At 41.5% G+C, this 288358-nt stretch overlaps 11 protein-coding genes across 32 annotated transcripts; 5 read left to right on the top strand and 6 right to left on the bottom strand.

Annotated features, from left to right (window-relative positions):
* Positions 1-87188: 87188 nt before the first annotated feature.
* paqr7b (progestin and adipoQ receptor family member VII, b) lies at positions 87189-93655 on the bottom strand. The gene is made up of 2 exons (XM_035162455.2): positions 93505-93655; positions 87189-90841 (listed from the first exon to the last, which is right to left on the bottom strand). Exon 2 carries the CDS (start codon positions 90833-90835, stop codon positions 89777-89779), a length of 1059 nt encoding a protein of 352 aa, XP_035018346.1. The 5' UTR covers positions 90836-90841; positions 93505-93655; the 3' UTR covers positions 87189-89776.
* Positions 93656-96480: 2825 nt separating this feature from the next.
* LOC118114234 (stathmin-like) lies at positions 96481-98014 on the bottom strand. The gene is made up of 4 exons (XM_035164558.1): positions 97930-98014; positions 97082-97254; positions 96759-96950; positions 96481-96657 (listed from the first exon to the last, which is right to left on the bottom strand). The coding sequence occupies exons 1-4, from the start codon at positions 97943-97945 to the stop codon at positions 96598-96600; spliced, it is 441 nt and encodes a 146-aa protein (XP_035020449.1). The 5' UTR covers positions 97946-98014; the 3' UTR covers positions 96481-96597.
* A 3038-nt stretch (positions 98015-101052) lies between these two features.
* Positions 101053-104467, bottom strand: LOC118114235 (stathmin). Its single transcript, XM_035164559.2, has 5 exons — positions 104326-104467; positions 102922-102965; positions 101923-102095; positions 101600-101791; positions 101053-101508 (listed from the first exon to the last, which is right to left on the bottom strand). Exons 2-5 carry the CDS (start codon positions 102935-102937, stop codon positions 101449-101451), a joined length of 441 nt encoding a protein of 146 aa, XP_035020450.1. The 5' UTR covers positions 102938-102965; positions 104326-104467; the 3' UTR covers positions 101053-101448.
* Positions 104468-107515: 3048 nt separating this feature from the next.
* Positions 107516-114813, top strand: serinc2l (serine incorporator 2, like). Its single transcript, XM_035164165.2, has 10 exons — positions 107516-107657; positions 109129-109290; positions 109538-109725; positions 109810-109889; positions 110039-110176; positions 110356-110525; positions 111513-111603; positions 112061-112211; positions 112333-112542; positions 113080-114813. Exons 1-10 carry the CDS (start codon positions 107619-107621, stop codon positions 113216-113218), a joined length of 1368 nt encoding a protein of 455 aa, XP_035020056.1. The 5' UTR covers positions 107516-107618; the 3' UTR covers positions 113219-114813.
* A 3752-nt stretch (positions 114814-118565) lies between these two features.
* On the top strand, positions 118566-162262 carry LOC118113886 (transcription factor HIVEP3). The gene is made up of 9 exons (XM_035163944.2): positions 118566-118869; positions 147170-149528; positions 150410-150711; positions 150826-152847; positions 153672-153817; positions 157853-158028; positions 158194-158295; positions 159181-159824; positions 159990-162262. The coding sequence occupies exons 2-9, from the start codon at positions 147521-147523 to the stop codon at positions 160650-160652; spliced, it is 6063 nt and encodes a 2020-aa protein (XP_035019835.2). The 5' UTR covers positions 118566-118869; positions 147170-147520; the 3' UTR covers positions 160653-162262.
* A 4199-nt stretch (positions 162263-166461) lies between these two features.
* LOC118113930 (endothelin-2) lies at positions 166462-169531 on the top strand. The gene is made up of 5 exons (XM_035164060.2): positions 166462-166577; positions 167296-167452; positions 167671-167784; positions 168267-168323; positions 168881-169531. Exons 1-5 carry the CDS (start codon positions 166520-166522, stop codon positions 168963-168965), a joined length of 471 nt encoding a protein of 156 aa, XP_035019951.2. The 5' UTR covers positions 166462-166519; the 3' UTR covers positions 168966-169531.
* An 8409-nt stretch (positions 169532-177940) lies between these two features.
* phactr4b (phosphatase and actin regulator 4b) lies at positions 177941-206761 on the top strand. Of its 16 annotated transcripts, none has more exons than XM_047340976.1 (17): positions 178055-178161; positions 183668-183751; positions 186695-186792; positions 187853-187897; positions 193804-193974; positions 194898-194978; positions 195911-196432; positions 197684-198022; positions 199530-199661; positions 201301-201826; positions 202149-202447; positions 202566-202764; positions 203790-203845; positions 204214-204275; positions 204369-204506; positions 204674-204750; positions 205181-206761. In XM_047340976.1, the coding sequence occupies exons 4-17, from the start codon at positions 187885-187887 to the stop codon at positions 205194-205196; spliced, it is 2631 nt and encodes an 876-aa protein (XP_047196932.1). In that variant the 5' UTR covers positions 178055-178161; positions 183668-183751; positions 186695-186792; positions 187853-187884; the 3' UTR covers positions 205197-206761. The 16 variants fall into 16 exon arrangements, with proteins under 16 accessions (XP_047196933.1, XP_047196939.1, XP_047196931.1 ...); XM_047340981.1 differs by having other exon boundaries at positions 186695-186796; XM_047340977.1 differs by lacking the exons at positions 178055-178161; positions 183668-183751 and adding an exon at positions 177941-178036.
* A 1495-nt stretch (positions 206762-208256) lies between these two features.
* Positions 208257-214854, top strand: rcc1 (regulator of chromosome condensation 1). Its single transcript, XM_035164454.2, has 10 exons — positions 208257-208387; positions 209788-209873; positions 210177-210364; positions 210472-210651; positions 212409-212505; positions 212604-212726; positions 212884-213024; positions 213204-213323; positions 213580-213732; positions 214102-214854. Exons 2-10 carry the CDS (start codon positions 209798-209800, stop codon positions 214275-214277), a joined length of 1254 nt encoding a protein of 417 aa, XP_035020345.1. The 5' UTR covers positions 208257-208387; positions 209788-209797; the 3' UTR covers positions 214278-214854.
* Positions 214855-222121: 7267 nt separating this feature from the next.
* oprd1b (opioid receptor, delta 1b) lies at positions 222122-228193 on the bottom strand. The gene is made up of 3 exons (XM_035162856.2): positions 227850-228193; positions 226181-226536; positions 222122-225990 (listed from the first exon to the last, which is right to left on the bottom strand). The coding sequence occupies exons 1-3, from the start codon at positions 228098-228100 to the stop codon at positions 225461-225463; spliced, it is 1137 nt and encodes a 378-aa protein (XP_035018747.1). The 5' UTR covers positions 228101-228193; the 3' UTR covers positions 222122-225460.
* Positions 228194-251009: 22816 nt separating this feature from the next.
* Positions 251010-260184, bottom strand: tcea3 (transcription elongation factor A (SII), 3). 7 transcript variants are annotated; one of them, XM_047340932.1, is made up of 21 exons: positions 259810-260184; positions 258556-258618; positions 258265-258370; positions 258030-258135; positions 256181-256672; positions 255976-256098; positions 255631-255729; positions 255465-255533; positions 255252-255362; positions 255085-255153; positions 254685-254744; positions 254502-254573; positions 254218-254286; positions 254063-254122; positions 253904-253978; positions 253079-253239; positions 252870-252926; positions 252576-252730; positions 252287-252433; positions 251483-251554; positions 251010-251371 (listed from the first exon to the last, which is right to left on the bottom strand). In XM_047340932.1, the coding sequence occupies exons 1-21, from the start codon at positions 259876-259878 to the stop codon at positions 251363-251365; spliced, it is 2244 nt and encodes a 747-aa protein (XP_047196888.1). In that variant the 5' UTR covers positions 259879-260184; the 3' UTR covers positions 251010-251362. The 7 variants fall into 7 exon arrangements, with proteins under 7 accessions (XP_047196888.1, XP_047196889.1, XP_047196886.1 ...); XM_047340933.1 differs by having other exon boundaries at positions 254063-254125; positions 256181-256666; positions 259810-260183; XM_047340930.1 differs by having other exon boundaries at positions 254063-254125; positions 259810-260181.
* Positions 260185-274605: 14421 nt separating this feature from the next.
* On the bottom strand, positions 274606-279752 carry tent5ba (terminal nucleotidyltransferase 5ba). The gene is made up of 2 exons (XM_035163588.2): positions 279329-279752; positions 274606-276181 (listed from the first exon to the last, which is right to left on the bottom strand). The coding sequence occupies exons 1-2, from the start codon at positions 279482-279484 to the stop codon at positions 275153-275155; spliced, it is 1185 nt and encodes a 394-aa protein (XP_035019479.1). The 5' UTR covers positions 279485-279752; the 3' UTR covers positions 274606-275152.
* Between the last annotated feature and the right edge of the window lie 8606 nt (positions 279753-288358).

Below are 288358 nucleotides of genomic sequence, written 5' to 3'. Positions count from 1 at the left end.
GACAGTGGGCATCCGCAGTCTTTCCAAAAGAAAAGCCGAGTGTACTGAGATAAATTCCGACCAGGTTGTTTTTAGACCATCAGTTCCATGTTGTTCTTGTTTGTACTTTTATTCCAGCGTATATCACTAAAAGAGAACAACAACACACAGAGACATTACAAGCTGCTGCTAAAACATTTCCCTCAAAACAATTAACTATGTTAAGCTTGTTGTTTAATGCAACTACCACGATGCTTTAAAATTGCTTAAGACCCATAAACACACATTAGACAAAGTATTAAATATTTTAACATATTTAAGACCTTCTTAAGGCCTAAAATTTAAATTATTGAACTTGGGAATTCTTCGCAGACAGATTGATTTTTGGATTGTTTCTTAATACTGAAAGAAAAATGTGAAGACAGTATTAAAATGCTGAACAACAATGTTGCTGTGAAGCTAAATCTGTTATTCCACTAATAATGATGATGTAAAACTTGCTTTGCGGTAATGCAAGAGGTGAGGTCATTAATTCAGACACGCTCACATTAATTCAGACAGGTGCAGTCTATCATTAGTACTCTGGGTCGTATGAGCTTTGCAAAGGATTATAAAAACACACTCTTACTTAAAAAAGAGGTGGTGGATTTTCACATGTGTTGTTTGGGCTCAAAAACAGATATAAATCATCCTGTGGAACATTTTCATATCCTGCTTTAGGAAGGCTTCCCCTTTCTATTACTGCCTCTAAATAATTTAACACCATTATTACACATTCACATGATGGACACGTCATTTCTTTCCCGGTGAAAATCTGCATAATTCCTGCTATTAGCTATTAAGCAACATAAATAGAATCTGTGTTATGGAATTGTTGTTCATTTAACAAAGACATGAAAAAAAAACGCTCAGCTTAAGTCTGACCACATAATAAAGCAAATGAATGGTCGTGTGTAGCTTTCACAAAAAATGGATTCATCTTCACTTTGACTGATTAAGCTCAGCGCGCAGCTGATGAAAGCAACAGAGCAGAAAATAATCTTCGCAAAACGAACAGAGGAATGAAAATGATGCTTCGGTTTGGATTTCTATTGTGTTTCTGAGGGGACGCTGAAGATCTGCATTCATACCTGTCTCATCTGGAGTTGGGAAAATCCTTCCCCACATCATTTTATATTGATGAATTTTGCCAAGGAAAATAATTTATTTTGCCATGAAAATCCCTGTTAAGATTAGACCTCATAATCCCCTTTCACTGAATAATTTCAGAATCGCAGATAAGAGATTATATTCAGGGAAACAGGTTAGCCGAAATATCACGAACCCTGTTTTTTTTAGTTAGAAGTTAGAATAATCCTTTATACCCAACTCAATTTCATATATCGCTGTCTGATACTCAGTATGCAGCGTTTGAATATATTTGAGGGAGAAAGCATTCAGAGAGTCTGTCAGGCATATACAGTTTAAATACTGAACCGCAAAATGCAAGGGACTGTATCAGGACGATATGAGGCCTCTCCCCTCTGCCGGGAATTGCTGTACGTCTGAATTTTTACCAAAAGAAAGACAATATTAAATGTAAAAAAAATAGACTTCATTAAAAAAAATACGTTGCCTTTAAACGTAACTCAGCCAGTGATAAATGTCCCTACAAAACATTTGATAGTTTTGCTTTAGAAATTCAATTTGTGTGATATGGGGTTGGTTAATTATCTACAATCTCTGACATCCTGTTTAAATATTTGCGAGTGCAGGTTTTACAACCGCTTTTATGCCTCAGCGCTGATAACAGTTATAACCAGGGACATTATGTTTTCAAGTTGTCTGTCCCTCCGTCCATCTGTCTGTCCCACTCTCGAGAAAATAACATGTCAGGAAGGTCAGTGTGACCTCGTAAAATTTTGGGCCCCTTCAACGTCATATCTCAAAAATGCTTTGAGGTAACTTCAAATTTGGCACTCACATCCACTCGGCCTAAATGATGAACTGATTAGATTTTGGTTCTCAAATGTCAGAAGTAAAGGTCGAGGTGGCCGTAACTCTGGAGGTCGCACGCTTATTATGACAAAACACATATTTCAGCTCATATTTGGAGACAGTAGGATACGCACTGGACAGGCCAATTTCTCAAATGGCTGAAACATAAAGACAGAAAACTAGTCACATCCACACCACTCGATTTTCTGAGGAGCTGAGGGCACCTGGGGGAAACGCCACAAACTCCACCACATGAATCGGACATGAAACTCCACGCAGAGAGACCCCAAAACAGTTTGTTAGGTTCAAACTAATGAACTTGCTGCTGCTCTCTTTAATACTGCATCTATTTGACTTTTTTTTATATGTAGTACATGTGCAAAAACGTCACCTAGTTCCCCAATTAAGCTTTGATTTCTGAAGAAAAAACATTTAAAGCTATCACTGTAATGAGGCTATTAAACCGTGATCATGAGCAAAAATGTTTGACATCCGGATAATGAGAAACTTCAATCATGATCTCCAGATAACGAGATAACCACATCTGCCCTCTGCCTCGCTGCAGAGCAGAGTAACTCCTGACTCACCGATCGTTGACTTAATGACTGATGCCCATGATACATCAACATCTTGTCAAGTTAGAAGAAACGTTGTCTGTCTTCAATGAAATAAATATCAATAATGAGCATGCTTTCTGTTCCTGTAAATATTCATGCTCTGTCATGTTTGAACGTCAGGATGCCGATGTGAACTGAAACATCTGCATGCAGAGACAGTCAAATGCAGTAAAAAACCTTTAGCTCCAAGTAGAAAAGAAAGTAAACCTTGTTGAATCAAAACATTTAGTTGATGTGGCACTTGTTTCCCTAAATGAGGCTTGTTCATTTAGCAGACTTTCCTATGCTATTAATAAATAAATACAGTCAAGCTGAAAAGATCATTTTGAAGTCAAAAAGTTGAGTGACAGAAAACTGTCTTTTAACTTTAATTTAAAAATGCCGTGCTGTTAATACACAATTCAATGCTGCTGAGGATTTAATTGCCTGTTACGTGTTGTTAATTTGCTTAATTCGCAGTCATTTTGGTAATTGGTTAATACTGTACACACAATGCACACTCAAAAGAACACACAATGAAAGAACAGCAAAATTTGGTGAGTTGAAACAGGTCACCGAGGAATGAATACAGAACATCTGAATTTGACTTCACTGAAAAACAAGCCAAAATAGATCATCTTCAACTAGATAAAAACAACCAGTCCAATAACCTGATCATCTTTAGGTGACACTTCTATGATCCATCGTTACATGCAGCATGATTATTTGACTTTAGGATAGCCATCAGGGTCATAATAATCAGACCTTTATAGGGCTCTTGTTTTAAAACAAATCATTCAAATGTTAAAAAGTCAAGTCACAGGAGGATTTTTTCTACCAACGCATGGAGCTAATGTTAGCTTAATTAGCCTACAATAATAAAGGTCAACTTGTGCTAAGGAAGTAGTTTTTTCATTCCAAACTGACCAAAACAATGGTTTTGTGCCTAAACCTAGCTAACCGAGATTAACTATAACCATGATGGTTTCTGTAGGATTTCTGCTGAGATCTATTTCAGGAGACGCTCCGATGGGTCGTATAGGGTAGGGAATAACAACCTATATAGTCATTCAGGCAGGGGGAGTTGTTGTGTGAAATGTTATTCTGAAAGCAAACATTCAGTTCAAAATTCTCTGGAGGATATATACGTAGGTAGAAGATATCCTACACAGCCAATAAAATCATAAAGGAAAACAGCATCTCACAAATATAAGGCTGTGAGTCAGGAAATGTAAATAAAAGAGCATTTCCTCAACTCCAGGGTTACTGCACTTCCAGGGTGAGGAAATAGAATAATTAATGGATTTACATTCCCCAAAACCTCATTAGTGTGAACACCTCCCTTAATGACATCCACATCCGACTGTACACAGCACAAACATACCGAAATAGAAGTGCCGGCATACAGGCGAAAGGAGGGTGCAGAGGAGCTGCATGAGCATGTGTGTGATGTTGAGAGGGAGCAGGCAGAGGAGTCATTCTGATCGCTCTCTACTATCTCCCAGCCTGTATTCCCTTGACATTATACTCCCAAGATTCCTCCATGCTTCATGTGAAATATGTTGCCTCTTTGAAAGATCAACAGAATAGACCCTTGATGACATTAATAAGGCCTCTGCAACTGCGGAGCAGACACAAAAGCAGCGGGAGGAGGAGGAGAGGAAAAGCAATTTCTCTCCTGATGTTTGTGCTCTCACAGCGCCCCGGGTGGTCAATATGTGAGAAAGCTCTTCTTGCTTATGTAGGTGTTTGCAGGGGGGAAGAATCAGTAAACAGCAACTAATAGGTGAGCCTACAACCACCCTGAGCACACACAGGAAACAACTATAAGATTGTGGATGCTTTTCCATGAAGTACCATGCAATAAAACAGGGCAAAGTTGTTGCTTTCTTTATGAGGATTTGCTTGTTGGGTGATTTTGTTAACGAAATATCATCTAATGGCACAGCACATGCTCTATCGCCGACCATAACGCTGAAATGGCTGATGTATGTCGTTGGAGCACACTACAAAGCACAGCAATGATTGTGGGCTTCAATATATGAGCCATTTCTAAGTTAAATTTCCACCCCCTCAGGCTGTGAACGTCCAGACCCGGCTCCTCATTTTCAGAGAGAGAAAAATAACAATGCCTGTGTATGCTCTCGCGCAAATAAAGTACATTTGTTTGGCTCCTCATTTCCATGCATTTGTCTGGGTCTGGGAGAGACGATGATAGATTTGCTGACTTCCAAATGAGTTTCGCGAGAGCACTCTTCATTTCGTAATAAAATCTAGTGCACAGCTGAGGATTGTAGCTCGTATAATGGTCCACAAGCTGTCAGAACAGCACAACATGGTTGATGCATGAGAAACTTCCTCTGTCTGCTGATGTACTAAGAAATATAAGCAACTTCCCATTGCGTTAGGTAAAATAATAAAAGGTGATAGAATCTGATTCTACCTTGCACATCATGGCGGAGTGGGGTGCAGCGGCAGCGACTAGTTGAAAGCTCCATTTTGAGTGGTTGTCATTCGGCACTGGGGTTCCTTAATTAATTTAGGCTTTGAATATTGACAGCAAGGAATGACCCACTGTGCTGAGAGAGAGAAACACTGCATTATCATTAACGCATAAAAACAACAGCGCCATTGAACCGCCGTTCCCCTGCAGGACTGAGCTGTCTTCCACAGAGGGGTCCAAATGTCTGTTCAAAATGAAGCAGGCTGGCTACACCCCTGCTATAATGGGCCTTATCTGACAGAAGGATTACTGTTCAGCAGAGCAAAAACACCATTTAGCCATGGTCAGCTGGGAGGGCACTAGAAACCCCTGTGAGATGCATTGGCTTTGTGCTCTCTCAGCAAATGAAAGGAAACAGGGGAGCTGTAACTCTGCCTCATTACTGCAGAATGCATTTAATGGAATTAAGGAAGAACTGGGTGAACACAAGTAACCTGCAGGGCTCAGACAATGCACAAAAGGGGGACAACAGCGGAGGTGAAACCTTTCTTGCATTGGGATTAGAATTAGTAGATCACAGGAAACCACGTAGACGTACTTATTCCATTTATTTTTTACACTGGTTTTTAGACTGCCATCTGAAAGCCATGATGGAGCCACACTGAAGAAGAAAAGAGAGAATAATTGAATGTTGCCAGAATAAAGTACAGATTGAAAAGAAAGTCGTTATATAACAGAAAGAAGGTCATATTATGACAAGGAAACCTTTTGTTAGAAAACAGAGGTACTGTCCTCCAATTCTTTGGGATTCTTTCTTCAGAATAGATCCATTCTTTTCAAGTTCTGAGAATGTGCTTTCTAAACATAAGGTTTAATATTTTGTCATTTGTGAAACCTTCACTGAAACATAAATAAACAAGATGCTCCACATTCACATTTACTACACATTTTAACACAAGTGATCTTCTAATATTCCCCGTCTTATGACACGTAGCCTAAACTTATGACTTAATTCTCATAAATGTACAACTTTATTCTCATGACTTTATTCGTTTAATAACACAACAATTATTCTTGTACTATTATGACATTATTCTTGTTCGATTTTCTGCTCCCTTTAAATGGCCTTTATACTATACTAATATTTAATGGTTTATAATTAAAAGACATCTCCCAGAGGAGTTGAAATATCTTTAATATATCTACGTTTCCGCTGTGCTCCTTTTGTGGGCCTCTCTCATGGATCAGCGGTTTATCTTTTGTTCCACTTCAGAGGATCATTGCCATTTACCGTCATCCCGTGGTAATTTGGTGGAATATTTGAAAATGACACAGTGTGACTCTAAGTGTTTAAATGTCTCTCCGTGTTTGATCAAGCTCCTGCACCTGCTGTGTGGAGAGAAAAAAATATAAAGGCCCCGAGGTAACCTCATCTTGCTGAGTGGTGGGAATGATTTCTCCCCAAAACATTAACTCCTGCACTAATTAGAAACTAAAAAGAAGGAGACACACTACGACACGGTTCCCACAGGAATCACATTCAGGTGTTATCCGACAAACTCTCATATGAACTTATATCAAAAACAATTACAAATGCTTTCATCGGGCCGCTGTTTCCATGGAAACAATTTACATCAGGCACTTGAATATAAAGCCAAAGCAGGATTCCCGTCATTCTAAAAAAAAGGAGTATCCGTCACAAACAGTGTTGTACTTACTGGTGTGGAACTGACAACTTGGTGTTGCAGCTGCTGCTTCTTTGACCCCAGCGCTGGCTTTGTCTGTAGACTGAGCAGAAAAGTGATTCATCTTCACATGTTGCCCTTTGCCTCTACTCCAGGAGAGGATCTGCACAGTCTACCGAGCTGTGAAGATAAAAAAAGCACTTTGTTTTTCAAAGAGGAAATAATTTACTGCACAGAAATGACTGGCAACCGCTGCGGGGCTCCATCTTTATTACAAGGGAAGAACGTCCTTCTGTTCATGCAGTTATTGTTTAATAATATATATGTATCAGAGACGCAAACAAAACACATTCAAATTCACTTTAACTTTCATGTTGCTGTTATCCAACATTTTACTGCAAACTAGAAAAGGTCCACTCAGGGTATGACAGCGATTTTTATTGATTTGCTTTTCGGCCCGGATGGAAAAGTGGCTCAGTTGCACTGGATTGTGTCAGGAAAGTCAATGGATGGTGATTAACTTTGTCTCATGATTCCCCTTTAGCGAGGATAACTGTTCTCTTTCTCGTGAGGCCTGTCACCTTTTCAGCAAGAAACAATGGTAATGACCAGAATGGAGAGTTGCAAAAATAAATGATCAGATTTCATCTCTTTCGTCTTGTCCTATTCTTTCACTCTAAATGAATCTAAACAATGACACAAAGCTCCTGGTTCGGAGTCTTTTCTCTCTTTTTTTCTTCTTGTCACTTAGAGCTGTAGAAAATGGTCGGAAAATACGTCTTCATTATTGCTCTTGAACGTGTCATCATTCCTGTGGAGTGTGTTGCTCAGAGGAGAGAAGTTTATCAGTTTCCCAGATAGCAGAATTGTTTTGCCACACATCCCACATCCCGGCTAACATACGACATGGATTGATGGCACTTGGGGGGGTCCACTCCTGTTTGTCATATCTGGGCCACAAGTAAGCCATAGCATTACCAGATGTCAACCAAAAGTGCCAATGGTGGCCCAAATTTGGGTCCTACTCACCATTTATCACATGGGCCACTTCACGTTCACATCCAGATTACACCTTGCCGAGAGCAAACGCGTATTTGCCAAATAAAAGCCCACATTTGTTTTTGGATATTTGGGCCACATTTGCTTCACCAGTTTAGGCCCACATCCATTTTGCCAGAAGTGTTGCATCAATGCCAGAAGTGGCCCACATCCGTATGCAAGCATGTAACTGATCATCCCATCCAATAGAAATGCAAAGTGGTTAAGCTCTGTTAAACCAGCAGCAAATGTACTGTTGGATGTGTGAGCTTTATGATTTCCTTTGTGCTGCAAAACAGGCGCCAACATCATTTATTTTTTTCATTATGTTATTCAGTTTTCACTCATGTTCCCCCCATTCTATCTTCCTCAAAGTTACAGTTTTTATATCTGACTCAGATGAGGTTTGCTGCTTTTATTGCTTTGATATCACGAGTGGTAACTCCAGCAGGTCACTATTGATTCTTCCGGCTTGATGAATCAATCATCTTCCTCCTGCAGGTATATACTGTACATACTGAGCAAAAATAAGGATCTCTCTCTCTCTCACTCGCTCTCCCACTGAGCTCCTACTTCACTGATCTCATCTGAGCCTCTCCTGAGTTATCCATTATCTTCTATCTGTAGGAGCTTGTCATGCACAATGCATGTTGTGCTCCTAACGCAGCGTCTGCCAACAGAGACAAATCAAAAGCTGCAGTCACATTACCATATCTCTCATTTAGAACAGTTAAGACGTGAGTTGTTGGAGATACTGTCTTGAAATATACTGTACTGTCTATAGTGTCACATGAATTTCAATATATTTTCTGTGCAAAGGCTCAGTAATTGGTCCCTAGAAACCGTCAAAGAAAGATTCAAATTAATACTGACATTTATTTCATGATATCAGAAAGAAAGAAAGAAAAAACAAATCCGAAATTCTGTTTCCCCAACCGCACATAGTACGCCTGCCTCCGAGGCCTTCCTGGACTGCAACCACTAGCCTTTTCCTGAACAGAATTTATTGTTTGAGGCGCCTGCTGCAAATAATTACAGCAATCCCGTTGATGGTCCCTTGTCTAACAACATTTCACCAGGGTGTTGTGCCGTCGCAGCATGGAGTCCTTCGCTCTCCTGTTCCCCTGGGCTCTAATGTCCCTGTGAAACAGGAGTCCCGTTGTTCAAACTGTGCAATTTGTTAAATGAAATCAGGGGAGACAGATTCTACCTGAATTAATTACATGAGAAACAGTTTGCAGACATTCCAAAGGGAAGCACCAGTCTTAGAAGTGAAGCTGCAATATGCAATTGATAATTCACCTATATCATAGAAAATATATTTACTTAAGCACGGGTTCTCCAACATCCCTCCGACATTAGCATAATCGAAAACAGAATCACTTCAGCCTGCGTGTCTGTATATTTTTCCCTCTCTGAGCCTTGTTGGGTTCGGTTCTCACATTGCAAACTATCACCAGTGTCTGCAGAACAACGGGTCCCTACCTCAATAATTCAACCTCTACACTTGTGCTGAGGGCCTGACACAGCACGGCAGATGGTGCAGGTGCAGCTCTCTACCTCTCAGACGAAGAAGAGGAAGGAACCGCGCCCAGATTGAAGCACATATGGGTGAGGAGCACTGTTCGCCGAGAGCTTGTCACTTTAATCAATTACATCAGCCGATGACAAATGTCACCTCCATTAAAAAGACACCCCCTTCCCGAGTTCTTGCGGGACAGGAAATCAGGTTTTAGTCTGACTAAGACGGATGAATAACGGCAGAATAATGAATTGCAGATACACTGGAGCATAACTGGAGTTTACTGCTAAAATTTGTAATGTTCTACATTTTGTATATTTTTTTTCTTGCAGGACCACAAATCCTACTGTTACAATAGGGAACAACAACTGAAGAAAGCCCTGCAGCTGCGGCAAAGCTATTTCTTTTTTCAGGAGGCCAATATAAATGGAGTCCAGAACTCACAGAATATGTCATGGGAGCTTGTGTTCCCATTCGCTCTTATTGTTTATTTTGTGTTGGAGGTGTTTCAATGCACTTAACTGTCACATGGATTTGGGCTTTCCAGGAATCTGGGAGGCAGCGACATTCTCATAACTGTTTGGATGAGAGCACGAATCTGCCTCCACTGTTCAGAGACCAGAGGAGATTGTCATTTCACTACTGTAGATAAACTCAAATGGTTCAGTCCAATTGGTTTCATGCCTCATTGATGTATAAACATAAGTTAAAATAATTGTTTTTTACTCTTAATTAGATATTCGTAACTCTGACATTCTGACATAAAATCAAAGGTGTCTTGTGGAGTGGACAAAGAAAAGTTCTTTTTCACAAAAAACACATTGTCTGTATTTTTTAAGTCTAACAAACATTCTAAATGCGTGTCGTTACTCTATACTTTCAATATTTCAATTACTCTTTATTGATTTTTTAATGTGATGCTACGCCTCTTAGCGATGCCAATCACACCACACACATGCTCACATGCTTGTCTTCACAGATGTGAACACAGTACAAACTAAACATGGACATGTTCATAAAATCATTGCTTACAGCGCTACTAGTGGCCAAAAAGTAGTAGTAGTAATTTTAAAAATCTTTATAAAGCTGAAGCTAAAGATGAAAAGATAAAATAAACAAAATTCAACAAACATATTCTATAATTATTTTTAGAAAACATGTCATGCTACTTCTGTTTTTTCCAAATGATCAGTTTTAACTATCTATCTATCTATCTATCTATCTATCTATCTATCTATCTATCTATCTATCTATCTATCTATCTATCTATCTATCTATCTATCTATCTATCTATCTATCTGTATGTCTGTATGTCTGTCTGTCTGTCTGTCTGTCTAATAACTACAAATAGATAGAGATATTGTTTAACTATATATTTTTGAATATACACTGTCCTTTATGGGAAGTAAATAATCTACATTATAGTATACTATAGTAAAGTATAATATAATACAATGTAATAGTGTAGTATAGTATAGAGTAATATAGTATATTGCAGTATAAAATGGTATAGTGTGGTATAGCATAGCATAGCATAGTATAGTATAAAATACTGACGTGTGCTTCACATGGCAACAGATGCTCCTGTCGAGCGTTGTGAGCAGGAACAAGCTGTGAAGCGGGTCTAGCACCTTGTCAGGATGATATTCACACTCACAGGCAACAATATGTTCAGAATAATGATACTGGCCTAATGTATTTTGAGCCACCATTGAAAATACTGGGCTGTTATTGATCTGTTCCCATTGAAGGACATTTTTTACCAACAAGAGAGGACAAGAACCAATATTGAACAGTTATGATCAGATTACTCTGTCAAGTACCATATTTTTCACGAGACCTTTTTAGACCTGTTTGCAAAAGTTCTTATTATTTGTTTTGGTTCGACTCTGTGGTTTTGAGCAAACAGTTCATTGAATCCAAGTTGATGAATTGGTAATCCTGCTCTCATTTACAAAGCAATTAGAAGTCTGCACGGGTAATCATCACTCCATTTACAGTACAGGGCATGCTTGAACAAATTATTGATAAACCTTATTGCAGGAAAATTAAATTCTAGGCAGGGAAGGCTTTAAGGGGGTGTTCTCCCTCGAGGATGGTCCGCATGTAATGTCCTTGGCAGTCAAATGTGCATTAGTGATTCACAAAGAAACTGCACAGCGCTAATCTCTTGGCTGTGGTTGTTAGTCCTCCTTGTTGGGCTTTATTTAAATTCCATCAAAAAACATATGGTTTAATACAATAAATATTTGTCCTCTAGTCAGGAGAATGTATCCACAAAGGGAAAAGAGAACCATAAATCACTCCATCCCCAAACACAGCGTTAGTACGACACTCAACCCCAAAATCTCTTTAAGCAGATGTTGCACAACAGCAGAAGCCGACGACCAAAGTCTCAAACACCGCACTTCATTAATTTCATTAGTTTGGTCTATTCCTCTAGGGGGGAAAGATCGCACGGCATTGATTAGCGCTAATTAATATTGATTAGGATTAATCTAGCAGAACAAGGCTAACATGTGAGAGCTTAGGGGATGTCCCTCATAGAGATTTCTGAAATACCTGCAGTCACTCATTTATGTGACGATGTCAGAGGTAAACTGAAGAGCAAGAGCAGTGAACACCAGTTTTTCTGTTAAAAGCGTCTTTTACTAGAGTTGTAAAACTAATTGAACAGATACAAATTCATTTGAAAGCCTTTGCTATAAGTACAATGACATTAAGTAGCAGTGGAGTCAGTGGATTCACACAAATCAGGAAACAGCTAAAAAGAGCATTAAGAAATTAACTAATATTAACAAATGTATTATAATGTCTTGTAAATTTAAACATATTAAAATAAAATGTATAGGCTGAGGGTTAGTCTATGGTGACACGTAGTTGAAGACAAATAAAGACACAATAGAGCCTAAATAATAAAAACATTAATAACTGAATCAAAATACAGATCCTCACATTGTAGTACTCTATGCATTTACTTTTTATGTTAGATTGAAAGGCAATAATAATGTTTTTTACAGTAACATAGCCAAACCCTACTTTTATTTTAATTATGACACAGAAATAACCATAGCGTGACGTTAACATGTTAGTTCCTAATTTGATAGAGAAGTACTGTGTATGGAGTTTGAGCTGCAGGAATCAACATTCAAATTCTGCCCCAGAACAAAACTTTCTGAGCAACAAGAATTCAGTTAAAATTCTGTGGGTCAGGAGGTTTGTCCCCGAAGAGAGGGTCAGAGTTTCAGTCTCTGCATCCTCAAGTCTCCCTGTCAAAGAAACTGAACCCAAATTGTGTCCTCCAGTCTCCTGCATAAATGTTTTGCACTACAGGCCCTTACTGTTTTTGTTATATGTGCTGCACAGCCTCCTGCATTGACATTCCAGATCCATGCCGCTGTGTGTTTCCTGCTTGAGGAGGCCTTTCTGTTACTCTTTCTTTTTTAAATTTTATTTCTTGATATTTCATTGTTTCTAAAGAAACTTATAACTTTGTTTTGAAAAATGCATCTACCCTTTATTCTGCGGGGTGTTGTAGAAAAGCAATAACAAATAAAAAAGTAATGCCGGTGCAGTAGACGTATAATCTTTCCTGGATATTAGAAGGCTGGAAAATGAAGTGGACCCTTCTAGGAATCTCATTTTTACCCTAAATGTAAGCTATTTGACTGCAAAATCCATCCCTAAAGCAATGCTTACTGCATCCAAAACAATGTGTGTATCCATTCCACCGAGCAAGCAATAAACACACCCTTCTGCAGGACTGTCTGCAGTTATCAATTCAAAAATATCCTACTTTTTACCCAGAGAGCCAGCGTGGCAGAATTAGAAGTTGAGTCAGGAGAAGCAGTGGTGTATGGCCAGCGATTACTTATGCTCTGGTAATTTGATTATACTGACTGTGGGCAACATGTTGTGCCAGGCTCCCAGGGATGCGAAATATCAAATTAAAAATTGCAATTGACAGGCAGTCCATATGTCAATGTGTGGAGTTAGGTGGTGGGGCTGATGGTCTGCGCCTCACACCCACTCCCCTCACTCAAACATCTGTGCAGCCGGTAAACAGCAGGCCCTGCACAAGCAAACTGCTGGGAACCATGTGTTTATTCCCTCTTAAATATCCGGGGGAATGTAGTATATTATGTTTATTGTATATTATATCGTATATAATGTTCATGGATGATTTGGAGAGGATGATACATTTTAGCAGGCACTCCTCACTCAGTCTTTTAGTTTGATACGTATGCTACTGCACAGACTCCTTTTATACGATTCTCATTTTAAATCAAGTTAGCTCGGAACAATAAAAGGAGTTTGAATTTTCATGCTAACTTTAGCTGAACTAGATAGATACCCACAACATATAAAAAGCTGGAAGTATTCATCTTGGCTCATTATCATAATTTTCAGTATTAATTGCATATGTGCAGGACAATAACTGAAAGCTTGGTACACTGTCCCTCCTCAGCACACCTACAGTTTTTTAACGCCTTTGAGTCTCACCTCATATTTTGTGTATAGACTGAGGAAGAATATGGCTTCAACAGTTGCAGCTTTAAGTTCATGACATTGTGCCACAAACAAACTTTACACCTTTAGTTTGTTGAACTTGTTTTCTCTAGTTCACTCAATCGATCTTTGTTTCTACACTGAGTGAATTAAAATGTGGATTCAAGCTTGGCATTAAAGACATTTTAGAATAAATTAGAGATTCGTATGTCAGGAGAGAACAAGTGATTATATGGGGTCAATGGGCTAAAGTTTAAGTTGTGTTTGACTCCCAAAGGAAGCAAAATACAGCGCTGCAATAACAGTCCTAAAAGACAATGGTCTGAATGAGAATATCGACCAATAGAAATCTGATCTGACACAGCCTACTCAGAAGCCCTGTACAAGACAAATTCACTCCCCCCCAGAGAAGGAAGTAGTGGGAAAAATAAAATGCCAAGAAATGCCCCTCTGATCTCAAAAATACTTTTAAATCAAGAACTACTAACATTTTGTGCAAAATTATTATGTATGTGTATGGTTATGTTATCTGACTGTAATTACTAGGTGGGAAATTACAGAAAATGTTCTGTAACTGCCTCGATTCTGAGATATATTGATAGTTCACAGAGAGCACAGTCTGCGTTATTAAATGTTATCTGTGCGCAAACTGCAGGATGACGGCTCTCAGAGCTCCATGATTTCCATTTCGCCTCCTCGACTGTCAGTGCTGATATCTGCAGCATGTCAGTCGCCACAGAGCTGCTGGTGTTCATATAAATGATCAGCGTTCTGGTTGTATTACATGAGATGTGTCAGTGTGTCTCGTGTAAATCGTGTACATCTGACAGAAAGGAATAATATTCCCTAACAGTCATTATGCTTTTACAGGGGCATTATTACTTTAACTTTCTCATATGGATTGACTTAAAATGACAAAATGTTGAACTGTGCTTATGGTCCAAGTTTGATCCAGGAAATAGTCGTCAGATCCGCTCGCAGAGTCTGAAAAAGCCATTAATTACATGACAGCATGTGCAATTTAGTTCGCCTGCCTTCCCAGATCACATCAGTTAGAAATGCCTTCAGCGTCTCAGAGTGTCTGCACAGCAAATTATTTTTAAACTGTGACTTGAAGGAAACTCTTCAAGTGGAAGAAACTGACTTCCACTCTGACATGAAGTTGTAGGTGTCTGACAGTCATCCCACTCAGGGAGACTTTGTCTCAGATATTCTTTTGTCAAGTTCAACTTAATAACCAGAATAATGAGCCAAAGAGCTCCTGCTGCCATTGTGCTCTTACAAGTCTCTGGCACACTGCTTCAGTGCGGTTAATGCGTCCAAGCTGCACTCAGCCTGGGTGAATCAGAAACATAATGTCGGCGTGTAAATTCTGTTTAATGATTGGGCCTCTGCTGTGTTGTGGATTATTATCACTTGGAATGAGGTTCAGAGAGAACTTTGTCCTGGATAGATTCTGCAGATGGATGGATTGTGGACAAAACTGTGAAACACTACTCATGAATTCATAGGAAGAAATTCACTTGTTAGTGAAAGTGATGTAGATCTAAAATAATACATTGTATAGTCAAGTTGAAAAAATCTGAAACTATCAAGAAGGTGGTTAATTAAAAGTCCTTTAATATCTCATGGCTGTCGATTCATATCATCTGAAAAACATGCCCATGTGTCCGAGCCATTTCGGCCATTTTGGATCCCCAAACTGAAGGGCAACAGAAGGGCGTTTCTCACCACACCTGGGTAGGAGTCTTAAGCTTATTGATTTTTACTGAATAGATTGTTTATTCTATTATTTTCTGTGAATAAAACATAGACTGTACATACAGATGGACAATGTTTCTCCACCTCTTCCCAGTATCCAGAAACAAAGCCAAAAAATGTCCTGTTCCTGCTCGACTAACCACCAGTCAGTTGTATAGCATCAAATAACAAATTAAAACCAAACTTAATGGAGAAAATGAACCCTTGAACAAACATCAGTGTCACACAAATGACAAAATTATTTGATGTATACTTTGACTTTTATATTTGACCCACTAACATGGAGGAGGCAGGTTTTATGACCTATACTTCAGGCAGACGCTTTGGCTTCACTTTCAGGGAGCCGTCATTTCGTCCATATTTATGTAAAGTCTATGAGCTAAACAGAGTTGCAGGGCTAAACACTATAGAGTGGTCTGTGATATATACAACACAGTAGCAGTAAGAGCTAAAACATATTGAAAAGTGAGTTGTGGAGCTGTTGGTAGAAGTAGTGAGAAAAATGTTGTTTTGTGCATTATTGGTGAGATTATCTGAATTAAATTCTAATTTCTTAATGATGTGGTTTAAAATAAAAGACATCTCGACCAGAAAGGTGATAGCAGCATAACGTATTGGAGTAAATTAGGGTTAAATGGGAGAAAAAAAAACAATAACAGAAATAGTATTCTGCTTTTTCTTTTCAAAACTGTGGAGGAGTGAGTCGTCATCTGTGTCAATGAATCATCTTAATTTGTAATTTAATATAAGATTGCCGAATAAACAATATTAGGCAATCTGAATAGTGCTTCAATAAGATACCCTATATCTGTTGTATTTCATGAGTGCTTGTCCTGTGTTGTGCTGTGTTGCGTTTGCCTGTAGCTCCGGTGTCCTCCGAACAGACACTGTTCGGAGGACACCTAAATGAGAGCAATTACAGCGCTGCATAATTTAAGACTTCTCTCAATATTGTTTTGACATGTTGCTGTGATGGCTCCCACTCTGACAGGACAAAACTGGCATGTTAAATATTCACAGCTCAGATCAATATTTAACTAGGGGGAGAATAATCACTAAAAACACGCTGGAATCATGTACCTTATGAGACATGAACACGCCATTTAATGTGCAACGCGTCAGAGATATAGATGCAGGGTCGATCCGTGATTGGATGCACATAATTGTGTTGCGTCAAAGGGAAAAGGGATATAGGACAAGCGTTTGTGTGTGTTTGTTATAGTAGGAGTGTGTGTGTGTGTGTGTGTGTGTGTGTGTGTGTGTGTGTGTGTGTGTGTGTGTGTGTGTGTGTGTGTGTGTGTGTGTGTGTGTGTGTGTGTGTGTGTGTGTGTAGAAAGAGTCCTGCATCAGCTTTAAACAGTGAGTGATGCTATTGAAAAAGAATGTGCCAGCCCGCTGCCGACTCAATGGCATCATTTTGTGAAAGCACCTGTGCAAAACCAAAACTGAAGGAAATTAATAACCAAATAGTCAACATGTTGATTTGCAAAAGGCTTCGCAGCTGCTCAGCTCTGTGAGTCTGACGTGTTGGTGTAAATAAGGGGTTGATGACTGTAGAAATTATTCCCACACCGCGTTGCATAGACAGCATCTCGACATCAACGGTGTGGAAAGTTTGTTTTCATGGTTTGTTTTCATGTTTGTTGACTGGGAGGAGACAGACAGGTAACTGCTCTACTGACAGGGTTCACCTATTACATGACATACACCAACAAGTCAACACGCTCGTCGTTATCACGCCTTCAAATATTTTTCTGAATCACAAACTGTGTAATATTTCATTATGGTGTGTTATTGTTTGTGTTTGAGGTCGTACTAGATTTGTGAGTGTGTATAGTTTCACTCTAGTTGGATCCTGGAAATATTAGGGCACATGTCTCTATCTTGTATTTAATATTATACATATATATTTTGGTTTTTTAGCAAAATACACTGCAAATTGAGAATGTTGTAACTTGTGCCCGATCCACCCACCCAACGTGTAATGAGAATGCAATTTCAGGCCAGGAATTCGACTCCATCCCAGACCGCCCTGGGTCAGGAAGCAGACTTGTACTGGACTAGTTATGAATTTGGCCAGCATGTTTATCAGTGGGGGCACATGGTGCAGTAGTGTTTTTTGCCTCACAGAATGGGGGTAATAGTTCTTGTTTCGTTTCCCGTTTGCATTTTCTCCTTGTGTCAGCGTGGGTTTTCTCCAGGTAATTCAGCTTCCTCCCACAGTCCAAACACATGCAGTTTGGGGTTAGGTTAATTGGAGACTCTAAATTACATGTTAGTGGAAATAAGCGTGAATGGTTGTTTTTGTGTAGCATTTTCCAAACACAGTTACATGGTGCCTTAAAAATTCTATTTTAAATTGAAGGCAAACCATTTAAAGCACTTTTCTGTAAAAGATAAGCAGGATAGATAAACAGATGTGTGGATGCTTATTAAGTTATTACGATTACAAATTACAAAGGTTTTGACTGACCAACAATCTTTGGTTATAAATCATTATTATTTTATTAAACATTTAAGCAACCCAAATGTTATTACAGGATTAAGTGGAGGCCAGATATTTACTATATGTTCATAAAATACTAAAATACTTGTGTTCTCTTTTCCTCCCTCCCCCTCTCTCTGCTTTCTGGCTACAACTCAACTCGTCTGACTGCTCATCAATAATGGATGATTATTATTATATGTTAAAACCTCTTTCCAAGGTACACACAGTGTAGAACATTTGAGCTGGCTGTATGTGTCAACACAAGCCAGGTGGAGGTATGTTCTGCACTGACTGTTGTTTTAGTTCCTGCGTGCGTCAGAGCATAACGACCCTCAGGTCACTGGGAAAAATCCTTTTCTCTGACTGGACCCAAAACTCTGAAACAGGTGGAAACAGAAAGAGGTTGATAAGAAAATGCGTCACACTTTAAGTTGACCTAAGATTTTTTCCTCATACTTGTCAGCGCTGCTTCCTTCCCACCTCCTTCAATACTCAGAACACTGTTCTGTCAAAGTACTAAAATAAAAGGTTAACTTGTCATCATCCGCCATGACTTGCATCCCCTTGCATAACACCTGTAGAAGCAGCTTCCTTGGGATCCTCATTGTAATGTTCAAAATGTCAACTGCAGTGTGAGATGCATCATGTTCCTGAAGTCTAATTTTGAAATTGCATGTAATCCTTTTGACAGAAAATGAATGAACATGTCCAGGCAGAGGCTGCCATTACTTTAGAGTTAAAAAAAAGGTTTAGAAGTGTGGACAGCGTTGTTTGTCTACAGACGTCAGTCATACATTCGATTACAGCAACAGAGGATATTGTTTTCTCCTTTGTTATTACTATCTTAATATGAGCACGGTGTGAGACATAACCTTGACAGACAAAAAATTTGTTTCTTGGTTGCTGTAATTTTCTTGTCGTTTTGTTGATATTGAAAATTGTAAAAACCGGTTATACACCGGTCACAACATCTTTTTAGATTTTCAGGGCTTTTCTATATTTTTTTTCCAAACATGATTAAATGATATCAAAGCAGCTGGATATGCTGCTTTTCATTTATTAATTCCACTGACATCAGGCTATCATTGCCATTGCTGGGATTTTTTCCCTCCATCATCCCAGACACAGTGTTGATAACAAGAACAAGATGTTTCATCATAAAAGGATGTACTGGTTTGGTGCACTAGACAGATGGCTTATTGACTGCCTCCACACTGCACCGTGCCCTCTGACACAGTTGTGCTGTATTGCAGGCAATTTTCAGCAATATTCCTGCCGCCTGGAAGAGGCTAACGTGTCCTGTCCGAGAGCAGCCATTGTACCAATCATTTCCTGCTGCGTGGCTGAAAATGACATCCGGCCGTGGCAGCCATAAAAATCAAAGTGTACGGGGAGCAATGCAGGCCTTCAGTACAATGACAACAATGTGAGGGAGCAGTGTTCCTTCAGCTTTCATTTCAGGGGCATCCAGGGGGTCTCAAGATTAAACCCCCTTTCGGTCCTGTCATCACTTGGATTCTGCTTTCTGTCTATTGAGCTACTGTAAAATCGAAGCACAGGCATTTCTTTTTTTTTTTTTTGTGAATCTTTAGTACTGGGAGGAGACAAAAAAAAGATGGGACATCGAACCTTCCTGGTTTATTGTTTTTAGATAAAACCATAGATGAAGGATGCATTCCTTCTCAATATCCAGAAATGGAGCCATAAACAAAACATGGATACAAACGCTGCCAGCAAGGTCCCATCAATACATTCGACCAATCACGAGAAACAAATAATTGAAAAAGAAGCGTTTGAACATTCATCAGTGTGATGAGAACTACCTGAAATGACAGAAAGATCTTCGAGAAAAAAAGATTTCATGTGTATCCCGTCCACTAGCATGGAGGAGGCATGCTTGGGCTTTTAGGGAGCTGTCATGTTGTTCATCTTCAATTTGTTAAACATGGTTCTCTCTGTCTCTCTAGCTTGGGGTTTGGAGCAATGATTTCTTTGTTAAATGAAAAACATGTTCAGCTACAAACCATCTTTGACATAAAACATCCTGTTAGTCTTTATGTGCTCCATCATCTGAATCCAACTAGTCCGAACTCAAGGTCTAATCACAGTCTTCATCCTGAGCTTTCAGCTACATTCAGAAGTCTTTTGAAAACGTCCTGTCCAAAAGTAAAATGTGAAAAAGTAACGAGTCGTGTGTGTGCGTTTGGGAATAGGCCCGACGATCACCTGCGATGACCTTGCTCGAAACTTTGAATCAGCCTTCATTCTAATTTCGACTACATAACACCTGTAATTTTCCATGACCACACCTCATGACAAAATCTGTCCACGAACAGACGATGAAAACCTGCCAAAATGCTAAAAACTAACACACACACTCACACAAAGAGACTCACAAACTCACAAGGTGAAAACAATCCCAGCCACACTCTGCTTTGGTGTTTAATATAAAGTTGTATATTTATAGGGTATTTGGGGGGATAGAAGGGGGTTTAAGTAAAAAAAAAATATATATTATTATTTCTGTAAGACCACTTATTGACCTTCAACTTGAGCGGCATAAAAAGGTTTTTGTCTTGTTTCAAACCAAACAGCCCTGAGCAGCCATACATAAACCATCGGACAATCTTGGTGCAATAAAAGTCATTTTACCTGTAGGACCCATAAACCACACTGTATCTTTAATATTAATTTTCTATGTGAATTATTTGACTGAGTGCATATCTCTGTATAAAGCTCTAAAAATGTTCAAATAGAAGTTTTCCGACCAAACCTACCTTGAATGACTTTACATTACCCTGCTGTTTCCGATGTGATTCTCAGATAGACCTGCAGAGACGTCTCAGACCTATAAATACACCGACACTACAGTAAATTCTCACACGGGCATTAGATAGGACCTAAGTGCTGTGCTTACTAAGCTTGTTCCTCTTTAGCGTGTATCTCTGGGGCAGTAACTCTATGCCCCTCTCTTATCTTATCACAGGGCTGCATTCAGCATAGCAGCACACAGGCAGAAGTCACCTTGGTGCTGTAAGAGATGCAGACACTCCTCCAGAGAGGCCTGTCATGATGTAGAGATGTGTGCCACTGCAGGCGGCCTCATCAAAACAAGCCTTCACTGTTTACTTAGAGACTATCCAAATACCAGTTAATCAGACATCAGCCACATTTCAGCTTGACTGTGGCCAAGGTGGACTGAATGAGCTTCAGGTTGTAGCTTCTATGCTGAATGCAACAAGTACACCATAATACTTTTATTAATCTATTTATTTAAGAAGGTTTTTGGATAACCCATTAATCCATCCATTATCTGCATTGTGTATCATACAGAGACAACCTGTCGATACAGCTGTTGTATGCCTTCGCCAACCAGTGGAGTTTTTAGTTTAAAAGTTTTTCTCCAGAGTCATATGAGGTCACTGTGACCTTTGACCTTTGGCCTTTGACCAATGACTCTTACTCTCATTAGTTTATCTTTGAGTCCAAGTGACAACTGGTGAAAATCTGAAGAAATTCCCTAAAGCGATAGTTAAGATATATTCGAGAGGCCAAAAACATGTTTTTGAGGCCACTGTGACCTTGACCTTTGACCTCCAAAATCCGGAGGAAGAATAAATAAAAAAGATTGTGGGAGGAAGATGGCCTGGATAAACCTGCAATATCCTCACAGAAAGGCCCCGGCTGAACCGAGATCCAAACCATGAAGCGCCTTTCCTATTTTCTATAAACCTTAAAGGTGCCATGTGGAGTTTCCTTGTAAACAAACTCAGGTTTTGCATCATTTACATCCATTCTTTCCCAGCTTGAAATGTATTTCTCCTTATTCTCTCCCCCTTGTCACGTTTGGAACAACCGAGGGAAGTTGTTTATCTATTTATTGGCATGTTGCTGCCACCTGTGGAGGAGTAGAATAACGAGAATCCACTGGAAAGAATGATTCGTGCGCACGCTTACGAAATAAACAAAAGAAGGACAAACACATTCCAGTATTGATCTACAAGACAACTGGTGCTCAGTAACTCCATAGGGTACCTGTAAGTGCTCTCAGCTCTGTTGTCCGATTCTTCACATGACACATTAATAATTGTGCGTCAAGGTCCACCTCCTGGCTTTAAACAGAGGTTTAAACCACATTTCATGGTCTTCATCAACAGATGGAGGCTGCTCAGATGTTAAAGACTTTCCCTGGTCCACTACACCAGAGATGATCATGTGAGGCACTTTCTAGACAAGTCAGATATCCCCTATATATGCCGGCTTATTTTATGTATTTGCATTAGGATTCTACAGCGTAAAGGGATTCAAATGTATCTCATGTAAAATGTGATCCTGGAACTTTCAGCGTCAGCTCCAGTTTATTTGCTTGTTTAAATGGAATTACAAATGAATCCCTTGCACAAATATGAAATTCATGTTCAACAGTTATAAGATTGCAAATTAAGAATCAGAGATTTAGGGCGTTTACAAATGTGAAAGTTTAACTGAATTTTCCCGGTGTGAGGATCAATAAAGTTTTATCTTATTATGTCCTGTAGTCATCGCCTACATAGGCTGCATCCACTTATACTAGACATGGATTGGTTCATAGATGGGCTTGCTTCTGACATGGCGTGTTGTCATTTCGGCTAGTGTATTTGCAAAATGTTTTTTAATTAAAATGCAAAGAAAAAAGTAGTCTTTCTCTTTACTGCAACTGTTGTCGCTGATTACTACTGCAGATGAAAGTCCTTGTCGTTCAAATATGATATCGTCGGGGGCGAAGACTACAAGCAATCGTCCGCTTCTTTTTCTTCCTCTATAGATTAATTGTCTAATCTCAACCTCCTGCAATTGGTTACAAAATTCCAAAATATCCCAAAAAGTGTTTTAACACTGCAAATGAACCGGGACCACCTCTTTTAGTCAGACCGATTTTTGCTCCATTGCTCCGTACTGTGGTCTGAGGCCCCTTTATCACCTGCTATTTTGGTTCAGACAAAACTGAAAAGTCAGAAGTTCCGAACCAAACAAGGTAAATGCGAAAACGCCCTTAAAATGACTTTATCCTGTGAAAAGACAGCTGTCATCGCACTTATCTAATTGGCTTAGTGTTGTTTAATGATGTTACTAAAGTTATCACCACTTGAATTTGATCATTATCATTCTATTAAATAAACAAACAATATCTCTTGGCTGTCATTAAGGAGATAGACTCTGGCCATGCTTTCCTATCTTTTATAATCATTATGTTTCCCTGTATTCTCCACACAGGCAATTATTAAGTCTCGGATGTTTTGCAGAGAGAGTGTGAAGAGGAGGAAGAGATAGAGGCTGGGGTGATTGCATCTTTTATAGTTTTTTTCAATTCCAGCTAATTAACTAAATAAATCTTGCTGTCAGGTTTGCACTACTGGAAATGGAAGCTTCTTTGCTCCTATTGATTCCCGCATGCTTCACGTGAGTAAGGATCATTGACCAGCGGAGGGAGAAAGAGATGTCACACACTTGTTTATCCCGAAGACGATCACTGAGTCAAGTGCATCTGGTTTGTTTGTATTAACCAACACTTCTTATTGACGAGGAGCGGAAGGCGCCTCAATATACCAACAAGCTAACTGATTAACCTTTCATACTTAATTCATAACAAACTTCATGAATCACACGGCATCCTGAGCAGTCACGCACCCGTTAGCGGAGGAAAACATGGGCGAACCCATCTGTTTTTCGTCTCTCGCATGAACCTGATAACACCCTCCACCTGCTTTTCAGAAGTCACTCCTCACATCCTGGTCAATCTGCCGAGTCGATAAGCAGAGACAGTGATACATGCTGCAGATTCCGTCGCCGCTAATGGGAGTAATTAAGAAAAAGCAAGGTGTCTTGCCAGAGTGTTGCAGGATTGATTTATGTGCTATTCAAAGTGATTTTTTTCAGCGCATAACTCCACATTCCTCTGTGGCTGGGGGTCATGAGGTAAACTGCACTTCCATTTAGTCGAATGAAGTGATACAACCCCGACTGACCAATAACCACAGAGGGCAGTGGCCAGTTGTCCCAGTGGTACGGCACCAAGGTGAAAGTGATAATCTGCGCCTTAATAATGTCTGCTCCCTGTGACCGCCGACGATGCCTGTTTCTACCGAGCATGTTCCCTAACAGTCTCTATAAGTGACCTTGTCTGAAATAGCGTAGGATGCCGCAAAAAACTAAATGGAAAAATCCAGATAAAAATGATATTATTCTCACTGAAGTAATCACTCCTCCGTGGAACGTTTATAGAGAGAATATCTCCAGACCATTGTAGAGCATTTTTTTGTAAATGCAGCAGACAGAAAATGTGAGTTGCATAGTAATGGTGGATGCATTCAAAATTACCTGTCAGAGAGTGAGTGGGATGAGTAAGTTTGAATGTCTTTCTTTTTACTTAACCTGACAATTTAATGCATAGAGTAATCTCAAATTTAATGTCACCCCCCCCCACTAGCGATCACAAATACAACATATTGCTCATTGAAAAAAATATTTTAGGATAGCATTAGTCCTTAAAAAAAAACATCTTAATAGTGTGGTGTCAGTTTATGTTTAATGCAATCGTCCCCAGGTGGATTGAGGTAAATCTCCTATCGTGAGAGATTGTGTACAGTAAACACATCTATTTAAAATGCTATAGTTATTTTTACTGTATCCTAAAACTAAAGCGAACATGATCTTTAACAGCAGCAAGGTTCTTTACACAAGAATCAGTCCAAAAGGGCAAAGTGTCTAAAAAACGGCAGGCGTAGGCAAAATCCACACTTATTCATCATTATCTTACATTACCATTATAACATAGCATAGACATTTCCTTGTGGACCATTTTTTCCCCAGATTCTGAAATATAATTCTATGATGAAATGCGCAGTATGTACAATGCCGCCGTTTGGTAGAATACATCCAGACAATTGCTATAAGTGGTCAATTCCCTTCACTACAAGCCTCATGTTCCTACTGGATGTCTGACACTGGCTTTAGCCAAGCATCTTTCTTACATAATACATGGAATTATATAATTACTTGTAAATGGACACAGCAGGGTAATACAGTATGAATGTGAGAAACACATGTTTTATCAAGTTTTCTGCAGAGGAGTGGAATAAAAGACCGCACAGAGCACTTTAGCAGCGCTGTGTACAATCAGTGCTGCGCCACGTGCTTTGGCGATACACTCACATTAAGTGGGGCAGATATGGTGGGAGGACATTCAGCCGCTCTTATTCATTGGATTTCATTTGTTAAAATGCTCTATATACAATAACGGCATACATGACATTTCAGGATAACTAGGAAACATTTTCTTTAATTTCAGCATTTGGAGATTGTGTTCAAACGCAGCCACTCTTTCTTGAAAATTACATGCTGAAGATAATGGACCAAAAAAGTCAGAATTATATTTTTGACGGTATTTTTACCTGCAGACATTTGCATGAAATCCCACGAAGCTTTTATTTTTTAAAGCTAGTTGGGAAATAATGTTATTAGTTAGGCCTTCTTTTTGCATGGGAGCATAAAGAAGATGAAGACGGGATTCGTACTGTTTGTCCTCTACAAATGTGCTGCATGTGTTTACTCGAACAGCAGATTATTGTTTGTTTGGATCACTTTATTTAGGCCTGGTCCTGAGGGGGGGCTGATTGTCCTAGCAGCTTCTTATTCATCTGGGCTCCACGGGGAGTTGTTTGATGTTTTCATTAACCTGCGCCCTGCTTGTCTGGAGGCCGCAGGGTGGCTTCTGGACCTTGGCGCTGCATGCCTCTTGCACCTCCCATGCGCCTGGGAGAGTTCAATCACATGCCCTGCATGGGGGCCAAGATGGCTGGTAGGGTACACTACAGCCTTGGAGAAGATTAAACTGTATTCCCCGGCTCAGTGTGTCTGCAGAGGGAGCAGTTCAGTTAAATGCATATGTCAGTGGTGTATGACGTGTTTGAGCTTGAGTTATTTGGCTTTATAGATCAATCTGGGCATGTTTGATAGTGACAAGTGAGGACATACTTATGTGATCATAAAAACACAACAAAGACATTTGTAATAATCTCATGTTTACATGAATTTCCACATTTTGACATTTAATATTTTTATAAATTAGCTGCCCATTTGTAAGATAATTAGATATTTCACGTTGTATTAATGAGAACACATTTATTCTCAGTTGTTGGTATGATTGCTCCCCAGATTAAGTACATTGCTTAACCTCCCTAGTCATTATACAACAAATGACCTATTATTCTACTGTAATTAGAAGCCCATGGATGGTGATCCCACCTGCCTTGCACATTAAAGATTGGTATAATTCATTTCATTATTCTTGATTGGATTGCTTATTGACAACTTTACATAATTGTGACTTCTGCATGTTTACAGAATGACCTCAGCTCCACAAGGTCATCAGGTCTCTATAATAAACACAACGTAGTAAAAAGCACAGGGTTTAGGATGTGGAAATGTCAGGGTTTGGTTAGTTTTAGATACAAACACTACTTGGTTAGGTGTAGGAAAAGATCATGGGTTCTATGTCCCTAAGATTAGATGACCTTGATCGTCATGGTGACAATGACAAACATGCTGTTAAGGGTGTGGAGCTGTCATGGTTAAATGAAGATTGGTTTCAAACGAGTAGCAAACAGCAGTATCATGTGTCAAACTCCAGTGTTTAGTCAGCCCATCGCTCCTACTTTATCTTGACATATACTTCATCACATGACTTCCTCCGAAGCTCTTACTTGAGGTCGCCTAGCGATAAAATGTAACTCTGGATCTTAAAAAGCTGTTTGCATAGACGACCTATGGCCTCATATTTAGCAGAACTGTCTCAATAGCACGACAGAATAAATCGAGACCAAATAATTTCCAACAACAGGAATATCTCAAGAACCAGCAGCTTAAATCATCAACATAAAGTGGAAAAATCTGAATCAGTCAAAAGTTGAATTGGATTAAAGAATTGTGCTACACAGGCACTGCACAACACTCATTGTGATACAGAACATGCCGGCTGTGAGCACAACAGGGTGGTCCTCATCCTGGTAATCTTTGAGTTTCATGCTGTGTAAGTGCACTGCAGCTTCTGAGTGATGCTCTTGAATAACTTTTTGTAATATTTATTGCAATTTAAACTTGAATTCTGTTGAGTTACAATGTTGTGAAATGTTGCACTTCAAGAAAGAAAGTTTATTTTGGACCCTGGCATCCCTGTGTGCCGAGATAGAAACCCTGTATTTCACTCTGGGGAGATACACTGTGGAGTTGCATTATGGGAAGTGTAGGATTCAGTGTCTTTGGAGCTTAATCCACACTAGGGGCTTCTTGGCTTCTGTTGCACCAATTTTGACGCTTCTTTTAAAATTGTCAAGTCGTCCAAATAGGTTCAAATAAAATACTGATTTCATGTCAAACCCGCTTCTCCTGGAATGATCACAGCTTTTTCGTCTCATTTTCTACACTCAGCTAATATCCATATCCATGTCCCAGTCAGCTCCAGGCTGTGCATTTCTGTGATCATATGCTTAATTAAAATAGTTTCTGCTCCATATGTACGCCAGATGCTGCAGAGCCAGTTCATGCATGGTTTGTATTGATCTGTTTACAGTGTCTGCAGTGGTTGCAGGTACTTTGTTAGGGAGTGGCCATACAGCAGCTGCTGCATTGAGCCATTCTCACTTCCCAATCTCCACAGTGGTGTATTTTTGGAGGAACTAATGAGGTGAGAGGCTGGACTCAAAATCTAAACTCTAAATGCTGCAAGATCTGTATTCACTTAGTAAATCCATCTGCCTGAATGACTGAAGTACAATAAATCAAATGTCAACGCTGAAGAATGAAACAGCTCTAAAAATGTGATGTTTGCAGTGGACAGTTTGAGTAATAACTTAATGTTCTCTCTCAGTTTTTCAATTCTGAATAAGTGATTTAAAAACTGAGTGATATCTCGTGTTGCTTCTTCTATTGCAAAGCCGCAGAGTTGCCACATTCCCATAAATCAGAAATGAGGCTGGTGAATAAAACGTTGCAATAACTGAAGCACCATGTCTCACAGTGTGAAAATAAAAATCTAAAAAGGAGGATTTTCTTTTTGTAAATAAACACAGACACTCAGAGCTGCAGCCTTACCAGTGGAGTGGTTTGATTAAAAGCAGCGTATTCTTTTCTCATGTGAGCGAAGCATTCACTCACTGTTATTAGCACATTCCCTTTGATTCAGACACTGGATTGTATTTAGATGAAATGAAGAAAAAAAACGGGGAAGTAGAAGAGATCCTTCCTCTTTTATGTTGAAGATGTATAAAGATGTCTTGTTAGCGGCTACGTGCTGACACAACGTACTGTGTTCACATTATTATAACTTTTTCTCATTTGTGTACTTTGATGAGCATACAACACTTAGTCTGAAAGACAGGTACACAAGCTTGAATATAAAAAAGAACTCATCTGAAAGGAAAATGATATGCAGGATGTCAACCGGTAGCCAAGGTTATGTTATATCAGTATGTATTAATGGAAATTCCCATTTAGATGAGTGTAGACAAGCATTATTGACAGTTTGTGAAATGTGATGGTAATGTACAGCCTGAGGAAGTTAAAAGCAAACCAACCAATATTTTTACAGAATATCTAAAGATATCTCAACAAGCCCATAGGTCGCTTATGCAAGTAGCCTATTATGACCCAGTTACGTTTCATTGTTATAGGACAGATACAATGGAAAATCCCATTGTAATCCCGCAGTAAATTGTAAATGTTTATTTTGCACTTGCACAACATGTTCATGATCACATGAATAATCATCTTTAAATGTAGAAATGAACTTGTTTCCAGCCCTTTGTGCTGTGATGCACTGCTCTGCTTCGATTTACATAGTAAATGACAGGTCAAGCTGCTCCTGCTGCCCTCGCTCTTCTCGTCTCTCCGCCCTGAGCACAATGCATGATGGTATATATTGCTCGGTTAGAAACCATCAGCTCTAGTCTACTTTTCATGATGCATTGTGGAAAAAATTAGTGCATCAGGGTTAAAAACCTTCAGACACCTTTACACTAGGGCAAACTCACTAGTATATCGTACTGTATAAAAGAGCTAAAACCACGTGTTTCAGACAGAGGATGAAAAGAGGAGCTGCAGTGAAAACGAGGTGTTTTCTGAACATGAGAGCATGTAAACCATTTCAAGTAATGACACAAATTAAAATCTTCAACCTGAATATCTTTAACATTTTTCAAATTTTCTATATATTTATTATTTCACAGTGATATTAGTTATTTGTCCAACAAGAATGTTCTGTATTCAGCCCCCAAAAGGATGATGAAGGATTTAGGGCTCATGGTTAAAAAAGGGTATTGGGTGATCACTTACTGAGGCCATTGTTCCTTTTGCTTAGGAAGGAGGAATTTTGCATCAACATTTTCACAGAATGTTTATTGCCGGTGCACGAAGCAGCTTGAGGTTAATAAAGCGGTGGAGTGATGCTCTGTCTCAAACAAGGATCGAGTGTCTGTTGATGATTCTGTTGAAATAGACTGAGACCGATGGCTGCCTCAAAAGTAAAAGAGGAAACTCTTCATCAACTTGAAAGCTGTGAGTCTAAAACAGCTGGCGTAGTAAACGTGCTAAAACAACAGTCACATCCACAGGGATCCACAAGGGAGGCCATTTTCCGAATACATCAGAAAATTAAATTCACGCTCCATAAAACTTTTAGCACCAGCACCCAAATCACTGTTAGCAGCCAGACAATTGTTCTGTCTTTCCTTTGTGTTTAACTTATCTTTCATGTATAGAAATTATTTGTGCGGGTCATAATCCATCAGTGTTACCTGATGGTTCATTCCCCTCTCTCTCTCTCTCTCTCTCTCTCTCTCTCTCTCTCTCTCTCTCTCTCTGCACACATCTGAGTCGGATTCATTTCGTCCTCAGACATCTGAATCAACTTTATGGTGCTTTAATATCCGTCACACTTAAAACCACTTGAAAACTCGTCACATGTTAAATATTAGCTCAGAGTGCTGAACACTGAGTCACTTAGTTTTTGTAAGATGAATATGAAGGAGACTGGAGGATAACCGCAAAGCTATAGTGATTTATGTACTTTATATTTTCAAATTAAATCTACTCCACAGTCACATCGTGTCTATTTTCCTAAATTGAATATTTCAGTGGGGTCATCCCGAGCTCCTCTCATCTGAATGATTGATGAGAAAATCTATGAATCCAGCTGCTTTGATGAGAAAATCTATCAATTCAGCTGCTTTTGTTTTACAATTCTCTGTGTGAGTTCAGCCAGGAATGTTTAATGGCACGTCTCAGACTCGTATACGGCTCCATCTTCCGTGTGCGTCTCCTCAGTGTGTGAAAGCAGATACATACATTTCCTTGTAATAAAAAAAGGTTCCGCACCCTGCAGCTCTCGCTGGCTGATAAGTGACAATTTAATAGGGGGCTATTTCTCGTTGGCCAATACTGAGGAGACATTGTGCTTGTTTGCCGCAGCGATGAGAACAAATCAAACTAGAAAATCTAATTTGTTCATACGAATGTGGTGGAGTGCAGACACCAATCACCTGAGGGGTGGTACACAGCCAGAATTTGTAAATCAGGTAATCTGAAAACCTGCAGCTTTCTCAACTTCACAACCGGTTCGTTGATTTTCAAGATGTTTACTGATCTGCTCTTGTGTTCTTCCTTGTGTAGCATCTTCATGTTTGACCCTTGCTAGTCCCTTTTAGTTTTGGGATTCTAACCTGCTCCTTGTTACCTACGGGCTTTCCTGCACTCTCTCCCTGTGTATAACTCGTTGAACGGTGGATCAAGATTCTGCCCTTTAATCTAACGCCTGTATCATCTGTTCATTTGGGCCATTGTCACATTTTTCTCTTAATACATATGAATCTAACACAGTAAACCTGCAAAACATCAGCATGTTACATGAATCATTGCAAACACATGCTGATGTTTGCATTTAACTTAGTCCTGTATTTATATTCTATCTGAATATGTGCTGATACTGTATTGGATTTTCAGCATCAGTTTGCAAGTTTCATATTACTGACACAAAAAGTAGTTGAAGCTGGTCCTCGCCTGAAGAATCTGAAAAGAATACATACAAACTTTCTCCTTTTTGGATTTGATATCTCTGCCAACAAATAGTAGGCGATTCTGAAAAGGTCATGTCCGTAAACACAGCGATATTTCACCTGAAGTCAGAACTGCCATCTCTCTCCTCTGTGTGTGGTTCACAAAATTATATACCTTTACGGTTTGGAGCACTTTGAAATCCACAGGGTCCTGGTGGGCCGACTAACTGACAGGAAGATGTGTGAGACAAAGACTCTGTGCTGCCATTTGATTGATGTGTCATCTCCGGCTTTTCTGGCTCTCCTCATTTAACAGTAATAATTTCCATCCAAACTGGACACTGTGTATGAGAAATAATGCTTCCAGGAGGGTTGGGTGTGTGTGTGTGTGTGGTGTGTGTGTGTGTGTGTGTGTGTGTGTGTGTGTGTGTGTGTGTGTGTGTGTGTGTGTCTCTCTCTCTGACTGTCTGCCTCTTTCTCTCTGTCTGTCTGTGGTGGGAGGTGTTGCCATTAGGTGCAGTCTTGCGTACCAGACAGGAATGGTTCCCATTTTCCTTATTTCTGGCCGAGCTTTTTCTGGCTCGCAATTCAGAAGCCGCCATTTTCAGAGGATGCAGTCTATGCTTGACTACCTTTTATACCACGAAGGCCGAACTGGAATGAGACGATCTAGTCTATGAAGGATTTCCTGCGATTTGCATCACCATCAAGGCCCATTGTCCCGCCCTTATCGCTGTCGCCTAGCAACAGCGCTGCAGTTGAACACGACGAGAAAGTTTTAATGCCCCTTGGTTTTACGTTCGGTTGAGCTGAAGCCAATTAATCCTGGGATGGGTTTGCCCGAGAAAGGATCCACCCGTTGGAGCGTTCTTTGCTCGGGCATGGAAGAACACATTTGTCGGACGCATTTGAAGGAGGTTTCTATACGGGACAGCCGAGTCAGAGCACTGTGATGCAGGCGGTCTTAAAACGCAGCCTCCACATGCAGCTTGAAGTTGAATTATGTAACTTTAACATATGTGCTCTTCAAGACTCAACAGTAAATAATAATAATCCTCTGAGGCGGTGTATCATGATTACTTTTTTGAATAGTTTCATTAAGAGAAGACAGAAATAACACATTTCCCTTGCCTATTGGGCACTGAGTTTTATATTAAACATCATAAGCCACTACAGGAAAACTAGAGAGGGAAGCAGCCTATGAGGCTTTGTGGTAGACGCCTTGTATAAGAGTAAAGATCCAGTTACTGTATACTAAAGAGATTATTCCACAAGGATATATGATTTTCTCAGAGGATGCTTTTGAAACAGCATTGATCCATATTCCAATAACTGCTTGTTTACCGCGGGATATGGACTTTTTTATATACCCACATTATTGTTTTGTTTTTTCAGGGCAGCCAGTGACTGATTTCATGCTCACAAATCAACTTCTCTATAAATCCATTAGCATTCATGGAGTGGGAAGCCCACCTTCCCCTGGACGCACAGGAAAGACGAGGGTCCCTCCTCCTGCAGTGGCTCCCCACGCTGTCAGGATTATTTATGAATGTAAATACTGCTTCCTCTGCCTAGTAATTACTTAAAGAGTACACTTCAATTAGAGTAGCTAATTAGTGTTTATAGTGTTTGTTTTTCCTACCCCTCCCTCTCTCTCTTTCCTCCTCTCTCTGTGTCTCTTCGTCTGAGGCCTGCTGCAGGAAACTCTCCCCATGCATTTTCTAACTTTTTTTAATTAATGAAGTGGTAGATTTTTTTTTGAAGCCTACTTTGAAGTGTAGGAGCCATTAAGCTTATCAACTTCGGCTCCCCTTGACTCTCAGGAAGCCACCATGTGACAATCTGCTGTTTCATACATGAGTTTTTATATTTGAAAATGCAAAAGAAGGCTTCGACCATGACAGCAGGACTTCACCTGCTCTGCTAGTTTTCTCCCTCTTGCTTGTGAACGTCTTATCTCCTAATTCTACGGAATAATCGTGTGTCGCAAAGTAACCATGGCTTTTTTTTTACTCCAGTGGAAAAGACACTTTGTTCTGGGGTTTGGTGCAAGTGCGTTTTGAAATGTGGGAATTTTATGAGCAGTGCTGTGCCCCTACGGTTCTTCTTGTGAACCCTTATCATTCGTTTAAAATGGAATATAAAGTATGTGATTTGTCCAATTTTAGACAGTAAATTTGAATTATTTTTTTATATATATGTGACAAAACTTATAAAAAGGAAATTAAGCTGTAAGTATGATACATGTTCATATATTGAAGAAAATACTGAATATGTACTGAAATAAGAATGAGGAGACTCCAAACCTTATTAATAGTCCCACTCTGTGATTAGACATTAAATTTTCATCGTGGATCAGCTTTTCACCTTCATCCATTTCTTCCCGTTCACTTACTTTTCATGCTAAATCTCCAGTTCAGCTCTGAGGCAAAGTATTTTTAGATCATGTGAACGATGCAGAGTAAAAAAGAGAACTAAATATCCAAGAACAATGCACACGTGCCTCAAACCACCAAAACAACTCACCACAATGGCTGCATGTGAAAACTTTCATTTCAGGCAATAAACTAGTAATAACTTCACATTAGGAGTATGAAGACGTTCATACACTCCAATATACAGTAACATATTGGAAGAACAAAGCAAAATGACTGGATGTTGGTATTGTATTGTACATCTCGAAGATAACGTACTTTTAAAAAGAATTGCCGCTCCACTTATTATATAACAACATAATCCAGTAAATATGGAAGAATACCATGATCGTCATATGCTTCTTTAGCTGCAGTTTAGTTTTTCAAACCAAACGTCTTTTATGCTGAGAAATACCAGGGAAGCCCAAGAGAACAGTGATATCCAGTTTTCCTGAGATGTAATAATTTCAAGGTCAAGGCAAAACCTCCAACCATAACACTGACATCAGCATTGTACTGGCTGTTGTATGGAGAGCAGAGTCAGACACTTGACGACAGAAAATCCGCAGACAAAATTGACAAATAATGCAACTCACGCAGAAGACAGATGGCCAACAGGCCCCTACATGTGTATTTTTAAAAACGCTCCTGTATCAGTGGCTGCAGATGTATGAGGATTTGTGCAGGTTGTCGATGAAGCTTCCTCAGAAGCTGCAGGAATGGATTGGATGAGACATTGAGAAACAGGGAGACAGAAAGCAGGTAAACACCGCAGGAGGATGTGTCTGTGCATAGTGTGTTCCCTGTGGGCCAGACGGTATCTGTCACTGTCATGTATTACTGCCAGTGATCTCTCCACAGTGCCTGTGCTGTGAGTATCTGTAAAGTCAGCATCGTCCTCCGTAAAACAGGCTTCTTCCAGGAAAACAGACGGAAAGCTTTACTACACATTCTGTTTTTGGGATGAGTTCTTTTTGGAACTAAAGTATAGTGAATTTAAATCTTAATATAAAATAGTAGAAATTATGGATAACAAATAAAAACACAGTGATGATGTGCTTTACAAATAATTATATCTAGCAATTCCAAAAATCTCTGTCCCTCTGTCTGTCTGTATGTGGCTCACACATCTCAAGAACCCTTCATCTTATTGGCTTTGCACTTTCAATGTGTATTGTTGAGGGTCCAAAGAAGTGCAGCATTGTATTTGGTGCAATTTGTACATTCAATACATTCAATATTAATAAAACTTAATAATAAACAAGGGATCAGCGCTTGGTAGCAACAGTGGCTGGGACTAGGAGTCGTCGACGTAAGTGGCATTATCGATCTCATCAACAGTACGTTCACACCAATAAGCGCGTTCATGACAAAGGGAACAGCAACTGATTCTGTGTACTGAGTCGAGGGTCACTCAGGTGAAAAGCTCTTTGGTCAGCAGCAGCTTCAGGGTTCTGTGGACTGAGACTTGCTGCAGCTCAACTTTTACAGTTTCAGACAGAAAGTTGCAACCAGCATTAACACAGGCCAAACAAACAGCCCATTTCAAACAGACACATGTACAACCTGCACTGAACTCGTAGAATAACAGCAGAACATAAACAAGAGTGCTATGGAAGTTTAACAAGTCGACCTCGAGCTAAGTTTAAGATTTTTGCTAAAGAGCTTAAGGCAGTTAAGAAACATCAGTACAAGTAAATGTAATGCATGTATTATTACACATTATAAGGTCTTTCATATGAGTATTATGATTAGACAAATATATAAATAGCTGTTATATAATTAAGATTACAGCTGCGCTATCTTGTGTGTGTCCTGATTTCTGTTTCAACACCAGTTACCTCGTTGCCGGAAATATTGTTTTTGACGGTTGCATTGATTAAATACTAGAAAGATTATGAGTGGGTCAAGATAAATTGTTGCCACACGTCACAAAGTTTCACAGTATAAATTAGACTTCTTAAGATCTGAAAAGAAAATTTACAAAATCACTAGATTAGTCGCATATAATTGTCTGACTTCGAAACTTTAATTCATAGCACGCATTGCTAAAACATATCGAGGCAAAAAAACTAAACGTTATGAATATCCAGAATAAATGTTTTTATTTTATGCATATCGTCCCTGTGTAGCTGTGCAAATTATTTTTTTAGTCTGTCGCCAAAAGCTTTAAAGCGAAATTAGATTTGAAAATAGAAAATAGATTTTGATACAATCATTTCCAGAGTTCACGTTCTTCTGTTTTGCAACTGGCTCATTAAGGTCCACATAAAGTTTTAACTTATTTTTGGCGTTGACAAGAAGACATTTCCCTTATTATTCTAATAAGCTCCTGGCTTATCATGAAGCAATCAGAAAACAGAGTAATAACAGAGTTTCAGCACTCATCCACATGGACGAGACAAAGAGCAGCATAATTTAGTCTGTCATAATCTTGAGGATTGTTAAAAAAAATCTTAAAAGAAGAGAAATCCAGTCATTTCCCACAAAAACAAAATTACTGATGAAAGGAAAATTGACAAATGCAATTTGATGCATTTTCCTCACTCATGCTTATGAAAAGCCTCTTCTTCCTTGGTAAGTACGGGGAGATTTGCACCGAAATAACATAATGCAGCCATTTGCTGAATCAAAATAGGCTATCAGACCGCTGAGAGAACAATGCATGTCTGGTCTGGCTTACCTTTCTTAATGTCTCTGACCTCAGTGCTGCAGGTGAGAACTAGAGGAGAAACGCGTGGAATGTCTGTATACATATTATCTTATTATACATCTTATTATATTAATGCATAGTATTGTCAGGGGAGCAGTTTCCTCTGATCCTTGTTATTTCGAAAATGTGTAATCCTCATTCCGTTACTTTTGTGCTCAGTAATATAATAAGAGTATGTGTGCTGGTTTCATCGGGACAGCTCGGCTCTGCCCTCTGTACAATAATTGTTTGTTCAGGCTGACTGAGCCCGTGTATCTCCCACCGATAACACTAAACACAATATCCCCCAGGAGTGGACTGTGCCGAGGAAAAAAGAGAAAAACAACCTGTGCAGTGAATTTCCCAGTAAAGGGCAAATTAAAGAGGGGAAAAAACAGGCCCCTCCAGATGAAACACGGTGTGTTAAGCTTGTTAGATTCTTGGCTATATAACATATATATGTTTGTATCCTTAGAGGGCAGTAGAAGGATAAAGTTAAATGAATCTGTATTTTACATGCTGTCATGGCATTGATGAAAGAAATGGCATCTTGGCTTGACCTTCACTACGACCTTGTGTCAGACTTGCTGTGCTCAAACTTGAAAACAATGCACATATTCTGTACATTATTTGTCAATAATAAACAGGAAAATACTTTATTTCTGTGCAGTCCTCTGCGGACTGATTGGGTGATTGCATACACAAACTGTGGACAGCATCGATAATCTATATGAGCGCAATAACAGTGAGAGATCAGACTGTGTGTGTCCGTCATTGATCAGCAGCAGGTCGCCTGTCCTGTGAGGAACTAAACGGAGGAACAATCGGAAAGCCCCTATGTAATTGAAATGTCCCTGTTGTGTATAGATGTCTGAGAAGAGGAATGACAAATCAATAATGCTCGCTATTAGGTTGCTCTTTTTCCCTCTCCATTTTCAGAGGTGTAGGTTAAAAAAATTGCTCCCTGTCAGGTGCGTTTGCATCTTGCGGGGTTCAATTTATCTAAGGTCCAAAAATAAAGAAATTGCTGCCTCCCCGTTGCCTTGAGCTCGGAGAAATAAACAGTCAATATTTGCTCCCGGGGACCTGCGAGAGGACGCGGACATAAATCACCCAGCATGCACCTGTCCAAAGAATCAGCCACAGAGTCCTGTGTCATCGCGTTTAGGATCATGCTGCTGCTGAGGCTCCCCTTCATCTTTGAATCGATGTGCCAGGGGGCACTCGGAGCTGCAGTGGCACTCCTGGTAGAAGGGACAAAAGATGAAAATTACTTTTCCATCATTTCCCATTGTGCTCCCACAGCAGCCTGTTTACACCCATTCGTGTGCTGGTGTGTCGAAGATCGCAGATTCTTGGCCAACAACTGGTTTACTCAGCAAAGTTCTTTCATTTCTCTCTTTATATGACAATAAATGGCACTCACGCAGCAAGAACATTTCTGTTTTACAAGAGCTTCCTCCGTCCAGATCATAAAACAGTTCAGAGTTACAGCCTGAGCTCGTAAAAATATGGAGACAGTCTTGTTTTTTTAATTGATGCCCTTAAAAATAAAAAATGACCACATTTTAACTAGCATAAAAGCTCTCATCACTGGCTCTGTGTGTGGACAGTGGGCAGTTCTGAGCAGAAGTAGCTGTTGGTTTATTGCTAATAGCGTCCTGATGTTAGCCATATCTCCTGCTGACATGTGAAAGGACGTCCAGCAGGGAAAATGAGTCTGGATATATCACTGGTCCGGCCAATTCTGATGCCCTTTCCTGAGACGAACAAGATCTGTCCATGGATGCTGCAGGAGCCTCACATCACGTCCTGTGTCAGTGGGGCCGATCTGCCTGGAGGAGCCTCTGGCTGCTGCCATTAGCAGGAAATAGACCTAAATGTGTAGCTGAGCACGACGGATGGGCTTCCATTTACCACAGCTGTCATGCAGAGACAACAGGTTTACATACCAATATCTCACATAACACTGACGTTTTGTCCACTGTCTTATATGGTGTCTGTGGCGACAGTACTATCAATGTAGTGTAATAATACAAATAAATAAATAAACGTGTGAAAGTACATGATGAAAGTATTTATCTATATGAAATATGCAGTGAAACGGCGGAAAATATGTTACTGCCAAGCATGAGTAATGTCTTTGAAACCAGTGTTTTGTCTCTGAGTCTAATTGTTTCATCAGTGGGATACTCATTGGAGTGGAATAAGAACAGAAGGCTGGCAGGAGAGAAATGGAAATTCATATTGGAAAATGGTTTCCTCTCTTCCCACTCTTCCTGTCTGTCCATCTGTCTGACTGTCTGCGTCTCTGTCCTCACACACACACACACACACACACACACACACACACACACACACACACACACACACACACACACACACACACACACAAACACACACCCCTCAAGTGTCACACAAACACTTCCAGGGTGCCTGGCAATCTGTTCAATCATTCCCTTTCGCAGGTCTTTATGTGGCTCTCTGAGGTCTAATTACCGGTGACAGCGGACTTAACCCGCTTGAACAAATGACGGCGCATAAAAGAGCGTCCCTTCCTCACCTCAGCAAGCAGGAGGTTTTAATGTAAAAGCCCTCTAATAGTTTGTGCGTTAAGTGTTGATAGACGGAAACCATCCCCCGGCCTTTAAGTGATGAAAAGGCTGAAGGATGAGGGTATAAATGAGAAGAGGGAGTCATAATGTTCAGTGGCAAGGTTTTAATTGAAAGTGTCATTTAATAGAGTCACATAGTATAGACGGATATCTTCCATTCATGCGGTGCGATACAGATCAGCATTGAGTGACCCAGTGAGAGTCAAGGATGCAGACTGATGAAAAAAAAGTAACAATATTTCACCTTTGAAAGCCTTTTTCAAGAAAATGTGAAAAGATTTTTTTTCTACTGGAAATAGAAAGATAAGTGAGGACGTCTCTAAGTGCACCTAATGTGTTTGAATCCACAATGTTTCACTTGAGATTGCCCACATTTTAGTTTTACCATTATTTCCGTCTTTGATTTTATCCACGCCATTGAGTCATTCCTACGATTATGAGGACCCTTCAGCGGAAGTGGCGTGCAGCGATACGAGTCATGTAGATTAAACAGTTCTGTTAAAGAAAATCTACCTGTCACAGAAGCCATTTTAAAAAACAAAGAGCCGAGATTAATGGAAGTGTCTCTAAAGCCCAAATCTTTTAGAAATACAGAAACCGAACAGAAGTGAGGGGAATCCAAGATCGGATAAGAGCTGATCGAAGTCAATTTCACAAACCTCTGCTCTCAAGTTTCCCGTCTTCCTGTACTATACTTGATGATACAGGATCTAATTTATTCACTTGGCGTAACTTGTGCAGCATTGGTGAATTAGGGAGACTGGAAGCTGTGAATTGCATTTATCAGCTGAAGGAGTTAACGACATGCCAGGTGGGGAGATATGAAGGCCTTGCTTGAACAGTGAAAGAGGGAATACAAAGTTAATCTAAAAGCAGTGGGTGGTGCACACTTCAGTACATGATAGGAAGAGGGGGGGCTTCGGCGTGTAAGCCATGCAAAGTGAAGCTTTTCTGCAGAGATCTTAATGAAAACCTGGGATGAGCATTGTCATCCTTGATGTCCCCCGTTGTGCTCCGCTGCCTCTCCCCCAGATAACTCATGGAAAACCTCTTGTCAATGCTTCATTGAACTTAAAGATAGCGACAGCCCCTAATGCCGTCATTCTGCCAGAATCTGCAGCTCACAATGTCTCCGCACTTATCAGCTAATTTGGGGCTTTCAGGTGAAAACGAAGGAGGAGATGAGCAAAAAAAAACTGAGGAAGATTATTGATGCATGACTGCGATACGTTCACTGTGGAGGACGTGTCACCTGCATGTGCTGTATAACTCAAGGTGTCCTCAAAATCCAACTATAGTCTACTTTCATTAGTTGACTGTCTGGTTAAATAGTTGGTGTTACCAAGTATCTTGTTTGGTTGCTTCAGGTCATTTATGCTCAATGATACGTCTACTGAATCGGACGGAGCTCTGTCTGTATGTGTGCAAATTGTGGGAAGGGGCAGTGTAGCCAACAGTTGAAACAAGATGATCATAAGACACAAGGAAGACATTTTTAACAATTGCAGAACTTTTTGAGGAGAGACTTTGCGAATTGGGGAGAAACTACAGGCGTCTAAATGACGTTACTTGAAAGTGGCTCAGGGGCAAACAGCTGCTTTTGCCTCTTTCTCAAGAAAGAAATATGAGGACAGTGACGGTTATGTTTGTTGAAACAGAAATTTCTCTTTTCGTATGTAAAGGCAGCCTAGATGATAAGGTGTGCCTTTCTTATATTTTACACTGAAAGGACAGTTTGGCAGTTCGGGAAACGTTTACTTACTTCCTGAAAGTTTGATCTGTAAAATCCATAACACAATGTCGGGGTGTGTTGGGCGGGCAGCCTAACCTTTCTTAAGGTTAAAAAACAGAAAAGTCACTGCTCCTAGACATTTCAAAACTTTAAGCTTTGAGAAAATGACTAAAACATATTACAATGTGTTAGTTGTGCTAAAGTCTTTTTCTTTAAAGGTTTTTGAAGAGCAAAAATAGCATTTTCCCTCTGTTCCAAGTGTTTAGGCTGAACTAAAGAATCTCCAGGTTACCTTCAACTAAGCTAATGGCAGATTACGCAAACAATTACTAAAACCAATTTTACAAAAACTTTTTGGAGAGGGTATTTTTTTCACTTTTTTCATCACTTTCTTTGACATTGTGAGATCTCGATGAAAGAAATCAGGAATTGTGCAATTTGGTGAAACTTGATTGAATTTAAGGGGACTGTTGGGCCTTGGCAGAGGTATGCACTCTATTAAATGTCATGCTGGTTGTCGGTGCACGCTGACATTAGAGTGGTTATTCAACTCTTGACAAATAAAGAGAGAAAAAAAATCATATTTCCCATTTCGAGTTTTTGGTTTAATTGGTTATGGGCATTACAGGAGATAGCTTTACCCCTTGCTACCAACTCAGGATGGAAATCATCAAAAAAGACACAAACATTATTTTCCAAGACACGGTGCAAATATATACTCAAATGGAATTATCTTCATATATGATCTACTATGTTCTACTTTGTACAATCTTTCACACAGAGTACATCAAACCGCACATTCTCATCTGTGGAGTGTGAGAAGCAGGCCGTTTCTGTGTGAGTGTCATGACGATAAGCTTTCATTGTGTGGTCAGTCAGCGGTTCCTGTTGCTCGGGGTCTGACCGCTGGTGGGCTGCATGGCTGCCGGCTCAATGAGAAGCCCAATCACAGCAGCACCGAAAGAAGTTGAGTTCACCACCACACGAGCACCAAGGATTGGTCTGTGCCAGAGTGATACAGATGGCCCACTGACTTAAACACTCACTGTCAATCAGACATTGCTCATAGCTATTCACACATGCTCAGCTCTCCAATACACACACACACACATTAAATCCTCTTTGTCTCAAGGCACCATAATAGTGTGAATATTTCCTATTGGAAGGATGCAGCCTGCAGACATTTCTGTGTCACATGTCATTACAGCAATGTGGTGTTGATGTTAGGGTGCATGTACTGAGGTCCTGTTTTCCATTGGCAGTCTTTGTTTTACACTGGGAGGCATAACAGACTGACCAGTAAGCATGTAGAGAAGCTTTTCAACTGAATGAATCACTTTTTTTTTTTCTTGTTTTCTTAGAATACAAACCTGTTCAGTGAGAGAACCATGTCAGGAGCTGCAAACCAATCAGAGTCTGAGTTTGAGCGTGTGGATACTTCTGCATCTCACCCTGCGTCTTGAGTTCATGACCTGAGACTCATAAAGTCAGAGCTGCAGTTGAGGCAATTCACCAGCTAATGGTATCTATTTATAGCGGGGAAATGAAGCGTACTGGCAGTAAATTAAATAGATGAGAAATACTTGTGTTATCCATCACATGTCTAAGACTATGGACGGAGCACGGCCCTGCACAGCTGGGGCTCCTGAGCAGAGGTTTGGGAGCCCTGCCAGGCATTTATAGCTCCTATGCATATTATTTATACTTCTAACAACATGATGGTAACACAGTGATTTTACTGCTAATAAATTTGTTGTTTAAAAAGTGTTGGTTTTTTTTACCTCTTTTCAGTATTGTTGAAAAATTTTGAAATGCATTAACTGTGCACTACCTGACAACTGGGTAGTGCTAAGTATTAGAGCATCTATTCAAGATAAACAGAAAGATACAAGATTCTTCATCACATTCTTTTTATTCAAAGTATGTTTAACTGCCCATGTATAGTGCAAAACTTCTCCAAATACAACACAAATGACCGATATCCTCTATACTGTACCTGAAACACGAGCTGAAACATGTTCATCGACACTGTGGCACAATTATAATATAGTCACAAATATAATATATAGAACATGCAGCATCTCTCACAAGCTAATACACAAGTATAAGAAGACACCACAGTTAATTGTGATATAAAAACTTTTCTTAACTTGCTGGAGTAAAAGTTGTGTGGGGGAACTTTAACTTACCAGATCTTTCATCATCTCTGGTTGTGTCAGCGTGATGCACCGCTCCCATCAAAAGCCTTGACTGCTGCTCCTCCTGAGAAAGTAAATGTATTTTTTTTACAATTACTGTGAATAGGAAATAATGCTAAGTGCTGTTTACTGTAAATAAAATGATAAATGTCATCATTCACTGAAACAGCTGTAGCACAAAATGGTTTTGTTTGGCCTCTACTATTCACATTCTGACACAAATACTGATGTTTTACTGCATAAAACTGATTAAAGGCTCTATTTCAACAATGTAAACACAAAGTTTAAAGCACAAGTTCATTACGTTCCCTACATTTACTCTCTTGAAAGGCTTCCTTAAAATAACAGTGGCAAACAACAGCATCAACTTCTCACCAGGTCAAAAGCAGAGTTTCTTTCCACTCCCCTCAGATATCAATGAGCCAAAGATGCTTTAGACCAAACCTGATTTAAGACCAGCAGGCCCTTGGACGCTCACATGGGCAAGTGCATTTGCTATTGAAGCAACATGTCTACTGGATGGGAAAATGACAACTCTGTCAGTCTGGAAACAGCAAAGACATTTGCTAGTGCTCAGCATTGCAAGATGGGAAATGTTGCAGTATCGTACCTGAGGCTTAAAATTATCGTATTTTGAGGAAAATGATTGTACGTGACCTGAGTAAGTATTGGACGCCCAATACAGACGTATCAAAGCAGTGTCAAGATCCCGAAGCACAGTTGTTTTGAAACAATGCTCCAAAATGTGGTTCAAAATGGTCATGTCACTTGACTATAACTAAGTGATGCTTCGATGTGTAGGTATGAGCTATGGGTATGACTCTTCAAAGTCAACGAGAAGTCAAACATATCTTGCAAGTAAGCAAATCATTGCATAAGATTATATAAAGTACTGTAGGTTTCATGTGATTAAGCAGATGCTGGAGACATTGGGGGACAAACTGAGCTGAGCGCTGTCGTCGTGCTTGTCACGTCACGTTCATTATCACAAGCATGATTGGCTGGAGAGACGTCACATGAGAAGAGATGAGTAAACACAGACGTGATCCATATTTTACTATACAAATTGCAACTGATAATCCTAAGTGTCACAACATTATCAAATTATTGTAAATCATGCATTGTTGATCGTACATCGCACAGAGGGCAAAATGATCGTATACAAATACGATAATTATCTTTTAATGATCGTTTACAAATACGATCATTATCTTACATCTGGCAACACTGCTAGTGCTCCTCTTCTGCTTGTGCAGGGTGCAGGATATGGGACCTTTAATTAATTTTGCAATCACAGATATCTTATCAGTTACTGATTCCACAGTAATGTTTCAGAGAGCAGACAGAGTGTTCCTTTAGGTTTGATACTAATCGTTCATAGAGAAAATACATTCATAATCACTATTATAACTCATGTTATCTTAAATGGGAAAACATAATTAATTCTTAGAATTTTATCACATTAAGTGAAGGACGCAACAACTTGGCAGATTCATTATAACCATTGAAACCATAAATCAACACTGCCTGAAAACCACGTATCCTCTTCTTCTGTTAAACTTACATTACACAATCATCTCTGCATTGGCTATATGAGTCATAAAGAAAAGGAACAAACAAGCTCATAGAAAACATTAAATATTTAGAAAAAATCCTGAAAGTCATGTTTTTATTATTGCAAATGTCAAAATGGGTCAAATGTGATCCCAGCAGTGTGTGAGTGTTTGCTCATCTGATTACATGTAGATATTTTTCAGCACCCACACCCTTTAAATGTCAAAAACAGAGGGGATTTGTTGCTGAATATTCACCATATATTAAATATTACAGGTCTTAGCATTATCTTGTGCTTATTTCTCTCCTTCGTCAACCTTCTGCTTGTTATCTCCACCCAATGTGTTGGTTTCCAACTCCTGAAGCCGGCTGAATTATCTATGTCATCCTTGCCAGGTTTTTTGGATTCAAATTCTATGTGGGGATGTGGGCAGTGTGATGCTAATCCGTTCGATGGCAGGGGTCAGAGGGATTTGTTGTTTAATGTGTAAATAAATAAATAAATATTTCTCTGGTGAGTTTAGGACTTTTCAAATCCCCACAGCTGAAAATAAAATCTTGTCAGATGGGACTGAGAAAATGAATTATCCTTCCTTCCTATCTGTGGCAATGTTTTCCCTCCTGAAGCACTGCAGGCACCAGGTATTAAAGTGGCTTTACAGAGATAGAGGGAAGCAGCGCTCGCACACATTGCCCGGTGGAGAGAGGACGGACAAACTCACAACTCACAACGATTCCCTCATTATGTGAAATGTGATTGTTTGGCTCAGCTAAAACAAGATTCAAACTCTTAATACAGCAATTCAAAACACTCGAAGCTAAAAATACAATAAGTACCTACTTCATCACTTACACTAAAACCACATTTAAGAGGCAAATTCATCTTGCGAAGGTGGATTATTATTTCTCATTATTTTCACATTTGACTTTGTCTTCATTGTATCAGGCTCTTAAAAACATCCAATCTCCCTCTGCTGTTTCCACTGAATAAAATATTAGTGACGCTCAACTGCAAATTAATGATTTACTTTTTTATAACATAATTCAGTGGAAAACACACACACACACACTAACCACTGCTTACCTAACCCTAACCCCCTGGATGGACAATGGATGGACGATGGATGGATGGATGAATAGACAAATGGATAGTGGGTGGACAATGGGTGGATGTATGGATGGATGGATGATTAGACAAATGGACAATGGGTGGACGATGAATGGATGATAGACAAATGGACAATGGATAGATGATGGATGGATGGTGGATGGACAAATGGACAAATGGACAAATGGACAATGGATGGATGGATGGACAAATGGACAATGGGTGGATGATGGAAAGATGGACAAATGGACAATGGATGGACAATGGATGGTTGGATGGACAAATGGACAATGGGTGGACGATGGATAGATGGATAGATGGATAGATGGATAGATGGATAGACAAATGGACAATGGATGGATGATGGATGGATGGATCGACGTATGGATAAACATACATACATCCTGATCTAAGTAAGAGTTCTTTTAGTATTATATTGTATATACATAGAGACAATTGTTGCTAATGGAGTGATATGATATTTGGGTGTATCAGAGTTACGGAGTATCCAGATCATTTAGAAAACTGATAATAACAAATGTATGCAGTGTATGAAAAGGCTGTCGGTTTAGTAAGTCAATACATTAGAGTTGATACTTTAGTACCAGTGTTTTAATGTGTTTCAACATTCATAAAAACTTAATATTACAGTAATAGTAGTGATGGTGGAAGACACTTGTGTGTGTCAGCTGCAGACGGAGCTGGTTAGACGGAAAGTTCCCCTCTGAGGTTTTGTGTTTTGATTGATTCATTCTACATCAAGTAAATGACTTGTCATTGCTTTGGTGTTAGAGACTCTGCTGTCTTCATTTAAGTACAGTGTGAGGCTTGAAACTAAGGACATTCACTAAAACTGAGCGTTTATATATTTATTTATATTTTTACAAAAACAGCGTTTAGAGAAACGTGTTCCTTCAGGGTGTAGCCTGTTAAATAGCCCCCCTGCAGTCTAAAAGCCTGAGGCCATACACTATTCCCACAGTGGAGGAGTGCGGGAACACGAAATGTTGTGAATCCCTGCTCCAACCTGCACAGACAGAGCTGAGCTGACACCTTTAACACTCACACAGATGCAGGTGTCCTGTTCACTAAAATGATAATAACACACACACACACTTAGACACACACACAAGTTTGTTATTAGGACTGTGCATTGACTTCCATTCATTGTGGGCAGCCTAACGAAACACATATCACTACCCTTAACCATCGCAACTAAATGAGTAACCCCAACTTTAACCTAACCACGATTCACATCTTATCACCACATAACCAGGAGCTCAGAAAGGACTTTAGGAAGCAATAGGACCAGACTTTTGGTCCCCATAAGTGAAAAAACAAGTACACACACACACACACACACACACATAAGTCATCATGTGAGAGTGTGTGAGGAGCTGTGTGATTCCACTGCTGGAGGCCAGTGCGATGGAAACCATAAATAGTTTGTTTGGCTGCACAACAGTCAGAGAACTGATTCCTAGTGAATGAAAGTGAAAGTTTGAAGAGCCATCCTCACTCACTCGTACCTGAAGTGATTTAGAACAATACTCGCTCTTCTCCTCGAGGCATCAAGAAATGAATCCCAAATAAGAGCCAAACTTTGCTTCACAAACCTACTTTGTAAAAGTGAATATTTTTTTCAGCTCAGCTAAATCTGATGTTTCTGTTTTTTTTGGAACAACTACTATTCATTCCTCGGGAACATGAGTTAGTGTTTGCACTTTAAGGGAAATTAAATATAGACAGAGTGAAAATAGTGGAGGAAACTGAGGGACTGATTTGGCATATAGACGCACTGATAAGAGCTGAGAGACAGGATATTTTAAGTGTTTTATTTCTTTGTTTCAGCCCCTCTCCATCAGCTTGAGGTTGAGTAATATATTATGTGAATTTACCTGTCGTAGGCTGGAACATTTATTTATTTTGGGTACTTGTTTTTATTCTAAGTTTCTGAACAAAAAGATTCTAATCAAAGTTTAAAATGTAGAACAAAACAGAAGGGCGTAGCTATGAATATTTATCCAATGCAAATTTAACACATACACAATCAGTTATCAATTGGCCTATTCATCATAAAGTTCTTCTTCCATCAGGCTTATTTATTAACAGTTTCATCTCTTGAAGCGTTTTACCAAGAACCAACCTTTTAATTATGCTTGTTTATAGACAATCAGTCTTCTACTGATCTAAATTAACTGCTCAGTAATTTATTTTTCTTCATAACGAGGCTCTTTACTTTTAAACGTCTGACTCATTATTTTGTATTAATAGCCTGCATGTTTGTTTTTTGCCCATCAAGATCCACAAATTATTCTCTGGGAAATTGGTGAAAATGTCCAAAAACACTATCACAGAATGTGAGAAAAGTGAAAAAAGGAAATTCTGGATTGTCTACTTGAATCTGCACTCAAACTCACAAGTTTCCTGGTAATCCATCCAGTAGTTTTTGTGTAATTTTGCTTACAATCAAACGGACAGGGGTGATATCATAACCTCCTTGGCAAAGGTAATTAGTTATTGTACACTTTGTTTCAGGTCCCCTGTTGATATGGGCTTCATGTTCTTAAGCCTGCTGCCTCAAACCAGAAACTCTTACTCATGCAAATTCAAAAAAACATCAATTATATCTCTGTGTCTACTACAATCCAGATGCTCCTGAACCTGCACCCTCTTCACAGTTTAGGGCCAAAGGATGAATGTGGGTTGATAGGTCAACTCTGAGATCAAAGCAACTTTATATGACTCTGAGTCTATGACTGCATACTTACATCATATTCACAAGATATAAAAATCATGATAACATGCTATATAATTGAATATAAGCCTAAGAATATTTACAACTTCCTCATATTACAGTAAGATCTGATATGTTGCTGAGATCATCATTTTTTAATATCTCTCCATCCAGGTGAAGATATGAACATGCTCTTCCTGAGAAAATAGAAGAGCATTCACACCTAAAGCATTCACCTCACTCACTCATTATTCATCATTATGTTAAATCTTATCTTTACATGTGAAATTGACTGTGTAGCTTTGCATTTCAAAATATAGACTCCACCTTGGTTATACTCTGTCCTTGCAGAAGCTGAATGGAAACTGAATGAACATGAATTTTAAATGGACTTTTCTTCCTTTTTTGTCACAGTCCTGGATGTCTTTTGCAAGGCTGACAGACATGGTTTTGGCAGAATGTCTTTAAAGCCTGCTTAGGGCCCCACTACTCCTACTGCTGCTGCTGCTAACCTTTAGGAAAATGTCAAAATTATTCACAGAGGGAATCCCGGGTGAATAAGTGAATAAGGAAGATACAGACAGTGACAAATTTAAGGAAAAACCAGAATAAATGATGGGGAAACATAATGTGATGCTTAGGTGCACATGGAACAATGAAGCAATTAACATCCAAACAGGCTCTACAGTATAAAAATGCTGAACAGGGTCAGTTGATTCTCATTCAAGTGATTTTGACAGTGGGCAGGAGCTTCAGTCAGAGTTGGGGGATCGCCAAAGTCATTAGGATTCATCCTCCAAGACCATGACGGTGTGCAAAGAATTTCATGGAAATCCATTTTTGAGATATTTCAGCCTAGACCAACTGATATAACCATCCCTGTAGCCTCGGCTGAAATGAACAAAAACACTTCCAGGCTTCTCACAGTGAAATTGTTCACTTTTTAGGCTTCAGCCAACAGTACCCTTAAATTCAATCCAGTCACACCAAATTGTACACATCCATAGAGATCAGTCCTCTTAATATTCCAGGTTATTTTTTTTATCAAGATCCATGAATTATTCACTGGGAAATCAGTGGAAATGTAAAAAAAAAGAAAAACGGAAAAAAACATTGTATTTTACAATGTTAAAGAAAGTGAAGAAAAAAATAATCCTGTAACCACCAATTTGTCAGGATCCATGTCAAAATCGAATGAGTTCTTCCTTGGCCCATATCCCATCCTTCCACCAGGTAGCGTGGAAATCCAGTGTTTTTTGTATAATCCTGCTGAAAAACAAACAAACAAACTAGAAGGGTATAGACTAAATATGCCAATTTTTTTTTATCAGGATCTATGAATCTTTTCTCTGAAAAATCAAGGAAAACGTTGATAAACACCCTGTCAGACAATGTTAAAGAAAATGAAAAAATACAATATCCCAGATCTGTTCCCTGATTTGGATCTGCACCAACAATTTAATGGGTTCTTCCCTGACCTATATTGCATCCTTCCAAGTTACTCCGAGGTACTCCATGGGGTAGTTTTTGCTTAATCGTGCTTAAAACAAATACACCGACAACCAAATGGACTGGGGGACAAACACAATCTCATTGGCAAGGTAATAAAAGCCTTGCACAAACAACTTTGCATAAAACATTATAGAACGTCACTGAAGACAGACATAATAATATAACTTTTTGGGCATCATTTCAGTTTAGCTCTTCTATTCTCTCAGCTGCTTCAGTCATCACAATTCTCTCTCAGCTCTGCTATAGTTGTGCGAACCTACCGGATACATTCTGGAAATAACCCAGATTGATCAAAAATCAAAAGTGATATATTTCCATCTGTTGCTCTGCCCTGGAAGGATCTGGAATAACTGAAGTCACCCACATGTTTGCAGTCTCAAGTGGTATATCTCTGCATAAGCATTTGGATTTCTGCTTTTTCTCGGATTCAAAGCCTGATTCTGAAGGGATATTTTATATGTGCTCGCTGTCAGCCGGAGCTGCACAAAACACAGGAAGCCCATTTCAGCATTTTCACATCACTGACATGAATCCACTGGGGACTTTGTTTTCATCATGAGTAGCTGTGCTGTCTCAGCCACTGTCCAAGTTAAGCGTACTGACATCGTGGAAAGGATAACAAAGGAGAAAAGCAAACATGTTGAACATCCCACAACCTTTTGTTTCCCTGGTAAACACATAGAGGCCAGCAGAATTTAAATTCCTTTCATGCATGATGTTTAACACCGACCCTGCTGTTACAACTCAATGCCCTAAATCAGGTCAAAAATCATTCATTTTCATTTCCACTTCAATCTCGGTATATTTTAGCCCACACATGGTAGAATTTGAAACATTTTCTCATGTTGAATATTTTCTTCTGCTAGCAATAAATAATGAACTCTCCACCCACTGACCATTACCAACAATCTACAAACACACAAAACAGAACTAACAGTGGATCTACATCTGTAAGAAAAAAAGTTTTCAGAGAGCAGCTCCTGTAGAAACTTTCAAGCGTGAGTCTTCCTCTCCCCTCCGTCCTTCTACACACTTGGGTGAGGTTGATTGACATGCAGCACACATTCCCTGTTAATCCTATGCATTTTTAAAGAACTAGTGGGACACTTGCTGGGAACTCATTTCCAGCGACTCTAACCATATTGTAATAAGGCGGAGATAGTGCTGGCGTGGCGCTTTGTATTGATTCAAGGCAGAGGTCTCTGAATTGTGATTCATTACAGAGCCCAGCAAAGCAAAGCGGAGAACTAAAACAACCCTCTTGTGTTGGGAAATTTGTGGGAATATGAGATATATACACTGCCGGTCAAAAGTTTGAGAGCAGCTTCATGTTTCCAGTTTTTATTGGAAGTTAAACAGTTTGAGTCCAGTAAATAACTTTAAAAAGTACAGTCAGTATAGAAGTAAAAGAAAACCAACCAAGGTTCAAACAAGACACAAGAATCATGTGAATTTCATCGTAACCCTAACCCTAACCCTAACCCTAAACATTTCCAGAAGTTTGTTAATTTACAACTTTCCTGCAGAAAAGGAAGATAATGAAGCCTTTTTAGTTTAGGCAAACAAACCGGTGGCCCAACTCTGGTTCAAGACTCAAAGCAACAATATGTAACTGACCTTAAAGGCTAAAAACTAGTATTATGGTAAACTAACTTGGACTAGATAGAATGATGTGGCGTTCATTTCCAGTCCTCACCCTGAAGGTCTGTTCTTGCACTAAGTAACTTTAGCGAATGGGTACGATCTCCAGTGTAACTCACCAGCTTCATTCACTAGAATGAGGCCGATCGAGTTCAACTATTAAAAAGACTCAGAAGTGATCCAAAAGCGGCATTTTTTTGTGGTATTCAGTGAGGAAACTTCAACAATATCAACAATTGCTCAGTAAAATTTGTGTCGCTTTAAAAGAACGTGTCGTAACAAGTTGTATTACTACATTATGTGCGTAATTAGTACAATATTGTACTGCAAGAAGTAGTACTGTATACCGTAACAGAGGAAGACAGATTGGAGATTCATCCAACAGCAACAAAATATATCAGAATATTAAAGGAAAGGAAAGAAAGGAAAGAAAGGAAAATACTGACGATTGAAGATCAGCAGAATCTCCAAACTTTATAAACCCATAATGATTGTTTATGAAGACAGACTGAGTTGAAGGTGAAAACAAAGCAAACTGCTAGTGACCTCAGCAACAGTACTGAAATGTACTTTCGAAACAACGTTTCATTTACATTGTAGAAACATCATGAGCGTGTTCAGATGCTGAATGAGTCAAAAAAAATTATTACATTTTGGATGTAAGATTGCATTATTAATTTACTTTTCTTTTAAAATCTTAATTATGTTTATGAATTTGTTAATCATCAATTTTAGACATGATGACACATTATACGATGCACATTTGAGTGACAGCTGCAAATATTGAGTTGTTGTAAAACTTGGTGATGTCTGGCCTTCTCCGTGTCCCCATTGTACGCCCACCTATAGTTCTGTATAAAAATAAATACACTCAGTTATTGGACAATATTTCGGCATTTCACGCAGAGACATTCAAAACAAGTAATTACACTCTGCCAACATCAACTGCAGGCCTGTATTCCCGTGGACAATAACCCAGGGAGAGACACAGACTGTTTGCTGTAACACCTGTGCATATTGTTCTTGCACTAAAATTATTGTTCAACTTGAAATGCCTTTGTCGTTCAAATTGTTGCTGCTGATGAGAGAAGCAGGTTCCATGGAATATAATCCACATATGGCAGTCACTGCATTATTAAAGGAACGTCAATGTCGTGTCAGCGGTGATGCCGTAAATACAGACATTTCCCAAATAAAGACAATGCTGCTGCGGAGAGTAACTCACCACCTTCAGCTTTAAAAAACTCGGATCATTATCCAGAAGAACCGGCGCAGCTGACACCTCTCAGGGATGTTTGTTTTTGTTTCATGGTGCTTCTCCCTGCAGAGCAATTTGAGTCCAAAATATAAACCTAAGAAAAGGACGGACGTTAAAGATGCAATGTCCACATGTTTATTGATACTGTATGTAGTCAGCAGCAGAACTGAAAAATGATATGTTGACGTGATCATGGCTTATTTCATATTTTATATCCCAGGCAAGTGGATACAACGGTAAAAAGGTCAAGTCACCAATTATTTGCGTCGACACGGTCTCTCAGTGTTGTGATTAGTATGTGCCGACTCACTCGCACTTGCAAACACATGCCAACACACACAAATACACACTCCAATTTATGAGACACCGAATGAGGCCTATGATGAGGAACAACAAAACAGTGTGCATATGCCAGAAACAAAAAAAAAACACCCAAATACTGATGCAAGACAACAAAGCCCTTCTAAGGGTCCCTCTGTCTTCATTTGGCTGACAGGCGAGTCTGAGTGTGTGACAGGCTCAGATGAAAAGTGTATCTGGGCGCGCTTTCTGCTGAGAGCGGGGAGGGGTCGTTAGAGCTCTAATCTTTGGCTCATTGCAGAGGGAACATAAAGAATTTTCAATCCGGATGGTAAATAATGGCAGAGGGTAACGAAGTGACATAAATTGATATTAATGCTCTCGGCGGGTCCAGTGGGGTCAGGAGCTGCACAGCCTGTGTGGACATGTTGGTTGGGGAAGCAGTTGAAGAAATGCTTTGCTGCCAAAGGGCAGATTATCGCACACAACCCGGGACATTCACACACGGGCCTTCATGAAGAATTGCTTTTTCAGTGGAACAAGTCTTTTTTTTGTTGTTGTTTCCAAAAAGGGAACTGTTAGCATATTCATTGTTGCAGCATTGTAAAAGCAAAAGCATTGTGCTGTCAGTGTATATGCCCAATACTGGGTAGTTAACTACCCCAGTGTGTTGCCCCAGGATATGCCTGATAACAATTGGTGGAATAATGTAAAAAAAAATAAAGAAAAAAAGAATTGCATGGAAAAGCTGTTTGCCTGCACACAGAAAAACAGATCCCCACAGGCAGTGTCCCTCCATATCTTGCTTTCTTCCACTTGCATTTCCTTTCCTTCCTTCCTGCAACCCCTCCTTTCAGTTTCACTTTCTCTCTCTCCATCTCTCTCTCCATCTCTCTCTCCCTCTGCATATGCTCATGTACGGCCATAAACAGTTTCATAACACTAGCATGCCCACAGCTGTGTGGGTGTCTGCATATGTTTGTTTGGTTCCTTGTGCTATTTCCTTATGTCAATATCATTGTGGGCCACATCAAAGCAACTCAAAGCTACTTCATGAACCCTATAAAAAATACATATTGTCTATACATACAACAGTAGAACAATAAGCAATATGGTATCCAGTTGTTTGAAGGTAGTGGAAGCAACACAAGCAAAACCAACCTCTCCTAAATTCAAACAATAGCAACTTTTTGTCCTATTGGATTTTAGAACAAGCTTAAATCGATAAAATGTCTGGAGGTTGTGAAACAAACTGGCAAACATGATGTTATGGCCTGTATAAAAACGGATATTGCAATTTATGTAAACAGTGAAAACCAACAGGCCTAATATTGACCCTTGTGGGACGCCTTCATCAACCATGTAGTGACCATTTGAAAATCTGTTCAACAAAATATTACCTACAACAATGTTAAAAGGGGACATAAGTGTTGCCTTCACATGAGAATCTAACTTGGGTTCAACATGACTCGTGAAGAACATTCTGCTTATAATAGTGCTTTTAATACAATACAGAATCTTTTAGATTTCCATTTTCACAAAATGTGATGGTATTTATGTAAACAGTAAATACCAACAGGCCTAATACTGACCCTTGTGGGACACCTTCATCAACCATGTGGTGACTTGATTTGAAACCAAAAGCAAACCAGATTATTTAACAAAATATTACAAAGAATAATATTAAAAGCTTTAAAGCGTTGCTATGTCAAACACTTAAGAGGGACTTTATGCTAATGTATTTGTGGATTCAGTGTAATTTCAAGTAAAAAAGAAGCTGTGGCTTTTCACAGCAGGGAAGCCATATGTAACTGGCACAAGCTATTGTACAGTGATGATCTCCCGAGCTGCTGATGACAAGTTCATTTGAATATAATTACTTTTTGAGACTTTTGAGAAATAGGCATTTTTCCCCACGACGCTTGATTAATTTGTCACCGTCCTTTGTGTTGTCAAGCGTTTGTTTCCTGGCCTTGTTGCAGTGACACGCTCAACATTAGGATTCACTTGACAAGTGGCTGAACACTGGTTCCTCTGCATCCCCCAGTGTGGGGCCACGAGTCAATACAGGGGGTGTGCATGGTAAAACAGTAACTCCTCTGTCCTTCACACTGGGCATAAACCAAACACCACTGTGTGATGGAGGGGTTTGTAAAGCCTGCTGTCATGCTCAAGGGCAAAGATCTCTGGGTCGGCTTCAAGCAAAACGTTAACCGTCAGAAAGAAAGTGCAGCTTTAGATCTGTTCAGTCTTTGTGCTTGAAGCCATGAATGTCGGTACTTGTTCAAAAAAAGCTCCTTCTATACAACCTGAATGTATTTCAGTGATGTAGGTACAGTCTCACTGTCCTTAAGAGACTTTCGTTTGAACCAGCATGATGTGTGAGGCATAGAAAATGTAGAATATCACTATCTTACAACAGAGCCCAACGCTTGATAAAAAACTATTACACTAAGCTGTATTGAGACCATGGCTATCTGCTTGAATGCGACAGACAAAGGGTCTGGTTGGATTTAGTTGCCATCATCGACTGAGCTCCTCCGCTCCTGTCAAATGTGCCACAAGGTGTATGAGAAAATAATCATGGATCAGAAGAAGGTATATCAGTATTCGGCCCCTTTGTTCTCTTAGAGCTTCAATAACGGCTCGGGCAGCACCGGTGAATTTCCCCAGAATAAATATTTCCATTTTCTCAAAGAATGAGTTCTACATACATTAACTTCACTTTGACCGAGAAGTCTTTAAATTGATGCCAAGGCTCATTTTAATTTTGTTGCCCTCGGTTAAGAAGTTTGATTTATGCCTGAGTTGGAGTTGAAATTTGGGGCATCTTAACATTTTATGAGCCTGTTGCCTCCAAAGAAATGTTAAAAAAGCTTCATGTGCATGTTATACAACATATGACCCATAAATACCATTGATTTAATAGCATCCAGAGACTAAAGCCGTTTGAAAAAGCTGTAAAATCATAGACAGAAAATGTAGCCAGGAGAAAAATACACTCATTGGAGGTTAAAGTTCGTCCTTCCCCTTTGCTTTCTCCATTCACTTCACAAAAGCCTCCATGAGCTCAGGCGTGTAAAGTTGCTTCTCACGAAGGAGAGGAGAAGAGAATCGGTCCTTTTGCCTTCATTAATCTGCTGACTGGCATCTTCTTCCTGCCCCAGCTCAAAGCAGACAGAGCACAGGGCGACTTAATGTGAAGTTAAGTGATGCTGATGCTGCAGTGGCAATCAGTGTAGAGCACTGATGTCTGCAGAGGCAGCCCGGGCTCGGCGCTAAAGAGCAGCCATTAGCCACCTTTTTAATGAAGCACGTCTCATAATGATATTTATTCTTTTCTCTTAACTCCGATGAGAAGAAAGGAACAAACTTCCCGCCTCATAAAGCTGCCATTCTGGGGTGTCAATAGCTGCTCAGGGATGGTTCACCAATGGAATCCAGAGCCACTAAGGAGCACGCTGGTGCTTTAGATCCAGATGGCCCAAACCAAGAGCGCGTTCGCACAGCATGAGTTTAAACATCACAATCAAAACAAACTGAGGGCAGTCAGTTGACAGTTTTATTTAGTCAAATCAGGCCATAACTTTGGACTGATTTACAAAGCTTGTTATATCACAAATCCTTCTTGTGTAACTCCTACATTATTGGCTCATAGTTAGTCTAATAAACAAAAGTTTCCCTAAAGTCAAGTGGCTGCTGAGTTCAGTTATTAAAGAAGGGTTGCAACTTGTATGTTAAGATACTATTTATTTGCAACAGACAATATGTTTTAAAAGAAATGAAAAGCCACAGGAAAGGTTACATTTTAAAGGGACATGCCACTGATTTACAGACGTTGAGGTTACTCAACATCTCCTGTAGCTGAGAAAAGTTTGGACAAATAACCCTGATTATGTCAATCGATCAATAATTACATTTAATTTGTATATGGCCCATATTCACAAATCACAATTTGTCTCATAGGACTTAACAAGGTGTGGCATCCTCTGCCCTCAGCAATAGTGAGGAAAAACTAGCAAAGAAAACCCATTTATCAGGGAATAAAAATGTAGAAACCTCAGAGAGAGCCACATGTGAGGGATCCCTCTCCCAGAAAAGACAGATGTGCAGTCGATACCTCATGGAGCAGAGCAAGTAAACAAAATAACAATATTTACAACATTCATTAGAAAAGACTGCGTCATAGGGTTTTCTTGGCTTGAAAGAAAACACATTTATTATGTAGGAGGGAGCTAATGAAAGGCATAATGCACCTGAGCTGCATTGTGGGAAACGTAGGATCCCAAATCCCTGGAGCTTCACCCATATCAGAGAGTCCTCATGTGAATTCCCCAACATTTAAATACGTGTAATATAACCCTTGAAGATGTTGTCATGTCAAAGGTGACTACAGATTTACAGCATCATTGGTGTTAACAACCCAGCCTGTGACATTTGAATGCTTTCTACACATGTTTCCTCCTTCTATGCAGCCTCCAGCTATGATCATTTTGTGATTTTGAAATTCACAGAGCAGTAGGTTTTTTTCTCTCCCACCTGTTTCACATTGATTCAACATTTCTCTGAAACTTAACTTTTACAAGGACCAATTATGATAAGAGGAGGCTCTGTGTAAACCAAAACCTTTCACTGAACTCACTAGATTTGAATGACTTTTGATTCCGGCATTCAAAGAATCCTTTTGAACATATTTTAAGACTCAGATTGCCCGAAACATTAAAAACACATTAGGCTACACGTAATTCATAGTTAATCAAGCTCTCAATGAAAGAGCGATTAAGTCAGACACTTGAATGTGAGGCACGATGTGAAGTACTTCCAGGGACACAGTTCTCTGCAGGGGAGATCTGGAGATGCAGGAGAATCAAACCAAATGCTTCTTGTCATAGGTGAGTTAGCACTGAAGCAACTTCATGTAAGGAGAGCTACTGCACCGAGCTTTAGAAAGACAACGTCTGACAACTCAAAGACAGCTTTTTTTTTTTTTTTTTGAAAAAGGTGTTTATCATTGCTGGCAAAGTCAAGAATATTTTTTGTGACTTCTTTTTGAATTGGACTGTTCAGCTACATTGTTCAGCTGCTAAATTCCTGACTTTTGTGACAGCGAAGGCAGAACTGTGGCCCATTATTTTTGTTTTCTCCTCATGCAATACAAAGCAAGCAGCATTCAAAAGTGTGATACAAAATTTGGCAAGAGTAGGGAGGTGGGCACACTGGCAGATGTCTCCCGTATGCACTTTGTCAAGCAAAACAGGACGTGGTTGAATTGATATTTAAACGTATTTATATTTTAAATCTGTGTTTCAGTATTTTGAGCGTACCTACATACTTAACAGCAGAAAGAGGGGGAGCTGCTTTGTGTTGCTGAAGAGCCTCACACACCACATCTGAGGAGAAGACCCTCAGCTCCTGCTCTGAGTTCACAAGACACCGGCTTGCCAACTCTGTTTCTGGCCTACTAGCTCCCCCTGCTGCTTGATGAAAGAAGGAAATCAAAACAGATGGGCTTTACATTTACTTTGCAACTCTCACACCTCTTCTCAATCTATTTCTCACCAACAAAGAAAAATAAACCCCTCTGGTGTGCGAGCTACCTCAGCAGGTGATATTACTCAGCCGAGATTTTAAGAAACAGCATGATATGCATTTTTTTTTTGTCCTCGTGTGGCGCTGTGGTAAAATCCTAACTTGGAGAAATTATGCATCCACTGACATGGAATATTCATCAAAACGTTCAGAGGAGGGATCCCTCGCTCATGAGTCATTAAAATCGGAATAAAATATAAATGACCCTGGTTCATTTGTCTGGTTTTAGTGTCTCACTCACAAGTATGAGAATGTTTGATAGCTATCTACACTGGCAGGAAGGGATACGGGGGAATACAGAGTATCTACATCGCACGTTATGTCCTGTGAACGTCTCCGCCTTAAAACTTAAGAAACGCTATTAAAATCCTGCTGATGAAAAATGGATGTGAAATATGGTCTGTTTGAGATGCCTGTGACCTTGAAAGGTAAGAGGCTTGATTGGGTTATTGATTAGCAAGTGTCTGACCAGGGTGGCTCCCGCTGAGGAATACCAAACGTGGACCGCTGTGACCATCGGGAGGATGTGTCTCGGGCAATAGAGGATGATTATTAATTTTTGCCACAAACATTTCACACTTAGCGTGGGTCGTGTTATAGTGGCAGCTGAGTTTACTTCTCCCTGTGTTTTTCTGCAGCTGCCCACTAAAATGCAAAGAGCCACAGGGGAACCGAGTGAGAGAGAGGCTTAATCTGAACGTCTCTCTCTAAACTGGAATTATCAACTCCTGGTATAATCTCCGAGGTATGAAACATTTGAATTTCTATAGGAGCCGCCCACCACAGTGGATTGTACTTTACCCACCCACTGGAATGCCAGCCCCTGTGCAGAGCGTGCTCGGCCATGCAGCAGCACACACACACAGTCTCAGACGTTGTTTGTGTGTGGGAGCTCGGCTTGGCAGAGTTTGACAGTTAAGCTTTTGTTTCTGTGAGCTTTATGTTTGTTAGTGTTAGTGCCGGAGCAAAAAGCCCCTCGGAAACAAGGCGAGGGAGCATGAGGAGGACGTTGAGCATGACGCGGGGGGGAAGTCATGATGGAGGGTTTGTAATGGTTGGCGTCGGCGATAATAGCCTCTAAGTGTTGCATATGAATCTCCTTTTAATGAAAGGAACATGAGTAACAGTGTTGCCAGCTCACACAAAGCAGGAGCAGAGCTAAAAAATAAAGAGCCATAATATTCAGCACTGGATATCGGAAAGTATAATCTCATCGACTGGATAAACATGATGGTCCAATAAAGAAGAAGTATCATCTCCGAACATCCAACGTCTGCGTTCTGTGCAGCCCCGTCCTCGTGACAGCTGGTTTAGGCCGTCCGTTGTCCCAGGGCAAAACAGCTTTAATCTAGTTTGGGAGGCCATAATGAAATGTGCTGTTCATAAGGCCTGTAACCATATTAGGAGGAGGGGAAACTTGATATTGTGGGGGGCCTCCATGGCAACAGTGCCGGGGACTGCGAGTCCAATGTTTGGGAGGATTTTGAAATAGATTCGTCGGGCTTGAGGGGAGACGACAATGTGGAGGGTTGGGGTGGGAGTGTCGAGGGAGTTGCATTTGCAGCATGAAAATCCCTTTGAAAATACAATTTAATTCCTCCTCTGATCTTTTGCCTTTACCGCACACGGTGATCTCTGCTGTGGAGATTCAGAGGTGTCAGATTAATCATAAGATGTGTTATATTAGAAAAACTGAATTTCTATTCCATAAGACTATTGGCAGGATATCAAGATAAAGGGTCCAGAACAACACTCCAAAATGTCAAGGGATGGAATCTGATTCTTTCTTTTCTCCGTGCTCTCTCTCTTTGTGCTTGACTGAGTATCCTGTCACTCTCGCAGGTCCTTAATGTGCCATCTCCTTTTTTTTTCTTACCTCACTGAGGAAATGAAGATGTGTCTCACTGTCCTGGACAAGTGTGGAGGGTCTAAAATTAAACTCTCTGTATCATGAGGAGCTTTAATAAGATGTGACTGAAAGACAGGTGATCACAACCACAGGAATCAGACTTTTAGAAAGAAATAAAAAGATCGGACACTGGCATAACGACTCCTGAATGGAGATATAATGAACCTCAAACCACCGCTGTCCAATTTAACACCACAGGAGAAGGCAGTCCTTGTTGCATTTGATAAAGACCTCAAAATCATCATCCTGTCTGTGGACAAGGAGAAAGGAACAGCAGTATAAGCACAGGACTACCAGTACAAGGTAAATGATCATGAATAAGAGCACATAAAAATGCCCAAAGCGATATCAGTGCCTACAGAGCGAGATTACAAATTGTTCACAATCACTAGAGAAACTGAAATTAATAAGTTGAAGGAATCCATCATAAAGAAAATATTTTATTCTGTAAATAAGAACAAAAATTATGACTTTGATCCAACTGTCATTGGTATTCGTTTGCTAAACTAACACCCAAAAAGTGTAAATGGCACAACAAGCTGTGAGCAAATGTGTCATAAGAGCAGCAGAAATTGCAACAGTTACAAAAAGACCAAACTCTGAATAACAATACACACATCAACCATTGCAACTGCTGGATTTTAATTGAACACCGCATACTGCAAGTGCCTGCACTGGCTGCACCATGGGCTCAGCAGTGGACCCCACAGGGCCCGAGAAGTGTAAACAAATACATTGGCTTCATTAAAGGTATGGGAAGCTCCGCGCTACTGCCTAAATCTGCAAGTTGGTGGCTTTCACAAAACACGTCAACACAATGGATGAGACACAAAGGAGGGTTTGCATAACAACTAATTCAGGCAATGCACCATCCCCATGAAAGAAAGGGGATCCTTGAAGTTGAGGTCTACAGAACATCCTCCTACACATCAGCGCCCATCTGAGCCGCCCGCTTTATTCTCCCCATTCACTTGAGCATGACGGAGCCGGAGATCGACCCCTGCACAACCGGGCAAAATGGCTGAGCTTAACACTAGGGGAGAGAAGCACTTCCAACAGGCTTCGAGAGTCTGCACTTAGCCCGTTTAGGAAACAGTACCTAAACCTCACCAGAGGAACAGATGCATTGGAGTGCAGCGAGAAGTGTACAAATCTGGACAACCCACGGCAAAACAGAAGAGCCAACACAACAGGGCAGGAAAAGTAATCAACCATATTCACACAGCGGCCATTTTTCCTGCGACATCCCGCTCAGGGTGGGAAACTCGAACAGTGTTATGGGCAGAATAATGTCTCACTGCCGTCTCTCACTGATCAGCAACTGAAGAGACAGTGGAGGGTTGAAATCTGGAGGGACATGGGAGCATGTTTCAAGGTTCAGTAACGTATTTGATAGCTCATTAGCTCCCATTAGACAACAGCTAACATTAATATTAAAATGAAATGGCTGTCATGTGAATACTGTCAATGGTTTTGAAAAGGGAGAAAAGGAACGTGGTTCAGGATGGAGGCAGCAACATCACATTCTCAAGGCACCAGTGGCCTGGCCTGAATTTCCTGCTCGACACCTCACTCCAGGAGGGTGATGTTGATTGGTTGGTCCAGCCCTTTGGCCTGGAATGAAATGACCTGAACACATATTTGATGACTTGCTGTGATATTTTGTACGGACGTTCATGTTGCCCAGCAGATTCATCTAGATGACTGTAATGATCCCCTGACCTTTCCTCTGACTTACACTTATCCTGTGAGTTATCTATTGTAGAAGCCAGAATAAAACTCTTTTCCTGACTCTTAGATACACAATCAGCAGGTCGACATTTATTACACTTTACAACCAAATACCAATAAAAACAGTGATGTTCCCATTAGCTTCAGTCTTGCTCTGTGTTCCAAGTTAGCAAATGATAGCAAGCCAACAACCACCACTAATAATTGCGTCTTATGAGTTAAAAATAGTGTTCATGTCAAGTCGTAATTAGATTTTTCTGAAAGCTCTGATATATCTGACCTGGCTCTTAACATACAAAAGTGCCAGAAAACCAAACATGAGCAAAAGATGGCTGTTCAGCTTTGTTAAATACATTAAACGACTAAATACATTAATAGACAATATACAATAATAGACAATATACAAGAGAGTAAATACAGTAATAGACAATATGCAATACTTACAAATGCAACTCAATTATATTTATCAGTTTTGGCTCCAAATTAGATGAATAAGAAGAGTCTGAGACTCTGAATCCAACTGACAATAAATCTGATTCCCTTTCATTTGATATTTATTTCCAAACTGTAGCATAACTGTATCCCCTTTTCTTCATCTGTTCACCATCTAACAGTATCAGTTAACATTTCTCCAAATTCTTGTCCCCTGAAAAAAATAAAACAAAAAAACGAATCGATACGAAAGTGAGGCTTCCATAATGTTGCAGAGAGAAGATAAAAAGGGACACCAGCTCCATTTTGGCTCAAGTCTCACTCTTGGGGTCATGACATGGTATTGACACAGCTCAGACACAGATTTGTGGTTATGTACGTTTGCTTAGCACTTCAACTCCAGGCCTTGGCAGCTTTCCCAGAAACAACAGTCTGTCAGCATGCAGCTGGGGAGAGATAATTCTACCACAAATTCAGGCTTATCACACTCTATAAGACTCTTCTGGTGGTAAATACAGTTTCTGATTTATAACATTGTACTTCTGGGTCATAGAGAATGCATTAAGAGCAGATATTTGACAGGCACGTTGCAGTGGTGAGAATAAATACAATCCTTGTCTTTGTGCATGTGCATTAAAACATGTGGCGTACAAGCACAGGAACACAAACACACACACACAATCTGATAAATATGTATGCAGAGGGAACAAGTGATTCCTCAATGACCTGACCTTTAATCTTTCCTGTTTGTCTGTGTTCACAACAAGTTCACAAGTAGCTGTTCAGAAATCTCGGTGCAGGAAGTTAATGCTGGCACAGTGTTCCTGATCTGATCTACCACATGTTAATACTGGCCCCCTGTCATCCCCGATTCCCCCCCCCCTTACACGTGCTCTTCAGCACCCACCTGAGTCCCATTCACCAAAGGAAATCAAGTGTCATCATCTGTCATCTGGCTCCGGCTCCGCTCCTCTGGGTCCTCTGCTTCTTGACTGTCGCCGCAGCTCATGAGCACACTACCTGTTATCCTGGTGTTATATTGGTCCACGGAGGATCAAGACGCCTGCATTAGCATTTTAATGTTATATTCTGCACCACAGCTTCCGCATCTTTTAACTACTTTGTGCATGTTTAATGGTCCTTGGTGAAAATGAATGTGCAAGTTTACAATGAACAAAGGATTTCATTATGCAAATAAAGAGTCAAGTCAGACCCCAGACTTATAAAAATATTTGTGCGGATGTTTGCTGATATACAATCTACAATCGACTTGTTTTCTCCATATGTAGAAAGACCCATGCAGAGGGAATGTGTATTATTAGATTACCTGCTCTCAACAGATCGGATACAGATGCTGCAGCACATGCAGGTCTTTCAAATCTATGTTTAGTTTGATACATGCAAAGCCTATGCGCCTATGCAGCACTTTTATCACCTATACTACTGAGATACATGCACATGAGGTAATACATGTGTGTGCATGTTAAAAATGTATACATGTTCATTTAAGTAAAACATCAAATGACAAACTCATGCATATTAGACATAATTTATTTTCTGCAAAATATGTCTCTGTGAAAATATTTTTCAAATTAGATTTGGACTAATCCAATAAGTCGTAATGATGAAGAATTAATTGAGAGGCTAATGATTTTTTTTAAAGGACGGTAGACACAAATTAAGTACTTGATGAGAGTGGTGTGAATGGAAGTAGGAGGGTTTAAAATGAGGGATTTGTTATTTGCAGAACAACATCTGGGGGTTAAAGTGGTCCTTGTAATCCCTCACATCTGCTGGTAAGAAACACTGTAACAACAAATATAAACTGTATTTCACTCTGTATTATCTGTGTTCCTCAACATATTCAGAGGATTTTGGGATCCTGATTAAACAAAAATATGTTTCTTTCAGCTACATGAATTCACGACACTCTTTGATTTCTCCTGAACCATTTTTCAACCAGACAAAAAGGCTCTTTTTAAGAAACTAAAGGTTAGCATACTTTGGCTGACTTTTTGTGGTCAGACACGGCGAATTCCAGGAGGCAGATCAGGCTGCACAAAATGTTTTACTGAGCTCACTCTAGCAGCAGTGACCTGTGGAATAGGCAGCTATTCATCTTGAGGTAATTAGACTTGTAGAGAGGAAAAAGACTCTCAAATAGAGCATTGCACGCTGCTCTATCCCTTTTCAGAGCACCACTATACGCTGAAGCCTAAACTAACAAGATCACCACTTTGCAATCAGCTGCTTTCAGCCTCGAACTGAGCTTTCAGCTGCTGGCTGATGCAACAGGGGACAATGTGGTAATGTCAACTTGTCTAAAGTTCCTTTCCTCAGTTAATTAAAAACATGTGTCCTCCCCTGCACTGCAGTGCCCGATCCTCTTCATATCATGAGAGCTTCCTTAAAGGAATGGAATTTAGAGCAAGGACATGAATTATATCCTTCTACCTACGAAGCAGAGACAGGAACATTTCTCTTCTGGACCGTTCAAAGACAAGTCTATTAATGTCTGAATAACAGCACACTAGAGGTAACTGATCAGTCTGCAGACATTCAGCGGGTTCTGTGAGGCTGCACATAAGCACAACTGTGCTTTGAGTTAAATGTCAACATGCTCACAATCAAAATGTCAACATGCTGGTTGAGGTCTTGAAAAGCACTGATTTCAGTTTCCTCACAAAAGGCCTCAAATGATATTAAAACATCTGACAATTTAATTTACAAATAATTTAGAAATAATGATAATAAAATAACAATGAGGGCTGTTGAAAGACAAACTACAAGTGAGCATATATTATGAGATCGTATAAAGATGGATGACATGTCTCCACTTTCTCCAAACACCACTATCCAGAAATAAGGCCAAAATATGCCATCTTGCATGAATAACGTATTTCGGGGGATGGATCCGCGGTATGAAGGTCCTCCTGATACACGCCCTCAACCAAGGCTCAATCGCCGCTGTCAATAATGATGCGTCAGTTTTTATAGTATCAAATAACCAATTAAAACTGAACAATTGAACTGAGGCTAGCGGAACACTTGAACATGCATCAGTGTGATAAGAGCTGCCTTGAAAAAATGTAAACCATTCTTTTTATTTTCTACCATGTCCCATCCACTAACATGGAGAAGGTGGGGTTTATGATTTACACTGCAGTCAGCCACCAGGGAGGGATTAAGATGCTTTTGGCTTCACTTTTGAGGTGTTGTCATGTCGTCCATCTTTAGATACAGACTATGGGTTTGACTGAACCACATAACTCACTCACTGATGAATGAATCATCAGATCTACACCTGCAGTCATGTTATCATCTGTAGCTTAAAAGTTCAATGACTTTTAATGAGCAAGTATCGGTTTTAGCAAAAACTAAAATTAGCTTAACTTCGTTAATGAAATCAATGTCTCTATTTTCTAGGTCATGGTCCAGTTAATTGATAAGAATTGTTGGAAATACAGAAAATTTGTGATATATGTAGATAGATCCATTTAGTTAATGAATGAAGCAGGTTTAATAAATAATTTTAGGCCTAATTCTTTGAGCAGCTTGACTGTGAAATAAAGTATTACAATTCATTTTGTCTGGTATTCAAAAAGTATGTTTGATGAACACTGCAGAAACTTTCAGATCTTAAGCAGGGACTTGATGGTTTAAACTGGTGTTACTTTACTTTGGAGGGACAGTTCTGTAAAATGTCAATGTCATGGTGACACTTAATAAAAAGAAAAATGACTGCCTGTAAGAAGTCTTAAAATAATCTAATTTAAACAGCCTTAAATATTCCAGTTTGACCTAAAGTGGTGGATCGACCTACAGACTGTTATTCCTGGAGACACTTTCATATTGTGTGAGAGAGAAGGCCAACAGCACAGACTGCTGCTCATAGAAAATATGATCCTATAGAAACCTAAAATTACAAAGTATATTATTTAAATCTTACCTTTGAAAAACACATTCTGAAGATATATGTCTCAGAAAACAGTGGCACAAGTTTAACTGCTGTTAGTCTGAGGTTAGTGTGAGATACAAGGTTATTTGCAGCTCCTCTACATTAGAGTCTGTGCACATTTAGTCCTCGCCAGTTTGGACAGGAGACTTTATCTTGAACACAACATGCATTTACCTTCATTGTTTTTACCAAGACTCCTGCAACACACGGGAAATGACTTAAAATTCAAAACTGAATATTTGCTGCTGATACCATAAAGGAAATATACATTTTCCCTCAACAATCCCCTCTATCACTATCCTCTAGTCTAGATCCCTGGATCTAGTTGGGTTTCAGTGCTTCGCTCAGCGCTGCTGCAGCAGGACAGAGACCTGCTGCCATCGGGGTTTGAACCAACCTTTCTGTCTCAAATTCATGCTCGTCCATTTCTCTCTCTCATTTCTCTAAAAAGCTGATTTTTCTGTCAGAGTATATCAAACCATCTCCCAACATTTCTTTCAACTGGCCTCACTATTTTCGCTCCTTCATTTTCTCGCCAACTGCCTCAACACACGCCGCCATCACTCCGTTACTTACCACCATCCAAGCTAAAATTGCTTTCCTCGCCTTTTTGTAATAAACAGGACTTCAGTGATTTGTGTCTGAGCCGCCACCTGATTCTACTCCTGGTTGATATTAAAAAGAAACGAACCCTTTGCTGCCTGTGATCTGAAGCATTTGTCCACATTTAATAGCATTTGGACCTGACACACACCAGCCGGTTCTCAAGAATATAAAGCCTGCATTGCAACTTGGAGGTTGTGTAATGGAGTCGTAAAGATTTGAAAGAGATGCCAGTATTGTTAAAATAAACATATCAGTTCAAGAGAAGACCAGTGAAATGTAGCCATTAAAGTGTTAACAAGTGAACATAAAGAAACAGGAGCTGTTTTGAGTTTGGGCACATGGACAGAAATGTCTTTATGCTTTCATTTACAAATGACTTTATTGGATTCTTTTCCATTTGCATTTTTTTTTAATCTTTTGGTCATAAACAGACTCGGTAAGTAGGTCACAACTTGTCCCACGTGTCCTTTAGCTTAGTCTCCTGTCCTGGATCACCCTTTCTGAACAAAAACTGCTCCACATCTCCTCGTAATGTAATCACTATTTATTGTGTAACAAAAGCATAGATGTAATATGGTTTGGGAAACATTTTCGGCTCATTTAATACTCTTAGTACTGAATATTTACTGCTATTTAAATGATTATGCTGCTGGTGCTTTCTTTTTCTTGTCAACTAATCCTCCTATAGGCTAATTTATACTGCTTTGAGTTAAGAAAAGAGATACATCCATTTCAAACGATGTATGTATCTGCCAACTCTTTAAATTTCCCCTCAAAAAAGTTCTAGTATTGTTGAAACTTCTTCCTCGTGTCTTACGGTCATCTCGTTTGAACTATTGGCTTCACTGCCGCCCCACGATTTCCACTGGTACAGCTCAGACTGTTTCATTGAAGACGTTCACGAAGACGGAAGAAAATAACGCAGAGTACGGACAGAAGGCTCCGTCTGTTTCCGTTTCAAGTTGAGTATAATTGAGCCTTAAAGAGTCAAAGCCTGTTGTGCCCCGGTGCCACGGAGACGACATGAGAGATCTGCTCAGTTTGACAATTAGAAGGCCAAAGCACATTCAGAGGGTCAATAGAAACCCACCTCGTCACCCTAACCTGCCCGAATTCCCTGAACATCTTTTCAGACCGATATGCTTTCTCATTTGCGTAATGTGTAAAATTGACAATTCTCTTTCAATTCCAAGCGGCAGAGTTACTTTAATGAGTTCCCCAAATTCTATCAAGTCTAATAGAAGTTTGAGTTTGTTTTTTAAAAAGCATCGTCTGTTCCAAAATGTCAGAACTAATTTGGATATTGTACTGATAGGAATAGGGAGGAAAGAGCTGAGGTAAGCTTCACTAATGATGAGCCAATGGTGATAAGGAAAACATGTGGCTCTGGGTTAGACGTAAAGAATTTAAAAATCAATATCAGAAGTGAAGTTGATCACACATGAGAACACAATGCTTTTCGATGTGTTGGTATGTGTTACATCAGCTCTCTGAAGAAGGATCATTCACTGTCCCCAACCATCTCATACAGACAGCTTACAAGTTTCTTTTTCATGAACTGATGTAAAAGATCATCATCCATCTCTGACTGTGTCAAATGTGTGTTGCACACAATCTCTTTTTTGGATTTAACTGAAAAAAAGACTGCCTTATAACTTTGTGACAAGTTAGAGAGTAAGGTCAATGTGGAGAACGGCTTAATTGCCTCTTATTCCACATATTAAATGTGTTATCAGTTGTAGATGCGTTGAAACCAATAATACTTGGCCATAGGAATGGCTCAATATGTCGTATCATGATTGAAAAAGGAGTTGTATTTATTCTGAAACAGCTCTGCAACTTTATTTTCTGGTGACCAGACCTATGTTTTGGATAATAATTTAACATTCTTATTGTTCCTCTCGTCTGTGAAATGAAAATGTAAAGAGGAGCCTCTGAGGCAATTTGCAGGTAGAGACGAGACACAGGCCGCTTGTGAGAAAAGGATGATTTCTGTATTGCAATGGAAATGCTGCTCAATGCTAACAAGAGACATAAATGCTTGGCAGGGGAATTATGCTAATGCAGGCAAGTTGTTGTCAAGAGTAATTACAGAAGAAAAAAGGGGGGTTTGAAATAGAAAGTACGAAAAACAGAGCAGAGAAAGTTGGTTAGTCTTGATTTAACATTGGTGGCAGGTAGATAGATGTCACGCTGTTATGAACTATTTAAATTCAGGTGCTCCTGCTGGGCGTACGTGACAGCCCTCTGCATTCCAGCATGAGGTAAAAAGCTGGTTACAGAAACAAAACACTTCTTTAGATCCATGTGACATTTGAGTTCCCAGTGTACAACACAATGTAATGCTAATACAAAACTAAACGCCAACATGAACATGTCACTGCAACATGATGGTTGTTGTTGAAGAAGGTTATTGGATATGGTTGAAATCTCTGGAAAAAAACTGTAGACATGTTAGCGAGGTCGAAACCTAGCACATTTAGTTCTCGTCCTCTGAAACAGCTTTTCAGAAAATCTATATTTGCTGAGGAAGATTGTCTGTGATTATGTGATGCCACTGGATGAGCTTTTTGGTCTGATTATTTTCATCAACTGCTGTTTTCAAACTCAAGGCTGAATATTTGATTAATCAGGGACTTAGGGCAATTTATAGATGACAAAACTCTTAAATTAATTTTTAAACAAGTAGAAATATTGTTCATTGCACTTGAAGCATGTTGAAGATTTACATTTTTCTTTTCATTTACAGACGGGAATCTTTTACAATCTTGTTATTTTTGCCTTATATACAACTCTTGTGCGTCTACTGTAAAAAATGTAAAGTTCATGTTTGCCTGAACAAGAACAGAAACCCTTTTTTTCCTACCACAAAAGATGGACTTTATATTTTCAACTGTCGACATGTAAGTGGTATGTATGGCAAAATAAAACAAATATTATAAGGTCAACTTATACACTTTTTAATAAGTGTACACGTTTAAATTTAATAAACAGTGATGTTGTTGTCAATAAATTGCTACAAAGGGCAGATTTATGGTGTATTTGACATTCTGGCAGGTAGAATGCAGACTGCGGTCCCCTTTAAAGATTTCTAAAAACTGGCAACTTGGGAATCAAAGGCGTGCAGTGCACTCTCTTACAGAAACCTGTGTGCAGAGACAGCTGGTCTCTACTATAGAGCTCCAGGAGGCTCCTTCCTTCTTAAGCTACCAGAGAAAGAAAATGCTGCATCCATGCTGTTGACAGTTGTGTTCAGTATAAATTGTATAAAGTATTTGAATAACTGTCCCCCATCCTATCACTATGAAGGCACTATGTTACAGAAATGAACACAGACAGGGACGTACATGTTTGTTTAAACTTAAATGTAACAGTTTGTAGGTTTGAAAATATGTTCACACTTAGCGACTGGTGTTAAAGGGTTTAGACAACCGGGACGAGCAGCCCTAAAAAAGAAAAAGAAGAAAAGAGAAATTCTAGACTTCTATGCCAACTGCGCAAATCATGAAAAATCATCCAGAACCTCCCTGGGCCTGTTACTGAGTCTCTCTCAAAAACAGTAAAAATAGATTTAGATGTGTTGTCTGCTGTTGCTGACTAGTGTGCGTAGACAAAGACCTGTCAATCACTCAATGACAACTGGTTCCAAGTGATCTGTGCTGAGGCGAGACTCTTGTTCACATGTGGATCGAGCCTTGAAGGGAATAAGTTTTAAGATTTTAACTCAGGTGGATCTGACTTCTGATGCTTCTGATAGACTCATATGGATATAACCTGGACAACATGCTACAGTATGGCAGGAGGTAGACAGGGTCGTCCACTAACCAGAGGTTTGATCCCCACAAACCTCCAGTCTGCAATTTGAATTGGGCGACACAGAACCTCAAATTGCGTTTGTGTTGAGTGGTGAAAACTATATTTTTATTTACCATTATCCAAATAGCAATTCCCTCGAATTTAACTGACACCTTCCTGAATATCAGTAGCTGTAAGAGGCGTTCAAACATAGATTTCTGCATGCACAAGCCACTGTCTCCCTTGATCTTCTCTCTACGCTACATGTTGCCACTAAAGCAGATTTTATACAGTTGGACTGTGTTGTTGTTAAAGGGGACATTGTATGCCCATTTTACCACAAGTTGATATGGTTCCTTGGGGTCTTAATGAAATGTCTGTAACATACTTTGGTCAAAATACCACAAGGATCATTTAAAACAGCACCCTTTTTACCCTGTCTAAAACAGCCCTCCACAGAGTGACCTGTTTTGAGTGCCTGTTCCTTTAAATGCTAGTGAGCCAGCTCCCCCCTCCCCCCTCTCCCCCCATGATTTTAAACGATATAAATTACATATTTTATATGATATAAATTATCAAATATGCATTCCATACTTTGTATTCCCCTTCTGTTGTCCTGGAGTTTTAATTTTCCCAATCACATAATTAAATGTCCCCTCTGCCCGTCCACTACAAGCACACAAGCAGACAGACAGAGAGAGAAAGAGGTGGGGGGCTATGAAGACCATCATTTACCCCGAACCCCGACATTCAACGGGTACAACAACAAGCGGAGAAAGCAGAATCGCGGGCTGACCCTATATATACAGTCTATGGGGCTGACCAGCGGAGAAATGCTCGTCCCGTGTGAACAGCCAGGCGGCTGCGCGCTTGAGAACGGCGCTGCGCTGCCTCGCAGCCTCGCTGTGTCCGGTGTAAACCCGGCGTAACGAGTGTGGGGGCTCTGTGTGTTTGTGCCAGTGTTACAGTAGTGCTGAACACTGCGGAAGTCTTCCACACTGCTGGCTGTGTGGCGTTGACACAAATTTCAGCTCACGCATGGGAGAGCGGCGGTCGCGCCCGAGCAACTGCTGCAGCCTCCCAGTCCCAACGATCCAGACAAATGCCACATGTGAGTGAATCACAGGCTGACCAGTGCAGAGAAATGCTCGTCCCGTGTAAAGCCTGCTCGTCCGGTGTAAACCCGGCGTAACGAGTGTGGGGCGGGGGGATGAGGTGGGGGTGGGCCAAGGCCATGTAGGGAGACTTCCAGTGTATTGTTACGACACAATACACAGGAAGCTCATTCGAGTCACTCAAGCATGAGGTTTTGGGTTGGTAGACATGCCAGATACCCACATTAATGTGTAGAAGCACTAACAAAGTGGAATTTGCATGATATGTCCCCTTTAATGCACATTCATTCAGTAATTTTCAGTAATTACTGGGTACTGGGGAAAAACAAAACTCTTAACGTAGAAACAAATGGATAAAAAGAAGATAGAGTGTGTACTCTCTTTCAGATGAATGAACTCAGACATGATAATAATAATGATAATAATAATAATAATAATAATAATCCATAGGTAACAGCTATTTTGAGAGACTTTTTGACCAGAAAACTTCCATCACAGCTGTAGCCTCAAATGGCTCAGCAATGCGCAAGCCATTTGAAATTGTTCTATGCTGTGCACGGACACATGAATACACTGGTAATAAAGTGGTGAGATGAGTTTTTCAGCATCGTGCAGTTTTCAAACTTGTTGCACTCGCACTAAGCAAACACACCTTTATTGCTTCATTTCTCCTTTTTCGCTCTTTTTTCTTTGTCTTAAATCTGGATCAGCGCCTCGTATTTTAGTCGAGGAAAGAGACATATTCACATTGTTGCCCTCCTTGTTGGTTTCCCCCTTTGAGTCACCACAGAGACACTAAAGTCAGCGAAGCGTCACTCACTAAATCATACTGATGGCTTACAACAAGTCAGCGGAGGTGTGGGAAAAACAATTTACAGAGGGAGGAAGATGATGCAGATTGCTGCTCCTATCTGAAAGATGAAGCTCGGGGAGGCTGCAGAGATCATCAGAGAGAGGGAGGAAGAGAGGCAGAAGGAGGGTGAGAGAGAGAAGGAAGGAGAGAATAAAGATTGAATGTCCAGAGCAGCAGAAAGATTGGACCCTTTCTATCCACCAAGCGGTCGTCTAAAAGACACAGACTCCCTCAGGAGGAGCGGGGGGGATAAGAGGATGATGGAGCGGCGTGGAGCACAGCTCGAGAATCGGGCGGCGGGGGCTTGGACTTGCGGGTCTGTCGTACTCGAGCGCAGCAGATGGTGTTAAGTGCAGGGTGTTGAAAAACAGATGAACCAATAAACTCATTAAGTCTGGCTCGTGGGTCAAGAGAGCCATGCCAAGAATGAGAGAGTGGAAAAGCAAGAAATCTGCTGGGGGGGAAACCATCTTGAATCAGCAAGTGTGTGTGTGTGTGTGTGTGTGTGTGTGTGTGTGTGTGTGTGTGTGTGTGTGTGTGTGTGTGTGTGTGTGTGTGTGTGTGTGTGTGTACTACCAAACTTCACACTTTGCAGTAGTTACAAAGTTTAGCTCCACAGTTCAGTAATAAACAACCCAGTCCAGGGATTATCGTATCTATGTCTACCGCCACCGTGGGATGTTTATGGCCTTTCTCTATCTCTCTGACATTTTCACTTGCACACCAATAATTACACATTACTATGTCCTCGTCGCCCACTCATCATGAAGCCTTCACCAACTCATTTGTACTGGCAGGCTTCTCCCGGCAACAGCATTTACACGAGCCAGTCCACAATACAATCACGACCGGGGTTAATTAAGGCAGCGAGGGGCTCCGTGTTGCAGGATCTGCCCGTAATATTTGATTCCGTCTGTGTGTGCAATATCAAGCAGCCATGTTCTTTGCACTTCTAAAGCACTTCTTAATTGCATGCAAATAAGAATGACCTGGGTTTATGATGTGAAGCAGGGAATTCTGCTTATCACTGGCTGAACACGAGGGTCTAAATGCAGCGTGACACTGTGCTGAGACCGCCGTCAATGAAACGACTCGCGTTCGTGGCATCTGGTCGAAGCCACTAGAAAGACGTCTGCGTTTCCGGGCACTCCGAGCTGCCATTCAAGTCGTATGACTCATGTTTGGAGAGTTAATCTCCGCAATCCCTCCTCTCATCATCCATTCTTCATCCTGAGTTCCAAAAACTCTCTCCCCCCTCATCCTTAGATATCGAGTCAGGTCTGATCTGGTGCTCTCTTCTATTCCCTTACTTCCCTCAGCCATCTGTCACAGTAGGATCCTTGCTGCCAAGTATCTTCTTTGTAAGGAGTTTCAAGCTCTTACTGTCTTGCCTGTCTTTGCCTGACTCTCTCTTTTGTATATCCTGATAATCAGTCCACACACTCAGAAGTCTAACGTGCACTCGGATTGACAGCAGTAGATTTTTCTATATTACTTTCCCAAATAATCTTAAATTCTGTGTTTTACTTGACTTATTCACAGATATTTTTATCATAAGGAAAATTAAATATGGTAGAATGCTGCCCTTAAAAGGTAAAACCCAATAACTATATACTTGGACTTCTGTTAAAGAGCCGTACAAGAAGTATATTTTTTTAGTTCATCACGTTGTATATTGAAAAATGTCACTTTAGGGGGTATTGCCTCATGAAATATAACTGTAAGTCAGGTATGATATATTTGTTGTTATTATATATTCATTATTTAGGCTAGTTATTTTTGCTTAACTTTATTTCATCTGTATTTAGTGCATTTTCCCTTTATAGGACAGTATGTATATGTTGAATATAAACTACTTTATTTGAGTGAACATTATATTCCAGGGTTTGAAAGACATGTCATTTTAAATGTTCTTTTCAATGCAGATGCTCCAATAAGCGTTGCACCGACTGTCAAACTCCGACTTTAATATTGAGCTTAGATACAGTTTAAAATTATACCAGAAACATATCAGAAGTGAAGCATTGCATTAAAAATGAAATTATTACCAGCAGGCTTGTTCAACCATGAATATTGAGTGATGTATTGATTCCCGCTGCACCTCCACACCTCAGCTCTGTGTTTACTGTCACACCTTGTGAGGGAAAAAAAGATTATCCTGTGTGAAGTCAAATCAGCACTGACAGGGTAATGAATGAGTCCCATGATGAGCATTTCATGGAGGATGGATTATTCAAATCAATAAAGATTCATATGTATCATATAGGCCGACGTATATAACAGCCATTTTGAAATCATTGCAATTTTCTGCAGCGTGGCTGTTGATCACTTGTTTTCTCCTGAATTAGTTTTTATTATGTGGATTTTATAATGAGGGTTAAAGTGAAAAATAGAAAACTAGTTGTTCTGAAGGAGCCGAGAAGTGGCCATCCAGGAGCAAAACATAATTTACAGCCTCGCCTGTGATTTGTCCATATCAGAATATGCAGCTGCAAGTTCGGTTTTTATTTTGCATGTTGTGTGCGTTCAGATAACTTTTTATTTCCAGCTGGCAGCCCACAGTGCACTGCATTATGGGACGACAAATACGCCATGTTTTTGTCTACGATTATTACAGCCCTGTGTAAACAGCCCTTAAATAGCACACAGCTCCGAGCTGAATAATAAGTTTGTAGAATTCCTCCTTGACCTTTGCTAGAATGCTTTAGCGTACGCCTTTAAAAGCTTTGAAATGTTTTTTTTTTTTTGTCCCAGAGATACAACCTAGTGCTTGATTAAATATTCTGTTGAAATTCCCCTGTGTTATCATGAATGGACCCCTACTCCTTATCACCTCATGCCAGTCCCCTCCATAAATATTTACCCCAGAGAGTTGTGTCTGCAGAAGAATACCAATTCTATTACAGCAGACCTTCCTGCCGAGGGGAAGAAGTGTGTGGCATATTGCTGAGCATTGGATTAACTGTGAATAAATTAATACAGCATCTGCTCTTTCTCTCATTCACTTGGCTAATATGTTTATATTCACTCTGTATATGTGCTCCAACTGCATTCCCATCTGTGCTGTATATTATCCTCTGAGATTTCTGGGCAGTGCCCATCAGTGTGATGGACACGGTCTGAACTGCACAACAATTAAAAAATGTTTATACATCCAGATTTCATCCACAAAAATTCAATTTAACCATATAGTTCCCCTGTGCTCAGATAAATACATCCCACAGGAGTGTACCAGCAGCCAGAGTTCTGGTAACAACAATATGGTAACGGTAACGAGAAAGGCACTCGGAGAGCACATGCTTTGCCAAGGCCAACATCCTAAATTGCAATGTTTAAAAAGGAAGACAAAAACAAAAAACATGGATCAGCCTGTTTATCCGGATTCGATAAAAAATGTAATGGGTGAAGCCCCAGCCCTCCACAAAGAAAACATGAAAATAACCAGCCACAAGTAATGATTCCTGGTTCAAGCCCTTCCGTGCGATAGAAGGAAGCAGCTAAATCAGCCAAAATTAAAGCCCTGAGCAACAATGAGCAGGTTTCAGAGGAAAGAGACGAATCACACAAACTATTTGATTGAGTATTTGTTCAGGAGATTGTGCATGATGTCGCAGGTTAATCAGGATTGCTCGAAGGCATATTGACTGTGCAAATATATAGTAGGCCATGCCCACTTTCATTATTCAATATTGCATTTAAGATTATGGTTGATATATGAACCCAGAGCATGAACAAATAAACCAGTGCTTATGTTTGTTGATAGTTCCAGCTGGATTTGAGCCAAAGAAGCTGAAGACTAACGAATCTCTGCCCTCTCAACTTTGATTTAAGATTTCTTTTCTTTTTATGGTTTCTTTATCATTTGCTTAACACTAACGTTTCTTTGTAGATAGGTGTCTTTTGACAGGGTATTTATGTTTGCACATTTTAGGTTTGTTAGTAAATTAATGTTAGTAGTTAGTACAGTCCCTCTTTGTGTTTGTCGAGGACTAGTCCATGTCTTTAGAAGCTCCCTGTGTCATTTCTGAGCAGTTCAGTTTGGTTATGTTTGGTTGTGTTAAACTTGTGTTCTACGTGTGTTCTTTGTTGCTTGGTTGACCTCTTTTTGAGTGAGTGCCCTTCATTTTGTAGCTCTTTTCTAGTTTCTTATGTTACACAGAATTGATTTACTTTTGTAACTTGCTAGCAATTTTTGAACACAATATTAAAGGAGAAAATGTCCTATTTTACACCTTTTCCTTGTGCCTTTTTGAATGGTCCCTGACAGACCCATAAAGGATCACACTATTGGAAAGTGTAATATGGTAACAATAATAAAGATACCAGTTAGGGCTGAGGAACAGTCATCATTTTAATCTCCTATCGTGTGTATCGCCTTTTTTTTTTACTCATAAAGCAAAACTTCTTGTTTTGAATTAATATTCTTTACATTTATAAAATGATATGTGCTTGCCTTGTTAAAACATATCTAACCAAACCTGTATGCTGTATCATTCCTCCATCTATTATCTTCCTATCCTTTTAGGGTCGTGGGTAAAGTGGGGGGTGGCTGGAGCCAATCCCAGCTGACATTGGGCTGGAGGCAGCGTACACCCAGGACAGGTCGCCAGCGACATATAGAGATAAACAACCCTTCACACTCACATTCACACCTATGGCCGATTTAGAAACTCAAATGAACCTGACCCCGATCTGCATGTATTTGTCCTGTGGGAGGAAGCTGTAGTACCTAGAGAAAACAAATGCAAACACGGGGAGAAAATGCAAACTCCACACAGAAAAGGCACCAGCTGAACCAGGAACCCTCCTGCCGTGAGGTGACAGTGCTGTATGCTGTATCATATGCACCTTTTTTATACGGGGCAACAAAACAATTTCATTGTGGAAATAAAATATGAGGATAACTGTTTTCTATTAAATCTGCCTTAGCTTAAACAGTTTGGTTGCCATGATTGGGTTTGTGGCCGTGTGGCTTCTTATTTGCCGCTCTTGAAGTTGTTGAGCCAGCTGTCTAAAGTAGGGAGATGAGTCATGAGTGCACGTGGGCGTGCGCCTTGTTAAGCCACACAGAGTTGCTCTTCACACGGCTTGAAACACATTTTGGTCCCTTTCAAGGGCATATTCTTTTAAAGGACTCTTGAGCGCCCACCAAAATGCAAACCACAGTTATCTTCATCACAGGCATTTACTTGAAGTGAGCGTGTCATCAATCTTTCATAAAATCTACATCATAATTCCTCTGGACTCGAGAGTGGCACTGAAATAAATTCTAAATAGCACCATAACGAATTTTTTAAATTGGCTGCAAATGGAATGCAGTCAGACTGTATTATGCTTATGTATCAGCAATTATGCAATAATCTGTTTTTCAAAGACCTAAAAGAATATATAAATATATATATTTGGTGTATTTTCTGACATATCAAATTGGTTATTAGCCCCTCGGCAGGATTGGCTTCTTAAATTAGGTGGCATATGTTCCATATGTCTGTCCAAATGGTATGGTCTAAAATCCTGCACAAAATCACGTTTTACTCCCATTATAAAAAGTGAGAGCATCAAATGCACAACAGTAGTCCGAACTACTGCCGATGTGAGTTGGGATGAGAGGAAAGTTCTTCGCCTAAAGAATGAAAAACTCTCTCAAACCAAGTTTAAAAGTGCTGCTCTCTCACAGCGGAGAGGCCGAGGGGAAAACCTTAATCAGAAACAGTGTGACAGTCCCAGAGTTTTTATCAGCGCGGCCCCTCCTCTCTGTGATTTAGTTACTGTGCCTGTGCTGTCAGCCCGAGCGACCATCCATTAGCCTGTGTGGATCCGCGGGGCCGCCAGCTCCAAAACACGGCGATTGCCTCCACCCAATTCCTTGTTTTCCCTCAGACACTTCTATTTAGATTTTGTCAAGATACACTCATCACATTAGATGTATTGTTTCAGAGTGATGGTCGTGCGTTTCCTCTACATTTCAATGCATCTTCACTCTCCTCTTGTTCGCTCTCCCAGCTCACCTCCTCAGCAGATAAGAAAAAGGATTTGTTACATATATTACATTATTGTAGGCCTGTTAAAGGAAGCAGGCCCTGTTTATCATCTTTTTTTAAATGCTATTACACAGCTTCAATTACGAAGCCACCATGCTGAGGGGAACTTGGAGCCACAGGTGCTGTGCCTCCATGATAGGGTGTCTGCTCATTTATTTTGCTTTCTGATAATCATAAAGCTAAAATGACTTTGTATCAAAGCATGCTAAAACAAAAACGCATATTTGGAAAACTGGAAATTAATACGTTTATTGGCAATATTATGATGAAGGTACAATATGGTTTAACAGCAGAATCAGCTTTATTTGCCATGTATGTACTAGGAATTTGACTCTGGAGTAATTGCGCTCAGTACTTACACAGATAGACAAGCAGTTAACTCCAAACTAGAAGAAGCTGGCAAAATAAACATAACTACTATGTACAAATAGAGTTAAAACTGTACAAGACAGTAGTACAATGGGAAACAAGATGTGCAAGGGTGGACAAAAAACATTTAACCACTACACAGATATGGAACTGTGCCCAGAGGACAATAGTGCAGTCGTGCAAAGATGCTCAAACAAACAAATATGGATCATTAACATACAGGTTACTTATATACATGAGGTAGGTGAAGAATATGGTGCAGAGTGCATATGACTTATACATTATCATACAAGGTTTTGATTCTAATTAAATCATAACAAAATTATTGTCATCTTTAGTGTTTGTGTTCCTTTCATATGGTTGTAGTAGGGCTGGGCCCTATATCAAAAAAATATATCAAGATTAAAATGTTCATATATCAGCCAATATCATAATTATCACAAGTGTCACATTATTATTATTATTATTATTTCTTTGAAATTGTAAGGCTAATTTTGATCAGGTAGTGATTTTAAGGGCGCTTTCACATCCACCTTGTTTGGTTCAGACCTTCAGACTTTTCAGTTTAGTGATTTGGTTCATTTGGTTCATTAAACAACAGAAGAAGAGACAGAAGCTGAAGCACCTCACAGTGTTTGCCCCTCAAGTTATACCGCTTGAACAAGGACGTTCATTTTGGTCGTAATACTATAATGACATCATACAGCTGGAACAAAATAAGTCAAGTGAAAAGGTTCATTCCTTTTCTCCATTTAGACAGAATATCTACTGGTTTCTATGCACTTTATTCACAAAAGTTAACAAAAAAAGGACAAATTGACAACACACTTAGAAACCAATCAAATAGGTAGACACAGACCATGTAGGCATTGACGACAGGACATACACAACATATAAAATCTGTGTTCCGCTCCCTAAATGACAAAGTGAAACCAAACTACCTGGATCACATGTGAACAATGTAACAAACACGTGAGCCTTGGTTTGGACTTGTGTGGAAAAAGCCTTTCAACTCTTCTTTATGAGCAGAGGATGACAAACACATGATAAACAACAAATATGAGGTATGTTGTTTGTGCTCTACCTCCTCACTGTGTTTGCTTGTTTGACTTGCTATTGCTTGAAAGTGTATTGCGATTATTATTAATATTGTTGTGTCCCCCAAGCTCTACTTGGTCATTGTGATTCTCACCTTTAATGAATAAAACATTAAGCCTGGTGAATTCAACTCCTTTTACTTGTTATCATTATTCTTTTATTGCATCCACTACACACAATACCCAGTTCAGTTCTTATATAGCTATGATAGACTTCCCTCTACATTGAGGGCACATCTTCTCACACCAAATCGGCCTCTCACAGGATGCTCAGCTGTTGCTGAATAAGCCGGTTTAGAGTGTAGAAAAGGGATCAGAGGGGGTTGCCAGTTTGAAGCGCCTCTCAGGTCTTCTGCTCTTTGAAGAGGAGCAAGTCTATTCAGCAAGACTGAGCCAATACCATATAGCACCATTTCCCTTTATCATCTCTGCACCTCCCCAAAATTCAATTTAACATTTTCTCTGCTAATCCTCAGTGTGGATGGAATCCCTGAAAAAAAGTCTCAACAATAAGTGAGCCCAACCAATTGCATAATCCCGGACTTACATTCCGTTACAACTTAAAACTGAAAGAAGATAACTCTGAGCAGCGACTGTGTGAGCATTGTTCTGTCTTGCCCTCGACTTTCATCATTCACAAGGAAAAAAATGAAGTTATTTTTAACGCTGCTTCATAAAATAAGTCTTCAACATTGATTTCCAATATATAATATTGCCAAGATATTAAACTAGTGATTGTTGGAACTTGAAATGGTTTTTCATTTCCTACAGCAACGAGCGGCTTGTTCAAACACTCCTATCAGGCAATTTAAACCAGTGCTGCTGGTGCATGGGTAATTGAATATTGCGTATCAAGGAACAGAGATGAGCAGAGGAAGGGCACAGATAGGCTGCAAACAAATGGATCCGCAGCCATCTGGAGTCTTTTGAGAAAACTCATACAGCGGAAAAGGAGGAGGAGGAGGGGACTCTTCACCAGGTGATGGGTTTTTAGAATTGGAACATAAAGACTGCACAGTGAGGCACAATGAGAGGAAGAGAAAAGCTAGAGTGGGTGAGAGGATCGGGGGCTTGACATTTTGACAAGCACATAACCATCAAAACTGTAATTTATTCAATAAGCCTCAGATATCAAGCAAACACTGCAGTGTCCCAAATCCTAACTACATACGAACAGTGTACAGTATGTTCAATATAACCTTTATTTTACAGTAGGTTTTTGTTACTTGAGATAGAAGAAATTAAAGTACTTAACCGTTTTATGGATTCAAACATGAAATGAAGAAATCGTTATGAGAAGTAATATCAGATTCCTGCCTCGAATATCCCATTAGCACATCAAGAGAATCTTTCCCTATTTTCTGCAATGGTCAGTCACTGAAATCCTAATTGACCCTTTTATGTGGGAAATAGGGTTGAGCAACATTTATAACGATTGAAACAGTTGAAATATGACGTCAATCTTTTTATTATCTTTTTGCCAGAAATTCCTCACAAAGTACAGCAGTGTCCTCATGATCTCAGATTTGTGTGCCCCAGATTTTTTCTGGTAGCATATGCCTGTTGACATTGCTAATGTTTAATAATTTATAGGAAATGCAGAGTTCAATATTTTGTATTTTAACTATATTAGGCTAATGTTTATATATATTTTTGAATATAATATAATATATTTAATAATATATATATATATTTTTTTTAATGAAATTACATTTATCCAATGATTTAGTGTGTCTGGTTTTGGTACCCGTACCTAAATAAACAGCACGGTACCTGTACCATCCCCTAACTTGCAAAAGTGCGAGTGCCCTTGAATGTAACTTTTATTTACTTTCTTACGGATCAGTGTTATACAGCTAATTTGATGCTACAGAAAGCAATTCAACTTAGATTAGCACAAAAACTGGATTTAACCTTCTCCTTTAAAGGTCCCTAATTCACACTTAATTATGTTGTATGTGAACTTCTTAATCTTAACGCTAAGATAAATAAACCAGTTGCAAATCACTGCACAGACACAAGAGCTGTATCCATTTTTAAATCTAACTCTTGGCAGGAAAGCAAATATTAATATTTTACAGAAAGTTGTGTCCACTTTATGACACATACTCAAAAGTAGTTTGCTGCAAACAAAAAGCCCATCAGACGGCAATGAACTCCGGAGGTTCAGGTTACAGCACAGTACAGTGAAGGAGTTTGGTTTGCTGCAGAGGTATATTGGCTGTCGTGTCTCAACTCAAAGTGAGCAAAAGGTTATTCCAACAGTAACACCCACAAAATAAGTCTATCCACCCTGCAAGCTGCAGTAGCAGCAGCCTGCTGGGAGAAAAACACAATGTCCAAGCTTCCTAAAGTTTCCCCCTCTCTGGTTATCTGGCGTCGGGAGCCTGTGACCCTGCAGTATACTGAGAGGTTAAGGGGCAGAGGAAGGGAATTCATTATCCTTGATCTGTTTCGAGCTTTGGCAAGAGAGAGAGAGACCTTCAGATAGGGCATTCGTGCTTTCTCCTCACCACCGCCAGCCTCCAGTATCTCCTCCACCAGCCCATGATGAATAGGCCTGATCAGTGGGCGAGCTGATTGGTGAAGCAAGTAGCACAGAGGCAACTGCAGAGATGAGGAGGAGCTAAGTCTCTGCTGGAAGAGACTGAAGCTCATAGGTTGGTAAATTCTGACAGTGCTGTGGAGTGAGCACCTCAGTGTATATCTGTGCCAGCAAAGACAATGCAATGTTCCTGAGATTAAGACGGGGGCTAATTCTCTCATGTTATTAGACGTACCAGTGAGTCAGTGCCTCATTATTCTCTTTATACAAAGCCCCACTCGCAGTGTAAGGATTCATTCTCAAACAACCATTGATTAACTGAAGCCTCATAATTTATGTCCCTCAACTGTCTACCTTATCAACGTCTCATTTTATATTTCTGTTTCATTTACGCTTATCTGCCCACTGCACTCTGACTCTGCTATAAAACACACATGACTGATGATAAACATAACTGCAGATTCTGGGACTGGAAGGAGCAATATCCATTTGAGTAAATGGGACTTGATAAAAGGAAGCATTATAAAAGACAGGAGTTGATTGATGAGCACAGTATTGTCTGTATGCTGAACAAAGTAGACTCAAAGTAATTGTGTGTTCATGGTGTCGGAATAATCACAGAAATTATTTCCCGACCTGGAAAATTCATGTGAAAGCAGAACGTGGACAGTTTACCAAAAAAACAATTTTCCTGCAGACCTGCTCTCACTTTAACTAATAAACACCAACACTCATCACAAGTGATTCGGACCTGATCAGTACATGAAGTTTACTTAGAGTTTGTTTGGTTCACTCCAGAGTTCATGAGGCTGCATTTAAACCCGAATGAAAAATGAGTCATCAACATTTTGCGCAAACTCAGTACAACACGAGACGTGATGCTCACAGCCAGGACTCAGTGTTAAGTGACCAGAGGGACACGGATTCATGATCGATTGATAACTAAATACATGATGTTAAGTTTGTCATCCAAATCATAACTGAACAAATTAACACTCTACCATTCGTTGATGATAGGCTAAGCTAAGCTAACCGTCGCTTGGCCTCTGATTCAGATTTAATAGACAAAAATGAGAATCTATCTCCTCTTGAGAAGAAAGCAACAAAGTGCATGTCCAAGAACTATAGGCTGTATTTTCAAATCCACCCGGGAATAACAGATGTTTTTTTCCAACCTCTTCACATTTCAGGTGAACTGGGCCTTTAGAAAGGAAAGCATCCAGTGTTATCTTCTGTTCCGTGCACTATTACACGGTTTACCAAAGAAACTAATGATTCAAAACGAACATTTCAAAGTCAAACAAGTTGCGGCTGTGTAGCTACTTGAACATGCACCATTATTAGTTATGAGAACAGACTGGAGGACAAGTATTGCATTTTCCATTTCGATTCAACTCTAATTTACAGTCTTGTACTGCTTTCACCGGTTCCTGCTATGATTACATACCTCATAACACAGTGATTTTCCCAAAGCTTTTCTCTGAGTAATAAGAAAAGTGAGAGACCATATGAAAATGCCACAATAACCAAAGAACAAAATACCAGCAAATGTAGATAGACGGGGGAAAAGGTTGGCTGCCTGTCATCTGGCAAAAAGAGAAGGCAATTTAATAAGTCTGAATAAAGCCGTTCCCTCTCGCAAGTCAAACCTTTAATTACAAAACACGGTAGGAGACCAAGGCCGCCTAATGTTACCTCGGCAACCTTGATACAAATCATACAGAGCAAATAAAGCATTTAAAAAGGATTCGAGTGGAGCAATAACTTTGCAGCACAACTCGCAGACAGAGGGAGAGGAGACTATGGAGCCGCGAGGAGATGGACGACAAGCTGCTCCAGAATCTGGCGTTTGAAAATTGATGGAGTCTGGGGAAGCAATTGATACTTCGAGGACAGGAAGCAGGCTGTAAGGCAATTATCACCATCTCTGGCATTTGATTTAAGACCGTCCGAGTGTGTAATACTGTGAATTAATCACATCCAGGGTAGATACATCAGGAGCTCATTTCTGCCTTAAGTTTCAATGATTCTTCTCCATCACCGGAAAATGTACTTTAGAGACGTTCTAATTAGCGGAGCATATGAATTTCCACTTGCTCGGGATATAAATGTGTGTGTGCATGTGTGTGTGTGTGTGTGTAAGAGAGAGGCTAAGCTTGACAGCATAGTTACTTTATATGAATGCATTGAGCATCCTCATAAGCAAATAACCTGATATCAACTAAAGGCACAATGCCAAGTCAACCCACACATTTAGATTAATGGAGGAAACAAAAATAAACATATGGAAATTGTGTCAACACTGGAGCCACCATGTCCACACATTCAGGACATGGATCTCATTACATTACATTTTACATTTCATTTAGCTGACGCTTTTATCCAAAGCGACTTACAATAAGTGCATTCAACCATGAGGGTACATCTCATAAACTCATGGGGCTGCAGCAGAGTGAGCAAGATGCCGTTCCCAAACAACATCTGCATGAAAGACAAATAGATCTCATCATGTTCTATTATTCTTAAGACTATTAAGCAAAATTACAGTGCCTGTTAATTAACACTGAGGAAGTGGCATAAAGTATGCTGTTCAGAAATGCAGGCTGCAGATGGCTTATGATGAATACCCAGTGCAACAACAGCAGGGCATCCCTATCAATAAAAAGGCATTAAACTATAATAAATTGCCAGTTCATTTTAAAGCACTGGGATACGTCAGCGGTGAATGTTTAGATAAGACGTGCGGATCATCTGTGCCCCCGAAAGGAACGATTCACTCTCTTAAAGATATCTCCTGTGGGATGAAATCGATCTTGTGAGAGTGATTCAGCTCATCTGCCGAAAAAGAACTCCAGATAACATTAAAGTGAAACTGATCAAAAATAATCGACAAAATAATTGCCGGCGCATCTATATTTAACACCTTTGCACTGTGCAAGAGACTCATCTGTTTAGTTTCTGCCCTTGAAACCAACACAATGGTGCTTGTCGCCTTGCAGCAGTAAATATGCCAGTGGTGTCATGATATGCTTCATCACATCTTTAATACACATTTGAATCCTACGACCTCTCTTGTTTAAATATTAACATTTTGTCATTCAGTGACTCATTTACGCTCATTACTGAAAAGGCTATTGTAAGCTGCTTTACTTGATGTCGATTTTGGGGTTGTTGTTGTTAGGCCTTGCTTTTATGAAAAAACTTGATGCAAATAACTGCTTCTTCATTATTGAAGGTTCTTGTTTTGTGTGTGTGTGTTTGTGTGTGTGTGGGTGGGTGTGTGGGTGGGTGTGTATGTGTTCCTCACATAAACCTCGAGTCAACAACACAATCCTTTCAATATGCTGGAGTTTTATCTTTGCTGTCGAACCCATGGATGGTCTTACCAAACAACAAGGCTGCCCTCTAGTGGCGAAGGATTACAAATCATATTGTATAACAGGTACATCTGGGAAACGACTAGATTTTAGAGTGGACGAGGTTTTATTGGCCATTACTAACATTTACCACCTCATCACAGTCCAGGTCCATTACTCTATTGGGTCCAGAAGAGAGAAATATTAACTACATGCTGTAGATTTTGAATGACTGTATAACATTATTTCACTTTGGTTATAGGTTTTAAGAAATATATTGAAATATTTCCAAGGCAGTTTTATTGTCTGCAAAGTGGCCAAATACAGTATATCTGCAGTACCTGTAGACAAACTTAGTATATCAGTAAATAAAACGTATGATTTACAGTGAAATTAGCTTTTAGAGATTGGTTTGTAATATTTAATATACAATACGTCATAATATATAATAATAATGGACAATAAAATAAAATGTATAATAATTTTATTTATAATAAAAATATATACTCAGATATGTATCTGCAAACAAAGAGAAAGCATAATATTTTAAATCTTAAACTGTGAAAGTAAACCACTGAATACTGAAACCTCTGAATTAATAGCATTTAAATATTTTACTTAAATCATCAATTTGAATTCATGTGGTTTGAATTCTATGAAATTTTAATAATGTATTTCGTGTTTTTTTACATAAAATTTTTTAAACAGTGAACACTCATGCAGCCTTGAGTATCTGTAAAGGTTTTTGAAATTGCAGAACTTGAACCGACCTCGAAATTTTTTAAGTGGGGAATTAAAACGCATACAGATCGTTTTCAAAGTAAAGTGCAGTATTCCAATGCTCTCAGCTCAGTTAACTTTCACAAATGGGTCCATAGTTGCTGATAAAACTGATTTTCTTTGCTTTTGAATGTTGCCTCACCTGTGAAAAATGAATGAGAATTTGAATTCACTGTCACACTTTAATTTTTTTTTTTTTAAATACCACAGAATATTAGTACAGTCAGCCACACATATTCATAGAGGCAGAACATATTCTAGTCGCTCTCACACTGCTTTCATGAAGAAATAAGGAGGAAACCATGGGTGGCATCAGAGGCTATGTTTATACTAACACTCATGTTTGTCATGGGTCACTTTTGGGGACATTACACAGACCACTAACCCCAAATTCTGCTTTTTCCCACCAATTGAGGCCTTTGTTCCCAATTAGAAAATCCATTCCCAATTACCTGGTGTTAAATCTGAGATCTTTCCCCAAACGCAGCCTATGACACAGACACACTTACTGTATATGGAGTGCTGGCTATACTCCAGTTAAGATCGTCAGGGTAAATTGGCATATAACTCAGGATCATCTCTGACACAATATCCATGTTGCGTTTAGCAAAGAGGTCTGTGGTCTCCCTCTAGCTGCTCGCTCCCTGTTTGAATCATACTTAATCATCTGTAACACATGGGATAGAAATTTAAACCCCAGCCTTAATCGTTTTTGGTCCTTTTTAATGATCAGGACAATAATGTTATGTCACATGCTGGGCTGGTGAGGGACTCTCAGGCTTTATGCGCCATCATCAGCCTTTAATGAAGCACCAGACCACATGTGCAAAATGAACTTTACACACAACAGCTTCATTCTTTTTGCCAACCGATTTATGACCCTGCACAAAAAAGGCATAAAAGGGAGGTGTCTTGCAGAGGCGCCCCCTGGAATGGAGAACAGGTTCACCCAGGTTACTCTGAATTAACACACACACACAAACACCAGAGTAACCACATGGACAGCAGACACCTCCAAGCATGTAAACATAGCCAGTGTTGTCAGCTACAGTTTATACAGTGTGGATTCAGGCAGTGCATGATGAGACCAGGACAGTACAGTCAACAGTAAGAAGGTTCATATTCACGGGCGTTGAGGTTAAATCTCCCCAGTCACATGTTTGCAGTCAGGTCAAGAGATGAAGTGTAAAAAAGACTTAACCCGTCACTTCTGACATTCTGTCTCTGAATTCATCTTCCAGTTGTACCATCACTGAAGCGACACAACAGATTCATTGGCACATTAAACATCATCATGAACAGAGAGTGCTGCAATGAATATAAATAATTTCTGACATTTAAGATTTTGGTGAGATAGGAATCTTACACATTTCCAGTGAGCCGTGTGTTTTATATATCTATAACAAAACAGAGAGAAGGAAAAGGGTGTTTAAACAAAGGGGACTCTTCAGAGTAACAGTGCAGCGGAATGAAATGGTGTATTCATAGCCATTAAAGCCTTGATAGTCAGGACGACACCAGACATAAAGCCGGCTCTGAAAGAACGCTGCACAATGAGAGAGTGCTGTGTTCCACCAGAAAAGAAAAAAAATATGCATTCAGGTCTGAACGCGACTGATTGAGAGAAAATGGGATGCAGACGACTTTCGAGAGAAATACAGCTTATTTACAGGATAAGAAAGAAGTGCAAGGCTAAGCTTTCATAGACATTCACACACTTAATATCCACAGTATATACCAAAAGACATGCGTAGAGGCACATACATATTCATCATACAAAAACTCAAATATGCCGAAAGCAGAACACCAGTTGGACGCGGCGTTTTGTGACTCAAATCCGGTCGAACTCGATGCTGAAAACAACGCACACAGAAGCATCGATATCATGGGATGTGAAAAAGGCAAAAGCTGATGTTCCAGCCCTTTGAATCAAAATGAACACGACCACAACAACAAAGTGACATCAGGAATCTTCCGTCCATCTCTTAGCCAATACTGAGTGCCAGCCTCACTTTCAACATTATTCAACAGAATGGTATCACCCGCATCATTTTATTTATTTTTTTAAATAAGAGGTACATATTTGGTTTTCAAATTAGATTCTCGATTTCCCCATAATACGTTCAAACATTTGCACGGCAAAGCATTAGCGCCTTGATAAATTAAAAATAGAAAAAGAATTCGGCTCTGACCCCTAAAGAGAGGGTCAGATTCAGTTTGGAGAAAAACATTGAGTGTGAGAAAGGTAACTAGATAAGAAAACCAGTCCAAATTGGATTTCAATTGGTATTTGACTGCGATGTACAAAGTGTTATGGGACTGCAAAGATAAATACTCGCATGATTTGAAATGTTACAAATATATTAAGACATTGAGATATTTCTAAATGTTATTCGGTAAAAGTCATCTTTACAAACCAGTCTCTCTTTTTTGGGTCACCTTGACAGAAGTGTATTTTTGTATGGTAAAGTAAAACATTCCTTTAGACTAAGACTAAATAAAACCTTGCAGACTAATAAAAGATCAGAGTAGAGATGCAAGGACTCAGTGTTTAACTACTACCTGTATTGCTACAGACAACTTGTAAGATTCCCTTTTCCTCAGTGAAATTCAAAAAACACAATTATAGCTCACTGTAGTTTGGCAATTCACAGTCACTGTCACAAACTGATAAATGTCAATAACAAAAACATTTTCTTTTATACAACAGAGTAAAATAAATTACTTTTCTTTTCCTTTTACTCGGATTTCAACTCTTACTCCTCCTTCTCGTGGAGAACGGCATGTACGCGCTTGCGTACATAAAAAGCGGTGAGAGCACTGCAGCAGGCAGTGAAGATGAAGAGTGCAACAGCATCATGTGCGAGATCGCCGTGGAGGCCCTCGTAGAGGGGACGGCGCTCTGTGAAGTCTATTCGCAGCGCTTCGATCTGCGTCAGGGTGCACACCACCACGAACACGTGAAAGATCTGGTGGCCCTGTCCGATGAAGTCACACTTCCCAGGGAACAAGCTCTCTGGGTGCGGGCAGCAGAAGAAATAGGCGCTGATTAGGAAAAAGACCACATGGTAGAAATGGTACGCCACAACTGGGTCGGAGCAGCCGTCCCGGTAGCAGCTGTAGATGCGGTGAACCACAGGGCTTATGTCTAGACAGTAAGCCAAGGCTGACGGCACCACTTGGAAGAGCTTGAGGACAAACTTGGGTATGTCAGGACTGGCATATTTGCCGTAGCAGCAGCCGAAGCAGGTGAGCCAGGCCAAGAACGCTGCGGCGGGTAAAAAGATTCCTTGCACTTTAGTGTGCCACTCTTTCTCTATGGCGTAGTAGTAGTGTGCCAGGGCACTGCCATACTGGTAGACGGCCACCCCCACGTAGTCGAGGAAGTAGAAGCTGTAGCAGGAGAGCTCAGACTTGGCAGAGAGGAGGTGAGCGAGCGCGCTGAAGGAGAGGTAGGTGAAGGCTGCCAGGAGGACAATGAAGAGGGGCTGAGCATGAGGGTCTCGCAAAAAATCAACCGTCATCGAGATCTCCTGCCACTTCACCAAGATGATGAAGGCGGCCAGCAAATGGGTCCACACATTGAGGGTCTCATTGTGCCTTTGGAAGAGGGTGAGGAAGTAGTAGCGCCAGCTGTGGTCCGGCTGCCTGTAGCCGGTGAGGATGTGACGCTCGCGGAACACCCAGGGCACATCGCACACCTTCACGGTGCAAGGCAGCGTGGGGAAGGCCGACTCCAGCAGCTGAGGGATCTGTCGCAGCTGCTGAGCGTTGATAAACAGGCGACCGATCTGCTCCATCACCACTGTCGCCATGGTAAACTGCGGAAAGAATGAGGGAACAGTCAGTCAGTGGGTCGGTATCAGTCTGGCCCTTCAGATGCTGTCAGATACTGTGTGCAGCTGCGTGTATACGTGTATAAATGCATGTACGAACTGGGACTGTCAGTTTGCACCTGCTGCATCACCACTGTTACAAAACAAAGACGCACTGTATTTGATCAATGAGCCGAAAAATGACCGACTAGTTTGAAGATCAAAGGATCATTTAAGTCAGCCAAACTAAACATACAAACATTCACAGCATCCAGAGTTTGTTTCTTTCCCGTTTGTATGATAGTTGATCAAACTAATTATTGACAACTAATAACTAAATTTGTCACATGGGGTCCTTAATTAAAAAGGTTTTTATATTTAATATTTGTATACGTTTATTATAAAGTCAATAGAAAGGTTAAATAAAAACATCTGGTCAAAGGATGCATAAATAATTAATAGGATCCTTGATCAATAACATTTTCAAGTCACTTAAGGTCTGTGAGAGAAATTGAACACAGCGACTTATTAATAGCTTTATAAACAATAAACATGTTACCAAACATTTAAATTGACATTGAGCCATATAAGGATTCATCTCGAGTTGTGTTCATGGTCACATGAATAACATAAGTCCAACACTCTCCGTTCACCTTTGTTTTTGTCTCTAACCAACACCTAAGAAAAGCTTCTGGAACTGTTGCACACCACAGGAGCTCACATGCAATAATAACCCTCTGACCTCTGCAGCCCTTAAGGGAGGCAAGTATAGACTCAGGCGGTCACACATTCTTTCTCAAGTCTCAGTATCTTTGTTTCCAAATGGTAAATGACTTCCTTTAAAATGTTTCACTCGAAAAGAATTAATATTACCTAGTGTTTAGGGACATTTATTGGAAAATAGGTTACAACATGACAGAGAGGAGGGTTGCTTTGACGGGTGATTCTATTGGTTGATTATGAACGGTGATCCATGGGTTAACGAAATGAATGAAATCCTTAATCATGATATATGTGATATTATATCACAATATCAACATTACTAGTGATATAGTATATTTTCTTAACACCCAGAGGTGTAGGTATTGAGAGGATTTGAACAGTTACACAGTTTATACATTTTTCTATTCTTCAGTTTAAAATAAAATAATGGACAATACATTAAACTGCCAAGTCTAAAGGTCTTTGCGGTCAAGGTTTACATTAATATTAAAAGAACGATTTGGGGCTACAACATCTTCCACACATGACAAAAGTAACTGAAATCAAACAACTTCATCAGATGAAATATTTCACAGAAAACCCTAAAGAGACTCTTTAAGCCAAAGACATCAGCAGACACTTTAACTGTAGCCATGTTCAGCTCCTGCTAGGTGTGGGCCCCCCTCGTGTTTTTGTCTGGTCTTCGCCCTGAGGTTATTTTGGCTGAATATTTAGGATTGTTGCCCGGCCCAAATAGTTTTGGAAACTCTAAGCCAAGTATGAGCTTTACAGTCCATGGACAAACAATACAACCACACACAACTGACCCAGACACACAATGCGTTAAAATTGTTATAACTCTCACACTTAGCGTTTTAATGTAGTGGGCCTATCTAAATGTCCCTCTGGATCAATAAAGTATCTATCTCTATATCTATCTATCCATTCTTTTCTTTCCTATTTGGTGCACTGAGAAGCCTGAAGAACCAAACAAGTATATACGTCTAACTATTTTTGATCCACTAGAGAGGAATGACTGATGATATGGACAGAGTTTAATAACAGGAGATCGTTTGCTTGTTTAGATTTCTCCTCTTCAAATCTTGCCCAACTGGTTTTGGTCTCACCCTTCAGTAAATAGACGATTAGGTCGACATGCAAACAATAAGAAAAGTGTGATAAAAGGTTCCTGAGATGTTGTGCAACAGATTGTGTTTTTCCAATCGTTCCAACACCAACAGTTTTTCTGGAAAAGTGTAATACAGTAAGGCTGACTACACTCCGGCAGTGCTCTGTTTCGTGCTCAGTGATTAATATGAGCAGCAACACGCAGGATTAGGACCAGGATTAAATGGTCATTTCGTTGATGAGATGGCCGCAGATCTTTCTCCTCTTGCAGGAGATGTGGGGAGATCAGGCCGAGTGGGATGAGCGCAGGCCGGCCGAGGATCAGGAGGAGACTCGTGGAGTGATGAATGGGAAGACATTACGTAACATAAGCCCATCCGAGTCCACACCCTCCTCCTGCTGCTGCTTCATACAAGGGGTTTCAACGCTGTAAAATATTCATGGTGACAGGGAAATGCTCGACTATAACCGTGGAGGATATTTCGAGGTGTTGGTTTGAAACCCAGGCCTGCGTAAAGGGCCTGTTGCAGATTATTCCCACCAGCAAACCGTGCACCTGATCGATGTTTAAATTCCAGATCCGGGGTTAGAAATAACATGCATAACACCATTAATCCCCATGTGCATCACATACATCCACCGTGGAGCTGAATTCAAGAAACATCGCTGCACAGTCGTGGAAACCTGACAGGCGGATATATATATATATATATACATACATTTTTTTTTTTTTTTTGCGTCGAGGCGCATCTGAGCTCATTTCCACGCGATTTCACTCTATCGCCTCGGCAAAGCGGGTGATTCTGCAGAGGAGACGGAGCTGGTGTAACGGGACGTACCTGTGGATGTTCGGATCAGTCCAGAGAGTGTGGTGTAGCCGTGCAGGACGTAGATAACATTGTTTGAAGAGGGGAGCGGATGGAGGATGACCGTGACGGGAGCAGCGCCTGGCGGCTCTCAGCGCGCAGCTGCCGGGAGGAGACGGGCACCGAGTGACGGGCGCCACCTCTGGCCAATCGGCGAACGCGACGCGGCTCCTTCCCGCCGCCGCGTCTATCGCTTTTAACCAATGAGAGTAGCCGCCCCAGTCGATTAGCCCACCCTCCTCTCTCAATAGAGATTCTTCCGCTGCCTCATTACTGCAAGACACTCATTCTCCCATGAGGCATTTCTGTCACATCAGGCATCTGGGGATTCAGTCCCAGTCTGCTGATAGTTTAACAACCTGGTTGATCTCATGGGTAGAACACTAGTGTGTTTCGGTCCGGTGACTGCTGGCCCCATTCAAATCCGTTATAAGTCACATAATGTGAGTTGTTATGCTATATATTGTTGTCTATACCTACCTACCTTTGATACCCTTTGATACACAACATGGGTCAAAAGTGACCCGGCTCAGTTTTTATTTTCTATATCGTCATCATTCAGTATTTCAGGTATTCCCCAATTAACTTGTCTTTGATCACCACAAATCTTTATTTAAATTTTTCTTTTGTTACTTTTTGAATAAAATCATTTTTGGAGAACTGGATGAGGAAAATGAGGAGGCAATTCTTGGTCTTGATTCTGAGTCTGAAATCTCTGATGCTGAGGACCTATACTTTGTTCTACAGGATCAAGCTGGAGTTGTGGGCGGGTCTTGGAATCCAGCTCTCCTAAATGGAGTAGGCTCCTTTGATGATATAAGAGACTCATCTTCTACTGTATGTGATCAAAGGAGCCTTCTCCTAAATGAGGAAGCAAGAATAAGCTATAAACGAATATAGCAAAGAAACACCCAGCCATGCATGAAATAACACAGGAAATGAAAAACGGGTCATTTTTGACACATGCACGTTGTGCATTAGAAGGGCTTTGCATAGCTTGTGTATCAAAAGGTTAAGGGCTGCAGGGATTCAATCTGCCTCGACCGGTTGGGGTGAGCAGAGAGAAATGGGGAGGAGAAGAGAGGGGGGTGGAAAAGAGGAGAGAGAAGAGAGAGAGATAGGGGGGAGGGTGAGAGAAAGGAGAGAGAACTCAGGAACCGTTGTGCACCATCCGGTTTCAGCTCTGACAGACTGTTGTTATAATGAAAATAATAACAGTGATAAGGATGGATGTAAAGGTGTTATTAATGATAGCAGCAACAATTCATATAATAATAATAACAAAAACGCAAAATCTGCTAAATTTTATGCAAAATCCAGATCGAATGAATTTAAATGTAGTTTCATAAAGAAACTGTTGGGTCGTTGCAGATTAATGCGCTTCACTGAGTGACATTCTAGTTTATAGTTACACTGATCCATCAATCCACATATAGACTGTATATAAAGATGGACGACACGTCTCCACTCCCTCCCACCATCCAGAAATGAAGCCAAAATATCACGGGTATGAACGCTGCCATTTTGCGCATTTGGAGCCAGAGTCTGTGCAATAGCCATCCCTCGATGGGATGGCGAGGAACATCACAAATGGTTTCTTCCTGCTCACTGAACAACAAGCACTTCTCCCAGTAGACCACATGAACCTGATATATCTCACTCAGACTTGATTCATGCAAAAATAATTTTCTTTATGGGCAATATCTTATATGTGAAATCCTGTTTACATTGTATATATTATTTCTATTCTTATGTGCCTTTGTGTTTGAATTGTACGTTTACTTAATTATTACTTCTGCTGATGTTTCTTTTTTCACTATCCCCTTTGTATCTGTAACATTTCCCCACAGTGCAACTAATATAGCATTATCATACCTCATCTTCATGAATTTAGAATTATGTTACCAGGAGTGGTATTGTGGACTCTAACATATTTTTAAAGCTTTATTCCTGCTCACCACCATGAACATCTCCCCAGCACATGTCATAGTGTGTCTATGAGACTGCTTCCTGAAAACGAAGGGGGTTACAGTGGTGTTAACAAAGGTTACATTGACACATTTTGCACTTGCAGTCTCTTAAATCACAAACCAAGACATCTCACTGGAATACAACATCTGTCACCATCCCTGCTGATCATAACTAGGACAATGGCCATACATATTTGAAGTTACACTATAACAAGGTTTAGATCAAACCCAGTACAAAATTCTTAAACTCTGTTCTTCATTTGGCTTTTAAATTGCTCTTATAAAAATGACTGTGATAACTTTACCGAATCTTACTCGGTTATCAAACCAAGCAATCTTCTAGTGTGTGGACTAGTGTGGAAATCAGTTTTATGGCCTGTGTCTTCCCCCATGTTGAGCACTCAGTAACAAAGTCACCCTTGTGTTTCTGTGAGATCTGCATTGTCCCCTTATTCAAACCGTCCGATTCAATGAATATTCCCAGTATATTCATACAGAGAACATAAAGTACATGCTCCACAGAGATTAATAAAGCCAGCAGAAGTAATGATGATCATGAGAAAGCATCCAAAAGTCTAGCGCAGGCTGGGAAAAGTGTCCTGGAGTCGGGCTGGTCTTTGTCCCCTGTGTCGTCAGAACTCTGCACTACGGGACGAGAGTCTTGTGGGCTGACGAGCGCAGCACTTTCCTCCAAACACATGACAAAGATGGGATTGTGCAGCTCTGTGGGTGGGTGTGAGTGCAGAGCAATACAGACTCACACACAAGCAGCTGTGTACATTTCTACAGGCCACAAATCATCACATGTTATTTCACTGTAACCACGAAGTATTCAATTACTGTGAAACCTGAGAAACAATCAATATTATGACATGTAAAGACAAGTTGAGATAAGTCATGATATTAATACAATCTTGAAAATTGTTTCTTTAGTTTAACGCTGTCAGATTCGTTCTTTTATTTGTTATTGATGCAAACTGAGGGAAAAGGTTTATCCATGAGTGTAAGAAAGATAAGAAAGAATAGTTGTGAAAACATCAGATAAAAAAAATATAGCAAAATCTTTAGAGATGTAAAAACTGTTTTCTAGGTTATATCAAATTAATAGTCCTTTCTGCGCCTCCTTGTTCTTCCTCACTTCTTCCAGCTTCTTGTTCTGTTTGTGTTTAAAAGACAAAATTATAATTTTGTTGTTTTTTTCCCCACATTTAACATGAAGCTGGAATATGTTGGTACAACAGTAGGAGCTTTAGTTACCTTCTCCTTGAACTTCTCGTTGAGAGCTGCCATCCGTGCGCTGCGGTTCTCCTGATATGCTTCCATCTGCTGATTCAGTTTCTGTCTCACCATCTTGCTAAAGTTGCAGTTTCCCTCGATGGCCTTCTGAATGACTTCCTTCCCGTGCTCTCGTTTCTCAGCCAAGTGTTTCAGTACTTCAGCCTCGTAGCTCTGACGAGTGACAAAAGAGAACCTCTGTAGTGAGTTGACAGAACCTGAACACCAATCCAGGTTACACTTCAAACCACTTTTGGTGTTTTTTTTCAAGTTTGATTATCAGTTCATGTTATTTGTGCAGATACCTTGCGTCTCTCTTCAGCAGCCTCCAGTTTCTTCTTAATGTCATCGATTGACATTTCCTTCCTTTTAAGAGGGGACAGTGGAAATTCCACCTTGGCGTCGGGAGTTGAGGGGCTCAGGATGACCTCAAACGCCTGACCTGAATTACACTTCTTCAGCTCTTTCACTTGGATGTCTGTAAAACAGGAGATTTAAGTACATACTTGTATAAATGACCAACAATATCAGTTTATATTTACTTTTTTTTTAAAATAAACTGACAATCAACTGTTTATTCAGTTAATGTGCAGTGGACAGAGACAGCTGATGAACCATATCTGCACTTGACTGTCACCCTAACATAGAGCCTCTGGCTTGTATGTCTGTCCGTCTGGAAATTAAAGGGGGTTGAGTTGGCCTCAAATTCCGGTGGATGTGGATTTAGGGGTGGATTTTTTCCCACTTTCTTTAACATTGGAACATGGAGCATCATGAATCCTGTTTTTAGGAATCCTGCATATTTAGAGTTCTGAGATTTATGAGTGAGCAGCACTAAGTTTTCTAGAAAGAATGATGATTCTGTGTTGATGATTTTATGACCATTATGAATGAGTTATATTATAGTAATAGTATATAATACTGTGTTGAGTTTACATCTATTGACCAGATACATATAGTCAAGAGTAAAATATGTCAAACTGATTTCATAATCACTGTTTAGAAATATGTTTTATGAAATTTATTTATTTATTTAGGTTATCAGTTTACTTTTATATTTCGGAGCCTCCTCAGGCATGCACTGTACTGAGTGCCGTTGTAGTTTTAAAGGTCTTGAATTTAACTGTCGTGCAGTAACTGTTTCATAACTTACCTCCACAGTTTTCCATTTCAGCAGAAGCTGCCAAAAATTCGTTGGTCAAATGAGAGGATGTGGTAGGTTTCGTGGCAGCGGTAGCTCGTATAGGCACTTCCGGTGTCAACAGAAACTGCCTCTGATATGTAAAGGCACTGCCTTTGTTGCAACACAGTTTGAAGGCAACTGCCTTTGTTGCCACACTGTTTGGCATCTGCCTCTGTTGCCACAAGTGTTTGGGGGCAGTTGTCACTTCGCCACACTGTTTGAGAGCAACTAGAGCCGTTTTGTCATTTATTCAATGAGATATATATTGGTTTATGAAAGTACCATAGAGAGCACCATATTAACAGCTCATGTTATGAGCTTGCTGTCTCTCAGGTTTGAAGCACGTCCCTGCTGTCCCTCAGCAGGAGGAGCAGTGCACCATGATAACAGCTCATGTTATGACTGGTTATTGGTCAAGCATGCAGCATGACTTCAAAGGAATAACAGCTTTTCCCAACTTTCCCTCCTGTTTGAGCATTACAGAACCAAACCAGGTATTATGCTGAGGTCACAAACACAAGTTAAACCAATTTAACTCAATATGTTGGACTAATCTATTAGGATGAGGGATCACACACGGGTGAATGCCATAGTTCACCTTCTCTGCAGAAATAAGAATTGCACAGCTGTGGGTGGCTGCTCCATAATTGTATATTATACAGTCACAACATTATATGACCGTGTGCGGTTACAGTTGTAACGTGACATGACATGTACGGGTACAACAGTTTTTTTCCACCTCTCAGCTACAGAGAGAGGGTTTAAGATGAGATGAAGTGGGTGGGGGGTGGATCACACATTCATGAAGGGGGTAATAAAAATGCTGCTGCACAACACATCATTAAAAACACACACAACTGAAAACAGAGGAACAATCAATGAGGAAAGTGAATAATCAATGTTTATAAAACTTGAGGCAAACTGAGGGAAAGCGTTGAACTTTGACGTCTGCAAATATTTTACATTGAACTTCATTTGGACAGTTCAATCATCAGTATTTTTCAAATGATGAATGATGTATAAAAATCGAATACCTCTGCAGTTAAGTAACTTTAAATCATCAAACCTTTATGAAAAATGAAATGTTTATTATCAAATGTTACATTTTGTAATATATAAACCGAAAATGTCATATCAGCACACACACATATATATATATATATATACAATAACCAGAAAAAGGTAAAAATTCTGATAATCAATCAGAAATAAAATAAAAACTATATGCTGAATGAGTGGACTCACAAGAAAAAAAAACTTCATATGCTATATAATCAAACAGGTCGAGCGGTTTTACAAAATTCAATGAGCGCATCCACACAACCCCTCTGCACTTGGCTGCGTGACATTTGGCTCCGTGTGACATTTCCAACAGGGGCGACAGGATAGGCATGGACTGCAAGCCTGTGCAAGATGTAAGCGAGTGTAAACAAACTCAGAAGTGCTGACAGGATAATACTCACACAAATCCACTGCAACACAACCGTGAGAACATGTTTGTGATCCACAGCCTCTGTAGCAACAACTGGGAGAGTTCGACACATGCGACAGGTTTGTGTAAAAGAGCTGAAGAGGACTTGGGTTTGTGCTGCCATGTTCAAACTCTCCAGACTCATGTTCACTGCAAGAGTTGGTGACGACAACAGAGTTGCTGTGACAGCTTGTAGCACTGAGTGCTGGGATCATGAGCTGCCTGTGCATGATGATATCACCGCATGCAGGTGTAGTGTTACAGCTTTGTCTCCTCATACTCTTCCTTTGCTGAATAGAGCTGATTTGAGTCCAAATACATGCTGATCGGGTGAATCTGAAACTACGTCATGTCCACAGGTGTACATGTGAGTGCACATGGTGTTTCCCTGCATTTCCATTCATCTAAGTTGGTTTATAAGACACAAAAACCCTTCCCAGTTATGTTCCTTTTCACACATGACAGGATAGCACCCCTTTAGGTAAACTAATACCTACTTGTGTACTTCTTTAATATTGTTCTACAATAGCTAAGTTATTACCAGTACACATACACAACCTTTTTAATATCCTCTATCCTCGCCTCCCCTTATTTAATCCTTTTATTGCTTCAAAACTACCTCTCCCTATAAGGTTTCATGGGAGGGGGGGTGAAATTAATGGTGAAAATGCTTTGCCACTAGGTGTGACCATTTAATTATACAAATAAAAAACAGGAATTCACTCACAAAAGTGAAAATTAAACAGTAGTTTCATTATGAGAAGTTCCAGCCGTGATTATTCTTTTCATCATAAATTGGTCTAATTTGAGAGATTTTATAGATCTGGACAGATTGAGAATCAGTATTTATATATAATATATAATAATATTTATAAGAAATATAAGAAAATGAAATTTATCTCAGGACCCCTTGGGCTTTTACAATCACCAAAGCAGATCACCTCACTGCCACTAGGTGTCAGCAGTGTTTAACACAAATCACACATTTTTGTGATTTCAGACTTTATTTTATTTCTCTCTTAAACAAAAGCATTAAAACATATTCTTTTTTTATCTTACTGCCAAAGTTAGATTGTTTTTGACTCAGGTAACTATTAAAACCCACTAAGACTACTGTAATTGCCTTTTTGTACTGGATTATCTATTTAGTCTAAGAGAAATACAGCTTGCTCAAATTGAACCCACTGCTTTAGACATGCTGTGACTATTGGATCTGGTTTTGAAAGGTATTTTACTTGTGAATAAAACTTAACAGGGCCTTGTCCCAGAGATTTTCTTTCATTTTATTGCCCCACAACATTTCTACAGTCCTCTACTACTTTCTTTTAAATGCTCTTGTGTAAAAGAACCAGTGAAACCACTTTTAGTTTGTCACTGACTGGTGTTTATTAGTTTTATTCCATGAATCGAATATTGTGAATGTTTACGCAACATTTGACTTTTGTAGTGTCAATCTCGTCTGTTCTTGTGTTCAATTCAAATTGGACTAGAGAATGTGTCAGGTGAGGACTTTGTGTTTGATCTTCAATTACAACAATTGTGTTTTCAACAATTGCTGCAAAAACAGCTTTTCATTTAAAATTCAACAAGGATAAACACATTCAACTCGGAAGGACAGAAACTGAATTTTAGGGAACAAACTTTAATGCCTAAACCTTGGTAACATACAGTATATTCAAACTAAAAAACTTTATCAACAGCTCAGAACAGTTGATACATTGATGCATTTTAACAGTATGACGCATCAGGATCAATCAATGGCAATGAAATGCCTGCTCATGAAAAAACAAAGTTCTTCTACAAGATAATATGAAATCAGCTGCCAAAGAGAAGTCTACAGGTAAAGAAAAAACCCAGCTATATCCACACAAAACCTAAGCTATGACCAACTAACAGTGTAACAGCATCAGTATCAACAGTGTAATCAAACCCAAGAAAGAATAGTTGTGAAAGTATCAGATAAAAAAATATAGCAAAATCTTTGGAGAAGTCAAAACTGTTTTCTAGCTTATGTCAAATTAAATTTCAACTTCTTTCTTCGCCTCCTTGTTCTTCCTCACTTCTTCCAGCTTCTTCTCCTGTTTGTGTTTAAAAGACAAAATGATCATTATTGTTTTTTTCCCCAACATTTAACATATATGTTGGTACAACATGAGGAGCTTCAGTTACCTTCTCCTTGAACTTCTCGTTGAGAGCTGCCATCCGTGCGCTGCGGTTCTCCTCATATGTTTCCATCTGCTGATTCAGTTTCTCTTCCACCATCTTGCTAAAGTTGCAGTTTCCCTCGATGGCCTTCTGAATGACTTCCTTCCCGTGCTCTCGTTTCTCAGCCAAGTGTTTAAGCACATCAGCTTCGTAGCTCTGACGAGTGACAAAAGAGAACCTCTGTAGTGAGTTATCAGAACCTGAACACCAATCCAGGTTACACTTCAAACCACATTTGGTGTTTTTTTTAAAGTTTGATTATCAGTTCATGTTATTTGTGCAGATACCTTGCGTCTCTCTTCAGCAGCCTCCAGTTTCTTCTTAATGTCATCGATTGACATTTCCTTCCTTTTAAGAGGGGACAGTGGAAATTCCACCTTGGCGTCGGGAGTTGAGGGGCTCAGGATGACCTCAAACGCCTGACCTGAATTACGCTTGTTCAGCTCTTTCACGTGGATGTCTGTAAAACAGGAGATTTAAGTACATACTTGTATAAATGACCAACAATATCAGTTTATATTTACTTTTTTTTTTTTACAATAAACTGACAATCATATCTGCACTTGACTGTCACCCTAACATAGAGCCTCTGGCTTGTATGTCTGTCCGTCAGGAAGATTAAAGGGGGTTGAGTTGGCCTCCCACTAACTTTTCAGGGGTCACTGCTTTGTCAGAGAGGTCAAAGACAGGACAATAATCCTGCTGTGAGGCACCACTGCTGTATTGTTAATTAAGTGTTTGAGTCTGCAGAGACACAGCTGCTATTCTCTGCCCTACTTTTTCAAGCTCTGTTAAGCAATTATAGATTAAAGTAAGCAATTACTGTGGAGGCTTATGCTGGCATGAAAGTCAGATTAAGTTTATTACCTCCGTCTAGCGGGTTATGTTTATACCTCAGACTGTTTGTTTGTTGGTTTATTTGTCAGCAGAATTATACAATAAGCCCATCTCCATCAAACTTGGTGGAGGAATGAGGCCAAGGTCTGGGAGGAACCAAATCAAATTCCGGTGTGGATGTGGATTTAGGGGTGGATTTTTTCCCACTTTCTTTAACATTGGAACATGAAGCATCATGAATGATGATTTGTTTGTTTCAATAAATAATTTACTAGTTTTAATAGTATATAATACTGTGTTAAGTTTACATCTATTGACCAGATACAAATAGTCAAGAGTAAAATATGTCACATTGATTTCATAATCACTGAGTGCCATTCTAGTTTTAAAAGTTTTGAATTTAACTTTCAGGGTGAAGCTATACTTGCATTAACAGTTTCATAACTTACCTCCACAGATTTCCATTTCAGCAGAAGTGTTGTCTTTAATACCACTATAGAAAAAAGAGAAAGTAACAAGCAATTAGTAACAAGCAATGCATGTCTCACCCGTGGGAAAGTGTCAAATGAGAGGATGTGGTAGGTTTTAGAGTAAGATCAAGCTCAACAGAAACAGCCACTGATATGTAAACGCAGCTGCCTTCGATGCCACACTGTTTAGAAGCAGCTGCCTTTGCAGTCACAACTGCCCCCAAACACTTGTGGCAACTACGAGCTGCCGCTGCCACGATTTGAGCTTGCTGTCTCTCAGGTTTGAAGCACGTCCCTGCTGTCCCTCAGCAGGAGGAGCAGTGCACCGTGATAACAGCTCATGTTATGACAGGTTATTGGTCAAGCATGCAGCATGACTTTAAAGGAATAACAGCTTGTCCCAACTTTCCCTCCTGTTTGAGCATTACAGAACCAAACCAGGTATTATGTTGAGGTCACAAACACAAGTTAACCCAATTTATCTTAATATGTTGGACTAATCTATTAGGATGAGGGATCACACACGGGTGAATGCCATAGTTCATCATCTCTGCAGAAATAAGAATTGCACAGCCGTACAATTTGTTCAGTTACAGTTGTAATGTGACATGACATGTACAGGTACAACAAGTTTTTCCACCTCTAAGCTACATAGGGAGGGTCTAAGATGAGATGAAGTGGTGGTGGTGGTGGGGGAGGGGGGCACATGCATGGAGGGGGTAATAAAAATACTGCTGCACAACACATCATTAAAAACATACACAACTGAAAACAGAGGAAGACTCACTGAGGAAAGTGAATAATCAGTGTTTATAAACAAGATGAACAATTATATGAAAGTAAGTGTGTGTGTGGCAGGGGGGAGGGGGTGCACACACATATTTGCAAGGTATGAAGCAAACATGGGGGAATAGAAATGCTGCACAACACAACTCATTAAAAACACCCACAACTGAAAAATAAGGTAGAATTGACAAGGAAAATATATAATTCGTGTTTTTTAATAAAATGAAACCAACCTAAACGCACCACTAGAGTTATATAGTAGAATTAATCATTATTACATACTACAAAGTGGAAAGCAACACTTCAGTCAGCTTCACTTAGTGTAAATTGACTTCTTGACTTACAGATTTTAAGATGTTAAAAAAAAATGCCTCCATGCAAAGCGCTTTCCAAAAGTTTTGTGCATTTTTATGTTTTGCAGATAGCTTCTGCCTGAAGAGCGGCCACAACAACAAAGTCCCATAAACTATCATTAACTCCCACAGTTGACTTCAGGGAGGCAGAGGAAGGCTAATAATGGCGAAGAAAGAGCCTGAGACTCCAGCAGCTCTCTGTCTGAAGCCTGTTTAAACATTTACACAAAAGCTTTGTCCTCACCGTCAAGTGCTTCAGTGTGAAGATCTCCCTTCAGTTCTCCTCCTCTTCTGGTTCAGACCTTCAGACCCACAGACCGCCAACATCTGCACTTTCGCGCAAAAACTACTGACGTCACACAGGATGTTTGCATTCATTGGTTCCGAATCCACCAATCACAGCCAGGGTAGAGGCTGTGCGCGCCAGAAGCAGCGGATCAAATGAACAAAAACACACATGAGGCACGAGCTCGTGGTGGTGAGAGGGAAAACAAGTGTGTTTAACGACGGTTATGTAACTGGACCACTGCCAACTACTCACTAGACCGCTGCGTGGTCATAGATATGTTATACAGGGCACTTTACTGTGAGACTGTGTGCAATAACAAAACAATAATAACACTAATGATTATAGTATAAACCTTATCCACACCACTATACTGCACTTTTCAAAACACAGTTACAAAGATAGATAGATAGATAGATAGATAGATAGATAGATAGATAGATAGATAGATAGATAGATAGATAGATAGATAGATAGATAATAACAATAATATAAACATTATCCATACCACTATCATGTTGCACTTTTTAAAACACAGTTACAAAGTAGATAGATAGATAGATAGATAGATAGATAGATAGATAGATAGATAGATAGATAGATAGATAGATAGATAGATAGATAGATAGATATTAATACAACTATAATACTAACATTTATGTTAAGGTTTATAAACCTTATCCATACATTATGGATAAACCTTATCCATAATCATTGTAAAAAAATAACACACAAATGCTGACAAAAACATAACCTCCAGTACACAAAAAACGACCAGTGCAATAGTAAAAATACTCTATTCAATGCAAGTGAAGGTTCTGCATTTAAAGTGTGAGGGACGCAAATCGAAAGAACCAACCATAGAACAGGACTTTTTGCTGGGTTCAGTCAGGCTCAGCAGTTGAGGCCTCCATTACTCACTAGCTTACAGCAAACATGTCTGACGTTGGGTTGTGAAGAATGATCACAATGGCTGTGGAGGGTTTTACAGTTAAGGTAAAATTGGGTTGAGGTTAGAGTTAGTATATTCATTGACAGATATTACTCTCAGTTATGCAAAGAGAACCTCTTAATTTATCCTAAGCTATAGATAGATAGTTGGAAATGGCACAGATGGTTCGACATTACAAAGGATCTTTCTTGAATCTAACTTCCCTCCCGTGGATCCAGCGACCAGATGCTTCTCTAGTAATGAGAATAACTCATAAACAGCTCTCCTAGATTAGACTGCGGCTGCTGCTGCTGCTGTTGCTGCTGCTGCTGCTGCTGGTGTGGTGGAAGATTGTCCTTCATGTTGAGACCTGCAACATTAAATCAAAGAGGGACTGTGTCCCAAAATGTCCCCTGGAATTGCAGTCCCTCCATTTCATGATGTTGATATTACTTGTTGGCTACTTTAAAATGATCAGGTTGTGTGACTAGTATTTCTTCTGTGTCAAGAGTATGTCATATTAAAAACATCTACATTTTTGTGTGACACCGATGAATTACACAGAGCCTAAACTTTTCTTCTTTTGCTGTAAAATTGTTCAAATGTGAATGTATAGTGTATAAAAGCTCATTGAATTGAGCAGTCATTCTAGTATAAATGCTGGTTCAATGCTGCGACCTAGTGGAGAACTGAGGAATCAGCATGACAACATTTTTTAATGCACATACAACCACTTGATTGACGATTTTTAATCCACATAATTATTGCAATTAAAGGTGAAATGTAATACATTGACAAAATCATAAAAATGTTGTCACTTGTGATGAACAATATGTTGCAGAGATCACTTTGTGTTTTATGGTTATATATAGACTGTATTAATATTCTAAGAGAAGGGACAAGAACTAGATGTCCTGAAGTGCTTGCCATCACCAAAATATTGTTTTTAAACTGAAAGTGTTTGACATTGCATGACTCAGTGTGAGATTATGTGTGACCCAATTAACGGGTATAAATCACTGATTCTTCACTTTACTAATTTTCGCATCATGTGCGTTATGTTTTGTGAGTTGATCTGCAAGTGTTGGATTACATCTCAGAGAGAGATACCTTGTTGGTGGCTTTTTCCTAATATATAAACACAATAAAACTTTGACTTATACTACAGTCCTACTTCCGGTTAAATTAAATGAGTATTTGGCATTGAAATATTCAGGTTAGGTTTAAAAGGGGACTATTAATAGCCCAATCTCTGTTGGCTCCCTGCCGTGTTGGTGCACTCCAACAGCAGGGGCTTTGAAGAGGCTTGTTTCAGCACCTGACTGACTCTCTCTCTCTTCATATCCCTGTAGTTTTAAACAACGGACAATGAAATCCTGAGATGCTGAATGAGCAGATGGTCCCCTTATTTATCCATTGTGTGCCAAGAACACACCGAGACGAACAGTGCAAGACAAGTTTAATCCATTTCCCACACAAGGATGTGCTATCATTGTTAAAATGCAGCATGCTTTTATGTTCAATTCGATTTCATTTGCATAGCGCCAAATCATTACATACTGTACATTATCCCAAGTCACTTTAAATATAAGGGTGAAACCTTCGGAAGTTATAGAGAAACCCCACAGTTCCCCCATCAACGATCAGCACTTTGCCGACTGTGGAGAGAGAAAAGACTCCCTCATTAACTGGAAGACCAAGACACATCTGCCTCGACCGGTTGGGGTGAGAGGAGAAGAGGAGAGGTGAGTGGAAGAGAAGGGAGAACAGAGAGAGAGGAGGAGAGACCAGGAACAGTTGTGAGACTGGTTGTTATAATGAAATAATGAGTGATATTTAGAGATGTAATGATGTCATTAATGATAGCAGCACCGGTTGTTGTAATAATAATGATAATAATAATAATATGATTATATAACTTTTTCCTTTTCGTCCCACTCACATTAACGTGTCTTGATTGCACACTACTTGCAAATTGAAAAATGTAGCTTTGTGATTAAATGGGAAAACCTACGGTGGCCGACAGAGCTCAACGCACATGCCCCGGGAAACATTTCGTTTTGGCAATTTGCAGATGGTTTCTGTTTGTGCATGTGTTGTGACTATTTGCAGCAGAAGTTGTTTTCATAATTTGCGCGTGTTTTTTTCCCCTTGTTTTCTAAATTGGCAGTGCGTTGAGCTTTATTTTGAAAACCCATCCAGCTGCCTCCTGTTTTTTTTGTGTGTTTCCGGTGTAGACAAATGGTTTCCTCATAGTGTTTATACAGGACAGCGAGAGGCGTCGGTACATTAACACCAATTTCAACATTTAAATTTCAAAATGGGGGCTTGTCTGGCCTTGTGCTCGTTAGCCAGCTGTGTAAGTACCTTTTATTAATACAAGTGTTACACGTCACCGGAAGGCTGTAGTTTCTTATTGTTGTTCACGTTAGCTGTTAGCTGTAGATGGGACGGCTAACCTTAGAGATAGTTGGGTTTTGCGACAACTAGGTGACAGCTAACCGGACTAGGTGACAGCTAACCACTGTTATAACAACTAGCTGAGAAGCTAACCAGACAGGGTTGTAATGCTAGAAACGTCAATAAAGGTGGTTTAGCTAGCAGGTGACTCACCGAGCTAAATAAAGAGGAAGTGTCAAAATAGACCAACGTCATAAATGTAGGTTTGTTTAGTCTGTGTAGTTACACCAACGCTGCTGAGCTATTAACACAACGCAAAACATAAACAACATAAACAACAGTAGCGTTATCGTAGCATTAAATTGGTTAGCTAGATCGATGTCAATAATGAAATAAAGTGTGTGCGTGTGCGTGTGCGTGGGTGGCATTGGTAGTTAACTGTGACACCCATATTAGTCAGAGGGTAGTTGTTCTCCACATTTACATACTGTGATACCAATATAACATATAACAATAGGTCTGTGTTAGTTTAGATTGTGTTTTGCACAAACGAGTCAGGTGATGTTCATCCATTTGAATCCAGTAATGGAAATGCACTTCAATAATTAATCATCTTTCCAACCCAGTATGCGTAATGGAGCCATGAACATATGTGTGATTGTCAAAACAACTAGGGCAGGGCAATAATACGTTATGAATAATTATCACAGTATTATTTTCATCAACAGCGATACAGTAGTAGTCCAGTAGTCCAGAAGCATACTTTGTTATTGCTTGTGCAGCGAGGAGGTATGGACACATAAATGATCGACTGTAAGTGGTCATTCGACGTTTTGATGTTTATCAAGTGTTTTTCATTCTCTGTCCTTAAAGAAGAGTTAAAAACCACAACCTTTACTCAAGCCAAGTTAAAGTTTATTTATATAGCATGTCTAAAACTACTACCATAAACCAAAGTGCTTAACAGGCTGAAAATATAAAAAGCTGAAAATAGACAGAAAATACAAAAGCAATAAAACCTTAGATGTCATAAATAGTCGAAAATTCATATATTGAACTATAATAGATGAAATCAAGATTTTAAACTCTAATCAAATTGAAAGCCAGTGAGAAGATGTGGGTCTGAAGCATTGACTTAAAAGTTTCAAGGGTCAGAGGGGTTTTAATATGAATAGTTGGGCTCTACATTCTCTGCACTCAGGAGCAAAGAGTCTTAAAACTTAAAAGAAATATCAATGTGACATTTATGGTGATAATTATCGATATTGACTGACATGGAATTTTTTATCTTGATATAATTTTTGCCATATTGACTTATCCTAAAAGCAAGGGCCTACATCCATTTAAACATTGCCTCATTTTTAAGTCTGTCTTGCTCAAAGCTGTTTCTTTGTTTTTCTCTTCCGCTCCCACTCTGCCCTTTCTCACAGGCCTCCTGTCTGTGTGGCTCAGCACCGTGTCTTCTGTGTGGCTGCTGTCCCTCCTCCAATAACTCCACCATCACACGGCTGGTTTTCTCCTTGTTTTTGCTGATGGGGACCATGGTGTCTGTCATCATGATTCTTCCTGGAATGGAAACAGAGCTCCGCAAAGTGAGATCAGTGTAGATCAGTATGCACATATAATTCACCAATATTTGATAGGAATCTGGAAGTAGTAGCAGTGACATTTCTACGTTATTTTATTATGCAGCTATGATAGATTCTGCTACTGCTGTCACTTTACAGTTTGATATTTGCCTAGAAAACCTGCTCTTGTATAACTTTTGAGTATTTTTACATGTTCTTGATTAAGCTAAGTTACAAGTTCATTTCATCTGACATGTTTGTCTTTTCATAGATCCCAGGGTTTTGTCAAGGAGGCGCATCTATAACTGGTATCGATAACTTGGCTAACTGTGATGTCCTTGTGGGCTACAAGTCTGTGTACCGGATGTGCTTCGCTATGACCTGCTTCTTCTTTATGTTCTGCCTCATCATGATTCGTGTCCGTAGCAGCAAAGACCCACGTGCAGCTATTCAAAATGGGTAAGTGCTTGATGGAACACATTATTCAGGGATGGAGGCAGGTCTGCTTTACTGATGGTGCATTTGGAACTATTTCTTTTCCAGGTTCTGGTTCTTTAAGTTTCTGATCCTGGTCGGGATAACAGTGGGAGCTTTTTTCATCCCCGATGGAACATTTCCTACTGGTACTAACATGCTCTGATGATTTACAATTAATGATAAAATGTTTCCTCAATTTCTTGCGCAACACAAAGCTTTGATTTATTAGTGATTGGATAGTGTTTATGGTATGGTAAGTACTATGACCTTTGTTTGTTTCATTTTCACTTTTCAGTGTGGTTTTACTTTGGATTGGTGGGGTCCTTCATCTTCATCATCATCCAACTTGTTCTCCTAATCGACTTTGCCCATTCCTGGAACAAGGTGTGGGTAGGAAATGGTGAAGATAGTGACAACAAATGCTGGTTTGCAGGTAAAGCATGTACTTGAAAAGATGCATTATCTTGTCATTATTTGTCAAATAGCTAATTGTCATAGATGATTAGAAGGTAGATCTTCTCTGCCTTCTCTGCCTTCCATGTCAATATGTCATTTTTGTTATTACTTTGGTTTGAACATATTCCTGTTAATGAATAATTGTGTAATTTACAGGCCTGTTGACTTTCACCTTCCTCTTCTACACCTTGGCTGTTGCTGCTGTGGTACTTTTCTACGTGTACTACACACAGCCCGATGACTGCACCGAGCACAAGGTCTTTATCAGCCTCAACCTCATCTTCTGCATCATCATCTCCGTTGTCTCCATCCTTCCCAAGATACAGGTACTGTATCATGAACACAATAATTCAAATACATTTGAAAACTTAATTTTTTCCCTGTTTGTTGTTCCAATCCAATAGTAGGCTCCTTTTTTTTTTTATATTCCCCCGATAATGCCACTTGAATAGTCACCAGAGATTATATATCCAACAACAATGAAGGGAAAACTTCAAGGGTCACCTTTCTTTATCTACAACTCACTCCTGTGGTTGTAATTTATCACAATAATTCAAATTAATAGATAATGTCATCAATTTGTATTTATGTGGTAAGAAAGCTTTGGTGTAAATTACATAGCTCTCATATAGTATGTTTGCATTTAACTGTACTGTGTTAAAAGGATAGTTCACCGAAAAATGAAAATGCACTCATTATCTACACATCACTATGTCGATGGAGGGGTGGGTGAAGTGTTTGAGTCCACAAAACACTTTAGGAGTCTCAGGGTTAAACAGCGTTGCAGCCAAATCCGATACAATTGAAGTAACTGGTGACTCCTTCTGAAGACGTGCTAAAAATAATAACATAACATGCCTCCATACTGCTCAGGTGGTGTCATCCAAGTGTCTTTTAAGCTCTGACATTCAAAATCAACTCGAACCGGCCTTGTTTACACCATGTTTTGAGCCCCAAGATCTCTAACATTCACCCAACCCCTCCACTGGCATAGTAGTGAGTAGATAATGAGTGAATTTTCATTTATCGGTGAACTATCCCTTTAACACAGTAACAGCCACAGGAATTACATGTTATGCCACGAATTGCATGCACATGATATAGTAATATGGCAGGCTTTGACAAACAGCAGGTCACGTGACGTGTACGATACTGAGTAATGCTCTAATGATGCGCTACTCTCAGCAAGGTGAGAGATACAGGCTATATCAAAACTTAACATTTCACTAAATAAACAGGCACTAATATAATATATAATATTACTGCATGAAACGCGTTGAAAAGTGTGTAATTCTTTGACCTGTTTGTTGCAGGAAGCTCAGCCACACTCTGGTTTGCTCCAGGCTTCTCTCATCTCCCTCTACACAATGTATGTCACCTGGTCGGCAATGACCAACAACCCAAGTGAGTCTCCTGTCTCGTTTTATTATGTGTTCAGTCGAGATGCACTGATTTCTTCACATATGTACTTGCTTTTTACCTGCCTCAGCATTTTCATACAGGTGAGTTTTCTATAGCATGCCATAGGAAAAAAATTAGCTTTTTCTGCTATTAGTTAGCACACCTCCTTGTCTCATGTTGTGTGAACTGCCTTTCCCAAGTGAATGGCAACAATGGGCAAGCTTTTGCCGACTGTAGGGTTAGTATTAAGTTGCCCAAAAAAAATCCCTGTATCCACCCATTTATCCTGATCCGCTCCAAGGGTTCTTCTGTTTAAGTTTGATAGAAATCAGATAGCTTTTGAGTAATCCTGCTGACAGACAAACAAACAAACCTCCTTGACACAGGCAATAATGTATTTTCTACAACTTTTTAGTGTAATAAAATGTCTAATGCTGTGTGTATGTGTATTTTGGTTTAGATCAGAAGTGTAACCCCAGCTTGTTGAGTCTCGTGTCGAGCGTTAACACCACTGAACCATCTGGTGACAGCCCTCCAGAGCAGGTGCAGTGGTGGGACGCTCAGGGCATTGTTGGTTTGATCATCTTCCTCTTCTGCACTATCTATGCCAGGTAGGTTTAGCAGTGCCGAAAGTTTCGTAAATTATATTTTCTGCTCTTTTTATGTATTATTAAATTGTTTTATATACTTTTTTTACAACATGTTTAAACTGTCTCTCTGCCTCTCCCCTAGTATTCGTTCGTCCAGCAACACCCAGGTAAACAAGCTGATGCAGACAGAGGGGGGCGGAGGGTCGGGTGGAGAAGGTGTGGTGGGAGAGGACGGCATACGCAGAGCCTTGGACAATGAGGAGGAGGGAGTCACCTACAACTACTCCTTCTTCCACTTCCACCTCTGTCTGGCTTCTCTGTACATCATGATGACTCTCACCAACTGGTACCAGTAAGTGTCTGTTGGCTGGTTTATTTGTTTGTAAGCAAGATTAGGGGCAGGGGGCAGATCCATTTTCACTTTTGAATTTTATTGTGAGATATTTTTCAACATTTATTCGTGGATCTTGATGAAAAAAAAATGCATTCTTCTGAGTGCCATTCTAGTTTGAGATGAACATAAAGAGCCCAGAGGTTAGACAATTAGGTTTGTGATTGCAGTGTATAGTCCCAATTGGCAAGTGGTACTCAAATACTGAAATTTTGGTTACTTGCTTCTAAGATACCCATATGTTTTGAAAACACAAGGTTTCAGGCATTGTAGGCCTCAGCTATGGACACTAGAGGGCACATTACTTCACCTTAAAGTTCTCTCACTCTTTGAGCTCAACTTGAAAATCAGCTCATTTTATAAATAGATTAAACAATCATCTACCACAGTTCTCTCATTAATGATCTTTAAATGGAATATATACGTAGATTAAGATTAATCCCTATATTATGTGGAGTTGGTTTTAAATTGCACTTCTCCCTCTGCGTCCTCCCTCAGACCTGACACCTCCACCCAGGCCATGCAGAGCACTATGCCGGCTGTGTGGGTGAAGATGTGTTCCAGCTGGCTGGGTCTTGGGCTTTACCTCTGGACCCTCATCGCCCCTCTCATCTTCCCTGAGAGGGATTTCAACTGAGCACGGTTCGTCTTTGGGCTGTTTGGTTCCTTCTTTTGTTTGTTTATTTGATTTGATTTTCTTATCCAGTACATTAAGCCATGTAAAGGATGTTATAAAGGAAAGTGGAAGGATATTATAAATGAAGGACATAACATTTCTTTTAATTTGTATTTCAAGTAATTGTTTAATTAATAGATTTTGTGTCGCCACGGTTTCTATGAGTATTGTAATCACAATGTTTTAAAGTTTAAGTGGATTTTAAGTTAGCCTGTTTTGGTGATGATTTTAACCACAATAAGCCCCCTTGATAGGCTATCCAGACTCTTCTCTTCCTGATGTGGTATGATTGTATAAGCTTCCCTTATAATTTTGCTGAATCTAAGTTACTGGACTTTCCCAAAGACTCAGCAACAAGGCACTTTCTCAATACCTCAGACGTTTCCTTTACAGATTCCCTTTTCGAGGCCTGTGAGTTCTCTGATTGGCCGAGTCTGAAGTCCTCCTGATTAGCAGGACTCCTACAGTACTGGGACAACCAGGGTAGCCCTCCACAGGAGCCCCAAGTGAGGCTGAGTGTGAGCGTTAGATAAGACTGGTAGGACACACCCCACAGATCATAACAGGGATTCCCCTTTGCTGCTACGCTGTACTCAAAGCCATGTCACTGCACCTTGTGCCAGAGAGCCCTAATAATAAAACGGTCTAATCTCAGCTCTTCCTTGCCGACTTCAATCCAAGGTCATTTATCTGCGGTGCTTTGCCTCTCCATGTCTGACAGTGTTCAGCCCTGTGCAGCCACGGCATCAATCTGTACCTGAGCAGCTGCCTGTTTGCAGGAGAGAGACATGTATTGATCCAAAGCAGCCAGCATCATGCGATGTGCAGCGAAACGGTTGAGGAGGTGATGGCGTGAACTCCACATCACCTGTGCTCTCACGAATGCCATTATTTCCAGAGTGCTGCTGAGCATGAGTTCAGAGACAAGAGATTTGTAATGTTGCAATGTAAAAAAAAACAACAGGAAAACATTTCAGAAATAATAAGTTGCTGTTAAATGGTATTGACCTTCATAATATGCTAATGGTTGTAATGGTGGTACAGTCATTTCATGCATTGTATAGTAGTTACCTCAATTTCAATATGAATGATTAAAAGTATATTTTGTACTTGTGAAATAATTATTTGGTACGATCCTGAAAATAGTATTCCTTTGTCTATGTTATGTTGGTTTTCAACATTTCTACTCCCACACACACACACAAATGAGATTTCCTGTTTCTCTGGCTGCATGTGATTGTGCAAAGTGTTGTGATTAGTTCCTTTTTATATTAATTTTGTTAACATGTATTAACACGTATTTCACATTTTATATTATTGCCCCAGTAAGAAATGTATTTGTGTCAGTTCATGACATATTTCAAAACACTATTAAGTGCCTTTTTGTAGTCCTGCATTCAAAAAACAAATAACACTAATGCTGACGTGTTTGTTATGCCTTGCCTTATACATTGTTGTTAATCAGTATATTGTATGCCGTAAGGAGGCATGAATTATTGCTGTAATTAATGTATAATTATCTTTTTTTAAATAAAGATGAAAATCTTTCACTCAGTCATTGTCTTGATGGAGATGTTTTTATTTTTTATCATTTTTGCATGAAAAATGTTGAATGAATGAAGAATGAGGATAAAACCTACAAAATTATTTTAAGAAAAATATATAAGTTACTTTTTTTTTTACACTTGATCACATTTTACCAAATATATGATGAAATATTAATGTTTGTTTAAGGTGCTTTGAGTTTATTGTACCAAATATCTTCTTATTGGTCATTAAAGATTGCTAGTAGACACTAAACCTCGAAGCTGAAGCAGTAAATGTACGTGTCCTGGCCCTTGTGCTGCTCCTGCAACACACTTTACTAGTGCTTACAGCCTCTACTGTGTTATTTCCTTCTTGCCTGGCTGGTGCACACGACATGTTGATTTTGGCTCCTGAAGTCACTCAGTCCAGTTGGCACTGTCTGTAACCGTTCAGCACACACTGCCTCCTGTCGACTTCCACTCCACCCACAGCACCCCCCCTCTCGTTCTGCCTGTCTGTGACAATCCTGAGTCGATGGATTGTGTCACAGTGGAGTTGTGAGGCTGAAAATGAAGACTTAGAAAAACACCGTAGGTGAGATGACAGCCACTTCCGATGAACATACAGACACTAAATATTTGCCAGTAATGTTGTGTCTCGAAAAAGGCTCCATTTAAAGAGGCAAAGCACTGATGCAAATCTGAACGTAATGAAACAGTGAGGTGTGCCATTACAAGCACTCCTTATGTTTCGCCAATGAAAAGTGTGAGCCCAGTCTTTGTATAAACACCTGCACTGGACCTGTTGTGCAGCAACACTCCACATCGCCTGAATGTTTTTGCAGAGATGAAGTTCTGGCTTGTGTCTTTGCACCAGTGACACTCGGTCTCACTTCAAGGGGTCGGAGTCTTACAGAGGAACGAGGAGGAGAGGGGGTGGGGGGGTCTTCAAATCTCTGCTGTTTTGTTATAGATACTTATAATAAGTGTCCGTCTTTACTCTTGAGAGAACTGCTCTTACTGTTGTGAACTCACCTCTCATTCCATAAAATCTCTATAATTGTTGTAAGCACTAGACTGAGTTTTAAGAGACTGAGGAACTCCTCTTCCAATATCTGAAATTTAACAGCCTCTGAACGCCGAGAACAAATTAGCCAAGAGTCATAAATCCCAACTGGATATTTCTCCTGTGGTGGATTTCAGACAGCCTCCATCTTTAGCTGGTCTTGGCCATTGGCTCAGGTCTCATAAATCCCACCTTCATTTCCTCTGTTATCAACAGATGCAATTTGTAGCTGTAATAAGAGATCACAGGCTGTTATGTTCTGATTATGAACGGCTTAATGTGGCTCTACAGGTCAGACATCCTGAGATTTTTGATTGCAGAGTGACTGAAACCATAATTATCACTCGCAGTGTTTTATCCCTGATATTAATCTCCACCTCACTTTTCCCAGGTTAGCAGGGAAAATGTCAGCATTTGGCTTCGTTCCATTGTCAAGAACAAGGTCACTCTCTACATAGGTGATCACAATAATTCAGCTTTGACTTCATCGTGAAAACAAATGAACCGTGAACGGTGCTGCTGTGGAGTCAGAACTGCTCCTGATGCCGATGTGGATCATTCTTTTTTTCGGAGGAGATTGTTGGTTCGTCCTTGGCCACCTCTTTGACAGAATGACTGGAAATGCCTGTCTGAGGTGTAATTGGGTTTTAAAAGTGGGATCCAGGCCCATCAAATTATGTGCTGCATGCAGGGCGGGCTAATTGAGTTTGGGCCCTGCTGGCATACTACACGTGCACTGAAAAACTTTACCCAACATTAAGCCCCAATTAGGCATTTCAGGATGGGGGACTTGTTGCTGGATGATGGGTGGAGAAGACGCTGATGCCCGTCAGTAACCATCATGCTTAGTTTCTCCCCAGTTCTAAATAAACTGCTGAACTTCAACTGGACTTTTCTCATTTCGCTCCACCCTGTCTCTTGCTGCAGTGCAATGCAGTCAGGCTGTCCTAAGCTGAAAAAGTCTTAAAGTGTGTGTGTGTTTGTGAGTGTGTGAGGTGGAGGGGGGTGCTGTCTTGTGCGCATGCTCTCGCCCAGCTCAGAGGAGCAGCTAATGCAGTTATATAACAGTCAGTGCAGCCCGGCGTCTGCTGTGAGCCAGGCCAGTCTGGTTACATAAGCCTGTCAGAGTCATATTGTGGCAGCACGGAGCGCTCACACCACAGCATGTCCCTGCACTCCTTCCACCATGTCTCTCACTTCCTCCCACTGTCACTCCCCGCTCTCCTATCCTCTCCTCACCTTCCTCCCCTCGCACTTTCCCTTCCCTTCCTTTTCCTCCTTGCTGCGTCGCTGTTCTCGACACAGGGAACAAAGACTTATCGTGCTGGATGCAGATGCAGGCCTTAAAGTATGAGACACACAAAAAAAGTGGGAGTAGCTGTATGCTCATATGCAAGGAGGACAAAATGGCAGTTATTACACAGAGGGTTTTACTCTATAAAATATAATGAAAAATGGAACTCAGTAGCTGGGTGTTTCAGTGTCCGGAGAGCTCTCTTCCTCCATGGGCTACCTGTGTGCCACGACAGTGATGTGAGCTGGAAAGATGAGGCGCGCTGACAGTCGGCCAGCACCTTCCAGCTCTGATGTCCACTGGCCTTTCGAGCCCCATTTGATCTCCAGGGTACTGAGGCCCGCAGCAGCCCCAGCCACAATCACAGCCCCAGCCCGGCCTCTCTCGCTGACCTTTACTGCGTCTGACCCTCATCACTCAGGTGTGACGAGGTCAGACGGACAGGTCCGCTGGATCAACAGGGAAATGTACTCTGAGCACCGAAACGTGTGCAAAAGAAAGATTGCAAAAACACGGCGTGCGTCGGTTCACATGGTCATCCGGGGGAAGTTAATAGATGTGTGGCCTCGGATCCTGACCTCCATTATATTTCTCCTGTATGTGACGCTATGTCAGCATCACCTTCGGTTGGCTATATTGTTGGGGTAAAACAGGAGCAGAAGGGTGTTTGGTGGTAGAATACTTTAATAATAATAATAAACTTGATTTATATAGCACCTTTTAGAACATCCTTTACAAAGTGTTTCACATAGAGGACAAATAAAAACAACAACAAACATTCAAACGAGCAAATTAATACTTCGAAGACAGCAAATTATATAACACAATACTATTGTGAATTTATATTTTTATATATATAGATGTACCATACAGTATATCTATATAGTTGTACTATACATATAATATGCTGCCATTAAGTGTACTATGGGGAATTTATATACATACATATACATTTACACACACAAAAACAGTATACATCCTGTGCCACAGCACTTTACCCAAGTACTTTGCTCGACAAACATTATATCTGCAGTGAAACGTGTATATCATATACATATTCTTTGTGTTTTTATTTTATTCTTTTGGCTTTTTTTATTCTCTTGTCTACCTGCTGCTGAAACAAGTGTGGGATCAAGTACAGTTTCATCTTATCTCTTATTGTGTCCTGAGATGTAAACATTTAAACCACTGCTGCTTTAGTATTGGGAGTAACTCAGCTCACATCATTGGCCTCATCACTCCTTCTCTTCATTTAAGCCCCTGCATGAGGTTTCCTGGCTAATTGCGAACCAGCAGCATTAACCAGGAACTGATGACTCCAGCCAATCGCCGGCTCCGGCCCCTCATGAATATTCACGCGGGGACTCGGCGCGTCACCCCACTGGTGGAGGCCGGGAGGAGGGGGGCGGCGCCCGGCGGGAGCTGTCGGTGCGGGGTGGTGCGGGGCGGCGGAGTGTGGCTTGCGTAGGGCGAGATGTTGTTTTGTTGTGGCGATCAGCTGAATGTGGCATCGCGGTCCGGTCTGACACAGCAGCGGGAAGCTCCCCGGGCCCCTCCGGCTCTCCTCCTCCCCGCCTCCAACACCTCCTCCCCGGCAGGAGCGCGGGCACCGAGGAGAGCGGCTCCATCTAGCAGCAGATCACCAGCACCATCCAGGAAATGCGGACTTCTTCTGGCCCTTTCGCTTCGGGATAAATGGCTGCAGCGGCCGCGGCGTATCAGGCTGGTAATTGTGCTTATTGATGGTGCTGTTGTTGTCTGTTTGCGGGTCGCTGCGTTGCGGCGGCTGTCAGAGCAGCTGAGCCGCGGCGTGAAGTTGAGCGCAGGATCGCAGCTCGTGTTTTCCCCCTGAGAGAGAGAGAGAGAGTCGTGAAGTTCAGCTGCCTCCATGTGTGATATCGTGATAAATGTAAATAAAGGAGGTGCAGATTGTCTCGCGCAGATCACAGTTACAGATCGGATGGGTGGGGGTGGGGGTGTGTCGGTGTAAACTACTGTATCTCACATCTGGAGGTTGCGCGTCCAGCTGACAGCATATGCTCCATCACCATGTACCTCCACTCACCCCGTGTGTCCTCGGCGACTAACCCGGGCAGAGGGGAGCAACAGTGCGGACTCGCACATGCTCGGGTCCACGGCCAGGGCCCGGATGTGAAACTTTGAAATGTGACGGGCTACACCTACGCTATCACTTGGAGGATTGTTAGAGGATGACATCATGGCTCACTGTGCTCAGTTGTGCCTCTGTTACGTGGTAGATGTTGGTGAAGTTGGTGTGAAACAGCTACTATTGCATGTATAAATAGCTGCAGTGAAAGGTGGGTTAAAGTTGTATACACACAGAATGGATCTGGCACGTATATAATGCAAATTATATGTGCTATATATATATTCCATACCTACTGAACAACAGAATAACAGGAAGTCACCTTGAGTAAGTAGCTGGAGATTTTACTTTTCTATCTATCTATCTATCTATCTATCTATCTAGCTTTAATTTGCTTTTAAGTGTTGCCTATTGTTTGCCTTCTTTTAATTTTTAACCAGTTTAACACATTGTAACTGTGTTTTATAAATTGCCGTGAAAATAATTGTATTATTATTATTATTAGTTTATATTTAAAGTCAATTTGAATTGTATTCGTATAGATCACAACATACATTATCTCAAGACAGTACATCTATCTATCTATCTATCTATCTATCTATCTATCTATCTATCTATCTTTGTAGAGTGATTTAGATCGTTCAGCTTTAAATGTGAGCATACTGATATAAAATAATTATTTACTCTACTCTATATATACACATATACACATATATATATATATATATATATATATTATATATATATATATATATATATATATATATGTATCAGTTGAGAGTCAATATGCAGAGAAGTGCTACTCCCATCCAGTCCTGAGGAATGTGGATGTTTAACAATAGCAGCAGTGCTGCAGTGTCCTTCCCCCAGTTCTGGGTCTGTAAGCGTAACTTACAGCACAGAAGCACAGAAATACAGTGAAGTGTCAGACCATGGTGGTAAAAGGGGGGATGAATGGAGAGAGGCCAATATGCAATTATTTCTTATTGAATCAGCACAAAGTGGCAGCCCTACAGTGCTACGCTCTGGCCTGGATCAAGACCACTTGTGGTGCTGGCTGAAGAAAAGGCTCTCGCTCAGCAGGCACCCAAGGAGAGAGAGCGCAGCTCCATTTCCTTGCAAATTTCCAAGATAGTTTGACATCATGAAGCATTTGATTGTTGAGAAGGAAAAAAAACAGGTTTAAGGATTACTGCCATTTATGGTTTCAACACGGATTGGGATAAAAGCTGCTAGTCAGACTTACTTTGATATTTTTATACCATTGTAACTTGGCAGAAATGTTAGAAGGTGGCTTGTTAAGAATAATTACTACGTTTTACAGCTGCAAGTGAATGTGCTATTATCTGTGTAGCTGTAGAACCTGTTTTCATATCAGTCAACAGTTTAAGCTTTACAAAAAGCTTCGGTATTCGGTATCATGGATGAAGACTTATGCAATGAGTTTGTTGAGTTACAATAAAAACCCAACGTAACTGACTAATACTGATTACTGGAGGCCTCAGACAGTCAGTCTGGCAGGTCTGTGTGTGTTTATATCTCTGCCGCGCACAAGCAACACTCAGGATGGAAAAGGGCAGTTTTCTGCCAATTAACACTGATTCACTCAACACCTCATACAACACTCTCACACACACACACACACACACACACACACACACACACACACACACACACACACACACACACACTGAGCCGACATACCCTCTCCACTTCTCCATATCTCACAGATTGAGTCAGCCTTGCAGGTGGCAACGTGTTGATCTTAAAGCATGAAATGCCATCGGCAGAGGGTCGTGTGGAGTTCCTACTAGGACCTTCAGACACACCTCTGGTTTGATAACCATGGCAACACCGGGAGCGGAGGCTCAGGTGATGATCTGCGGTTCTTTCTCTCGCAAGAGTGACAGTTTAGTCTGATCGCTTGATGTGGGATCCGGAGGTGTTGCGTGGACGGCGGGACGCCTGTGACGCTGTAGAAAAAAGCCAACAAGCATGTTCGTTTGCAGTCTGTTTGGCTTTCACACATGACTGCTGGCACAACAGATCACACCAAGTATAACATGGCAAGTATGAGCATGTTAAAGTTTGGTTTTCGTTGAGAGAGCATGTCAGAAAGATGGCATTATCAGTGGCTTAAAAAAATAAATAAACACTCACATATGCACATAGTGACACACACACACACAAATGCACACACACAGGCTGTAAAATCGTGGTGGCTGGTGGACACAACCTTTTCATGTCCCTGCTGCTGGTCATTAATCCTGTTCTCTGGAGCACCAGAGAAGAATAGACTCACTGTAGTGCTTGGAGACCAGAATGAACCAGGAAAAAGACCTTGGATACACATTCGCACAAATGCACTAACACACACAAATACACACAATGTAAAATGGAGGCCAGGAGTGCCAGTCTGGCAACTTCACAAATGCCCCACTAGCCTAATAACTTTATAACATTATTGCATTGTAATGCGTTCTGAGTTGATATTTGAATAGGAAATCTGAACTGTTATTTAGTGTCACAGCCTTGTTTCTGCATTTGTGTCGTTTGGGTCAGCGTGTGTGATAGGTGTGTGTGCGTGAGTGTGTGTCAGAGGGGGGCAAGGTTGTCTATCAGTGTCTGGCTTCGACTCAACCTCTCACCCAGGACAGTGTGTTGGCTGCACCTTCAAATGGAGATCGAGTTTCCTTGTTTGCGAGTGAGCAAAGAGCCTGAACTGTGTGTGTGTGTCAGAGCGGCTGCCTGGTCTACTCTCATGCCCAGGTTATGTAACAGTATATGTGGACATATGATGATGTTCACACGTACATGTTCAGCCAGGCAGGTTGTGCAGGGAGAGGATTTGCTCATTCAAACACTCCCTTCATACGAGTTAATCATTACCCACTTCGGCACAGTTGGTGGCCAAGTGGAATGTCGAGGGGGTTTCGCTGTTTGCAATGGAAATCCTCCCTCAGAAGAAGCCACAAGTTTATTATTGCATCACAACAAACTCACCTTTTCATCAGACCATAATATGACTTTTCTGTTTCTGTTTTCTTCTCTTATCAACACTGAGGGCATTTTTAGTTCACGGGTTCACTTTCCACAGTGGCCACTGTTGTGTAATAGCGATTGTTGTCGTGTGATTGTAAGCTCACCACAGGCATGTCTGGTAAGTTTGGTCAGAATGTCATTGGTGAGATTTTGCGAAACGTTTTTGAGAAGCTGATGATTGCTTGAAAAAAAAAAGAAGCGTAACACTCATAGTGCAGTATACTCATCAATGATTGGATGTTTAGATTTGAATGAGCGAACTAAAACCTCACCCTGCGTAGGTTGGGCACATGCATAACTCTCTGGTGAGGACTCTTTGTTGCGGTGAAAGATTAGCCGTGGATGCATGGCTGGTGTGTGTGTGTGTGTGTGTGTGTGTGTGTTGTGTGTGTGTGTGTGTGTGTGTGTGTGTGTGTGTGTGTGGTGTGTGTGTGTGTGTGTGTGTGTGTGTGTGGATTTGATGGGTGGTGCATGTATTATATTACACGACTAAATATCTCTCCACCTCCTCTAAGTTTCTCGCTTTTCCCCAAGTCCCAAGATACCTCACTGACCACACCCCATACCCCTCATCACATCCCAGTGTGTGTGTGTGAGTGTGTGAGTGTGTGTGTGTGTTTGTGAGAGTCCTTCCACTGGCCTCCCTTTTCATTTCTCAGATATTAAGAACCAATTCTTGTTTAATGTTTGTGCTGGGCAATAAACCAAACATCAATAATTATACAATTTAATGTCTATCAAAAGCAATATACAAAAAGTCCAATATTTATTGATGTATTGCTTATGCATTGCCCAGTGAGGATTTTATCTACCTCAGTCAAAACCGTCCCTCAGGAGCAAAAATCATCTGTTATACAAAGAAACAATAATGTGACTTTTATCGTGATATTATCAACTGATATGGACATTTTTATCTTAACATCATTTTGGCCATATCGCCCAGCTCTATGTCTCCTCTCCTCTCCTCTCCCCTCCTCTCCTCTCCCCTCCTCTCCCCTCCTCTCTGGAGTCCTTTGTCTCAGTATGTAAGTCGTCCTTGCAGTAACGGCGAGTGAGGATTTGAGGGGATTTCTGCTCTGTGGGAGGGTAAGAGGGCTTCGGCAGTGAGGGAAATCCTTCCAACACTGCCGTGGATCTGCTGAGCAAATCAAGGCAGCAGGCGATGCTCCAGCACGTGTCACTGTCGCTGAGTGGTTGAGCTATAACCGCTGGACTCCCGTCATTTAGCAGCACACTTTAACAACCCAGTGAAAGCTTTCAGTAGAATCCAGATGTGCTTGTCTCTCTCCGGGTGCTGTCAGTCTGCATTGTGTCATGTTCAGCCCTGAGAAACGCTCTCTTACCTGACGTGCCTTAACGCTATGAAGTGTGCTGACTCATGCAGACCTCTGGAGCATGCTCTTTTAGGTGGGAGCCTTTAGGGTAGGAACCCTGCAACATCACCCCCATATATTCTCCTGAAATTATCCAGAGGAGCTGTATGTGAGAACGCATATGTCAGTATCATGTCTGAAGAATTCATTGCGAGCGAGTTATTGACGTTTCTAACACGTGACAGATGCAGAACTGAAAAAGACAAAAAGAATTGAAATATCTCTGGATGAGTAAGAGCCCATATACGTAGAAAACACAGAGGAAGATGGCGACTTGCGGACGCTGGTGTGGATGTTCTGTAAACAAAAACATGGGATCTCCACAGCAGAATTTCTACATCATGTTCTGCCTCCTGCTGCTCTCCCACAGCTGCCACCCCTCAGCGAAATGTTCCGGATATTCTCCTGTTGTTGTGAACGCTTCTGATCCGGAAAATCTCCTGCTTCGCTCTTCATATGTGAAAGTCAAAATCTGGAGACATTTTCTGTAGTTCATCTCTGAAAACGGCTTACGTGCGCTGTGTGTTGCACACATGCTGAGTCCCTGTAGGCAAGCTGTGCCCTGACATTGTCAGGTAAGGTCATATAAAGAACACCTCATTTTAGATGCTGTTAATTATGCAGGAGTGTGGTCGACTGCCATCACTTGGGGAAGGTCATTTGCTCCTCACCTTATCAAAGAGCACAAAACTCCTCTTTTGTGCGTGTGTGTTCTGTGAAGATATGAATGTTCATGTTTTTGTTGTGGTTTTGAGACGATGCTGCGCTGACATCCTGTTTGGAGCGAATCTGCCTTTTAAAGGTTTTTGCAGTTGTCTTCCATTTGATGTCAGTTGCAAATATAGGTGTATTTACACAAGACGTGTTTGTGCGCACTGTGCAGGTACGTCTCTGCATGTTTATGTATATTCTGAGGATGTTTATGTGTACAATGTCTTTGCTGATGCCTCAATATTGCGGCCCCTAAGCGAGGGCGTCTGTTTTCGTCTAATTGAAGGTCAATATTTGCGTGAGCATTCCTACAGACAACTTTCCTAGCTTGGTCTCAACAGGACACAGGCCACCACTGTACTTTATTAAAGTCTGAGAGCCTGTCATATTCTAGTCCACCACTGCCAGACCTATCTCTCTGCACTACTTTTGTGCTGGGCCAAAGCAGTGGGTAGGTCTCTCATAGCCGGCAATTATTCTGCAAGAGATGGAAAAAAAAAACTCTTCCTTGTTTGATTTTGTTAAGCAATCAGAAGTTTGCAAAGCTCACAGATTCTCTAGATAAATACTGCTGGGGTCTGGTTCTGAGAAACATTTTCCCCGTGGCTAATTAAATTCAGCAAATGTGAGAATTTCCCTATTGGGTTGAAAATGTTCAGATTTTATTACAGAGAGAAGAGAAGAGTTTGAAAACAGCAACGTTGACTGAACAGAAAGAAGAGGATGACAAACGGAGTAAACAGCCAGTGAGGTTTAATCCAGTCGTCCACATCTGTTGACTCGTCGTAGTCTGGGTAGTTTGGCTCGACTGTGAGTCGCAATAGAGAGAGAGAGAGAGGAGTGTTCTGTCACAGCAGATAAGGAAATTAATGAACCAATTTCAGGACCATACTAGTGATTCGGCACATTTTCTACAAACCACCTATATTTGGAGTTGGTCGTTTCTCACTGGTTTGCAGTACAGGCACTTCTACATTTTACTCTTTGCTGTGTCGCTACCTCTCCCAAGTTGCTGGGGCTCTAATCCTGCCCTGTCCATATCAGGTCTCCCTGGTTTATCCATAATGGCCCTAAATAAACTGCATCTCCCAGGGGGCACTGTGTGACGCTCACCTGTTCCCTGCTTTTCTCTGTTGGCGACGGGTTTATGTAACCTGACAGAGGGACAACTGGACAGAGAACATATAGGGAAGAAGAGGTGTTTGGAAGTAACCAGGAATTTCACCAGGAACTAGTGCAGTGGGCGTTCTAAACCTGCCTGTTTAGTTGTCCTGTGGTAATACTGGGTGCAGTTTTCTCTCTGAAACTGTAAAAGGGACCTGCATTAAATGAGCCAGGTAAAGTAAAGACCTGCTGCTGGACTCAGACTCTGTATCTGCACCACCGCTGCTGCACAGAGAGATTTTCACCTGTTTGTTTAAAGTTTGGCAAAGCTTGTCCAGTACACAGAACACTGAAGTGGAGAATCTGTTGCCATTGACGTGACACACTGTTGTTGCTTTGCTACAGAGAGCTGGTCACCTGTTTATTAATAGTGATTGTATCATGTGTCCAAATCGCTCCAAATTCAACACTGCTCTTCCTTGGACCCTTAACAATACAAGTGTGAAGGTGATGACATGATCGGTTCTCGAGAACGATAGATTGAAAAGAAACTAAAGATTTCATTAAACAATCATTTACTTTTACAACAAATTACTTTGTACCCTAATAATGATTTCAAATGATTAGCATAATAAACAATTTCTCTAATAGTTATACAATGTGGTCGAAATAGTTTTCTCATCAAGCTCCACGATGGACTGCAGCCTCAGTGACGTAACCTCATGTCACATTTGTCACTCTGCGATCATCAGTTGAAGATGAAGGATCAGCGACCGTGTTGCTCAGCATCACCGTGAGGAATGTTGTGGATTGAAGGAGGAGAGAGCAGTTTGATGTGGTAGATGTTCTGTCACACAACATCTCTCTCCCTCCTCCTGCCTTGCTGCACTTCTTCAATCTCACAGGGTTGTTCTTTTTTCAGCGGCATTCACATCATCTGTGACACGCTTTCCTCTAAAAACAGCAAAGGACGCTCCGCTCCATCTCTCCCTCACCTCCTTTCTCGTCTTGCCAGAGTCGCTGACACAGGCTCACCAAGTGTAATTGAGAAAATAAACATTCGTCACAGGGCTGCATGTTTATCCTCTGCTGCTGGATGTTAAGCCCAATGTTTTCATCACTTTCTGTGGAGCGGGGATGGATGACACGGGACGGACTGTGGGTGAAGTTGAGGAAAGAGGCAGAGTAAAGTGAAACGCGTGAAAGTTCGATCAATCGCATCATTCCATTTTCTATACAGTAGCTGCTTATTCACCATATCCCAGCACATCTCGGGCGTGAGCCACTCAACATTAAAGTTGAATCAGCCTTTCGCTGATTCGTCAGGCGTCTACCACATGACCCTCTTCCAGAAGAAACACGGATAATCAATTACAAGCGTTTCTTTGCTAACAGCTGTTTTGCGGTTAAATTCTGAAACAATGATACAACTGCTTACATGTGTAGGAGACGTTATATGCGTTTTCAAGTGTGTTACTGTGGATGGGGACAGGGAAACGTAGTATTACGGATGTAGCCTAAGAGAGAAAAGCCGTGGATGCGTATGTTTTAGTAGAGAGGACAGAGAGTGCAGTAGGATGCTCTTCCTCAGTCTGAGGTGTTAACAGATTTTTTTTTTTTATCATTATGTAATCTTCCTGTCCTCAACAACCTCAAACAGTCAGCAGTCCCAGTGTTTGCACCCAGGTAGTCCCCTGCTCCTCCTCCTCCCCCCCTCAGTTTTGCACCGTCAGCACAGTGTGAGGGAGCGACCACAGCTTAGCCACTGCAGACTTAGATTTTTCATCAACACTCTGCACCTCTAATACGCTTAATGGTGCCGTCCTCTGAGGAGAACCCCCTCCCCTCCCCTCCCCACCAACCACTCACCACCTCCGCTCTCCCAGGTGTCGATTGATTGACAGGTCGCCACCACCAAGAACGAAGCTAGAGGGGAGGAGAGAAAACGCGAAGGGGCGGCAGCCACATGGTGTATCCCTGGCCGACGGCGATATGTCGTATTTCACGCTGACACCCACGCCCACAGGGAGACCAGGAGCTGCACAGCTGGTAGCATGTGACCACGCTGAGGAGACAGAGGGATCGCCTTGTTCTCCAGGACCCTCTCTCTCTCTCTCTCTCTCTCTCTCGTTCTCTGCCTCGCTACCAAAAAAAGCCAAAAAAAAGCAACACCGAGTTGCGGTAGTATGAGGGCAGCTATATGAGAGGCTGATTGGGATTCTTTGTGAGTACAGTAGCTGGAGCCGCGGGGCTGCTTTCCCACTTAATGCCCCCTGAGTAGGGTGTCCATTACTGTGGGAGTGCCGAAATTACAGAGAAGAGGGAGATCGGGAGAAACCCCAGTGAGAGTTTTGGAGAGAGACGAGGAGGAGGAGGTGGAGGAGGGGTGGAGGGTGTAGAGTGGAGAAATCAATTTGTCTCTGAGCGAAAGAGCATGAGACACACACACACAAACACGTTGTACCAGGGGTAAAAAAAGAATAAAGAAAGATGCCCTGTGTGTGTGTTACTTAAAATGAATGACAAAAACATTAATTAAATTAAATTAAATTAATGTCGGGATTCCACGGGAGATTCTTTTGTCATGCGTGTGACAGAATAACGTTTCTTTGTCGTTTCTTTGGTCTCTGTGGTCTTTTGAGAGCGAGCTGTCCGTGTTGCTAGGCCAGCAACAGTCTGTCTTTCATTGGTCATAGTTTAGTTTTATTACTAGCATCATTGGCTCATTGTTGTTACTGGCATCACAGAGACACAAGTCGGAGGCTCGGTTGTTTGTTATTGAGCAGGTCGGGAGCAGGCGAGGACGGAGAGAGAGAGCGTGCTCTCCCTGGACTCCTGCTTCAAACGTTTATTTCTCTTCTTGCTCAAGGGCCGCAGCAAAACTCAGAGGCTGCAGTTTGCTTTGCAGAGAGTATCAAGGTTTCATCACATCAATCTATGTAATTCACTGTTTATTGCTTTTCTGTGTAACTAGGGTGTTATCGGATTATTGTCGGTGCAGTTTTTCATGGCAAACAGTGTGTTATATTGTATTCTGCCTCTCATCTGCCAACTCGTTACTATCTTCTTCTGTGTCCCAAAAAAATAAGCTTGTGTACAGATGTAGAGAAATGTTATCCTTTAGGCCAGTTAGACCTTAACTGTCTTTTAGATAGACAAACTGTGTTTATCTATGTATTTATTCTTTATTAGTCCTTTTTAGCTTTGGCACTGTGATTCTGTTGGCCCATCGCTTTGGCCCTGACTGAATTAACTCTATTGGATGAGTTGCCATGAAAATGTGTACAGACATATATAGCCTTCAAATAATCTGGCTGGTTTTGTTGATTCCTGGACCTTTCGTCCAGTGCCATCACGAGGTTGGCATTTAATTGCCTCCACACCGACAAGAGCCAGTGGCCAGAAGCATTAAGCTTGTGAACACGATATCTCAAGAACCTGACAGAATTTCCTCAAGTTTGGTACAAACATTCATTTGGAGTCTGATTTGATTTTCGTGGTCAAAGTCGCTGTGACCTTAGAAGCTTTTTTTTTTTTTGCTTTGTGAACGCGATATCTCAGGAAAGCCTTGAAGGGATTCCTTTCAGTATTGGTACAAATGTTCACTTAGACTCACGGGTGACCTGATTTGAATCTGGTTAAAGGTCAGGGTAACGGTGTCATCACAAACCATGTTCTTGGCTCCTTACACATGATATCTCAAGTCTGAGTGTCGGTAACTTCTTAAAATTTTGATCAGCTGTCGCTTGGAGTCAAATATGACCTTGTTAGATTTCAGTGCTCATGGTGACCTCATATGAGTCTGGTTGCCGGAGACACAGCCGAAGGACAATAATTCTAGTTGTCAATGTAATATAATACAGATCATGGAATTCACCTAACCCAGATTATTGTGGGACAGATGAATTAATTCTGTAAACTGAGAGAGGGTTTATGTTGATGTGTTAGTGAAGACGAGACCTGTCAGGCCTCCTTTGTACAGCCTATGTGAAATGGCGTCTTGCAACCAAACACCTGTTGAGCAAAATGAAAACCTGGGCTGGTAGGACCGGGTCTGCCAGGACCTGTTTGTGGAAGTTTGTTTCTTAGTTGTTGCCAGTGTATTCATATATGTATATGTTGTGCTTTAAAATCATAAAATCCACAGAGCGCTCTCATTGAATCTGATCCACACGTCCCCCTCTTCATCGCCTTAATCACAATCCTCAGCAGGGGATCTCACTCTTCATCCCACCTCTTTCACTCTGTGCGTTCATGCAGATGCTGTTAAACTTGGGCGTTATGCACAGTTTGAGTTTTCTACCATTTGTAGTCAGACTGCATCAACAATAAAAGTTATCCCACTTGCCAGTCAGATGAGATTTTATTGGGCTTTAGATTAGATTGACGCTCTTGGTTTAGCAGCTCACTGGAGGCCCCGTCTCCACATTTATTTAAATTTTGTGGGTTCAGGTTTATGAATTCTTCATCTCCTATTTGAGTGGTCTGTAAACACATCTCTATTCTTCCCCAAAATTCTGTTGGAAATGTGTGTTTGACCTGCGGTATTTGTTTAATCTGTTTGTATAATGAGCAACTAGTTCCCATCCATATTTAGAATAATGTTACATCATATTTAAATAAACATGGTTGTATTGTTCTATAATTAGCTCTAATCATCAAATATTTACTGACAACCAATACTTTCCATGAAACACTCAAACCCAACTTTAAATGCTGCTTTTCTTCGGACATTATTTTTACTGATATTTTTTATTTTTTTTTTTTTTTTCAATGTATGTTGGATCAAATAGTGCTCACTCCAAGAGAAAAAGAGGGGGAATAAGAATAAATGATTGATTGCATACATAAATAATTAAATTAAATTAGAAGAACAAAAAAACAAGGGATGAAGAAATAATAATTGTCCACTCCTGAATGTAGTATCATAGGTGCTATATATGCTTTTCAGAGAGGATGGTGTATAATGTGTGTGTATAGGGAGAGTTAACAGATAACAGTTCAACCAGAGGCCCGAGCAACATAAATTAGTAACCCTCATTGTATTAATAACGCCGAGACAGGACCCCATCGTTTAGTAAAGATAGACTTTTGGAGCCTTAATGAATATGTGATTCGCACCATTTGGTAGATGTCCCATACTTTTTGGGTCCATATATTGTATGTGGGGGGATCTGGTTTTAACCATCTGATGGTTATACTCTTCAATGCTGCTGTGAGTAGTATGTTTCGCAGGTATTTTTTGGCCAGGCCTTCAGGCATCGCTCCCAGTAGTGCCACTGTGGGGTCTTGTGGGATGTCCTGTTGGAATATCTCTTTGAGGGCATCAAAGACTTCTCTCCAGTATGTATTTGACTTAGGGCAGAGCCAGAACATATGTGTGTGATTGGCAGCACGTGTTCCACAGTTCCGCCAAAACAAGTTGGAATGCGTCGGGCCTATCTTGGCTACTATTTCTGATGTTCTGAAGAATCTGGTAATTATTTTCCATTTAAATTCCCTCCAGGTGTTTGAATTTGTAACTAGGTGTGCCTCTGTGCACATCCCCTCCCAGGTATTCTGTGGTATGACCTTGTTCATTTCCGCTTCCCATCTCTGCTTTATCTGTAGGGAATTATGTAGATTCATAGATAGACATATGTTATATAGTTTACTTATTGTTTTCTTATCTTCCTTCCCCATCTGTATTTCTAGCTTCATTTTTTAATGAATAACTGAATCTGTGACTGCTGACCACTGAAACTCTCCATGTTTCTCTTATATTTTAGCTCTCTATGTAGTAAATCTACTCTTGTGTTGTTGGGCATCTTATTGGGTGTGAACGTAAAGTTCCAAATTTGTTTTATTCTGAAGGAAATAAGACAAACATTGACCCCTGAAGAAATTAAACCATTTTACATTTTCATAAGCAAACTTTTTTTCTTTGAAATATTAATACTTGGGCAAACATCAGTGTAGTTTCACTACCCCTCAAAAACCAGGTATGGAATCGAATCACCTATATAAATGTGAAGTTGTAAGTAATGTGAGTACATTATGCTGTAAATTGTAAAACTTTTTTTATATTCTACATGTTAAATTAAAAGCCGCCTCTAATTCAAAACTGTCAAATATTTCTATTTGGTCAGATAAGGAGTATATTTATTGTGTTTTGACTGATATAATAACAAGAGGAAAGCTCTCCAGGCACAGCTGTAACAGCCGGTTCCTGGAGGAACCCTGGACGCTGCTGACCACAGAGGCTGTGAATTCAAAGCATGAAAACTACTGAAATTAAATGACAGAAAAAATGAAACCATGTCAGAAAACCTGGCCTGGGCTGCACAACAGGGTGTTCCTGTCCCCTGAATGTCTCCATGGTACAGAGAAGTTAATAACATGATGTTAAATGAACTAGAGCTTTGTGCAACTTTACAGTTTCAGTTTCACTTTCCTGTGTTGAATTAGATTGTTGAGCATCACCTTGTCTTGGAAAACCAAAAGGTCTCAATCCCATGGTTTCTTTCCACAGAAACTTAGCAACATTCCTCACCAGTCGTGTCATGTTGGTGAGTTTAATAATTTTTTGTAGATTGTCCCACAGTGACAGTCTGTATTTAAACAATTCGATGTCAGAGGCTGCGTGATACCTGAGGATTGTGCTTTAGCTCGTTCAGTGAGAAAACGTCATCATTAAGTAGTAGATTTCAATTTTTGATCTTAAGCCAGTAACCTTCAGACCCTCGAGTGTCTTGTGTCGGCGTAATATTCAATTTGTGGGTGTTTGGTTCAGGTGTGCATTTCATTGGATAAATCCCAACCATTTCCATGTATCAACCAATCAGAACGGATTGGAGCTTTTTCCTCTATAAAGGCCAATTCATCAGAAAACAGCTCGATAAGCCAATCTGCCGTCCTCATGTGCCTGAGGTCACGCTGATATCGCTGAGTTATCATCTCGTAACCTGACATGACGGAGAGCTCTTACAGTACACATTCACTGAGGTAACATAATGATCCAGTGTGTGTGTGTGTGTGTATATATCCATACAGAGAAGGCCGTATATCCCACTTTAGAGCACGTTCAGGGACAGTGCTTCAACCTGTATTGGATGACAAGTCAACTGAGCGTAACCGAGCGAGAACTAACAGGAAATCAATGAATCCAGCCACCTGTCCTACATCGATGCAGCGTCTCACTTTCTCCACAGAAGTGCACTCATCTTGCCGTCTGTCTCCTTGGTCTGTCTCTCACTCTCTTTTTTTTTCTCTCTCAGCTTTCTGCTCAGTCTCTGCAGTGAGCTTCTTTGAAAGCCACAGCATCTCTATTTTAAGGACTCCTTTTGTTTCCCTCGCTTGTTTTCAAATGATCGGCCTCGCTGAGATTGAGGATGCGGCTCAGAGGATGAGAGGGACGCTGGGAGAGAGGAGGGACGAGAGGTGGCGAGCGGGCTCTTTGGGGTCCGGTTTCTCCCTAACCAGATCTTTTACGAGGCGATGACAGCTGGAGGAATGCACCGCTAATACCCCTAATGTGGGTCACGTGACCTCTGGGCTTGGTTTCAGTCCAGAGCAATCTGAACGGTCTGGGTGGTCAGGGGAGAGAAAGAGGTGCATCTATAACGCGTGTGCGTCATATACTGTATATGCACTCACTGTGAGTTGATCTCATTCAAATGCAATGCGTGTTTGCAGGAATACAGGATTGTTATCATACACTGGAAGCAGACTGCATGGCTGTGTGTGGCCTTCCCTAGTTGACAGACTATAGACTGTACCACCCAGCAACAACGAGTGCAGCCAGTGACACATTTCTGTCTGTCTCATTACAAAGGTTGATTTGCATTAGAGTTGGCCCTGTTTGGCTTACAGGACTTGTCATAGCAAGAAGTTTTTTTCCTCTCAGTGAGAGTTGTGGTTAAGAAATTGGACGCCAGCGAGTGTTTGCTTGTCGCTTTGTTACCAAGCAGCGTGCAGGTATTGACACTCGTCTTAACATCTCTATCTTTCTCGACCTTGTGTTTACACTAAGGCTCTGTGTCTGTAGTTCTCTGTTGTTGACAACTGTTACTGTTCAAATAAGATAAGCACACTGAACACAGAGCGGTGATCCAACGTGTTGTCATTAAACATTCAATCATTTTACATTCTGGGGGAAATCCGAAGATAAATAGTTGTGTTTGGATAGATTTATCAGTATAATTAATTAAATAAATTGTTCATTAGTGTAACTGTTCACCCATTTCAAACATAGCAATGCAGATTTTAATACTCCCCTAAATGTGTGTGTCTTCGGGTTCAAGGAGGTGCAGAAACGAGCAAATTAAAAAATATATATTTTTTCCAAACTGTAGCAAAAAGGCTTCAGGTAAATTTAAAGCTACTTAAAGGATCTTTTTTTATCCATGCAGAAAGTTTGGGTTTTATTTGCCCAGGTTTTATGCCTTGTGGCAAGTAAAGAGACCAAATATTTACACTTTTAAATGTGAGTATCAGGCTTCAACTCACCAAATGGTACACATGTTAAGCAAAAACAAATGCCGTTAAAACTGTCCTGTGTTGTCCAACTGCAACTCTGTTTCTAGGTGACAGCGGCAAAGGGTGGGACAAGCTGGTAACGCAAATCATGGAAATCCTCTGTAGACCAGACCGTCCCATTTTGGTTCGGCCTTCATGGGCTGCAATTGAGACACTGGTTGTATATTAATTGTAATGGTAAATTTAGAGAACACACTGTCAGCAGTTTTCATAGGTACTTTTTTTCCCCAGAAAGGACTTCTATGGATTATCCAGAGTAACTTTGATGTTGTATCTGGACCTAGATTTTGATGTTGTTGATATATTTCAATATCGTTTTTTCATGAGAATGCCATTTACTTCCATCGATTTGGAGTGGAGGCAAAGTTGATATCCCAAAACTTTACCAATTGAGCGTAAACTATCAGCAAGACCAGAAAAATCTGTGAGAAAATGTGTTTAGTTTTACTGAAATGATCCGTTACGAGTAGGTTCAGAGGAAATGTTGGGAGAATTTGGGCATTTAGTGTTCTGAAATGAGGCACTGCAACAAAAATCCCTCTTTTGTCATGATGTCCATAATTATTTTCGAAAACACAAACACCTGCAGCGTATGTATGCACAAAGTGAGATTTATGGCTGACATGTATTTATGCATTCTGTATATTCAGCGTTTTCGCAGCTCCTCACATGCACACACAGATTTACCAAGAGACTGTTTGAGCTGCACTTGATTGTCGTGTATGATTGATGAGCTGTCTCATTCAGCCCCGGAGCTGCAGTCTCAAGATATAGAGGCTTGCACACCGCACACACATTTGATAGCCTTTTATAAGATTGTCTCAGATGGCTGATAGAGTCACTCCCGTAGGTTGAAGCTCTGTTCTGAGGACACAAGATAACAGTTTACAAGAGCTCTCTCTCTCCCTCTCTCTGTCTCTCTCCTACGCATTTGCACACTCTCCTCTGTCCTGTTATTCTCGGTCTCGCACTCTTTGCCTCTCTCTCCCTGTCACAAACGCTCACAGACACACACACACACACATTCAGAGAAACAAACGCACTAACAGACAGGTTATGGCACATGGCGTTTGTACACATGCAGAGGAGAGTCTCTGTCGACAGGCCACTATAAGGCACCGTGGCACCGGGCAGCATGGGCAGCGGGGGCTCATAGGAGGGAGCGTAAACTGCAATCCGACTCCGAGGCTGAATGGAGTTGTTTGTCACTGTGGGTAGCAATTACTCGGACTGGCCTGGCTTTGAGTAAACTCCCTGATCAGAAGGGTGCCCCTCTGCCAGGGCCTGGATATGAAGGCTGAGGGACGGAGGATGTGTTGATACATTCTGCGGCCTGGTCCTTGTGTTTGAACACACTCAGGCTGAGCTTCCACCTGTTGACTCTTCCCCATGTCTGTGTTTGTGCAGGCAGCTCCAAAAGCACCAGCAGCTCCCGCTTAACAGCTCAGATTAACACGGTCACAGGTTACTGAGATGCAGAGATAAGACATGGCACCGGGTCACGTATGGTGCTGCGGCGGTGCAGGATGCAGTACAGCAGCTGCAGAGAGAGGAGCGAGCACAGGCTGAGGAGGAATCCACATGGGTGACTTGATAGAAAATTGAATTACGTCAGGAGAACAGATGTCACGGTTCCGTCATTGAGCAGCGTGTGGACGCAGATTTCTAATCCTGTGCTGAAGAAAAATGGAGAGCATAAAATAAACTTTTTTTTTACTCCTTTACCTACCAAAAAAAAAAGATATAGAGTTCATTTACGTAATGAAAGGTCCAAACCCTCAGGTGGATCATTTTTTTTTACATGATAATGAGTATTTTCATCACTTAGATTTATTACCAGCGAGCTGTGTGTTTGCCTCTGCAGTCAATTAGCTGAAGACGTTGCGTCTTATCGCAGGTTTGCCTCGATCCCCATTCTTTCTCGGCTGCACCGTGACTGAGAGAGCAAACACAAAGCAGTCGACTGTGAACGACGGGTACAGTAAGCTGCGTGGGAGAATTTGCACTGTGATCTTGACATCCACGCATCAGTGAAACTTGTGGGCGCAGGGAGGGCAGCTTTAGAAAATGTCAGTTCCTCTTTCTATATTTATCTCACCCTCCCCACACCTCCTCCTCCCTCCTCCTCCTCCTCCTCCTCCTCCTCCCCCCCCCCGTGCTTTGTCACTCTTTTATTTCATTTTCGCGACACTCGTGTCCAAAGACAGATGAATTTCTTTGACGGACACTTGGTATCTGTTTCACTTCTGTTACAGTAACTCTCTGTGAAGCCTGAGAGTCCCTGATGCATTTGTTGCATGTTACATGACCATTTTTGCCTTTAAGACAGTGAATCGAAACCTAATTCTTAAAACTCAAGAAAGGTATGAATACTGTATAACTACAATAGCTCGGTTTACACTCCCATCACAAATTGAAAATGACATATCAGCTCTGTATAATATATCACTGGCCAATCAGGGTCTTTACTCAGGGCCATAATCATAATCCATAATCACCACCCAGAGAAACCCTGAGACGAGATTTCCTGGAAGCCTTCCTCATAATGTATATATAATGTTTACTCTAACACATATAAAGATGGTGGTGCTCATTAATGCTTCAGCACCGTGGAAAAGGAAAAGATAATGAGAGAGTGTCGCGAGGCTGAAATTGGGAACTGAGTGGAGAGATAGAGAGTTGTGTGTTGCTGCGTGGCTCCGAAAGAAATGGATAGAAATAGAAAAAAACCCGACAGAGGCCAGTGCTCAGTGTGTCAGTCTCTACAGGATCACATATCACATCTGCTGAGGATACATATCGATTGGCAATAACAAAAGACTTGCATGCTTGACTCCATTAGCTGGCTGTTTGGTTGCATGTCTAACACCAGGCTTTATTCGCTGTGTTGTATCTGTTATTGTGAAAATAATAAAATACAGATATATTAGGGCTGTCACTTATTCCTAAATATTCAAAGTTCAAACAAAGTGCTCTTGCCCCTCGCTCCGCATATTTTTACATATATATATTACTGGTGACATTTTACAAGCTTAACTTTTCCCCCACATTTGAACAAATAGTTGAATATGTTTAATTAATGCCCGAAGTGACATTTTTTACCCTATTTTGCCTCATTATGCTAATTGGGATCATAAAAAAGCATTTCCAGACCTGGTTGTTGATCCTACCTACTTTTGATTTCCAAACAAATTGTCTATACTCAGATATTTTCTGATAAAAAACATATTTTTGGATCTTAACTCTAACTTAATTTCATCCCAAGTCTTGTATATTCAGTAAAATTTTCTGAATTAAATTTGGTATATTTTGTTACTTTGAAAAGGACTAAGAGTTCAACCTATGGCACCTTTTCCTCAGTTGAGATGTTACATGAACGAGACGTCATGAGAAAGACGATATAATATAGCACAGCATCAGCACAGCCATAACAGGCATAAATTGTAGTTTGTGAATCCACATCATTATGGTAGACTGAGCATAAATGTCACAAAATGTCAGGATATTTACAATTTGCTTGAAAAGTAATTAACAGATCACTTCAGGATCAATAATTACTTTCAAATGGGTCACTATTGTATGGGTGTGCAATGCTTTATATGTTGAATACTCCTTTAAACACAGCGGCGCTTTGAGCTAAATGCTAACGTCAGCATGCTCACAATGACCGTTTACACAGACACCAATGTTCCGATATTAACCTGATTTAGACAATAGCCTGAGTAAGTCACTACCATGTGAACAGCATTACTTTCACACAAATAAGTTCATACTCATAAGCAATAATCGAATTAAGACATGTGGATATTCTGATCATTATGTATTGTATTGCTGGAATCTTATATGTCTCTATTACATTATATTATCCTTAGTAAGGTGGGGGGGCATTTCGCCTTTATTGACATAGACTGGGGGAACCTCCGATTATGGTGGCCCGCTAGCTTACTTGGTAACAGTCACTCTCACTAAATGTTGCGACATCGACATATACCGCAGACTGCATAATCAGGCTTTTCTTTGTAACATGTAAACAGAAATATGAATGAAATATTAGCGACTCGTGTACGTATCATAATCAAAATAGGGTCTTATTCAGAATGAGGTTAATAGTCAGAATATCCCGTGTAAATTATTCACCGACAGTGTTAACATGTTGACATAAAGAAAGTGTAATATTTATAGTAATCTAGTTATTATCTAATCAGCTCTAAATATAATGTACAGCTGAATTTGTGTACCAAACTTTATGTAAATACATTTAATAGTTCCTGAGATTTTTCAGTCAGGACCAAAGGGTGAACCACCGGACCAACATCCACAGAGCTGCTCGGCCACCGTGACGATTCTTACATCAGAGATTCCTCAGCTCCACAGTTTACAGTTTATAACACCAGCTGCATCAGTGATCACTTCAATACCTCAATAACACACACTCGTCGGTGTCTGTTCACTGGTGCCACTAACAGATGTTCCACTTCTCACTGGGTTTCATCAAACCATGTGTTGTAGCTGCACCACCCCACCACGGGTTGGACCTCATGTTACGGGATAAGATGTGTTTAAGTTTTATGTGAGTTTTATTTTGAGGTGGAGGGTGAGAACGAAGTGATGAAGTGATGAAGTGGCTTTTATACACTAGGTGGGCTCCCCCATTTTAAATAGATCTTGTTTCTATCATAACACCACAGTCATGTGTCCAGCGGGGTGGAGGTCAGTTTACAAGACCACACGTCTGGCCGAGTCTGCCCTCAGAACAGAGAGGACCCTCTCTGAAAACGCCCATATTTGCCCGGCTGACTGCCTGTGTCTGCAGTTTATGTGGGTGAAAGTCCAAAAATATTTCATGTGCATGGTTGTCTGTAAATGCTCAAACCGCTCATTTGGTCTAAATTATAGTCTGTGGCTGCTGCAAAACAACACAAAGTTTCTTATAAAGCACGATGTTTGCATTTTAGGTGTTGCTGGCCTCTGCAACATATTGTATTGGTAGGTGCGTGTCATATATGTGAAATTGCCTCATGTGACCACCACACCACAGGAGAGCCCTTGTTTCCATTTACTGTAACTGAGAACAGCTTTGCATAATTTGAGCCTGACAAGCTCATGGCCAGTGAGCAGCATATGGTTACAGGAAATCTCGCTTTCACACCATCACTGCTCTTCCCCTATTGATCCCAGTCTTCAAAATTAATATCGTCTCTGTTGTCGCTTACAAAGCTGTTTGACTTAACACCTCCCAGCTCCCTCTAGCTTTCTAACCAGACTGTGTGTCTGCGGTCCCCGGCCTCGCTAATCGTTGCGTCTGTGTAGCGCAACTTTCCTGTCAATCATCGCCACAGTGGCAGTCTTGTTCCCGAGCCTCTGCTGCCCTCGCCACCTTCCCGTCCGAACCCCTCATTCTGGGGAACAGAGGACAAAGGGATGACGGATGGGCGAAGGTCCCTCACAGGGAAGTACAGTATAGAAGGTGCGCGCTGTAAAGAGTGACAATGAGTGCATTCAGGCAGACACAATGCAGCGCCTCGGCCAGAGAAGCCAGCAGCCTGTGAGAGAAGCCCAGCATCAGGCCGCCACAGTCCCCTACAGCAGCCAGCCGGCCAGCAGCCACAGAGAGCCAGGGGTAATCACCAAGTCCTGAACAACACTCCTATTGAGTGGGAGCAAATAAACTAAGAGATGAGACACAGAGGCAGAGGAACAAGGGGAAATATACAGGAGGAGCACACGGGAAGAGGAAAACTCGGAGTTGATTTTGAGAGCGAATAAGTGGGTGAATGAGGAGAAAAACAAAAAGAAATGGAAGTGAATGGAAGCAATTAGAGAAGGAGAGCCACATCTTTTTCCTTTTGAGTCAACACGTCCCACCAGGCCACCACGTGTCGCTGGCCTGTGAGGAACCATGTTCCCTCTGCGTATCTTCTGATCGGCAGCCCAGCCATCCGCTCCGTTCTGTGTGCCGGCTTGTCACTGTGCGAGTGTGTTTATTTAGAGTGTGTGACTCACACTTCCTGTGCTCTGCCAGTGAGGCAAAGCTCTATGGAACAGCAGGACCTCCGCTCATTCTGAATTCTCTCTTTCTCTTTTTGTTTCTGTTTCTCTCCACCTCTCACTCCTTCTCGCTCGCTCGCGTTGCACTGCTGATAGGCCGAGCCCGAGTTCTGAGTATTGCGGGGGCTTGCTTGAATGGATGCAACTCTCGAATCCATTTACAGATGCGGCACAGTGGCAATCCAGCTGGAAGTGGAAGGTTTACGTAAAGAGACGTCCTCGTGTAGGTAGAGAGTTTGCCTTATAGGAACAAGGCCGCTGGGCTGCTACAGTGAGATAACTTCGCTGATAAGGAGGGGATAACTGCAAGGTATTGCCTTCCGGGTTCTGTGTTGCCGGGGAAAACCCTGTGTTAGACCTGTTTGTAATCGTATCCATCAGCAGGGTGCCACCGCCGCTGAACGTGTGTGAGTTAGAGAAACAACAGCAGATGTTGACCGTCCTGAATGTGTATAGGTGCATGTCTTGGTTTGGCAGCATCCGTAATGAGAAACTTGGCATTTGATGCTGTTACTTTGGTTTCACAGACGATGATGAGATGTTACTCAGGCTCTCAGATTATGAGTCGCTTTTAGTTTCCACACCTCCCCCCTAATCCCTCCCTTACTGTACATTTGTGCTGTGGAAACATTCATTTAGCTCGCTCCTCTCTCTCTCCTTCTCTCTCCACGATTCCTCTTTTTTTGCCTCACCTCCAGCCCTCTCTCTCTCTCTCTCTCTCTCTTCTCTCTCTCCATCCCTCTGTCTCTGCAACACACCCACTCAAACAGTCATATCCGCTCTCGCTCTCTGGCTCTCCCTGCTTGTCTCACAGTGCCTGTGAAGCGTCTCTAAGGGGGAAGACCAGACTGCTCTGTCAGGTAATCTAAACTCTGTCTGTTTCTCACTCCCTCTGCGCCTCCCTCCCCTCCTCCTGTCTCACTCTCTCCTCCCCCTCTTTCTCTCTTCTCTGTCCCTCATTGTATTTACTTTGCTTGTCCGGCACAGCAAACTAGTCATTAAGTTATTTTGTATTTTGTGTATATATTTTATATTTCTTCATCATAAATTTACTATTTGGTACCTTATAATCTAGCACCTTAGTACATAGAGGAGTATGTTGTTGGTTTAAGAGTTTAAGCTTGGCTTTTTTATTTCACTGCAGGATAATGTACCTGAGATGCTTCAGTATATTACAGGGTTCGTCTGATCTGTATGGATATTATAGATTCAAATTCACTGGTTTTATAAAAGTTGGAAAACGTCCGCAGACACTTATTGTATTGTATTGTTCCTCTCTAATCAGAGTTAAAAACCTTATGTTGTGCGGTATATTGCACATGTAATTAAAATTGACAAACTAAGTGGCCACAAAAAAGATCAAGATTTCCATCTGTAAAGTTCTCGGCCACAAATAAAATGACAACCTGCAATTTAGTCCAAGATGCGGTCAGTTTGTTTTTGGTTCATTATGTCACCACAGGATCAGATTTCCCTCTGGCAGGGGTATTATTAAAAAACTCCTGAGTGCAATCCCTCTCCTGTCATGGAGGTGCGCATTACCCCAGCTTTGCCTCGCCACTCGCCTTTGATTCAAAGGCCCGGTATTGACCCGCAGTTCACTGGCTCGTGTTTAATCAAAGTGAACAACAGTGCAACGGACGTGAGCTGCCAATCTTATCAAAGCCCTGTGAAATCTTTCCGTCTCGCCTCAGAGGTGCAACGATCCCTGCACGCATCCCGCACAGAGCCGAGGGAGAGAGTGAGTGAGAGCTGTGGTATGTGGTGTTTTTTCAGACGGCGTCCTCCTTAGCGCGCTGCTCCGACTGACAGCAGAGGTATTCCTGGGTGAGTGTGAGTCTTGATGACTCGAGGTCTTATGCTCTGTAGTCTGGTTCCCCCAGTCATTCAGCAAACCGTTGTGTTTCTCCTCTTGGTTCTGTGATTGCTTTGTGTTCATCCTTATGATTTGAGGCCTGAGTCTGACTGACAGCGTTGTTTATTTGCTGGTGCTGGTGAAAAGTGTGTGAGTTAACTTATACTCTGATAATACTGCAGAGCTTCTTCTACAGTATCAAACGTTTGTTCGTTGTGTTACTTGGTTGAAATTCTGAGCTGTCAGGTGGCACCGTATGTATTTATCTGCTGTGACATCAACCCCTCGTCACTCAAAGGAGGCTAGATATCAAGGGTCATGCCAGCTTGTCAACACATGCAGAAACCAAGCATTTCCCCTCTTCACTTCCTGCTGCCAGTGTAGTCAGAGAGGATGCTGGGAGATAAATTTAGACCTCCAGCTCCCTCTCCATCTGCTGTTGCTCAGAGTAGGCTGGTTTCCATAGGAACCTGCACCGGGCTACAGCCAGTGAGAAAAAATTGGGGATGTGTGTTTGTGTGTGTGTGTGTGTGTGCATGTGTGTTGGGAGGGGTGGTACAGTATGACAGCAGATTTTTTTTAAAACACTTAAGAGGGTTTATCTATTCTCAGGGCACAAAGTAATTTAATGTTTAGCTCATATTTGTATCCGTCATTACCAGCTGCACCACCACTTCTGGGTATTGATGAGGAAATGAACACTGACTCTGCCGGCTGAACCCTCCTGTGCATGATAATGAAGTTTTAACTGTAAAAGTGCCGCCGAGCTCCCGAGCCGCTTATTGAGCTGGAGATGAGCTAAATGTTTGTTTTATAGGATTTACACACTTTTGGAAGTGCAGAAACAACAGAGATGATGGAAGGAGAGAGAGAGACAGAGAGAGAGAGCGAGACAGAAAGAGAAAGAGAGTGTGTGTGTTTGTGTGGTCCAGGTATTACTCATCGTGTGAGGACCTAAATTTGTTTACACAGTCACATTATGGGAACTCATCTTCCTTATGGGGACAAACAATAAGTCCCCATAATGTTGATTGTTAAATTTAAGGTGAAGACGTCTTAATGTTAGACGTAGGTTTGGTTTAGGCTTAGGTTAAGGTTAGGTTTAGGTTTGGTTTAGGTTAGGTTATGGTTATTGTTAAGCAAGTAGTAACTATGGTTAAGGTTATAGTAAGTCCAGGAAATCAAAGACAATGTGATGTCCTCTGAAGTCATAGAGACACAACTGTGTGTGTGTGTGTGTGTGTGTGTGTGTGTGTGTGTGTGTGTGTGTGTGGGTGTGGGTGTGTCAGGGCTCCCATGGGAGCAGAAACATCAGTGCCTGCTTCTGCTGACAAAGCCCCTTTGCATGTCCATACACACACACTCATGTGTCTTGTCCACACACATTCCTCACTCATTCTGTCTTCTCCTCTCACTGGACCAGTCGTTAATCACATTTTCGTCGCAAGTTCACACAACAAATCACTGCATGCAACACACGAGGCTGTATGAATTATCATACGGTGGCATTGAGTCAGACTGGAACTGGGCAACACGCTCCTGTGCTCACTGTTTGCTGTTTAGCAAACTGCTACTAATATTAGCTTTGTGGTTTTGATCCGCCTGCCGTCAAAAGAACATTACACTGTATAACAGCTGCATCAGTGGCTTCCTGCTCGCACCTCAGCCTAAAAATAGCACTGAGGGAAGAACGCCCTTTCCCCGCCCTCATCAATGAGGTTAGACAAATTCACACGTCCTGTGTGTTTTTTATCTTACACGACTGTAATATCCTCATGTTACAGTCAAATCATTGTGTGTGTATATGAGCCCCCTGGTGCACTGAAGTGTTGCGTGTCATAGGCAACACTGATAACAAGTCATCCCCGTGGAATGAGGATGATGAGAAAGGAAAACCCCTCGTCAAACAGCAGGAGGATCGGCTGAGTGGTACCAGGGCAGGTCACCTCAGGGCGCTGCAGCTGATTGGCTGGTCAGAGCTGTCAGAGCGGATTTGGCTTTGCTGTGCGCTGGTGGGTATTTCTCTGGAGAGAGTGGTACTGTACGCTGTATGTGTGCTGTAGGGTGTGCGTGTGTGTGTTTTGGCTCAACGTAGCCTCGACTCTGGCATTCCTTCCCCTCATCTTCCTGGCCAGGCCCTGACTGTGTGTTTCCCCCCTCTCAGAGCTGGCAGTCTAGACGGCCATGAATAATGTAGGCAGCGCTCTCCCTCAACCTTAAACCCTTCTAATCGCCCTGTTTAAGGGCTGCATCAACAGCCATGCCAGAGATCATTAAAACTTACACACTCTTAACGGACCACACGGACAAAGACATTCATTACAGGGAGGTCGAGGCAGACGATTTGTCGAGCTTAACTTCCTCTCCAGTTCTGTTTTCTATGCACAGCATCATCCCTCTTCACACCCGGACCCTCTCGGATTTTACCAGTCCTTACCCACACACCCACCCCTCATTCATCTGTTTTTATTGTCACGTCACTTTTCTCTGTGTGTGAGGAACTGCACTCTTCTCTTCTGTAAGCTCCATTCCCCCCTGATCTAACTTCTCTACATGGACCTCCAGAGAGTAATGTGTCCCCTGCAACAGATCAAGACAGAAAAATCTTTAGCTGTCACCACATACACGAGTCCTCCCTCTGCAGCCGAGGCTGAAGAAGTGAATTTTAATGGTGTTGATTTGGTTTGTTATGCTGCCTAATTGCCAAGCGCTGATGGTATAAGTCTGCTGTAATCAAAGCGCTGGTCTGCTTGGAGAAAACGCACACTAAACAGATGATCGGCCCTAACAGATGTGTGTGTGTGTGTGTGTGTGTGTGTGTGTGTGTGTGTGTGTGTGTGTGTGTGTGTGTGTGGGGGGTTGATATGGAGCCGAGAATCTGTCAAGTTGTTTCCAATAGGAAGAGTGATTCTCTTTCCTTGTTTTTCCACTGTAAACTGACTGTAATGAAGGCTGACTGTGCCGTGTGTGTTTTTTAGACATATGAATGGAGCGAGTGTGGCTCATTAAAAAAAGAAACTGTCACTGCCGCCTCAGCCACCTTAAGCTGCAGTCGTCAGCTGGGCCTGTTTATTCAGCCACTGGATCGCTGCTTCAGTCACTTCTCTCTCCCCCACGTCATCTAACTTTATCTTTCTTACTCCCACTTCAGATGCATTTATATATAATATTATAGAACATCTGTGCATTTTCTGTATCTCACCTCTTTACAGTCAGTTTCTGCATTTGTTCCACATCGGTGCAAAGCATTTTCTTGCTGTCCTCTTTCCTGGTATGTTCCTCGAGCTGTCAGAGGTGGTGCACGCTGCCTGCACCATCACAGAGCGCTACGACTGTGAGGTGAACATACACAGTGTCCTCCTTCAGCAAGCACTGATCTCCAGAGTCTGACAGAGTCAGGGGGGTTGGGGGGGATCGCGAGCAGCGTCAACCTCCTCGACGATGATTGATACCCTGGATGAGCCTGTGCCGGGACTGTCAGTGGTCGGGCATGGCTGCTCAGTGAAAATGTTATGATTGGCTCCATCCATTCCCAGAAAGTGTTTTGATTGGCTGCGGCACAAGAATCCCGTGTCTCCAGTTGAGACGGAGTGCAGGATTTGTAGTAAGTGGGAAGTATTACAGAACATACATCTTGATAAAAGAAGAGATTTCATTGTAGCCTCATCTCTTAGTCCTCATGATCATCTATACTCATAAACGCAGCCTTCCAGTGGTGTGTGAGCAGGCACTATTTCAATAGATCCATTTTAATAAAAGCTTATCACGCAACCCTTTTACAACAGATGAGCAACCGCTCCTGTCATGGCCCCTCATAAACACTGCACCCTGCTGGCTGAGGTAGAGGCTGAGACCTAGTTACTGTCAAGTCCTCTTATCTACTAGAAAACAGCCCCCCTCCATATACCCCCTTTAGCTCCGGTGCCAGATCAGATAAGCACAGGCTATATTTCCCATGTTTGTTTTGACTCTGTGCCCTGACAATGTGGTCTCCTCTGTTGGTGCATGTGCTGTGGCTGTTGCCTGGTTGGCCCGGCTCTGAGCACAGGCCAGTTGTGGGTAGTGATGAAACGGTATGACAGTATTGTGACCAAAATTATCAGTATTATCGTGGCATTAGCTTGCTTACTCACTCACTCACATACACACAGTCTATCTTTGTATGCTGTATTTGAATGTATGCAGCGTCCCCATGCACAACTTACATTAACACAAACGGTGATTGACATAAATAGCTTATATAGGAGTCTATAGTGTTTCTCCCATAGTCTGTATATAAAGATGGACGACATTAATGCTCCCCAAAAGTGAAGCCAAAGTGTCTCGATCACCACCGGATGGCTGACTCAAGTATACGTCATAGCACCTATCCCATACATGTAATGTAATCTCCGACATGTTAGTGGATGGGGCATGGACCAAACTAAAAGTCAAAATACACATCATACTCTCATTGAAGGAGGCTAAAATATTTCCTTTGTTGTCACTGCCTTCTGCCATGTTTTCATTGATGCAAATCAAACCCATGTTGCATGCTGGAACTGCATTTAGGAGCCTGTTGCTAATTTTATATTTCATCATGTACTGTATGTCTGATTTGAGTGGAGGTGGAAAGAGATCATAACTGTTGAATCAAGAGAGTCACGATTATTATGCCTGTGTTACTATAGCAAATACGTACATCTGTACCTAACATTTCTTAATAGATTTACACTAGGTGTGCCCCTGTCTCCTGAATCACTGCACACTGTTCATAATGAGGTGAAGTCAGGACAGATGAGAGCAATAACATGTTGCTGATGCAGTTACCTCGCTGATGTTCTCATTACAGCACTGACCTCAGTCAACATTACTCCAGGAAACTTAACGCTGTTTGTCAAATAACGATATGAGGGAGTAATTTTCAATTAAGAATTTGATAATATGACACTACGATTTTCGCTTTTTATTGTTCCAACCCTCACTTTTCTAGACAGTATGGCAGACTCTCTGAAAACCCTTAGGATATCATCTTGTGTGTGTTCCGTTTCTGAGTGTGTAGTAATGAGCCCCGACTTTGACTGAAGTGAACAGAGCAGGACCTTACTTTATCATTGTTTTAATCGTGTTTCTGGTTTCTCTTGCAAAGGGAAAAGGAAAAAAGGAAAACTTGGGGATATTTTATTATAATTTTAATGCAGAGACAAAACCTTGTTCAGAGAATCTAATACATAATATGTCAACACTTTTGTGACTTTGAGCTTCTTTTTCTTTTTCTGTGGTCCCTTAGACCCCGTCAGAAGCTGAACGACTGACACGCTCGTCATACAACAAAGAAGATGCAGAGAAGACCTTGTGATTGCTGTTAGAATGGCTGAGGCTGGACAGAAGCAGAGCTCTTTTGTACAGAGAAATGGTCCATGTTTACCTGCATCCATGCAGCTCCAGGGCACATTTTAATGATGCCTCATTTGGTCATCTGGAATAACTTTTGGCCCACATTGAGAAAGGCCCTCCGTTTTGATTTACAACTCAGTCTGTCAATGTTCCCCGGCCTCTGACCTTTCTGCTGCCTGGCGGTGAGCCCCATGAGGCTCCAAGAGCCCTTCCTTGCGTGTCTGTAAGGCCTCCTGCCCACTCTATGGAGGCTGAGCCCAGCCGTCCGGCTGATGGGCAGCGCTCTGGAAGGCAAGAGCAGCAGCATGTGACAGCTGAATCCTCAGTAGGATCTTGTCCACCTCAGCAGCCCCAGCAGCCTCCTAATCCTCGTCCTGTGCACAGAGCCTTGGGCCGCCTGCAAAATCGCCAGCCCAAACGCACTGACCTTCTCCTTCGGCTACAGCAGCAGCAAGCGGTAGCATGGCAGCATTCAGACAACCCAGGTCCCTCAGGAGGCAGCTTCTTCTCTTCAACTTCCCCGTCAACCTCATCCCTCCATTCTACTTCCTCCACCCGGGGTGAGCATGGTCATGGGGTCCCATCTCAGTCCAGCCAAGAGGGCCTAGAAGGGGTCAGCTCACCCAGAAAAGGGGAGAAGAAACCCCAGAAACCAGGGAAATATGTGTGCACTTACTGTGGCCGTCCATGTGCCAAGCCAAGCGTTCTTCAGAAACACATTCGCTCCCATACAGGAGAAAGACCCTACCCTTGTGCTCCCTGTGGCTTTTCTTTCAAGACCAAGAGCAACCTGTACAAGCACCGCAAGTCCCATGCCCATCGCATTAAAGCAGGACTGGCATCCAGTCGTGATGAGCCCAGTTTGAGTGGACCAGAGGGCAGTGGTGCCGGAGAAGACCCAGAGGAACACACAGAAGGAGAAAGCACTGAGTCTGAGGAAGAGACAGGCCAACACAGTAAGGTCTCCTCTAAAGAGATGTTGGGACAGCAGAGGAAAGGTGGTAAGGAAGTGCTGGTAGGCTCAGAGGAGAGCCAGAGGCCTGAAGACTCCCAGGCTGTCAAGCAAAGGCTGGCACTGAGACTAAGTGAAAGGAAGCGTGGACCCAGGGTTTCTTCGGATGACCATCCCTCTTCCTCCCTCTCCACCTCATCTTCCTCTCTAGGCCCTGGCAGTAAAGGCAGCACAGAGTCTGGCTACTTTTCCGGATCAGGCAGCACTGACCTGTCTCAAGTTAGTCCCCCCAGTGCTAGTGCCAAAACCTATGCAGAAATTATTCTAGGGAAATATGGACGACTGGGGGGGCCGGAGCGCAGTACCCATCAGCAGCAACATCATTCCTCACTCTCCTCATCCTCAGGAACGGAGGAAAAGAGCATTCCCTTCACTGTACCCAAAACCCAAGTAATAGAACACATTACGAAGCTCATCACTATCAATGAAGCAGTAGTAGACACTAGTGAGATTGACAGCGTGAAGCCCAGACGCTCCTCTCTGTCCAGGAAGAGCAGCATGGAGTCACCTAAATTTACTGCTCCTAAAGATCCCAGCACATTTGATCCCAAATCAGAAACCCCCGGACCCAGTGGTTTGAGGCACCTCCACAATCCTGAGGCAGATCCACCTGGTACCCAGGAGCTGTCATCAGTGCCTATGATTAGAAGCCACTCCATGCCTTCCTCCACCAGCCAAAAGGAGCCCTCCACCTCTGGCCCCATGTCTCCCAGACGTTACCGTCTCTGCCAGTCATTTGATGAGCAGCAAGCTGTGGTAGCGGAGATGAGGGCTGGTCATGTTCAGCGTATGCTCAAGCGCCAACCTGCCATAGAGGTGCCCCTGGGAGCTGAGGTAATGCTGGAAGGGGCCAGTCCCACCCCCACCTCAGCCAGAGGCAGTGAACTAGCCAGGCCGCCGCAGCAACAGCAACAGAAAAAGAGTCCCAGCCTGTTTGAATGTGAAGCATGTGGCACTCACTTCCAACACAGTGAAGGCTATGAGGCCCACAGAGGCGTCTGCCCAGGACACCAGACGCTGGAACAAGAGAGCAGGGATGTGAGAAAAACATGCAGGGAGGATCGCCCCCCGATGATGATGCACTATAAGTTCCGGGCACTGGCCATGGCTGTGAGGAAGAGGAGGAAAGAGGAGAGCCTGGAGGAGGACCCTCCCAGCCCTGGATCTGTAGCTGTGTCAGGCAGCTCTGCAGGCCTCATTCCAGTGCCAAGCAGACAGGAACACAGCCAGGCCCTCTCAGGTCTGTTTATGTATCCCAGCTGATAAAATTATAACCCTTATCCTGCATAAGTAATAATTTCCGAGTCAGCCAGCTCTTTCTATCCTCTTTTAACAACTGAGAAACCCAAATAGGTTTGGGAAAGATTGACATAACAAGTCAATATCTACATTCACATCATTCATGTAAAGCAAAGAAAACAGAAAGGAACTAGAATGGTACTAAGCGCATACCTTTGCCAAAGCCCAACAGGCCCCTTAAATTCCATCAAGCCACACCAAATTTCACAAACTTATAGATATCAGTCTTCTTAATATGCCTGATTTTTTTCGTCAAGATCCATAAATTACTCCCTGTGAAGATGTTGAAAAAATTGTGGATCCGCCAAAAAATATACTATGGTCCCCTTATGAAACCACATTTAAATGAATTAGATCTGGATTTTGTTTAGGATAGGCACCAAATTTTACTCAATCATAAATACCAGTACCCTAAACATGGCAGATTTTTTTCATCAAGATCCATTAATTATTCTTTGGGAAATAAACGTAAATGTTAATAAAACATGCTATGTCACAATGTTAAAGAAAGTAAATAAAAAAATCCTAGATCTGACCCCTGATTCAGATCCCCACCAAAATTTAATATTCTTTCCTGAGCATCCTTCCACCAAGTTTTGTAGTAATCTCTCCAGTAGTTTTTGCGTAATCCTGCTAAGTAAGACACAAACAAGTGCAGATGAAAACATAAGCTCCTTGGAGGAGGTAAAAATGACTGCATTAAATAACACTACACTACAGATTAGGCACAGAAATTCACTAAAAAGTAAATGTCATAATTCAAAAAACAGTACACCAGTATGATATAATGACATTTTTTTTGTTTACGCTATATGTGTTTAGGTGTTCCTTTACAGACTGAGCCAAAAGAACAGCAGCAGCAACAGCAGCAGCAGGACAGGAAGGGTGTGTCCGTCATCCAACACACAAGCTCTTTTGAGAAGCAGGAGAGTATATCCATGGAAAGTCAGGAACCAGACCTCAGAGAGAGTCAGCAAACACAACAACCCCAGCCAAAACCATCACCCTCTACATCTCGCCTTATCCGCCAGCCAAACATCCAAGTGCCAGAGATACTTGTAACTGTGGAGCCTGATGCTGACATGCCATCTGTGTCACCGCCAGTGACAGCATCCTCATCCAAGGTACAGGATTATTTAAAGGAGTACTGTGTATTTTTATGCATTTATGTACGACTGACTGCCTTTCTTGCCAACTCTTTCTATATGATAAATTAATAAACTCTCTATCTGTCCTAGGAGGCAGAGAGAATGGAGGAGTTCCAGTGGCCCCAGCGTAGCCAGAGTCTGGCCCAGCTCCCTGCAGAGAAGCTGCCACCAAAGAAGAAGAGACTCCGTCTGGCAGAAGCAGCCCAATCGTCTGGGGAGTCCAGCTTTGAATCTGTGTCTCTCTCTCGCACCCCCAGTCAAGAGAGCAACATCTCCCACACTTCAAGCCTTTCTGCTTCTTGTGAGGACACATTGAGATCAGAGCCTGTCGTCTGGGCTGTCAGTAGCCAAAGCTCCCAGATGTTGATGGTGCCATCTCCTTCCCACCAACACCATCAGAGCCACAAGGAGATGAGGCGCTCTGCCTCAGAGCAGACCCCAGCCAGCCCCCAGCAAACTGAGCAGATCTCAGACACCAGAAGCAAGTCTTTTGACTATGGGTCTCTGTCCACTCAGCAGTCAACGTCCTCCTGGAAAGAAAGAAGAAAGTGTCTGCTGGTGAAGCACGCCACCTTAGGGGAACCTGAACAAGAGGAAGGGGCCAGCATGAGTCAGTTGTCTCGAGCAGAGAGTTCAAAGCCTGGGCCATCCCGCTCTGTCCTCCCTCCTCTCTGTTCAACTGAGTCAAACCCCCGGTTCAGTCTGGAGGCCACAGGGAAGGCTGTGCAGCTGTTCCAGCCGCAAATCTTCCCACCCCCTCAGGATGTGATGCCTCTGCAGCCTAGAAGCCAACAGACATTTCCCCCAGGATCGCTATCCCAGCTACTCCCTTGCACCACAGCCATCTCTGAAGTGCTGTCCACCCAGATCATCCACAGAGCCTTCTTACATTCACAGTCAGGACCTCCACACATACCAATACACCCAACGCAGATCCACATGTCAGAACATTTGGGTATACCACTGCATCAGCTTCCATTAGGTCCTCTCCAGTTCTCTTCCAGTACCAGACCTAGTCAGTCTATATACTTACCTGTTCCTCCAAGACTTACCACACATGTTCCAATAGACAGCGGACCCTCCATCTCATCTATGTCTTCTGACCTCATCCGTCAATCCCTTGTAACAATCTCCCACCACCCCATGCGGCCAGTCATTGCCACATGCCTGGCACAGCTTACACCAGTCGTGTCCCTTGTGGTTCCAGTGCGCCTCCATACACATATACCTACCTATGCCAGTGCCATGTATACCACCCTATCCCAGATCCTGGCCTGCACACGCTCACAGGAACCCATCTCTTGCACAGCTATGGTCATCATGGGTCAGGTTGAGCGAGAAAAGCTGCAGCGGTCCTACCTGAAGGTCCCTTCTCCAGACATCGTTCTTCCTCTGTCTCTGCCTGCCGAGCTGGCCTCAGGATCTGGGGAGGGATACAGCCCACTGGGGGCTGGAGGAAGTAAACGGATGCTTTCTCCTGCAGCCAGTCTGGAACTCAGCACAGAGGCTCAGCGTCACCAGAAAAGGGTAAAAGAGGAAGAGGAGGGGGAGCAACATAAGGCAGGAGATGAGGAGGAGGAGGAAGATGAAGAACAGAAAGTAAGAGAGGAGGAAGAAAGTAAAGCTACTGGGAGAAAACTGGATGAGGGAGAGAAGAATCAGCCTGAGAGGGTGGAGGCGACAACTGTGAAAGTGGAGAGAGAGCAGGAGAAGGTGTCCAAGAAACATAACAGGGAGGAAGAGGAGGAGGAGGAGTCGACTGTCAAGACAGGTCAAAAAAAGGAAGAGGTGCCGGTTGTGGAGGAGGGAGTTGGGAGAGGGAGCACCCCTTCATACCCCAGCCTCCACACCTCCACCTCAGTCAACTGGTGCTACCTGAATTATGTCAAACCCAACCCATCTGTCCAGAGGGATGCCCGCGCCTCAGTTTACTCTACCTGGAGCATAAGTGCTCACAACCCCAACCTGCCGGGCCTCAGCACTAAGATGGTCTTGTCTCTGCTGTGCTCCAAACAAAAGCACAGCGCAGAGACGTACACCATGGCCACAGCCCCAAGTCCGGCCAAAGGCAAACTGGCCACTGCCAATAGCAGGACCCCGCTTGTGTCAGAGGTAAACATAACCACAATACACCCTCTGAATGTTTATGTAGACCAGTCTAATAAACACTAAACTGACTGTTTTGCTAGTATCTTTTTATGTGTCTGTTTTACATAAAACCACATTAAGGGGAACTTAAAGGGAAACTGCTATTATACACTGTTTTCAGGTTTTGAGCATATACTGTATATAAAGATGGATGACATGACAGCTCCCCAAAAGCCAAAGCGTCTTGATCACCACCTGGTGGCTGGATGCAGTATAGATCATAAACCCTACTTCCTCCATGTTAATGAATTGGACATAGACTCAACAAATGTTTCTGTCATTTTAGGTAGTTTTCATTGCTGTGATGTTTGGTTTTAATTAGTAATTTGATGCTATAAAAACAGGGTGAAACATCATGATTGACGGCTGAGACTGATACACACAATTGATTTTCTGTGTGTATCAGTGAGACTTCGCTACCATGGCTCCATCCCCCATCGCTACAGACTCTCGCTCAAAATGCGCAAGATGGCGACGTTGGTATCTGGGATATTTTGGCTTCATTTCTGCTTAGTGGGAGGAAGTAGAGACATGTCGTCCATCCTCATACACAGTCTATGGTCTTGTTAAGAAGCTACTTCTGTATTTGTGAAAAAAGTTAATTTGGGAACTTTGCAAAATCTGATAAACTAACTAACCTACTAAGTGACGTAGCTTGAATTACAAGTTTGACAATGATAAATAGGGGATGTTGATTTAGGCTGTTAGGGTTGATCTAGTTTGACTTAGGAAACAGTCAAGATTTTATTTTAAAGTGTTTTGAATATTTCTGTGTGTCTTGAGTGTAGCTACATGCCACCCCAGCCAGCACCGTCACTGAAGTAAAGGATCAGCAGCAGCATGAGAAGGAGGAGCCTAAAGAGATGAAAGAAGAGGAGGGACCCTCCACTTCCAAACAGAGTGAGCCCCCTCGTGTTCGCATCTTTGAAGGCGGGTAAGAGCTACAAGAGCGACACTGTCAAAATGCGTGTTATTCAATATTCAATATTTGTGAATAATGGCACTGCCTCATTACACAAGTAATCTGTTATTCAGTCACAAACCAATGCTTGGTGACAGTGAAACAGCAACTATGAGAAGCTGATGAGAGCGTGCAGAGAACGACAGTAACAGATGGGAGGCAGCAGAGCCAGCAGGGACTTCATTTGTACCTGCAGCCAAGCTTTTTCCTTGTGCTGTTGGCATGAACGTCTGCATTTTAGAAGTGCTAATTTGGAGAGATAGAAGCATGTGTGTGTGTTAGTGCGCGTGCGTTGTGTTGGTGCGCGTGCGTGCGTGGCTGCGGCGTGTGTGTGTGTGTGTGTGTGTGTGTGTGTGTGTGTGTGTGTGTGTGTGTGTGTGTGTGTGTGTGTGTGTGTGTGTGTGTGTGTGTGTGTGTGTGTGTAATGTTTGTACTTCACTACATTCACATATTTGTGCTTTCCATAAATTTCTGATTGATCTTTTCCAGTGCAGCCTGTCCTCTTTCCCAGGTTTATTGTGTTCAGAACTGAATTTTGAAATTCTGCAGCGTCTGTAACATTCAAAGTGTCTCGATCGCCTCCTGGTGGATGGCTGCAGTTATAGGTCATAAATGCTGCCTCCTCTATGTTAGTGGATGGGACGTGGACCAAACTTTGTACAGAGTTTGTATCTGGACATTTGGGGTTTTATTTCTGGATAGTGGGAGGAAGTGAAGACGCGTCAACCCTCTTTATATACAGTCTATGGTCTGTATTGTTCAGTTTATATAGAATTTTTTTTTGTAATAGACAATTAACTAAAAGAACACACTGGTTTTCCTTTTGATGGGCATTTTTATAAAATGTTTAGAGGTGATGTTAAAGATTTGTGTGTGTGTGTGTGTGTGTGTGTGTGTGTGTGTGTGTGTGTGTGTGTGTGTGTGTGTGTGTGTGTGTGTGTGTGTGTGTGTGTGTGTGTGTGTGTGTGTGTGTGTGTGTGTGACAACACTTGCACATAAAGGCACACACATTGAGCGTGAATGAGTTGTCTGCTTAACCATAGATAAGGCACTAATTACCAGTCAAATTATCATTTGCAGACACACATTACACACATCCAAGAAGTGTGTTTTTGTTAAAGCCCACAGCTTTCCTCCTTCTACACCCCGTCTGTCTCCATCATCCTTCTCCCTCTACTGGGTCTGCCTGTTTCACTTTGGGAGCTCCTCCAGTTTTACTTTCCCATGTATTATATTCTGTTCATTCACTGTCAACCTCCCATGTCTCCTCTCTCTGTGTATATACACCCCTTGATGTCCTGCTGTATTTTTTCCGTGCATGCAAATAAGCTGCAGCTACTCACTCGACATCACAGCTGAATGTTTTGCACGCTGACTCTGTTAGGACTCATTACGCCTTCATCCCTTTTGTCAACACTTTGAAATCATGACTGTGCACCTCTCATTTTTTCTCGGAGAAGTACACTGTTTTTAGGAAGATGCATCATGCAGCTTTGTTTTTGTTCCAGTGACGAACAATTATTATTAGCATCACAGACCTAAGAAACACATATAGAGGATCAAGGCAGCTTTCTCTCAATAACACATCTCTTCAATTAAATAAACATAAGCTGCTTTCAGATGAGCAATGAACTCTGGAAATCTTCCCCAAAAATTCCAGAGGGTCTGAATGTGAGGCTGCAAATGTTCGAGTCAGTTGCTCCAGACATTGTCTGGAACTTTTCCTGCCAGCCCCATAGTAAAATTACCAGGAAATATCTAGTGAGCCTGTGTGAGAATACAGCAGAAAAATGATATCACGAAATGGATGCAAAACGCAGACAAAGATGTCAACTCGGAAAGACAACCTCATTCGTGACCCCTTTAATGATAAGGGCCGCTGTCGATGTGCTGTGAACGAAAAACACGCAAATTTTGCAGCAGAATGTAAATGTTGTTTTCTTCCTCCTGCATGCTCTACCCAGGCGCCATCCATCACCTGAATGTTCCAGACATTATCCTGCCGCGTTCTTCATAAATGAAAGACAAATAAAATTTCTGAAAAATTGGGTACAGACATTTACATGTCTGAAAATAGCTCTAGTTGTTCCTTCTTGTTGGCAGTGGAAGTCTCCGGTACGTGAGCTTCAATTCCTGTTAGTGTGCACAAGCTGTTTCCTTCTGGTTGTCTAAAGATGCAGATTGATTTCAAAGGTGGAAGAGGTCAACGCTGACGATTTGTCTTGACACTGGTGACCACACTGGGGAAATGGTCATTATTATTTCTGAGCAGAGCTTGTGTCAGAAAGCTTCCGATTGTGACTGAAGTATGTTTCATTGTTTGCTGTGTTGCAATTCACATTCGGCCTCATCAATCAATCACAACCTCCACCAATCTGCCGTGGGAGCCTTAGAGCTACTGCAAGAGCAGGAAACGGATTGACAGTCGACTTTACTGAGAGACGTGCTGCTGATTTAACGTTCGATGCGTGAAGTGCAACTCCTGCCTTGTGGGTGTTTATTTTTAGCAGTAGGAAGAAATGCTGCGTGCCAGTAAACAGTAGCCAGCCACTGAATGAAGACAACATAATGCTACTGTTGAGACTGTTTTACAGTTGTGTAACGATTTGTTATGAATTGCAGTGGCTGGTTCTGTTATACAACAAGGAGCATTCACACTGCCTGGGTTCTTGTCGATGTGCTGCATATCCAGTAATTAAACACACTGGATATTCATCATTAGGAAAGAATTGTGCGTCTCTTCATGAGTGGCGAGAGCAGATGAGCATTTCATAGAGGACAATTCATTCAGATAGAGAACGTCTGTGGTCCAATGTGCACATAAATAACCTCTCGGTAAACACCAAGATGGAGTATAAACAATGTTTTTATAGACTAGAACTAAATGTGTAACTAGATTTTTATATATAGTATCTATTTTAGCTTGTTGGCCAGAGCCCGGCCTCCCTTCCACCTCTGTAGCTGCTGCTGTTGTTGGCAGGGCCACCTGATCGCAGCAGAATAGCTGGTATTTTCTTGTGTGCCCAGGGTGTAGCAGAAGAAACAGCGCAGGGTGCTGCTGGGGTTTTGGTGGGGCTTTCCCAACCCGCCACCATAAAGAAAGCCTTGTAGTGTGTTGTGTGTGTACGTGTGTGTGTGTGTGTGTGTGTGTGTGTGTGTGTGTGTGTGTACGCTGCACAAAGACTCCCACAGCTACATTCACTATCAATATTAAAGCTGCACTAATCAATATTTTTTACTTGAACAGGTCAAATGACTGTGTCAGCCAGAGATTAATCAAACAACTCTGTAGTTCGTCCACAGCCCCTTTTTGAGTGTTTAACGTCTTTTAGCACATTGTTTTGGTTCTTTACGACGCAAATTTATCAACCTTGTTTCCTCCAGCTGCAAGTTTGCATGTAATTCATAGACTGTATATAAAGATGTACGACATGACGGCTCCCCCAAAGGTGAAGCCAAAGCACCTTGATCGCCCTCTGATGGCTGGCTACAGTATAGGTCATAAATCCTGCCTCCTCCATGTTCATTGACCAAACTAAAAAGAAAAGGCCAAATTAATATTTTCTCAAAGATGGATTCTTTCATTTATGATAGTTCTTATCGTATTGATGTTGTGTTTGTTTTCTGTTAAGTTTGATATTTGATCCTTTACAAATGGGTTGAAACATCATGATTGACAGCTAAGTCTGGCTTGTGATTGGTCGAGCACGTGTATCGACGGCACCTTACTATTGTGGCTCCTGCACAGTGCCACTCATCTACTTCTCATCACTGCACAGACTCTGGCATTTGTGATTAGTGGAAGGAAGTGGAACCCAATCGTCCATGTTTAAGTCTATGATGTAACTGGTCAACAGAGTGGAAGGTGTTGCAGCCAAGGAGACTGGTGTTTTTGGTTGTGTGGACCAAGAAGCTGTTAATGCATTGAGTGGTTTCATATGAAGGTAATCCCAAATTGTGATTTTGCTGCAACCAAACCTTTCTGTTTCTCTTCCTCTTATCCCCCAGGTATAAGTCCAATGAAGAGTATGTGTACGTGCGAGGTCGCGGCAGGGGGAAGTACATATGTGGAGAGTGTGGCATCCGCTGCAAGAAACCCAGTATGCTGAAAAAGCACATCCGAACGCACACCGATGTCCGTCCGTACATTTGCAAACACTGCAACTTTGCCTTCAAAACCAAAGGTAAGGAAAAGTATGAAGTTGTTTCGAACACACAAACTGGGTTTCTGTTGTTACGTCATGTTATGCCTGGTGATCACATTTTACCTCTGCTGCTGAAACGTCCTCGCTTTGCCCCCTGCAAGTCGAGGGCAATTCTCTAATGCGCTTTCCTTGTTCCTTTCCCAGGAAACCTTACCAAACACATGAAGTCAAAGGCTCATGGGAAAAAATGCCAGGCGATGGGGGTATCTGAGTCATCACTGGACGAGCCAGAGAGCGAGGAAACAGGTACTTAAGAGGGGATGGGGGAGGCATCTCACATGTTTCCCCACCGCTGTAGAGAAATATTGGTACACAGCTGGATGAACGCCCGTGAAGAATTGTAGTCGCTCCGACAGCTTACGTAACACCATGTTCTATTCTCCTCCCTTCGGCCTTGCATAAGAAATAGTATGAAAAAGTATCCGATAAATAAATAAAGAATACAGAGCATGCAACCGTGGTGGCAGCAGTCTTCCAAGCATACCTTGTTCTCATGCACGTGTCGCTAGAATATGATGATAACCACTCCCCAATTCTGACATCTGCCTCTGTCAATGCCACCTCACTGTTTCCTTCCTAACCTTCCTCTACTACCCCTCTTGATGACGTCTCCTTCTAGCTGACAGACTCCACTCATCACAGCCAAGGACGCGCCATTTCAACCGCCTTTCCATTCAAAAGACTTTTTGAGCTATTTCGTGAACAGAAGCATATTCATTCAGACTCCGGTCTTTTCATCCTCAGTTGATTTATGAAATTGGTTCAGTGGGTGGTGGTGGTTGAGGTTTGTCAGAAAGATGCAGTATGATGTCCTGAAAATGCTCACGTTTCTTTCTCTCTTATACTTCTTTTACACCAAAATTAGTGGGAATACGCAGGTTTTTCAAACACGGGTAAACCCAAGTTCACCCTGGTGTCATGTTTCAATCACTTGAACAAACTTGTGTCTACTGCAGACCAATTTGACCCGGCGGAGTGAATGCCGATTGTATCCATTCCCATTGCAAAAGCCAGATTTTAGCGGATGTTAGTGAGATTTATGACTGTGTAAATTCAGTACAGCAGGTTTAGGGTTCAGTGGATGTAAACAGATACGACACTAACAATGTTTGTCTGTGTCTGCGCAAACAGCTGGAAGTGAGGAACGTGTTTGTGGCTCAGAGGAACAGGAGGAACATCAGTTTTCCGACGTGGAGGAGTCTGAGGACGACGACGATGACAATGACGATGAGGAAGAGGAGTCCGTATCCCATGACGACCAACCGTCCTCCTGTTCGTCGGACACACACCAATCAACAGGAGGGCGCTCTGGCAGCAGTAGGCACTCTCAACAGGGCACCCCCGACCCCGAGGCCCCCGCAGGCCCCAGTCAGGAGCACTTGCCGAGGGGAGTGTGGCTCCGCAGACGAGCCGCCTCACCAGGCAGCAGGAGAGCTCTGTTCTCCCGGCGGGGCTGGAAGGCGTCACCGAGAGCCTTCTCCCCCAGCAGTGAGAGCTGCTCCCCCAGCCGCAGCCTCTCCCCCCGTCTGGAGCTGTCCTCACCCATCCACAGTCTCTCCCCCAGGACTGAGCTGTCCTCACCCAGCCGACATGTCTCACCTTCACCTGAAAGAGGACCATCTCCCATCAGACCCCTCTCTCCGCTTCGTCCCATTTCGACCAGCTGCTACAGGTCAAAAGCCCGGACCCCTCCTTTGCCGCTCTGGTTACAGCACAGGACCCCTGGATACCTGCCGTGGGAGAGTCCCAGCACACAGGGTAGTCATGTCCAACTGGTGAGTCTCTTTTTTTTAAATAGGTGTGCCTTGAAATTTTAACTGGGAAATCGACCACTGTGTATTTCCTCTGCACTTTCCTCTTCCTGTTTCCAAGTACAGCACCTGTGTAAAAGCAGAGCAAGTGCATCAAATATAATGATGAATTGTTTGCTCCCTCTACAGGATAAAAGAGGTACAGCAGTTGGTGGAAGGACAACATTACCAGAAACCAGCTTGTTTCCTGCTGCTTTTCGTCTTTCTACATGTGAAAGTTATCCCGCCCGCCAAGCAGCAGACAACATCTTCAGCCATCTTCCCATGCACTCCCAACATGCCAAGGTCCCCTATCTGATGATCTCCATCGGAGGAATCCAAATGGTACAGGCCAGACCCAGGTCCCACCCGACCACCCCCTCATCCCCAACGTCTCCCCCAATGGAGGGGCTGTCACTGGCCAGGTTCGAATCACACTGGGGCGGGACCCCCAGAACTCAAGGGCTTAGGACTTCTGGAGACCACTGGTCAGAGCACCAGGCAGCAGGAACCAGCCAGTCAGGGCGGTGCGGTCTCAGCTCAGCTCCGGCACGTTCCAAACCGGAGTTGGAGACCACAGACTCAAAGCAATATGGCAGCTCACACAGCTCCGCCCACACTCGCCGGTCTGCCACTGAGACCAAGGAACGCTGTCTCAGAGACAGTCGTTTGATGGTGCCCTTCAGTCCAGCAGCCGCCGTAGCCTCGCGTCTCATTGGACAGCAGCCAGAGGGGGAGGAGCCACCATCCAGTAGTGATCCAGTCGAGGGAGGAGCTAAAGGAGGCTCCGCCAGAACAGACCAGAGCACTTAAAAGTGTCGACAACTTGATGCGTCATGCATCCCATTTTGCTTTATTGGTTGCTACACTAGTCTTGTTTTTTTATTGCTTTGTTTTTATACAGTTTTCAATACTATTGTTAACTTAAATGTTTGTTCCTTGGCAACATTCAGGTTTGTTATAAACAAATGCACTTTTTTCTTTGGGAAAATGTTTCTGTAAATCTATATATAAATTATATATATATATATACAGTATATATATATGTATATATGGTCAAAAGTTTTATAACACCTGCATTTTTCCAGTTGTTACTGAAATTGACAGTGTGATGTCTCAGTGTCTCTGAAATTAAAGCACAGAACAATTCAAATAAAGATTAAAAAGGATTAATGGAATCACAAATCTTAAATTGAATCAACATTTTTTGACTCCTTCAGCAACTGAACTCCCTCGTGGTATTTTTTCTACAGTGATAATGAAATATTGTTCATCTCGACAGCTGTTTCTTTGCTTTCCCCTTCAGTTCAGTTCATCATAAACCCTCGTTTTTTTCTGATATTCCAGCTCATTATGTCGCTGTAGGATGAACCTCTGACCAACTAGTCTGTCTTCCTCTGTTACCTGTTTATTTCCAATCTGATGGAAATATACAGTTGTTCCTCCTGCAGCACACTTTTGTCATAGTGATGTATCAGAGGGTGGAGCTTGTTCCAACACTGCCTTTCTATAGACAGGGTTTTAAGTCATCAATAAAAAGTGAGAAACTTGTAGGAATATTTTAAATTCATCTTAATTTATTTCATAACTGTTTACCAAGGAATTTATAAGAAAAACTATTTGTGTGAGGTTAAATAGCTGGATGTGACCTTGTTAAATTTCAATAAAAACTGGAAAAATTTGGGTTTATACACATTTGTTTTGACATTCACATATATACAGTTAATATCCCTCCTGTATCTCTTGATACTGGTAATCTTCTTAATGTCTGTTTAAATATATGACAAAGGAATATGAATAAATTTGTAAATGACCAAAATCTTGAAAGACAAATTATTCCATTTTTTCTGTTTGTCCAGTATTACTCAAACTATAGTTACTTGTGCCTTTTCTGTCCAGGTTTGTGTTTTTGACATGTACAGTACAGACAGACAAAGAGAAGGCTGTGAAATTTCATATCTGCTATGTTGTTCAGGAGGGTTCATATTTGGTGTTTTGATTGTTTCTGTTCTAAAGGCCATTGCTTTAACGCCAAGGTAACCAAGAATAACACAGTGGAAATATTTGAAGGAGCAGCAGAAAACATGTCAGAGGAAATGCACTGAAGATCTATTTTTTATTACAAAAGATTTTAGATTAAGATATATCTCTGTACAGGGAAGAGAGCTCTTTATTTATTGTTATTTGATGATAATGAGGATCATTGTTTCAAGGTCTTTTTTTGGTTTTGTTTTGTTTTTTACTTTTTGTTAATGGAAAAAATTACTTTGTTACATCTGTGTGTTTTTCATGATGCCCTTGTGACTTGAATTGGTGATAAAGAAGCAAGATGGAGTGGCTGGTGCCGGAGGATCAAGTGCCCTGCAGATTTCACACACAGCAAAATTTCTAGTCATTGAGGAAATAAAAAAATACACCAAAAACCCTTCAGGTTGTGTCTTTCTTTCATTTTACCACAGCTACACAGTTTGAACCAATTCCCTTTCAATACAGTGCAGGGGAGGTTTAGGACAAAATACAAGTTCAATGATTTATTTGAACTATATTGAATTGGTGTAGTTGGAAGATACAGAAAGAAAACATCAAAACTGCATCATGAAAAGCTGTGATGGTGTCGAACTGAAACCTCATTTTAGAAGAACAGCAGCCGTTGTTGCTCAGAGTGTGGCTGCGGTTGAAGACCAAAAAAATGAAAAATACATTTTCATACAGCATTGTTTGTGGTACTTGTTTGATGAGGTTGCCTTTGATATCATGTACCAGCTTGTTTTACAACTTGTGGCTCTTTGTGCTACTTTGTGGTTTTGTCTGGTTGCTTGTGATGTTTGTGATGTTAGGCCCTGTGAGGGAAATATAGCGGGAAGAAGGAATGGATTTTTTTCTGGAGGCCCAAAACTAAGACAAAGCATACAAAGAGAAAAGGAGTAAACTGAATCCACAAAAAAGCCCTAAACCATAAAAAATTCCATAACAAACCTGATATTCTAGTATGAGGTGATAAGTAGCTACAACCACTTTAAAGTATATTTGTCCTGTCTTAAAGAAACTTGCATTTTTTACTATTTTGTTTGTTCGATAACAAGTTGGTTTTTGTGAGAATTTCAAATTTGACTTTTCTGTAATATTTCTAAAGTACTCATTGCTTTTGGAGATTTTTCAGGAAATATACTGAGATGAAGTTACAGGTGGATGACAAACAATGTCATGTTTCTGTTGAGCTGCCACAAGTTGCCAGACCAACAGATATTCCCAAAGATTGTCTTATACATACAACATTTCGCCCCCTGGTTGTTCAGCTGGGTTGAATTCTGGTGAGTGTTACAGCCACAGCACATAATTTCCATCCGACCTCTCATTAAAACATCTGTACTCCCCAATTTCTTACCGATCTATAAACCTTCTCTACATTATAATCATACTGAAAATACTGACTTTCTTGTGGGAGCAACAATTGTGTATTCCCTGCCTATGACCACTAGGTGTCCTTACTGAGTCAGGTGTGGATGAACAGTGCATTTCTCATCTACACTGTTAAGATGTTAGAAATAATATGTTCTCAAGAAAAAGTCTATAGATGTTTCCTAACAGAGGACACACGCACATCTTTCAGAGGGAATTCACTTTATCACCTGTGACGCAACAACAACATCTAACAAAAAATGACATGCCTGTGAATTCCAGGAGCTGTGGTTACATGTGTGCGTTAACAGTGGATTCATTCTGTAACTCTGCTTCCTGAACACACACACACACCTTTATTCTGCAGGCAGATCATTTATCACCTCTAAAGGTTTACTCTGATTGGACAGGGATTACTCTGTAGTTTATTATCGTATCTCATGTTAATCAATAAGAGGCCTTGGTTTTTTTTGGTCAATTTAAAGGCTCCGGTCGTGTTGCAACACTTGGTGGAGCATAAAACAATATCAGCACATAAAACTATATCCACATAAAGTGAATCCTTCCGCTTACATCAGTGCTTCTCTTTCATCCTCACATGTCCTTGGCTCAACAATATTTAACTGCACAGCGAGACGTGGATTATGTAAAGCCCACTCAGGCGCAGCAGGCCGAGTGTGTTGTTGTGACTCGACCTTCCATAGAAAACGTTTCAAAAGGAGGCAGATAGTAGTTTTAGACAGCGACTGTGTATCTAAGTAGTTTGCAGTGAGTGATTCCCCCAGAGCCAAGAACACGCTGACAACAACAGAGCCAGAAGGGTTTGTTGGACATGATATGTTTTTAAGGAGGCATCTGAGGAGGAGACGTTGCTAATTAAAAATAAACATGCGGAGAGAAGTCAGCAAAGACATTGAGGTGTAGCTGATTAGAAAGAGATGCTCTGGCTTTTCCTTCCACGTGCATCCGTCACTGTCACTTTCTAATGATTTGTTCTGAAGACGGAGTCCTCTGAAGTGATGCAATGCCTGTGCAGAGGGACACATCTGTGCTCCTGAGGGAACTGAACTTATACCCTCTGGTGCAAGAATGTTCAGAAAAATCTGTTGGTGCGGCGTGTGTGCACATTCCACACGTCTTTACATGTGAGGGCAGTGTTGTGAGAATTAGAAATGGAAAAATCCAAAGTGGCTGATTGTTTTCTATATGTTCAGGTCTCATGGAAAACGCATTAGAGGAACTCAAAGTCAACACCTTCTGTCGATGGATTCATTACAAATGAATGTGTTGAAAAATACATATATTGTCAGCCCTTATGTAATGACTGTGCTGCTCTTGCATTGACTGGCTCTTTTCTTCTCATGCGTTGGCTCATGTTGCTGTAGGATGAACCTCTGGTTATTTGACTTTTCTCATCATGTCCTGACTTTGTATTAAGTGTGTGTTCAAATTAACTTTAAAAGCTTCATTTGCTTAATGATACAGTTTACTTAACTGATTTTTCACTTTCTGGTAAATTTTTTAAAAGCTTTTTCATTTAATGTCTTTCTTTGAATTTGAACACTGGAATTAAAGGTTCAGTGTGTAGAATTTAGTGACATCTAGTGGTGGCGTTGCATGTTGTGGCTGAATACCCCTCACCTCACCTTCCCCTTCCAAACATGAAAGAGAACATGCGGTAGCCTTCAGTTGTCCTAAAAACTCAAAAGGTGTTTAGTTTGTCCAGTCTGGAAACTGTAAAAAACATGGCGACCTCCGTAGAGTGGACCTGCTCCCGTTGTAAATATAAAGTATTTATATATAAAGGGCTCATTCTAGGGTAAAGAAAACAACACGTTGTACAGTTTAGGTGAAAGATCCCTTAACCTAAATCTTACACAATTAATGTTTAACCTGGTTAAATTTCAATAAAAACCAAAACAAATTAGGTCATGTCCAGGTGTCAGGTTTCATGGCAAATGCATAAAAAAAACAGTTATTAACGAATGGGTGGAAAAAAATATGTATTTGATACATTGATCTGCCCTTATGTAATCACTATAAAACAAACAAAACTGATATTTTAAAGCGATTACAAATTAATCTATAATGGATAATGTTCCCTGATACATTGCCTGCTTTACATGATTTGGACGGGAAGTCATTAAAGGTTAGAGAGGTCAAAAAGAGACGTGATACTCCACATTTTCATACTCCATTGTCCAATGACAACAGCAGTGAAGATACTGTGCATGCTGCTCATCTGAACATACTGTATTTACATGGGTAAAGGCTGGCATTTGGTTATCTGCATGACACTGGCATGGCTGACCTGCACCCTGGGCACCATGTGGGTGGGACATGACTGAAGGAGCCTTGTTGCCAGTGGGTAGGGAGGAGCAGTCTGCTTATCTGTGTGTGTGTGTGTGTGTGTGTGTGTGTGTGTGTGTGTGTGTGTGTGTGTGTGTGTGTGTGTGTGTGTGTGTGTGTGAGTGACACCTTTCACATTGTTACATGTTCTCATGATACACTGCTTTAAAACATTGATTACAACTGCTTTAAAAGATTAAATTCATTCATGAATTATTGCCTGAGGATCTTACAACCAAATTGTATGATTTATCTTGAAGTGTCAGAAAGTAATGCAACATTTTTATCATTACAGTGCACTGTTTAAAACTATATTCAGCTATTATTGCTCAAAATAAAAGTCTATATCATTCATCCCAATGTGTCACAATGTATTTTAAAGGTCCCGATCACACACGTGTTTGTCTTTGGATCAGGTGCCTAACATGTTTAATATCCAAAATTAAAAACATCTGCATCTGGATATCAGTCATTAACCTGTATTTTGTTTTATATCATATACATTTATTTTTGCACCAGTGGAAAAACATTAGCTTTGGGATAACCCACATTGAAATATTTATTTTACACACCACATGTCCTCCATCACTTTTTAGAACATATTCAGGATTCATTAGCCTCATCTATTGCCAGAGGAAACTATTTCTTGTTCGGAACAAACTGCAGACATAAATGTTGCTCAGCAGGTGTCAGCAGAGGCAGTGGGAGGATACAAAGCAGCAAATATTCCTGGAATGTGTCACAGGTACCAACACCCAGGGGTTTGAACTTCTAGCTCCATGGCCAGCAGCCGTGGGTGGGGCTTCCATCCTGACATCATGGGAGATAACATTTAAGAGGCAGGGCTCAGGCACCTGCAGCACATTGACAACACAGCTGTAAGAGCAAAGGGAACAGTCACTCCGAGGAGCTCCATCCATCTGCCGTCAGCTATGTCTGCTCGCACCAGCGTTCTTCTTTTCATCACTCTCTGGGCCTCCATGCAGGATGGTGAGTCTAATTTTTAAATACTGTGAAGTGTTTTGAACAAAACAGCAACTTTATATTCTCCTCTCAAGGGGATTTGCATGACTTTAGGAGCTGGCTCATGCATCTATATGTCAACCTAAAAAACCTTCTTGGTTGTGCTGAAAGAACATATTGTGTTCTGACAAGCTCAGAAGTTCATAATAGGAAGAATTTTCACATAATAACAGCTCATTTGATCTCAAGATGATTTTTATTGTCGCTAAATCTTGATGTGCATTCTGTAGTTTAATTCTGAAATAACTTGAGTACAAGAAGAGGGAGAATGGTACAAATTCTTTCTTATTTCTTTCTTTTTTTAATCCAAAACAATAAAGAAGAAATATAGTTTGTTTGTGTGACTTTGATATTTAGATTTCTTTTGAACTGCAATGATCTCAGATAAGACCAAGGAATTCAGACATTCGCATCCGGTAAATATGTATTTGCTCAAAAACTCTGATAAAAGTTAATATTAAGACTAATTAATAACTTAAGACTTAAGAATTGGCCACTCTCTGTAAATCGCCGCGCCTTCTTGGCCCCTGATTTAGAAAAATCCTGGATCCGGCACTGTCTCAAATCTATGTCTTTAGTGTTGAAAAGTGAGGAGTATTAAAGGGGAGGCAGTGCCACTGAGGAACTGGATTGGTTTTACAGGTCTTGATTTTCACAGAGCGAGTGTCTCTTTGTGTTGGAACAGGATTGAGTCTTCCTGTAAACAAGCAGCTGAAAGAGGAGGCTGCCGATGGGATCCCAACACAAAGAGTGAGGTCCAGGCGCTGTGCCTGCAGCAGCATGCTGGACTCAGAGTGCCACTACTTCTGCCACCTGGATATCATCTGGGTCAATACGCCCAGGTGAGCAAGAGAACACACACACACACACAGATATATTAATATTTAGGTACATATACAATCAGCCACATCTTGGCAAATAATTCAAGTCACAGCACAAAGGTTAATGTGCATTTAACTCGGTATCTGCAGGATAAACAAGCTATCATTATATATAAGAGCAAGTATCAAAGACCAAAGTCTGATCTCTGTTTATACTGAGTCGCTCTTTCTCTTTGTAGCAAGATGACAGTTTATGGTCTAGGCAGCGCTCTGTCCCGGCGCCGGAGGTCCACTGGCCGCTGCAGCTGTGCCAAACCCGACGATCAATCCTGTACCAGCTTCTGCCGTCACAGGTGAGTCAGGGGCATCTCATTTCACCGCAGTGCATCTAGTAGCCTGTGTATGTGCGGGATCCTCAAAACAATAAGGCAGAGTCTGCAAAGTTCAGAACGCTTGTTTCTGATTGGTTGCGAGGAACAAATAGTGAGTTCTACAGGGGTCTGGAGCCAAGGTTTCCTAAAAATGACAAACAAATGATGTCACCACAGAGAAACAGGGCAGATAGTGACAGCAGGCATACTGTGGAGACATTCAGGTTTAAACCTCCACAGGAATGATTACTGCTGAGTGTGGGTTTGGTTTTCTTGCAACATAGTGAGCCTGTAAAGATAAGAGTTTTTTTCAGGGTACTGAGAATAAAACAGTAACTATGTCGGGTGCTCTCATGCCAGTGGGGGGGGGTCCTTCAACTAAAGCAATATCAATAACGCAGTTAGAGTGACTTTAAAGTAATTTAGGCCCCTTTTTCATAACCATACTGTTTACTCTTTTGCAGCCCTGAAATTAAATCTGAGAAGAGACGTCAGCTCAGCAACACACTCCGAATCCTCAGGTGAGTTTTGAATCATAAACATCTTGAGATGAACGATCTCATTCTCAAAGGCGTCCTTTATTAAAAAAAAGCATGACACAGACAAATCACAGGAAAACACTCATCTCTCACACTCTGAGACAAAACACCCAGTTACACCCACAAGTTCCTCAGTGATGACAAGTTATATACAATGAATATAAAGTAAATACACACAAAAGGTATACACATACCCATGTAAAGCTTTCCATGTATGTTAACACGGACATGCACCTGTACATCAGGAATTAATACTTTAAAAATCTTAATACACAGAATAGAAGTGGTAGATTATTAGTCAGATGCAAGAGCAGGTTGTTTAAAGATAAATAAAAAGAGATTATTAAAAGTAATGTAAAGAGATTATAGATCTGAGAGAGCAGCAGATTGTTCCAGTCTGAGAGAGATTTAAGTTTAATGGCTCATCGCTCAATTTGTTGTCTTCTAGATTTAGGTGTTAACCAATTCGGTGACTCAATTACCAGGGAAACATAAACTCCCAGAATTTCTTTGACATTTTGATGTTTTTCGTCCCACAGATCTTTGGCCAGCAGGCCCAAGAAGACTGCTCCGTCACACAGAGGCGTATCTCCAGAGGCTCAGAGTCGGAAAACTAAACGCTAAAAAAAAAGAAGAAGCTGCTGAGCAGCAAGTGTAGGAGAGAAAGAGGGCAGCGAGCACCTGAACACATGTCACTCCTTTGATAGAGGAGGGAGAGACGGGGCCGCTGACAGACGTGTCTGCTGCAGGAAGGCCAAAGTGCCACAGAGACGTCAGTTTGTACCAGGAAACGGTGGAAATCACAGCAGAAGTCTGCAGGACGCAGCATGGACACCAGACGTGATGGATACCAATACTGTATCAGGACATGAGTGCTGTGCCTGTCTGAGTGGGACTGTCAGGTCGACAGGAGGTGTGCAGATAGACCAGCAGCACTGATGAAACAGAGGGAAAGGGACATGCATACTGTGCATTAATGTACATACGTACATTCTATTATCAAAAACTTCTTGTATTTATTGTTTTATAGATCACAGATTTACTATTTTAGAATTTAGAAAAGTATTATTGCATGGGAGACATATGAGACTGTGTGGATGCTAAATGAAAATGATGTGTTGGAATTATATTTCATTAAGACACCTTTGAATCTGTATCAAACATTTATTGTGTGCAAATTAAATCTGAATCACCACAACCTTCACCTCTTTCATTCTTCAGTATCTGTCCATCAATTAAACATTTTCGGTGGTAAAGATAAACGTAGACCTTCATTTGAAAAACTTTTCCCGTCCCTTATCATGCTTTTGTCTCACACTTCAAATGCACGGCCTTCTCTGTTTGCTTTGCTAAAGTGCACTCTGTAAATACAGCAGCCACTGTAAAGAAACCGTATGCAAAGACTAATTTGAGGGGAAATAAATCCTCTTAGGAGGCATGTGTGATTCAATTGTGTGTCAAGCAAACACATTTCTGAGTTCAAACGAGCGGCTCGAGATGGATGAATGGTCCCGGAATTCAAGGCTCTCAAAAATAATAAGTTCACCTGGTATTCAAAGGCAGCGCGGCCCCTGTTTTCACAGGGATCTGTGGAAAGAATGCAGCGTTTTGTAACTTTGCTCAAGGGGAAAGAGAGAGGTGCAAAATGCCCTGTCACCCTGTGTTCCTCTCTGACTGCTTGCACTGTACATACCGTCCACGCACACCTGAATATGCAAGGAGAAGGCGGTAGACAGGGGCTGGAGCTGAAGGAAACAATCACAGCACACGATTCATTGACTAATGATAAATGATGTGGTGGCGAGCGTTTGTTTTGTCCGATCAAATAACTGCATGAGAACACTCAAGTGTTAATGTGGCTCTAATTTCATTGTGTAGGTTTCCCTGCTCCGTCGCATTTCGTTTATTGTATTCCTGTCATACTTCTCTTTCGGGTTTTCTTTTTTGTGGAGCGACCCCCTGCAGCCATCTTTTCCAAACAGGCCCGAGCACGGACAGATGCACAAACTGTTCAGATAGTGTACGGAAGAGATGATCTCACCCACAGGGATTCATGTAAAGCAACTGTTACTGCATGTAGAGGAGTTATTTTTACACTATGATTCATTGAGAAATTGACTATTGCCTCCGGATGAGTCATAACAAGAGAGAGGTTGTGATGATTTTGAATCTGTCGGATGACCCACTAATATTCTACACTAAAAATGTACATATACTTGCACCATCACTTGAACTATTTAGCAAACTGATATCATCAAAATAAGAGCTTGCTTCTCTATCACCTCTGAAATCATCAAACATGTCTAAATGTAAATGCCATCTGGGCTCTTACTCCATGTTGCTGTAATTCATCGGAGATTGCACAATTTAGAAACTGAAACCTAATCTAGTTACACTTTACTTTAATTCCCCCTATTTAACATTTATAAACAGCATATAAAGATTTAATAAATGGTTTATAACACATGAGAATGTAGTTGCAAGCAGATATACGGACATTTTTGGAGATACAGCTCAGTTTTAATGTGTTAAAATCAATTTATAAAAATTTTATATCCTGATTAGAAATGCTAGAGAGTGGGACTCAAAGTGAAATATTACCCTCAATCTACTAGGAACATTAACTACTGCTTAAAAATGTAAAAAGAAACAGTTGTTCTACTATATAAACTACAGTGAACATAATAGCATATCTAAATGTCTTATTTCCCTCCTTGTTTTTTGTTAATGATAATTTAACAAATGTTATTCTGCACAAATAATGTTTAGTTTCACATAGTTTCTGTGTGAAAATGAAAAGTGAAAGTGAAGAATAATTTCATAATCACACTGATTTGAATGACTGCACCCTGTCATTAAATTAAGTTGTAACTTAAATTGTTCACCTCCGCTTAAAAACAACAGATCCTTTTGATTGATATTGAAGCATGACCACGGGTTCGATTCACAGGTTTGTGTTTCAGAGGGTTCTGTAAAGTACTGTTTTGTCGTTATTTTTCTCATGTCAACATACAGTATCTGAGAACATTAAAACAATGCTCAAAAGCACTGGTTTACTATGATTCCCATTCAAACTCCTCTACTCTGATCAACACAGGAAACATTTTCAACTTTTCCATCGGCCCCAAGAAGAGAGAGATGTAATGACAGGAAGTTGAGGCCAGTGTCATGTCACTCACCGGAATTCATATAGAGGTCAACGACATGATGATTATATTCAACTCACAACCTCCAGTCACCAATAGCAGCACTAAACAATAAAAATGACTATTCCAGAAAACATCTTATCAATAAAAATCACACATTCAAAAAAAACGTTAAAATTCTTTCCAATGATTTGCTGATTCATGACTCCGCCTGCAGACCAGTGTGTCAGCCGGCCTTTAAGAAGCCACAGCTTCAGAGGCAGAACTCTGTCCATGGTGCTGGAGCAGGAAACATCCCAGTGACCCACTTGCCTGTTTCCATCAGGGAGTGTTTTCAGAAAATCTGTAGTCATTCAGCTGTGAGTCAGTTCTCGTGATACTGTGATACACTCATACGCTGTGTCCAGGGTAAACCCCGCCTCTTGCCCAAAGTCAGCAGGGCTTCAGCCTCCTGCAAACCTCCATGGAAAAATAGAGAACAGAGGGATGTTTGAGTCATTCATCAATTATTTATAAAGACTGACTCCCAGTGAATAAATGTGAAACTGCTTTTTTCAAATATCATGTCACCATAGACATTAATTTAAGTTTTACAATTAAAAACTAAGAAGTTTTGAAAATGTAAAGTTGCACTGTAGTCTATGCACAATACGGCGACATTGATAACTAGGAACTATTGGAAATAATGCACCTATGGAATTTTAAAAATGCCTGTTTATCATGTAGCTTATAAATACTTTTATATGATGTTGGGTATTTTACAAACATAAACAACGTAGGTCTTTAAATAGATAGTAGCCTACTTTTAAACACTGACCCTTTTCACAGCACAGGTCATGTGTCATGTTACATTTCCTGCTGCAGTAAAAGGAAACATGTATCTGTTTAGACAGCAGTTGGAGAAATGTCATACATGTCACTGAGAACTAAATAAGTCAAACAAAGTTTTATTGTTAAAAGATTACAGGCTTTGTATTTATAATGTTTTAGAGGCTAGAAGTTTAAGTCGAAATAAAATAACCCAGGGGCTGTGTAACATTGCTGAGTATGTAGACTGTGTTTTTAACAACACACTTTCTATCTTGCTTTATAAAATAAAAAAGATGGAGTTCTATTGTATACCTACTTTCAACTTTACTTCCTTCTGACCGAGCTATTGTGTCCACTTCGGCTAGTTCAGCTCCAAAAACAGGAAGTGCCTCTTCCCCACACAAACAAACAAGCAAACTCTCACCTTTTCTCCTGCTCCTTTCTCTTCGGATGAGTTCCCCTCTCTGCCATTGTCCAACGAACTCTGTCCCCCCGCAACTCTCCTGGGGCTTGTTGTGTTGTGTCTGGCATTGTGTCGTTTGGCTGCTCCAGCGACGTTACGTGACTGCAGACTTGATCCACGGGGACTGACAGTTAGAAACGATTTTTCCAGTGGCTGATAAAGGAAAAAGAAATGATCTGACAACAAACTGAGCAGTAACTGTAAAAAAAAACAGGTTACATGATGTTACTGTTGTCACACGAAAACCTCGCTACTTCAGTTTGGATTTCATTTAAATGATTTATGATGTTGTAATAAAACTTTCAAAAACATTCAAAACAATCAATACGAAGATTGTATTACTTTGTTCCACAAAATGGTGAGATGATCTAACATAAGAAGGTGTGGAGGTGATTGCATATCTGGTGTAAAGGGCACGTCTTCTTGTGTAGGTATGTTTTCAAGGGCAAATTACTGCTATCAGTCATGTGCTTCTTTACATTAAAACGCATAGGTTTCACCTGGCAGCGCTCCAAATATTATGTTCTGCAACACGCAGATTTAAATACATTGTAGTTGAGAGGTCATGCAGAGATTTGTTTTTCAGTGAAGCAGACAGACGGCAGACACTGGCCCAAAGTCGTCTCTGAGGATGCAGGTGCAGGATCAGCAGCATCTGGTGCTGATGTAAAATATCTAGTGTGTGTGTGTGTATCTGTGTGTGTGTATTTTTTTCCATTGGGAGGAAGTCACCATGCTGTAATTGGCATCTGTTCTCCCAAAACCCAGGTGGGGAGAGGGCGGATAATGCTCTTATGCTCTGGTATGCACAATCTCATTTACGCACACAGTGAGTGTGACACAGTTGAACAGCACCAAATCCTTTAAATGACTCATATACCTTATCAGCGCTGACCTCAGTGATATATTTAGCTTCATATGGTCACACCACATTAAACACAACCCATACTGTTTCAACACATTCCTAAAATGCTTTAATAATCTGTGTGCTCATTTGCTCAAAAGGCATTTTTGGGTCACAGTCGGTCGGGATTGATCGTAATTAGTAACTGCGTCTTCTCCTCTTGTAACAGCGCTCTAAAGACATCTTGTCAGCGTCGCAGAGGAAAACAGCTCAGCAACAAATCAAGAAAAATTATGCTCATTTTCAAGTCCATAAAATAACTCCTTTCAACTCGTAAAATTCGTAAAAAGCATTCTGTCCTCCCCCTGGTCACCGTGAGCCACAGGTTGCCTTTCTCTGCATTCACAAGTGTTAGTAATTGGATGATAGAGATTAATGAATCCATAAAAATTTGAAAAGCGGCCGATCAAAGGAGGCTCAGTGTGAGAAATGTGTCAAAGCAAAGACGGGGATCTGCTGTTACAACAACCGTGATGCAGCCAGTGGTCAAAGACTCCACAGCTGTTCCCCAAGAATGTGCAGTGCTGCAAGAGCCCAGTGTCCCAGCCGCCTCCACACACACACACACACACACACACACACACACACACACACACACACACACACACACACACACACACACACACACACACACACACACACACACACACACTCACACATGACTCATGACTTCACAGGACATTACATTAACTTACATTGACTTCCTGGAGACTTACTCTCACCTTACCCATAGTTAGTACTTGCCTACCCATAACTTTTAACCTAATGTAACCTTAAAACATGTTATCACCTTAAAATGGAAAGCACACAAGTCCCCATCATGTGACTTTAGGTCTAGTTGGGACACTGCAGTGTGAACAGCTTAACCAAAACCTTATCCCTAACCTCAACCATGACCAGTTCATGACCTTTACCTAACCACGATTCACATCTTAACCCTAACCTCAACTACCTCAGAAATGATGCTCTGCCTCTTGAGGACCTCGCTTTGGTCCCCATGAGTGTTAATGCTGGAGATGGTCCTATACAGAGGCAACCAAAACAAGTGCACACACACAAACACACACACATACACACAAACTGTATCCACCTAAACACACACGCGATCATGCAGTGTCATGCGAAGACCAGCAGACATTGACGTCAAAAACATAAACGAACCCTTCCAGCAGAACAAGTGTGTGTTTTACCCTCTACTGTGCATTGCAATGATTCTTTACCACCAAGGCTCAGGATCATGTTTCTTTACGTAGGCGGAGACAGCTGCCTGTCCTCCACTCGTGTCAACATCCAAACCACTGCACCCATGCAGGAACTGGCCATGCTGCGCAGCACTGTGTGGGCACTAGCTGTTTTTTCCAACTGACTGAGGAGCGGTTACAAACAAAGTATAGGACAAAGTGCAGATGCTCATAATATAACCCTTGACGACTATCACTGTGATCAAGACATATAGCCAAAACACATCGTCACTCCTTGGAGGAGGACTAATAAATGCTTTTGTTGGGTGTTTCTGTGGAAAGTGCTAAACATATTTGTTTATGGTCATTTTATTAATCATAATCAAATTCTGTCAGAGATACGAGCCGTGCTTTCGAAATGTCCACTGATAAAAGAACATAAAAAAATATGTTACAGAATAACCACGACCCCTCATATCCTGCATTTGGCATTTCTTTTCTTCTTCTATCGTTATTATTGAACTCAGTCAAGGAGGTTCCACCTGTTTCTGTTTGTCATATGTTCTAGCAGAATTTTACACTCGGTTTAGTGACGGAGCCTGAAAAGAAACCATAACATATTTTGTGCTGATGCTGATGAAAGGGCGGATGTAGGCTTTTTTCCACTTTCTTTAACAATGTTTTATGACAAATACATAATTAAGGTCATCAGACCACTTCCTTATTTCTTTTTTATACCTACTATGAGATCTAGACAAGTGTGTGTATTGTATGATTGTGGGAGTCTCGCTCTAGTTAGAGTCTGCTTTCAAATATGATGTGTTGAACATTTTCTTTTGCTTATCAATGAACTTCATACAAAAAGCAAATTAGAAAACAAACTAAATCTAATCACTTTTGCTGTGAAACCACTTTGTCACTTTGAAAACACCCCCCTGTTCTTTAAGGAGTCCATGTTTGTGAAGAGATTTTGCAGGTAGGATGTTACAAACATCTTGGAGAAGTAGCCACAGGCTCCTCTGTGGACTCCGGATGTGTCTGTGTCTTCTGACCCTTCGTGGAATACCACACTGACTCCATGATATTGAGATCAGGTCTGAGGCAGCCACACCATCTGTGTCAGACCAGGCCAAACCATCTGCTGGGACTCTGGCTGTGTTAAGGGTCGCTGTAATAGGGTGGAATGAATTTTGGACCAATCAAAAAGCCTTCTTAAGAAACCAAGCAGAAAACCACCAGGTGCCAAAAATCTTTGAATAGTGGTGTATATTCCATTAAAAATACTTTGTTACTTTAACAGCAGAAATAAAGTTAAAATTTAACTGAGTTTATTGATTGTACTCATCTCAGTTATTATTTGAATATGTCTTATCTGTTCAGACTTTTGGTGTTACGGTATTGTCTGTTTTATCTATTTACAGAGTTTTTTTTATCAAACAAGAACTGTAATCATCATGAAACAACTTTTAAATGTTCACGTATCTATTACCACCCCAGATATATGTGGTACCTTGAGCGCATGCGCTTTATCTGACACGCTTTGTATCTCAGACATAAGGGAATTGTGGATTATTGGTGTGTGATAAACTTTTGAACCAGGAAGATTGAAGATATGCTGCTGTTTGAATATGGCATCAGCTTGTTTTGTTGTAGAAATTAATAAATGATTTAAAAAATTGGGTCACGGTAGATCAAAATGCTTCCTTGTGGGTTATGATATCTGAAAAAGCCTTGAATTATTTATTATGTTTAAGATATTCGCAAAAGTCGTGCACACGTATAGTTTGCTTCCTCTGATATCACCATGCTGTCACTCTAGTTGGCCAGTAGGTGGCCCCTGACTACCATAAAGTACCACAGGAGGCTACAGAGTCATTGAGCTAAAAGCTAAAAAGTTCAACCTGATGACGTCATTGATCCATATTATCTACACAACATTACCTCTAAGTCTAATTTACATCTGTGAGAAACTGTAATTTAGCTGCCTCGATATTCAATACCCAGTTGGAACAGAAGAGCAAAATGTTTTGTTGAAGGGCTTTAAGTAAAAAAAAAAAGCTGCACAGAGTTCTCCTGGGCTTTTAAATGTCCTTAAATTGTTTATATCCAAATTATAGCAATTTATTGTATTTTATTTTATGATTGTCCACGTTATTTTATTTTTTTTGTAGGCTATTTGCCATTGTGTGATTTTTAGATATAAATAAACTTTTCTGACTGGACTTTGAAAGTTTTGTTTACAAATTCATTTATTTCCACATGCATTAACTTGAGCTTTCCTTATATAAAAAATTCTTTATAAACCTCAGTAAGAGGCTCTGATCAGACCCTCTTTATTTTCCCATTTATATCTAAGGACGTTGATTAAAAAAAAGAAGTTGGTAAGTCTCTTTCTGGAATAAACTTGACGTACCCTTTAAATACCCGTTCTGTGTCATTATTCATCTTATTCAAGAATGTTTCGTTTTCTCATCTCAAACCAAATTGATGATGTTTTCAGTGATGATGTCACTGTTCCATGATTTCTTCTTTTACCGTCATTATTTATTTATAGATTGATTTTTTTACTTTGTCTAGTCTAAGGTTGTACATTTAGTCTTTTGTTTCTTTCTGTCCTTACCGTATATTCTTGTTTATTTGTTTTCTAACAGTTGTGGTTTATATTATTGTCCCTTGTACTGTTTAGTTTGAAAATGTCTGCGAAAACGAGACAGAAAAGTTGTACATTGAATGCCTATATATTTTTCTCTGTATGTGCAAAAATGAATTCACTGAGACCTAGTTGTATATAAATCATGTAGAGAAATCCTTTCAAGAAAACCCTGTATCTTTTTATGTGACCCTGTTCAAACATCATTTATGATGTGAAGTTAATAAAGTGTCATGTGGGATGAATCATGATGACAAACCCTATCACTATCTGGAAGATATCTTTTTTTACTACTCATTGATTTAATAATAACTAAATAAATAAACCCATACTATACATATCAGAAGCTGCGTAACATAACGGTATGCTGCTCCCACAACCCCCTCCGCGCCCCTGATCGATGCACTGCAAAGCCTGACGGGTATTGAAGTCTTCACCACACAAAGAGGGCTCGTGTTCGCAGCGCCCACGGAGGAGCTGCAGCCTCAACAGAGAACTACCGGTACCGAGATGCCCGCGGCCCCGGTGGCGATGGTTTCCGGTAAGTGCGTAAAAATGTGTTTGGAGCCCGGCGCTGCTGGAAGGAGAAGAGAGAGATGAGAGGAGAGGAGGAGAAGACCGGGCTGCTATTCTTACATCTGCTGTAACAGATCAGAGAGGAGGAGGGTAAGTCAGACGGGAGGAGGGTGAGCTCATGTGGGAGAGAGAACCAGAGTTTGGAGGGAAGGAGATCTGTGCGCACACAATGCGCTGAAGTTGCGCTCTAACTTGGCTGCTGCAGGGAGCAGACACCACCACTGATGTGCACGGTGTCGATGCCTGTGTCTGAATATGTTGGATTCTCTGCTGCGTGTTTCCTGCTGCGTGTGTCCGTGGAATCACTGCTGCTGCTTCTCCTCCTGGAATCTCCATTTTCCACGGATGCTCTGCAGCAGCAGCGGAGGCGTCCACGCACAACAAAGGATGCGTGTGACATCCGGGATGTAGCTGGTGTGTGTCGATGTTCGCACCTCCAGGCTACATGCCGATTTCCCTCTACTATTTCGTGTTGTATTTAATTATACAAACACATTCTCTAAACCTTTATATGAACGAGTTTCTCTGTATATGTTATTTCATCTGCAGTTGTCAGATAATGATGCTGCTTGCATCTGGGGGAAAAAATGAGTTTCTGTACATGTTGAATTCCTACTTTTGAATGATACTACCAGGGGCGGATCCAGGGAGGGACAGGGTGCACTGGCCCCATGCTGAAATCTGACTGGCCCCTGAAGTGGCCCTGTCCTATCAGTAGTCTGTTTTTAGTCCCTTACTAACAAGACTTACTACAAGAATTTTCCAAGCTGTTTTTAAAGTCCACAATGTGCTTGAACAAAGAACAAGGTTCAAAATATATATACATGACTATGTTTTCGTTTGAAAATGCGTCAACTCTGCTACAGATATGCCAGGAATCCACATCACTCCGGAGTTTTAGAGACGCTAAAACAGAGAAGTTTGGAAAAGCTGCTGGTTGTGTTTAAGTCCGGGGCTGCATTTTATTTTGAAAAGTCCGTGGCTGCGTTTTAGTCTGGACGGGCAGAAACTGAGATATTTGGAAACAATGACGTAGACACTCACGACCACTTGCTTATTGGGTCTTTTAGGTCACGACGTAGCCTTTGCTGATTCGTAAAGTTCCTATCATGTGACCCCCTTACGGTAGAAAACAACCACCACTAGCCTCGCTGACCGGTGCAGAATGCAACATGGATAATCAATTACAAGCTATTGTGCAGTTAAAGTCTACATTTTACAATTATACATCTGCTTACATGCAGTGGAGATGAGCTATTATTCAAGTAATTCCACATGCACGTATACCTTCCTGTTTACACGGGTACACGCATGCCCAGTATACATGAGTGGTCATGTGATGCGTTTTCAGGTGTGTTATTATGGATTAAGTATGTATGGAGTATTAGTATTGAGTGGGATTAAAACTGATATGGAGCCAAAATGCTTGTGTTAACAGAGATTGTTTTAGTTTGAAAATGATGTGGACATATAATCAGCCTCCTTATCTGACGACAGATGTCTGTCTAAATTTATCGCCCCTGGTTTAGAAAAATCCTTGAACCGCCACTGAAAACTGCTTTTTGAATTTGAAGTTTTACAGCTATATTTTTAGGTGCAGAATTTTTCACATGGCTTCATTTAAAGAAAGCCGCTAAAACCATCTGCAGCAAAGTAATAATTATCTAATTAGACATGAACTTTGTGGTTTAAATGCCTGCAGCTAGGTTATGTGACTAACACATCAGCAACAATGCTAGAGCCATGTAAAGGAAACACCACTTTATTTACTTTACACATTAATTGTGGTATTTTGCAACAAAATATCACATTGTGTGTGCACAGCTCCGGAAAAGATAGGAGACCCCTCCAGATTTGTCTTAAATCTGCATCTCTTCAAAGCTGCTTTCAAACTCGCACCGAACTCTGGATAATCTTCTGAGTTTCTCCTGCCAGCCCCCTAGTAAAAACTCCCATGTGAGATCCTCTGAAGGAGCTTTTAGCGATAAGGCCACTAGTGTTGATATCCTTTGAACAAAACTTGTGATCTCCGCAGCAGAATTTATGGCCCGGTCACACATATGCATATATTGCAGAGGCAAACCTTTTCCTCCTGCTCAGTTCCAAAGGAGGTGATTAAAACATCCCTTCCGTGGCGAGTCAGATCGCAGGATGGCTTTGCGTAAAGTTCAACTCGGGGATCTTTGACCTGCAATATTGGCTTCGTGGTCTCGTTTGTGCGACCGTACCTCGTACGTCACATCCTGCCTCTGCCTGCTGCCCCGTCCCTCACTTGCAACACTGGAAAACGTCTGTTGTTGTGAACACGTCTGCAAAGAATCTCCTGCTGCGTTGCTCATGTGCGAACCCAATCCTCCAGAGTTCATGTCTGAGAGCAGCTCGTGCGTGGCAGCCATTTCACCCCAGGGTCTGTTGAATCTGGAAATTGGGAGAAATGTAGTTTTACTAATTGAACAAAATGTCATTATAACATGTACCTATATAATGAATAGCACAGTTATTATTATGATCAATTATTATTATTAAAAATAATAATAGCAATTATAATAATAATGATAATAATAAACAGAGAAATTGATAATCCCGCAGTGGTCTCATATTCTTTTCCATAGCTGTACGTTTGACCGTACTTTTATTTTGAAATTCGTGACCGGAACCCGTCGTGTCCTCTGATGCTGACTTTACGGGGGTCTCCCATTCACTCATCAGCAGAATCTTGAGTCGGTCCGGGGGTAGAGAGACATAGCGACACACAGTGACAGAGAGAGAGAGAGAGAGAGAGAGAGAGAGAGAGAGAGAGAGAGAGAGAGAGAGAGAGAGAGAGAGAGAGAGAGAGAGAGAGAGAGAGAGAGAGAGAGAGAGAGAGAGAGAGAGGGGGGACTAAAACGACTCTTTTATTCTGAAGCTCTTCTCGCCGTAGACTCGAGTCCAGCTCGCAGGTAAATGTTGTTTCAGCACAGGCGGAGTCACATGGAATCAGTGTGATCCGGGCGGTACCGTTAATATAAACCAGCGCTCCTTCTAGATCTAATAATTAGGACGTGTAGGATTGTTGGGGCAAAGATGGAAGACGTGATCTCTCTCCTCCTCCTCCTCCTCTTCATCTTCTCACTGCGCCTGCATGGCTCTGGTACTTAAGTGTCATATGAGAGATGGTGAATGTATTTCTTATTCATTATAGGCAGAGAATGATCATTTTTTCTATTCAAGCACAAAATAAGATATTATGGAGATATATAGTCATTAATTTAGTGTCAATTAAAGAGCAGTTTCTGTGATGGAGGCTTTTCAACAGGCTTTAAAAAGTGTGTTTGCACTCATATTGTATTTCCTATATTCACATTATTACTTATTGTGAGATTTTTTAAATCAGCAGAAACAGTTTTTTCTTCTTCAAGGACATATTTGATGAGAACATGTGGTAATTAATTTCTACTTAAAAGAGTAATATCTGTGTGAAAACCTACAGGAGCTCTTTTTACAACAGGTTTAAAAAGTGTGCTTATCTGTTTATCTCTTTTTTTTATTGCTTTATTGTGTTTATTCTCCCCTCCCTACCATAACATGCATTTCCTCTGCTCAGATCAGCCCCTGCAAGGGCCGGTGGTGTAATACCTCCTCCACAAGTAAATGTTCTCCTCTGGTTAAAAAGGAGAAAAAAAACGCTGCCTCATGTTTCCTCTTCCCATTGGAAGCCTCCCCCTCCTCTGTAATGGGCCATTAGGAGGCAACCAGGATGGTTAAGCTGTCAGCCGGGCCAGATTGATTTGGTTAGACCACAGATGAGACTGATCCGTGCCTGAGATTCCTCCGGAGTTCTCAGCTGAGCCGTCCCTCCTCCACCCCCCCACCCTCCCTCAGGCGGGGGAGTCAGAGGTGGACATCCTCGCTTCCTTCGAGCTGGAGGCGCTGAATGTAAAGCGCGTGGTGTGGTGAAGCTGCACTGTGTTGCACAGCGACGGGCCCCGCTCCGTTTCCCCCCCTGCAGTGCAGTCCTGCTCTCACAGGTGGAGGAAGAGAAAAAGTTTTGCAAAGGCGAGGGGGGGCGTGTTTTGGGCTCCTTTTTTTGGTGAAAGTGGGCCAGCGGTCCCTGCGGTGAGCGGTGCTTTTCTGGGGCAGGCTCGGTGATGACGCTCACCCGGCCCGGATTGGGAACACACACCCTCGTCCGTCCATTTCTGAGAGTGGGTGCGGAAAGTGTGCGGCTCGGATACAAACTGCAGAAAGCAAACTAACAGTGCTCGTCTGACTTTTTCCCCCCATCTACAAATCTGTCAGTGGTGCCTCTCTGGAGCAGGCCTGTAAGTATGGTTCAGCTCCGTCCACTCACTCAGGTAGTAAATCCCCATTTTTCTTAGTAAGAACGTTAATTGTAAGGAAGTCAGTTTCAGACAGAGCTCTCGAGTGTTGGGTTGATGATTTTTTTCATCCACTTCCTTAACGCTTTCTGTGCACCAAAACCCAGGCGCTAGCTGGAGCGAAACTGCTATTTAAAGATGGCATAACCCAGCCAGCTGCTGCCGTTTCCACTCCCGTTGTAATTGAATCAGCGCTAGTTGTGCTGCGCCAGTGCAGAGGGTGTGTTTGCGCGCCCCACAGAAGATTATACAGTCGGGACTTGTCGGCGGGCTGTAACGGCCACTCTCACGTACCTGATTGGTGGCTCCTATTCCTGGTGAGTGCAAGTCTGTGTGACAGGAAGCTGGGAAAGGAGGGAACGTACCAGCCGGTATCATCCGTCCTCAAACTATCATCCAGCAGGAGGATGTGGGTTCTTAATGTGAATTTCTAACAAGGTGGTTCGTGCTGATTGTAGAGTTGTGACGAGACAATACTATGTGTAGTGACGGCTGAAACTGAGGTTACTTATGGCTCTGTCTCTACGTTGAAGCTCTAACCTGGTGTTTTTGTTATTAATGGCTTGTGTTCGTTCAGGACAGTGAAGGTGACAGAGGTCCTGCACACTTTGGACAGAATCATCACTTCCATATTGATCCGCTCCGCTCTGCCGGGAGAGGGTTAACAACTCAAAAAGGGAACTAGGCCATCAACGTCCTTTTTTCACGGGCACATTCTGAGACTGGCTGCGAGCCTGACACTAACGGCAAGTGAAACAGAGCAATATTTGATTGTGGAATGCATCTGCTCCAGCCAGCTCTTCTTTTTCTTTCTCTCCGTCCCCTCCCCTTCGGACCGTGTATGTTGTAGTTGACATGCAGCGAGGCAAGCAAGTGTTGTGCATACATAACGTGTGACGCTGCGGCTGAAACGCTGGAAAAATTCTCTGTGTGTTTGCAGCTCTGCCCCCTCGCTGCCTCAGAAATCCGCTCGTATATACCTTTCAGCCACCGAAGATATTTTCTCCTCCCGCTCGGCTCGATCATTTTTGAGGCATGCAGCCAAGGCTGTGGCGGGAGTGTAAAAAAATTCATCTCCGACCACGGATACATCTGACTCCTCTCAGCGGTGCGAGGGTTTTCCTCCAGTCGGTTTATTGTAGCACAAAAAAACGACAACGCTTTAAAGGCCATTTCTATGTGGCCGTAGGCAGCTTTGTTGGCCCAAGTGTCGTTATTAACGCTTCTTCTTTTGATAGGGAAGTTAACCTTTGACCCTGCCAGTAAATCGTCCTGCAAGAGGAACACAGAAGAATACAGAAACGCTGAAAATTATTGTACAGGTAGGAAATCGAGTTTTACAAGCCTGACTTGTGTGTGACAATGCCGTACAGACGCACATGTGCCTCACAGACAGAGCTTTGATTCATGGCGGGATATTGATCACTGATTACATCAATAGTTTAGTGATGGGGCCTCCCTTGGCTTCAACCTTGGAAACATCACAGAGTCTAAAGGGGCTTCTGCTCTTATCTCTGCGTTCATTGGAAACAACATTAGCCTGCGAGACGCTGTAGTTGGTTCGATCTGTAATTGACTCAAATGTCAGATGTAGAGAGACAGAGGAACTGGAGGAATTCAGTGGTGTTGTTAATGGTTGGGGTTTGGGTCACTTACTTATTTTTTACTGGTGCATAAAACAGCATTTTCTCACAAATCTCTGCTTGTTTTTTTCAACTGCCCCAAAAGATCTGGTTTTCATTGTGTGGCAGCTATTTTATTGTAAACAATGGATCATCAGTTACTGTGTAATGATTCTGCCAAGTGTAGAATTTAGAGCTGCAACTAGTAATTATTTGAAAAACATTTTATTTCATTTGATTTATTTTTATTATGGGATTCATATTTTCTGTAAATGAGTAGTAAGTAAGAGTAGAGTAAAATTCATACAATTCCCTCGAGCCCAAGTTGCTAAACAATCATTTTACAGTGATGTAAAAGCATAGACTGTAAAAAGATGGACATGCATGCAACATAATCTTGATCGCCCTCCTGGTGGCTGGTATAGGTATAGCACAGATCAGTATAGTATAGGTCCTAAACCCAGCGTCCTCCATCTTAGCCTTTAAGATAAAGTATGGCTGACAGGTTTTAATTAGTAATTAGGTGCTGTAAAAATAGGGTGTCATTATTGACAGCTGAGACTGATTCTTGATTGGTCGAGTGCGTATATAGGCGGGACCTTGATACAGCGGCTCAACTGCTGCGCAGACTCTTTCCACAGAAATAAAGCAGAACTGAGAACTGTACATTTACTCTTTCGACAGATACTTTTATCCAAAGTGAAAGAAGGACAAGAATAGAAAGAAGTTATAACTTTTTAATTGAACTGAATGAACTACTTCAGTGATTGATTGGCGAACAACATTGTTTCCAATTTATGGATTAATAGACTAAGGGTATGAGCTAGAGCTGGAACTAATGATTATTTTCATTATTGAAGATTCTGTCAATCCTCTTTATTGATTATCTTTAAGATGTAAGTGGATGTCTTTACATGTCCTGTTTTTTATTCTTCTCAGCAATCACAAAACAAGCACACAGACATTTAGTTTAAAACCATGAATGGCAAATAAATGCTTAATTTCTTCACTTTTGAGGACAGAAAACCGTGAACATATTTGGTGTTTTCTTAAAACAGTCAATTGACTATTGAATGTGTTTGTTGAAGTTTCAGCACTAAAAGAAACGGCTTTCAGTTGTCTTTCCATCCGACCTCATTAAAATCCATACCCCCCTTTTTTTTCTCTTTAAAAATGAGCAGAGCAGATATTGATATTTCCATCCTTTTAAAAAGAAGTAGGTCCAACATGTGCGGCATGAAGTAAAGTCTGCTAAGTTGCTCCGTTTCTTTTATGAGAAGCTTTTTGTGTTCCAGTCTGAGACGGGCACTGGAAGTTCTGCTCATAACAGCGTCTGTCTGTTGGTGCCAAACTCGGTCTCGTCTCTGAACTGAGTCAAATCGCAGCTGACTCTGTTTCCTCCTGCTCGGCTGCTCTCTGCCCCGGGGCTCTCTGTCTGCCCTGTCTTTCTGACACTGCCATCCAAACAAAGGAAAATCATCTGCCTCCGTTTTAACCTGTACTCAATTAACTTGTGTATTTGTGAGTAGCATTCAACCGATCTCCTGTAACATAGACTATAGTTGTGTCTTTAATCCCAAGAGAAACTCCCTATCTAATAATCCTGATTAAACAGATATGGTGCATTTGTATGGTGCTTTTCCACATCTACCACTTCAACCACAAGTCACATTCACCCATTCACACAAAGCTTGTACATGCGTCTATATTCTATCGACACAGCCGTCAGGGACAATTTGTGGTTCAGCATCTTGCAAGAGGAGAAATAGTTGTCAGTAGTGGTGGCACATTCTGCACAGTTAAGAGTTACAGTTGTCCGGAATAAGTTCATAGCTGCAGGTCAATATCACATTAGCAGGTTTCCAATGAATTCCTTTATTTTTTCTCAAAGTTTCTAGGGAATTTGCTTCACCAGAACAGTCGATAACTAAAGTAATGAATAAATGATCCACTTCAGGTTTTTAAAAGGTTTAGCCTGTGGTTATGAAGTGACGCAGTTAATTATGTTGCTGAAGTGTCTCGAGGAGAGTGCTTAGACGTTTTGAGTAGTTTCAACATTGTCTGAGTGCTGATTTTAAGTCGAGCACCAGTATGACGTCCTTTATTGTCCCTCATGAGATAAAATACTGTTACACCAGACCTGCTCAAGTTCGTGACACTATACAGAAGTAGCGAGCGTGTTCACGTTCGTTCCTGAGGTTTGGTGTTGTACCTCTGGCTGTGACACCCATACCCAGTGCTGCAGCTGTAGGTAAAGTTTGAGCTGGAGTCTGACTGGCCTCTCAGCGCAGTCGTAACCCGGCGGCTCTGCTACATGACAGATAGAGCGGGTGGAGGGTTTTGTTAGCATCTTAAACTGAAGCTTGATGTCATCATTATGCTGCAGCCCATTTACACCTTGTAGTTTGCTCTCTTCACGTTCGATCATCGTGCACATAACACTTGATGTCCGGTTTAAATGGGGTCTTCGTCTTCAAGCCAAGACTTTATCATTGAGATATGTTGCGGGGGTTTTATTCTGGCAGGGATGCATCCAAGTTTCTGGGAATCCATGGTTCCCCATTAATCTTTAATCTTATTCTTGGCAATGCTCTTGGTTTATGACTAACTATGATCTCATCTTTTTTTGTTTTTCCTCACCAGAGGGGTCACGATGGATGGAGCTGCCGTCATCATCAGGAGACCTGAATGAGTACTGCTATACCGCTACCACCCCCGCCCCATCCATGACTTTCTACTGTGTATGTATGCACCTTACATATATACTTCAAAAGCCCTGTTAATGATTCTATGTTTATTTTTTAGTGTAATGTCACAATAGGGCGATAAAACTATATCAATAATTGTCACAATATCAATTTCATCAATTGCAACATAACAAAAATCCAAATATATATTGATCTATTTCTTATGCATTGTAGGGTTGCCGTGGTAGCCGGTGTTACCGGTGTTATATAATGTCCAGGCACATACCCATTATATAACTTGCCCACCGGGCCACTTCATTTCATAAACTGACTTTATAGACTTTTTTATAGTCTGATGTTGAAGTTAGAGTTATAAAGATGTAAAGTCAAATCTAAAGTCACTCAGGAGCAAAGATCTGTCTTTAAACCTAAAAAATATTGTGACATTTATCGCAATAATTATCAATATCGATTGATAGGAACATTTTGAACTTGATTTGATCTTCCAGCCCTGTGTCCCAAACCCTGAGTCAAAAATTATCATTACTTGACTTGAAAGATGAAAGAAAAAGCTCAGATTTTTTAATGGGCAAAAGTTTAAAAGTAAAAAAAAAAACGTGAGCATCACCTGCAACCTTTCTATTACAATCTTTCAATCATAACCACGGTCTTGAATTCATAGAAATTGGCATAAACTGTATACGTGAATCCAAATCATCAGCTAATGTCAAAAGACCAATGGAGCAGTTAATCTAGTATAATAAGAAGATGTGATTTCTTCAGCTAAATAATGTGACTACGTGACTGTGGTTTGACTTTTAATTTGACTTGACAGTGGCGGAGAATTCCTGGGTTTATCTTTGGATGCTTCACATGCTTTTATACATGGGGAAGATAACTTAGGGCTTTCAAGGAATTTTAATGAAAACATTTAACAGTAAATATCTCATGAGTTCAGGACCACAGACTTGATGTTTTTTTCTTTTTGAATCATCACTTGCAAAGAAGAGTCTGAGTAAAAACCAACTGACCACTGCGACTCCACTGCTTTAACAGAAAGTGTCTCCGCTCTCACTCTGAACTGGTGCTGATTTCTCAAACTGTTTTTTTTCAGGAACCGTCGACTTGTGTGCCTCAAACTCTGTAATGGAAAATCGTGGTGAGTACCAAGTTGCTCGTTGTGGTTTGTTAAGTGCAGTGTTAATGCTGCGGGCAGAGCTGTAGATCCACTCATCTCGCTGTACATTTCACTGTGTTTATGGGCTCTGTCTGGCCTCGCACTGTTTATGAGCCATTCAGGACTACAGCCATACATCTTCTCAACCTCCGAGTCTGACTGAGGATCAGTTTCCCCCGCTAGGCTTAGCGTGTGTGTATATATATTTGGTGGTATTTGTTTTTTTAATTTATTTAGAGTTATTTAAGTTTTTATGTAACTGTAAAATATCAAACCTCAATTGCATTTCTTTGTCTTAAGGACTTGATAACGACATCTTTGAATAAAAAAAAATATTATTCTTTTAATATATTGACCATCTGTATCGGAAATTTCTTACTCCCTATTATCGGCATCCGCATTAATAATCCATGTTGGTCAGGCTCTAGTTTCTGGTTAAAACCACCTGCAGCTCTTCAGTGAGAAAGTTTCCTTTTGTAAAATTGATCTGCCAAAAAACTTGGTAAATATGCCAAAATGTGTTTTTTATGCTAAGCCATTCATTGTGGTTGTTACTATCACTAATAAGACTTCCTGTGGCTTCTTCACAATAAAAGCCTTACACAATGCTAAACACTACAAAGCTGTGGAAAACATCTACAGGTATGTTGTGAAAGTGTGGGAAATGCACCAGCAGAATGTGGCAAGCGTGTTAATGTACCACTTATTTGCTTTACTATCAAGAAACAGGTGACATCACACTTTTTAATCCATTATATTTATATTTAATGTATTTACTAAAATGTCCTTGAACAGCATACTTTAGAAATAGCTGATTGTTCTCCCTCCTGTCCGTACTCACTTCATCCTTTGATGCCTTATCACAATCAAAGAAAATGCCTGTATACATATTAAAACTCTAAGCATATACAGACATATGTATATGAAAAACATGTTTGAAAAAGGCTTGATTTTCTGCCATGAGTGAGACTCATGTCGGGCAGGGCCGCGTACGTGCACATATGTTCGTGTGCACCTGGCTCAGCTTGTCCGCCTGCTGAAGTGGCCTGGCCCAGTCTCTTATCCAGGTCAGGCCAACAGGTTCTGGACTCATGTGGATTGGCTCAGCTCTCTTTGGAAGGTGGCCCGATGTGAAGGCTGTATGTGGGGCACGAGGAAGAGGAAAAGGAACGCTGCCGAAACCCACAAGCACACACAAGCTCTCCGTTTTTATAAACAGCTTGAGATGCAGCCAAACGCTCGGAAAACTCTGATCCATCCAGGCGTAATGACACAGCTTGATTCTGTGGATTCCTCCAAGGCAGAGTCGGACAGGGATTTCTGAAGACACTCGAGACCTCAAAAGGAATCGAAGCACTAATTCAGGGGGTCCAGGACACACACTGCTGGTCTCTAGTTTAGAGAAAGTGGTTTCGCTTTTTGTTTCTTGCTTTCCTGTTTCCAAAAGGGGCAGCTTTCCTTGGCAAACAAAGTCAAAGTCATGCTAATGCTACCAAAGTCTGCTCATATTGTGATAAGCGACTTGGAGATGTGCATGAAACGGTGTCTGGAGGCATGAAGGGAGGTGAGCAGCATGATAAACACTGAACAACACCAGTGGTACTGATATTGACGTGCATACAGGATATAGAAACCAGATTGACTTGCGATCCTTCTTTTCTCCTTTAACAAGTTGTCATCGTAGCAGCTGCAGTGCTGCGGTTGATCCACGTGTGTTGTTCACGCTCACATGTAGCGATGGGGAAGCATCCCAGCCACACTTGACCTTTACGCTGCTCCACTAAAAGGTCGCCTCTCTGATCTCGTGCAGTATTTCCCCTGATTGAGGCCGTTGATTGAAATCGCTCCAGTTTTTTTTCCTCCTCCATCCTTCACAAACTTTACATATTCAAGAGTGGATTCTTTAGATGCCATCTTTATCTCTATCATCTGTTCTCCTTGTCAGCTCTATGAAGGGAAGAAATACTGTTAACAGTGTGTTAGACCCATAAAAGTTTTCAGGCCAAACAATGTGGTCTCAGCTCTGGTTTTTAGTCTGCTTTTTTTCCGAGGTGGTTTTGTCCTTCTATTGTTTTTCTGGTTTGGCCTGAATCATTGTTGTGATCATGCGAGCCCTTGTTCTCCTGAGACCCAATGCCCCATCATAGCCAGATCACATCGTACATTATTGGATGTGCACATTGCACCACATGCTGCAGTACACGCATGAAATTGAAAACATACTGTAACTCGTCTTTCTCCCTGGAATGGTAGGCATCCCTCTCTCGGTGAACGCTGACCTGTGCTGTGAGCCAAGGAGGGAGGGTCAGGGAGAGAGGGGGGAGTCCAGCTCCTAGAGAGGGAGGGAAGGTCTTAAGGAGATTGCGAGAGGGAGGGGCCGAGGAAGGTCTGAAGTGAAAATCGTAGAAGAAGGGCAGACGAGGAACGGAGAGGAGAAAACAAGAGATAGACGGACAGGGGACAGGGGACAGTGTAGAAGAAGGAGGAGGAGGGCAGGTGTCGCTGCTGATCCGCCCGGTGTAGTGTGCACATATTTGGGTGCAGGACAGGTCGAGGCCCCACAGGGGCTGGATCATGGGACAGAGCCTTCGTGTGGAGACTCCAGCTCAGGACCCACAGAAACACAACGATGGCGGTGAGTTTCTGGACTCACTGATGCACGTTTTGTGTACTGTGCACACTTATACATCCCATTCCTATTGATTTTGAGCTTTTCAGGGCATTTTAAGTTTAAGGAGAAATAAGGTTTTGGAGATTATATAATCAACTTTGCACAGTCTCCTCTCCCACTCTCTACCCCCTTCACTTTCACCACCACAAGGAATGTTAAATCATCAGGATCACGTGGATGAATCTCAGCTGTGTTTTCACACTCTCATGCTCTTATTTTCTTATCTGACAATGCACAGGAACTTGGATTTAGTTGCCGGATAGATGTTTTATTTAAGGAATTGGGGATTTAAGCTGAAATCTGTTTGGATCCACCAGTATTTTCCCTTTTTAATTAGTAAACCATTTTCAAGTTGTAAACAGACCCAATTCATCTTTGAACAGAGGTCATGACTTAGTGAAGTAGTGAATTCACAATGTTTTTACATAGAATAACATTCTACGATTTATTTGACTTAGTGGTCAATGATCAACTGGTTTTCGGGCCCACAAGATTCCACAAGGACCACTCACGCAGATTATAACCACTCTGTGCAGTCAATAAAATGGATAAAGTCTCATAATCTGCACAAGATTAGGGTTATAATAGGTTGTGTTTCCCAACCATTGCGCCCTGTGGAAGCAGGTTTCTTATGTAAGTGATTGGGATTGGGGCTGCAGGGCTCGCAGGTTGGATAACGGCCAGGGTCCTTTTTTTTAAAACAACAGTTTTCTTTGACCACATGCTCACCTGACCGCACAGCCGTGACTCATTGAGTCATGAGGTCAGAGGTGAATCTGGCCTCTCTGGGATGTGTTCGAGAGGGTGAAAGGTGGGCGTGGCTTCAGGATGAGGCTACGTCAGAGGAACACACACGAGCGCAGTGTCACATGCCCCCCGTGTTTCCTGACTGGTATGCCTTATCTTGGCAGGCCTCCTGATTGCAGAGCATGACTCCTAGGAATCTGGTTGTGGATTTGTTCTGAATGGAAACGTGTTACATCATCGGTGAGAATATGATTTAATTTCTCTGGCGTTTCAGTGTCGTACCTTCCAGCACTGCGTTTCCACGAGCTGTACAGTTGACTGTGTTATTGAGTGTGAGGGGAAGAGGTTGTCTTTGTTCTCGGTCACAGAATCAGGGTGGAGTGCTGTTTCCTCCCTGTGTTTCCAGGCTGGACCCCCCCCCCCCACACTTCCATAAGTCCTGTACTTTTTCACTGTTTTCTAGTTTTTCTTTTTTAACCCGTTCCCACAGTGACACACAGCTGTAGTGCCACCACACACCAGACCTCCTCTCACCACAGCTGAAACAATGACATGTTGGAGAGTGTGTCTTTGTATCTGTGAAGAATTGTTTTCAAGGGATCCACGGCTCTGTTGAATGTGATAATTGAGTTGGATGTACTGTACTTTGTGTGTGTGTGTGTGTGTGTGTGTTTCGGGGGATTGACACGTTTTACAATCGGACAACACTGGCTAATGTACAAATCTTCTGAGGATACAGTAATCTTTTCAAGCGGACGCCTGCTGCACGAGCCGAGCCGGCTGGGATCGTCATCGCTGCAGTGCCTCTCGGAAGCGTGGGGCCTGGCACAGTCGGCTCTTATCCTGCTTCACTGGCTTCAGCTGAGCCGCAGTCTGCTGTGTGAGAACCTCAGACTCTGGATCGCCGGGAAGCTGTCTTAAAGCAACGCTTAATCTGGATGTTATGGCAGCTGGACTGAATCCCAAGATCTATACCTTGCCAAGATAAGCTGGATTTCCATGGTGCGGACGTGTTTCTTGAACCCGGACCCTTTCTGATGTCGTTTCCTGCGACTCGACCCGCTGGGATTTCTCTTCCTTGTTGATTTGATTGTTGGGATTTATACAGGACAGTTGGTTAGTTGGGGTTGACAAATGCTCCCTGCTCTCCCATGGCATGCTGTTTAAAGTCCCACCATCATGCAAGCTGGACACTTAACGCCCCTCTTCCAGGTAGACGAGTAATTTCTTTTAAACTTTTCAGGAATTTCAGAGAAAAGCTGTTTTAAATTGGCAGGAATGGATGAACTTGTGTATTGGAGGTTTTACAGACGGTCGAGTTTCTAAACACTATGTAAGCATTTGGGTCAAATTCTACCCTGCCTGCAGCCCTGAGGTAGCCGTGTGCAGAAGCGGTAAAAGACTCTGTCCTGCAGCTGCAAAAATAGGTTTGAATCCTGTGTCAGCTGCCGTCCACCAGGCTGAAAAGTCCCCCAGCGAGATCCTGAAACCCTGCCCGCTCTAACTTCCCCTCAGTGAGTCAAACAAAGAGTCGGTCAAGGACCAGGAATGATGTTGTGTTGTTATGTTGCTGTGTTCTTTATTGCACTGCTAAATAAGCCATATCAGTATTGTTGGAGTTGTGTGAGGAGAATATATTGTTGTGGGAATGGGAGTATTGTGGAGAAGACTTCCTGTGTGTGTGTGTGTGTGTGTGTGTGTGTGTGTGTGTGTGTGTGTGTGTGTGTGTGTGTGCGTGCAGGAGTCTGGATGTTTTGAATCGGACCCTATTCTCCCTCCACTGGTAAATATTATGTCTGCAGAACACAGCAGCTGCAGCCTGGAGAGAGAGAGCTAATGTTTGAAACCCTGTGAGCTCAGCACCCTGTCAGCTGGCCTGTCAATTACATAACCAGGAATAAGCAACCACCGCTGCCAATTTAATGGAGTACTTCAAGTCGTAACGGCGTCTCATAATGATCAGGGTTTTTTAAAAAGGTTCTGCTACACACTTGTTAGCCGTATGTATGTAACAGGATTGACAGTTTTTTTCCCCCTGATGTGTGATGGCATTTGTGTGTGTGTGAGTGTGTGCGCCTGCTCTCCTCTCTGAGCTGAATAGCTGATAAGGCACAAGTCTCCATCCAGCCAAGGAATGTGAGCACTTGACAGAGGGAGAGAGAGAGCGAGAGAGAAAGAGAGAGTGATCGTGGCTTAACGCCAGCTTCAGACCTCTCCTGTTAACTGTGGATATGTGGAGGAGTCCATGAGCGCTCAGCATCACCCTGCCAAAGCACACTCAGTCCCCGAGAACTGATGTCTAAAGATAATAAGAGCCGTAATGAGCACGGCACCTCTTTTCAAAGGTGGCAGATGAGCTCAGTGAGGCCTCCGTCAGACTATTGTGACAGCCGATGGATCTATGCTCTTACTTCCCAGGCTCCTGTCTCCCCATTTTAAAATGTTTATAATGTTCGCTCTGTTTCTTCAGATGATGAAGCTGAGCAGCACCACGGCACAATGGTGGGAGAGGGGGGCAGCACGGGGGACAGCACCCCTCCCCCAAAGCGTAAGGGCAAGTTCTCTACCCTTGGCAAGATCTTCAAGCCGTGGAAATGGCGGAAGAAGAAAAGCAGCGACAAGTTCAAGGAAACTTCGGAAGGTTTGTGATTTGAACCCATTGTTCACCTCACAACACACAACACACACACACACACACACACACACACACACACACACACACACACACACACACACACACACACACACACCTCCTTTCTCACTGCTCATATTGATTCATATCAGTTACATTCAGCTTTCACCAGAATTCCTTGATGCTTGTGTTCCTACCTGAATGTTACAGGCCTCTTGGTTTCTCCTTGAAAAGTCTTCAAATGTCGTAAAAGAGATTTTACAAATAAAAGGCCTTAAATAGTATTCAATTGTCTTTTTAATTCCGATTTGATGTGTTAAATTAACCACCGATTTCAACGCGAAAATGTCTGTACTCTGCCAGACCGAAGAAGAATTATTAGTTCTGGTATCCATTGGGCAATTAGTCTGTTTCTGGTCAAGTTTATACGTTTAACTAATACCTTCCTTTCCAGCCTGCTGGCTCGTTTATGAACATGGGGTTAATGCAAGTTTAACGTTAAGTGGCTTGAGAATGACGAGTTCTTGCTGGTCAAAGCCAGTGCCTGTAGGAGCTTATGAAAAGTCCACTGTGTGTCGAAAGTCTTTCCAACTTTGAACAATGGGGATCAAGGTGGTGAAGTCTAACAGACATAAATGTGTTTACTTGGAAAAAGTAGAGTTTCACTATTGGTGTGTATTTACATTTCAAGTCAGTCTTATATGTAAATTCAAGTGGTATACGAAAGGTCATGTGTATAGCTGTAGACTACCTGTATATTCATACTATCATTCCATTTGCAATAAAACTAAGCTGCTGACAAAACATCTAAACTTAAAAAAACATTTTTGAATTCCGGAGCATGAAGTCACATGTGATTTTCCTGAAATATAATTTTTCCTTGTGTAGATCTTCAATCTGCATGTAACTGAAATTCTCCATATGTGTGACAGAGCTGGAGAGAAAGATGTCGACGAGGCGCACGCGGCAGGAGCTCATAGAGCAGGGCGTGCTGAAAGATGTCCCGGACAACGGTAAGAGAGCTCCTGTGGTTCATCTGATCTCTCTGCACAACGGCGTGTGCGTCTTGACAGCAGCAGCAGCAGCAGCAGCCCCGAGGCTGTCACACCCACACAGACAGTACTGTTAAGTCATCAGTGCATTATGGCAGGAGCACCGTCCTCCTGTTCAGCACCAGTCTCAGACATGTTACTTTAAAAAAAGGTACATTTACTTTCACCTTCATTAAAGTAATGTAATGTCTATTTAAAATGGCATGTTACTCTCCAGAGCTGAGGGAAAGTGGAACGAATTGTGCCCTGCAGCAAAACAGCTTTGAGAGGGTGTGTGCATGTGTTCTGCAGCCGGCCCCGCTGTCGCAGGAGCCCATTTGTAAAACCTACAGCTGCTCCTTCATCACACCAACAAACACAGACTCTGTCTACAGGGCTGGAGTTTTTTTTTTCATTCATTTTTCTGTCTTTAAAATGTCATTAAATGGTAAAAAGGGCCTATCACATTATAACAGGGCCCAAAGAATTCACTTTAAATTGCTTGTTAGACAGTTAGAAACCAAAACGTATTCAATTCACATGAATATGAACCAGAGTGGCAGCAAATACTCATATTCTCGAAGCCAGAACTAGTGAATATTTGTCTTTTTCACTTAATTAAACACAGAAAACATGAACCAGTCAGTATCAAAGTTGTTCCTTTGTAATGTTTTGTGAATCACATAGTGGATTAATCCACTAATCTTAATGTGAATCACATCTAGATTCAGCGAGGGAAGGAAAAGTAAATGACATGAATATTCTACATCATCAAACATGACGCTGCCAGTGGTAAACATGAATATTTTAGATTGAGTGGATGTTTAGTGTCTCATTTCCAACTCAGTGACTCAGAATAGTGTTGGATCCTCTCACTTTTATGTTTGCTTACCAAAGGCTTGTGTTCTTTCAAGGCACAGACACACACAACCTGAAGCAGCCCTATGTGAAGAACGGTCACACTCTCCCTGTGAGCGCAGGGGTTGGAGGTGGAGGTGCAGGAGTCGTCAGCAGCGCCAGGAGCCCGTGCAGCCAGGGCAAACTCCCCCCTGAGTCAGACTTTAGGATGAACCAGGCCTGGCTCGCCCAGCCGGACGACCGCAGGGGCCGCCCTCCCTCCTCGGACGGAGATCGCCGGGGAGCTCCATGTTCGAGGGGTACAGGACTGCATGAGGACCTGCGTAGAGGTGGAGGGATGGGTCCACGTGTGCACGTTGAGGGCGAGTGGAAGCCTAACTTGGTCTGGCAGGGACAGATTCACGGCCAGATGGAGGAGTGCCGACGTGGAGGCCGACTTCACCCCGAGGACGGTCAGAGGAGGCCTGGGCTGCAGAAAGCCCCGTCGGAGGATGGCAGGCGGAGCAGGCCTGTGGAAACGGACTGGAAACCGGCTCTTCCTCGACATGCATCAGCTGAGGAGGGAAGGGCCCACAGAGGTGAGTCACCTGAGATCTTCCACCAACTGCTGTGATCATAAGATCCCTGTTGGGTCCAGGTCCAAGCTGTATGTTGCATGTTTTAAAACTTAATTAATAAGCGTAGGTTATAAGCGTTTCTTCAGTCCAAGTATTTTTCTCCCTCCCTCTTGCTGTCACTTTCCTGCTTGTGTGCTGTCCTCCCAGATATAGACAGGCTCCTGGCGGCTCCCAAGGGCCCTGCTCCAGCTACCGCTTCTTATTCAGGCACATGAGGGAATAGCTCGTCCTCTCTTCTCCTCTCCTAATTAATGTGTCACGATCACTAAACCCATTATTGCCCTTTAACGCTAACTCTGTCACTTCAGTGATAATTGGTGGAGCCACAGCTCACTGATTCCACTGAGCACTTTGAGAAATAATGGTGTTTTGTGCTCTTTTCAGACTTTAAATTGTCCAATGTGTCTGACACATGACCCACTGTCATATTGTCACATTGAAAACGCCATATTAGCTCCTGTGCGTCGCCTCTTTGCTCTTTTCTCTCTCTCTCTCTCTCTCTCTTTGTGTTTTTCTTATCTCCTTTCTGATGCTGCTTCTCTCTCCCACTCTTTCTATCTTTATCACACCCCCTGCTCTCTGTCCTCCTTTTCTATCTCTACCTCTCTCCTCTCCGTTGTTCACACTCACTTCCTCCTTCCCTCTTGATTATTTCCTCTCTGGCCGTGTGGCGTCACCGTTTTAGAGGCTTGGCTGTAAATAAATAACCCTCAACTTCAGAGCTTTGAGGAATGGCGTGGGAGCAGCGGCAGCAGCTGTAGCAGTGGCAGCAGTGTGGGGGCCTGCCCGGGGGTGTGGTGCAGTCGGGTGGACAGGGGGAGGGAGGGTGGGTCTTTGGTGGTAATTGCGGCCGCCTACTCTGTTTATCTTCACAGCTGATCCCTAGATAATGCAATTCTCAAACAAGTGCTATCGCAGAGAGCGCTTGGAGTGGTGAAGCGGCAGGAAATGGCTCAGTGCTCTGTGCAGGAACTGAAACATTTCTAAAGATGTTTTTTATTATGAGATGCGGCTAATTCAATAAAGGAAAAGATAAATACGCTCTTTGTAAATGCCTGCTGTGTAGAATATTGCGTATGCACCGCAGTTGGACACTGATTTGTGTCCCTGGCATTTTGTCGTTTAATTTCTCAATCTCAGTTGATTGCTGAGCTGTGGTTGTCGTTTTGAACTAATTTAACTAGAATAAACTTGTTAAAAACTGTGTTTCAGAGTCAGACAGCCACTTTGTTCCTGACGCTGAAGCCCTGCGGAACACCCTGCGTGAACCTCTTCCACCCAAACAGCCCGTCATGGCTCCAAAGTGGCTGATGAGCTCCGCCCCTGAACCCGACAGCGAGGGGTCGCCCCGCACCCCGTGCAACCACCCCGCGTCCCAGTACTCCTCTCCCTCCGGCCCCCCGCCTGCTGCACCCAAGCCCGTGCGGTGCGTCACCTCTGCCGGTGTGTCCACTCAGCAGTCTGGGGCCCCAACCTCCACCTCTCAGGTCACCAAGCAGCCGCCACTGCCTCCGCCCAAGCCGGTGAACAGGAACAACACCGCCATGATGGGTAAGTTCTGGGTAGAATGGAGGGAGTGTATCCTGCAACAGCAGTCCCAAATGTGCATTAAGAACACTCGAATGTCTGCTCAGTCAACGTGGCATTTTCCCACTGGTGAGTTCAGTGTGTACATGTATGAGTCAGTGCACAAGTGATGGCGAAGAGAAGCCTTGAACACACTTGCACACACATTCACACACACACATCCTGGTAATGATGTTATCTGAACAGCTAGGGGAGCTTTTCCCCAGCTAATTACTTATTACGCCTGGACTGTTCTAGCTGCCACTTTTCCAGCATTTTGGACTTTTGAAGATAACAGGGACTCTTGTGGCTGCGGGCCGCTGCTCACACAGACGCAGTGTAGTGGTTGTTGTTGTTGTTGTTGTTTACTCTGGGTCTGTCTCATCTGGGATCTTGCCTTAATTGGCAAAGCTTTCTCATTTTTATCTCGTCAGCAGATCCGATGACTTTGGAACCGAACAAGTTGTGATCGCATTATGCAAAGTTTATTTTTCGGTAATGATGTGATGTGTGAGGTGCTTTCTATTTCTCCCCTGTTTATCAGTCATGTAGTCAAATAACGAAAAATAATATTATGAGAGGACGTGTTTGTGGTGTCTTGAGGTTATTTTGGTTATTTGCATTAGGAGCACATCGAAATAGAAAGCAGCGCAACTCACTTGGGATTTAACGGCAGTTTTAGCCTCACAAAATTTGGCCTATTAAGAGTAGGCCAACCAGAAATAGAACAAAAACCTGTTGATGCTGTTGTTGGCAGTTTACTGGAGCTGTCCTATGAAGTCGAACTTAAGCCGTTTCAGACATGGAATATACACAATATGAACAATGGTGACGGAGATTTTCCTCTTTTTTTATGCTGAGATATTTGTATTGTTTCTGTTTTTCCTGCTTTGCATCCGTCAACGCACCCTCTCGCTTGTGGTGAATTCTCTGGACATAATCCTGCTGTATTCGCAAACTGGCTCACCTGGACTTACTCTGCAGTTTTTACTAAGGGGCTGGTGGGGAAAAACTCTAGAGATGTGCGCAGCTACTGACTCATGTCTCAAAGCAGCTTAACTGTTTTTTAATTAATATTCTGACGATTTAGGAGATATTTTTGCATCCTTGTTGAGAAAATCAGCACCACAGATCTGTCTGTTAAATATAAAGCTAAAAGCAGGAGACACTTTGGTTTTGTACATACATCCCACCAGGCTGTCTCCCCCTCCTCCCAGTCTTAATACATAAGCTCCCCCTGGTTGTATCTTAATATTTAACACACAGACATGAGCGTTGTGTTAATCTTCTAATCCAACTCTCAGCACCAAACGAAATAAGCACATTTCCCTACTATTCCTTTGCGAGTACGAAACAAGTAAGAGTGTGGATAGAATTGTTGTGAATAAATGACGAAACGACGAGCCTTTAGCTTATAAAATACCTCACAGTACGCCATGTAGCCTCATTCATTAAACACACCAGCTGAAGGCCTCCGTCTCCTCCCTGTTAGTCTCCGCCCTGCAGGGGGGAGAGAACGCTCAGCTTCCCCTCTACTGGTCCTGCTGGAAGCGAGAGTGCGACTATGACGTCTACCTGTCCCTGCCCGTCTACCTGTGCCGACGGGCCGGAGGCCTGCGCTCAGGTAAAAAGAGGCCCACTGGTTATCTCTGCTGCCAGGGTGCCCGTGTGTGGAATGCCCTCCTTCAGCGTCTGCGTTCTTCATCTTGTTGCGTCCTTTATAAGCCGCCATCATATTTCCCGCCCCTTCAGATGCCATTATCCTGCTGATTGGCCTTGATTGCTTTTCTTTGGGTGTGGTATATAAGAGTCGCATGCACATTAACGAGCTGATAATGAGCGTGCTGGGTGCTCTGTGAGTGTGGGAGATGACTTCCGTTTGAGTGAGTGTTTTCAGTGCTGGTCTCTCCTGTTTGGCATGTGAATGAGGAAGAGGCTTTTGCAGGCTCAACCTGTGGCCTGCAGTGCATCCAGTGAATTTTACATTGCTAATCCACTCAGCTTGTGCTCAACAGGGATGGATGGATGAATCTGCCTGGATGAATGGATGAGTGGAGGGTTTGAAAGGGTTCTAACATAAAGATGTAAACTAGTTCAGTGAAGTCCACTGCATGGCAACACTGATCTCTTATTACACTTCTATAGCACGGCTGTGGCTTTTAAGATGAATATTTTTAAGGTAAATATACAAATGTGCATGTAAATTAATTGAAGGTTTGCATTTGAGCTTTTTGTTTAGGAGCTTTCTGCACCAATAAGATAAACACCAGGTTTAGAAGCTGGCTGTGTAGAGCATGTTTAGGCTGAATCTGTCTCTGACCTGAGGCACATGCTGAACACTGGTTTGTGCATTCATGTTGAAACGATCATGTGATCCAACTCACTGTATGTGCGCAATGATGCTCGGTCAGACATGTAATCCCGGTATTTATATTTGTTCATGTGTGTCTTGTCATGTTGGGTACATCATACATGTTTGGCTGATGTATTATGGGTCTTGTTTTCCTATCTTCATTCGAGCGTGGTCTTTCCGATTGAGAGCAGGAATGATTGATTTCACACACACAGAATGCTTTCACTCAAAACCCTGCACTTGCACTCAAATAGCCCCTGCTTTGTGTTTAGATCAGCTCACCTTTTGCTCAAACTTGCACTCAGATTTCCTGCCCTTCCGCTCTTTTCCTGCTCATGCTGCTTATTTACACACGTGAAACGTCTGTAGAGGTGGTGTAGTGGTGACGTTTGAAATTGTCCCGCCCTCATTGTTGGTGCATTGTGGGTACTGCAAAAGTGTTCCCACAACTTTAAAAAACGTATGAGTGTTGCTTGATTTTGCCGCTCCATGTTGACCAGCATGGACTCACCGTTTTTTCCCCTCAAACCGGAAGCAGGTGTAATAACAAAGCCATGGAGAGCGTGAGTGCATGAACCCAGTTAAAGTAACTGCACATACAGGACTCACAAACATGTACAGTAAAGCCAAGGCACTCACTGTGAGGGCGGGACAATTTCATTTGTCAACACGTACACCTGGTATTCTATTGGTCAGGGAATTTTGAGGGTTTTGAGTGTAAGCGTTACAAAATCTGAATGTGAAAAAAATCAGCAAGTCCTGCTCCTGAATGAAGAAATTAAAAACTTCAAAATGTCTGTGGAGAACTAGACTAACTGTGAAAGCTCTTGGTAGCAGCTCACTCTCAGGCCGAATCTTCAGCTTTTTACCTTTGTGATTGGGTGAATTAACTATATCGACTCATTTGCAGGTGACTTCACTCAAGCCACTGGGGGCACCAGTCTTGTGCCGGCCAAGCCGTCTCCGCCCATGCCCCCCAAGAGGACCACCCCCGTCACCAAACGCACCCCAGAGGACTCTTCTGCTTCAAGCCATCCCATCATCCCCTCACCTCTCTCTCTTGACGACCACAGCAGCCTCTCTGTGGGCTTTCAGCTCCCTCCGCCACCTCCTTCCCCTCCCCTCCCAACTCACATCCCACCCTCTCCGCCCCGCCAACACATCCACTCCCACCACCTCCACCATCAGCACTCCTACCCCCACCCGCTGCCCCAACCCATACCCATGCTGTTCGACCCGCCGAGTCCGATCGAGTCTCCCCAGCGGCCGGCTCCCATCCCGCTGCACATCATGATCCAGCGAGCCTTGTCCAGTCCCGGCCCGGCTCAGCCGCATCCAGACGGGTCACAGCGTGCGCACGCGCTGCTTTTTGAAACCCCTCCAGAGTACCAAGGAGGAGGTCGCCCCTTGCCCGTCAGCATCCAACCACTAAAGCTGTGAGTCCCTCGGCACATTATAAAAGCAGAACTGTTCTGTTAACAAAATTATAAGTTAGTAAAAAGCAAGGTTAGCAGGCAAAAGACATTTCAATAATTCTGCAGGCATGAAAGCCAGTTTTGTGTGTGACCTTGAGTGGCACATCCATTTTAAGCCTTGTGCATGTTGTAGAAGATGATTCAGTTTAGATCTGGAGAATATCATATATTCATCGATGCAAAGTCAGCTATCGCTATAAGGTTGGGAGTGGGATATGTCTCCAAGTATATGCTTTATCTGTTTCTAATATGTATATATTTATTTATTTTCTCTTTCCATTAGATCTGAAGATGATTACTCAGATGAGGAAGAGTTGGAGGAGGAAGATGATGAAGAAGAGGAAGAATACGATGGGGAGATTCCCCAGCCGGAGCTGGAGCCGCGGAGTCGGCGATGCTTGGTCGGTGATGCTGGGGTTGGTGGTATCCCAGGAGGAAACAGCAGTGAAGAAGAGGAAGAAGACGAAGAAGAGGAGGAGGATGAAGAGTATGACAGGCACAGACAGGACAGCGACTCTGACGGTCCTGTGCTTCATAAAGATGAAGACTCGGATGAGGACGACGAAGACGAGCCTCCTATAAGTGAGCACAACCAAAGTTTATGAAAACGTTTAAACATAATTTGGAGTTTTTAGTTTCAAGACTGTACCTTCAGTGATTTGTAAACATGATTAAATCTGTCTGCTTGTTTTTTATCCAGGTGCCCTCGCCAGCAGAGTGAAGAGGAGGGACACCCTGGCTCTGAAGCTGAGCAACCGTCCCTCTGCTCCAAACAGGGAGCGGTTTATACAGGAGAGGAGCTGCAGAGACGACAAGCCCCCAGGACAGGCCGGCCTCACCTGGCAGAGCAGGGAGCAGTGGGAAGCCATACGCGCACAGATCGGCACTGCACTCACAAGGTAGTCGACTCACCGGATTCGCACTCTGGATTAAAAGTCCACCTCACTACCAGAAACGACATTCTCCGAGCTACACACTGAAAATGTTGATGGTTTGAGGAATAGTTCTGGAATTGCAAAAGCTGCTTTCAGACACACTGAAGTCCAGATATTTTCCTGAAATTTTCAGGAGGTGCTGTATGTGAGAATGAAAACGTCTGAGTCAGTTGCTCCAGAAATTGTTCAGAACATATCCTGCTAACGCTCGAGTAAAATATGCGGAAAAAGTGTCTGATTGAGCCCATGTGAGAATACAGCAGGAAGATGTCCAGAAAATCCACAGCGAAACTGGAAAAGTGAATAAAGAAATCTCAAAATTAGACGAAGCGATAACTTGGAGAGACGAATAGATTCGAGGGCTTTTGGTCCGACACGGAAGTTGATTTGCTGTAAACCAAAACACATGATTTTAACTCCTGCCTCTAGGTGCAACCCATCACCTGAATGTTTTCCGGGCATTTTCCCGTTGTTGCAAACATGTCTGACTCGAAACAATCTCCTGCTGCGATCTTCATATGTGAAAGTCAAACTTTTCTGGACAATTTCCGGAGTTAATGTCTGAACACAGCTTTAGTCAACATGAATGTTTATTTTTAAGGCATTTTCTTTGTGGGGAATTTGTATCCTTTATTTGATTTTAATTGAACTTTAATGACAGTGATTGCCCCCCAAGGGGCAAATGTTCCACCAAAACAAGTTACACTGTTTTCCATCCTGGACTCAGTGGCGCCTAAAAAACAAGCCAGAGTGTCTTTTTTTCCCCCTACAGCAGAAACCATTCTCCAGAGCTGACACAAGACATCATGTCTTACTTGTGTTCATGTTCCATCACCTTTTTATCCTTGAAAATGATAAGAGTGAATGTGCATTTCCTGAAGAAAGCAGGTGATCATTTCTTAGATCTTTGTCCTACTTATTGCCCGAACGACAAAGTGATGGAACAGTGTAAAAATAGTGCTGCTCTTCTTTCTTTTTTAATTCTTCAGACGACTGAGCCAGAGACCCTCAGCTGAGGAGCTGGAGCAAAGAAACATCCTTCAGCGTCAGTATCAAATCTTTCCTTCCTTTTCTCCTTTTTTATTCATTTCTGAATCTAATAATGCCACCGGTGAAATTGAAATCAGTTACTCCTTGATAGAGACCTGAACAAAAAACACATCTCAGTTCAATATTATAGTAATATAAAAAGCAAAATGTTAACATTCTTAAGCCATTTCATTATACATACAGACTAAACACAAGAGTTGACACTTGAAACGATTTGTCTGAAACATGGATCACACTTAAGATGTCTAATTTTGGAAACAGCTTTACTCTACTTTTCCTGCACATCAAACCAGGCTTTCAAACCCAAAGTCTAAATAAAGCTCTTCTGATTTTTTTTCCCCTCCTCCTTCATTCTTTCTTCAGCCAAAAACCATGCTGACAGACAAGCGGAGGTTCGCGAGATCAAGCGGCGGTTGACCAGGAAGGTGAGGCACCGCATCCTGCACAGACATCCAAGTGTCAAAGCATCGTGTATTTGCAGGATATGAAACTGAAACATAAACTCCTGTTTATTGTAGCTGAGTCAAAGACCCACAGTCGCAGAACTACAGGCGAGAAAAATCCTGCGGTTTCACGAGTACGTGGAAGTCACAGACGCCCAAGACTACGACCGGAGAGCAGAGAAGCCGTGGACGAAGCTGACGCCTGCTGACAAGGTACGCATTCAAAGTGTCTTCTGCACCGACCCAGTAAATGCACCCAACTACTTTCCATATAGAAAACTGTGTTCAACATCATATTAACTTAGCAATATGAAGGTGAGGACGCCTCCCCCTTAAAATCCCTTTTATCTGACAATCTCTTTCCTGTTGCCTTTGTCTAGGCGGCGATCCGGAAGGAGCTCAACGATTATAAGAGCACTGAAATGGAGGTTCATGAAGAGAGCAGAATTTACACGAGGTAGCAGTTGGTTCATTCAACAACACTCCTGGTTGACACCTGCGTTTCCAGTGCATCAAATACACCTAGTTACTACAGGCTACATGGCTGAAATATGACAGAACTAGAATGACACTCAGTAGAACGTATATTATCAAGCTCCACCATATGTCACACACTCATATATATCAGTCTCCTATGAGATACAACGACTGTAACCTTGGATTACACGCATGCATTGTTTCCTATGAGCGACTCCCCCGTGTGTGAAAGAACACGTCTGTGTGGAGATGTAATTACAGAATGTAAACACATTGAATGGCTCCTGCTGAAAAAGTGTGGAACATAAATAGCAACAAAAGCAGGGCGTGATCTATAGAATTATTACTTTAAAAAGAAAGTGATCCTTTGTTTTACCTCATGTTCTCCCTCTTTGTTTCATTTCATTCAGGTTTCATCGGCCTTAGCGTCTCCCCCCCTCTCTTTGTGGATGATGAAGCACTTACGAGCTCAGTGGCAGGAGGCTGCTCCCTATGGAGACCGACGGCCCTTTACGTTTCCTGAATGTACTGTACAGATAATCAGGGAAAGCCTGGAGCTGACTCTGAGCAAGAATGCTTGGCGCTTGCCCTCCATCGCCCTCTCACTACATTGCTTTTTCACTAAACCGAGGTGGTGGAGGGCGCCGGGCCAGATGCAGTATTTCTCCCAGACGACAGGGGGAACCACGTGCCAATGAGGCGGCGAAGTGGCGGCGGACCTACAGGGCTTACTCTCACTCTGCTGTTCTGTGGTACCCCTCAGGGACTCGGAGCTAGTTACAACCTTTAACGCGGCCTCATTCTGTGTTGCCTTTTTTTCTCCTTTACCGCATATGGAAAAGCTAATTCATCTTGTTAATGTAATAACATACAATAATAACAGTAATAATAAATGATGACGACTTATAATTCTCCACACAGTAATAATAGACAATAGAGAGACGAAAGGCGGCAGCGTGCGCAGGCTGGAGGATGAAGACTGGGAGATTCTGTTGTAGGACTGGACATCTCTGGGATATTGTATGTGTTTTATATTAACTGTGTACAGACTGCTATTGTGATACCTTAGAATGAAACCTGGAGAGATCTAATTACAAAAATAATCTGTAATGCACAAGATATTTTATATTGTAATTTGGATCACATGAGTAGTGACAGCTTTTATTTGAGCCTTTTTTTTATTTGGCTTGCCTGTATTTATGGTTGTGACGTGAGGTGGCCATTTAAGCGTCAGTTTAGTTTTAGAAAAAGTTGCGGATCGGGAGCCTGTTCTGTTTTTTGTTTTTGTTTTTTGTTCGTGCCAATCTACCCAATGCCCAAAGGACTATAGGATGCTGGTTTTCATATCACTTGATTTCTGCAATCCACTGCATGAGCCAACGCCGAATCCAGCGCCACTGGATCTGGATGATCTCTCTTCATTTATACGTTTTTTAATGAGTTTTTGTACTTCCCTTTAAAGATCAACAAACATGCAATGCATTCTGTAGCCATTCTGAATAAGGTCATGCTAGTAGTGTCTATACTAAGAGTTTAAATGTAAGTTGCTGTGAGTGTAGATCAGGGATTTATCAAAAAATCTGAAAATGTATAAACGGTCAACAGGGAGTCACTTTGGCTGGAGCCTTCTGGAAACGCAGAAGTGTTTTTATCTGGTATTGCCGTCTGGCCAGTAGCTTACAGGGTTCTCTATGCTGTGTACAGGTTGATATACCATAGGTTTAACTGATGCTTGTGTATATCTTGTCTTCCTTTTAATTTGAAAAGAAATTTTAAATATAACAGTTATTATAGGTTGCTATTTTTTTAAGCACAGAATATTAGTTAATGATTAAATGCAACAAGAATGGGAATATGAAAGTGTACCTTTTCTGTAAAACTAAGGTCATTTTTTGAATTGAATGTGGAATTGTATGGACAGACAGGTTTTTTTCTTTTTAATTGTAAATAGCTGCCTATGGATCTAATTAAAACTCTTGCAATTCCTTGAACTGCCTGTGTACTGACTCTGCCCTAAAATCAAATGATCTATCTTACCTGTTCATCTTTGGGGGACATTTTAAACTGTAACTTCACAAGCTGGGAGTCACTCAATCAAAACAATAACAAAAGGCCTAAATGATGATGATGCCATGAAGCAGCATGGGATCATGGGAGTTGTTGTGTTTACCACCATTGCCATTTTCAGACATGAACTCCGGAAACTCCTGAAAATTGGGTCAGCTCTCACAGGGAAAAGCTGTCAAAACTCGTTGACTTTTCAATTTGACCTTTTTATATGTATCTTCTATGTGTATGGAAAATGTTCAGGAAAATGTCCTGACAAATTTAAAGGAACTAGATCTAAATTGTTAATTGGATCTGGACCAAATTTAACGCACTCAAAAATATCAGTCCTCTTAACGTGACTGACTTTTGGAATCATGATCCATAAATTATTCTCTGAGAAATCAATGAAAATGTCTTACTGATGAAATATGGACCACATTGATTTCACGTAACTCAAATTTTCCCTACATGGAGATAATGTAAAAAAAATATGAGGCTGCAGTGACACCTGGTGGCAGGTAACTGTTAGGTCGATTGTCATGAGGAGCCAAACCTTGATATATGGCTTTAGATGTAATATACATAATGAAGGCGCCTATCTGAAAGTAATATATGTTGTAAAGAGTGAAGGCACAATATTATTGTTAATGTCTTGATAAGGCAAGATGGAAGGGTGATAAAGTAGCAGTAGCAGAATGGATTTGTCTCTGAATACTTCTTCCACTCTGCTTTATAGTGCTTTAACCTCAGTAAATACTCTGAGTCACAGAACCTTTACTTCAGTAAATGATAATAGTAATTCCTCTTCACAGGTTTACAGTATTGTTACTTCAGTAAATGATGATAGTAATTCCTCCACACAGGTTACAGTACTTTTACTTAAGTAAATGATGATAGTAATTCCTCCACACTGGCTCACAGTACTTTTACTTCAGTAAATGATCAAGGTAATTCCTCCACACAGGTTCACAGTACTTTTACTTCAGTAAATGATAATAGTAATTCCTCCACACAGGTTCACAGTACTTTTACTTCAGTAAATGATCATAGTAATTCCTCCACACAGGTTCACAGTACTTTTACTTCAGTAAATGATCATAGTAATTCCTCCACACAGGTTCACAGTACTTTTACTTCAGTAAATGATCATAGTAATTCCTCCACACGGGTTCACAGTACTTTTACTTCAGTAAATGATAATAGTAATTCCTCTTCACAGGTTCACAGTACTTTTACTTCAGTAAATGATAATAGTAATTCCTCTTCACAGGTTTACAGTATTGTTACTTCAGTAAATGATCATAGTAATTCCTCCACACAGGTCACAGTACTTATACTTCAGTAAATGATCATAGTAATTCCTCCACACAGGTCACAGTACTTATACTTCAGTAAATGATCATAGTAATTCCTCCACACAGGTCACAGTACTTTCACTTGCGGTCTGAGTGCTCCTGTCTCTTTAAGGTTGGGCAGCCTGTGGCGTCACGCGTGCGGAGCGTGCTGAAGACCGGGAACAGGCTGAGCTCGTTGACTTCCAGCAAACTACAGACTTCTACTTTTCTCAGGTTCGTACGTCATCCGCCCATAAACATCTGGCAAATATTCAATCAGTGATAAACGCTACTTCATCGACGTGTTTGCGGTTCGTTCAACACACTGTGTCGCCGCGGCTCATTCATTTAGTGTCATGTTAGCGTCGCTAGCTCGTTAGCTAGCTCACATTCCGTGTGTGGACTAGTGGTACATGGACGCGAGGCTGCTAACAGTGACTGTGTGGCAGCAAACTCTGGTTGTGTTGGTTATGTGGATTCTGTGTCGGCAGCCACACGTGTCACGTTCACTTGTGATGAAGAATTGGACTGAAGAGCAGCAGCCTGATGCTAACGCTCTGGGAAAATGGTTCATGTTAGCAAGGACACATGGGGACAGGCAGCGGTGGATCACGGCTGCTTATTTGACACTGTGCGTTCAGGCGAAATGTCAACGCGGCGACAGCTCCGTCTAAACACGTCCCCCCCCCAACATGGCGGTTCAGTCACAGTTTAGATAGTTGCACAAGTGTCCACTCGCATGCCAGCCAGGCTACTCCAGTTGTCTGTAGTGATGGAGCCTCGCACGGTGCCAGCCATTCAAACGAGCCTCTGACAGCTGTTCAGCCTCAACAGCTTCTGCTCGATCAAATCAAATACAGATTCATTCATTCAAACGTCTGTCCACTTGTTTCCTTGTGAGTGCATGAGAATGTCCACTACTTCACATGGGTCACAGCTGCACTCAAGGCCACACAACATTGGTGTTCAATAAATGTTTGTGCATTAGTTTTTATCTTTCTTAATAACTTTGATGAAATGGTCTTGTCCAGTCTTTCTCCCTAACAGTGCAGAGTATTTGAAAGTCCTCACAAGTTGGTGGTTTTAATGATCAGATACTCTGCTAACTTGAAACTGTAAAAATAGTCGTACCTTAGTAAAAAACTACCATTCACAACTGCTCGTTTTGTCTTACCAATCACAAAAGGTAGGGAATGGCAAGTAAACCTCGTGTTTCTTATGATAGAACCAGGAAAATGCCACGTTTGCTTTGATAAGTCACTAAATCAATCATCAAAATGTTGAATAGTTTGATAAACTCTCTCTGGATCACTTTGTTTGTGCAGACGCTTCAACTTGTCACATCAGAATAACATCAGAAAAACTGACATGTGTTGAGAGCCTCTATTGCTTTTTAGGAACTATGAAGTCACCCATATTACACATATATTATCCATCATGTGTCTTTGTCCACTGGCCTTGCAAGAAAAGGTGAAGCCCCCAGTGTTTATTGAGACTAAGCCCTTATGATGAAGTTATGTTTTATTTGAGACTTCAGTCTGGCTTTCAACACCACCAGCTTTCCGCTCAGTGACTCATACCCATATTGCATTATTAAAATCTTACACCAATATTTTCTGATGTTTTTTCAAAAGTGTTGCCGTCATGCCTGCGAAAAGGACCACCACCAAGAGGAAGTCCGAGGTTGTTGTGGAGGATGCAGATGCCAAGAAAGTGAAAGGCAAGTTCATCTCTGTTTTGATAGGGACGTGATAAAGGCTTGAGTTGACCCATGTCTTTGTTCATGGACAACAAAACTGTGTCTTTTGTGTGTCTTTGTAAATAGTTAACTTGAGACTGAAGCTGAGACTCAATTTAAAAATACTTTATAGATGTATTTTATTACTTGAAGAATCAAATAAAATGTTAAGACAATAATATTTACCTGACTGGCAAGGATCGTCAGTTTCTCACCAACAATACCCCAACACAAATGAAATCCACTGGGTCTGAAATTATTTGTGTATGTGTGTATTTGTACCAGTTTCCCACAGGAGTCATGGTAAGGAGGCAGGCCAGGTTCTCGTCCTGGGCCAGGGGGACGTTGGACAGTTGGGTTTAGGCGAGAACATCATCGAGAGGAAGAAGCCAGCACTTGTGACCTTGCCGGACAAAACTGTGCAAGTGATAGCTGGAGGCATGCACACAGTGTGCCTCAGCGACAATGGTCATGTAAGTGAACTGAATCTCTTGTTTCTTTTAAAATTGTTTCCTGCCAACATCTTTACAACATGTCTTTAGTTTCCCAAATAAACATTACTTTTGTTTGTCCCCCCCAGGTCTATACGTTTGGCTGTAATGACGAAGGGGCACTTGGTCGCGACACAACAGAGGAGGGGTCTGAGATGGTTCCAGGAAAGGTGACACTGGACGAGAAGGTGGTGCAGGTGTCGGCAGGAGACAGCCACACAGCCGCGCTCACAGAGGATGGGACAGTTTACATCTGGGGCTCCTTCAGGGTGAGTTTGCTGCTGAGTGTGTATGTTTGTGTGAGTTTTTCCTTTTATTTCGTGACTCTTATTACATTTTTAACACACAGAAACTCTCTCTGGATGATATCTAGTATTTTGTCCTGCATGCCTCCACGATGTTGTATTATTAGCTATTGGAACAAGCATGATGCATGCTTATTGGAATCTAAATTTTGTGCCAAATGAAAAGGTGTTTTTTAATACTCAATGGTATCTTAAGCAATTTAGTTAGTGTCATAAACAGCCTTTTCTCTATAACTTTCCTCACTTTTAATCTTTTAATTCTTTTTAGATTATTTGTTCCATCTCAGTTGTATCGTGAGACTCGTGTTCCTTTCAGCCGCATTTAATGTGGGACCACAAATACAAAATAATTTAAAAGCTGTTCATGATTACTCTTGACTGGAACTCAAGCAAATCACAGAACATCCCGCTGACAAATTTATTTAAACACTCATAGGCTCATTAACACAGAGCTCAAGTCAGAACAAAATAATATTTCCCAAGGTTTGTTCATCTCGACACTGTACAACGTCAACAGTACAGCAAAGTGTATTTATCCACTTTCCCTGCAGGCACTAAGAAAAATAACAATGATTACTGCTATAACCCGATCCAAATCTTTTTGTCTTGCTTCTTTCTGTCTTTCTCTGATTTCCAACTCGTTGTTTTTCCAACATCAATCTTCTTTTATATAAACATATATTCTTTACCTTTTCATTTCACCAGTACTTTTCTTTTTTGTCCACCATTGTAGCTCATGCAAGAAAAAAGTGAGTGAATGCATTCTGCTACAGTTACATTAGTTTTCATGCCCTCACAGTTTCCTCTCTCAACACTTATCACTCCTGCTGCCACATCACTCATCAGTTTGTCATTATTAATACTCAATGGCACACTGGCAATTACATTCCTATTACCTCTGCCTACCTTCTAAATTCCCACTTGATTTCTGATGGTGCTGATATTAACTGTGTGAAACAGTATGTAATCACTGCTTTAAAAAAAAAAAATCCCATTAACAAATTTATGTACTTAAAACATTTGGGAAATTTAATGTTGCCCTGTTTTTATTGTTTAACTCTGTAGCATCTCTATATCTGTCTGCCTAAGGAGAAAGTCCTTTTTTTTTTTTTTTTATCATTCTCATCAATAGAAATCAAGTCCATTATTAATTAGAAATAAAGTACAGCTTGACAAAACAAAATCATCCACAATCCCAAGTCACAAATAAAACATGATTGAACTGGTCCGACACAGATCGTAGTAATTGTTTGAAATACAATAAGTAAACCTGGATTTACAGGTTAGGACGGTTATGCCTTTAACAAATGTTTGTGGATGTGCATAGACAAAGCAGCAAACACTGTCACAGAATTGAAGGCGTCCAACAAAATGAACCACTGCTCACAGAAACGACTTCAATGTGACTTTCATTCAAACGTGTTTCACCTGAAGCTGCTTCATGTTTGCTCAGAGTCCTCGTTATTTAAGACAAGATATTCACTTAAGATATTCCTGCAACCAACCAGCACCTGGTCACTAATACCGGCTGTGCAAAGGGAGCTATGTACACGGGCATTAAAGTGTAAAGGACGTATGTGATTACCAAATACATGAGTCTGATTTGCCTCAACGCAGACTTGCATTAATTCACTACTCAATTACCACCACTACGACTGATGCACCATCAAAGGGAATGGATGTTTTGAATGGAATCATTAATGTGCTGGAGTTTCTCTCAGGATAACAATGGTGTTATTGGTCTCCTGGAGGCCATGAAAGCGTCTCCTGTTCCGATCAAAGTCCCCATGTCGGAGACTGTAGTGAAAATTGCTTCAGGTAAGAGACATTCCACTTGAGCATATGTGTCTTTATTTGTTAGCTTCATATTCATTTCTAACAGTGTTTCTGTGTAATTTCTGTGAATGCTTTAACAGGCAATGATCACCTGGTGCTGTTGACACTGGAGGGAAATGTTTACACATCAGGCACAGCAGAGCAGGGGCAGCTGGGAAGAGTGCCGGAGCATTTCTCAAACAGAGGCGGCAGGAAAGGCCTCGGTACGTAACAAGTCTCTAGTGTTTTAATGGAAAGAAAATCTGATATTTAACAGTGACATTTCTCTCTAGTTTATTATTACATTGAGGTGATGTGTTGTGTTGTGTGAAGTGTAGATTACCGTAGTGTGCTTGCTGACTGTGTGTCCTGTGATTTCAGACCGGCTGCTGGTACCACAGGTGGTCAAAGTCAAAGGCAAAGTTCACTTCATCGATGCCTTCTGCGGCGCGTACTTCACCTTCGCTGTTTCTAAAGAAGGACACGTGTATGGATTTGGCCTCTCCAACTACCACCAGCTGGGTCAGTATGGCACTTCACTGTATCCTCTCATAATGTGCAAGAAGTTTAACTGCAGTGGCATCTGACTACTTTATGCTAACTAAGCATCCGTTCCTCACACTCTGCTCTAATTACAGCAGATGTTATGAGGTTATTGTTTGTGTCCTTACACCTTTTTTTTTTTGTATCCATCTGACCAGGCACTAAAACCACAAAGCTGTGTTTTGTCCCAGTGAAACTCGCATGCTTCAAGAACTCTACCATCTCTTGGGTTGACTTCTCTGGAGGACAACATCACACTGTCTGCCTTGATACTGAAGGTAAACTGCAACTAACGGACCACATCTGATCCCGATTTTCTACTGTGTGCCTGTTAAAAACAAATCTGTTCAAGTATTAGTTTCAAATATGGAAATCATATCAGAGGTCAAGGCGGTTTAAAGAGAGAGGTAATATATAAAACAGAATATCAGTCATTGTAAGGGAATATAAGAAGTAATGTTTAAAAATGTCAAAATTAATTCAAATCATCAGTAGTAAAGGTTTGTTTAGTTAAACCAACTCTGACCCTTTCAGGACAGGTTTACAGCCTGGGGAGAGCAGAGTACGGTCGTCTTGGTCTGGGTGAAGGGGCCGAGGAGAAGAATGAGCCCACACCTGTGATGGGGATGGAGCCGGCGAGCGGTGTGACGTCTGGGGCGTCTGTCAGCTACGCCGTCACCAGGGAAGGTGAGAAATGATGCAATAAAAAAAATATTTGACTGTGTTTCGAAACAGTGGCAGGTTTTCTCATTGGTCGTTTCCTTGGTTAAAGTGAGAATAGGGTTGTGCATAATTGGGCCCAATTTTCCATACAACCATTCCCAGTGAACGATTCTCCAAACAGGTTTTACAACAGTAAAAAGAGCAGCTTTCTTCCTCTTTCTTTGCTATTTACAGACGACTAACATTAATCACTTGATTGCAAAATACTCCTTTATAGGGCAACACACATTTAGGTGTAGTTACACGTGGCTACTGCAAAGTGTCTTTATTGCTATTTTAGTTTATATCAATTCTATTTTTCCATCTGTAATTTGTTTGATCTGCTTCCTCCAGGATCTGTGTACGCCTGGGGCATGGGCACCAACCTGCAGCTCGGCACGGGAGAGGAGGATGACGAGTGGAGCCCCGTAAAGATGACCGGCAAGCAACTGGAGAACCGTACAGTACTCATGGCCTCCAGCGGAGGGCAGCACACAGTCCTTTTGGTCAAAGACATGCAGGAGAGCTGATGTCCATCTGTGGCAGAGAAATGATGAGGGCTCTGATTCAAGATGGGGCCCAGCCTATTTGCAGGGAGGGGTTTAATCTGTATGTGGCTTACTGTGCTTAGCCGAGGGGAGAGGTTCAGCCCCTTTTACCAGTACTCCGCTCTACGTAGCTAGGGGGGGGGCATTTTTGTGGATGTTTGGAAGATCATGAGAGACTATTTTTTTAAATCCAGTTTTTGATGTTCACTTTGAATTCATAAGTCATCAGAATGACTCTAAAGTGGCATATGTGATGTTTGTGAATGTGACTGCATGTACATAAAGGAAATGAAAGTGCAGAGGTTTTAATGATTTCCCCACACATTAGTCTTTTTAATGTCTCTTTTGTTTTCTTATCTTCAAAGCAATAATTCAGTTGACCTTGGTTCAGCCTGGACATTTATACTCAATGGGTTTAATATGTGAGACTACTGTTCATTTTACCTACAGGGCAAACAAAATGGTTGTGGCTATTTGGACTTTTGGAAACATGTCATAATGTATTCTGCATTTTGTTGGTTTCCCAGTCTGAAAATAAAGATAACAATTTTAAAATGGATACGGACAACCTTTTAACTTTTTAACTTTTCAACTTTTCCCCTTCTGCTTCCAAGTTGGCACCATTTCCATTACTGATGGCTACCAGGCTAAATGAAAGCACTGTCCTCTTTGTCTTGGTTGAGCAACGGCAAACTCACTTCCTTTGTGCCAAAGCCTTAACCTTCCCAGGAGCTCCTGTACCCCGTGGCAGACTGATTTGCATTGTGAAGGTGACTCTTTAAGGGAAGCAACCTATACTCTGATGGTGTCATTATGTTTCAGCAGTTGCATCATGAAATCATTATTTACGTCATAGTGATGTGTTTAAAGGGATAGTTCACCCAAAAATGAAAATTCTTTGAGTCCACAAAACACTTAAAAAGTTTCCATACTAATCTGGTTTCATCCAACTAGAAACAAGGTCATTTACACAATTAATTTTTTTAGTCGGTGCTTACGGACACTTTTATGACACCCCAGGAGCAGTATGGAGGCATTTTCAGTTTTTTCTGTTTGAAGAGGTGGTCCCCAGTTACTTCAATTGTTTTGGATTTACCCCTGAAACTCTAAGTGTTTTGTGGACTCAAACACTTCACCCACCCCTCAATCGGCATAGTGGTGAGTAGATAATGAGGAGATTTTCATTTTTGGGTGAAATAAGTATATATTTTTGTACCAATATTTTAACAGCAAATGTTTCACTATTTCTTTTTTGAAAAATTGATAATTGTAAATATTCACTGTTTTCAGCTCCTCAGATGTGACAATTTGATGCTTTTCTTTTTTTATTGGAAAACAAAGTTTATTTTTTGGTTCAGTCTGTCGGTTGGACAAAACAAGCAATTTTTAAATGTCCCTTTCAGCTCTGGGAAGTTCGATGAGCAATGGTTTGTGACATGTAGACAATATAGTCAGTAGTTATGATGACTCACAAAGAATAGTCTGCAGTTGGATCAGTAATTAAAATCTGTCACTGCAGCGCCGCTATGCACAGACGTGCTTAATCCAATACTGATTTGAAAAAGGAAAAATCCACCATAAAACAAAATATAATTCACATTATTTTTTAGGTTTGACATTTTAGTCAATCTGAAAAACATTTGTCAGAAAATAAAAAGTAATTCAAAAATTTGGAAACATTTTGTCCATCGTAACTTCTAATGCATCTTCATTTTGTCTCTCATAACTTAATGAAAAAAGATTTAAAATTGGGTCCTCCTGAATGTTGGAACTATTGCTGCGGGGAAGGAGCAAAATGTGGCAATTGCATTTCTGTCCAATCTGATTATAAGCACTCTTCATCTTTGCAAGTGAACAAACTCAATTTAGTGAGACAGTTCTATCCACAGTACTGTAGGTCATCATCAGCATCAGTTCTCCTTCATATGGCCACAGCTGACCAACAGCAGCTTCACCCTGTTTTCCCTAATGCCTATTAAGGAAGTAAACACCACATCCTTGCACATGAAGTCATGAATTTAAATCAGAAACACTTAAGGATGCAAATGACGGCACAAAGTACATACATCAAAGCTACGTGCCTTTGTGTTGTATCTGGGGGGAAATGTGCAGAGTCCTCGCTTGTGTCATCTTGCTTTCATCTGACCAAAAAGACAGATGATGAAGTATATGAGGGTTGAATCCTGTGAAGAGCTGTCACGGCGAAAAGCTCCTCCAAAAGCTTTGAAATGCTAAAGTATCTTTCACAAGCAGTTAATTCATCACTGCGAACCCTTGTTTCAATTGCTTCGCTGTTTATTCTGCATCAGGGAAGAAATATGAGGAATACATTTGCTGGGTAGTTACTGTTGTACAGTGGCTAAAAGGCTCTATTAGAAAAAACAAGATTGATGATTGCGCTTAACTGTTTTTCAAGGTTTCTGTTCTACGTGGGCGTAAACTCTTCAATATGAAAGGATTCTGGGTATTATGGGAAATTCAGCTTTCTCTTTTACAGCGAGACTTTGTATTGAAAATGCTTTTTGAAGAAGTTTCTTCAACGTATTTTAAAAGGAACATTTTTATGCCTTCTAGTAGTCCCAGCTGTAACCCTGGGCATAATGTTTGGGGTCTTTACATCCATTTCTACAAACTGTATAGATACTATTTCCGTGAATATGATATCTAAGGTACCTTGAGGAAATTTGGTTGCACTAATTCTTAATTTGGTTGTCAAAGTTCAATGTCACTGTGACCTCACAAAAACATGTCAATACAGTAATTATGGCAGAAGCTAACGAATAGGATAAATTGGTAAAGGGAGATTTTATATGCAGTCAGCTTCATTGTTATGTGATAATCTTCTGTAGAAACACTTTTCTCATCATTATTCAACAGAGGGGGAGGTTGTGACCATATTTCTCTGTTCGTCCGACACTGATCTTGGGTGTCTACTTTTTCACACAACTGGAGAATATATAGATTATAGGTCTGTGCTGCCGTGTTGAAGGTGTGAGTGTGAGAGAGATAGAGTAGCTGGTTTTTTTTAAGAGTCAAGATCAATTTTATCTAAATATTCATATATGACAAATCAATGGATTTTATTCAATGCATTTTAAAGTTTTCAGTACATATGGATGTAAACTGTATATTAAACGAACAGTTATACAGTACTTGGTAAACATAACAGTCTCTGGCACCCAGCCCACTGCAGACCCATCACACTGCCTGGTAGGAAAGTATTTTCTTACATAATTTCACCCGGGAAAGAAAACAGTCAGGTTTGGTAGTGACTCATAAGAAAAGAAAATATTATTCTGACTGCAGTTTTGAAATGTTTAATACTGAATAATAACTTCATATTTTTCCAGATAAAACATTTTCTCTTGAAATTTTGCCTCAGGTCAGTGATGAACTGCTACAATGTGAAGCTGTGTAAAAGATTTAGTGGTATTATGATGATGAAAAAGCCTTGAGACACTCTTTCCTCAATGTGTCTGAACTGTAAAACAATCATTTTGTTTTTGGACACCTTTTATTGAAACCTCCAGACTGTGTTCATGTTCTTAAGTGTAGTTGTTTCATTGACTGGTTCTGAACCTTCCAGACTTTCAGAAGATGACCTGTACTAACGTGATTGAACTGATTTAACCTGTGAGGTAAAAGCGTCTGTTAACAGCCGCACAGATGTTAAAGACGGAGCATTCAACTGTCTCATAATGCTCAGAAACGTCATCCACTCCCAGGAGAAAGAAGACACATCCACAGAGGAGTTCAGTCGAGACATCCTGTGATTAATTCTTTTCACTTGTAGAAACTTTAACAGGATCTTTCATAATGCACGTGGGCTCTAATCTTCCTCTTGAAAAACTAATCACAGAGGAGGCCGAGGAGTCTCAGGCACCTGCTCCGCCACACATTCACTCTCATAATGGAGAGAGAGAGACGAATTAATCACTTCTATTGGCTGCTCCACTGTGAGCTGCGCACCAGGCTTTCAGTCGCTTTTGTTTTTGGTGACTCTGTCTTTGCGTGCGTATTAACTCGACACTGCTCTAACAGGCTCGTGTCAGGCGGCACATTTTGCCTCATTTAGCTCTGCCTTGATTGGGATGTGGCAGCTCTTGAGCCCTTGCTGCTTTTTTAATTAACTCATTTTGCATTTTATTGAGTGCTGCCTCTCAAGTATGTCTTCATCAAGACATCCAGAGCGTTATGGGGGTGCGAATGTTCCGGAGAGAACTCACTCAGGGTTGTCAAGTGGGTACCTGTTGAATATGACACAGTAGGAAGGATTTATCCAAGTGATTTCAAGCTCTCTCTCACATACACAGGAAAGTTTGTTTTCATAAAAAGAAAAAGCTTAAATGCATCCATGTATGCGGAACTTGTAGATAAAATGAGGCGAATTGATGGAGAGCAAATGTAGCCTCAAACTAGAAAGGCACTCAGTAGAGTGTATACCTCTGCCAAGGTCCAACAGTCCCCTTATGAAACCACATTTAAAGTCAAAAGATCCAGATTTGTATTTGGATCTGGCCCCAAACACTCAAATATCAGTCCCTTAAACAGGATTTTCGTCAATATCCATGAAGTTTTCTCTCATAAAATCAAGGAAATGTTGAAACAACATCTCGTAAAGTTAAAAAAAATTTGCAAAATTGAATGAGTTCTCCCCCGTTCAGTAGTTTCTGCGTAATCGGAGTGATGGCCAAAGTCGTTGACAACATGAACTCCCATGACCTCTCATGAGGTACGAATTCAACACAATACCTGCCAAACACTTTTGTTTACTGATCTGACAAAGCATTCATACCTTTCCTCTCTTTCACCATATAGGTTATAAAACGTGTGCCTTGTTTAATCGTCTGTGTTTTACAGGTAGAGATTGACATGTGACCCTTCAAACTCTTTAAAAAAAATAAAATCTCTGTAACATTACCTTCAAGCAAGCACTTTATTCTCCTGTGTTTTAATGTCTGGATGAATTTGACATGAAGAAGCCCTCCTTTGCAGCAGTCGAACAACAACAACAACAACAACAACAACAACAACAACGACACATGCCCCCTGCCTGCTCCTGATGCATTAAGAGCTGTATGAAATGCTAAATGTTGCCATGGGAGAGGAGCTGTTGAAGCCTCTTGAAAGCTCTAACAGGAGAATTGTTTACTCTGAGAAAACCTGTCTTTTCTGGGGCTGTGTGCAGAGGAAAGCATATAGGGTATTATCAACAAATGAATATCTGTCTTGCTGTTAAGCTGCTGGCTCTCCGGACCCGCAGACCTCACTCAGTGATTACTGGAGATTGCCTTGATAGGCTCCTTGTCCGGTGGTTTGAGGGCTTCTCGTGAGCCCTGCAGCGGAGGACCAGCAGCTCTGCAGGGGCTGCTGAGAATTAAGGGCCCATCTCCTCATCATGTTCATGTTTATAGATCTGTTATGTTGACTGAATGACACCAAGCATTAAAGCCTGTTAATGAAGCACCATAAGAGGGGGGGCTGACTCATCTCTTTAATGGACCTTTCCTGTTATTTACTTGACGCCGGTGTCATATTGATCCAGTGCTGATTACTCACAGAAGTCTGTGTAAAAACTATGATCTTATAAAGCACCTGTATCGATGGCAGCTTGAGAGATGCACCGGAAATTGTCGATTGTCGTTCTGGTCGTCCTTGAACGGTCAACCTGACCAGCAATAATATAGCAAAACAGGAATGAGTTGACGGACCTCTCAAATCCTCTTGGCTGAGATATACCGACGTCTCACGGTCTCATAGCAGCCAAAGATATAACAGCTCCATCTAAAATCTTTGTTGCAGCTGTGAACCCACTTCTGATAACATTAGACAAGTTGCCGTGAAATGGGAGGTCGTGGTAAGGAGAAAAGGAAAGGTGGAGCAGAGAGTGAGAGAATTGAGAAGAGAAAACTTCTTGCCACAGATGCAGCTAAATACTGCAAAATAATAATAATATAGCACTTATCAAAACAACTTATAGGAAGTGATTCACAAAACCCATGGTAAAAAATATTCAATTCAAATAAGTGACATGTTTGCGAGGAAGGGGCACTTTAGCATAACTTGAACACTCAGTATTCAAAATAGAGTACTTCCGTCCCAAATTGAGGTATTTTGTAATTTGGATGACCTTGCTCCTCCCCAATGAACATAGTGGCCAAATTTATAACTAGTCTGGTATATAAATATCAACAATTAGGGTTAGCCTAAAGCCGTGTTTCCCCCAGGCAAGTACCCCTTGACCAGTGCAAATGTCAATGTCAAGAGTAGGTAGATGCAGCCAACATAGCTGATGGCGTACATATGTCATACAAAATAATTGAGTGTACTCTCTAAATGAAGTATGAAACCAAAACTAACTGGTTCAAATGTTTACAATGGAACAGAACATGAAAAGTGGTTCAGACCTTGGTAAAAACGTCCTTATATACTTCAAATGCAGGAGCCCTTTATTTATGGTTAGCCCTGAGCAAAGACTATCTGAGAAGGTTTAGGAGCCCCCCTCCCTTTACGACTCAGCTGGCAGATGGCGCCCAGTTTGAATCCCATCATCGCTCCTCAGCAGGGAATCCCCCGAGTCTTTGGTCTCTTGTGAAAATCAAGCAATTCCTTTTTACACTTCTCACCTTTGTACAAAAAACATCAAGGAAACTGAATGACAATCTATCACAGAGAACAACAGACCAAAGGGATTATCTAAATCTCTGCATTATCATTACCTGATTCATTTTGGACCTTCCGTTTTGGATTATGTAACTCCGCACTGGCAGGGGGTGCACTGGCAGACAAGTATTTAGGTGTCTATTGTTACGTTGAAAGAATTGCATGGTTGCAGAACTGTGTGTTGGAGATACGATGGAGCAAATCTCTCTTTGCTGTGTTAGTGAGGAGCAAGACACCTCCTTCATTCCCTCTCTGTAGATCTCTTCACGGTCTCCTTCACAGATAAATGAGCGGGAGAACAAGTGTAATCCAGATGAAAAAGAAAAGACAATCTTGCTTCAAAACTATCGGACTCTCTAAGCTTTTAATGCCAGAAAGGGAAAACGAGCATTGCAACACTGAGAGCTGTTATAGATGCTTCAGCGAGATTGTCTCTCCGTTCTCCCGCCGTTAATTTGTTTGAGTGCATGTGCAACCATTGGCTGGGGTTAGATGAAAGCTTTTAATAATGTTGTTGTCACAAGCTGGAACTGCTCTACAGTATCTGAGCGTGTTTGTTTGTGCATGTTTGATAGCATAGGTTTTAGAGCCCAGACACAGCTACACTAGAGTTGTCAGACAGGACAGTATAGTGCCGTAGATCCATCTGCTCTGTTGAATAAACCACTTCACTAGTCATATTTTAAAACGGCCAGCGAGCAGTTTAGTTGAGTCGGGAGCCGTCTCATGTTGGACTAAATTATTCATTTTGTTGCTTTTTTATTTGTCTTTTACACAGCGAACATATAGGCATGTATATTTCATAGAGAACATGCTACAGTATATGCTCTGCAGCACAAAGGGAATCTACAGCTCACACACACACACACACACACCCCTTACTGTCACAAATGTCACTTTCTGTCTGCTCCTGCCTGACGATAGCTTTGCAATGTCTAATATAGGGAATTTCTGAGATGCTTGCACTGAAGCTGTCTGGTTGCAGAAACTCGAGCTTTTCAACAATCTCACTTTCACTTCTCTCAGACACCATCAGTCGATCAGCAGAGACAGATTTCAGCCCTTTAATGTGTGCAACAACTTCAATGAAACGCCACTTGAAGATGTAATCTGTGGACAACAATACAGCACGGCCAATGATCTGTGATTTTCTGCACACCGCCCTGTGAGCCTGCACTGGCATTGACATTAAGAATGTTTCATCTAAGTGTTAACTCCCTCTCTAATAACAAAATGGGTATTGACCGATCCTGACTGCACTCGACTGGCACTCTAATGCGACCCATGGAGTTAAGTGTGCACAATCCGCATTCAATGAAAACTCATTCCTTGAAAATGATGATACAATGTTTTTTTTTATTTTTCTTTCTCCAGGGTGAGGTTTAAAAAACTGAGTGAAGTGATCATCTGGTTTTGGGTTCGGTCAGTGTTCGTGCCTGTTGGATTTTGAGGACAAGGCTGGAGATATGCATTTAACTTAAAGTCAACAAATTGTGTGGATGCTAATAAATATTGTTTGTGTGTGTGTGTAGCTACAGCCTGATTAATGTACCCCTCTGTGCTTAGAGCTCCGTTTACTGTCCAGAAAGTATTAGATGCACTGAGTGAGATGCACTTTGTAATGGGTGACATGTTCCTTTATAATCAAGAAGCAATATAGTTTATTTTCAGTTGATCCCTCACACACTGTGCCGCTGTTGTAAATACGTAGAACACCAAATCCACTGCTGCAAATAAAGTAGTCCCTATAGGATATTTATATATTTATATATATGAAAGGCACAATATAAATCCTACTTATTATTTTTATTATAATCTTATTTCTTAAAATAATTAATATATAAAGATCAGCAGCCTTATCAATTGATTTCTATATTGTTTAATGAGTTACACCTCCAGGGTGTCTGTTGTCTGGAAACCCCAATATCATCCCTGACTTTAAGTTGTGCTTGTGTCCAGTCATATTTACATTTTAGATGTATTGTATCCACCTCCGTTAACCCCAGCGTCCTGCAGCCACCAGGGGCTTCCAGGTCAAAGGCTGCTGAGCCACCTCAACATTGAACCAATCTGTAATCCATATGTCATCATACCGACTAATTACATGTGAGACTCCCATAAGGCCTCACTGGCATTTACAGAGCATGAGGGTAATGTTTACAACACCTGTAAGAACGATCACAGAAAACAAATCATTGGATTCAAAATGGAGCATTATCGACAGGTTGCAGTTTTTCAATTTTTGCTCCAAAAAGGACACAAAGCCGTTGTTACATCTATACAATAAGATACTTTTTGTATACTGTGTTTCCTGCAACAACCCAAAAATATACAAATGTATAAAGATCAAGCACTTTTCTCTACAAAACAATTCACTTTTTTTGCAAATAGAACCAAACAGAAAGCTGAATAAGGCATAACGGTACAGATTTTCATTCAGCAGAAAAACATCCACATAAATAATGTATTCACAGGGATCGTTGTAAACTCAGACACAGTCCAGACAGGAACTATTGATTTGTTTTGAAAATGTATGAATGCTTCTCCTAGTATGAGTAGCACTTCATGTAAATACATAGTTAAATAACATTCAACTCTACTAATTAATTACGAGTGAAGCTTAATGATACAACAGCTTAACCAAACAAAAAAAAACACATTACCACTTAATAATATGCTGTTACATAACAATGTTATACTTGATACAGTATATATTGTAGAGCTCTACCCTTTTTAAATGAACCTGCATCTCTGAAGGGGCCACATCACCGCCATCCATTTGACTGATCCCATAAAATGTGCAAAGAAATGTCCACAAGAGTGTCCGACAATCATCAGAGGAAAATTACCAGTCGACATGTATGTCAATGCATCTGATCCAATTTGGGCCGGCCTCCATGCCAGTGTGGGGTCATGTCACTATACGTTGAAACTACTGTGTCTGTTCCTCTGTCATTTGAATGTTTGATTGTGCAAAAAAAAACTAAAAAAAACAGAGCAGCCAAACTGCCAGAGAAGTGATACACTGGAAGTGCCAGTCATCTTTTACAAGCTACTTTCACAATGTAGCAAAATGTAAAAATGTCTTTGTGTTCATATAGAATCTGACCTCAGAGACAGATCTGGAACAAAAACTGTTAATTATGTGCACGCCCTTTGTCTGTACTACTGTAACAATACTATTACCATTCACAAAATACAGCCAGAAAAGAATTAGGACAGATATGCATATTTCATTGTGTTGCCTCTGTACTCTACAGTGCACTGGATGAGAAATTAAACACTTTGAGGTTTAAGTCCCAAATCAAATTCAACTTTAAAGTAGCTATAAAAGCATTTTACTGTTTATGAACAATGGATTCAGCAATGGTGAGTAATTTGAAAGAAGCTGCTTTTTAATAATAAACCCATATTATCTCTAGACTCCGCTCTGTGGGGCATTAAAGTGTCTTTAAGCTAATTGATTTGTTTGGCGGGTGGGGGGGCTGAAACGTCACTGTTTTGGTTAATCTGCTCCTCTAGTAATGTAGTTTTCAGCCGTTAGATGTTTTCAAACAGGCTCCAAAAAACCCACTGCATCGTCCAGTCCGTCAACCTTAGGGAATAAACACTATTTCACCTGCTCACTTAAACATAAATAACGTTATTATGTATGATATTTAGCTGTAACTCTGGTGTTGATGCTCTGCCCGTCCCATACTGCAGCCATTCTCACCTCCTGCTGTGACAGCGGAGTTTTCTCAGTCATTCAGGTCTCCATCAAGTGAAAAACATGATCTGTGGGACCGAGGTCAGGTGACTGACTCAACCAATCACAGGCCACTGTTTGCGTGTGTTCGTTTTGGTAGAATGAGGCCTTCATATCTACGTCAGGAGCGAGTCCCTTCCACAGAGTTGGCACCGCCCTGTTTCTACTGTATCCCAGAATGGACAAACCAAACACTGGCTCTAGAGAGGGTCTTTTATGTACTTACTGTATGTTAGCTGATGGTCTCTGTAGGTTCTCCTTCACACTGCTAATGGGAGGTGGTGAGGTAGTGGAGGGATACTCAGTTATTTGAACTCTGCAGTGTCACCATTGGGAATCCACCTTCTTCACACTGAACCTTTAGCTTCGTATTTAGTCATTATTGGACCAAAATAAAGCAAAATTAGTAATGAATGTTTAACTCCAACTACTGTGTGTGTGTGTGTGTGTGTGTGTATGCGCGCTTTCTACACACTCTTAGATTGTGTATTTACATTCGTATCCATTTCCTTGTGCGCAGGCCCACACAGGCATGTTTGTGATCATCCTGAAAGCCAATCCATTAGGGATTATGTCTCATGAATGCATATTGGACACGGGCGTTTCATTACGTGAATTCAAACACACAATCAATAATTCGTCCTCAGGCCTGCTGTATATGTCTGCAGACTCATACTCCTGTAGTGGAAATCTGTGTGACCTCAGTCTGGAGGTCATCATGAACTGTCCCCCCCGCCAACTGACCCACGCCTAGTCAGGCCTCCGGTCTCTCTGTCACCGTGGGAGCACAAATGGAGGCAGGCTCCCGCGTGCTGTTGCGCACTCTAGTGAAGCTGCTCTGCTCCAGACGGGCGCGATAGGGCAGGCAGAAGTCCCTGAAGCACCTCTTGAAGTTTTCGTCCAAGAAGGCGTACAGCACGGGGTTGAGGCTGCTGTTGGTGTAGCCCAGAGCGATGCACAGATGCCAGCTGGCCACTACCAGGAGGTCCTTGTGGTCAATATCCACCATTGTCTTGACAATGATGAAGATGTGGATGGGGGTCCAGCAGATGATGAAGGCCGCCACGACCACCAGGACCATGCGGGTGATCCGCCGCATGTTCCTGTCTTTCTCTTTGGAGCCAGAGAGGAGGCGGACACTCTTGAGCCGCAGGATCATTAGGCCGTAGCAGATGGTGATGACCAGGACGGGTACAACGAAGGCGAAAATGAACACGCAGATTTTCATCACTGTGTCCCAGTACCACTCAGGTTTGGGAAATCTGAGTGTGCAGGCGGTGGTTCCTGAGGATTTAAACAATTAGAGGTTTAATAGGGAACCATGTGGAGAAGCTAATTCAAGTTAATCACCCAGCTCAAATGTTTTCTCTGTTACAGATGACTCCCTGAAATCAACACTTGACAACCAAGGTGCCAAAAAGCCTGTGAAGTGTTCTACACTATTGTCAGTCCTGCCACAATAAAAGCCCCTCACCTTTATCCGTCACCTTGGTAACAGCAGCGATCATCACAGGCACTCCGACGAAAGAGGACAGGATCCAGATGCAGACGTTGATAAGCTTGGCCTTGGCGGGCGTGCGGAAGTCCAGGGCCCTCACCGGATGACAAACAGCGATGTAGCGGTCCACGCTCATCATGGTGAGCGTGAAGATGCTGGTGAACATGTTGTAGTAGTCGATGGCGATGACCACTTTGCACAGCAGCTCCCCGAAGGGCCACGTGCTCATCAGGTACTTGGCGCTCTGGAAGGGGAGCGTGCTGGTGGCGAGGGCATCGGCGAGAGCCAGGTTGAAGATGTAGATGTTGGTCGCCGTCTTCATCTTGGTGTACCTGGTTGGTTGGAGGAGAAAAAAATAGCACTGAGCTGTTCTAATTGATTCTGTCTCTCATTCGACGGAAGCTGTTGATAGTTGGGGGGGGCCGAGTTTATTTCAAGGTCTGCCGGCTGCTGTGTGCCAAAGAAGATGCCTCGATTTCCATGAAAATATTTCAAGGTTAGAAGCCAATTTATTATTTGATCTAATCAGTTTCCCCCCTCAAACCAATTATCCACTATTTCCCCCTTGATACAATATTGAGATTGAATGAGCTTTTCAGACGCTTCATGTTTTTATGGCATTACACTGAATGCCTGAGAGCTCCTATCCTCTGCCAAAGTGACTGTAAACCTCCATTAAACTGCACTTCTATCCGATGAATCGATTCCAACTGAAAAATCCTACAAAACACCTCCTCGATTTCAGATTCTCTGAATATTTTTTTTTCTTTGCGGCCAGCCTTGTCTGAATGCCAGATGAACAGTTGTCTGTCCGTTTGAAGAATGGATTCCTCCACATCAATCCACAGTGGCCGGACACATTTAATTAAACTGCAGCAACAGGCTATAAAAGGATGAGGGAAGACAAAGGGATGTCTTTACATTTTCTCCTAATCCACCACATAAAGAGATTATTACACGCCATGCACGGATCTTTGCACGGAAAGAGTGAGGCCATAATGTCTTTTTATATTCACTTTGTTCGATTATTGGGAAATTAATCTTAAGCACATCAATCCAGGAATTGAAGAGGCAGCTCAGGGGGATGATGAAATAGGAGCATCAAACCGTCAGGACACAAATCCTCAATACATCTACACATGATTAATCTGTACACGCCGTCTTTCTGTAATACAAATTCACCATCTGAGTTTACGACATCATTCCTGACAGGTGCAATGCAGAAGCCTAATTTCCACACTGAGCTGGAGAGCTGCACCGCCCTCCTCTCAAATGTGTAGGAGGTGTGTGTGTGAGTGTGTGCGTGTGTGGGTGCGTCTGAGTGGCTCTCAGACGCACTGGAATTGTAGTGGCCAATTATAAAGGACAATCACAACATATGTATTTATACACGTGTAGTTGTGTGACATTAGATTTATTCCAAGAAGTGAGTTTGTAGGGTACTTAAAGGTGATGTAGAATATTTTCCACATGATATGAAAGTAATACAATTTCTATCCTGGACCATATGCTGTTTCATTTGTGCCAGTTTTCACTGATCAGCGTGATGCCAGCAGCAAATCCTACTTGAAAAAGCAAAGAACTTGTCCTCTCTTATTCACTCGAATTAGTTTATGTTTCTTTATGTGGATCTCTTGTCTCTTACCTGACCACCCCGTACATTACGAGCACGTTCCCCAGCAGTCCCACCACACAGATGAGGGAGTACAGAGACGTGATGCACACGGCGATGACGAGACTTGAGGTGTCCCTGGCTGCAGCCCCGTTGGTCCGGTTGCTCCCGGCAGGCAGCAGCAGCAGCTCCTCGGAGAATGTGACATTGACAGGAGTTCCTGACACCGGGTAGCGCTCGCTGAAAACCCCCAGGTCGTCGGGGAGAAGAGTGGGGAACTCCATTGTTTGATTTCTCTCCAAAAAAAATCAAGTGGGAAGTCAGAGGTTTCAGAAGAAGGCGCACGAGAGCGCACGGAAACTGGAAGGGAAATTAGAGAGAGATGAGGCGACCAGCCGAGATTCTCTCTCTCTCTCTCTCTCTCTCTCTCTCTCTCTCTCTCTCTCTCTCTCTCTCTCTCTAGTGGCGAGCAAAGGAGGATGTGTGGAGACCGTTTTCCTGTTCACCCCCCCGCCCCCCATGCCTAAAGGGAAACCATTTGTCAACGTGCTTTAATTAGATGTAACACAGAGTAATGCTTTTTTATTCTCTTTATTGGCCGTGATTCAAGAAAAAATGACCAGCCTCTTGTTCCACCTGCTACCGGACTCCTCATCAATGTCGATCAGAGCCAAACAATCCAAGGATCTCTCCTGGTTGTATCTTTATAGCTCAATTACAGTCGCCTCCACGAAGTCACCTCACTGAGACACAGGGAAGATGCTCTTGCCTGCTGCCAGTAATGAAATATCCAATCCATAGAAAACGTGCAGGAGCAGACGCAAACTCTCTCAGACATCCTCTGGGAGGCGTCAATGAAGATTTCCAGCCATTCAAGATATCATGTATCAAAAGTCTAGGACAGGTCACATGACTTGATTCAGGTTATTTGTCATTGTTATGTCATCCTAATCAGAAATCAGCCAGTGGTGCACGACATGGCGACCAGCTAATGGCATATTAATCGCAGCTCTTATAAATAAAACAACAGTAACATAAAACCATTGATCTTATTATGACAACTTAATATGCTGATGAAGAAATTCGGTCTAACGGAGTTTGTTAATGTTAATATTCACCACAACACAGATGTTATCATGCACAGATATGTTAGGCTATGATACATTTCAACAGTACATTAACAATAAAATATGTTACGTCACTTGTTAGGCCTAAATCAATGAATATACAATATAGATTTTACATATGCAGTAGTTGGTTATCATAGGCCTATACTTCGATTCAATCATCAATTCAAAAACTAATATGTGTGATGTGCCATTTTGAGCCTGCATGTTCAATATGCACATGCTGTAGAAATGTTATAGTTTGATTAAATTATCTTTTACAACTCATTTTCCCCTCCTGCCAATTTGAGTGTTAAGTCGGTGTTGACAGCTCACAGCAGCAGCCAAGTGTGTGAATCCTGAAGTGAATCCTATACAATTGGTCTTGTCACCCTTTATATTTGCTGCCCGAGTAATTGTGTTGGTATCAATTACATCTGCATGAGCAAACACATTGATGCAGGCACACAGACATGCAGGCTCCTTCATTTGAGAACCCTGTTTTTCCTGTGGGATGCTATTTAATCAATGCTGCTCATATTTGGCCACCGCTCTCCTCACAAAGATTGATTCTTATCCACCCTGAATAAGAGAGATTCACTGTTACCATATTGTAATATGAAACACTACGTCGGTTTTTTGAACGGGTTGAAGCATTTAATTATTATTTCCAATATTATTCACTGCTTGACCTTCTCAGTTCACACCCACGTGTCACGTAAATCCTTGATTACACAAATGTTTGACTCTAAAGCCAAGCAGGTGTCCCTTTTTACATTTTCATCAAAGCTCTCATTTATCTGCCTTTTTTTCCACGTCCCATTACTGCGAACATCAGAAGCCATTAGGAACAAGCAGCTGCATGTGATCAGGAGCATCTCTCAGGGGTGAGTGTTTACCTGAACGCAAGACAGATTGAAACCCTCCCGTGGTCGTGTCTGTAGTGATCACGGCTGCACCCATCTTTATGCACTCTGCAAAGTGACCTTTACAAAATCCGCCTTTAACCAACCAGCATCAGCGTCACACAAAGCAGGGACGGTGAGAAGAATGGAGCCAGCTTGCCGTACAAAAGCTCCGAAGCCTCCCTCTTTACTGTTCCTTCTAAAGATAGATCATGTGCCTCCTCCTCACGTGAGGAGTAGTAATTAAAAGGATCAGGCTCTTTTCGGGAGTTTAGCGAGCTCATTTCTCCTTCAATACCAGAGGTTATTGGTTACAAGTGGCTTCTGAATCGATTTCTGACCATCCATCACCAAGTGAGCATAACCGTCAGAATGAGTAGCAGTGGCACAGGCAGATTATGACTCTATGAAGGGCAATATGAGTCTGTTGGTTGTTCAGCTGTTCCATCGCTGTCCAGACTGAAATATCTTGACACCCGTCAAATGGATTCCTCTGAAATTTCATACAACTAGTTGTGGTCCCCAGAGGATAGATCCTGATGGCTGTGGTGATCCTCTGACCTTTCGTCTGAGGCTGACATTTTTAATTTTTAATGAGCTGTCTTGACAGGATTCCCCTAATCTTTCTGTCAGATATTAGTCTTCCACAGAGGAGGAATCCTGCTCACTAAGGTGATCCTCTGACTCTTCCAAATTATTTAACTTTCACACAAAAAATATGAATTGTCACTACATTTTGTAGCAGAGTGTCATTTTAGTCCTTTAGCTTTTTTGTATAATGAAATCAAACCGTGACAGAGAAATAGAAGAAAAGAAAATATCTTCAAAAGGTCAGAGTGTAACGTGTGGTTATGTAAGTGCAATCATTTTTTCTATTAGGGAATGTCTGAAAGTTTATTTTTTTACCAAACAGTCTCCGGTGAAATGTAAGGGACAGAATAAGATGAGGCAGGGAGGCAGTGGAGTGGAGGGAACATGAGACTGACACCTCCCTTCACATATGTTTCATTTAATTCAGACCACCACACCTCCAGAGGAGATGACAGTAAATTCTGGTCTGTACAGTTACCTTAGCCTGCACATTGTACCTACACAGCTCTGATCATACCACTCAATCCCTACAAGAATAGCCCAAGAGGGACAGCTCACCCCTCCTGGTGTAAAATGACTAACACAACACTTCAGAAAGTAAATTGACCAAGTCTAATATCTGTTACAGCTGTATGACACCTGCCTCTGCTGCAGGCACGACGGTGATGTGCAGGGTTACACAAGCCAGCTCTCCATCTCCTCCGATGAAGGGGACTCAAAATTCTATAATGTATGAGTGCTGGGTGGGTGCTTTGTGTAATGCTCTGTGCAGGCAGAGTGTATATGATGAGCCACATCTCTCTTTATACACAATTTGGAGATGTGGTGGCAATGTGTCATAAAAGAGGGAGAGATGTGTCTGGACGAACGGTAGCCGACACAAACAAATTGTGGCCGTTGTTGTTGTTGTGTTTATGTTTCCTCCTCTGCCCCCGGGGAGGATCGCTCATGATTAATCTGCGCGGGCTCGACATGATTACTCACATCACTCTTCAGCCCAATGGAAACCTTGGGAAGCATTACGCTGCCTCTCTGAACACATCATGTTCATGGCAGGGAAAACAGAGTGCAGACACTTCTAAGTGGGCTCTATGTTGGGGTTTTGCATTAAAAGATGGAGTGATGATGAAGATGCATGTTGTCTAATGTTGACACAAGACAAGACGGCTGCTGCTGATTGATTCAATGTCAATGAATCATTTTTAATACGCTGCCGTGGCGTCTTCCATCGATTAAATTGTCATGCTTGCACTCGCAGTCATCTTGTATTTTATACGTTACCACTGTAGTGTTTTATATCTGGCTTCAAGCTGCAATATCTCGTGTGCTGCCGCATGTGTCTGATATATGCTGGTACTTTGTAACTTCTGAAAGGTCAGAGAAAAAAAGGTGTCATATCTTGATATTTCATTTCTCAGCTTTGCAGGTATCAATGTACAGACGGTTTTAGATCACAGAGAAAGTGCAAGAAAACACATTAACTGAGGCTTTGTACTGTTTGAAAGCTGCCTTGTGGGACTTTTTCAAATAAACCAACCTCTGTTGTATTCAAGACAAAAAAGATTACACATTAAACTGATAGCTGCCAAATAAATCTCTTTGTAGTGTATTCGATTTTAAATCATTACGTCTGTGGCGAGATTTCCCATGCTCGCACCAGTAGTGATGAGATTTACGTCAACCAACAATGACTGGTTTGCCAGAGGTGAAGTGTCGAGCGACTGTAGCAATGGAGACAGAGTAGGCTCATGGACTGTATATGAAGATGGATGAACCATCTCCATGTCCTCCTTCTATCCAGAAATAAAGCCAAAATATCACAGATATGACTGCTGCCATCTTGCACCGGGGCCATTATTTGTGGAGCCAGTAGCAGTGAGTGGCATCCAAGAATAGTTTCTGAAACTCAAGATTAAAAAATGAGTTCGGAAGAAGGATCATAGTTTAGAAAAGATGGTGATTAATGGCGAGGACAGAAAGTTTACTGAGAGAAGCGAAAGGACTGAGGTCAGACACAGATGTTGCCTTACTTGCTGTTCGACAGCTTAAATCAGTAAAATGATGGATTATTGTTTTGGAAGTGTGGAACTGTCTCTATGTCTCCTCATTGTCAGAGGGGGGCAACAAAATGTCCACGCTGCAGCTTTTATTTTACCTGTCTGCAGCTGTCTGAGACAAAGCACAGCAGAAAGATGAACCTTTGCTCAAAGTCTCAAGACTCTGATCAACCACACATCACATAGAGTATAATCAGGGAGACCTGCTACATCAGCAGGTGTGAACTCCTGCTTTCTTCCGTCTCGTAAACAGGCGATAGCTCTTATTTTAGTTTCTATAAATACACTGATAGTGAGGCTCGCAGGACACTGAGCAGACGACCCAAGTGTCGTTATGACACCAAGAAACAATAAGATTATACCTGACCACATGAAACTAGGAACAGTGTTTGCAGGCTTTCTTCAGAGTCAATTTTCTGCGCAGTAATCCTCCAGGCTCAGGGCGTCTGCATTATTTACTGTTCACATTCCACATGAATGCACAAAACACATCTCTGTGTGATCAAGAGTCATTACAGGGAAAAGACTGGAGCGGAAGAAAACTGTTTTAAACAGACTGTTGTATTATGTTAAAACTATAGGCCGTCTTTTTATGGAAAGCGTGTGTGCTTGTGTGTGTGTGTAGAAAATGTTTAAACAAATGTACAGTTTATGGGTCAATGAATGCAGCTTTGTAGTTTCTATTGGTTTGTTTTTAGACCAGTTGCCTCACCGATATACCAACAAGGTGAACTCTGCAGATCAGGAATCTACCAGTTCAGTGTGAGGACAAAGTGACGCCACAGAAGAAACCACACAGTGTGGCAGCCTCCTGCATGTTCTGCTGTACAATGCAGATTGTACCTTCAGTCTGTGTTAACTTCAAGCTGCAAACTCTCTGCAGAGAGTGCAACACATGGACGAAATTACAAAAAACAACCATACAACACCTGAATAATGTCTCTGAATATTCTTCATCTTTGACGTTCTTCCTCTTGGGACATGCCTGAGAGGACCACAGGTACAAGAGCACCCATAGGACCCCACTGGACCTTTATTATGATATCTTTAACATAGGTTGAACATAACTAAGTACATTTACTCAATTACTGCACATGTACTTTATCACAGTGCAACTTTACACTTCTTCTCCACTATTTTTTTGAAGAGAGATACTGTACTTTTTCAGTCAAATGTAAATTTATTCACCAGCTTTATTTGTTCAGAGTTGGACAAAATATGAATCATCTACTAAATTACAATGTATTGTTATAAATGAATCTATCCAGTAATAAATAGTTGAAGTTAGCTCCATCTTTACCAGCTGCATGTATTTATGTATTTATCAATGGATTATTTCAATGGATTATTTCTCATAATCCTTTAATTTAGTTTTGAAATGGGTCCATATCCATAATGAGGTAGTTTATTTTTTGTTTTTTGAGGTATATATATACATATATATATTTTTTTATTTATTATTGTTGTACTTTTGTTCCAGTTAACTTTTGAATTCATGACTTTTGGGCCCGGGTGTTTGGAGGTGAGGGGCTGCTGCTGCTGCTCCTTCAGGATGCTGGAGAATTCCTGAGCCAAACTGATGGCTCAGGATGGCTCAAATCAAGTTTGTGTTAACACCACTTCACAACAGCACAAACACAAAACAACCACTGCAAAGGAACCGAATAAAAAGTATTGGAGGGCAATGTACGTACACACACACACACACACACACACACACACACACACACACACAAACATGTGTGAAATGGGACTCAACTCACCTGAACTTAGGAGGCCTGGTCTTTGGGGACTTGAGGAACTGTCGTGCCTCAAACTCAATGTCCCTCTTCTTCAAACTGTTGTTCATCTCCCAGACCTGAAGCTTGGAATGAGGATGTGAGGAGAAGATTGGACGTATTTACAGAAGAACTCAAGAGTCATGTAACGATTTAGGCCAAACTCTTGTGAAGTCTTCTCAGGACTGTGTACTCACCAGATTGAGTAGATTGAGCAGTGGGAGGAACTCAGGGTCATCGTAGGGCTCCAGATGAAACTGCCATTGAATTCACACAGAAGTAGTTGTTTGTGCCCTGAAGTCTCAGCAGCTCAGTCATAGCTGCAGTCTACACAACAGAAAATAGGTCAAACGTCTTTATATATAAATCTTTGTTTTTATGTATAAATAAAGGACACCGATCATTTTATTGACTTCATTTTAATGCAGACTGGAAACTACAGTGGTGAGTGTGTGTGTGGGTGTGTGGGCACTGTCAGAAGAGCACAGCCATTAACTGTGATGGCAGAGGCTCACAGAGATAAACAAGAACAAAGCTTTTGAAACAGCATGTTATTGTAGTTTTTTTCTTTAAATATGAAAGCTTTTATAGAACATAATGGTGAATTATAGGTGGGTTCGTGTTTACAAGTCACAGATGTCTTGCTGTGTACTTACACTGTCATTACATTACATTACATTTCATTTAGCTGACGCTTTTATCCAAAGCGACTTACAATAAGTGCATTCAACCATGAGGGTGCAAACCCAGAACAACAAGAATCAAGAAAGTACAATTTCTTCAAGAAAGCCAAACTACAAAGTGCTATAAGTAAGTGCCATTTAAGTGCTACTAAATTGTTAGTTTAAACTTTTATTCAAGGTATAGTCGGAAGAGGTGTGTTTTTAGTTTGCGGCGGAAGATGTATAGACTTTCTGCTGTCCTGATGTCATTGGGGAGGTCATTCCACCATTTAGGAGCCAGGACAGCAAACAGTCGTGATTTTGTTGAGTGTTTAGCTTGCAGTGAGGGACCAACAAGCCAATAACAAGCCAATGTCATATGCAGAACACAACAATTGAATTAAATATATATTTAATTTTAAATTTGAATTTCTTATTTTCTATTTAATTTAATTAGTATGGCACAAAAATCGGAAAATACATTCAGTATGTAAGACCGTATATAAAGATGGATGACATGACCTTCAAAAGTGAAGCCAAAGCATCTTGATTGCCACCTAGTGGCTGGCTGCAGTATATGTCATTAACCCTGCCTCCTCCATGTTTGTCGATGGCACTACAACTAAAAAGTCAAATACCTTTTTCCCAAAGATGGTTTCTGACACTTTAGGTAGCTATTATCACTCTGATGTTTGCATTTATTTTGTAAATTTTTTTGAGTTTGGTTTTAATTAGTTATTTGATGCTTTAAAAGCAGGGTGAACTGACGTGTGTTTCAGAAGGACTGCAATACCCTGCTCCATCGCTCATTTGCTCCATCACCGAATTTGTCTCCAAATGCACAAGATGGCAGCATTTATATGCGTTGTCCATCATAATTTACATTCTATGGTCTTTATAATATGATAGAGAGAAACCAAAAGTTCCTATAATGAGGAAGCAACAGAGAAGGGAAAGAGAGGGGTCATACTGCGACCTGAAAATCCTCAAAACATCATGTTTTCAGGCATCATACAGCTTGATAAACATGTGCATTATGTTTATATCATGTCAGAGTTCTCTTTCTATCATGAGTATTGATAAGAAATACACTGTTGGTATGATGTCACATCTATAGGGATCGTCAGAAAATTATTCATTGGTGATGGTGATTTTCTTTTTGAATAAATAAAAAATAAGTTTCAGCCCCTAACTGGACAGAGAAAGATTGGCTGGAGAGAATAACTTTTTATATGAGCAGTGAGTAAACTACTGAGTTGAGTTCTGCTGGAATATTGATATTTGTGCATGGAGTTTATGTTTTATGGGATATTCTGGGTATAAGTAGGGGAATACGTACCTGGAAGCTGAATGATACTTACAAACAAACGTAACATCTTACAAAATATAGAATTTATTTAGAGTTGGTTGACTGGTTTATGAGAAATTAATTAGACACAGTAACAGTTTATCATTACAGACTATAATCAACGCGCCGGTGCCTCTGATTGAAAAGTTACTGATGCTTACCATATCCATTTAGTGCCTTTTTTTCCTTTCTTAAAATCATCAGCGAGGTAATAAATCATTCATAATGTGAACTTCTCCCTGATTGCAGCGGCACTCATTTTAAACTGAAGACCTCCCCGCGGGCATGATAGCTGTGATTGACGGATATCTTCACTCGGTGGCGACAGCTGAATGAAAATCTCAGCCTCCTTCACACAAGACAATTTCTTGTCAGCAGTTTTTTTTCTGTCACAGTGGTATTCTGCAATAACGGGCAGAAGTTCCCCAGCTTCACTTGACAATTAGTTACGCAACAGCAATTCGTCTGGGTCTGGGACTTGATTAGTTTTCAGATTTCCATCTGTGGGGAGGCAGGCAGCGCAGTTTAGATATGACGAGACAGAGGCAGCGTGCACTAATTGAAAATGTTTGTAAGTGTTACCCACACTGGCAGAGAGGGTTAGAAGTGAGGCTGTAGTAAGGCTAATGTGTCCAATGCATATCGTCTGTTTGAGGTGAAATTGGGATCAAATGAAGGCAACACAAAAAGCAAAGACAGGCTGCAGCCTTCTGTATTGAAATACTGAGATCTACTTTCTCGAAAAAAAAGGTTACGTAAAAGTCTGACGTCTTTTTGTTATCTACTGGGGGGGTTGCCAGGTCCCTCGCCCACACAAAACAATTCATGTCTTGTCATATGTCTGATCTCTGTCTCTGTTGGGGATGCCAGTTATAAACTCAAACAAGGTTGTGAACAGAAACTGCCGTGCAGAGCCAGAGTTGGTGTAGCAAACCAATATTAATATTCAGTCTGGTTTTCATATTGATTTAAAGTATGCTCAGGGAGGAACACAGGAAAGAGAGAGCATTGGTCAATGGAAAATTAAGCTTAAGCTCGACATCTGGTTTGAAATCCAATCGTCTGATTTGTCAAACATCTTGGTGTTGATCATAGTTACCGAGGAGGTTATGTTTTCGTCTGTGTTTGTTTGTCTGTCTGTTAGTTAGCAGGATTACGCAAAAACTACTTGATGGATTCCCACAAAAATTGGTGGAAGGATGCGGAATAGGTTGGGAAAGAAGCTATATGCTATTTGGTGCAGATCCAGATCAGGGGGCAGATCTAGGAAGGTTTTTCCTCAGAAAATATGACATGGATCTTGAAAGAAAATGAGTGGTCACACACACACAATTTAATTTCCCTGACGCAGCAACAGTCCCCATCATAATATTTGTTAGTCACTTCACAATCTTCTTCAGGGTCACTGAATATTTGTACTAATCCACAGAGGAGGTGAATATTGGGGTGGGTGTCAGAAAGGTGTGAAATGAGATGGAAGAGAGAAACGTACCAGAGGGGAGCAGAGCTGGATACTGATTCTGAAACACACACTCACATCTTGGCACATAGAGGGAGAGACAAAGAGAGGCTTGCAAAGAAAATGCACAAACACAGTTATTACCTAAATGGAAAGTTTAAAAATATACTACCCCCTCTGAGAAAATGATGGGGGGAGGCTTATGTAATACTGCAAAGAGTCTCAGATCCGATCTAATTATACTCATGACCACTGGAGTGGCAGATCATCTTCAGCAGCTCGCTAAAAAGTCCAGGAATCCGAACAAACTGAGGTCAAGGTCTCCAACCTTCTTCCATACCTCACAAAGACATGAGCTGAGGTTCGTCTTCGTCTAAATCATCATCGGACATACCAAAGAGTGAATGGGTTTAAGTAGGTCTAATTCGATTTAATTTTACTTTGGTTTTAATTATTTATTTAATGCATTAAAAAAAAAGGGGGGAAATGTCATGATTGACTGTTGATTGTGTCCGTGAAATCTGGAAGGCAGTGGAAACGTGTCGTCCATCTTTCTTTTGGGGTTTGGGGAACTGGATTTGGGGCTGAGATTTGTGTTTGTGGGCGGACTGTTGGTGCAGTGCTGTGTTCGTCTGACTATTATTGCTTCCATTATTGTTTTGTATTTTATAATTATTATTTTTTACAAACTTGACTCTAACTGGTTCCCCAGATTTAAATGTCAAACCTTCTACAATACACAGTCTATGGTCCATACTTGTGTTTTTTTCATGGGTGGATACATTTATTGGCTGATACTAATACATTTTTTTGATCCTGGAATTGTCCACGTTTCCTTTCAGTCTCTTTGTGTCAGTCGAGTTCAGATCCACGCTGGTACCACTTATCTTGGCAGAAGCTTTACGTTTCAACACTTATGTGGCAGTTCTGGTGATCCACTAAGTGACAGTAGATTATAGTGTGTGTGCAGCTAACAGATCGATGTGACAACATCTGTGCAGGAGCCACTGAATAGAGCGGAGTGAAACACGGATATGAATCAAGACGGAGAGGGACACATTTTGACTGGGCCATCTGACCAACAGAAGGATGGACTGAATGAGTTTCAGGAAGAAAAAGACTGAGAGAGGAAAAAGGAAGAGGAAGGTATGAAAAGATAAAAAAAACAGCAATGAGAGAAGAGTTTGAAAGCCGATATTTGAAAATGATTGAGAAAAAAGTGCATTAACGCCGGCTGGAAAAGAGAGAATAAAAGATGCAAGTTAGAGGAACTCAGTGATCAGTGTGACAAAAAAGAAAAAAAAATGAAGTTGGCAAAATGTGGTTGTCAAGGAAACAGCGGCTCCAATCTCCATGTGAATTGTCCCTGAAAGAGCAGAAGAGACCTGAGAGGTCTGCTGCCCTCATTGTGACACCCAGAGGATGCTGACACAGACTGAGATGTTTACATGAGCATTCAGCAGACAAGGACACTGTATGAGGAGAGCATGAGGGGGATGAAAGACACCTGTGAGCTTTCTCAACAAAATAAGGGAACGAAATAACAAAGTTTGTCTCTCAACCCAGAAGGACACTTTGCTTTTAAATGGAAGCAGTACAGTAAAAAGAGAGAGAAGGGTTGCTCTTTACTGAATGCATCAGACTGTGGGTGAGTGTCTGTGTGAGTGCTCATTTATATCACTGAATGTCAGAGTCTGCTGGACTGGCCAGCCTGACCTAAACTGTTGGGTTAAAACAAGACTATTTCATACATTTAGTGATGAGAGCCTAGGGGCAGAGTATGATATATAATTTCCATAGAATATCAATATCGAATGTCAACTATACTACTACTAAACAAAGAGTATCAACTGATAATCTGACTTTATATTGTCTGTACAAGACAATATAATAAACTAGGGCTACGTTGTAGCACTGAACGGGCCCAAGCACACGCAACTCGGGACCTGTTGCGGTTGGTGGAGAGAGCGATCGGCGACCGGGCACACGGCTCCGCGTTGCATGTGTTTATAAAAAATTATACGGACAGACAGACAGACGTCCGTCCGTCTGTCCGTCCAAAAAAAAACAAAATACGGACAGACAGACGGACGAAAAGGGTTAGGGTTAGCCTGTTGCGGTTAGTGGAGAGAGCGATCAATGACCAAGTGCACGTCTCTGCGTTGCAATGCGTTTTGCGCACTGCGGCAAGGATAAACGCTTCACTTCCTGCGTCCGTCACGCGATGTCGATCCTTGCCTGCTAATTGCTCATTACGGTCCACGCTATCAATTGCAGATCACATGGTGGAAATTGTATGTAAATTTAATGATTGTTGTAAAACAAAGCTTACTTCCTGTTGCCAGTAGGTAGCGCCATCAATATTATTACATACAGACTAATAGATCTGTTCAAGTAGGGGCTCTGATGTAGCATTTTGTAGCAATTTTGTTTCAATTGGACAATGTTACAACAACTTAATTTTCACACTGATCAGTAGGTGGCGCTATGACCCTGAACTAATATTAATATATGGAGCTGTTCAGGTCAGGATTGTGATCATAGGTCAGTAGCCGGTTGGATAATGCAGAGGGGATTTACAAAGTACTTCCGGTTTCATGGTGAATCAGTAGGTGGCGCTATGACACTGAGGAAATACTGACACATAGAGCTATTCAGGCTTGGTCTCTGATCATGTGACAGAAGTTTGGTAGTGACAGGACTATGCACACTGGAGTTATGACAACATCGTGTCCTTTGGCGAAGGATGATCCTTCGCCGTACTGCAATGTTTACACGGTTTGAGGAAATGTCACAATTCTGACCATGGTCCAATGACTTGTCTCAGCTCATTTGAGCTGTATATTGTTAAGCAGCCAGGAGCAGTGCATCAAAGTATAAAACATGTCACTTCCTGTAGCCAGCAGGTGGCGCTGTGATTTTAAGCCATGATTTCTGTGTAAATGTCATCAGGCCGGGATTCTTGTCTTACATGTCTAGTTTGGACTCGATTGGACCATGTATGTCCAAGATACAGAACCTCGTGTTTTGATGGCGTGTAATCAAACTTTGACACCATGCCACGGAAAATCGATCTTTGAGTTAGTTTTTATCTCCGTCTTGTTGTGATGACACTCATCTCAATTTGAAGTTGATCAGATGAAAGCCCTGGGACAAGTTCGTCAAAGTAAAAATGTGGAATATGGCCAAAATGGCCACTAAATGCAAAATGGCGGGCTTCCTGTTGCATTTTTCATAATGCCCCTTGAGACTTTTTTGTTTGTCTGGTCATGATACACCTGGGCTACGATTTTTGTGAAGATCGGTGAAAGCTAACTGAGGGGCTTTTCCTTAGATGGCGCTGTTGAGCCATTTTTCCACGCCCATTTCAAATTACTCCAGAATACAATTACTTTTTGGGGTTTTGAATTCCCTGCAAACTTTGGTAACAATTTGAGCATGTCTAGGCCCAAAAGGGAAATACAAATCCTTTGAAATACAATAGGGCCTCCCACCGGAGGTGCTCGGGTCCTAATAAGAAAAATCCTTACAATTTCAATAGGGCCTCCCACCGGAGGTGCTCGGGCCCTAATAATCAAATAAAACACAAGGTTTAAAGGTTCCCTGCAATTTGGTGTAATTACATGGTCTCTGGGATTTGTCAGTGATTTTTCTTTTAAAAACATAATTGCGTTTGCCATATTTTTTGTAAATTACTTTCTGGTGCTTTGTTCCCACCTGCACATGAACGAGACATGTTGGGTGCAGATTCACAAAAGCAGCTTGGAAAATGAGCCTCTGCTCCTGGTTGCAGCTGAACTGGAGAGTTAGAAGTAATTTAGCTCAATTAAATCATTACAGGCACATGCTTTGTAAAGCATTTATATGTATCATCAAATTTCTTAGACTTTAAAGTTGTTAAATAATTGGGCTTTTTTCTGTTTTATTATTATTTTATTTATTCACATAATCGCAGCTGTTCTCTAGAAGGTCAGTTCGTTGGAGGGGTCTTCCCATGGTAGAATCAGAGTTGTCTTATGTGTTGGACCCACAGACTGTATAGAAAGATGGACAACGTGTTTCTAATCCCTTATTATACCCACAAATGAAGCTAAAATAATACGGAAATGGACATTTACCTCTTGTGCATTTGGAGCCAGAGTCTTTGCAGTAGCGATGGGGTATGGAGCCGCGGTAGTGAGGTCACACCAATACATGTGCTTAACCAATCACAAGTCAGTCTTTGCTACCTTGTTTTTATATCATCAAATAACTACTTAAAGCCAAACTTATCAGAAAATGAGCACATGGAAATATATTGTTGTGATAAAATGCCTGTTCACAGTCCATGATCAGACAGCTTACCTGTTCCTATTTGACATTTCTAGACTCACTGTCTCCTGTTTGCAGTCTTAGTATTAAGATTAACATTTACTGAGTGTTATTAATATTCCGATCGTACTCTTTATGTATTTCATAAAATGTCAAACTTCTTCTTGAAAAGTAAAAAACTTTTAAAGGATGCTAGAAAGTGGCAGCCTACTCTGTAGTGAATGTCTAAATAGATGCTACGATCAAAGCACAGATGTGAAAGAAGGTATTATTTTAATGTTCGTGTCTTGGTGACGCACGGTGTGACTACTGTGAACTGACTTTTCTAAAAATCACTTTTATGATTATGACGCGGCTGCAGTGTCCAGATATTGTCAGAACTGAGCCTGCTAATTTTCATGATGGGGATGATTCTAAAAAGAAAGTAGGAGATGACGGAGAGTCATTGTAGCATTGATGATACCCGGAGGATGGGATGCCTCTGCGTATATGTTAACACTGTTACCAGGTGTAAGGAGGACTGAGCGTACTGTGCTACGAACGGATCGGGTCCAGTCTACATCCAGGACATGGTCAAACCTTACACCCCAGCCCGTTCACTCCGCTCTGCATCTGCCAATCGGCATGTTGCTCCCTCACTGCGAGCTAAACACTCAACAAAATCACGACTGTTTGCTGTCCTGGCTCCTAAATGGTGGAATGAGCTGCCCAATGACATCAGGACAGCAGAAAGTCTATACATCTTCTGCCGCGAATTAAAAACACACCTCTTCCAACTATACCTTATTTAAACTCAAAATTTAGTAGCACTTAAATGGCACTTACTTATAGCACTTTGTAGTTTGGCTTTCTTGAAGAAAATTGTACTTTCTTGATTGTTGTTGTTCTGGGTTTGTACCCTAATGGTTGAATGCACTTATTGTAAGTCGCTTTGGATAAAAGCGTCAGCTAAATGAAATGTAATGTAATGTAATGAGCTGAAATTGAGCCATGGCTCCCTCCTGTGATTGACTGAAACTGAGCTAATGAGCTGAAATGGAGGCAGTGACCTTCACCAGTCAGGAGGGCGCTTGGAGGTGAAGGACCGAAAGCCCAGGTATTACAAATCAAATAGATTTTAAAGAGTACATTTCAGGCCTTCACTGCCGGTGCAGCAGACTTCAGCTCTTCACTGTGTATGATTGTCCCTGGATAATTACAGTTAAGTTAGAAGCTTCTGATGGCCACTGGCGTTTGCGGCTGTCTAGAGACCATGGCGCCATTCAGCCTTGGCAATAAGGAAATGTATCTGTTGGCTAAATGCCTGTGCACAAACAGGTAGTGCAGCGACAGGTGCTGCACGGGTCCCATTCTGTCTCCATCTTAAGTGCTCAGCTCCAAAACAGGACTGGCTCCCATCGATAAATCCACAATTTTAAAGATAATTTCCAACGGTGAAAAACTGGTTTCAATCAAGAGTCATCTGTCTTTCAGTCGGAGAGCCTGCAGGATTATGAAGGGTGCAAAGCGGGAGGAGAGGATTAGACTTAATGAATGTGTGATGCAGGGAGCAATTCCCAGGACTGGAGTGGCATATCGCTGGGTTACACTCTGGAGAGCAGAGAGCGGAGTTATATGATCGAGTTTGTGCACTTGCAGGATTGCAAGAACCTCCCAGGGCACTAAACATAAGATAATAAGATGAAAGTTTGATGAGTATGGGGAAACTGGGTTGTTGCAGCATCAAACAGTGACATGATACAGAAAGGAGGGATTAAATTAATATTTTATTTGGGTAATGTCAGCAGCAAAACATATAGAATGACATTAAATGAAATCAACAGGGAGATGTCTCATAGAAATAGAACAATAAAAAATCTGTATGAGCAAAATAGCCTGTATATGAGATAAACTAACAGGATGTTATTGAGGATGTATAAACATTTGTATTGTATCCTTACTATGTCAAGAGAAGGCCCACCTTGTTGTAACACAGTGATGGAAACAGGTAAATGAAGGACTCAAGGCAAGATTTAAAAGCAATAGAGCGGCTAATTGCAATCCGAGCTTCCTGTTTTCCTTCAAACACTAATGATTGAAGCCAAGCGTTCAATGGGAAAAGGCTGACTGCAAACCAAGCCCCTCATTAGAACCTTTTTGAGAGTGTTGTTGAGCAGAAATCACGCTGCAGCGAGATTAGTCAGCCACGATAACGAGCCTGAACACTGTGGCTGCCTCCTCTCACGCTGGCTCTAGTTCCCCTGCTGGTCTCCACAATATCAGAAGGACGACAAGGAACAGTGTTTTTCCAGGTGTCACCGGGCTTTGATCGAACTCAGAGCAGATCACAGTAGTTGCTGCCGAGATGCGTCATCTGAATGTAGGGAAGGAGCCGTTTGAAAATGACTTTGTTGTTTGTGTCCTTGTAAATCCATTACATCGAGTTTCTTCTTGTCCTCGGAGAACTGTGAAAAGCAAAAGACACAAAGACGTCCCAAGGTGTCCCTCGAATGTGACTCGTCAGAACAGATAAAGGAAAACGGATTGTTGGCTGACGTTCTGAACTTCTGAGGAAATCTGATGTTATTATGATGCCAGGCAGCCACGTATATGTGCCTACAGGTACTGTATTGATGTTGCTGTGGACATCTTATGTGTGCTGTTGACAGTGTCAGTCGGTTTCCCCAAGAGCAACACAAAAGGAGAGAAACACAAAATGAGGCGCTGTTGTTCTGGTTATTTTTTAACAAAATAGTGGATTTCTGGTCAACGTTTTCTAAAGACGCCCCCGAGTGCATCACTTTTGCACTTTTACAGACTTTTAGATAACAACACCATTAGCAGTTTATTGATGTGACATCCTTCCTCCTGCTCCCGCGAAGACAGCAGCTGTTGAACGCAGCCCTGTCTCCGTTTTGAACCCTCTCAAGCCTCAACAAGGGTCATTGAATACTTTCCAGCACAAGAGGAGAAGGGGACAAAATTTCCATAAGAATGGCTTCAGCCTCATCACACATGATAATGGTGTTGAAAAGAAGTACCTGAAATGGCCATGACATTTTGGGCATCGTGCAGGAGCATTTGCATTTTCATATTAAGATTGTTTTTGTATTTGTTGGTCTGATTTAAGGTTTCGAATCCAACAGCTGCACCTGGAAAAGACAACTTCACCCTGACAGGCCGACAAAGGTTTATCAAACTGGTAAATGGACTGAATGTATCCAGAACTTTTCTGGTTTTATCCACCACTCAAAGCCCTTTACGCTACAAAGCCACATTCACCCATTCACATAAATATTAACACAGTGTAATACATAGACTACTCTGGGTTTTTATTTTATTTTATTCACAAACCTATGGGGCAATTGGGATTCAGTATCATGCCCAAGCTCTTCAACATGCAGAAAAACCAGGGATCAAAATAAATTTGTTTTATTTGGTAATATTACACACAATGACAATGCTAACATGCTGATGTTTACTGGGTGTAATGTTTACGATGTTCACGATCTTGGCTTCTGCTAACAGCTGAAGGTATACCAGTTTTGTATTTAGTCCATCAAGAATTAAAACCAATCTTACTAGAAAAATGAGCACTTGGGCATACATCAGTTGGATCAAATCTAGCTGGAATAACAGAAAATATCTTTGAGAAAAATCTATTTGAGTTGTATGTTTAATTTTTAATTTGGTCCATGTCCCAACCGCTAATATGGAGGAGGCAGGATTTATGAGCTATACCAGCCACATCTCTGGCTTCACTTCTGGGGATCAGTCATGTTCTCCATCTTTATAAAGAGTCTGTGGATGACCCCTTCTTTGGTTCAGACAAAACAACAATTTGATTTCAAACAATTTACCGTTAACCAGCCACTAGCATGGTTGTAGCCTCCTGTTGGATGGTGTCCAGCCATACATTACGTCTTTAATTAACCTCCATGTCCCCAGACAGGCGGACTGTGTTGTCAGGCTTATTGCATCCAGGTTTATTGATTTCTTGCTAAGTTATATGTTGCGTCTGTCTTCCTGTCTCCTTGTTTTCCTGTATGTCTCTGAAAGTCTTTACATGTTTCTTTCAGATAGCAGCTGATATCGTCCCTGTGCCTCCGCAGAGTGGAGCTGTCAGTTAAAGATGTTCAGAAGCTTTAATTCCTGTCGTCTGATATTTGTGCAATAACAACTTTAAGCTCTGCAGACTGCTCATTTACATTTGGTACAACTACAGATAACTGGCCTGAAGGGTTGGACCTTTTTTGATTAGGTGAAAATGAGTTTCCCTCACACCCTGCCTTCGGAGAGCAAGCAGACAGATATATTTGCGTTTTGTAAGCTGCAACGTGAACTCATTTCTAATTTGTGTCTCTTGGAGCCCTGACTAAAGGCAGCTCCGCTCAGGTGTAGTACAGCACCAGCCACGCAGAAGCCAAACGGAGTCCCACAGCTTGTGCTCAAATGCTCTCCAGCAGAGCACCGTGCCCCTGCCCGGTGCAGGTCATTTCACCCAGAATTACGCAACCATGCATATTTGATCTGGTTCTATTTGAACGTCACTCCCCTGGTTCCCGGTCTTGACAAACACGACCTGCTCCAAACATCTGACAAGGTGCATAATCCTCGAGACTTGTTTCAAGATGTCAGAGACTCTCCTGCTGGTCAGACATCTTCAGTCTGCCAACATTTCATTTGCAGTCGAGATGTCCACACTGGACAGATAAAAGGGAATGTGAATGAGAAGACAACAGGTGTCACAGCACTTTCAAAAACCCTCCCGAGCAGAGTTTCGCTCCAGATTTAAGAGCATCCACAGCTCCCGGCTCATATGCATCATCAGGCATCGGAATCAGCATCAGATTTACTTTCACTTCCATGATATACACTCAGTATACGTGAGAGCGAAATACCACCCACCGCAGATCAAAAACACTTTCACTTTTTTTACAAGATCAGACTTTACAGCAGCAGATCAGCAGATCAACCGGTTGGCTTGGGGATTTCGCTTTTATTAAATAAATAACTTTTAAAGTAAAGAGACGTGCGCGCATCCAGGGCGTTGACATTCCTCCACAGTCTGACAGCTATCGACATCAAATGCACTTCATCCCCGCCGCTCGTGAGCAAAAGGCCGTGAAACAGCATTTGAGAGTAAAAGGCAGGAGGCTGAGCGCAAGGCAGGCAGCTCCACAAGAGTCCTGAGTTATATCATCTATTCCCCCTCTGCCTCACTGCATTTTCTTTGCAACCTAAATAGCCTCAGCGATGAAGCTTTCCACAGCCACAGCAGCAGTAAAGCTGAACATTGAACATTTCGTGCCCACTCTCAGGGATATTAAAGAAGCCTCAAAACATCAATTTACTAGAAATGCTCCTATTTCTACTGCTACTACAAAAGACTGATGAAATCTATTCCAAGACAAGAGTAAAAATGGTTTTAGTTTTTAAAGCAAGTGATGCAATGCCTTTTTTGACCTCGGTTATATCTGGGGGAAGAGAGCCCGACACAGGATACATACAAAACAGTAGTGGAGTTTTTTTTTTAAGTTTAATTTTCAAGCTTTCAGAGGATCAGACCATTTTGAGAGGTTAAGAGACTCGCGTGCAGTGACGGCATGTTTTCAAAAGGGAGAAGACAGGCCGGATGCTTTAGAAGGTACAGATGTTCTAAATTGATGATGTTTCATAAGGGGGTAATGTTTCCTCGCAACAGGCTGGCATGACACATTTCTTTCAAAAACACATTAGTCATGAAGGAAAAAAAACAACACACAGCCTTGATCACAGGGCTCAAACTCAGGGTGCTTGCCTTTGTGAGCACTTTCTCTTTTCAGTATTTTCTTCTAGCTGCGAGAAAAAAAGAAATTACATCTCCTGTACAAAATGTCTTGTTTTATGCGGATTAACATCTCGGAAATGACATTGCCTGTACCTCTGTTCACCTTTTGTTCCATCCATACATTATCTATACCACTTATCCTTTTATCAATTTAGAGTCTGTTATTAACCTGACACAAATCTGCATGTCTTTGGACTGTGGGAGGAAGCTGACCGGAGAAAACCCACACATACACGGGAAGAACATGTAAACGCCACACAGAGGAGAAGCCAAGATTCAAACTGAGAGCCTTCTTGCTCCTAGGGCGACAGAGCCAAACACTGCACCATCGTGCTGCCCTCCAACTTTTGTCATAAGTCACAACTCAGTTTGCGCTGTCCAAGGTTGGATGAGCACACACTTTTGCGCTTGTGTGTGCAACAAAAACAAAACATGTTTAAGATTGACACAGGGGAAAAAACCCTGCAAAACACTGTAACTGGGACATTTTACATTTACTGACATTTGCCCACCCACTAAAGCATGGCTATATGCTTGGTCTTGCTAAATGATAAAGATAAAGGTGGTTTAATTGATTTTACTTAAAATTATAACAAGTTATCTACTATTAACAAATGTAAGTAAACATTAAATATGCCCAGACCTTTATACTGTTCAAAACACAATTACAGTTTTCTGGTAAAGGGTCTGGTGATTAATGGCATGACCAGGACCATGGGATGTATAGGATATATGCTACATGCCTAACAAGTCTCTTTTGTTTGCATTTATAGAAAGTCTGCAGGCTGCAACAACAGGAGAGATTTTAACAAGTCTGCAAACCAATACACGTTCAAGAATCTGACACATTACAACAGATATGAATATAATCACAGTAAAGACGACTTCATAAAATGAATAAATAAAAGTTTTTTCAAATTAAATAAATCAATTGTGTTGATACAACTCTTCGAATTTAATTAGAAGAAGCTTAATTATTTGTTTTGTTTCCAATGAACGTAATTTTTAAGTTGTAAACATTTCGCTTTTTTTTTATGCAGCATTTAACTTGCCATTAAAACATGACTGACACTAGAATGGCGCTCAGAGTACATACCTCTGCCAGTCCCCTTGTGAAACCACATTTAAATTCATTAGATCCAGATTTTTTATTGGATCTGCACCAAATTGCACACACTCATAAATATCAGTTCCCTTAATATGCCTGTTTTTTCCATTAAGATCTATGATCTATTATTCTGTGAGAAATCAATGAGAAGGTTGAAAAACTCGCTTTCTCACAATATTAGTTAATTAAAGGGAAACAACATTCCTGGATCTGCATCCACACCAAAATGTATGAGGTTATTTCCTGACTCAAACCACATCCCTCCAACAAGTTTCGTAGAAATCCGTCTTGTAGTTTTTGAGTAATCTTACTTACGAACAAACAAACCAACAAAATGTACACGGGTGAAAACATAACCTCCTTGGCGGAGGTAAAAATAAGGTTTGTGTGGAAACATTTCCGCTACGTCTCTTTTCCTCTGACAGAGATGTAAGTTAAACGTTCTGCAGTCTGGTGAATTAGATTCCCATGGACAGGGCCTGTACATGGCTGACACTGATGGATTGGCACATATGTTCTCCAGAGAGAGAGCGGAACATATAGACTGAGTTTACATCTGTCTTTGATTTATTTGACGTCATATGAGAACATATGACAGTACTGCTGTTTTGTTGTGTTGCAGATATATGTGTAATCGTGTTCACTGGGTGTTTACCTGGAATTTATGTCAACCTCCAGTGATGAATATTGAGCATCTGTACGAGTTCAAATCGATTTCCGTTACAGGAAACGTTTCCATAAGGGTTTTCTTCTGATCTGCTGCACGATGGACTCATCTTAACATGTCGACATTCTGCTGACAGTTTATTGAAGATGAATGTAAAGATGGCATTAAATATTTAACAAAGAAACAAAACTGGGGGACCACTGCATGCATATTTATAAATCTCAATGGAGGTTTCACAGACTTCTTCTTCTATGACTGAATGTAAATTAAAGGTCAGGGTGCTTGCATTGTTTTAAATGTCATCTCTCAATGCAGTGACCCAATCAGGCCGACTGCCTCCGATCGGCACAATCCAACATTGGCACAAAAGTAAACGGAACAGTAGAGCCTGCATGTGTTGTGTATTATCACAGTTAGAAAAGCTGATAAGAATCCAAATAAGACTAGAAGGGACTATACAGATATCTGTTGAGTCTAAGTTGCATTTTGTGTGACATTTTCATGCCTCCTTCAAGAATTCAGGACAACAAATGGCAGCAATGTAAATAACACAGTGTTGTGTGATACAGTGTTGATGCTCTCTGGGTTCTGCCTGCATATCAACATCAACAGTGGACATTTAAATGGAGGAAATTATGCAGAAAAAGTTAATGAATGTGGTTTCAGCTCACAGGAAACCAGATGGTGGATTACTGAACCAGAGTGCTGCAGGGGAGATTTTCCCTTTCAGTTATTACCACTGGAATAAAGACCATATTTCTCAAATAAGCACTAAATGTTGAATATGAACCATATACAGTCCTTTCTCTAGAAACCGTAGATTGATTGAACGTAATCTGCACTTTGCTCAAGGCGTGAAAATATTTTCATTGCAAACTCATATGTTTTTAAGAACAAGGGTTTGTGTTGTTGATTGCTGCTGTAAGGCTGTAAGCCTGTGACATAAATCAACACTTGTAGACAGGCTCCACCAGAACTGGCATCGAATAAGTAAGTGTCTAATTTGTGGTCTGTAAACCTCTGGAAAGAAAAATGACAGTCTGTGCTGCCAGTGTCTTCAGGTATGACGAGTTGTTGCCATCTACTGTTTGTATTCAGTGGTGCAACAGACAAACAATGTTGTACGTTTCCCAATACACTGTCATTAAAAAAATATTTTTTGTAATAAATACATGCATATCCAATAGATTAATAACCCAGATTTATTCATAATTGTTTAATTATTAATCGTACATATATAATGCAGATTTTGAATCAATGCTGTTATGATTATAATATTAAATTCAATGTGCGAAATGAATTGAAGGATGATGATGGTGAAATGTGCTGCATAAGTGATGCTGCATTAGACTGTCAAGTTTGTTTTATTAAACAGTTATAAAGCTATCACACTGATGGTTTATGCAGTTTATTGGCATTCGATATTTACAAAGTGAATAGCTGTAATATGAGATTGCAAAATAACTGTATTACAATGATCATCCTGTCATGATAGCACCATGATAATGAATTAAGTCTTCTCCAACTGGGTTGATTTCTTGACTCATGCTCAGTCTTCAAATCCACATAAAGCAAAACCCTTACTCTGAGCACATGCTCGTCAATGTCCAAATTTCAAGTAAAAATCGTACGAATACTACTGCTCTCAAATCACTAGCTGCAAAAATGTATAAACGCTGCCATTATAGAAAAGATCTAGATCAATATGCACCAAAAAAAACCACGTTGGTTTCACCTGGAAGGCATCAGCAGAACTGGAATTTAGAAATGAAATAAAAAAGAAATTAAAAGATTGTTGTAGAAAAATTATTTCAAAAACAGAAAAGATGAGAGTTATGGGGAACAAGGACGAGGGAAGGACTCACCTTCCAGCGGTTTCCACATTCATTACAGAGGACAAATGTGGTCATCGGCTCATCAGCGCTGCGTGTCTGCACCTACACACACACACACACACACACACACACACACACACACACACACACACACACACACACACACACACACACACACACACACACACACACACACACACACACACACACACACACACACACACACACACACACACACACACACCAGTCATTACAGCGCAACGACACAACTGACCCAACCTAAAGTAAACGTGAATTAACCTGAAGCACAATCATTCTCTCCTAATTACCTGATTAAGGAGTATTTACTCCAGTCTTAATGGAATAATAACACACAGATCTGTTATCAGGTTTCCATGTCTGCCATAGTGCTCCTTCAATGATCCTATATAATTCATGATAATGATGTAATCATGATAAATGTAACACAAAGGCAGCCATAAAAAATACCCTGCTAATAATTACACATATAAATAAAGTTTTACTTTTCAATGTGGTCCCATTACGTGTTGTGTAAGGGTCCAGTGTGCCTCATTATAATTCAGGATTTGTTCCTTTTTAAGGAGGAAAATACAGATTTCACTCACCTTAATACTCATTCAGCTAATAGGGTATCGCTCTAATGTCTTGTATAATGTCAGTGACTCCTGCACACTACCCTTCTCACTGTGTCCTGATATTAAAGATACATTTGAACATACTTTTCTACATGTGAAAAGATAAATACCAGTAGTATTTTACTGTGCGCCCAGTATCTGTGTGTGTATCATGTGTTGAACATGTGGGACAGTTTACCTGGTTGTAGGTGCAGTTCTTCTTCCTGCACTTGCTGCACTGCAGCAGGTCGGTGGAGGTGCCACCAGTTTTGGCCATCTGGTGCTCTCGGATGGCCTCCTGAGTGAGAACGTTCCTCAGCTGCTTCAGCTCGTCGCTGGCCATTTCCTGCAAAGCGACAACATCAGGCGAGCAGAGAGGACGATGTGAAATCAAGTGAATATGTGGTGAAATGCAGACTGGTGCACAAACACAATTCTGAGCATCATGAGAGCATAAGTAGTAACGATCAAGCTGCAGTGGCGTGTACCTCAGCAGACATGCTGGCGATGCGGCCTAAATCAATGCTCCGTGCGAGTACGTTTCTGCGCAGTCCCGGGTTCTTGGGGTCCTTCAAGTTGCTGATGCGGCTGCGGACTCTGTTCTTATATTTCATATCAGTGGCCTTTATCTCCTGGTAGATATGTGCAAACACGCAGTCAAGGTAGAATTAAATCCACTGTGGTGTGTGTCTGCTAATTATAACAAAAGGCTTCTGTTTCATTTGCATCATCACTGAATGAACCAACCACAGCAGCACACATCTAACTGCATTGAAGGATATGATCTTCAAGCTCTGCTGCCATGCCGTCACAGTTTGCTCCAAAATCTTTGTAGTCGTCTGTGAAGACAAGAACAAACATAATTCCACTAAATCCGCACACAACAAGTTTATACTTGTGCAGTTTATTGCTGCTCAATACCTGCATCTTCTCTATGTTTGAATAAGCTGCTGTTGTGTGTTACTGTTATAAAGCGTAGCATTAGCCTCACTGTCTGTGCGCAGGGCAGCCGCCAGCAACTCAATGCATTTGTCCCTGACGGAGTCCCCAGTAGCCAGGTGGGGGGACAGCGGACCCCCGGCAGAGCTGAAGCTGGGTGACATGGGGCTGGTCGGGGTGGTGGGACTTTTAGGGGTATCGGGTTTTCCCTTTCTGTGAAAAAGGACACATTGAACATAAAACATAAAGTGGTATTTTGAATATTACATTTTTCCAAACTGAGCCTGGTATTTGAGCTGGTCATATTTTTTTACTTTTTTGATCATTAACATCGTTTTTTTTACATTACATCTTTCTAGATTGTTGTCTTTAACGCTAAAAAACAACATTATTATTACTTGTAAAATATATATATGTTTAACATGTTATCACGCAATTACCTATTTTTACATCCAGCAGCCAAGTCTAAATCTCCCTCTCTTTTAGCTCTGTTTGTGGTCTCTCCCCACTCAAATCAAGTATCTCACTCGTTTGCTGCTTCACACTCCAATATATTCACCAGCTAGTTGATAACTCTGGCTGCTGTTTGGTGTTGTGCAGGTGACGCACTGTGGTTTTATTAGAGCTTTTTCACCAGAACCATCTGGATGCTGCCGCTGCTGCTGGAAACAAAGCTGATGAGAGCAGCGAGACCGGACTCATCAGGTTGTGAGACCAAAAAACTAACTCACAAACTCTAACGTCCGCAGTAGAGAAGAAACAAATAGTCGTATCCTCTGTGGGATTCTATTGCTTCAGCTAGATTGAATATAAAATATTCATAAGGAGCATTGTCATAAATCGAAATTAACCTTCGAAGACGCTCATGTTGAGATACCTTTCAATGCTGTCAGTCGAGGGCTTCCTCTGTGGAGGTCCAGGCTGAGAGGTCTTAGAGCCCTGAGACTCTCTCCTATGACACACAGCCAAAATTATTACATGTGCATTTTTCCTTTTAACAAAAAAATTCATTTGGAAATAATAATTTATAATTTACCTTTCCCCTGTTAGCTTCTTTGCTGGTAGTGAGCTGCTCTTCTTTGAATCGGTGGACTCGCTTCTATGTGATGAAATTCTTTCAGTAAATCTGGTTTTATTGACGTATGTTTTTTGAATGTGACTGAGATGGAAATAAATGCACATGAGTTCTACCTTTCAGGTTTGGAGTCGACTGAATGACGTTTCACAGGCTGGACAGGCTTCGAGTCGCACGAGTCCTTCCTGCAACAAAAGAGAAATAGGATAGGGACACTGACGCCATTTTTAACCAGATACCAAGTTTAAAAAAATTAAATACACCCTTATTATGATTATGAGATTATGTTTTATATTCATGTATCGATACCTTAAAGTTGAATAGATAAAAAACACACTAATTATGATTATGGGATTATGTTATATATTCATTTATATATATTTTCCTGCTCCTTGCAAACCTGTGTTTTTCTTTTTTGACATCCAAACTGGGCTTTTTAGGAGGCGGTGGTTTAGATTCAGACGAATCTTTCCTGACAAGAGGAAACATGTGTGTTTGATTTTGAAAAGAAGAGCAGAAGTACGATATGAGGCAACCTCTTCATGCAGTGAAGACCGACAAAGGTTAGTTTCAAGAGGCTAACCTTTCTCTCTTGGCTTCACCGGAGTGTTTGTTAGACACTTTGCTATCTGATGAGTCTTTCCTGCAAGAAGAAAACAGCCTTTGTACCAACAGAAAAACAGACGCTATGTGACACCTATCCAGAGGGCTCCCAAATACTCACAATACAAAAGCAATTGCAGAATAATGGAAAAAACAAACATTACTCAATTATAAACCTGAAAAATCTTTATTCTCTTATATCATGTTGTCCCATGTTCTAACTGAGGGTTTTTCTAAATCTAAATCTATTCCAAACCTAAGATTTATCACTGATAAAACTCTCAGATTACAGTCTGATATAAATGATGATCCTCCAGACACAACAGAATTTTTTTTCTTCAAGTATGAATGAGACAGAGAATAATTCCCAGATCTCGGACCTGTCTTTCTTCACATGATCTGACGTCTTCTTCTGTGAAGGAGGTTTCGAGGCCGGCGTCTCCTTCCTGCTGCGGCAAATAACACAAGGGCTCAATGCAGAGCAGAACTTTCCAACATGAATTCACAGGGTAGTAGACACTGTATTAAGAACTCATCTGATCCAGACCTCTCTCGCTCCTTTTTCCCGTCCAGCGAGGGACGCTTCGGAGGAGGCGGCGGGGGGTGCAGGTGAAGAGGGAGCGGAGGAAGAGGAGCGTTGGGGTCAGGGGGCTCTTTTCTAAATTAGGAAGAGACATTAGAGCTGAGCTGAATCACCCAAGGTTGAGGGGGGGGGGAGAATAATGGTAGGAAATGTCAATGTGGCCATGCAGACCCTGACCTCGGGGGAGGAGGATGAAGGTGGAAAGGCAGCGGAGCTATCGGAGCATTTGGGTCCAGTGGAACTTTCCTGATGTGACAAACATCGGTTATAGAATCCCATAAAAACCTCACACTTGTCTGCACTCAAACATCACAAACATGCACCACAGCATGCTTAGCCTGACCTCTCCTTCTTCACTTCGAGCGGAGGTCGCTGCTTCGCCGGAGGAGAAGCGGGTCGAGGAGGACGAGGAGGTCGGGAGGAAGGGTCTTTACCGTCCTTCCTGAACAAATGTCACAACAGGACAGATCAGAGTGCTGCACAGCATGAGTTTCCAAGGAACTGTTGCATGCTCAAGACACACCTGAATGCCTCATCACAGCATGCACCATGCACAGCGGGTGTCCTGTTAGCCCGTGAGTCTGGTTGTGGAACAGCATGAATAAATGTCAGTGCATATGAGTAACTCAGCAACCGTTATGTCATGCGGCATCAGCAGGAGTCTCTGCAGCGACGTCAGAGCCCTGACCTGTCTTTTTTCACGTCCACAGAGGGGCGTTTGATCGGGAGAGGAGGCCGAGGAGGCCGAGCAGGTCGAGGAGGAGAGGGGAAGCGGTTGGGATATAGAATGTTGCCGTCCAAGACTCCCCTCCTGAAATGAATAATTCAGCCTGAAGCTCTGCAGGATGCTTTTGATGTGAAATCATCAGTGTTTGAGCCACAGTTCTGCTCACCTTTCAAATATCGGCCTGTGAACATCAGCAGGTTTCCCTCTCTGGGGTTCGCTAGGCGGTCTCTCTCGCTGCGGCCTCTCGTGTCTGCTTTCTTCTCTGTGCTTCTTAGGCTCCTCGTGGGGTTTTTCCTTTTTCACTTCTTCCATGTGTTTCTTCTTTTTTGCTTCCTCCAACGACCTTTCCTTCCTTTGTTGGAGCTTGTGTCTTATACTTTGCAGGTCTTGTAATTGTTTCTGTTTCTTGTTATTCCTCTCCAGTTGGGGATCTTCCACAGCTTTTTGTTTCTTGGCCTCTTCTAAATGCTTTTCTTTTCTGATTTCTTGTGGGTGTTTCTCATCTTGGGGCTCCTCCAGGTGCTTTCCGTCCCCAAGGTCGTCCGCGTGTGTCTTTTTGTTTTTGTGCTCGTCGTTATGTTTCTCTTTCATGTTTTTATCTGTGTGTTTTTTGTCAGGATTTGAGTCATGCTTCAGTTTGACATCCAGTCTCCTGTGACTAACAGAAAACAGAGGAAGCATCGTTTTTACCTCTTTTCAAGAGACAGCAAACATTTACCAGTTTCACTGACGTCAGGTTTATTGTAACTAAGGCCACATTTGAACAGAAACTTTTTGTCCCACTATCCACATCCTTCTTAGTAAAAGCCACATTTGATGTAGAAAACCATCATCAGGTTAACCAACGATAACATGGTGTTATTTATATTTACTAGTTATTATTTACCAATAATTGAATTATCAAAATGTGCTCTTGCAAACTGTGTAATTATCTCTTACAGTGAGAAAAATGAAGAAGTATCTGCAACAATGTTAAATACATGATGTACACTATGTATTACATTAGTTTGGCTTTGCAAAGGTGAACCAGTAAGTACACAGTCACCTGTATTATGACATCACAACAAGATCTGTCACCTCCGCCAAGAAGGTTACGTTTTCACCCGTCTGTTTGCTTGTTTGTCAGCAAGATTATGCAAAAACTACTGGACAGATTATCACAAAACTTGGTGGAAGGATGCAGTATGAGTCAGGGAAGGGGTCGTGGACCTGGATCAGGGGAAGGATCCTGGAATTCTTTCTCACTTTTCTTGTGAGAAATTGTGAGATTTTTTGAGATTTTAACAGATTTTCCAGGGAATCATTCATGGATCTTGATGGAAAAACAGGTATATTTAGGGAACTGATATCTATGAGTTTGTGCAAATGTGTTGAATCACTGCTTTCATAACCTCTTTAGAAACCCCCACTTGTCAACATGATTGCCATGAAATTGACCTATTACATTATCACTATTTTATCAATAATGTGATCACAGTAATACCAGAGTAAGCACATAAATTAGATGATTATGATTCAATCAGACAGCACTGTCCTTGGTGCTGAATATTGTTTATCATCATTATCTACCTTTTTATTTTTATTTTCTATGAATTCCAGGTTATTTTTGTGCTGTTGTATTTTTTCATTGTCGATCAACACTGCAGGTACAGTAAGAATTGCATCAGTCCATCTACAGCTTTACGACTGCAGAAGGAACTGTACTTAATGATGTAATGCTACCTAAATGGTAAAGAGATGAAAATGGAGATTTAAAAGCTCAAATGAGAAAGAAACAAACAAATGTCTTTACATTATTTCCCATTATCCTTAATTATTACTTGCTACTGCAGGCTATTCTCAGGCAATAAGTGTCACTGACATTTCTGACATATTCTAATGTCTTGAGTGGACAAAGTTGTTGTTGTATGAGGAGTTGACCTATTTTTCGAGGTGCATAACTTTGTGTAAATGTCAGTGGAACCAAAAGCAGTTTGGTCACTGTGTGGTTGTGCAGCATCCATGAATGTACTGACCTACTCTGTGTCTCGGCGGGTGAGCTGTTTGGAGACGCTGTTGTTTTGCCGGAGTCCAATCCGTTCTTCATTTCAGCCGCTTTCTCAGAGTGAGAGTGGCCTGAGTCTGTGTGTGCATACAAGAGAATCATATCAGAGAATCATATCAGCAAATCACTCCGTCTGCTGATGTACTTATGACACAGACAACTGCTCAATAAATCAGGAGTGTAAATCATTAAAAAGTCGAGAGTACCCAGAAGCCTTTTCCAGTCTTTAATGAGGACCTTGGCCAAGGCAATGACTTCCTCGTCTGTGCAGTGCTTCCTGATCCCGTTCACAGACATGCCAATCCTCGTCTCCTAAAACAAATACACACATATAAATCTAAAGTGTGAACTGTAATGATCATGCGCTTGTGTTATTTATCATGTCAGTTAGTATTGCATTGCTTCTAATTAGTTAATTGGCTGAAAAACAATAGTAAAACTGTTCTTTAATCTAATATACAACTATGAATAAATCAAATGTATATAGCTTAGTTTACCTGGAGAAGTTTGAGCGTCATGTTGAAACCTTTCAGTTCTTTCAGCAGGTCCATGGCGCCCTCCTGCACAAACACAATCATTACAGCAAACATCATCACTAAGATTTTAATTTTCAATAATTATATATATATATATATATATATATTCTTAGATTTTCAGTATTTAAATGTCTTTTAAGTCATTCTACGTTTTTTATATTAACAACACCAAAGTGCATCATTTTCCATACACTGAGACAATAATCTTTTGGAGGGGAATGCGTCACTGATGAGCAACAGCATTGACTTTTTTTGGATTTAATATTTTTCGTCTCATTTAAAACAAAACCTCCATCTCAGCACCTTAAGGATAAAAAAAATTTCCCCTCCCTCAGATCTGCAAGAAAACACAAATTTTCACGTTGAATTACTTCAAATATTCTTTTATCTAATAAAAACACATCTCCTGATATGCACTGGTAACAGGTGTATGTCACAGTTTGGCAAAAACTTTGACTTTTTTGCATTAATATTTTTTGTTTCATTTAGAAAAAACTTCACTCTTAGCACCTTAAGTACAGATTTGACATGGATGCAAACATAGTCCTTTAAAAAAAAGGAACTATACAAAAACAAAACAGAATCGGTTTCTCTTCTGTATTTTTAAGTTCTCATCAGGATTTCAGACAAATGAACCACTAAAGTCAAAGAATGTGTCACAACAGGTTTTGAATAAGCTTCTCCACGACTGTCGGCTTTACTCTGATCGCAGATATTTCACTGACTCTGTGGTTTAACTGTGCAGCAGCAGCGCCATGAAAACAAGGTCCCGTGTGCGGATTCAGACAAAACACACGCACACACACACATACACACACACACACACACGACCTTGACAGCAGGCCGCGTTGTTTACTTTGCGTTGGTGTGTTTTAGTTTCTGTTTAATGTTTCAACCGGTAGAAGAATCACAAAAAGAAAGAACAAGCTGGAAAAAGCGGACCCAGTGAGCTGTGCACACTGAGAATCCGACACGTCCAGCGAGAGAAATTTATGCGCCAAACACCTGTTGACCATTTGTTACAGTGGAGTCAGACCCACACACAACAACTGTGCAGATATTACACACACACACGGAGTTTAAACTAAATCAAACTTATCTCCGGGTACTGCGGGAAAACGCTTCACTTTTCACGGGAGAACCCCGCGGGCCTGCGGGCAAAGCACGAGGTGGCGGGACAACGCGCCACCTGTGGGTGTCAAAATAAAGCCTCACCGTGTTATTTCTAGACACCATCTTGTCCAGTTTCTTTGCGATCCGGGTGAGATCTTCCTCTCGCGTCATCGCTGCATTTAATCCACCTTGAGCGACTCAACAATGGTGATTGGATGATTGTTTAGAAACCGCTAAGTGAGAGTTTTTGGTGGGAAAAATGGATCCGCCGCAGTTCGGACTTTACGCACGGCGCACTCCATTCAGCCCAGAGGCGTGTCCTGCTGCAGGATCCCAGCTGACCAGCGCCACACACGACAACAACTAAATATAGACACCGTAGTAGACACATGGGACCACAGACATACCTCCACCTGCAGCAGTTTGATTTAAAAAACATTTAAAACTTAACAAAATGAAGGGGATAATGGTGTCAGACTTCGATCCAACTTTATGTCAATGTAGTTTGACTGCATTATATCACCAGCTCACCAGTGTGTGTGTGGGGGGGTGTGCGCGCGCGCGCCAGATGTAGGTTGTAACCTCACCTCAAACGGGGTCACTATGTAATGATTAATCTTTGGGTGCACTCCAGTGTTGCGCACCAGATCCAGCTGCTGCTGTGCCAAAGACTAAACCTAACCCTGAGTCAATTTATTATATATGTATTACCTCATTCACTTCAACTAAGAATGGCGGGGATTTTATCCTGCAGATTTTATCCTACTCACCACTATGCCGATGGGGGGTATGGGTCTGTTTTTTTATATAATAAAGTTTATATTTAAAAACCTCTTCCTGAATTAACAGTAGTTTGCCGTTAGAGGGCGCTGTAATGTCAGGGCACAGTCCATGGCCAGATCAGATCCTGTCCGGACATGTAACCTTCTTCTTTCATTGAAGACACTGATTATATTTCATATGGTCACCTCTGGTCCTCGGCTGGGACTGTGGGAGGGCGAGCCGGGCTTTATCTGAGGACCTCAGGTTAAGACCGGACACATACGGTGTCAAAAGTCACAAAATGGTGGAATGAGCTCCCCAATGACATCAGGACAGCAGAAAGTCTATACATCTTCCGCCGCAAACTAAAAACGCACCTCTTCCGACTATACCTTGACTAAAAGTTTAAACTAACAATTTAGTAGCACTTAAATGGCACTTACTTATAGCACCTTGTAGTTTGGCCTTTTGAAGAAATTGTACTTTCTTGATTCTTGTTGTTCTGGGTTCGTACCCTCATTGGTTGAATGCACTTATTGTAAGTCACTTTGGATAAAAGCGTCAGCTAAATGAAATGTAATGTAAAAAATGCACTTTGTTACGCGGGCCTTTAAAGTCAGCAATTAAATCTCAGAATCAATTCTAAATTTGACTGGAAGCCAATGAAGAGAAAGATTCGGTGAGGAGTCTGGTTATTTATGTAGACTCTGTTGGCTCAGGCAGGTGAAGAGAGAATTGCAATGCAGTGTGTGATAGCGTTAAAGTGTGAATGCTGAGACAGTAGGGGCCCTATTTTCCAAGAATTGCAGAGACGCCCAGAGGCTGAGATGAGACCAAATCCTCCTGACTGGAATGAGATTATTGGAAATGACTTGAGAACCAGTGGTACTCACAGTCGTCCTCTGAGTCCTGTGGTGCACACTGAATTAGCTGAGGTCGGTTAAACAAATTCTCAGAGGACGAACCTTCCCGAGATTCCTCGAGCGAGCGCTTTCTACAAGATCCATCGTATCCCTGTAAAAAATGTGTTCATGTCTCAACTCTGAAAACTTCTTAGAGGCAATCACACAGTGATTTCATAGGAAATCTTTTCCTGAGGGAACAAGCGGCCAGAAGCTCAAAAGGCATGAAGGTTTTCCTCCCACATCCACCAGGAGCTAAGCCCCTCTGCAGCTCAGAGACATCACTGCTGCTGGTCGTCTCCTCCGCTGTGGGAAACATGAGCATGTGAGATGCAAGTTGCAACAGTTTGGTTTTGAAGTCGGATCAAATATCAGCGGGATAAAGGCTTTAATTGGTTTGAATTTCTCCGTCTAGAAATGCACTCGTACCCAACAGTTTATGTGGACACAGTTTATATAGACAGCAAAGCTCTCTAACATAATTGTATATCATTACAGAACAGTATTGTCTGGAAAAAGTTAAATGTCTGCCCTCAAGATAAAGTGCAAGTGTTCCGGATTTCTTTTATACAACAGTGCATTCAAATTTATAGCCCTGAAATATAAAGCACGGCCCATTATTCTAAGACTGTGTGTTTGTGGTCCAGGGATTTGAAGATAACTGTGTAAACGACTGCAGGTGAAAGTAGCCTACGTGCTCAGTGCTTGTCTTGAGCGAGGAAGACTATTATCTCTTTACACTAGTGTTACACAACAGGCTGAGAGTGTGAGCCGTCCCTGCCTGAGGACAGCAGCAGTGTGTCTGGCAGGTGGAGACGGTGTCGGCCGGCTCAAGAAGTGGGGCAGCTCGTCGTGAGGTAAAAGAGGAAGCAGGCCAAGAGGAAGAACCAGTGAAGATCAGCCCAAGACATCCTTTAACGCTGCCAATAAACCCTGTGGATGAGGCCGAGGAAGACAAAATCAGACTGAAACCTTTGACCCCTTTCCCAGCCGCTCAGACTGAGAGAACTGTATGACCTCTTCTTTCACAAGAACGGTGCGTACACCTTGTACCACTATGCCTTGTACTCAAACCTACAAATGAGGCCAATGCTCTAACTATTGAAAAGTAGTGACTTCCCTATCTATTCTCATCAAGTAGCAGAATGAATATATGTGTACTCAAGTGCTGAAGGTTACTTGACATTACTATTTATGTTGCTTTATATTTCGTCATCACAGAGGCATATACTGTTCTATAAATGATGGCTGATGGATGGATGGGCAACATATTGCATTGTGCTGACAGGTGCTATTTTATATCTATACATTTTTGTCTCTTTCTTTTTGTCCACCTGTAATTTTTTCAGTATACACTTTCTATAAGGTAATAAAATCAAACTCAACCACAAACTGCTTCCTCCAAAATTATAATAAAATTTAATCAACTCATCTCTGGAAACATTCACAACCTTGTTGAGGGAACGATTGATGGATCAAGCTTATAAATATTTGTCATAGATACTATTTGATTATTTATATCACCCAATCCCAGATCAAATTGGGATGTGGGACAACTCAGAGACAGGCTAGCTGTTTCCCAGTTTCCTCTAGGGTTTAGGGTTAGTGTTAGGGGTGTTGTCATTTAACGTGTCGAGCTGAAATAATGTGTCAAGTAAAGGTTATGAATGAATGACTCTGACTTGTAACTTTGACTTGTATGATTTTGTGTTGTGATATTGTGATATTGTGGTGTTATAGGCCTCCTGTATACTGTGATATTTATCCTGTGACTTTTTCTTCCACTGCTGCGGTGGAGATGTAGGGAAAAAAAAAACACAGAGGCAGCTGCGATGTTAATTTTACACAAAGAATGAGGAGTAGGTCCCTGTTTGTGAATCTCCCCTCACTCTGAATTCATCGTGGCTCTGCACGGTTACATAATGGCATCCGTGTGCATTCCCATACACTGCACTGAAGTGCCCTGAGCCTCTGCATGCTGCTGGGTTCCACAGTCTATCATTAGCCTTCAGGGTCTGACCGCATCAAGTCCCATCCCGCTTTGCTCGTGGGCGCAGTAGAAAGTTGAAAGGGTACCGAGCTGGTCGAGTAGACGGAGGAGAGTGGTTCTGCACCCCCGTATTGTACAGTGCACCCCCTCATGTTTTCACAGACAAAGAGTTACCACAGATCCAGCAGGAAACATCCACAAGTACACTTTCCTCATCGTGCACCTCGCCCAGGACTGGTGTCTCTGCCAGTCACAGACCAGAGACGCCAGGACCGAGCAATTATGGCAATTCTTGGATGACATCAGACCAGAAAATGAATGATTTCATTTAGCTGTCAATTTCTTTTTCTGGATCTGCTGGAGGATGCAGAACCTGTAATAGAGCATGTCAAAACAGAGTGGGAGAATTGTTTAGACGTTCACATCTGCATTTGGCTGGAAGGTAATCCCAGCCTGGTTTGTCTGTTAATAATGACCACTGTTCAGCGCTGGCTCGATCTCCTGGAGAGGCTGGACCACCCAAAGACTTTAAGCACATCCTTGTACCTTCAGCTGTCTCTACTTTACTGGCAGACAGACACACACACACACCACATCCAAAACTGTTTTGGTGGTGCCACTGTTTTAGGCTACCTTTGACCAAAATAACTGGTGGTGCCACTGTTATACAAAATCCAACCAAAATATCTAAATGACTAACCAAACCAAATTTGAATTATGCCCCGAGCAAGTGATGTTTAACCCAGTTTTTTTTTTTACTGGAGATCTTAAGGAATTGACACAGAGAAAATGATTCACACTTAAGCTGCACAGCGAATCCCCCAAAATACCTTTAAAGGCAGAAAAGCCTGGAGAGGGAAATGTAAAATGTTGTACTATAACTTATGCACAACCGTCAATTACACACTGGCAACGCTGGACAGACACTGAGTCATTTGTATAGTGCGTCTGCAAAAAGATCTTGTGGTTCTTCCCAAGGCTGCGATTTGATCTCTGCGCTCTCTTCATTACAGCTTTGAGCTTCGCCTTTGTGCTGACAAACAAGTGCATAACCCCTCTGCTTAGAGACGGAAGGGTGAAAAATAATCCTTTGAAATTATGAAGCAAACACGTCTGTTATGAATTGAGGAGACGCTTGAAAAAATTGTGTAATTTTGTGTTTCGGTGCAATCGAGACAGACAACCACACTGTGTTTGTCTCCACGCTCAAAAAAAGGGATTCAGTAATTGCACTTGTTGCTGAATTATCCAGCCGTTTAAAAAACTGACACATCGCACAAACCCGTCAGTTCATGCTGCACTGACAAAGCAGAGTTCCTACACTGCCAAATTGTGTTAGTGTGTAAATCCCCTCTTACTCTCATTTCCTTCTCAACTGCCCACTAATCCAATTAGAGCACCATAGTTCAAACCCTGCAACATCTACTTTTCCTCCCTGTATTAGCAGCTTCTGCAGAGCTTTCTGTTTTAATGAGATGCTGCACAGGTTAGATGTTTACCTACAGGAACTGCAGTGAATTAAGACCGGAAGGAATTGAACCCAATGCAATATGATCCAGTTAGTGATGGTCGGTGTACAAAAACATGTAACGCCACAAATGTCACACTCTTGTAAGCTTATTTTTAACAAAGTTTGGTCTCTGAGAAAATTTTGTCTGTTTGTAGCTGAGAACTGGGGATTTTTGCTATATTCATTTTACTCAGTTCAGTTCTACTAGTCTGTAAAAACAGCTCTATGCTTTCTCCTGTATCTGAAAGAGCTTTGACAAGTACATATGTCATTTGAAAGGCACGGGCCTTCACCATTCAGTGACCATCACACAAATAGACACTGGCCAAGTTGCATTGTGGGAATTGTAGGATCCAGTGTTTTGGGAGGTTGACTCATATAGAGACATTGGGATATCTTGGCTTCTGCAACCTTAATTATTAAAATCTGTCTCTCACATGTTAGTGAACATCATGGCTGTACGCTTTTTAAACAACATGTTACAACTATTATTCCATCAGGCCCCTCCTGGTCCGAGGAGACCCACTTACAGCATACCAACAAAATGGGATGTGAACACATTTTCTCTGAGCCATCGTTAAAGGGATAGAGTTCACCCAAAACTGAAAATTCACTTATTATCTCACCACTGTGCCGACGGAGGGGTGGGTGAAGTGTTTTAGTCCACAAAACACTTTTGGAGTTTCAGGGGTAAACAGCGTTGCAGCCAAATCCAAAACAATTAAAGTAACAGTTTTTTCCTTCTTCAAACAGAAACAAAATGAAAATGCCTCCATACTGCTCCTGTGGTGTCATCCAAGTGTCTGTTAGCCCCGAAATTCAAAATGAAATGGCTTCATTTATACAATTGTTTTTACCCTAAATGTCCACACGTTCACGTTAAGATGTGTTTCAAAATTAGATAGCGTATACATGGAAGTGCACTACCTCTGTGAGGCTCTGGGTTTCTCTCGGTCTTCTGTCTATTCATCTGCTGTTACCTGTGACTGATTATTACTTCATTGTTTTCTGAATATGCATAGTTTCCCCCGGCCGTAGGAAATGTCTTGTCAGCAATTGTTTGGGCTTTTTTTGTTCCTCAGATCTGCTTGATGAAAACATTGCACAGTGGATAAAACTATTGCTGGAGCAAAACACAGTGTGCTCATTCTACTTTTGAATCATTACAACTCCGGGGACAAATCCCAATATAACGTTCTGGATTTGGTCCTTTAGGGTACGTTCCTCCCCTCAGCTGGATCCACGGGAAAGAAACTGAAAACAGTGAAATCAATCTATGGTAAGAAAGAAATAACAAAAAAAGTATGAGGGGCTATCCAAACATCTTTCAGCTGTTTTTGTTTCAAGTTTGTGGTGGATTTATTACAACCACATGAGACTGCAACAGCCCAAAGGAAACTGGTAATCCTGTCCAAGAGCTCTGACAAAAAAAAACCTCTTGATGGCCTTGGAGGTCACACCAAGGTCACATAAGTAGACCTGTTGATGCGTGGGTGATATCGTGAGCAATAGGTCTCTGGTGATGATGCTAAGATATATCTCAATCCCTGTGCCTGTGTGTGTGTGTTACTAAATGCATGCTGTGGGTGTGTTTCTGTGTCTGTTTGGGGAGGTGGTCTCGGGATGATGTGTATATTTGTTTCTGTTTCATCTCACTGACAGCACACACAGACTCTCTCTGTCTATGTGGACTTCAGGAAGTTAAGAAGTCTCAGAGCAGAGGAGGTTTTCTCCGCTGAGCACAGGACGCCCTTGTCTTCATCTGCTCAGACTTCCTGCGAGCAGATCACATGACGACAATGTACAATCTTTAAAGTTTTCATTTTTACTGTTATCACATCAAGATGTTTTTTTTGTTATATTTATTTATGTAGCTTTTTAATGATGCTTTGAGCAGATGATATTAAAAAAACAAATCAAGCGACGTGCGGGACATCTGTTTATCCTCAGGAGAAGATGAACAAGCAGGAGTAAAGAAAAAAATGAAACCGATGTGGGAAAGCAATGTTATCCAATTAATGTTTGTGCCCAGAGAGCTGCAGAAATCAGGTTATTGAGTTACATCACTTGGATGAAGGCCACAGGTTACTGTTGGCTGCCCGGTGCACTTCAGCAGGACCTCTCTGTCTGAGCAGGTGATGTGGACTCTTTTGGTGTAAAGGTAGAAGACAAGGGAAGCTACTTTCTCTTGTTGCTTTTGTTGTTTTTTAGTCCCATTGAAAAGCCATGTTTCGACCAGACAAGTCTAGTCAATTTCATCTATACAGCACAATGTAAAAAAACAAACAAGCGTTGATCAAAGCTCTTAACAGAGGAATCTGATATATACCTGAGAAATCAAACACAAAATTGAAGGGTCATCAAATATAAATGCTCTTAAAATCTTTGCTACACTCAGGCCTATTCGAGGGAGGGCAGTATAGACTAACATGGTTTATTCAGGGTATGGATGACTGACTGACTACCATATAAAGGGATTTATAGTAGTAATAAAAGCATGTAAGACCAGAACTCCAAATCAGAGCAGTATTTCATTTAATCTGTCAGCCTAACGTGGAAAAAGCTACTAATGTCAGAATTTATTTGTCTGATTTCAAGACAGAGATCCAAGAACAGGGGCTAGAGCACTTAATGTTAAAGGGGACTACAGTATCATATTGTCAGCTTATAGGCATGAAAAGGGTTTTTGTATTTTCAAAAAATTTGGCCCATATCACAGAATGATTAATGCAAATAAAACTGCACCTAAAATGGAGCCTTGGGGCACACCACAAGAGAAAACACCAGGATGAGGTCACATTTCTCTGACAGAAACTGGCAGACAAAAATTAAGAACTTCATTTCATTTATTCGGTCATTTCCTCATTAAAATGAAGAGAGCTAGAGAAAATATTGCAGGGGAAATCTAGAGAGCTCAGCGCACACAGGCTGACTAAAATGACTAGACAAATGAAACTAAAGCCCCGTGTGCTCTGTGCCCTCACTGAAAGATTTCCAACTTTGATAATTTTATTCTCTGGAAAAGTTGAAGCTCGTATCCGCTGCGGGGTTGACACAAGTGGATGGAGCAGGTTGTTCCAAATCCGCGCTTTATGGTCTTCCAGTCAGTCAGGATAAAACCAGTTGTTAGAAAATATTTTAGCCAAAAAACACAACAGACTGACCAAAGTCAACACACCGAGAGCTCAAGAGCTCAAATATATAATTATTTTATTAATAAGAAGATGCCGCCTCAGCTGGTTATTTGAAATAAAAGCTAATGATAAGTTACTGAAGCCATCACATGGAGGAAAATTGTTTTTTTTTATTATCATTTTTCCTGGGGTCATCCTGCCTATTCCATCAATAATAAACCTGTAGGTTTGCGGCCAAAACGACCTCATGAGAGAGGGAATTGCTCAGTTTTATACCTTGCCATGAAAAAGGGACTGACAGTACAAGAATTAAAACTATCAACAAAACAGCTGGAAGACAAAATAATAATGACTTACTCTAATTTCTCTCCCTCTGACTGTTTAACAAGTGTGGTTTAATGCCTGGAAATGAGTTCAAGTACTCAATCGGAAAATCCATTGTGTTTGTGTTAGGATCCGGAAAGGTTTTCATCTTGGGAAATATCTTTTAATGCCATCAGAAATATATTTCCCATGGTTACACATTCGGTTTGGTTTGATTATCCAATTATTTACTTTTAGATTTCAATGAAATGAGTTATGTGATTCTTGAAAAAGCACCTGGAAACTCTTTTTCTCCTGATAGTCGCTGCCAGTTGTGAAATTTATGGCCTTTTTATATTTTAATAGGAGTTTTGCTGCTAAATTCCAAGACAGAGATCTGTCATTAGTGTATATAATAAAGTTGAAAAATGTGTTTGCGGTGAGGAGTAATTTTGAATTTCATAACAAGACACTGGCATACAGTATACAGATTAAATGTGACAAAGAAGAAAAAATATTAAAGTTGATGCTGCCATGATCTTTCTACACAGTTCCCTGATAGTCGATGTTGATACACATTACAGAGGGACATGGTTTGGCGAAAAAAGCACATGTTTCAAAGGGGAACTGTGCAATGGTAGAAAGAATCACTGATTTATGTGTTTTGATGAGGCCTCATTTTCCATTAGATCTCAGGTTAGATCTCGGTTTGACAAAAATGTTGGTTTTGAGAGGGGAAATCACCGTCCTCTAAAGTTCTCCAATGACCTCGGAGCAACATCAAGACAAGGAGCATTTAATGATGTTGCTCAGATTAATATCAGCACAAAGCCATGGAATTATTACAACCATATTGAGTAGATGTGCTCGGTTGAACTGGTAGCCAATAACCCTGCAGTCCCTCGCAGTGGGAGGCAGATTGTGGGGTTGAGTGGTCAGACGGCGGCTGCAGCAGGGGTGAGGAGCAGCTCTGAGACATGTGGAAAACTGGAAAATGTGGAACAATGACTTTTACTGGGCCCTGAGTAAACAAACCCACATCAGCTTGGACCCATGGGCCTCCCCCGTGAGTCACCCTTCTCTCGAAAAACACGTAGATCCTCAACAGTCCTCTGTCCACCAGTGTTGATGAAGAGCACAACCAAGTCCTTCTCTCAGCGTTACGCTTCCTGTTCCAGGAATGCAGGACAGGGGACATCAGTGAAAAGGGCCTCGGTGATGGACTGCACATGACGTCCAACAGCACAGGAGGAGACCAGAGGAGGATTTCACAGGGCCCCACGAACATTGCGCCAACATATATGTAGAAATTCAAAGCTCAAGAGAACCTGTCGAGTCTGGTTATGGCTACAAAGCTCCAGAACGATTAACAGACCCTTGTGGTGTCATTGTTTTGAACTTTCGTTCTCCTCCATTTTACCTTTGAACCAGTGTTAGATAACAAGATGAATTATCTGTTATAGCAGCAGTGTAGAGTTTATACATGCGTGTTTGTGTGAGTGCACCATGGTAAAATAGCAGACAATACTTTGATCTTTGTCACAGAGAGCAGGCGTGGAGCTGTTATGGCACCATAAAATCTCTTTTATAGTCAAACGAGGCGGATGTTATTTTGTGCTTTCAAATCTGTTTGATCCCAGCTGACAGAACACATTTCATTTATAGAAGTAGACATGTATCATAGAATTTATGAACATGTTTTGGTGAATAAATGTGAAGATGAAGAAATGGCCATCTGGTGCTGCTATGATGAGAAGAACAAACAGATGAAAACATTGAAATAGTTGCTCGTATGTGTCCAAACACTGGAGATTATGAGATTATGACATTATGAGATTTCTCATTAGGATTTAGTTTTTGATTTCATTAAATAAAACCCACAGGACTCACACTGACAGTGATGATGCTACACATGAAATGTGACAGTTCCACCTCGGACGTTATGGTGTTTGGATGGTCTAGATGGAGTGGGGGATCGGTCTAGGCACTGCCCCCCTCGGTGGGTAAACTCCACACACTGCAGCCATTCAGTTGGCCCGGCTCGCTGGATAAAGTTAGGATTGTTTGTCAGTGGGCTGTAATGCCAGGAATGCTCAGTGCTGGCTCCCTCTCCCCCCTCCCTTGTGTGTGTGAGTGTCTCTCACACTTTATTTTGCCGCTCCAGCAGCAGCAGTTTGGATCTGTGGTGACACCCCCACGCTCCCTGAACTCCAAAGTGAAATAACAGATTCTATTTCTCTCCTGCAAGCTATTTTGGTACGCACGCACGCACGCACGCACGCTACACACACACACACACACACACACACACACACACACACACACACACACACACACACACACAGTCATCCACCACCTCAAATTTCCCCTCCCTCTGCCTCCCAGCGCCCCAGCAGAGACTGTCCTGTCTATTCTGCTCTGGCGTTTTCGAGCATGTTCCATCCGGCCATCATGACATCACTTTCTAAATGGGAACACACAAACATTCACAGCTTGACTCTAACCAATATCCAGCTGCATGTGAGTCCTGCTGAGCTCCACTAACAGGCTGCGTTTCGTGGGGTTTTAATAGAGATTAATGAGGTTCCATGTTAAACGAAATCAGAATCAGTCATTATAATATATTTATGAACATGACTTGGTCTAATAAATATTTTAATAAATAAGACATTTCTGACTAATTATTTTACTGTGTCATAGTTTAATCTGTTATAAGGCATTTTATTTTATGAGTAATAATAAATCTTAATGTCTACGTACATCTGTGTTGTCACTTGTGTTTCCTGAAGAAACATCTTCTCAGGACAGTTTGAACGTTCACAAATAGAGCTTGATGTAAATCCCCCTAACCAGTCTAATTAGTACATTCATCCGTCCATCCATTATCTGTACCACTTATCCTTTGAGGGTTGCAAGGGGAGCTGGAGCCAATCCCAGTTGACATTGAGCAACAACCATACACACACATCAATTAACCTAACCCCAATATGCATGTCTTTAAACTGTGGGAGGAAGCCGGAGTTCCCGGTGAAAACCCACACAGACACGGGGAGAACATACAAACTCCACACGGAAAGATCCCAGCCGAACTAGATTCGATCAGGGAGCCATCTTGCTGGGATGCAACAGGACTAACTACATGGTACATATAGGCTGGTTGGAGATATAGAAAAGTCAAGCGTAGTTGAACCAAACTGAGAAATGACCAGAAGTCTTATCAGCTGGACTAATCGAGAACCTCAGTGTGAGTGTGCAGTGCAGGAAATATTCAAAGACTTGAGTGATTGTAGCTGTCAAATGGACAGTGGAGATAGTGGAGTGCTCCCTTTGAAATGTAATGAAGTGCAACATGGAAATCATTAAGGTACAAGTCCCTCAGAATTGTATTTAAGTACAGGAGTAGACATACTGAGTTACATTTCCCAGGGATTGATGCACATGCAACATATTGTTTCTTTAACCCCACTAACAGCCACGCGTCCTCGTGTGGACTGGACGACCTCGCACTCAGTGGAAGAAAGCTTCAGCACAACCAGACCAACATTTATTACTTTGCTGCTGTCCAGATTTTCTGTCTGGTGAAAACATATCAAACGTTTTGGGGGGTTTCCATGTTTTCAGGTGGATTAATGGAGGAAGCTTTTTCTCTCGATGAGTTCATTTATATGCTCATAAAAACTCTCTGCATGTTGATTGGATGTTGTCAAAAAGTTTCTGCTTTTCGCTCACAGCAGATGATTTAAAGTCGTGAAACAACAGGGATGAAGTCGTCTTGTAAAGCATCAGCTTCCTTTTTCCATACTGAGGAGGGAACTGTGTGCTGGAGTTGTGTGCAGGAGACTTTCCCCCTGACGAAGACCTGCCGATGAACCTTTGGACATTTCTCAGCAGTGCTGCACCTCAGCAACACAGCAACACAGAGACAACAAGCCACACATCTCCTCCAGATGAAACTGCGCTGTCAGCTTGATCTAATCATTGCAGTTAAAGTGAGACATGTGTTTCCCCTTTGCACCCTCAGGATGATGTCATATCCACACAGTCATGTGCTCCCAAAGTGCAGCTTAATTTAAAACATCTTCATATCCTTCAGACTCAGCTTTTGTGTGATCCCAGTCTTAAAAGTTTGTCTCACGTCAGGGAGACAACACTGAGAGAAAGTACTCGCACAAAACAGAGGCACATACATGCAGAGTGAGAAACTCCCTGTGGATAATGGGTAAGTGGGACATTATAATCGCTCCCTTGGGTAAATAAAGCCTTTTTCAGGAGAGGTAATAGCACAGACACCCGGCCAGGGTGAGTTTGATTTGTGTTGTGGCAAAAAATTGTGAAATCTCTGTCATTACAGTGCATCTGTCCTGTCATCACTCTCCTTTCACACAGAACCTCAGCCCACACCCACACACACACACACACACACACACACACGCCAAATTAAACCCTAAATTAAATGTCTCAGAAATCTCACACTATATCATCTCTGGGAAAAAATATCTACTGCTGGCATCTAGTGAGGCAGTGGATAAAAAATTTCAAAAACATTTCAAAAACACGCTACTTCTTCTGGCAAGACATTAATGACAGTCAAGCTGATCTGCAAGAAGAATTCACCTTGACCTGATCTCCTTCGAGCTGGAATGATGTTCCGATGTTAAATAATATGACTCTGTGCAGAAACAAAGAGTTGGTGATTATGATGTTTCCACAATGTTAGATTAAAAACTAGTCAGAATAGACCTCAAAACAAAGTATTTATCTAGGCAAGAATAAACTAAGTGGAGTTTTTTTTTCAATTTCCTTCACGTTGTGAGATATTTTTCAACATTTTCTCTCGGGGAAAAATGGATCTTACTGTAAAGAAAAAAAGATCTATGAGTTTTTACAAATAGTTGCAGATCCAGATAATAATTTGATATAATCTGGATCTGTTGGAAGAAATTATTCAATCTGCGATACACGAACAGTTGTGCTCATCATGTGCCCAGCAGCATTGAAGAACGAGTGCCTGAATGAATACATGAGCATTTCATTCAACACACAACTCGTAAAATTACACAATTACAGCTGTGGTTAGCAACTAGCAAATAAATCATGTGTGTTATCAGACTACTTCCTTTTTCCTTTTATTTTACAATCTCTTATTGAAAGCCACACGGATGTGTGAGATTGCTATTGTTTTCTGTAATGGGCTCACTTTCCTCAGGATATAGCCCTGGTTGCACAGGATTTAAAGGTGCATATTGCATATATACATTTCACACAGGGCAATAGGCGAGCGGTCAATGGAACCATTGTGCCCCAGAGCCCCCAACACAGGATTATGTGTCATATGTGTAAGAGTATATAACAAAAAGTAAAAATCATTTCACATTATAAACACGATAAGGTCTAGATTTCTTTGTCTTGGCTCCAGTGCTTTGACTGCTGCCAGTAAAGTCACTCCACAACCCTGCGTTTAGCAGATTTCTGCAAAGATAAGTCAATATATATATATATATATATATATATATCCTCAGTAATTCCACATTTCTGACGGCCATATTTCAACATCTGACTATTCTAAAATCTACTCAGTGTGGAGAAGGAATGAAGGGGTGTGACTCAAATCTTAAAATAAACTCTGTTTTAGGTTGGTGGATGTAAATGTTGGCTCAATTGTGACTAGCGTGACTCGTGAAGATCCCAAAATCTGCTAATAATCTATACAATCTGTATCGTTTCCACCATCTCCGTCTTTGAACCAGCTTTACCAGCCTTCCTCGTGCCTGTGAAGATTTTTGATTTTGACTCAGACAAAATGACATGGATATGGTATCAGTCAAGCAAACAGGGCTGGGTTTCCAGTGGTAACATGGGTGGGAGAACAGGCCAGCCTTTGTTAAAAAGCTTTAGTATCACGGAGGAGAGAGAGGCCATTGTGCTTTAGAAAAGCCTCCTTATGGTTCATGTCCTCAGATTGTAATGGATCCTCAGCCCCAGTTTAACAAGTGCAACTCACTCCTGCCGACAGTATATGCATTTCAATTGGCCTGCTTGCTAGAAATGAGCCGCCCTGTCGTCATCAGCTTATGGGGCAACAAACAATCCCCCATCCATTCTTCGAGCCAAAGGAGGATAAAAGTCTGAGTCATTCTGTGAACTGAAATAATCTCGTTTATGACGACAATGTGAGATTTTACAGCTCGACTGTGTGAATATTGAAGCAGTTCAGATAGAGATCAAACTGCAGTCCATAGAGACAAACATTCAAATGTCAGCAGGGTTGAAATCAAATAACCACAATACAAAAACAACTGGAGTTTTATCTTTTTTTTTAATCTCACAAAAATGCTTTTGTTTCTGAAAAGAGAAACAGAGTAATCTAGAAAACACTGAATGCACAGTTCTGACTTTACAGATGTTTTTAGAACATTTCATGGTTCATTTTAGGCACTTGGAATCATAACAACATTCCCTTTCTGAAAAACAAATACATCTTTGGTCCGGTATGTAATTTAAAAAAAAACATAAAGCCAGCGTATGAAAATAACACCAGCTTCAAAGTTTGTTTCCTCAAAAATGTATTTCTGACATACACGATATAAAGCTTCATAAAGACCTTTTTTAATACTTAAATAAGATATTGTCACTACATCTCAGAAATGACCAGCAATCTTACAGATGTTTTGCAAGAAAAAAAGTGAGAAAAGTTAATGCGTCGGCTCAATCGGATGTACAGCAGTACAAGATTGTTTTAGTTAAGTCACATTTGGCAAACATGGGTTTCCTTTTTATGGATTTTCAGTCCACTTCCTTGTAGAGGGATGGAGACACATCCACCTCTGTCCGTCTCACAGCCAGTTCAGCTACAGGGCAGCCACGTCTGATATGAATTACTGCAATGGGAGACCTGCGGCGGCTGCACGTGTGCAATATAGTAATTACTGAAGTTGATGTCCTGTACGTATGGCGCTGGCTGGTAGTAACACGTCACATTCGTCACAGTGGGGATGGCGTTCTGCTCAGCCAGCACCCTCAGCGCCAGCATGGAGATCAGGCTGAGCGTCTGGCGCCGCTCGTGGCCCATCAGACACACGGTGCTCTCGTTCACCACTTGGTGCAGCGTCGTCAGACACTCGTACCGTTTGTGCTCGATCCCAGCAAAGTGGTTTTGCAGGTAGGCCTCCAGCTTCCTCTGCTGCTCGCCTATGTCGGAGAAGTCAATGAAGAAGCGTGAGCACATGTAGCGCTGCATATGCTTCATGTCCGCCTCTGAGGCGGGTCTGAACCCTTGCACCAACAGGTGGCAGTACTTCAGTAAACCGCCGCCCCTGATTTCTTCAGGGTTGCGTGTAGCTATGGTCCTCTGACACAGGTGGTCCATGGCCTCCTTGAAGTCCCCGTACACGCTCTCCCCGATCACAGTGGGGTGAAAGCTCTCAGACATGGGCGTTTCCGAGCAGCGGTCAAACAAGAGCAGAGAATCAAGGCAAATCTGGAAGGAGTCCACACTGAATTCAAACTGCCGCCGCAAAGAGTCCACAAATTTAAGCTCCACATTCTTGCCCGTGTTGTTGGACAGAGAGATGAGGCTCCAGCGGTCCGTGTCATTACAGACTTTCACCAGTTTCTGTACGTAGGCCTCTTTGAGGGTCAGTGCCGAGATGCGTTCCTTACAGACCCCAGCTGGCAAGAAGTCCAACAGACAGTCCAGCACGACGTCCTTCACCAGACGGAAGGCCTGGTCGTCTTTCAGTGACACACCAAAGATCAGGTCAAGGTCTTTGTAGCCCAGGCCGGTGTCCTGATGGAGCACGTAGCTGGCGGCAGATCCGTTCAGCCTCACGTCTTTGACACACACACCTCTCTCCTCCAGCCTCGCCCGCACAACCTGGACAGGAACAACACAGAAATACAACTGTATGATTAAAACTGGCCTTGTATTTTCAGAAATCTTACAAACTACAACGAATCAAGTTAAACTCTTGAAATGTGTCAAAATAACCAAGGCAATGGAAGTAGGGGTGCTGAAGGGGATGCAGCACTCCTATTGGCAAGAGGCTGTAACGCAAAAAACGTTGACTAAACAAAAAAATAAAAAAAAAAAAAATAAAAAATCACCTAAATTTTAGATCTACATTTTGACAAAGTAGAACTAATATTTCAAATTTTATATTATTTTTTAAGAATATTTGATTACATTTTACTGGTATTTTCTGTGCAACCTTTCTCATCCACAAACATCAAATGCGATGTAAATATTGTTAAGCATGAACTGAAGAGACTTCAGCGGTGGTAATACTGGGTTAGATATGTCTTAAAAACAAATCGGATTCTTTCAACTGCACTTAGGCCATTTTTTCTGCCTGTCATAGTGGAAAATGTTCTAAAACCGGATAAAATCACGAATTTTGCTGCAACAGGGCAGCTGCAGCCCAAATCTAAATAAATTCCAGCATCCTTGCAAATATCCTCCACATGGGCCAAGTGAAAATCAACTTGTTTGCGAGAGCGAAGTCAATTTCATCACCTAAAGAGGCCACACAAAGAGAAGGGGCCGAGCTGGAGAGTCTGTGCTCCAGGTCCACCTCCCTCTGGGTCAGCTCGTTTGATTTTACGATAGAAAACGGTTATAAAGATTTACAATCTTGAACTGCAACCGCGAGTTAGTGAGCACCAGTGGGTTTGAAGAGCAGCGTCCAAAGAAAACAACTTCAGCTTCAGGCCAAATGTCACAAAGTCAGGTTATTGAGGAGCAGCGTTTCCCTCCCTCTGTTCCTGTGAGGTGTATAAACGAGGGAGTCCCACCTCGGTGCGGGAACAGGATGATCGCTGCTAACAAACATGAACGGAAAACATGTCAGAGGCCCTGAAGTGAGACATCAAATGTAGATTTTGAAAAGTTGCTTGAGGGGAAATGACCCTGCTGCATACTCAAGTCACAGCTGCAGCTTCACCGTTACATCTGGCCAGCTGTTTGAGAGGTTTTCTCGTATCAATTCCACAGCAGGAAGACTTGATGCAAGCCCTGATTTGTGTCAGCAGACTGTAACAACAACTGCAGACACTTCCAAATGTTAAACCCGCAGCACTAATTGCTTGTTACTGGCAACGCAATCCTAAATCTCCCCGACTGGCACTAACCCGTCAGATTAGAGCGATCTGTTAACGCTCTCTCCCATGGTGATCAGATAACAAGCTGGCTCTATTTATACATACTGGGTCAGGCTAGTGACAAGAAAACATATGAAGGCAAGTCAGGATGACCAAAGATCATAATAATAGCATAACTTTCATTCAGCCGTAGGTCGGTACAAATTCCAATCAGGTGCAATTATAATGTGGGTTGTTTTTTTTCCTACTTCTGTGGTTGATAGAGTGAAATTCAGCCTCAGGCCTACTCTTAGCACCTGTAGTCTGACTACAGGTTGTCAAATGGAATCATACACAGGAGTGGGGGTTGAGCACAGGCTTTACATTAGATCCTACAGGAAACACGGCTCCTGTCTAATCAAGTCTGTCTAACGATTTATTTATTTATTTTTTGAAAAATAAAACAAAAAACTTATGCTTGGTTCCTCATACTGGAGTTGTGAAGCAGTTAAAAACAGATGGTGTAATTATCTAAACTTCTCTTTGGACTCTCACTCCTGGTGATGCTACGTGAGGGCCTCTTTATGGGACAAAGGCCCACTCTCTCATTCACACCCCCTTTGAGTCAACTGCATGATTAAAAACCTATTAAATACACATTAACTGCAGGAAATAGTCTCCGTCTGGCTCGTCACGCCAGGAGATTTACCGTTGATGGATGTTTTTGGCAGGTTTTGGCAAAATAAAATGACATGGGCTTTCCACAGATCCAGGGGCAACATGAGAGTCCCCACATGTGGGGGCTCAAACCTGTATTTAAGCCTCCTGAACGCTCAATGGAGCATTCATCTTTCCACAACCGCAAGCATGGAGCTCTGGTGGTGCCCATGCTGAATATGCCGATGCGTAAATGAAATGGAAAACAAGGATTATGTATCAGGTAACGAGAGACATGATTTTGTTAGGGACCAGCCGCATGTTCAATGTGGAATCCTATACCAGAGCCACTTATTAAATGCACAGGCAGCCACCGCACCGTGTGGAGACACCAGCGAGGGAGGGGAAATGTGATCCGGCCACAGTGAATGAGATGCTGGAAATGTGGAGGGGACTTAAGCATATGTCTGCTTCATGGATTTTAAAATGAGAACAGGGGAGAGTTGAGGGCTGATCCACTCTATCCAATACATTCCTTCAATCCTTTATTATCATCATGCACAGGAAATTAAGTGTCCCAGTGGTACAATTAGTCACATAACTCACAGATGGACACATTACAGTCTAATAATTAAAAATGAATACAAAAAAAATCACAGATTTTTCATTTGTGACAAATCCACATGATGCCCTTTCATTTCCATTATTCCACCTGCTGGATGCAAGTGGCATTAAAGTAGTGTCACCAACAGGAAAGACATCAAGGAGGCACAATTTGCCTGCGATAGAATAATCTTCGGAATAAAAAAAAAAAACATAATAAAAGCACTATCAGGGAAAGTAGATCAGTTAAAAAGTTTCCCTTAAAAAAGAATAAACAGAAAACAAAAAAAAATCTGTCATAGAAACACAATTAAACCCAGAGGGGGGTCGAAATCTATCATTACCTTTCAAAGAGATAATTAAAGATTCTGGAGGAGTGTCCAGTTAATTCCAGACAAATGCAATTTTTAAAAAAAGTTTATTTTAAATGTTTCAGTTTAGTTTAAATATTTAATTCCTCAGGTTGTTATCACAGTGTGAGAATAAATGGTCCACAGGTTGCTCAGGATTCGCGACCTGCCCACATGCTGCAGGTGTAATATTAGCCTTTTGCTACGTCACAAAGTCTTAAAGAATTGATTTTCATACTCTAATTTAAATCAACAACTACTGAGATGGTAAATGTGACTCTCGTGCACAAGTGCGTCCATGCAGGTGTGTGTGTGTGTGTGGGGGGGGCTCGTACCTGCACGATCTGGCGGGGCTGCACGGACAGCGTGGGGAAGTTTCCTCGGCCGTGGATGGGCACAGCTTCCCCGAGGATCGAGTCCAGGCGCTGCACTTGATCCCAAGACAGCACGCAGAACCTCCGACTCACATCCGACACATCTCCGCACGACATGGCGAAGTTCACTAGCAGACCCTCCCCCCCAAATAAAGAGAAATAAAGTGATCGGGCAGAAAGTGCTGCGGATTCTGTCTTCTTCTTCTTCTTCTTCTTCTTATCTTCGAATACAGGCCAGAGGTTTATTCCCCGTGGATCAGTCCTGGTTGCAGAGTTGGAGGAAAGTTCAGGATCAAGTGGTGCAGGGTCGCTGGGTTCTGGATCGGCCTCTTCCTCCGGTGTGCGCGGCTGAAATCCGGTCAGTCTGAAAAGGAGCGATTCATAAGGAAGGTCCGCAGGGTTTAAAGCCACCTCATTAGCATGGGCCCTGTGATTGGCTGCTGTGTTTGGTCATTGATTATGGACGCCCCGTCTGCAGGGAACACCCCCCCACCCCCTCTGTGACGCACACGTAACTGACCCCGCCCCCTCTGCTGCTGACAGGGTCTTCCCTCAAACAAGATCATGATCTCAAATGCAGCAAAAACAGGAATATTATAGTAATAAGTTCTATATATATATTTAGGTCATTTATATATATAAAAGTATACAGTAAAAATGGATTGCAGAGGTCACATTTTAGCCGCGCAAACCCAACATCCACTCATTCCCATTATGTATTTCTGCAAGCTCGTGTTTATTCGCTCGTGCGAATGTGAACTGGTTCGATGATGCCCAGTGAGTATTTCTTTATTTGCCCAGGGAATGTTTGCTGAACATGCAGGATGTTTTTGTAGCAACGCCCTGCTTTCAGCATCACACCCGCAGAGAGAATATCCAGAAAACTCGAGTCTACGTTTGCTCCACTCAGGCCAGTCTTCCTCACCACCTTTTATATGAATGGTTGTTCTGTGTTACATTTAAATCATTTATAGGGGCCCAGCAAATATTTAAACACAAAACTATTTGTTACATACATTTTTTGGCGTATTTAATTTCTTTTTTGTCACTTTTATATACATAAATAACATCATCAACATTTGGGACAAAAACAGGCTACATGGCCTTTTCCTAAGCAGTCTTAGACTCTACAAATATAAATTGTTAAATCTTAATACCTGTTTAGGCTGGTTATTAATCATTGTCACAGACTTTACCTAAAAATTACATTTCACAAAAGGTCGAGACACTTTATCAAATTAATCTTAGATTAAATATGTGACATGAAAGTTGCTTTAGAAAAGGCTTTGACAAAGGCTAATGCTACTCTGCTAAGCCTCGCTAGATCACTTTGAGCTAGGACCAGTCTATCTGATGTTGCAGACTTATTTTTGTGGTACAACATAAAGTTGTTAAATCCATTGTTAAGATGTTGCAGCATGAAAATAGATAACAGGAAATAGGAAAAAGTAGAATAACTAAATAATTTTGAGCTAAGGCTTTAGCATGGAGCTCAATAAATCAATTTACTTTTTAAATCTGTTTTCTGATTCTTGCAACATGTACATGCTGTTTTCTAAAATATTAGTATTTTTACATGGTAAACACATAATAAGTCAGTTTCTTTACAAGTCAAAGTTTGGACTCTTGCATTTGTACAGGTTAGTATAGTCGAGCTATCATCTACACCAACGTGTGTATTCTGCCAAAGGAAATAAAGAAATACAAAAACAAAGAAATACAAATACGGATGAGCCTCTAACCTTCCTGCTTTATTCCTAATGTCATAATAAAATGATAAATAGTATTTATAGGCACAGTAGCTGATACTTAAAGGTGAGTCCATAAAGCGTTCTGTAAAATCCATCATATATTTCACTGAAAACAAGAAGCTGCTTTTCAGAAGGTAAGTATTTATCCTACGATAGCAGGCTATTAAAACCGCAAAGTGTTGCTTGCTAATCACACATTGTTATTGGCCCTTATCGTTTTTAGTAGATGGACATATTTAAAGTGGAGAGCTGTTACCTTTGAGATGTTTGTTTACGCAGCCAGTGGAAAATTAAAGCCCACAAGCCACACGAACAATCATTCATTTAATTTGCTCCTGATTGTGCAGGGGTTTATGACAAAGCTCCGATAACCCGCGATGCCCTTTGCGTTGCGGCTTTCCATTTACGCTTTCAGAAACCTCGCTGCCACGTCTTTCCACCCTGCCTCCTTATCTGCCCTGTTTCTTTATTTGCTCTGGAGCAGATGCAGAGGAATTCCTCCAGTCCGGACAGAACACTGGTTGGATTTGAAGGCCTCGTGCTGTGTGTATTTGTCCATCTGCGGACAAATTAGTTCACATATTGAATTGCTTTATAAAGCTGCTGGATCATATGTTATCTTTCATTTCTTACAGGGGTGGTCTGTGGTCACATTGTCATAGTCCTCATCCTGTAGTGTGTGTAGCTTAATATGTGTTTAAATGCACAAAATACCTGAATGAAGGACCTCACACAATAGTAGACATTACTCATGAAGGTAGACATTTCTCTTTCAGGGGTGAGAAGGCCTTAAGACTGAATATTACACGTAAAATGTTTGGTAATTTCCTCTTTAAAAAAAAACAAATACGTCATTGTATATAAAATCCTCCACTTCTAATACCTGTCCACAGAGCGTGTTAGTGCACCTGTAAAATGTTTACGAGAGAGTAAAGTTCAGTACATGATTGTCCTGATGTTGGTTTTTAGTGATGCATCAATAAAACACAGAGAGACGAAAGCACAAGCTCTTACGCACTCAGGTACGCACATCATAATGTCCTGCCCATACCTACGTGTGTGTGTGTGTGTGTGTGTGTGTGTGTGTGTGTGTGTGTTTGTGTGTGTGCGGTTCTTCTCGACAACGCACAGCTGGAGGTTGACACTATCTCCCAGGGCCACAGAGAGGTCAGGACGTGGGCGCACAAAGGATTTGGTCTCCACAAAAGATCACTTTAAATCCGTGCGATGTCAACATAATCCTGTTTCCGTGGCAACAGCATCCGTTGGTTGTCAGGAAGAGGCGTCTCCAGCTGAGGGTCCGGCAGAGGCTGATGTGAGACATCTGCGTCACCCGACTATAAATAACCCCGCTGTGTGGCAGCTGTGCATCCTGGGAGCGGAGCCAGCGTTTACCTGAATGTGAAACACTTGGGGACGGGAGAACAATGACGACAGATAAATGTCAGGCGGCTTGACATTCTCAGGTTCCCTCACAGACGCATGGGAGAGGGAGTCAGACGGATGCAAAGTGAAGACATTCATTCAGTGGAACAAAATCTATTAGGCAACAACATAAAAAAAAACTGTCTTGAATTATATACACTGTTTTGTTTGCAATCCTCTGTTTCCACCTTTTAATACCTCACTCTCCACAATCATCTATAATACACACCCATCTCATTAGGCTTTCTATTTAAGCAGAGAAAATTTCCCGTCACTCCCTTTGCTTTCCCCGTTGCTGCGTCAGTATTGCTGCCAGTTGCTTCAGCCCCTCCACCACCCCAGCATCCACCTGTAGGCTCCGACAGGGGGGGGGGGGTTACAAGTATTTGCTCATCACTCCCATCATATCTATGTAATCATATCGGGGGGAGTGATTAAGTCGGAGCTTAGACGTCAAACACCAACCTGTTCTATTGTTGCAACGTTTGAACGTGAGTTGTCTGACTGAAATGTCATTGTGGCTCTATCCTCTGTTTATCCCTGAGTTGACATCCTGCTCGAGCCATGAAAACTGGGTTTGTGAGTCTTGTAGGCGCGGTGAGGTGTCCACTCAAACACACCTTGAACAAATGAAGCATTAATAAGCAGGTGTATATTCAAGTCCTAGCCATGATCAAACAATCTGACGGTCCTCCGTACATTCTGTAATATTACAGAGCTCATTCAAGACATTCGTGTTTGTGCTCAGAGGCTAAGAAAAGACATGAAACACTCGTGTATTGATTTATCATATCTCATTTTATTACATCTCTGTCTGTCTTTGCCTCATGGCAGTGAAAAGAAGAGGAGCCATGATGTGGACAAGGGCTCTGCCAGGGGACATATGACCGCAGTGTGTTGTAAAAGCACGGCTGGAAATCGATGTTTCTAAACAACGAGCCGTGATCTGTCGATGGACTGAGTGAAGACAGAAAACTCTCGGTCTGTCGCATCGGATGAGTTGTGAAGCTCTTTTTCTTACACGTCCTACAATCTAAGTAAAATCATTCCCCCAGAAAACACTTCCTCCATTAGACTCGATGCACATTCAGACACGTTACACCAGAGGAGCAAGTGATTGCTATTATTAGAGGCTGCATCATGTGTAACTTTGGACGGTGTTGCCATAGCTAAAATAGCGATGCAGCTGCTGTAACTGCATTTCATATCTGACATTACACTGTATGTTTAATTCTGAAGCAGAAGTGAATTAAACCGGGGCCTACCTGCGACAGAGGGAGCGTGTGATAAGATAAGATTGCTCGAGATGACAAATCTATGGGACAGTGGAACAAGGTTACGCAAGCAGCCGCGCTGCTGACGTCAGACTGCCTGCACTGCCCGCTTGATTGATTACACTAGTGCTTGGCAGAGCTGTGAGCTGTGTGCTGGGGAGAGCAACAAGCAGAAAACACTGTAGATTCAAGTGGCGTCCTGGCAGCTGCTCGCCACCCTGTAAACACCTGTAGTGAGATAACTACAAAATAAAATGTGAAAAAGAACAGACACACTATTGTCAGTATATCGGATTTTAGCTTTGTTTGCTGTTGTTAGTCATGAATGTGATTATAAGCATGCTAACATTTAAGTAAAAAAAGTTAGTTAGTTTTTTAACCTTGTTTTTACTGCTTTCATTTCTTCTCTCTTTTCTTTTTATCCCATTCACCCTGCAGGTCCACGGTTAGACCACAGTCTGGGCCGTATCTTTCGATAAGAGAGGTTATTGCATAGTTCAAGTGCTCTGAAGCTCAACGGTCAAATATAGTGTTAGTCTATAAGCATTATGCAATGCCCAGATCGCTTTACCCTCTGAACGGGTGGGAAGGCCAAAGCAGGAGGAAAAAGAAAACGTTGACCCACGGTGAAGTTTTGGATGACATTACAGAAAAAAAAGGAAAGAAGGGCTCATTCAACAGTGGACCATGGATCTATTCAGAGGTATACAAGAAAGCAAGATGAGAAATTCCTTCAGAGGGTGTGATGAAAGTGTAGTTTCCTCGTAGCGGAGGGAGTCGTACACACCGATTTTCTTTCATATTTTTCTTTTCCTTAAATCCTGACCCTCTGGATGTGTTAACCCACGTGACTTATTCCCGTTTAAAGAGAGGTATGTATGGCCCTGGTAATGAAACACCCTCACCATCCTCCATATGTCTGGGACGTCCTAACTTGGTCAGATTCCTCAACCGGAGCTTATATCGCTTATTCAGGGACCCCTCTGAGATGATGTCTGTTAAGGTCATGATCACTGACTCATGTAACTGGTGCTGCTGAAAACGGTTAAAAACTCTGCACAAAGAGCGAATATTAAAAATATTACAGCAGCATGTTTCTCAGATCATCATCGAGATTTCTTTGGAAGGATTTTTGAATCAGGCGAGCACGTATCCCATCAGGCCCCGCGGGTCAGAGAGGGCCAGCTCGATTCACTCTGGGTTTGCTGGCGACGGGTTGAGATTTATGAGACGCTGTAAATGGAAGCAGGCAGGCGTGTTGTAAACATGCTCTTAGATACGCAGTGAGGAGCGATGACGATCGACCGCAGTTCAGACGTTGTGGTTTGTGTTTTAGATCAACAAACCTCTCGACGTTCACCTCGACGTCTCAAACGTTTAACTGCGCAATTACGAACCCAAAGGTCTGTCTCTGACTATCTCTATGTGTCTGCGTGTCTTCGCTTCTTCTCTCCACTTTTACATAACTTCCTTCTTAAGTAACAAAGGTCAACGTGATAATGGAGCAATATGCAGCATTTAACCCGCTCGTGCCTCATGAAACTGAACTGTGGCCTGAAGTCAAACATACTGGGACCACAGCAGGTCTGGACATGTCCTCTCAGTGACTCAGCATGCTCATGCTCCCTCTGTCCCTCACCTTCTCCCACTCCCCTCTGTCACTTTATAGTAGATGCAGCATAAACCCAGGTCATGACCACGTGCAAATAAAGTTCAGTGACCTTTAATGCTTATTGCAGAAGCATTTTCTGTTAACATACTTATTCTTACACTCTACCTGCCTGAGAGCCCATACACTTATATAATATCTAAGGCTATTAGAGCCTTTAATCACAAGGAAAAATCTTGTATTAAACATTTTACACTGGCAAATGTACAAAGATATTTCCAACATGTGCTGTAAGTATAAAAAATAAAAATACACAAACACAGATAATGGGTTCCAGCAGTGTTACAATATATGTTATACTCTGAGATAAGTGAGGCATTAACATGGACGTGGCATTTTAATGTTGTAGTTGGGTGCAGTTTAGCAACTGTTACTCATTTTATGTACATTTTCAGTTGAATTTACTATTTAACAATATATTATAAAAATCATCCTCTGCAAAGTAACCACAGCCTTCAGATAAAGGTACAGGAGTGAAAAGTTCAGTGTTTCTACATATGTGAAATGTCGAAGAGCAACTTTAATTAAAGTATTATACTCAACTACTACTTTAATACGTAAGTGAAAGTTACTTTCAACTACTGATTTAAGAAAAATGTTAAAATGTCACAGGACTAAAACTAGACTTTAAAATGAAAAAAGAAAAGATGGGAATAAACATTTCACCTCTTACTGAAGACGTCTCTCAACCCTGACTAAGGTATTTAAAGTAATATTTAATTTAGTTGTAGAATTCTACATTCCCAGAATAAGAATAAGTAAAAACTTGTTCCATGATGTGTATCTCGGTGAATCATGATGTGAGTGAGTGTGATATGCTCACATATTAACGTTTACGTGACGGATCGACTTAAACATGCACACTGACGCACTTCTTCTGTGTGAAACAGTGGAAGCTACGTGTGGAGATAAAACCCATCAACAAACTAGATATCTTCAAAATAAGTCAGGCTTGAAAACAGTGCAGCTGTTTTTATCAGGAAATAAACAGTGATGTGTGATCTGCTGGCAGCCGAGCCTTGATATGATAAAATGTCCGCAACCAAAGCATTTTTCGGTGGATTGATTGAGGCCATATCAAACAGTCGGCGTGATAACAGCTGCTGTGATAAGGTCTGACCCACTGGTACCTTGGTACACTAATCCAGCTCCATGGCACATATTCAGGTTTCCATGGGGAGCTCTTTCCACTTCACTGTGCACGGCCGATGTTTTTCCACTGCAGGAACCGAGGAGAACTTGTACGTTTTTTTTTTACATATTCGTTTATCTAATCTGTTCCCCGAGAAAGAAAGAAAAACAAAACTCAAGCAGGCTGCTAGATGTTGCAGTTTAGCAGATATGGGGGCGTCTAAGAACAGAAACGTTGGTTGAAAGAAACAACAATTTTGTGTGAACCGCCTTGAATTCTATGATCTGCTGTGTACAGGAAACCGTAATGACACCATGTTACTAGTTTTCTGCCAGAAGTGATTTTAGAGGTTTGGTTGAGCCAAACTAGAATGACTAAATGTGTGTGTGTGATGTGTCTGGGATGGTGATGAGGGTTTGCACTTCAACTGTGCTACCTTACTATTGTTCATGTGTATGCACAGTATGCACTTTGTTTATAATTACCTCCGCAAAGAAGGTTATGTTTTGGTTTTTTTTGTTATCAAGATTGGCCGAAAAACTCAAGGACTGTTGACCATGAAACTGGGTGGAAGGATACCGTGAAGGTGAGAGAAGAAGCCATCAAATTTAGTTGCAGATCCCAACATTTATTTCACTTTTCTAAACGTTGCAAGCGTTTTTTGGCATTTTCACCAATTTCCCAGGGAATAATTCATGAATGTTGATGAAAAGGATCAGGGACATTTAGGGGAGTGATATCTATAAATGTGTATAATCTGGTTTAATTCAAGGGGACTGGTGGGCTTTGGCCGTGGTATGTGCTCTACTGAGTGCTCTCTAGTTTGCATTGGTTTGTTTGTTAGCAGGATTACGCAAACATTTTGGAGTGGATCCAGTTTAACAGGCAGATTGAGGATTTTTTCTTCACTTTCTTTAACATGGTGGGATAGGGTGTTAGCCTTGGTGGAGCTATCTGCTCTCTGATCATCCATCTAGTTTTTATCATAGAATAACCGCTTGAAGATTGGAATGATCTGGTTTGATATGTGTTTCGTGTGTGTGTGTGTGTGTGTGGGTGATTCGATGTTTGGGCCCCCAGGTCCCTTTACCGCGGCGCTCCCAAAGTTCCTTGAAACACTCCTGTGCATAGAAAGCTATTTACAGTCAAATCTGTACCGCATATTACACAGGTCAACACATTTAATGCACTAACCCGAAAATAGCACTGGCATAATCCATCATAAGCTATATGTACAGAAAGACTTAGGGCCAAAGTGCCCATGTACCCAGATAATCAAATCCACCCCTGTTACACCCAGAGGAATTCACAGAAAAGCACTTTGTAAACATATGAAGCACTTTGTAAACATATGGTTAAGTACAGACCAAACTCCACACACACCCACACACACCCACATATACACACACACATTGCATTGCCAATGGACATTCTGTGAAGAAATCTTTATCACCTTTGGTTCCAGATAGGATGCCTGAGTTGCAAAATTCCTCTCTGCTCTGACCCTGTTTGTTATATCAACACCCTCCTACTTTTTTCTAAGAAATGTTATCCACTTGCAGGGAAACACAAGTATAAGAACTTCAGAGGACATTGGTTGTTGTTACTCTTCAACATCCGGGATTCAGATTATTTTCACCACCATGTGTACGAGCTGCCGGCAGGATTCGGTTGTTTCATGTTTCACTGGCAGAGGCAACAAACTGTGCCTGCTGGCAGCTGCTTGGCTCTGCTCAGTGC

This window comes from Hippoglossus stenolepis, chromosome 8, assembly GCF_022539355.2.
Source record: "Hippoglossus stenolepis isolate QCI-W04-F060 chromosome 8, HSTE1.2, whole genome shotgun sequence".
NCBI classification, from domain to species: Eukaryota; Metazoa; Chordata; class Actinopteri; order Pleuronectiformes; family Pleuronectidae; genus Hippoglossus; species Hippoglossus stenolepis.
Note: the sequence above shows the minus strand (reverse complement) of the source record. Positions and strands in the feature narration are given on the sequence as shown.

Bases quoted from the DNA above. Each gene is read 5' to 3' on its own strand.
- paqr7b (XM_035162455.2), bottom strand. From the start codon at position 90,835: ATGGCGACAGTGGTGATGGAGCAGATCGGTCGCCTGTTTATCAACGCT.
- LOC118114234 (XM_035164558.1), bottom strand. The intron at 96,951-97,081 runs GTATCTGCACAA...GTCACTCGTCAG, and splicing joins CTGCTGAAGAGAGACGCAAG to AGCTACGAGGCTGAAGTACT. The intron at 96,658-96,758 runs GTAACTAAAGCT...AAACACAAACAG, and splicing joins ACGAGAAGTTCAAGGAGAAG to AACAAGAAGCTGGAAGAAGT.
- LOC118114235 (XM_035164559.2), bottom strand. The intron at 101,792-101,922 runs GTATCTGCACAA...GTCACTCGTCAG, and splicing joins CTGCTGAAGAGAGACGCAAG to AGCTACGAAGCTGATGTGCT. The intron at 101,509-101,599 runs GTAACTGAAGCT...AAACACAAACAG, and splicing joins ACGAGAAGTTCAAGGAGAAG to GAGAAGAAGCTGGAAGAAGT.
- serinc2l (XM_035164165.2), top strand. From the start codon at position 107,619: ATGGGGGCTTGTCTGGCCTTGTGCTCGTTAGCCAGCTGT. The intron at 107,658-109,128 runs GTAAGTACCTTT...CCTTTCTCACAG, and splicing joins TGTGCTCGTTAGCCAGCTGT to GCCTCCTGTCTGTGTGGCTC. The intron at 112,543-113,079 runs GTAAGTGTCTGT...GTCCTCCCTCAG, and splicing joins ACTCTCACCAACTGGTACCA to ACCTGACACCTCCACCCAGG.
- LOC118113886 (XM_035163944.2), top strand. From the start codon at position 147,521: ATGGAGGCTGAGCCCAGCCGTCCGGCTGATGGGCAGCGCTCTGGAAGG. The intron at 158,029-158,193 runs GTAAGGAAAAGT...TTCCTTTCCCAG, and splicing joins CTTTGCCTTCAAAACCAAAG to GAAACCTTACCAAACACATG. The intron at 158,296-159,180 runs GTACTTAAGAGG...CTGCGCAAACAG, and splicing joins GCCAGAGAGCGAGGAAACAG to CTGGAAGTGAGGAACGTGTT.
- LOC118113930 (XM_035164060.2), top strand. From the start codon at position 166,520: ATGTCTGCTCGCACCAGCGTTCTTCTTTTCATCACTCTCTGGGCCTCC. The intron at 166,578-167,295 runs GTGAGTCTAATT...GTGTTGGAACAG, and splicing joins CTGGGCCTCCATGCAGGATG to GATTGAGTCTTCCTGTAAAC. The intron at 168,324-168,880 runs GTGAGTTTTGAA...TTCGTCCCACAG, and splicing joins AACACACTCCGAATCCTCAG to ATCTTTGGCCAGCAGGCCCA.
- phactr4b (XM_035164327.2), top strand. From the start codon at position 190,490: ATGGGACAGAGCCTTCGTGTGGAGACTCCAGCTCAGGACCCACAGAAA. The intron at 198,023-199,529 runs GTAAGTTCTGGG...CCTCCCTGTTAG, and splicing joins GAACAACACCGCCATGATGG to TCTCCGCCCTGCAGGGGGGA. The intron at 204,276-204,368 runs GTGAGGCACCGC...TGTTTATTGTAG, and splicing joins AGCGGCGGTTGACCAGGAAG to CTGAGTCAAAGACCCACAGT.
- rcc1 (XM_035164454.2), top strand. From the start codon at position 209,798: ATGCCTGCGAAAAGGACCACCACCAAGAGGAAGTCCGAGGTTGTTGTG. The intron at 209,874-210,176 runs GCAAGTTCATCT...TATTTGTACCAG, and splicing joins AGATGCCAAGAAAGTGAAAG to TTTCCCACAGGAGTCATGGT. The intron at 210,652-212,408 runs GTGAGTTTGCTG...AGTTTCTCTCAG, and splicing joins ACATCTGGGGCTCCTTCAGG to GATAACAATGGTGTTATTGG.
- oprd1b (XM_035162856.2), bottom strand. From the start codon at position 228,100: ATGGAGTTCCCCACTCTTCTCCCCGACGACCTGGGGGTTTTCAGCGAG. The intron at 226,537-227,849 runs GTAAGAGACAAG...CCAACCAACCAG, and splicing joins GTAATGTACGGGGTGGTCAG to GTACACCAAGATGAAGACGG. The intron at 225,991-226,180 runs GTGAGGGGCTTT...TTAAATCCTCAG, and splicing joins TACCAAGGTGACGGATAAAG to GAACCACCGCCTGCACACTC.
- tcea3 (XM_047340930.1), bottom strand. From the start codon at position 259,878: ATGACGCGAGAGGAAGATCTCACCCGGATCGCAAAGAAACTGGACAAG. The intron at 252,731-252,869 runs ATATCCTTCAAT...GCGTGTTTGCAC, and splicing joins GGCAGCAGAGCTTGAAGATC to ATATCTACCAGGAGATAAAG. The intron at 252,434-252,575 runs GTACACGCCACT...GTCGCTTTGCAG, and splicing joins TCGCCAGCATGTCTGCTGAG to GAAATGGCCAGCGACGAGCT.
- tent5ba (XM_035163588.2), bottom strand. From the start codon at position 279,484: ATGTCGTGCGGAGATGTGTCGGATGTGAGTCGGAGGTTCTGCGTGCTG. The intron at 276,182-279,328 runs GTACGAGCCCCC...GTTCCTGTCCAG, and splicing joins AGCCCCGCCAGATCGTGCAG to GTTGTGCGGGCGAGGCTGGA.